At 37.7% G+C, this 288358-nt stretch overlaps 4 protein-coding genes and 1 pseudogene across 5 annotated transcripts; 4 read left to right on the plus strand and 1 right to left on the minus strand.

Annotated features, from left to right (window-relative positions):
- Window positions 1-52468: 52468 nt before the first annotated feature.
- On the minus strand, window positions 52469-166690 carry LOC131041805 (serine/threonine-protein kinase TIO). 2 transcript variants are annotated; one of them, XM_057975020.2, is made up of 23 exons: window positions 166434-166690; window positions 164668-164758; window positions 164456-164530; window positions 120496-120588; window positions 120308-120382; window positions 107452-107544; window positions 91898-91961; window positions 69167-69251; window positions 68102-68174; window positions 67932-68000; window positions 67735-67815; window positions 67394-67514; window positions 67154-67303; window positions 60749-60890; window positions 59322-59493; window positions 59011-59109; window positions 58356-58901; window positions 54912-56111; window positions 54390-54623; window positions 54114-54257; window positions 53868-53948; window positions 53596-53784; window positions 52469-53476 (listed from the first exon to the last, which is right to left on the minus strand). In XM_057975020.2, exons 2-23 carry the CDS (start codon window positions 164755-164757, stop codon window positions 53213-53215), a joined length of 4140 nt encoding a protein of 1379 aa, XP_057831003.2. In that variant the 5' UTR covers window position 164758; window positions 166434-166690; the 3' UTR covers window positions 52469-53212. The 2 variants fall into 2 exon arrangements, with proteins under 2 accessions (XP_057831003.2, XP_057831002.2); XM_057975019.2 differs by having other exon boundaries at window positions 164668-164764; window positions 166434-166689.
- Window positions 166691-239628: 72938 nt separating this feature from the next.
- Window positions 239629-241490, plus strand: LOC131041823 (L-lactate dehydrogenase B). The gene has a single exon (XM_057975042.2). It carries the CDS (start codon window positions 239959-239961, stop codon window positions 241126-241128), a length of 1170 nt encoding a protein of 389 aa, XP_057831025.2. The 5' UTR covers window positions 239629-239958; the 3' UTR covers window positions 241129-241490.
- An 8379-nt stretch (window positions 241491-249869) lies between these two features.
- LOC131857016 (replication protein A 70 kDa DNA-binding subunit A-like) lies at window positions 249870-250745 on the plus strand. Its single transcript, XM_059209004.1, has one exon. It carries the CDS (start codon window positions 249870-249872, stop codon window positions 250743-250745), a length of 876 nt encoding a protein of 291 aa, XP_059064987.1.
- A 4070-nt stretch (window positions 250746-254815) lies between these two features.
- LOC131857017 (uncharacterized) lies at window positions 254816-256060 on the plus strand. Its single transcript, XM_059209005.1, has one exon. The coding sequence runs from the start codon at window positions 254816-254818 to the stop codon at window positions 256058-256060; it is 1245 nt and encodes a 414-aa protein (XP_059064988.1).
- A 9921-nt stretch (window positions 256061-265981) lies between these two features.
- LOC131857018 (L-lactate dehydrogenase B-like) lies at window positions 265982-266976 on the plus strand (annotated as a pseudogene).
- The last annotated feature ends 21382 nt before the right edge of the window (window positions 266977-288358 follow it).

Here is a 288358-nt window from a genome sequence, read left to right on the forward strand (position 1 = left end):
ATTACCATAATCGATTACCTGTTGAGACCCGAAGATACTTGATCAGAGTATCTGTTGATAGTCTAGGTGTGTGTGAGTCGATGTATCTGTGCAGATAGAGTAACTTTCTTGACTTATTGGATGACTTAGGATAGGAAACACAATCCCTCCTATTTAGAGATGGATGGTGATGAACGTGGCTTGATTAGGTTGATTGGGACACGATGTAGGGTATGTGATGGTGATTATCGAGATGGGGAGGGTGGGGGGGGGTTCAATGTTAGATAGAAGAAATAGAGGACCTATTACATTCCTATGGAAGAAGAGGAAAATAGAGTATCCATTGTCATTACTATGTATGAATGATATGTAGCTATTTATGAATGTATGGATGGATGGAATGCAACGAAATGCAATATATACAAATGAGATGGAATGATGATCCATGGTGCTTTATTTTTCATCATTGAGCTTTAAAATGTTATAAGAAAATACAAGCAACTTGACATAAAGATTCAAGATGACCAGAGTATTTCTTACATGAATTTTGATATAGCAAGTTAATACAAGCAACTTGATATAATGGATCAAGTTGACCAGAGTATTGCTTGCGGAACAGACAAGGATTATCACCGTTCATGCATGATTTGGATCGTCCTCCTTGATCTTAGGCTGATCATATCCTGAGACAAGTGCATACCGTACTAAGAGATAAAACCTTTATCCAGTTTGGATGAGGTAGGAGGAACCAAAGAAAAATCATTATATATGCAAACAAACAGTATATACATAAAGAATAAAGAATATGGATCCTTGGTAATGGTTCATGCTCATATGGTTGAGGTATACGCTGTAGTCAACAAGCTGTAGTGATCTATGACTGTGTTTTTGCCTATGATCACATAGCTTAGTGAACTTCCCACGTAAACACCATTAGTACATGCCCCAGAACTTCATCAGAATAATGTGCAAACGATACAAAACAATGCTACAAGATCCTGATACAGATAAACGAACGATTGTACTCACAAATCAACCAAGTATTTGATAGCTTAACATAATTTTCTTGTCAAAGAAAACGTCACTTTTGTCTTTGTTTTGGTAAGGAAGGATGCATCTTTGTTGAAGACAGTTTGATTGCTGATGTTGATTGTGTGGTTGATTGGTAAATGGTCATTGTGTGAGTAGTTTGTCAATGTTTATTTTGGTATCTGCATGGATGGGTATGTACAAGGTGTTGCCATGTTTTTGTGTGATTTTTCAATGGTTTTGTCGATGTTTTTGGTATTTTTGCAAGATATTTTTGAATGTTTTTGGATTTTTGATGATTGTTTGAATGAAGAACTTAATGAATCATAAGACAATGTAGAATCCACTTCCATCAATAGGTTAAAGGCATTGCCCCCAGTTTTAGACATGACTATGAAAAAGTGGGATGCAAGATGTATGGAGTACTATCATAATTGCAGAGGAATAACAAACCATGTTTGATGGATGGATGGATGTATGTATGAAGTAGATGTGATCGCAACAAGTCTGAAAGATAATGGAGCCATAGCCTTTACGAGTGGCGCCTGTTTGCCAGGTTTTCACCATCGTACTTACCCAAGGTGCCACCAGAGTGGTTGTTCACCGTTTGGATGCATGATTTTTCTTTACTTTTTTGAATGTTTTTGTATTTTCTTCAGGACATTTTTCTGAATGTTTTTGGTATTTTCTGGTATGCAGGGGAGCCTGATGCTTTGTTCAGCTTAGGTATAAAACCGTTTGAGGTGCATGCTGTTAATTGGATCTGCGAGCGGTTCTCCTTCTGAAGTAGCCAACTGATATGTCTTGGACCTGAATACAGTAGTGACAACATATGGGCCCAGCCAGTTTGATTCAAACTTGCCCTGATGTTCTCTGTTTGGTTGGTTGTGAGGATTCTCTCGAAGAACAAGATCACCTACCTCAAATGTACGAGGTCTAACTCGGTGATTGTAGCTTCTGCTCATGCGTTGTTGATAGGCTTTGAGGTGATTGTATGCAGCTTGTCGTTTCTCATCAAGTAACTCTAAGTCCTGAAGACGGGATACTCTGTAGGCTTCGTCATCGATGAGATTGTGCAAGGAAACCCATAATGATGGTATCTTGACCTCAATAGGCAAGATAGCTTCTGCACCATAGACCAATGAATAAGGAGTTGCACCTGTAGGGGTTCGAATGCTAGTTCGATATGCCCATAGTGTCGGATTTAGTTGAACATGCCAGTCACGGCCGGCATCATTGATTGTCTTCTTTAGGATCCTCAATATGTTTTTATTAGATGCTTCGGCCTGACCATTGCCTTGTGGGTAATAGGGAGTGAAAAAGCGGTGTTGGATATGAAATTTCTCACAAAGTTCGCGGACATCCTAATTTTTGAAAGGAAGACCGTTATCTGTGATGATGGACATGGGTACACCATACCGGCAGATGATGTAGTTGAGGATGAATGAGGCGATCTGCTTGTCGGTGACTTGGGTAAGTGGAACAGCTTCGATCCACTTTGTGAAATATTCGATGGCAGTAATAATGAATTTATGGCCATTGGATGAAGATGGATGAATCTTACCCACAAGGTCAAGGCCCCATTGACAAAAAGGCCATGGTGTCGTGATTGGTTGCAGTTCCTGGGCCGGTGCATGTATCAGGTCGCCATGAACTTGACATTTCTTGCATTTTCTGACAAAGTAGTAGGAATCCTTTTCCATAAATGGCCAATAATATCCAGTTCGCATGAGTTTCTTGGCTAGTGACGGACCACTTGAGTGAGTCCCACAAATTCCTTCATGTACTTCTTCCAAAGCCTTTGTTATCTCATCTTGTTCCAGACATCGAAGGAGAGTACCATCAAGACCGCGTCGGTATAGGGTTTCAGCAATAATGGTATATCGAGCAGTTTGGCGAATGAAGGTTTTACATTGGTTATTTGATTGGTTGGGAGGAAGGGTGTGATCGCGGAGATAGGTGTAGAACTCACCGTACCATGGGGATTCAGAACCGACAAGGCGACATATCATCTCGGATTTAGGGATATCATAAGCGGGGATCCAAAGCTGTTCTACCAAGAACTCGTAGCGTGTTGAATTCTGTGGAAGATCTAGGAGAGATGCAATGGTAGCCATAGCATCAGTAGCTCGATTCTGATCTCTTGGTATCTGTTCAAAAGTGATAGTAGTAAATGATGTCTTTAGAGTGTCCACCATTTGCTTATATGGCATGAGTTTATCATCTTTGGTCTGATATTCATCTGTTGCTTGTCGAATGACTAGTTGGGAGTCGCCATATACTTGTAGTTCTTGTAATTTCCATTGTACGACTAACCTGAGTCCCGTGATCAAGGCCTCATACTCTGCTATGTTGTTAGTGCATAGAAATGTGAGCCTGTAAGACTTTGGGATGCTATCACCCTAAGGTGTGATAAACAGAATGCCTGCCCCCGAGCCGTGCCTAGTGTATGAACCATCAAAATATAGTTTCCATGGTTGTGCTGTTGTGATCATGAATATCTCTTCATCTGGAAAATTGGAAATGAGAGGATGATCGCCTATGAGTGGTGCATCAGCCAACTGATCTGCAATAACTTGACCTTTGATAGCTTTACGGTCCACGTACTCAATGTCAAATTCACTTAGAATCATCACCCATTTGGCCAAGCGGCCTGTCAATGCTGCTTTGTTAAGTAAATACTTGAGTGGATCAATCTTTGCAATGAGTTGTACTTTGTGTGTTAACAGATAGTGCCTCAGTTTAGTGGCTGCTAAGATTACTGCTAAGCAAGCTCGCTCAATAGGTGTGTAATTGAGTTCATAGCCAACCAGTGTGCGAGAGATATAGTAAACAACACACTCCTTTCCTTTCGCATTATGTTGTGCCAGTAGTACACCCAATGCTATACTTGTTGCTGAGATATAGAGTAACAACGGTCTACTTGGATCTGGTGGCATCAGCAATGGTGGATTCATGAGATAGTCTTTAAGCATCTGAAATGCTTGTTGGCATCAGGCATCCTACTGAAAGCGGATGTTCTTGTGTAGCAGATGTGTAAATGGGTGACACTTATCAGCCAATTGTGCAATGAATCTTTGGATGGATTGAAGTTGTCCTTGTAATGTCCTTAGCTGACTGATATTCTTTGGTGGTGGCATGTCCATGATTGCTTTTAGCTTTGCTGGGTCGACCTCAATACCTTTGCTTGAGACAATGTATCCTAGAAGCTTCCCGGAGGTTACTCCAAAGACACATTTCTTTGGGTTGAGTTGAACATGATATTGTTCCAGTCTATCAAAGATTCTCTCTAATATGTCCAAATGACCTTCTCTTGTGAGTGATTTTGCTAGTAAGTCATCAACATAATCTTCCATTATGGTATGCATCATATCATGAAAGATAGTAGTCATTGCTCATTGATAGGTCGCTCCTACATTCTTTAAACCAAAAGGCATTACATTCCAGCAATATGTGCCCCATGGACATGTGAAGGCTGTCTTATGTTGATCTTTTGGTGCGATCCTTATCTGGTTGTATCCTGAAAACCCATCCATGAGTGAAAGCATGGCATGTCCTGCTGTCAGATCCACTATGATGTCGATATTTGGTAGGGGGAAGTCATCCTTAGGACATGCCTTATTCAGATCTCTGAAGTCAGTACAAATGCGGATGCCCCCTTTTGGTTTACCGACAGGCACAATGTTGGAGATCCATTCTGCATAATCAATTGGTCTAATGAAACCAACATCTAGGAGTTTCTTGAGTTCTGTTTTGACTAGCACTGCAATTTGAGGATGCATCTTACGAAGCTTCTGCTTGACAGGTTTGGCTCCTTCTGCTACAGTGAGGTGATGCATGACTAAATTGGGATCAAGCCCAGGAATGTCTGCATATGACCATGCAAAGTTGATCTAACGCTTCTAGAAGAACTCTATAAATTTAGGCTGTTCTTCTAGAGTGAGAAGAGATGCTAGATGTATGAGATGAGGATTTTCAGGAGTCCCCACATTGTATTCTTTGGTTTCCTCGATGAGAATCATTGATCGTTCCTATTGTGTACTAGCAGGGGGAATGTCAAACCCTTCATCCTCAGGCGCCTCAGAGAGGTTTTCACCGTTGGATATGCTCTTTCTTTTTACTTTTGTCGGATCAAACAGTGCCACAGTGTGGTTTTCACTGGAAGATCCATGTTTTATTGTTATATTTTTGCAGCTGAAAGGTTTGGCATCCGCCTCGAAGTATGCTGCGCTATTAAGTTCAATGGTGAATCCAGCTTTGTGATCCCCGCTTGGTAGGTTATCCCTTAATTCCAAAAAGTCAATGATGGCCTCATCGTTTTGGAAGAAGTCAAGACATGGAGGATTTGGTTGGTTCCATTCAATGAGTTCAGGGTGGATAATGGGCATTATTTCATCGATTAGGTTAAGTGTGTTAGATGTATCAGTGAGGGTCAAGACGTTATGGTGAAGGTTGTTAATGGTACTCTCCCTGTCAAAATCAGGCGTAGGATGAAACGTAGGGTTTCTGGAAGACATTTCCAGCTCAGGAACCCAAGTGGTCTTTATCTGTGCTTCTCCGTAAACAGGGATATCTTTGCGTGGTGGAGGTGGTGATGTGTCTTCCTCATCTGAAGTGTTAAGGTGTACCGAATCAAACTCCCATTCATGTGAGTCGGTCTCTGAGTCACTTTCCAGCATCCGATTACTATACCATACTGGGATGTCTTTTGAGTTAAATACTGCAGGTGTGATTGGTTGATGTACCTTTGTAATGATTGGTGCTACAGGAAGTTTGATGGGGATAAAAGAATCTGGCACAGGAAGTATCGACAGTGTTGACTCAGTGGCTTCTGCGGGAACTGTTGGTACCATAGATGCTGCTGTGGGTTCTGATACAGTTGCTGCTGCTAATGGTACTATGGATGTAATGGCTATTGCAAATGGGATTACTGGTTTGATTGGTGGGATGATTGGTATTGTAGATGGTTGTGTTGGGGTTGTGAGCCTCGATGGGGCAGTCGGGATGGTGCTTGAGGCTGCTTTAATGATGAAAGGTGTCCTTTTTGCAGTAGGTTGACATAATGGTTTGCTGGGTTTTCCTTTGAATCTGAGTTTAGGAAAGATTTCTTTCTCAAATCCTAGGCCTGTATTACCTTTGGGCTTTAATTCTGGCAGCAGAGGTTCATGTCATCCTTGTTTGCAATATCCTAAAGCACTCTGACCATCATACCCCATTCTTTGCATAATGAGGAGGCCTTTGCCATACTGATCCATAGGAAGTTTAACTTGTGGTAGATCAGTGGTGATGGGATCTTTATAGATCCATTTTGCTAAGTCCTCATCTTGGGTTTCTTCTTCTTGACTCTTTCCAAGGATGAAAGGCGTCAAAGCACATGCAGGCGTGATTAGTGGTTGCTGGAGTAACTGCTGTGGTTTACCATGTGTTCTAGGAGAAGTGGGCATCTGTCCCACACAAAAAAGTTGACTCAAGTTGTATTCCCCGGGACCTTCCTCTTCTATTTTCATCTTAAGCTTTTCTTGCTTTGGTATAGTGGTGTTCGAACTGACAAGAGAGGCTGGACTTATATATGATGTGGAGGAAATGGCTTCTCTATTATTAGGAACAATAATCTCTGCTTGATGGCTGATATTATGGCAAAATGCAAAGGGGTTTGCATCGCCCAGAATTGTGATCTCTACACCGTTATGTGGGAACTTGATACATTGATGGTAGGTAGATGGAACGGCTTGCATGGCATGTATCCAAGGTCTCCCTAATAATAGATTGTATGGCAGAGGAAGGTCCAGAACCTGACAAATGATGTGCTTTACCACAGGGCCCACGCGGATTGGTAGTACCACAGCTCCTTTGGATGAACGCTTTGTATCGTCATAGGCTTTGATTGTGATCTTCTTACGAGGATCCACTGATTCTACCGCATAGCCCAATGTTGTGACCAACTGTAGTGTACAAATGTTCAGGCCTGCTCCATTATCTATCAAGACTCGCTTGATCCTATGCTGGTTAATAAATCCTTTGATGTGGAGTGAGGCGTTATGAGGTTGCTGGAAGGAAGAGTTGTCACTTTCAGAAAAAGTGAGACAAGGTGATGACTTTAGACTTCCAACCATTGCTTGAAATTGGTTTATATTCAAGTTTGCAGGGACTGACGCCTCTTGGAGTGCTTGATCCAAGATAGTTTTATGAGATGGTGATAGACGCAAAAGCTCTAAAATGGATATAAGCATAGGGGTTTTGTCTAATTGTTCCTCAAGATTGTACTGCTTTGGGATGGAGGTGGTGCCTTGTGGAGCTGCCTTGATGGTAACTTTGCCGTGACGCGTAACAACATTGCAATTTGAGTTGGGATTTTTGAAGGTTATGGTTGCAATTTGTTCATTGGCATCATATAGATGATTTACAGTGTAATTATACGCAGCTTGCGTATAATCAGTGGTATCAGTGCCTCGCCTGGAAATGGAAGGATCCCTTTGATCTTGTGATGGAAGTGGATTTTTGAACGTCAAATGATCATTATTGGTTGTTTTTGGGTTATGTCCTTCAATTTCAATTTCTCCTCGATCAATAAGATCCTGAATGAGATCTTTCAATCGGTGACAATTACTTGTCTTGTGCCCTTTTCCTTGATGGAATTCACAGTGTTCAGTATCTCTCCACCATGCTGGTTTGACTTGAGGCTCATAGTTTGATAGCTTAGGTAGAGTGACCAAATTTTGAGAGAGGAGTTGTCGCAACACTGTTTCAATGGGTTCCCCTAAGGGAGTGTATGTGCATTTATGTTTTTGCTAACGAGGTCTAGGTTCATCGTGAGATGTGATGCGACCTTGATTGGAAGGAACATTTGTGTTATTCCGAGGTGGAGGATTTTGTCCTGCAAACCGAACCACAGGTTGTGCATTTTGGATAGTCCGGGCATCCACAACCCCATCGTTGATGATATTCTTGTTTTTATTCCAGAAGCTTGGTTTATCGCTATTGAAGCGTGGGCGAGGACCATCTTTTGGTTCGTTAAAGATTTTGATGAGTCCTTTCTTGATGAGTGTCCATTCACATTTTAAACCTTTGGTGATCATATCATTAAAAGAGTCTGTGTCTTTGACATCCAGGTGAAATTCCATTTTTTTGTTTAAGTTGGAAATGAATATTTCCACTAGTTCTCGTTCAGGTAACGGAAGAGAACGTCTGCTAGACATTTGACGCCATCGTTGCAGGAATACTGAGAATTGTTCACCTGGTTTTTGTTTGGTGTTGCACAGATCCGCCATGGTGATGTCGCGTTCAATGTTATGAGAGTAATGAGCTAGGAACTTCTGGATGGGTTCCTCAAATGTTCTAATGCCACTTGGTAGTCGAGAAAACCATGATGTGGTTGTTCCTCCCAAGCTTTGGGGAAAAAGGCGCATTAGGTAGGTGTCTTCATATGCCACTTCAAGACAAGCGGAATGAAATTCTCTGACATGATCAAGAGGATCTCCCTTTCCTCTATATTTTTCAAATTTGGGTGTTTCGAATCCTCTTGGAAAGGGTGGCATGTAAAGATTCTTGTCAAAAGGATAGGGACAGATGTCATTGAGGGAGAATTGGTTAATCTTGACACCACTATGAAGCTATTGGGCGAGAGTCTCGACTTGTTGCCGCAACATCTCCATTTCATTTGGAGGAGGAGGTGGTGGGTTACCTCGAGGAATGTTATATCTGATGGGATCTCTACCTCTTTCCTCTTCATGACGACTTTGTCTTTCTGATGCTTGTCTTAATTGGGCAAGATCAAAGTCAGAGGGGAGTTTGGCTCCTCCTTGAGCGAGTCTTAAGAAGTGAGCATCCGCATTGCTCCTGAGTATTTCGTCAAACAATCTGTTAAAGAGAGGGTTATGCTGAGCCCTTTCTATTGTTGCAGGAGTGGGAGTACTTGGGTTTTCGTCATCTGCATTTCCTCCAAGTTCTTCTTGAAATTCATTGAGATTTTCCTCTTCTTCTTCTTCCCTTTCTATTTTTCATTGCCTGGACTGTGATCGGGTTTGAGCCATTTTGTTTATAATCTTTTTGTTGAAGTTGTGTGAAAATGATGATGATTTTTTGTTGAAATGAGAGATTGATGGTTGGTGAATTGTGTTGCACGTGGATCTCTAGCACCTTTAAGGTAGATGTAACCGAAATTCCTTCTTTGAATTGCTTGTTTGTTTGATACGTTTTGATGTGATAAGGTGTAGATAAATCTGAGATGTGTTACAGATTTAACTACCTAGTAATGAGAGGATTCACTCATGAACTAGTTTTAACCTGCGTAGATGTGTCTCTTAGGATGAGCTTATCCTAGATGTAGAAACAATCTAAAAAGTGATGTGATGTGTTTGATTTCAAGCAATATCTAAAAGAGAACTTGGGACAAGAACCTCTTAATGTTTTGAGAGTCGGGACAGATTGATGATGAAGTGATGATGTATGAGTGAGATGATGGATGAAAATGTTTTCAACTTCAATAAAAACTCTGTGTCACAAATGGGACAAACTCTATCTCTTCCCTTTCGGGTGTTGGTGGTATTTCTCGAGCTATGTTGTATGTGATACAGACATTTGGGAAGAAGTTGGGATTAATCTTTCCTCCTTGGTTTTTGTGATAACTCAGAGCTCTATATTGCATAAAAGCTCTGCGGTTCAATGATTCGGAATCAAATTCGTTTGTTTTTCCTTGAAGGTAGAGACGCATGTGACGCAGAAAGACTCTATGTGAGACAAAGATTTGTCTATTTATATAGAAGAATTTTCTCCTTTTGATCAAAGCTTTTGAGCTCAATGGTCTTCTTTTCAAGTTAATATTCTGATGACAATTCTTCTTTCGCAAGATGTGAAGAATGGTCATAAAATTTGACTCTTTGTTGTTTGTACCTTGTTTTTGATGTTTTTGGTTGTTTTGACAGATGTTTGGTTGGATGAATACTTTGTTTTTGGGATTGATTTTCTGATTTGATGTTTCTTTGACAAGAAAACAAAGCAAGCACACAAACACAAGAATGTTGCCTAAAAGGCACAAATGAGTATGGGTCTAGATCAACCCAATCCTTAGACTTTTATATAACCCTTCCTTTAGATGTATTTTAAGGTGTATTTCCAAAGCCTGAAGTCGGCTCAATTTGCACTTGGTCTTTAAAACGAACACACTTCAAACACTTTTTATCCCTAAGGTCAAATGGCCAGTTGTGATAAATTTAGCCCACATCTTGATATTTCTTCGACTTTGGTACTACATACCTTATGAATCCCGCCGTGGCAGGTAAGGATGTGATATACTAAGTCTTGCACGAGCATAACAAATAGATGATCCCTATGATGGGGGAGTCACCACTTTTATCAAGCCACAAGTGACTTTTCAAAAAGCTATGTTTCTACGCAAGGAAATATGTATGGTGAGTATCTTGGGAGCAAAACCATCTATGCTCTTGCACTAAATTATATCACAAATATTCTCAATCAATAGAACGGGTGGGCTACTACTTAAAGGTGTTTAGTCATGTTCGATGTTTTTGGACATAAGTTCATTCTGCAGTGACTCACTTAAGAGCCTTGTAACTGGTGGTGGGGCCCATTTGTCCTTTTGGCCAGTTACACTGTAGGAACAGCTATACCCAAGGCTACAACTTTCGCTCTCACCTGATTTCTATAGCGGCTCGAAGGATTTACCGCTCGAGGTCGTTCCCAAGAGTATCGATCCCTTGGCAGGCCTCTCTTAAAAAGATAAAATTTTGAGTGTTACTAACACTTTTCTCTTGCACCTAGGACCACGAAAGCCAAGGGAGAGGATAGTGTGTGTTAGAAGTAGGACCACTTGACCAACTCTTTGCACAAGTGTGCCAAGCACGAAAAACACTTGTTCTTTTTAATCTATCATTGCAATGTGATCTAACTATTTGGAGATGTTGCTCCAACAATCATGGTGTTCTTTTTAATTTTCAAAGGCAATTGTTTGAGTAAACTAGAATTTGAAAATCCTGGTCAACTTAATGAAAAACACGTTTGCATGAAGTAAAATTGCTTTAAAAATGAGACAAGTTGACTGTGAATTTTATTTGCACCAAAAATGGAAGTGTGGATTGTGAGTTTTATCTTGATGCAAGAAATAAAATTTGCCTTGTTGATTTTAAGCACCAAAACGAAGTTTGTTTCCTAACTTGCAAAAAAATAAAGTTGTTTTTGTATAAGTTTGTGGTTCTTTTTACCTTGGAACAATGAAATTCTTTTTAAGAGCCCCAAACAAATGTGTGATTCTTTTTTTTAAAAGCCCAAATTTGAAATGTGAAGTTAATTTTAAACCAAAATAAAAAGTGAATTCATTTTTAAAACCAACTTCAAAAACAAGTTAGTAAAAAATATAAATCTACTTTTTAATCTAATTTAAATCTGCACAAAAGAGAAAAATAGTTAGTAAAATCCGCCTATTTGGTGGGCTTCTACAAGCCTAATTTGTTTTTGTTTTTTTTTTTTGTTTTTTTTTTTGTTACAAGGTGATTTGTACAACGTTTTGTTACAATAGCGCTAGTCTGCGTTTGAACAGAGGCGTTATTTAACACAAACGCACTAAAAGAAAGGGAAAGACAGAGAAGGCAAAAGCACTGAAACAGGGTGAATAGCGCCAAAATAATGTCAAACGCACCAAAACAGTGTCAAAAGCGCAACCTGTGTGACATTTTCAACATTCAAACATGTTATTGGTTAAAAAAAAAAAAAAAATTGATCTTTTTGGTGTTTGGATTCACGTCGGGTTCACCAAATGATGCTCTGCAAAAAGGATTAGAAAATCTATTTGATGGCAACACACACAAGAGCACAAGAAACAAACGTTAGTGTTAGAAACAAAAGATTATCCTAAACAAGCATATCAAGAGAGATATTAAGCATGAAATAGAAAGCATATAAACATAGAATAAAATAGCTAATCAAGATGCTCATAGTTGCTCCTCCCTTGTTCCTCTCCTCTCCAAGTCCCAAATGAGTGTAGCTCTCAGCTTTTAGCACTAGCCATGGATGCCATATGGAGATTCAAGATGGTTGAATATGATAAGCAAATGCTATGCAAGTGTAGATAGTGATGCTATGAAAAAGCTCTATGCTAATGCCAGTATAACAACAATATTCTAATGCTTTTTTTTTTGCTTGAGGAGAAGGGTTCTATTTATAGAAAAAATGTGGAAATGAAGGGTTAAGATTGAGCAATCTTAACAAGGGTTAGGATTGAAAGATATTCAATCCATGTGAGACTTTCAATCCAATCCCATGTTGATAAGTGTCACCATGAGGAGGCTTGAGAGGAAAGATAAGGAGCATTAAATGCTTGAGGGGACATGATGGTTACCCTAGTCAAAGAAATAAATGCTTTGAAGAGACACATGGGTTACATGAGGGTTAAGTTAGGGGTCAAAGTCCTTAACCATGGGTGCAAGTGGAATTAACCATTAATGGTCATGTAAGAGCCATAAGTGGTTTGGAAGACTTTAGAGGTTAATTTGTTGAACACACAAAGCATTAATTGTTTTTCAAAGACTTTGGAGTTTTTGAGAAGTGACTCCAATTTGCTTAGGAATGTGACAATATTTAGGGGATGGATTAGGTTAATTAGGAAAGGTTTAGAAGAATCTAGAAGGGGTTTAGGCATGCAAGTGGATTTTGTAGGAAAATGCAAGTGGGAGGAATTTTGGTATTTTCAATTAAAATAAAATCATTTATTTCAATTAAATGGTGTAATTTGCATTTGGATAAATATTCAAATAAATATTAATTTATTTAAATGAGAAAAAGGAAGATAAAGCATTAAAATGCTTGAAGACTTTGAGGGAAACCATTAAAGGCTTGAAGACTTTAAGGAAAACCATTAAAGTCTTAAGAAGACTATAGAAGGAAGCCATCAAGTTTGAAGACTTTAAAGCCATCAAGTTTGAAGACTTTAAGGGAAACCATTAAAGGTTTCAAGTGGGTGAGGATAAATAGGATTTTAAATAAATAATTTATTTAAAATAGTTGTGCAACTTGCTTTTGTAGGAAAATACAAGTGGGTGGAGGATAAAGGTGTTTTAAATAAACTATTTATTTAAAATAATTGTGCAACTTGCATTTGTAGGAAAATACAAGTGGGTGGAGGATAAAGGTGATTTAAATAAATTATTTATTTAAAATAATTGTGCAACTTGCATTTGTAGGAAAATGCAAGTGGGTGGAGGATAAAGGTGATTTAAATAAATGATTTATTTAAAATAGTTGTGCAACTTGCATTTGTAGGAAAATGCAAGTGGGTGGAGGATAAAAGTGATTTAAATAAATGTTAATTTATTTAAATGTGAGAGGTGGGATTTTGGGGGATTTAAATAAATATTAATTTATTTAAATGTGAGAGAAGATTTAATTAAACAAATATGATTTATTTATTTAATTAATGGTCTGAATTTGGTTAAGTGAATTAAATCAAATAAATTGAATAATTTATTTAATTAATAGGAGAAGAGGGTTAAGATGAATTAATTAAATATTAATTGATGGTTAAATAATCAAATAAATACTAAGTATTCATTTAATTAAGTGGACAGATTTATGTGACTACAGATAAGATCGACGATTTATCCTCCCAAAATTCAAGGAAAAAGTACGGGACCAGGGTGGAAGGTCGCCTTGGTCCTGGTAACATTTTTCCAAGTTTTGAGGAATGCAAGATAATGGGGTTCTAATGTTGATTACAACTCGGTGGCTCAAACCATAATGTATAGATATGTGAAATGTATCTTGAAAGTTGAAATTGGGGTAGCATTAAGGATAAATCAACATAAAATGATAAAGTGCGGACCTAGAATTAAGGGCCCAAATAATAGTGTGATGATGTAATACAGTGGAATAAGACCCATAATATTAAGCTCAATTTTAATCTAAGTCAATAAAGGTCTCATAATGCATAGAGGAAAGGGAAATGCTAAAGTGGGTGCTAGGAGAGCGTGAAATTGGACACACTAATAAAGGTGTACAATTTACGACACTACATCGGCCAAGAGGGAAGACCAATCGCGTATTTCAACAGGAAATTGAATGAAGCCAAGCAAAAGTATTTAGTTTATGATCAAGAATTTTATGCAATTGTGCGGATGCTCAAGAAATGGAAGCATTATTTGTTACCAAAGGAATTTATGTTGTATACAAATCACCATGTTTTATAATTCATTAACATTCATAAATAACTCTTCCTTATATGCTTTTGTAAACACCTCTAGTTCAACGACTACAACTTTTTCTCCTTCACTTTGGCTATTTAGTACCTCATCATGGTACTCATCTCTGTGTTGCTCCACATTGATCAATAATTGCATCTCCTTTGAAAGATTGAATTCAATATCATGGCTCTCAATCACTTCAACTTCTTTTCTTACCACTTCATTTGTGTACAAATCAATCAAAAATATCAACTTTGTTTCATCACTCTTTTCTTCTTCATTATTTTTTGGTATCAGGACTTACACTTCTTGATCTTTACCTCCATACATATCTGCAAGCAAAACAATGTAAAACAAAAAAAAAGATTTTGTATCATCACTCTTTTTTGGTACAACTTCATCCATACACGTCTATTTTTTATTTAAAAATGTGCATGCACCTAAATATTATGAAATATGTAACAATTATAAAATCTCATCCATTTGCATAATTATATTAAAGCACGCTCATTTTTGTTTCCAAAAATGAAGGACCACAACATGAAATTTTTGTGAAAAAATGAAAAAATTTACTCTATGGCATGCTTCTCGAGGTAGAATTTTGACTAATCTTTGGACTGGCTTAATCCTCAGTCCATCCTAGAACTAAGTTTCAAATTTCATCGCATTCAGGGTTCGTTTGCTATGTCTTTCCTTCAATTTCGGGTTTTAAAATCCCGACTGCAGGTGGAGAATTTTCTTCAAACTGCAAGTTTTAATGATGTCCATTGTTTTGGTCTTTGTAGGGAAATTTTTAGCTTATTACATGTGCATTTTTATTAAAGGATATATACTTGTAATTTGTTTTAAATTTCCCTTTTATTGTTTTTATTATTTTTATTGTTTTTTGGCTTTTTTAGTTAAAATAGGGATTTTTTGGTTAAGTCACAAGTAAACTTGTAGTTCTCTCTAAAAACCCCTACTTTAATGTTTTTCACATGTAATAGGGATTGTAAACCCCTATTACATGTGTGCAAGTAAATTATGACTTGTTGTAGGGGTTTTATTTCCCCTTTACAAGTGCATAAAACTTGCATCTCTCTCCAAAAAACCCGATTTTGCCTTGTAAGTGAAAAAGTGACAATTTAAAACTTGCACTTTGGTCTAAAAAACCCAATTTTGCTCATAAAGTGCATTTTTGACAATGTTAAACTTGCATTTCATTCCCAAAAACCCGAATTTGGCTTTGTTGAGGAAAAAGTGAAAATTAGAATTTGTCATATCTTCTAAAAACCCTGATTTTCACATACTTATGCAAATTCAAACTTGTCTTTGTCTCCCAAAAACCTGATTTTCATTTGGAAGCAAATTTGTTGAAGTTTTCAAGCAATTTTTGTGGAGATCTTCTAGGAAGGAGAGGCGTTTTGGATTTCACCCTATTCTTATGCATTTGTAAACACTTATCACGCCATTTGGGGTTTGCATTTACTGATTTTTTGGTCTAAATCAACAACCACGTGTTTCTTTGAAGCCACATTTTGGGGGATCAAGACTCCACGAAGTTGCCATCTCCTAGTTCGTTTTTACCTCTCTTACCTAGGTGTGGAGTTTGTGACAAGTTTTCAGTCATTTAATGAGTCATTCAAGAAGGTTTTAATGCCACATTTTTCTCCATGTGACCCTCCTTTGGCGGTGTTTTGAAAAGATTTGATTCCATTTCTCCATCTCCTCCTTAGGCATTTTGCTTTAACTCTCAAGGGTGTGCTCTCTCATTGGCATTTAGGCCCTCCAAATTTGGGATTGCTGCCACGTTTTTCAGTTTGTGGCATTTTTGCAAAAATGTTACAAGGGTTTAGCATTGTGGATTGCTTCTATTTATTGGTTTGTCTTCTTCTTTCCAAAGATTGGTTGCATCTTTTGGAGAAGCATTTTTAGTTTCATTCAAGGTATGTTCTCCTTTCTTTCTTCTTTTATTTTATTATTTTCTTATTTTCTTAGTTTTCCTTCTTAGTTGCATTTTTGTAAATATGTTGTTCTTCCCCCCAAAATCGGTTTTTGTGAGAGATCTTCCCCTTGGTATGCAATTTTTGAATTGCATTGTTCTTCCCATATTCCCTCTTTACTTATATTCGGGATTTTTAATCTCGATTATAAGCTCGCTAGAAATTCTTGTTCTTCCCTTACGGTTAAGGAATTTAACCATTTTTTGTTAAAATTTCAAGTTGAAAAGTGTGAAATACCCCCCCCTTTCAAATTCGGGTTTTAAAAACTGGATTACATGTTGAAAAGTTCTTCCCATTTTCATGAAAATGGCATTCTCATATTTTCCCATTTCTATCCATTCATGTTTCCCATATCTGTACTTTCCATTTCCATCATTTTCCGCAAGTCAAATTCTCATTTTTCATCCATTTCTCCATTTGCAAATTTACAAGTGTACTTGCATTCGGCTTTTAAAACCCTGATTGCATGTATGTTCTTTCCAACTTGTATACTTTCAAAAATTTCCCCAAGATCCAAAATTGGTCAAAGTCAAGATTTTCCCATTTCTATATATTTCACCTCTTCCTCTCACAGAATCGTCAAGTTCAAGAATCAAAGTTTTTCCCATTTGAATTTCCATTTGAAGAAAAAAGAATGATATTTGCAGCTGACTATGATGTTGTATTAACTCTTATAAGTCTTCATCACAGTATTCCAGGTTCACAATCAATGTCAGATTTGTCGGCATCTCTAGTTTCAAAAAAGATGAAGTACAAATATGATAAATATCATAACGAGGTAGCACCTTCCCAAGTTTCTTCCCCTTTGGATCGTATCAGAGATTCAGAAATAGGGCACGTGGATATGTCAGAATTTGTCAAGAGGGTGGAAGATCCACAAGATAATAACATGCAGCAATTGTTGGACAACCATATCCATCATGCATCTTCTTTCTTGGTGGTTGCCCTCAAACCTGAGTTTGTTCTCGCCTACACCCATCATTTTGACAAAGAGACAAGAGTCATCAAAAATGATGATGGTGAAGCTATAATCCATCTTGATGCAGATACGATCGAGAAGATCATCAGAATAACTCATGCACCTGTTTACATGGAAATCTCCAAAGAAAGTGCAACAGAGTATTAAGTGAAGAGGGAAAAAGATTGAAAGCGACATATCAATAGGTGGATCCAAGAGCCACAAGCCTCCTTCTCAAGGTGGGAAAAGTTGTACCGCTGTGATTTCAAATGGGAGATAGGAGACACCATAACCCTTCTCAGCAGGATGATGGGCCTCGAGTATTCTAATATCTTTGAGCCATGGATGTACTAGTTCATCATGTTCATAAGGCAGACTCATCACATTTCATGGGGAGAAGTCATCAGCGATGTCTTGTGTGAACAACTTGCAATAGTCCCTACCACCATGACTTTCTTCATGAATTCGTATTTGGTATAATTGGCAGCATCACTTAGACACTTTCCAGGTCTTTCTACCAAGGGTGATCGCTCAATTTTACCAGTTTGGGAATATTATGACCAGTTCCCGTTGAGACCCAGTAGACTAATTTCAGAAGAGTTCAAGATACATTCTTCAGATATTTCATGTGTCAATTTGATAGAACTCTGAGGAACAAAAGAGTATCAGATGAGGCATGGGAAAGGGCATGTGAATATGGATGTTTGTTTCTATAATTCCCCACCTTCACCTATATGAGAATTGGATGCTATGTTGGTCAGCCATATATGCTTCCTAGATACCCAACTGACAAGATCATTCTTATGGAGTTGGGAAGATAGATCATGGTTGTCCACACTTTTCAGTCTGCTAGACACAAGGTTGGAATGGGGATCTCTACCACAAATCCATTGAAAATTGGTCAGTATTCCATTGTCACATTTGTAAAAGCTAAGGCCATGGAAATTGAAATGCAGGAAATCAAGCTCAAAAGGTTTAAACCTATAGCTGCTTTTGATTACATGGGTATGAAGGAGAAGATCGAGAAATCCTTTGTGCACGTGCATCACATTGAAGACATCTAGGTAGATCTCTGCACAGAAGCCAAGATAGATTACTGTAGGCTCACTATTGAGCAAATTGTTGATTTGAACTTGGTGGATATCCCACAAGGGATGATTGATGATGGGCACATACTTGATCCTGAATACATTTCGCAGAGGGTTGAGGAAGCTCCACTTCCTTTGATCAAATGGTCACACAAAGAGTGCATATCCATCCTTGAGAGATTTTAGCCTATATTGGCTAACACTAAAGCATGGTTGAAAAATAATGTTGTTAGACTTATACAAATCAAGGTTGGAAAAGAAGATGATTCTACGGGGCCTCTTGGACGAAAATCTGAGATTTAGGTTGACAACAAGGAAGGTGCATCATCTTCGGGCATAGAGATCAAGTTGCAAGTAAGTCGGGCAATAGTGCTTCCTCCTGAGGAGACGACAGTTCGTGGGAAGGAAAAATAATGATTTCATGTTCAGGTGATCGATCTGGATAATCCAGAAGAAGGGTAGCAATCTGATGATGCTCCTCAGTCTCTAGTTTCAGACTCACCTCATGAGATCATTCCTCCAGTTTCCATTGAGATGCCTCTTTCTCCTCCTAATTTTTTTGTGGATGAATCTCCTTAGGATGCTATTCCCATTTCAGCATACGAGCCATCTCCTGATCATCAACAAGAGACTGCGTTGGAAATTCCTAAGGATATTCCTACTTGCATCCAGTTATCAAAAATTGATACGTCCACTTCCGATTTTGAAGAATTTATGCGGCAATCTGCCTGCCCGTTGGTAACTGAGAAAAATGTGGTCGTTGTCCAAACAAATACTCCTCCCAGGATGACCACGGTGATTCAAACAGAAACTGATTCCCCTTTGCCTACAACTGCTACTGAAGGGGAGTTGATGACTTTGCCTCCATGGCTTAGTTCTTTTACCCCAAAAAGGAAGAAGCAAGAAATCTCACCTAATACCTTCGAGTATCAACAACTGAAACAATCCAAATCCAAAGTTGCTAATAAGGCCAAGACTATCTCCTCAGTAATTGTTGACAGCAACAAGATGAAAGTAGTTGAAATTGTGGAACCTATTGCAGATAAGCCACTTGAAGAAATGTCAGTTGTTGATTATAAGGTTACAAGGATAGAGTTGGTCAAACAAACGCATGAGGTCATTAAACATGATGCTCAGTTTTCTATAGCTTCGCTGGTACAAAGGTGTGATGAACTTCTAGCAAAGAAAGACAAGCTAAAAGAGGAAAACTGACAACTTATGGCAGTCGTTCGTAAAATCACAAAACTTGTTGCTGAAGGGAGTAACTCCATAGGTTCTTCTGGTTCCCAAGAATCAATTCATGGAGTGGAAAGGGTTGCTCAGAATGTACAAGCACTAGATTCGTGGGTTGATCAGCTTCATGCTCTATGTGCACAGGTAATGAAAGACTTTTTTCAGACGATGTCTAAGTTAGAGACCATTGAGGAGAAATTGGATCAGACTTCTAATACTTTCAAAAAGAATCTGGAAAGTGTTGAAGAAAGTCTGAAAATACGGCGTACCATGCCCCAACAACAGCTAAGTGTTTTGCAGGAGCATGCCATCATCTCTTCTAGGGTCATGTACTTGGAATTTGAAGAGCTCCTGGAAAACAAGACCCTTGTTCTTAAATCCCTCATTGAGGAGATCGGTGATGCAAAGAGATTCTGGGGTGAAGTTTTCTGAGATATTGTGAAAGGGCCTCTTGCAACATAGTAAGTCAAGATGGAGAGCTAATTCCAGAAGAATAAGTTCTTGCTGATTTATAGATGAGGATTCATAATGAATGGAGGAGCGAATAATTCTCGACCGCTTCAATAGAAATATTGATGAAACACCAAGCCTTTTTGCATGAAATCCAGTCTATCCTGGATAAAAACAACTCTGCACTCCGTCGGTGTCATGACACTATTGTGAAGACCATGGTTGTTGCCAAGAACACCCATGAACCGAATCCCAAGGAACTCCAAACAAGCATCCAGAAGTTTAAAGGATTTGTGTCTTCATGTAATGCAACTTAAGTGTTTTTCAACACTTAGTTGTATTTTTCCACTTTTGTAATCTTTAGTTGTAATTTTGTTTTGACAAGTTACATGTAAAAGTATTTTTTGTGTAAAGCAAGTTACTCATTACTTGCACTTTTGTAATTACATGTAAGGCAACTGCAAGTTGTGTTCAATTAGGACTGTAGTTGGAATAAGTCTTAGTTAGTTATTGAAGTCTTAGTTAGTTATTGAAGAAGTCTTGTTGGTTGAGAGAATCTCTCAAGTTAGTAAGGATCCTCCCACCTTTTTCTCAAGGCTACTCTTCTATAAATACTCGAGAGGTCTATTGTAATTTTTATTTTTTGGAAAGCAAGCAAAAACTCTGCCAAATTTATAGCAAAGAAGTCTTTGAGCTTTCATGTGTAAATCAAATAATTGAAAGGAATAGAAGGAAATTGCTCAAGCTTTGAGTCTTTAAGCTACATTCTTGAGTTAGTGTTATATATTATCTTTCTTGCAAGTGTTCCTAAAGAGCTTAATCACATCTAATTTGCAGTCTTTGTACTGCAAGTAGTTGAGTTTAATATAGATTAAAATAAATATTTTGTTGAGAGAAGTTGCAAGTCTTTGTGCTTTCACTTGTTCTTAGGAGAATTTAGGAGTAGATTTTGTGGGAAATAGCTGAGAATCTTTGAGCTTACACTATTTCTCATTGTTTTAAAGAAGAAAAGAATAGTGTTTTTCAGTCTTTGAGTTGTCATAACTTTTTCTTTATAGCATTAATGGTGAAAAGGGTAGATAGGACTTCACATAATCAAGTCTTTGAGCTTTATATTGTTGTCTCATCCTGAAGGAAGTGACGGAAGTCTTTGCGCTTTCAGGAAACTCCATTTCCTTTCTCCCATTTCATTTGAAAGTGGTTATTGTTGTTTATATTCAATTGCTATCCTTTTATGTGAAGAGAAAAAGATATTGTCTTTCTTGAAAGAAGAAGAAAGATTGTTGTCCCATCCTATTTTATTTTCAAAGTTGTAGTTAGATAGGGGGAGCCTTCCCTTAATTAGGAGAGTTTTACTCATGTGTTGTGGTTGAAACCACAATTTTTTATATTTCTCCAAGTGTACAAAAATTTCAACCAATTGTTTTTTGGCGACTCTGCTAGGGAAAGAGAGATTTGAAGTACTTTGTGTAGACACACAAAATTGTCCAGTTTAATTAAATAAATATTTTATTTATTTAATTATCTAAGCTTAATTATTCTATTAATTAAATAAATCTTTATTTATTTAATTATCTAAGCTTAATTATTCTATTAATTAAATAAATCTTTATTTATTTAATTAATTCATTTATCCTCTTCTAGCTTTATTTCTCATTTAAATAAATACATTTATTTATTTAAATTACCCTTTTCCTAAATTAAATAAATATCTTATTTATTTAATTGATCCCACTTCTTCTATTAATTATATAAATCTTTATTTATTTAATTAATTCATTAACCTTTTCTACCCATGACACATGCCATTCATCTCTTAATTCATACACTACCTACCCCTTTCATTATTTTATTATTTCTTTTACCTACCCTCTAATCATAGCTGACCTCTCAATCTTATCCCTCCATTTCATATAGTGTCTTCTATATAAGGAGATGCTTTCTTCATTATCAAACCCTAATCATCTTTTATGCACTTGACTACATTACGATCCTACTTGCAACCACATTCTGTTCTTTGTTGAGCTCTTGTGCACATAAAATCTGAGAGCAAATATATCAAGCAAGATCAATGGAGATAGGAAGAATGGAGATCAAAACCCTATTGGACATGTGATGGTATAATCTTTGTGATTTCATTTGATTTGTATTGTCTTAGGTAATCTTCATATGTTATGGTGGATCTTTGTTGTTGTTAGGCTAGGGTTTTTGTGGTTGAATCTATTTAGTCTCTCAATATTATTGTATCTATTTTCACCATATACATTTTGGCACGCCCGATGGGACTCTTTTCCCTTTTGTATTTAACATCCTTGTTACAGATTTTGTGTTTTGAAGTTGCAGATCTGATGTTTTCAGCAGCATTTTGATATTCTCGCGTCTGCGCACTTTCGGATCGCGTTTTTTTTTTCCGGCGCATCTGCGACATCTGGAATCGCGTCTGTGTTATTGGCAGTATTCTATTTTGCAAGTTCTGGGAATTGCGTTTGTGTTATTAAGTCACATCTGTGGTGTTTTTAGCCGCGTATGTGTCCAAAAGTCGCGTTTGCATTCTGGAACCGCGTCTATGTCTCACAGAACCGCATCTGCTTCAGGAATTCGCGTCTGCGTTGAGGGTAATCACGTCTGTGTTCACCAGTTTCAAATTTTGGGTTTATTGATTTAGTTTTGGATTTTGCATTTAAGGTTTTAGATCTGGTTTATTTTGTGCTAGCATTTTCAAATCTAGCTAACGAAATTGGTGCAGCTTGTCTTGAAAGCAAAATCGTTTGGTTGAAGGCCCCTGTTTTCACAAAGTCTTTTGGATTTAAAATTTACCTAACTTGTGTGCTTGCAAGAAGGGGTGATTATTTGAAACAATCCAAACTACTAACAACTCTTTGTTGCAGGTCCTTGGCAAGGGTTTTTGGATTTTTATTGTGTGCTTTGTTTTCATAGACTAGCAAACACTTCAATTGGTGCACTAAAATTGAATCATTGTCTTTTGTGTCTTGAGCAATAGGCTCTTTTTGTTTAATCTTTAGAGGGCCTGTCTTCCCGTGTGGTCATTAGGACTACTAGTGAGAAGAGAACAACCCAAGTGGTAGCGAGGAAAACCCACATCTTCCGAACCACTATAAACAACTGTATTCATGGTGAAAACTATGGATAACGTGTGTTGATTAGTTCAAACCGACACTATGTCTCCCCATAAACCCGTTTGATCAAATTTATTTGATCAGTTGTAGGGCGTAACCCCTACCGGCTGGGAGCCTTTTGTATTTACAGAGCTAAAAGTGCCGCATGTATGGCCACACGAGCGGATGCCCTTACTAGCACCCTTTTTTTTTAGAAGCCCAAATCCTTCTAGTTGTTGGGGCAGGAGGTCGGACCTCTTGTAGCGGCCCACACACATACGGTTCTTAGTAGAGATACAAAATTCACCACGGAGAGTTTTCGTGGGGACTGATGCTTGGCTGACCCGAGAAGTGAGTGCCGAGGGTGGAGTTAGTGAGGTCAAGCATCTAAGTATCTGCTCTGAATAGCGTAGCCTCGGGGGTAAAACCCCATGTGGGATCAACAACTATTGTCTTGGCCAGCCATAAGAATTGTGCTTGACTTATTTTAAACATTCAAAACATTCAAGACCAAACAGCAAAACATTGTGTCTTTTGTGTCTTCAAGTGTATGCAAAACATTTTTACATCAAAACAACACACTTTGCTTGGAGTCATTTTGAGTCTAAACACTTGCAAACATTGGGTCTTCATCAATACTGTGTCCTCTTGTCATGAAAAACAGTCAAATAGTCAGATTTGGTCACAACAAAATGACTTCACAGATTGGAAAAAATTGCACAAATTTTGCAGAAACGTGTCTGCGTCTGACATAATAGCGTCTATGTTGTATAACCGTGTCTGTGAAGGGCAGAAACGCATCTGTGTTTACAGAATCAACATTACACTTTGCAAAAAAAATAATCTCACAAGCGCGTCTGTGTTGAACAGAGCCACGTCTGTGTCTGGAAATCACGTCTGTGAAGTATACAGGCGCGTCTGTGTTCAGAATTGAAAAACTTTTACAGTCCAGCAAACAACCACAGTTAGTTTCAGAATTCTTGAGCTTCCTAGGTCATTTCTCCAGGGTTTCATTTAGCAATCAACCTGTCCTTGGGTCTCACAAAGTCTATCATTGCTTTACACCTTACATTTCATTCACATTTGTCTAAACTTGAGTCAAAGGGTCACTTGCTTGTCCTCACCATACTTTGTCAACACACTACCTACAACAACACTTTGCTAAGTGGTCCGTCATCAAGGTTTCTTACCTTTGGGTCTCATTTGGTCTTACTTAGAGCAAAGGTCAACTTATCTCATCAAAAGAAACTATCCTCTCTTTGGAAGCCACACCTACTCTACTACATACATACTTGGTTTTACACTTTGGACATTGCAAGTACAACTCAGATTCATTTACATTCCATCCAACTCTTGGTCTTCCGTACTTTTTCCATTTTCATCTAGTCTCACACATCTTGATAAATACCTAGTTCATGGTTGAAACCCGTCTTCAAAAATATAGGAGAGAAGCTAAAAAGGCTCAAGAGTCAGCAAACATGAGTTCTTATGAGTATGATAATGATATCTTTTTCAATTCCGATCATACTACATTACCTGACATGGATGCCTATAGAAACATTCCAAATGTTGAGAACATGGACACTACAAACAACAATGCTACACATAATGACAATATGGACAACTTTTCCGTACATTCAGCAGATGTGGAAGAATCCATTATGAATCCCCATTTCAATCGATTGGTTGAGGAAATAATGAGGAGGGATAGACAATACTTCTTACAAATGATGGCACAAAGTGGAGCCAAGATACCTCATGATTTTGACATGTCTCAAATAATGGAAAATCGACCTTTGCAACAAACTCACTCCAACATGGATCAAAGAAGGCCTAATAGTGGAGGCAATAGAGGACCACATATGGTACCTGAATCACCATCATCTTTGTTTCAAAAACCAGAGGCCCCATACACACATGGTCAAGCATATAATACTCACCTTTGCAGACCATTATGGAAGTCTTATGCAGACAGATATGCTCAATCACATACCAATGCTAAGGATCAACCACCAAAGCAATTGGATATTCAAAGGCATGCTCAAAATTTGGACACAAGGAAACCCCGTGTCAAATTTGGGGGCAACACATTAGAACATGACATGCCTGTAGAGTATGGTATACATGGACAAAATAGATATGGTGTTCCTCAACATGAATCTATACCAAGTGGTCCATATACGCAGCATCATTATAGACCTCCTCCATATGAACATGTGTATGATCAATATCATCCATATGTGCAACATGCTCCTCCTCCAATTGGTGCCTCAAGCATGGGATATGGTCCAAGAAATCGATCTCCACCTAAGAGCAATTTGGAGCAACAAATCAGGGACTTACAAAAGAAAATGGGGGATATAAATACACCAAAGCCAACTTACACAATGAGAGACATATGTCCCTATCCATTTGACAAGAGAATTCCAATGCCTCCTTTTCCTACACACTTTGTGACACCTAAATTTGATAAGTATAGAGGAAAAGGAGATCCTAAGGCACACATAAGATAGTTTTTCACAGCTTGCATTGAGGTAGCAGCAGAAGAGACATATTTGATGAGATTGTTCCCACAAAGCTTAGGTGATCAAGCTATGGAATGGTTCTCCCAACTTCCACCTGGAATTAAGTCATGGGGTGACTTAGCAGAGGCATTTATTGAACATTTCTCCTACAACATAGAGACAGACATATCAGTCACTACTTTGTGCAACACCAAGCAAAAGGATGGAGAGTCTTTTTCATCATTTTTACAAAGATGGAGAAATCTAGCTAGCAGATGCTCTTGTGAAATTCCACAAAAACAAATGGTAGAGATGTTCACCCAAAATGTTAACAAAGAGATTGGCTATGATCTAAGGAAAGCTTGTTTGTCCACCTTCAAGGACGTATTGAAAAAGGCTTAGCGACAGAAAAGGTCCTAATTGAACAAGGAGTCATTAAGATATTCAAGGAAAACAAAGATGACTTTAAAGGAAAAGACAAGCCAAGATTCTGGAATAAAAACAAGAACATAGTCAATGATGGTGTTGTTGACGCCAACACGGTGCGACCCAAATTCATCTTTTCGGGATCAAGTTCTACAAAAAATCAAGTAAATACTCAAACAACTTCCAGATCACAAAGGAAGTACACTCCATTGGGAGAACCACTTGAGTCAGTTTTCAAAAAGCTAGTGCCAAACAAGGTAATCACAGTTCCAAATTTTCCTCCATATGAACCAAAGGTCAAACCAAATTGGTGGAATGATGATGAGTATTGTGAATTTCATAAGAGCAAGGGTCATAAGACACGAAATTGTCATCGACTGAAGAACATCATACAAGATCTCATTGATAGGGGTGACATTGAGATTGAAGGGCACTCATCCAATCAAGAACATGAAATGTTTAAGGAACCATTCCCAAAACATGACAAGGGAAAAGCTAAAGCCACGGATGACCAAACCAACTATACTAGAGCAACCTATAACTATGATTCAACTATCAATCACATCTCGATGGACAACTATGTCTCTACCATTATCATCAAGGACAAAATGTCTGAGAATTCTACCCGGAGACCCAGGATTGTCCTAAAAGGTGTTGGATCTTCTTCCGAACCTAACTCTGAATGTAATGTCACAACCCGTAGAGGTAAAATCACTTTGCAAGGTGCTCCAACTAAAAACACTACTTCTTCATCAACCAAACCTGAATATGACCTTGTAGAACAATTAGGGAAGACACCCGCGCTAATCTCCATCCTTGAGTTATCACGCATATCCCCCGTTCATAAAGCCATTCTTGACAAAATCTTAAGAGATACTATCATCCCTACTAATCTGAACGTGGACCAGTTTCAAGCCATGGTGGGATACCTTTTCGTTCCACATTCACTTACATTCACAGAAGCCGATGACGCCTCCGTAAGTCAGCCACATAATGCATCACTACACGTTGAAGCCTTCATACACAAACATCGAATAAAACGAGTCCTGATAGATGGAGGAGCTGGTCTAAACATTTGTACCTTGAGCACAATTAAACAATTGGGATATTCTGATAAAGTTGTGAATTCTACAAATCAAATCACGATCAAGGCATATGATGATGAAGAGCGTTCGTCCAAGGGCACAATCACCTTACCTCTCAGAGTTGGGCCAGTTACAAAGGATGTGGTTTGTCAAGTCTTGGATCTAGATCTCACTTATAACATATTGCTAGGATGCCCTTGGATTCATGAAATGAGAGCAGTCCCATCTACATATCACCAATGCATTAAATTTCCTCATAATGGAATAGAAGTAATAGTTAATGGTGATCCTAATCCGTTCATATACTGTAATAATCTTAGATCAAAAACTGAGACCATCATTCCCAGTAATCATAAAGTTGTTCCTTCCTTGGCATACATTGATCCTGAGTCATTTAAACCTTCGACATCAAAACAAGGTGAGCTTAAAGGCAAGTTTCAAGACAAAGGCATGGGGGAATACACTTTAAATCAGACCATGTACTTGCGACAAGTCATAAGTTCCCCAAAAGAATATGGAAGACCACATCCTAACAAGAAAGTAACCATCATGATACTCAAATGGGACCCTACTACCTTTCAAAGATGGGGTGAATTGGAAGAGGAAGATTTATACAAAATGCTTTACAAAGACATTGAAGATGACACACAAGATCACATCAGTCTACCATGTGAGAAATATGGCAAAGCCTTCAAAATTCTACAAAAATTCGAGTATGATGGAAAAAGCCCTCTTGGGTTATGAAAGGAAGGCATCATTGAACCTTTACAACCTGAATTGACTTTCAAAAAGGAATGCTCGAAAGGACTTGGTTTCCTAACTTCCAAGGTCCACACCCAAAGGATAGAAGAAGCCTTACAAATCAAAGCTGCCAAAATTCAACAAGAGGATCGCTATTCCACAAACTCCAATGAATGGGAATGGGGCTCAGATAAATCCTCAAGTGACTACGCGCTCACCGATACATTCAGAGAGCTAGATGAACCCACAGAAGAAGAGAAATTCTATAACAAGTTCAGAGTTGGTCAAAAAATAACCCATGAAGATTCCACACAGTCCTTGTCTCAAGGTCCTAGGTTGAAATCACATAGGATGAGAACACCTGTCCCAGAATGCGCTACTAGTGATGATAATTTGGATTTGCTCACGATCGAGACTGATGAGGAGAGTGCCATCAATGACCTCGATAATTACCTTGACATACCCGAATATAACTGCATCTTCACTCTTAGCCCCACTAACTTCGAAGACATTGAAAGCCTTCCCCTTGTTCACCACCAACTCATTGACTGGGATCATGAAGGACCTGCACAGTTTGACACATTCCAAAATGATGAAGCTTTTATTGACTATCTGGGCATACAAGATGATCTTCCTCCTGGGGACCATAAGGCGGGATACACTATAGAACTCAACAGTGTGGCATATTTTGGTGAGGGTGTCAGACCTTCCAGTCGCAAAAATGTGAAAATAAGAACAAATCAAGGGTCTTATGGTGAAAACCACACTGTGGCGTTGTCTGACCCCAAAAAAGTAAAAAGAAAGGACGTATCTGAGGGCGAAAACCTCTCTGAGGCACCTGAAGATGGAAGGCTCGACATTCTCCCAACATCATATGAGGAAAAGTCATCCATGTTGGTGGAGGAGACTATTAAAACAAACATTGGTACAGAAGAAGCTCCACACAACATATTCTTGGCTCAATCATTGACAGAGTCAGAAAGGTCAAAATTCGTAAGTTTCTTCAAAGAACGACAAATCAACTTTGCTTGGTCATATGCTGATATGCCTGGATTGGATCCGGATTTGGTAATGCATCATTTGACAGTCAAACCAGGGGCAAAGCCAATGAAACAGAAATTAAGAAAAATGCATCCACGGGTGGCATTACTAGTCAAAGCAGAACTTGAGAAATTATTGGATGTCGGATTCATACGCCCAATTGATTATCCTGAATGGATCTCTAACTCGGTGCCTGTCAGTAAACTAGATCGCAGCATCAGAATATGTACAGATTTTAGAGACATCAACAAAGCTTGTCCAAAGGATGACTTCCCATTACCAAATATTGACTTGATTGTTGATCTCATAGCAGGTCATGAAATGTTATCATTAATGGATGGATTCTCTGGTTATAATCAAATAAGGATCGCGCCCGAGGATCAACACAAAACATCATTCACTTGTCCTTGGGGAACTTTCTGCTGGAATGTCATGCCCTTCGGGCTAAAAAATGCAGGTGCTACATATCAAAGAGCCATGACTACTATCTTTCATGATCTCATGCACGTAACCGTGCAAGATTATGTCGACGACCTCTTGGGCAAATCAATAGACAGAAATACACATTTGGACATACTTTCAGTCGTCTTTGATCGGTTGGAAAAATACAAAGTAAGATTAAACCCCAAGAAATGTGTCTTTGGAGTAACCTCCGGGAAGCTCCTAGGATTCATTGTATCCAAAAGAGGAATCGAAGCTAATCCAGCAAAAGTCAAATCTATCTTAGAGATGCAACCACCAAGAAATATTAGTCAACTTCGGTCTTTACAAGGCAGACTCCAGTCCATACGAAGATTCATAGCACAACTTGCAGATAAGTGTAATCCTTTTCAGCACCTGCTACATAAAAACATCAAATTCAAATGGGATGGTAACTGTCAACAGGCTTTCCAGACGCTCAAGGATTATCTTCTAAATCTGCCAGTTCTGATGCCACCAGTTCCAGATCAACCTCTGTTACTATACATATCAACTACTCCAACAGCGCTGGGGGCACTCTTAGCACAACAAATTGCGGAGGGCAAGGAAAAAGTAGTGTACTATATCAGTCGCACATTGGTGGGATATGAGCTAAACTACACACCAATTGAGCGTGCATGTCTCGCCGTGGTCTTTGCTTCGCAAAAATTATGACATTACATGCTCACTTATAAGACCAAGTTGGTTGCAAGGATAGACCCATTGAAATACCTTCTCAATAAAGAAACACTTACTGGGCGACTAGCCAAATGGGTAATGATCCTGAGTGAATTCGACATCGAATATGTGGACAGAAAAGCAATAAAAGGACAAGCCATCGCAGATCAATTAGCAGATGCCCCCATGATAGATGATATTCCTCTAAGTTCAGAATTTCCAGATGAATCTATTTTAACAATGTCACATGCAAAGCCATGGCAACTGTACTTCGACGGCTCATACACACAGCAAGGGGCAGGAGAAGGCATCCTCTTTATATCTCCTCAAGGGGATTCTATACCAAAATCATACCACTTATCATTTCCTTGCACTAACAATATAGCGGAATATGAGGCATTAACAACTGGATTATGGATCACAGTTCAGTGGAAGATCCAAGAACTTCATGTTTTTGGGGACTCTCAACTTGTAATCCGTCAAGCAACTAATGACTACCAAACAAAAGATGAAAAATTAATGCCTTACAAAAAAATGGTGGATGACCTGAAACAACATTTCACAAAGATAGACTTTGAGCAGATACCAAGAGAGCAGAATAGAGTCGTAGATGCCATGGCTACAATTGCTTCACTGATTGATCTACCTCCAAATGAGACTCGCTATGAGTTCTTGGTGGATAACCTATTGGTTCCTTCATATGAAATCATTCCTACTGAGATGATATGTGTCGTCGGTCCCGAGTCCCAGTTATATGGTTCCATTTTCACATACTTTCGTGACAATACCCTACCTCCTGATCTATCAAATAACCAATGTCGCACTTTCATTCGCCAATCCTCTCGATATGTTATTTTAGCTAATATCCTATAACGGTGAAGTCTAGATGGCACTCTTCTTCGATGTTTAGAAAGCGACAAAGCTCGGATTGCATTACGTGAAGTACATGAAGGGATATGTGGTCCACATGCTAGTAGTCCTACCTTAGCCAAGAAACTCATCAGGATTGGATATTATTGGCCCAATATGGAAAAGGACTCATATCAGTTTGTCAAGAAATGTAAGCAATGTCAAATTCATGGAGATCTCATACATGCGCCAGCACAAGAACTTCAACCACTTGCATCTCCTTGGCCCTTTTGTCAGTGGGGACTCGATCTCATAGGCAAGATTCACCCTCCTTCTTCCAATGGTCATAAATTCATTATCACTGCCACGGAGTATTTCACAAAATGGATTGAAGTCGTGCCTCTCACACAAGTCACAGGAAAACAGATTGCTACATTCATCCTCAACTATATCATTTGCCGATACGGTATTCCTGCTTCCATTATCACTGATAACGGGCGTCCCTTCAAAAATTAGGATGTTCGTGAACTCTGTGACCGCTTCCATATTTCCCACTGTTTCTCCACACCATATTACCCCCAAGGTAATTGCCAAGCTGAGGCGTCTAATAAAACAATCCTTAAAATCCTAAAGAAGACAGTCAACGACGCTGGCTGTAATTGGCATATCCAACTTAATCCTGCACTTTGGGCCTACCACACAAGTGTCCACACACCTACAGGAGCTACACCCTATTCACTTGTCTATGGTGCTGAAGCCATCTTGCCTATTAAGGTCGTACTACCCTCTTTACAGGTCTCTTTACAAAACATCATCAGTGATGAAGACTATAGGGTCTCTCGCTTACAAGAACTAGAACTATTGGATGAACGAAGACAAACTGCTTTTAATCATCTCAAGGCTTACCAACAACGAATGAGTCGCAGCTACAATCACAAGGTCAAGCCTCGCACATTTGAGATAGGTGATTTGGTTCTCAGAGAAAACCCCAAAAATCAGCAAGACAGAGAGAAGAAGGGCAAGTTCGAACCAAATTGGCTTGGTCCTTACATCATTACAGCAGCATATGGATCTGGGGCATATCAGTTCTCAACTACAGAAGGTGAACCTTTGAAGGATCCTATCAACAGCATGCACCTTTGCAGGTTTTACACATAGCTCTTCAGAGTATCCTAATTCAAAAAAATAAAAATAAAAATAAAAAATTTCAAAAAAAAATACAAAAAAATAAAAAAATTCAAAAAATACAAAAAAATTATAAAAACAAAAAAATCGTTACTTGGTGAAAACCTAGCAAACAAGCGCCTTGTGACACAAAAAACATTGAAAAATCGAAAAAAGTAAAGAGAAATAATTTCGTCCAACGATGAAAACCACTTCGGTGGCGCCCTGGGCAAGTACCATGGTGAAAAATGGGTCGCCAGCGCCATGTGTAGAGACATTGCTCCTCCCTCCTTTAGGATTCACTTTCATCCTTTCACTTTGCACACACTCACAACCTATTAGTTCATAATAAACTTACCCATTCTCATCATGGCTTGTTATTGATCTACCCAAGATTGGTTAGCAATTCATAAAACCTTCCTTTTCACCCCTTTTCATCCATAATAAATCAGCTCCTAGCTGTGGCTAAGGCAAATCCTACGTCTAGTGATGGGTGTGGAACTGAGAACATCACATGTTCTGAGGAGTACAGTTTCTTCCAGCTTCCTTCAGTCTATCTGCGCCCAATTCGCAATAAAGCAACATTTGCATCGCAGATCAGCAATAAAGTTTCGTCTTCTCCGCAATAAAGTATCAGTTTCATGGATTCAGTCAGTTTTAGATGAGACACAGCAGCAACAATGGGCTTCAACAAATCAAAATCTTTAAACAGACTCAGACAACATATGGTTCAGTGCTATCTATCCTTTTTTGTGAAAGTAAACATTGTGACCACAATCAAATAAGACTTGTACAAGTGACAAGAGACACTAAACTTGAGGACTACAATGGATGTTGGTGTCGAGTCTTGGTTTTCTTTTGATTTCATCTTTTTTGGTTGACATGTCTTTTAGCTTTTCCGGGATGTCTCTGACTAGAGATTCTATATCCAGGATGTCTTTGACTAGAAAGGCGAGGATGGGGTATCGTCACCTATTTGTATTTGTTGTCTGTGGATTGTCTCTTAGTAATGCTATGACTTGTCCAAGGATATGAGGACACTGAGAGTCTAGTGTGAACTGGGGCATTCTTTGTTTGTGACTGTCTTATCTCCATGCAAAAAGGTACAATGACTTTCTGGGTCGAACATATGCCTCGATTATCATAACCTACTTGCCATAATAAAGCTCAATGATGATAACGCACAAGAAGCTCTTTCACTTTCATATCTTCTGTCTTTCATCCCCCTTTCTTGATTGACTTCCATCGTCCTTCTCGAGTCCGCGTAGCCTGCTATCACATGACTGAGTATAATGACACACCAAAAACATTTGCATTTCATGAAGTTGCACCTGCATTACCACATATAAGCATTTCATACATACATATAGATATCACAACTGCATCACATCCTGCACACAACACCTGTTAGCACAATTTACATTTGCATTATCATATTCATCTGCATTACATACATTCACATTTGCATCATGCATACACATATAAAACATAAAAGAACAAAAATATTGCATTACATCATATACATATTTACATCCATATCATAAGCATCACATAAGAACATCTCATCACATAGGTACACATGCATATACCTGCCGCAAAGATGAATCATCTCATATATATATATATATATATATATATAAAGTGTCATGATACAATGATGTCAAAATCATATGGCTACAATCACCCGAAGGTGTCTACATCATCATACAAAAATGGTACAATACTGATACATAGGGAGCCCTCTACAGCTATGATGAACTCCCTCCCTTGGAGTCGCTTGGCCTCGATGGAATCTAAGCTCCTGAAGGACCCGCCCCAGGATCATCCCTCCTGTCCCCTCTATCTGGTGGTGGTGGAGGACCCATAACCCCACCACTCGATGCCTGTCTCCTCCGGCTCCCACTCGTAGCTGTCGTTGTCTGCGATAGTCTATGGAAGCTCCTCGCTCGCTGATCTGCTGGAACTGCACCATAATAGAGATCCCGCCAGTAGGCAATCTCCTCCCCTGCCCGCAGAACATAGGCATATCAGGCCCCTGTGTCCTCTGCTGCCTGTCTCCCAGCCCTTAGTGCTGTCTCAACCTCTGTGTAGCGCTGAATGGCCTAGTCTCGCTCCCGCTCAGTATCTCAAAGCCGCCTCCTGAGCCTATCTCTCTCCCTCTCTAACTCTTGGATCTCATCTGTCTGTCCCTGGCAGATCTCCCTCAGCCTCGTCAGCTCATCCTCCTCTGCATCAGCCCCCTCTGGCTCCCCCTGTACGGCTGCCTGCCCCTGTGCCTGTGCCTGTACTAGTACCTGTCCCTATATCTATCCCTATCCCTGTACCTGCACCTATCTGGGACCCTGTGCTGCTGGCACCTATAGCGGCAATCCACTGTGACCCCTCACCACCCGAGCCTGGCTCTCCTCTCCACCCTCCCTCCGCGGTGCAACCCTCCTCTCTCCAACTGCTCCCCTCCTCCTTCGTCGGCCTCTACCCCCATCACCTCCACCATCATCATCATCTCCACCACCATCTCCATCTAATGGCTCTCCCGGATCCATCAGGCGTGGAAATGGATGCTCCGCCCAGTAGGCTGTGTACTCGGCATCCATGTCGGCATTCTCAATCTCTGGCCACATGTCCCAAGGTAGGGGCATCATCTCTACTAGTTGCGTAACAACCTGATCATATAATAACAGGGGTCCAAACTACGCCTAATCTCTCACAGTCCATGCATACATGCCTGAACCCCGTGGCATCTGCTGAATCCTGCCGAACTGCCTACCAACCCTGTCCACTAGCTGCCTCTCCAGCACATAGGGCGTCCGCCCAATCAGGTACCTGCTCTGGAAGGTGTAGGAAAGCTCTACCACATCATCCTCCCACTGCTCGCATCCCAAGTATGGCCTCCATATGACCATATCGATGTCATCGATCACCCGCCGCCAATGCTCTAGCCTGTCAATCCGTGGCTGCGATGTGATCATGTCGTACAAATGCACAAAACTACGTCCATGACCTCTGCCCCTGAAGTGTATCAGCCTCGTCACTGGCAGATGCTTATAAGCCCACACCTGCAACAATGTCACCCCGCAGCCCAATCCCACTGATCCGTGGTATACAAACTGATGCAGCTCATAGTACAGGTGTGCCAGCACACACGGTCCCCAGGCATATCTGGTGTGTTGTGTCACCAGTGTCTCCAGTGCACCTCCCCAGCCCATAGCCAACCCCCGTGTCACCCTATCCGGACACAGGAACCCACTGATCACTCCTCCTATCACTGATGGCAGCGCTAGCCCTGTAGCTATCATAGTATCCCAAGCCACATGTCCAGCCCTCATCTCTAGTCCTAGGTCCTGGAACACTTGTCTCAGGGCCTCCCTATCTCCATCTCGATCGTTTGGGATTAGCTCCCCATCGATCGGTATCCTCAAGATCCTATATAAATCCTCGAGGGTGACTGTCATCTCCCCCATCGGCAAATGAAATGTACAAGTCTCGGAGTGTCATCTCTTTGCCAGTGCAGTCAACAGTCCCATGTTCGCCCGAAACTCAAGCACATACAAAACATGTCTCAATCCCATAGCCTCGATCGCAGCTCGCTCCTCGGCTGTCAACTCAGGTCACAACCTCTGAGTCGAGGGGAATCTCTCCCGTGACTCCAACATAGGCAAATACTCCTGCAGTCAAGCAAATCAATCATGTCAGTCATAGTGGCATTCCCTGTTTATCACAAAATGCTACTTTTTATCTAAATGCATATGGCATTCTATCCTAGTGACACTCACTGTTCATCACAAAGTGTTGCTTCTATCCTAGTGACACTCACTGTTCATCACAAAGTGTTGCTTCTATCCTAGTGGTACTCCCTGTTCATCACAAAGTACTACATTAGTGGCACTCCCTGTTCATCACAAAGTGCTGCTCACATTTGCACTCACTGTTCATCACAAAGTGCTGCTCATATTTTAGTACTCCTTGTTCATCACAAAGTACTATATCTTGGTACTCACTATTCATCACAAAGTGTTGCTCATATTTTAGTACTCCCTGTTCATCACAAAGTACTATATCTTGGTACTCACTGTTCATCACAAAGTGCCTTGATCTATCCTATCCTAGGGCCTCTGCTTGAGTGAATCCTCTTGAGAAGTTTCCTAATTGGCAACGTATGTTCTATCACAGAATTGTCAATCCTAGCCCTATTTGCTATCCTAGTCTTCCCTAGAGGACCTGCTTGAGTGTATCCTCTCAGTAGCTTATCCAATCGACAACGTATGTTCATCACAGAACTGCCGATTTGACCTAGAAGACACAAATTTTTATTTTTTGGACACAAATACGCTTTCCTGACATAAACGCGCTTAAAGACTACACAGACGCGCCTAAAAAACACAGACACGCCTGACAAACACAGACGTGCCTATGCTCTGCACAGACGCGCCTGGGCGACATAGACGTGCCTTCTTGGCACAAACGCGCCTAAAAATCACAAATGCGGCCGCATTTGGCACAGACGCGGTTTCCATCACAGACGCGCCTGGCACAAACACAGACGCGCCTCGCGAGCATAGACGCGCCTGGCACCAACGTAGACGCGCCTGGAGGTTATTGGACTTTTTTTAGACCCTATTCTAAGCGCATTTATTGCCCTATCTACCATGCATTAATGACAATAATAAATGCATCGAAGTACGAGGAGGTTTGGTGGTACTTACCGGCTCTCCTGCCTCTGCTGGCCTCTAGAATCGGCGAACGAGGTCGAATCTGTGAATGAAGGCCATCGCTACTGACTGCTGCTGCTCTATTTTCGCTCTGCACTCTGCTCTCGTGGATGTGTAGATGACAATGAGGATGTATTTCCCCCGTGGTCTATCTTATAGACTACCCTAGCCCTAGTCTCCCGAGTCAGTCTTCATTATCCTGTGACTCTGTCACTTTATCTGGTCAGTCCATTCTAGCCTTTCTTTCTTATCGAAAGATTGTCTGCAATCTTTCTAGACATTTTCATCCAATCTTTCGAGGGGGCATATCATTCCCATCTTGGGGCAACTTTGTATCAGTTCATATTATCTTCTTTGAAACAACGCGACAAGCCGCATTGTCTCAAAGAGGGGCAAAATGTAGACACCCAAAGTTGTCCAGTTTAAATAAATAAATTTATTTAATTATCTAAGCTTAATTCTTCTATTAATTAAATAAATCTTTATTTATTTAATTAATTCATTTATCCTCTTCTAACCTTATTTCTCATTTAAATAAATACATTTATTTATTTAAATTACCCTTTTCCTAAATTAAATAAATATCTTATTTATTTAATTGATCCCACTTCTTCTATTAATTATATAAATCTTTATTTATTTAATTAATTCATTAACCTTTTCTACCCATGACACATGTTATTCATCTTTTAATTCATACACTACCTACCCCTTTCATTATTTTATTATTTCTTTTACCTACCCTCTAATCATAGCCGACCTCCTTTTACACCTCTCAATCTTATCCCTCCATTTCATATAGTGTCTTCTATATAAGGAGATGTTTTCTTCATTATCAAACCCTAATCATCTTTTATGCACTTGAATACATTACGATCCTCCTTGCAACCACATTCCGTTCTTTGTTGAGCTCTTGTGCACATAAAATCTGAGAGCAAATATATCAAGCAAGATCAATGGAGATAGGAAGAATGGAGATCAAAACCCTATTGGACATGTGATGGTATAATCTTTGTGATTTCATTTGATTTGCATTGTCTTAGGTAATCTTCATATGTTATGGTGGATCTTTGTTGTTGTTAGGCTAGAGTTTTTGTGGTTGAATCTATTTAGTCTCTCAATATTATTGTATCCATTTTCACCATATACACTTTGTTAAATCTGTCTTAAAGATCTCTGGTATAAATTTTTTTGGCCCATCCGAGACACCAACAGTTTCTTGGGTCTTTGCTGGGGACACAGACGCATTCAGAAGCCTCACGCTTTTGCTTGAAGACTAGTGTCTTGTTGTTTTTAAAAGAAGAGCTTGGAAATACTTTCATTTCTCTTAGCTGGAAAGTTTGTGTGTTTACGTTCATCAGAAGAGAGGTGAACATTCTGAAGAAATATCTCCTGCTGAATGAGCTAGATTCCTTTTGCTCGCTAGTACATCCTCCCTTTCACGAACCACAAGTTATCCTCCTTCAAGGAAAAAGAAATCTATCCCAAGTGAAAATTTCGCTTTCTTTTTCAAACCACTGATATCTTCATTATCTAGTATGGCTACTCCACCTCCGCTTCCTCCACTAGGTCCGTGGGGAGTAGCTTTTGGTCCTTTGGCTTTAACCCCACCTCTTCATCCACTTCCACAAGGTTCTCGTAAAAATATTCCCAAATTCTATTGAGATGGAAAACAACGTCCAAATGAACATCTCAAATCTTTCTATATGGCTTGTGGTGCTCTTGGAGTTGAACATCAAGATGTTGTTGTCCGTTTGTTCATAGAGACTCTTCAAGGTATTACAGCAGATTGGTTTTTCAATCTTACTGTTGGTTTGATTGTTTCTTGGAACTCGTTGAGAGACAAGTTCAAGGAACGTTTCAAGCCTGCGGAAGATGAACATGCCTTGTTGGCCCAGTTGACCCAAATGAAGAAGGATACCCATGAAGGCATGCATGAAGTCATTGCTAAGTTCAATAAATTAGCAAATAGAATTCCTATCAATTCTAAACCTACTCCTGATAATCTTAAGTGCTTTCTTATTAATACTCAGTTGCTCGAGGTCAATTTCTTCTTAAGGCGAGCATCTCTTGCTGATTTAGAAGTTGCTCAATCAATGGCTACTAAAATTGAGGACGATTTGATCCCAGCTGGTAAAATCAAAAAGGATTCTAATCGGTCCAAAGGAGGTTCACATATGGAGGGTTCATTTTTTGGTTCTACCGATCCTATGGTGTAGAAATTAGCAAATGAACTTCTTGCTTTAAAGAAGCAAGTATCTCAGAATTCCTACCCCGTGCCATACAAGGATATCCCAAGATGGACGTATCCTAATACTGTTGCCAGTTATGTTGCTAAGAATCAACCCAAGTTACCACCGCCTCTTGAGAGGCTTGCGCTTGAACCACCTCCTTCAAAGGCAGCAGTTGGCTATTATGAGATGGATCAAAATGAGTCTTCTTATTTTGATTATCAGTTTGATGATGTTGCTCTTCCTCAACAAGAAGAAGAAGAAGATGTGACTGGTGACTCTACAATACGTTATATGCACTACGATGACTCTGATGCTGCTGAAAGGACTCATAGTCAAGCATTTGTTGTAATGACAAGATCCCAGACTCGATTGGCTCAACAAGATGAAGTTGCAAAGGTCGCAAGTGATTTACAACGACCTATTACTATTGCTAAAAGAGGAACACAGCTGCCCTACATTCCAAAGGATGCAGCAAAAAGTCAAGTAAGTAACAAAAATCCTCCTTTTGCTTCATCTATTGATTCCAAGCCCAGTATGCCTAACCCCAAACCACAATTGGACAATGTTAATCTCTCTCTAGCTGGTTCATTTCAAGCTTTCGATATTATTGACCATGCTAGGAAGACTAAGATTCAAATGTCTGAAGTTGAATACTTACAAGCTAATCTTGATCAATTTGATAGGTTAGCTGACTTTGTTAAAAGTAAGGAAACTCGTCCTATACTTGAAAATACTACCCCTCAAGAACCCAAGAATTTGCCCAATCATTTGGTGACCATTCCATCTACAACCCAAGGAAAGATAAAACCTTTTTACATTTCCCTGTTGATCAATGGTTTTCAATTGAGCAATTGTGTCTTGGATTCTGGTGCTTCTGATAATGTCATGCCCGCAAAAGTTGCTCAAGCTTTGGGGCTGACCTTGGCCAAAACTTTTGGTCATTGTTATTCCATGGAAAACAAACAAGTACCTCTTGTTGGGCAAATCAAAGATGCTCAATTTGCATTTGCAGCTTTTCTAGATAATAAAATAAAGATGACTGTTTTGGTAGCTGACGTTTGTGCGTCATATGGAATGTTACTTGGGCGTAACTTTTGCAGGGATATTGGAGGTGAAATCAACATGGATATGACGGAAGCAAGAATACCTGTCAAAGGTGTTGTGCAAAAGTTAATTCCTGAAAGAGAAACCAAGTACACGGTTGTCAAGTCTAATGATCCCCATGCTCAGATTCTTTTTGAATCTTCAGGTTTCGGGAATTATTATCTCCATATAGATGAAATCTCAAAATTTGCTAAAGATTATCCTTCTAGCAGCTCCGACATTTCACTACTTTCAGCAAATGAAAAATTTGTTGATACTGATCAAGATCAAGCATCAGAAGATGGGTCTTCCAGTTCATATGTTATGGTTGAAGAAGTCTCATCACTCGTTGCTAATGAAAGTATTCCATTACCTTCTCAACAACAAGAGTTTCACTCTTCACCTACACAAGAGGAGAGTTCATCTTCTCCTATGGAAGAAGATGACAACTTTTCTTTTCATAATGCATCTGCTTCGGATGAAGGCAGCACTAATCATTCCAATGAAAACGACAGTTCGAACGATGTGTGGACTCTTGAGTTTGATGGTAGTTGTGCTACAAATGGATCTGGAGCCGGTGTAGTTCTCATATCTCCTAAGGGAGAGATCTTCCCTTACCCTTTCAAGTTGCAATTTTCTAATACTAACAATACGGTTGAGTACGAGTTGATTTTGTTAGGAATGAGCATTGCATTGAAAAGAGGAATCAGAAATCTTCATGCCCAGGGTGATACAGAATTAATTGTTTGTCAAGTGAGGAATATATATCAAACTAAGAATGATAGACTCGGGCATTACCGCAATTTGGTATGGGAAAATATTGAAGATTTTGATACTTTTAATATCTCAGTTGTTCCTCGTGAATACAATGATAGGGTTGATTCTCTTGTTGTTTCAGCTACTTCGTTAATTCCCCATCTTGACTTTGGTCAAGATAAATATATTATTGAGATAATCTGCTGACCTAGTATGCCTGACAATTGGGATCATTGGCAGATCTTTAATGATGACAAACAGATTAATAATTTCCTGCAAGCTGAAGATGGTTTCAATAATTTGTATTTTGAAGGAAGTAATTCTCCTACTTCTTTGTCATCAAATTTAATGTCTGAAACATCATCTGAATCAGATGAAAATATTCTTCAGATGAAAGGAAATAAGATTCCCAAGGGGTTGGTTTCTCTTGAAAAACAATTCGATCAACATGACTGTTATATCAAGAGATGACAACAAGAAAGTGTTGATTCCCCTATGGGTTATGAGAAATATAATATTGGCTCAGATGAAGATCTCAAATTTGTCAATATTGGCAATAATTGCACTTCAGATGAAAGAAATCAGTTCATTCAACTTTTACGCCAATACCATGATGTCTTGGCATATTCATATGATGATCTAAAATCCTTTCAACCCAAGGAAGTGCAGCATGATATTCCCCTCAAGCTTGGTGCAGAACCTTTCAGACAGAAGCATCGCTAGTATAATCCAAAAATTTTAGGTACCATTCTTTCTAAAATTCAAAAGATGCTTGATGCTCGGATTATCTTTCCCATCCATCATTCAACATGGTTGGCAAATATAGTGTCGGTGTGTAAGAAGAATGGAGAAATGCGTATCTGTGTTGATTTCAGAAATCTTAATCAAATGTCACTCGAGGACAATTATCCATTGCCAATCATGGATCAAGTTTTACAAACGGTGACGGGTTCCGAGATGCTATCTATGCTAGATGGATTTTCGAGATACAATCAGATTGAGGTTAGTGAACCTGATCAACATAAGACTACATTTACTACTCCATGGGGTACATTTGCCTACCGCAAAATGCCTTTCAAGTTGATCAATGCAGGGGCTACTTTCCAACGAGCTATGGACTTGGCTTTCTGTGGTACTGTGGGAAGATATATTTTAGTGTATCTTGATGATCTTACTATTTTTTCTAAAGATCGTGACAATCATCTTTTTCACTTAAAAGATGTACTTGAAAGATGTCACAAGCACGACATCTCCCTTAATCCCAAGAAGTCAGTTTTTGGGGTGACTGGCGGAAAACTTCTTGGTCATATTGTTTCTAAGGAGGGGATAAAAATTGATCCTAAGAGGGTTAAATCTATTCAAAATCTCCATTTACCGTCCAATAAGATTGTTGTTCATTCCTTCTTTGGTAAGGTAAATTTTCTACGAAGATTCATTCTTGACTTTGCAGAAAAGACTCATCATATTGTGGATATGATGAAAGGAAAGTTTGCTTTCCATTGGAATTTAGAAGGCAAAACTGCACTCAATGATATCAAAGATGCAATTGCTCATGCACCTGTGTTGGTTTGTCCCAACCACACCAAGGAGTTCATCATGTATAGTTACGCTTCCGAGCATACTATGTCGGCAATTTTGATGCAAAAAAAATCAGAAGGGATTGAATCTCCTATTGCTTTCATGAGTTGTCCTTTAAAGTCTCATGAACTCAAGTATTCCTCTATTGAGAAGAATGCTTATGCGGTTGTTAAAGCAGTCAAGAAATTTCCTTTTTACATCCTAAATTCTCATGATGTTGTGTTAGTTCCTGATACATCACTCAAGTCTATCTTAAAACAACAAGAGTTCGGCACAAAGAGAGGAAATTGGATTGCTAAAATCCAAGAGTATGATTTGGAGATTAAGCCTACAAAGCTTGTTCGAGGAAGAGGACTCTGTCAGCTGATGGCGGAAGGTATTCCAGAGGAGCAAGAATTGGATGATTCTGAAGATCTTCCCAACGTGTTGTTTGTCAGTACTACTGATGAATGGTACTCTAATATAGCATTTTTCCTGACTTGTGGTGAATGTCCACAACATTTGTCATTCAAGGAAAAAAGAAGTATCAAGTTGAAAGCTGCGAACTTTGTATTATGGGATACTGGTTTGTACAAAAGACCAATTGATGGTACTTTCCTCCGTTGTGTTGACAAAGCACAACAAACTAAATTGTTGGAATCTTTCCGTGACAAGGCTTGTGATGGACATTTTTCTACACTAGTGACTGCTCACAAAATTTTGAGAGCTAAGTATTATTGGCCTACGCTCTTTCAAGATGCTTTCCGATGGGTGCATAAATGTATACATTGCCATCAATTTGTAGGCAAACCAAAGCTTGCAACGTTACCGTTGAAGCCGGTTATTGTTGAAGAGCCTTTCCGTCGAAGGGGGATTGATTTCATTGTTGTGATCAATCCTTCTTCAAGTGCAGGTCATTCGTATGTCCTTACTACTACTGATTATTTCACCAGTGGGTGGAAGCAATACCGGTAAAGAACGCTACCTCTGAAATAGTATGCAGGTTCCTCAAGGAGAATATTATTTCTAGATTTGGTGTTCCATTCAAAATAGTGACTGATAATGCGGCCACCTTTTCTTCCTCTGAAATTTCACAACTTTGCTTTGAATATAGTATTTTGTTAACTCATTCATCCGATTATTATCCCCAAGGTAATGGTCAGGCGGAATCAAGTAACTAAAATTTGATTACTATTATTCGCAAGCTTGTGGAGGAAAATAAAAGGTCCTGGCGTAAGGCTCTTTTTGATGCTTTATGGGCAGACAAAATTACACCCAAAAGAGCTATTGGTATGTCACCATTTCAACTTCTTTATGGGATCAATGCAGAAATACCCACCACTTTGGAACTTCCTGCTCTCAAGTTGGCTAAAGCAATTGAAGATCAAACTTATGAGAATGCTTTAGACAAAAGGATCATGTATCTTTCTCAGCTGAAAGAACAAAGAACACAAGTAGTGTACCGAATTGCTCAACATCAGCAACAGTCAAAGTTCTTGTTTATAAGAAATCAAAGCAAAGAGGATTTCAAGTTGGTGATCGTGCTTTGCTTTGGGATAAGCGAAGGGAACCGAAAGGTTTACATGGTAAATTTGATTCTCTTTGGCGAGGATCCTTTACTATTCACCGTGTTGCTAGAGAAGATAGTTTTACCTTGGCTTATCATGATGGCACACCATTCGCGTTGACTTATAATGGTCAACATTTGAAGCATTACTTTGAATGAAGATTCGAGGTAACTTCTTGTAAATAATGTCTTTTTCTTGTTTGTTTTTTGTCTTTTGTTTGTTTGTTTTTGCTTTATTTGACTCTGTGACCCAATGGATAAGAGGAAGGCACTTAGAGTTTTGGATTCTTTTCTTTCACAATCTTGAAAGATAAATGAAACAATTCCCCAATCAGAGCCAGTTGTTGACCTCGTTTTTTTTTCCAAAAATGAAGGACCATAACATGAAATTTTTGTGAAAAAATGAAAAAAAAAATTACTCTATGGCACGCTTCTCGAGGCATAATTTTGACTAATCCTTGGACTGGCTTAATCCTCTGTCCATCCTCGAACTACGTTTCGAATTTCATCACATTCTAGGTTCGTTTGCTATGTCTTTCCTTCAATTTCGGGTTTTAAAATCCCAACTACAGGTGGAGAATTTTCTTCAAACTGCAAGTTTTAATAATGTCCATTGTTTTGGTCTTTCTAGGGAAATTTTTAGCTTATTACATCTGCATTTTTATTAAAAGATGAATACTTGTAATTTGTTTTAAATTTCTCTTTTATTGTTTTTATTATTTTTATTATTTTTTGGCCTTTTTAGTTAAAATAGGGATTTTTTGGTTAAGTTACAAGTAAACTTGTAGTTCTCTCCAAAAACCCCTACTTTAATGCTTTTCATAGGTAATAGGGATTTTAAACCCCTATTACATGTGTGCAAGTAAATTATGACTTGTTGTAGGGGTTTTATTTCCCCTTTACAAGTGCATAAAACTTGCATCTCTCTCCAAAAATGTTGATTTTGCCTTGTAAGTGAAAAAGTGACAATTTAAAACTTGCACTTTGGACTAAAAAACCCGATTTTTCTCATAAAGTGCATTTTTGACAATTTTAAACTTGCATTTCATTCCCAAAAACCCAAATTTGGCTTTGTTGAGGAAAAAGTGAAAATTAGAACTTGTCATATCTTCTAAAAAACCCAATTTTCACATACTTATGCAAATTTGAACTTGTCTTTGTCTCCCAAAAACCCGATTTTCATTTGGAAGCAAATTTGTTGAAGTTTTCAAGTGATTTTTTTGGAGATCTTCTAGGAAGGAGAGGCGTTTTGGTTTTCACCCTATTCTTATGCATTTGTAAGCAATTATCACGCCATTTGGGGTTTGCATTTACTTTTTTTTTGGTCTAAATCAGCAACCACATGTTTCTTTGAAGCCACATTTTGGGGGATCAAGACTCCATGAAGTTGCAATCTCCTAGTTCGTTTTAACCTCTCTTACCTAGGTGTGGAGTTTGTGACAAGTTTTCAGTCATTTAATGAGCCTTTCAAGAAGCTTTTAATGCCACGTTTTTCTCCACGTGACCCTCCTTTGGCTACGTTTTTAAAGGATTTGATGTCATTTCTCCATCTCCTCCTTAGGCATTTTGCTTTAACTCTCAAGGGTGTGCTCTCTCATTGGCATTTTGGCCCTCCAAATCTGGGATTGTTGCCTCGTTTTTCAGTTTGTGGCATTTTTGCAAAAACGTTACAAGGGTTTAGCATTGCGGATCGCTTCTATTTATTGGTTTGTCTTCTTATTTCCGAAGATTGGTTGCATCTTTTGGAGAAGCATTTTCAGTTTCATTCAAGGTACATTCTCCTTTCTTTCTTGTTTCATTTTCTTATTTTCTTAGTTTTCCTTCTTAGTTGCGTTTTTGTAAATATTTTGTTCTTCCCCCAAAAATCAGTTTTTGTGACAGAGATATTCCCCTTGGTATGCAATTTTTGAATTGCATTGTTCTTCCCATATTCCCCCTTTACTTGTACTTGGGATTTTTAGTCCCGATTACAAGTTCGCTAGAAATTCTTGTTCTTCCCTTACGGTTAAAGAATTTTACCATTTTTGGTTAAAATTCCAAGTTGAAAAGTGTGAAATACCCCCCCTTTCAAATTCGGGTTTTAAAAATTGGATTACATGTTGAAAAGTTCTTCCCATTTTTATGAAAATGACATTCCCGGATTTTCCCATTTCTATCCATTCATGTTTCCCATATTCGTACTTTCCATTTCCATCATTTTCCACAAGTCAAATTCTCATTTTCCATCCATTTCTCCATTTGCAAATTTACAAGTGTACTTGCATTTGGGTCTTAAAACCCCGATTGCATGTATGTTCTTTCCAACTTATATACTTGCAAAAATTTCCCCAAGATCCGAAATTGGTCAAAGTCAAGATTTTCCCATTTCTATATATTTCCCCTCTTCCTCTCACATAATAGTGAAATTCAAGAATCGAAGTTTTTCCCATTTGAATTCCCATTTGAAGAAGGAAAAATAATATTTGCAACTGACTATGATGTTGCCTTAACTCTTTTAAGTCTGCATCATAGTATTCCAGGTTCACAATCAATGTCAGATTTGTCGGCATCTCCAATTTCAAAAAAGATGAAGTACAAATATGACAAATATCAGAATGAGGTAGCACCTTCCCAAGATTCTTCCCCTTTGGATTGTACCAAAGATACAGAAATAGGGCACGTGGATATGTCGGAATTTTTTAAGAGGGTGGAAGATCCACAAGATAATAACATGCAGTGGCTATTGGACAACCATATCCATCATGCATCTTCTTTACCGATGGCTACCCTAGAACCTGAGTTTCTTCTCGCCTGAGCCCATCATTTTGACAAAGAGACAAGAGTCATCAAAAATGATGATGGTGAAGCTATAGTCCGTCTTGATGCAGATACGATCGAGAAGGTCTTCAGGATACCTCCTGCACTTGTTTACATGGAAATCTCCAAAGAAAGTGCAGCAAAGTATTATGTTACGAGGGAAAAACATTGCAAGCAACGTATCAACAGGTGGATCCAAGAGCCATGAGCCTCCTTCTCAAGCTGGGCACAATTGTACCACTGCGATTTCAAATGGGAGATAGGAGACACCATAACCCTTCTCAGCAGGATGATGGGCCTCGAGTATTCTAATGTCTTTGAGCCATGGACACACCAGTTCATCATGTTCATAAGGTAATCTCATCACATTTCATGGGGAGAACTCATCAACGATGTCTTGTGTGAACAACTTGCAGCAGTCCCTACCACCATGACTTTCTTCATAAATTTGTATTTGGTATACTTGGCAGCATCACATAGACACTTTCCAGGTCTTTCTACCAAGGGTGATCGCTCAATTATACCAGTTTGGGAATATTATGACCAGTTGTCGTTGAGACCCAGCAGACTGCATTTCAGAAGAGTTCAAGATGCATTCTTCAGATATTTCATGTCTCAGTTTGACAGAACTCTGAGGAACAAAAGAGTATCAGATGAGGCATGGGAAAGGGTGTGCGAATATGGATGTTTGTTTCTACAGTTCCCCACCTTCACCTATATGAGAATTGGATGCTATGGTGGTCAGCCATATATGCTTCCTAGATACTTGATTGACAAGATTATTCTTATGGAGTTGGGAAGACAAATCATGGATGTCCACACTTTTCAGTCTGCTAGACACAAGGTTGGAATGGGGATCTCTACCATAAATCCATTGAAAATTGGTCGGTATTCCCTTGTCACATCTGTAAAAGCTAAGGCGATGGAAACTGAAATACAGGAAATCAAGCTCAAAAGGTTTAAACCTAGAGTTGATTTTGACTACAGGGTATGAAGGAGAAGATCAAGAAATCCTTTGTGCACGTGCATCGCACTGAAGACATCTGGATAGATCTTCGCATAGAAGCTGAAGTTCTGAAGATGGATTACTGCAGGCTCACTGTTGAGCAAATTGTTGATTTGAACTTAGTGGATATCTGACAAGGGATGATTGATGATGGGCACATACTTGATCCTGAATACATTTCACGGAGGGTTGAGGAAGCTCCACTTCCTTTGATCCAATGGTCACACAGAGTGCATATCCATCCTTGAGAGATTTCAGCCTATCTTGGCTAACACTAACGCATGGTTGAAAAATAATGTTGTTAGACTTATAAAAATCAAGGTTGGAAAAGAAGATGATTCTACCAGGCCTCTTGGACGAAAGTCTGAGATTCAGGTTGACAACAAGGAAGGTGCATCATCTTCGGGCACAAGGATCATGTTGCGAGTAAGTCGGGTAGTAGTGCTTCCTCTTGAGGAGACGACAGGTCGTGGGAAGAAAAAATCACGATTTCATGTTCAGGTGATCGATCTGGATAATCCAGAAGAAGGGCAGCAATCTGATGGTGCTCCCAAGTCTCCAGTTTCATACTTGCCTCATGAGATCATTCCTCCTGTTGCCATTGAGACGCCTCTTTCTCCTCCTAATTTGCTTGTGGATAAATCTCCGCAGAATGCTATTCCCATTTCAGCATATGAGCCATCTCCTGATCATCAACAAGAGACTGCGTTGGAAATTCCTAAGGATATTCCTACTTGCATCCAATTATCAGAAATTGATACTTCCACTTCTGATTTTGAAGAATTTATGCGGCAATCTGCCTACCCGTTGGTAACTGAGAAAAACGTGGTCGCTGTCCAAACAAATATTCCTCCGAGGATGACCACGGTGATTCAAACTGAAACTGCTTCTCCTTTGCCTACAACTGCTACTGAAGGGGAGTTGATGACTTTGCCTCCATGGCTTAGTTCTTTTACCCCGAAAAGGAAGAAGCAAGAAATCTCACCTAATGCCTTCGACTATCAGCATCTGAAACAGTCTAGATCCAAAGTTGCTAAGAAGGCCAAGACTATCTCTAGAGTAACTGTTGACAACAACAAGATGAAGGTAGCTGAAATTGTGGAACCTATTGCAAATAAGCCACTTGAAGAAATGTCAGTTATTGATTATAAGGTTACAAGGATAGAGTTGGGCAAACAAACGCATGAGATAATTAAACATGATGCTCAGTTTTCTGTAGCTTCGCTGGTACAAAGGTGTGATGAACTTCTAGCAAAGAAAGACAAGCTAGAAGAGGAAAACCGACAACTTATGGCAGTCATTCGTAAAATCACAAAACCTGTTGCTGAAGGGAGTAACTCCATAGGTTCTTCTGGTTCCCAAGAATCAATTCGTGGAGTGGAAAGGGTTGCTTAGAAGGTACAAGCACTAGATTCCTTGGTTGATCAGCTTCATGATCTATGTGCACAAGTAATGAAAGACATTTTTCAGATGATGTCTAAGTTAGACACCATTGAGGAGAAACTGGATCAGACTTCTAATACTTTCAAAAAGAATCTGGAAAGTGTTGAAGAAAGTTTGAATATATGGCGTACCATGCCCCAACAACAGCTGAGTGTTTTGCAGAAGCATGCCATCATCTCTTCTAGGGTCATGTACCTGGAATTTGAAAAGCTCTTGGAAAACAAGGCCCTTGTTCTTGAATCCCTCATTGAGGAGATCAGTGATGCAAAGAGATTTTGGGGTGAAGTTTTCCGAGATATTGTCTCACATTGTGAAAGGGTCTCTTGCAACATATTAATTCAAGATGGAGAGTTGATTCTAGAAGAATAAGTTCTTGTTGATTTACAAATGAGGATTCATAATGAATAGAGGAGCGAACAATTCTCAACCACTTCAATTCAGATATTGATGAAACACCAAGCCTTTTTGCATGAAATCCAGTCTATCCTGGATAAAAACAACTTTGCGCTCCTCCGGTGTCATGACACTATTGTGAAGACCATGGTTGTTGCCAAGAACACCCGTAAATCGAATTCCGAGGAACTACAAACAAGCATCCAGAAGTTTAAAGGATTCGTGTCTTCACGTAATGCAACTTAAATGTTTTTCAACACTTAGTTGTATTTTTCCACTTTTGTAATCTTTAGTTGTAATTTTGTTGTGACAAGTTACATGTAAAAATATTTTTTGTAAAAAGCAAGTTACTCATTACTTGCACTTTTGTAATTACATGTAAGGCAACTACAAGTTGTGTTCAATTAGGACTGTAGTTGGAATAAGTCTTAGTTAGTTATTGAATAAGTCTTGGTGGTTGAGAGAATCTCTCAAGTTAGTTAGGATCCTCCCACCTTTTTCTCAAGGCTCCTCTTCTATAAATACTTGAGGGATCTATTGTAATTTTTATTTTTTGGAAAGCAAGCAAAAACACCGTCAAATTTACAGCGAAGAAGTCTTTGAGCTTTCATGTGTAAATCCAAGAATTGAAAGGAATAGAAGGAAATTGCTCAAGCTTTGAGTCTTTAATCTACATTCTTGAGTTAGTGTTCTATATTATTTTTCTTGCAAGTGTTCCTAAAGAGCTTAATCACATCTGATTTGCAATCTTTGTGCTGCAAGTAGTTGAGTTTAATATCGATTAAAATAAATATTTTGTTGAGAGAAGTTGCAAGTCTTTGTGCTTTCACTTGTTCTTAGGAGAATTTAGGAGTAGATTTTGTGGGAAATAGTTGTGAGTCTTTGAGCTTACACTACTTCTCATTGTTTTAAAGAAGAAAATAATAGTGTTTTCCAGTCTTTGAGTTGTCATAACTTGTTCTTTATAGCATTAGTGTAGAAAAGGGTAGATAGGATTTTACATAATCAAGTCTTTGATTTTGATATTGTTGTCTCGTCCCGAAGGAAGTGATGGAAGTCTTTGCACTTTCATGAAACTTCATTTCCTTTCTCTCATTTCATTTGAAAGTGGTTATTGATGTTTATATTCAATTGCTATCCTTTTCTCCTTTTCTGTGAAAAGAAAAAGGATATTGTCTTTCTTAAAAGAAGAAAGATTGTTGTCCCATCCTATTTTATTTTCAAAGTTGTAGTTATATTGGGGGAGTCTTCCCTTAATTAGGAGAGTTTTACTCATGTGCTGTGGTTGAAACCACAATTTTGTATATTTCCCCAAGTGTACAAAATTTTCAACTAACAATATCATCGCTCTTTTTTGGTACAACTTCATCCACACACATCTATTTTTTATTTTAAAATGTGCATGCACCTAAATATTATGAAATATGTAACAATTATAAAATCTCATCCATTTGCATAATTATACTAAAGCATCTTGTGCATTATCATGGAAGGGTATGAATACTACACAAGGTTTTAATTATTTGGTTTTGTTTGCTCAAGGATAATTCACATTAGATAGATCTTTAAAACATCCTCCTAAATAATTTTAGCATATGGCATATAGTTAAGCTACAAGATATAGATCAACAAATTGTCACAACGCTCACAATACCTCTCAAGGCTAACAAAGTGGCTATATATCATATTTTTCTCTAGGTTGCCACTACAATATTAGTAAACTTGTCTTGTTCAATATCCTAATGATATTAAAATCTACAAGTTCGGAGATTTTTATTATGAACCATGACAAGGGACTAAAATTGTCCATTGTTGAAAAGAATCCTAGCTCCTATTTCTGTTACATGCCTTATTTCCCTCACTTCCCACTTAAACTTCTATTACCATGACTTCTCAAAAATTTATCCCTCAACCAAAAGTTGCTTAGATTGTGTCATTGACTTCTCTTTAAAATATTTTGAGCACACACCCAATTCCACTTAATATACCCAAGTGCCAAGTCAAACTAGTCTTCTCATAATTCTCCACTTCTCCATTGTTACGCAAACAATAAATCTCACTAAAAATCTAACACCGTGCCTTCATATTTGGTAACAAATCTTTCAAAAACAATATGGAACCAATATATAAAGAATATGGACCAATAACTCATTTGTCTAAAAGACTATTTCTACATTAAGAACTTTTTACATACCAATCATATAAGATACCTACTTCATGCTTTTGACAAAACCTCAAGCTTAGCAAACCATCATCTTAACTTCTCTTTCCATTCCTTTGGAAAATGATCTAATCTACATATCAACAATCTTACACAAAACATTCCAATTCATTCATTATCAAGATATCACCAAAAATATTTTGGGTTTCTTTTACTAGGGCAATAAAGTACTATCCTATGTTTTAACGTTGTTGATAATTTAATTTGGTAAAGATGTTTAAGGTGGTAATTAATGTTTATAACATTTTTCAATTGTTTAGTCTTACAATTACTTGATCATTTCTTTCATCTAGATTGTTGTTTCTTAAATTCTTAAACATGTCTTCATATAAAATTTCATTCATTGATTCTCCTTAAAAAATATTTAAATTTGTGTTCATCAAAAAATAAATATTTGTAATATTTAAAACCTAAGAAATATAATACCAATGTCAATAGTATTATATCAATTAAACTTATTCCACAAATCAAAATTTCTTCATAAATTCACTTTATTATCAACTAAAATTAAAATATATTTTTTTAAAATTGAAATAATAGAACTTATAAATTAAAGTACTTAAATGCTTTTAAAAAATGAAGATTAAAACAATCTTACTTTGAAGATTAAAAAATTTCAAACATTAAAAAACTAAAAAAGAAATGTCCAAAGATATCTTAAATACAATCTTTAGATTATAAATTGTACCATAGTCATGTTGGCCTGGTGGCACTCTTTATGTGGATGGCATTCCTAAGCAAACTGCATTCATGTCTTAAAATGAAAAACCATTTACATTGAACGATGAAAAGTTTCATGAAAACAATAAAAAAATAGCGTCTACAATCATGAACTATTCACCATACGATCAGGGCAAAATGTTTACGTCCTTGCGGTAAACCGGGAATCCCAACGGCTTCAGTCTACATTGATTACTTACTTTCTTTTTCTTAATGAAATTGAATGAACCAGCAATGTTTTGCTCCAGATTTTCCAAAAAATGACAAAAATAATTCTGCATAATACATTACACACGTGCTTGACCAGCACCTGTGAAGCATGATGAATTTCCAGTGCCCAGCTTCGTGGCTTATACCAACCTCATTACCATACAGCTAACTGAACGATAGAAAAACCCAATGTATCTCGAAATATCTCCTAACCTATATATTACTGGTGGAGTTACAGCACAGCTCGAACCAACAACCACAATATGTCCGAACAGCATTGTAATTGAATATCAAGACTCGTCTGGGTCAGCCACAACCACTAATGTGATGATAGCACATATTCCACCTTCCCTCTTCAAGAGCAGTCAATATATTTGGCCTGAAGGTAATTTGCATTTCATGCTTATTTTAGAAGGAAGATGGACTCCTAGTGTTGTTGGGCCATCTTCCAACACTAGTTTGACACCACTTAACCTTTTGGTCTAAAAAGCTGTATGCTAAAAGTCCCAAAGCACTTTGTATAGAGACTTCATATTGCAACAAGTAGATCATTGCGCTGGAGAATTCGAGGCATCAGGAAATCTGTTAGTGATACGAGATACATATTTAATAATGGTCGGATCTGGAGATTGACGGAGGCGCATCAGAACTTGGAAGAACTCAGGTGAGCGAAGGAATTGTCTGCATGGCGCATGGATGCACATATTGCCCAGGGAAAAAAGGGCTATCTTGAGGGGTGACTCACTGCTTGCATCCCTTCTTCCCGGTGTTAAAGCAGTAGCTGAGTAGTCTGATATTACTTTCAATAATGCCTACACATATTACAGGGGAGAAAAAAAAACAATAAAATTGGCCATTTTAATGTGCACATTAAAAAAAAGATCTAAATGGATGTTTTTCTAACATGTAAATACAAGTTCGATGTTCTGACCTGCATGGCACCCTTGGATATTATGTCCTCACATAGTCTGCTTGAATTTCGCACAAGATTGCTTAAAGCACCTGCTGCATTCGCTTTAGTTTTGTCTTCTTCCTCTCCAAGCAAGAGGTTTGTAAGATGTGGTATAGATCGTCGAAGTTGGTCATATAAATAATCACTGTGATAAGCAGCATTGCCAACCTAGTTTTAAGAAGTATTGTCCAATTAGAATCCATAAAGCATAGAATTCTCAATTAGAAGATATTTTCATATCTAAGACGTACCGCAAAGCAGGCAAATTTTCTGGTGCGCCTGTCTGGGTCTGCACATCTATCTATGAGAAGATTAATAATATCATGCTTGAGCTGCAAACACAACATTTGTCAGTGTGCTTTCCGATAACAAAATTCATGAAAGCTTGCATTCCTAAAGTGACAGATCCCAGAGGCAATAAAGGAAAACGGACTGTCAACCCAACGAAGGAAAATGGAAGAGAAATATTGATCTTCTAGTTCAAGAAAATAACTTACAAGAAAGTCATAGAAATAAGGTGTGTGACGACACATGTTACCCAAGGCACTGCAAGTTTTCGAACGTATATTGGCATCATCATGTTTCAAGAAACATTTCATAGTACCAAACAAATTTGCTTTTTCTATTGGTTCGTAGAAGTCCTGGATCAACCATCAAAAGGTATCAAAACTGTGAAAGCTAAACGAAGTCCTTATTGTAAAAGGTTTCATTTACTATGAGAACAAAACGTGGACACAAAACTAAAATGCAAACATAAGAAGCATGAATCTTACTTTTGACATTCGAGCCAAGTCCGAGATGATCATCAAAAGATCCAAAATGACCTCCTTAGGACATGCGCTATCAAGCATCATCCCTATTGTGCTGGGGCTCAGGAGCCTGCTTTTGACAAGCTCGACAGCAAGTGTCTTCGAGCTAACCATTTTGGCAATAAGAGCAACGGGTCTTCCATAATCTGTTGCTTCCAAATATTCCAAGCACTTCAGAAGAGGAGCAACAACACCAACCTGGTTTTGACCAAGAGATAAAATGCCTGAGTTTAAGTAATTCAAAATCTCATTTGTAAAAGAGCCTAGGAAAAACTAACCGATGTTAGACTATTCCCAACCTTTACATGCTCTTCATAACATGTCCTGGGAACATTATTATGTATAAGAACTTCTTGATAATTAAATGGTTTATCTTCTATGTCAGTTACCTAAAAAAGGAAAGAGAGCATCTAGAAAAAACAACAATACCATGCATGTATTTTTCTTAAACTTTCTAACTATAGCTTGTGTTAAGCTGTCTCAAACCTCAAGAAGCATTTGTGAATACTGGGTCATACTAGCAGAAACTGCCTTTATGATATCCACATTTTCACTGCCTACTCTTCCCCCGGGAGAGGTTGAGTTTAGAAGCAAACCACTACTGATGGATGCAGATGTTGATGGTAAACCAGGAGATTGCTGAGAGATGATAAAAGGAAATGCCAAAATATTAATGATTTCATTCACTAAGTTTCTCAAACCAGCACTGCCCCCACCATGCCCATCCCAAAATTTCACATACTTGAGATGCGATTCATTCATCAATCCTATGATTAAACTAAGAGGCTCTCTCTTTAAAAGAATATCCCGGAATGCGCCACCAGTTAAGCACTGTGCTATTACTGACAATGCCCACACAACACCTGTCGGAGAGAAGCCAACCTTATCCTCTAAGCAACTACCTACTTCATGATTTATCTTAGCAGGCCCATCTGCCAACAGAGAAATAAGTAGACTGGGAATACTATGTGAGCAAGCTTGCTCTACAGCCAGTGGTCCTCCCCATTTAACTCGTGCTTCGAGTAAACCAACACAACCATCTCTCAGTCCATGCCAATGTGTGAGCATGTCATTTCCGCTGCTTACCACAGCCCGCTCATCTTTCCTATCGCATGCCTTTGATTCTGAAACAAAAGGTAGCCCGAGATGGACTCGTATTGTGTTTGTTGGAGGAATCGAAGCTAATGCAATTTCAGCTACCGATGATGAGTTGATAGGTCCATGTGCATCATATTCAAGGGACAGGATGGATGCCAAAGCTAACATAGCTGCTACACGGCGATGTTGAGGAAAAGCACCAGTTGACCAATCATCAGAAGAATATAGTTGTTTAAGTACTTGAAGACGAGATCGCTGTTTTGGTTGAGATGCAGTCAAGGCACAGGAAGCATTACGCCTTCCACACAACTTCAACCCCTGTGAAATGGTTGCAAGAGTAAGACATGTATGTAGAATAACAGCATCTTTACTGGAATATCTGGCTGCATTATCTGATTCATTAGATTCATTAGAAGGTGATTCTTTATTGGAAGTTGATTTACTGTGTAGCGACAGCAATTGAAACATAGTCCCAACAACAGTTCCATCTCCACCTCCATTCACAGCACTAGATACAGGCTCTTGAACTGGTATACCACATAATACATCACAAGCAGATGCATTGTAAATGCAGCAACGCATCAGAACCTGAATAAGTCATGTGCACACTTTGGAATCAGTGCAAAATTTGAGTGTATATAAACTCAACTAGCAGATTACTAAATGAAAAACTCTTTAACATTCAATATTGTTTATATGCATACTTGGACTACATGATATTAAGTACCACAATAAAAATTAAGTTAGTTCATATAAAAGAAAAGTTATTTAACAAATTACAGAAAAGCTATTTAACAAATTACTGCAAATATTTGCGTTCTATGGCAATTAATACAGTAAACTGGGGAGAAAATGAGTACCATTCAGCAGGGCTTTTAATACACCTTACAAGAAAAGATAAATATGCAAAAGAAGGCACAAGGGAGTGATAAGGAAAGACTATACACTAAGTTGAACAAATCGAATATGAACAATTCACTTAGCTTTTGCGTGTCCATGGAGAGTTCCTTGTCTGAAAAATATAATTTTACAGAGTCTTTGAATCATTCCTTTCCAAAATATGAAATTATTATAAGAAGACTTCTGGAATAGATGATTATATCATCTTCGTATTCAAGAGGTATTATCTACATTCCTAGCAACAAAATATAGCATGACCATGAAACATAGGCTAAACGAATTAGACTAATGACCCTGTTCGAAAAACTTTTGCCACATCAGTATACTGAGAAGAGATGTGTGCTTCAAAGTCAACACAATGGACCACCTAAGTTACCAGAAATGAGCAACAGATTTTCAACAGGAAATATATGGCTAATGGAGGGCTTGAAAGGTTTGACAGAAAATGGTCGTAAAATCATTAACAAACACCTATGTTGCCTAATTCTTATTTTCAAATTGCTGGTCGTAAAATCATCTGTCACCTGGTAAACTTATAAGGAATCAATGTGCAGAACTTAAACCAGTTGTGCTGATTTGCCCCTGGTGGTTGTTTATTCAAGAGGCACCTTTGTATCTTGCTCAACAACTTCAATCCGCAGCTCAACATTATCAATATCGATTAACCCCATATCCTACTGAAGCCCATTCAGTATTTAGGTATTACTTGGGATTAAAAACAGAGACTTGAACAAAAAATAACCAGATCCTCCACCCTTTTCATGCCTAATAAGTTATGCGTCATCGAATGAATGAAGTGTAATCACCCTATTTTCACTCACAGGTAGACAAGCTGATCAATTTATTAAGTGAAATTAAATATTACAAAGTTGAAACCTGAAACATCGAAATCAATTTTGACTTAATAAGTCATTGAAACCTAAGTCACAGGATACAGCGATTTTCATGGATGAGGTTCGAATTTAATCGAATTTCAAACTTATATAAAAAAAATCGAATTTAATCGAATTTCCTCTATAAAGCACTGCTATCCATCTCTAAACACAACTCAGCTGGTCGTGGGTATTCTTTGTATATGCTTTGTATCTATTGGGTCATGGGTGTCTGCAACTGCTGGGTCGCCCTCGGATTTTCTCCAACAAGGGTCACTATTCTGATAATTTATTAGAAGTATGCATATATTTAAAAATAAACAAAATTATAGAAGGCGAATTTGATCCGAATTTTTTTTTGAATTTTTCCCTTGTCGAATTTCATCCGATTTTCATGGCTGTCGAATTCGAATTCGAATTCGAACCTTGTGACTTAGATTGAAACTAACAACTAAACTTAAAAATTGAATAAACTAAACAGAAAACACAAAGAGCTAACCATTTTAGCATAGATGCTCTTGCCCCATACTGCATGATTCAGTATACGAGTTATTAACTTATTGTTAGCTTATATTTTTTCTTAAGCTAGACTCTGAAGACAAGTTGGCCAAAGCCCCTAATCAATGAAGTTAGTTTAGAATGCCAGTCTCCAAACATTGTTTGGTGTTAATCCTTGTCAATCCTAGGCCTATATTCATTTGTAACTCGCACCATCTGGTTGGTGTGCAAACATGATCATACTCCAGCATTGATTTATTGTAGTTTCGCATTGTGTCCAGGTATCAAAGTGAATTAATATGCAACAAGATAACTATAATAAACAACAATGCATTGACCAGTATTAGGTATATAAACCACTAATATGATAAAGTGATTAAAATCACAAGCCAAAGGTACCAAATTTCACTTCAAGACAGCTTAGTAAACTTGAATATAAATATAAGTTTATAAAATTTAAATAAGTGAACAGTATTACAAACAGTGATACAGGCAAAATATTAAGTATGCTAACAAGAATTAAAAGTTCAGGATAATATGACAAAATAGAAAATACAAGTACCTGCATACAAGAGGATAGGGCAAATTCTGATCCTTGCAGAAGTGCATAGCAAAAGCCAAACTGCATTCCCTTTGACTTCAAAAGCCAACTTGTTACAGTTTCCACAACTCCTAAAGATGCATCCTCAGCTTTCAATTCTTCAATAGGATCTTTAGTATCTAACAGCTCCAAAGCATAAGCTTTGAATGCATTAAGTGGAAATATGTGTTTCTTGACTTTTCCAAATGCATAATTCAAGGAATCCATTAATAACCATAGTGCTTTACATGCCTCAGAAGTTGCAGGCGCCAAATTGCAGGAACCGGACATTAGGTTTGTTCCTGAAGTAGCCAAACATATACATAGATGATCAGCAGTTCCTAAGGCTTTTGCCTGCCCTAGAATTTGGCTAATAGCATTTTGTTCTGTTGAAAAACCAGATATAGCCGAAGCTGCTTCTGGAAAAGGCGATTTCCTAAGCCCTGATGCAATTCGTGCAAGCATGACATTCACACAAGCAGTTGACTCGTACAACACTCTAGATGAGTCATGTACATAATTGACAGCCTGCACATTTTTTTGAATGGCATTGTAGCAAGAAGTCAATATTTACTAATATAAAACATGATTCTTTATTGTATCTGTACAGTACCATAAAAATGTAGTTCACAATAACCTGTGCATAAATCCGAAGCAATGCAACACAATGCTGCAGATATGAGCTCTCTATTCTGCTTCCACCCAAATCCATCAGTTTTCTGAGAACTGCTAAACCCTGCAGAAAAGTACTGTTATTGTTTCTTTTCAGATTAAATGCATAATAGGAGCATAAGCTTTAAATCAGATTCAGAATTATTGTAATCTAAAACTAACCCTAATCTGAACCCAAACAAAGTATTTCTATATAAGAAAAATACTATACAAGCATCTGATAGTTGCCCTTCATTCTGTTTAAAATATCCTAGGATAAGAGCAATGCAGAAATACCTTTGTCAGGCAGCCAGTAAGCTGTGAACTAGATGCACTTAAGGTAGCAAGCACAAGACCAAACACAGCAGGTATAACATCATCCACAACCGACTTTGGATGAAGAGCTCCTGCAGCAAGTAAATTTGAAATAACCCTCAATGCCTGGTTCACATTTGCACAAGCCTGCTCACTGCAGAAATTCATATGTATATATTTGAGTAGTTAGCCATGAGTACTTGGTTTAAATCGAAACACACACCAAATTCAAGAGCAAAATGACAAGGGCCATGACATGAAAGTATAATCAGCGGTGTGTGTATCGACAGTACAATAATGTTAAGGTCATGTTTGAAAGACAAATAATGACAAAACATCTCTTGAAAATTCTCCTAGAAAACATTTGGGTTTTCAAACTACATAACATTATTCTGTTACAAAGTGTTCTTTGAGCTACTTAAAACACAAAGGGCAACTATTGATCTGACTTTTGCTAACACTACAAGTAAAAACATTGTAAAAATGTTTGATGTAAAACTTATAATGGATTCCTGCTTATAAAGTTATAGGTTATATACAAATATACAATCTAAATAGTCAAGTGCAACATATAATTACAGCTGGGAAATTGAAAAGGTAATCAAATATGGACAGTTTCTGCTAATAGAATTTCCAGCTCAATAGACAGAATCAATGGTTGTGATCCATACCATCTAAACCCATCCACACATAGTTATAACTAAAAGACCTAAAAAAGGAAAATTCATAGTTGTATACAAACATAGGATCTAAATACTTAGATATATCATCTAGTTAAAGCTAGGAAATCAGAAAAAGTGATCAAATCTGGACAATTTCTGCTAATAGAATTGCAGCTCAATAGACACTAACTCATGGTTATAAATCTTACCATCTAAACACACTGTCATTGTGCATTAAGTGGTAGATTTGTATGCAACTTAACAATTTATTTCTTAGAATCATTTATTTATTGTTTGTTCAATTCAATATTCCTCTGGACATTGTTTGCATTAAATAGCTGATCTCTACTTTAGCCAGCTAGAAGGTGTCATTTGTGTGTATTTCAATCGACTTCTTTATTGTTCAATATCTGAATATCGTGCATCCAACACATGACTTTAACAGTTTGGTGCTTCTATCCAAGGCAAAAAATTTAGGTACGTAGTCATATAGTTTCATGCAAAACCCTCTCAATGAATATTGTGTGAATATTTTTATATCTTGTCTATGTTTTTGGTCCAAATCAGTTTAGCTTAGGTTTAGGTTTAGTTTAGATCTCAAAGATCTTGTCCTTCTAATTTAAAGAAAAGTTATACCATACACACTATTCCCTTTTGTGTTGTCTTGGAAAAGACAAATAAAAACAATAACACGCACACACAAAAAGTTGAAACAATAAGGCTATTTACAAAGGGTTAGCATGTTACCTTGCAAGGACTGCTGTGCCTTTGACATTAAAGTTTTTGAAAGAATGCAAAATATTTGCTAGAGCAGCACGATCTTGGCCAATTGCTTGTGCTCCCTTAACTGTGCGAGAGTTACTCTCCAACTTATCAAGCACTGAAATTTCTGCAAATAGACCACAATAAAGAAAATAATGATTAGACAAAAGCATCAAGTTCCTGTATGTACAATCCAGACCACCACACTTGAAAAAATATATATGGTGGATTCAACATAGATATATCATATATGTATAGCAAATGTAGAAAAACTTGCATGTTGCCAATACTTTTTGTCTGATAGAATAACCACAATTTTCAAATCCCAATAAGGTGCACTTTTGTTTAAGCATTATAAATTTAATGGAAATTGAAAAAACTGAATATTTGATCTGTTCTCATAAGCAATATGCATGCCATATACACTGTTACCTCGAATGTATCCATAAAATTTTGTGATTGACGAAATTAAATGAAAAAGAAAATGGAAGATAAAGAGCACCATACATGTTTTTATTCCATAACCATGATCACACCATAAAAACAAGTGGTAAACCTCAGCAAATGGTAACAGTTTGATGTACAAAATTTAACATATGCAAAATGCACCCCAAGGTGTGAAATAGAGAGTATTTATAAAAGATTGGAGACCTGAATAGAAGTGTTTCTTCAACAAATTAAATACTATATATCCTGTTTCCAGGAATATCAATCCAAACTATTCACAAATATAGACTGTACAAAACCGCAACTGTGTCATTTATAATGAGAAAACATAGTAGGCAATCTAAAAATTTATCTGGGGTCATGTTGTGACGTATTCACACATCGCCCCATTGCAAATGGGGACCCCTGCTTTTTGCTCTCTAGGGTTTGTTTTTTGGGTCTTTTAGGGTTTTTGTCTTTTAGCTTTTGCATGGTGAGTGCTGTCAGGAGGATCACTGGATAGCAGGCTCTGCTTGAGCTAGGGTGAGTCAGTTGATGCTCCAAGTTAAGGGCGTTTTTTAAGGTCTTCCTTAGACTTGGATTTGCTGGTGGTGTCCCGTTTGAGTTCGAGGAAGTCAGTGAGTGGTTGAGCAAATTTGGCTAAGGAATGGAAGGAATAAATCAAAGATCTAGCCTAGGACAAATTCAAGTCAGTTTGAAGGTGAATTGAGCCTAGAAAGGTGAATTTCGCTCCTGACCCTTCCAAAGGGTCCAGAGCAAAATTCATGTAAAACCCTATTTTCCACAAAAACTGGAGCTATATGTCAACCTAAAGGAGAAATTTGCATGATCATGAGGAAAGGAGGCCTAATGAAGTTTGTCCAAGGTGTGTGGAGGAGAAAATATGTGAAAAATTGGCTCAAAAGGTGAATTTCGCTCCTGACCCTTCCAAAGGGTCCAGAGCGAAATTCATGTTTCCTCTATTGTGCTTCTTAGCTTGACCAAGTTAGGAGCTTCTAAGGCATGATTTGGTAGGTTTTGGTGCATATTTGCCTTGAAGAGGAATTTTTGGATCTCAAGATGATGAAAGCTAGCCTCAAATGAGGATTTCGCTCCTGACCCTTCCAAAGGGTCCAGAGCGAAATCTTCCCCTTTTGCCTTCCTTTGACCTTAAAACCTAGTCTGACCTTGCCTGGACCCAGTTGGGTGATGGAATATTTTGGTAATGAAAGAAGGAAGTTGAATTGATCCAGTTTGATGGAGAATGGAGTGAACCAAGGTGGGATTTTGGCCAAGATTGTGATTTTCGCTCCTGACCCTTCTAAAGGGTCCAGAGCGAAAATCCTTATACACCTCAATTTATCACTTGTCAAGACCAAATTTCTAGTTTTTGAGGCATGTATGGAGGTGTTTGTGAATGTTCTAACCTTAGGAGGTGAGTAAAGGTGGATGAGGTGAAGATTTTAGCCAAGAATGAGAATTTTGCTCCTGACCCTTCCAAAGGGTCCAGAGCGAAATTCTTGAAAACACTCATTTTTCCTTTAGCCAAAGTCAGGGCCAAGGTGGAGATGCATGAGGAAGGATCTTTGTTTGCCTCCCAAGGAGGGTGAGAGTTGGAAAAGTCAAGGATCAAACCCAAAACATGATTTTCGCTGCTGACCCTTCCAAACGGTCCAAAGCGAAAATCTTTGTAGCCCATTTTTCCTTCCCAATTTTGGCTAAGTGTTGGTTTCTAGGGCATGTTTGGGGTGAATTGGTATGTTTTTTGCCTTGAGATGGAGTTAGTTGATTTTGAAGAGCAAGATTTTGGCCTAAAGGAGAATTTCGCTCCTGACCCTTCCAAAGGGTCCAGAGCGAAAATTCATCATAAACCTCATTTGCTGCCTTGAATGGTCTTGAAACCTTGTTCCTTAGGTGGAAAATGGTCTAACTTTGCTTCTTGAAGTGGTTTGAAGTTTGAAAAGTGAGTAATCTAGCCTAGAATGAGATTTTCACTCCTGACCCTTCCAAAGGGTCCAAAGCGAAAATCTTCTTAAAGCTCATTTCCTCCTAAATTTGACTAAATTTTGATTTGCAGGGTATCTTGAAAGGAAAGATGGACATCTTGTAGCCTTTGGAATGTTTGAAAGCATTGAAAAATGAAGGATTTTGGACCAAAAAGGAAATTTCACTCCTGACCCTTCCAAAGGGTCCAGAGCAAAATTCCTAAAAACTCTTATTTTGCATTGAAGGAGGTCAAGTCCTTGGTTTTTTATGGCGTGGATGGAAGTGAAGTAGCTTGTCTTTGTCTCTTGAGATTGTTTTGAAAGGGAGAAATGAAGAATTTAGGCCAAGTCAAGATTTTCGCTCTTGACCCTTCCAAAGGGTCCACAGCGAAAATCTTCCTAGGATGCATTTCTTTCCTTGTTGAGCTAAAATTTGATGTCCAAGACATGATGAGAAGGAGAATGAACATTTTCTAGCCTTTTGAGGTGAATGCAACTTGAAATGACGGAGGAATACGCCTAAATTAAGAAATTTGCTCTTGACCCTTCCAAAGGGTCTAGAGCGAATTTTCTCTAAATCACCTTTTTTTCCCAATTTTGTGCCAAGCCAAGTGTTGACTAGGGCGAGTTTTGATGGGAGAGGTCCTCAAGAATGACTTTGACTTAGCAATGATTATCAAACTTGAAGGAATTGAGCCAAAAAATGATTTTTGCTCCTGACCCTTCCAAAGGGTCCAGAGCGAAAATCTTAAAACCACCTATTTTCCTTGCAAGTCTAGTCAAGCGTTAGGTTTTCATGGCTTGGATGGGTGCGAGGAGAGGTGTTCTTGCCCTGTTGAGGTTGATTGAGGACAAATGATGAAGGAGTAAGCTCAAGTCAAGATTTTCGCTCCTGACCCTTCCAAAGGGTCCAGAGCGAAAATCCCAATTCCACCTATTTTCTTTGCAAGGCAAGGTAAAATTTTGATTTTCATGGCCTAGAGAGGAGTGAGGCAAGGTGTTCTAAGTCTTGGAGGTGATTTGAAGTTGAAAGGATGAGGAAATAACCCTAAAACAAGATTTTCGCTCCTGACCCTTCCAAAGGGTCCAGAGCGAAAATCCTAAAATTTACATATTCCTTTCACATTTATGCTAAACCATGCCTAGGTCAAGGTGAAAGATGCCCTTGAGATTGCCCTTGAGTTGATTGTTGTCTCCGGAAATGATGATTTTGGGCTAAAGGAAGAAATTCACTCCTGACCCTTCCAAAGGGTCCAGGGCGAAAATTCTTCAATCACCTTTTTCTCCTTGCAAATTAAGTCAAACTGGAGTTGGATGAGAAAAGAGAAGTGTTTCCTTGCCTTGTGAAGTGATTTGAAGTTGAAATGATGGAGAAGTGAGCTACAAATAAAAAATTCGCTCCTGACATTCCAAAGGGTCCAGAGCGAAATTCTGGATAGGTCCTGTCCCTGGCTAGGTTTTTGAGTGAATTTGACTTTTTAGGCCTTGTGAAGATCAAACCAATGTTGCCAAGTTGGGAAGTGGATTCAATGTGGGGGAATCCAAATGAATTGAAGTGAAGGAGATGAGGAATTAAGACCTAAAGCTTGAATTTCGCTCCTGACCCTTCCAAAGAGTCCAGAGCGAAATTCTTAAAACCTCCATTTTTGCCCCAAATTTACATCAAGCTTGGTGTTGGTTGAGAATGAGGACGTCCTTGGGCATGTATCTAAGCAAGTATGATCACAAGGTGAGAAGAATTTGAGCCAGGAATGCAAAATTTGCTCCTGACCCTTCCAGAGGGTCCAGGGCAAAATTCTTATGAAGCCTGTCCTTGGAAAGAATCTTGAGCAAACTTCATTTTGATGTCTTCTTGTTGATGATTTAAGGTATAAAATGCTATGTCGAAATGAATTTATTATGTGTCCTTAATCATCTTTTGGGTTTGTTTTGCAGAGGAAAGAAGACCATAACAAGGACGACCTTCTCCAATCCAGCATCATCAAGGACGACCTTCTCCAGCCTAGCATCATCAAGGACGGCCTTCTCCAATCCAGCATCATCAGGGATGACCTCTTCCAGTCCAGCATTCAAAGGAAAGGTACATCATCCATCCTGCACATCAAAGACAAAGGAAGATAAAGCAAGGGTTCGTTGAAGAAGCGGATAGTTTCAGAAGAGTTAATTAAAGCTAGCTTCACAACATCATCAAATTCAACATCAACCAAGTTCCGAGTGTCAGGCAAGGTGGCATCGCAGTCATCACTCCTCCATGTTGGGTTGATCCACCTCAACATGTACACGTTCAATGTACCTGACTCATCAAAGATGACACAAACTTCAATGTACCTACCCCGGCTATCCATTGGTCGAATATTCCAGAGAAGACATGTGTCCAAATAATGCAATCATTTCATTGGCCAGAATTGAGTTTGTTGTAACAAACCCTAATTAGGGTTTTCATTGTAAAATCTCAGCCATTGATCTCAAATTGATCTGAGCCATTGAATTGTATTGAGGGCGCTATATAAGCCCTGGCTCCTTATTTTCTAAGGCTGATAGTTAGTCAGGAGTTAGAAGGTGAATAGTTAGAAATAGTGGATAAGTCAGTTAATAGTATAGTAATTAGAGTAGAATAGAAAGAGAAGGCAAAGATTGTTGCCAAGATGTTGTTGTAAAAGACTTGTAAACTTCATTGAAGAAATGGTGAAATCTATGGGTCGATTCAACAATTTGCATGGTCTCTATACTTCTCAGATTTGATTTCATGTTATTAGATGAGTGGAAGAAATGTGTTTGATTGATGGTGAAATTCGTATATCCATACTACTAGCAGTTTGTTGATTGCAGACTTGCCTTGTGTAGTCAACTGGAATCATTCAGCTTAAGCTTAACTTCAATTGTCGCTTCTTCATTGACATGCATCAGCCTGATGGTGTCTATGCCTGTAGCAATGGTCTGAACATCATAAAGCTTTCCTCCGAAGATCGCACTAACCTTGTGGAGATGGTCCCGGGATGTCAAAACAAGACTTAGTTAGAATTTCATCAAAGGTCATTCATTGCTCCTACATTCTTAGTGTCAGAATTAGATCCTTTCCTCGCCCTCATCCTTTTCCTTTTTTTTTCAAAATCTAGACTAGTGAAATCCTGTGTTCCAGTAATATTCAAAGCGAATCAGACGTTCAGTCATCAAGTGTAAGTCCCCTTGTGATTCCAGCAAAATCACATCGTACCGCAAAGAGCTTATCCACGAGTAGAGAACCTACATAACAGAACCTTGAAGTTTCTCCGATTGATCCTTTTTGCAATATCTTTAGCATTCGGAAACTTTATTCAAGAGAGGGTAAGATACCTCTGGGTATTTTATTCTGTGTTTGGTCGTGTACAAAATACACATCAACAGGTCAACAATCTACAAATCACAAGCCAGTCAGACTTCTATCCACATAAATGTTGACAGGACAGATGTCTGACAAGTTGAAACTCAAATATAGAAAGCATATGCTAAGCATAGACGCCAAGTTGATTAAATGTTAACAGCAAAAATTATGCATGCTTTTGTAAGGGCCATTTTGTCCAACATTATGGAAGTCCAAAAAAGCAATGATTGAGATTCATGGGACATATGCTTTCTATGTCCTAGACAGCTGTATTTCTTGTAAGTCGATGATGCAATGTAGAACACTCAACCCAAAAACACTAAAAAGTAAAATTAGAATTCACCCAGTGTTCAGTGTCAAATGATTTGCCCTGGAAGTCCTCATATTATAATTTCCTCTAGTAGGAACAAAAAACAGAACAGAGTAATATCAGTATATTTTAGCCATGTAGAAAAAGAAAAGAAACCTTGAACATCTAATGAGTTTTTCAAATATATACAATATATTCTAGAATGAAAAAGCATATATTTGCTACTTGCAAACTCTAATACAGGATTTGTAAAGCAAACATTAGTTATAATCAGAGCTTACAAATAAATGGGATTATAAGAAACAAACCAGCATCTGAAGGAGCTGGACTTTGAGATGGTAGTGCATTTTGTTGCTGCCGCTGAATATTATCATTTGATGGGCGCGGGACAAGTGCTGGGCGATCACTAACAGGAGTTTCAACAAACTTTTCGCAAGCATCACCTGTGTGTGCCTTTCCTGAATTCCATACAGCCAGAAAGCCACTAAGCAAAACCACTATTGTTATATTGATAATTAAATTTAGATTTAAGAGATAACTGGCTTTACCTATCGGACTACTATTAGGTACAGTGCCAATGTTTCGGGCTGGTGATGGAAGTTTAACATTGACTTCACCTCTCCAGGCTGCATCACATCCTCTTGCAGCAGCAGTTGCCGCACGCATTTCCTGAACTTTGCTTTCAAAAACATATTCAAGCAAAGTTAAGAATTCCACAACTTTCAGTTGGAATGTGTTTTGAAAATTTCACCATCAAACTAAAATGTTCATAGTACATATTATCCTTGACCAATAAGATAATATAAATGTTCATATCTAAAGTTGGTTTCTGTTAAACAAAAATTGTGAAATAGATGTCTGTGTGGCAATAACCCACAGAAAGCCTTACTCTAGCTTCTATCTCCTCTTGGCTCTCTTTTACAAACGGATGTTCCAAAAGGGCAGGCCAAGTTAATCGATTCTGTGAGACCTACATGAGATAGATATCCAATACAAGAATTTCATTTTTAAAGTTATTGAAACTAGTAATCCTAGTTTTACAAACTTCACAAATCTCTTGATGCTTAGATTAGTCTTGTTACTAACCTTATTAAGAAGGCCTTTCAAAAAGCTTTTGAAGTTAGGGCTAATATTTTCAGGATACTTAACGGGGTCCTGTTTCATTGCATAACAAGCAATAATTCAAAATGAATTCAAACTTATTCCAAACCAAACTTCATGAAAAAGCAAAGTCAGGCAAACAATGTGATATGTACCTTGACAATGTGTCGGATAAGTGTGTAAACAGAATTTGTGTAAAATGGAGGTTGACCAACATACAGTTCATATCTAAGAAATACAATTCAAGGAACTTTGTAAGTCCATAGTCATAGACACACAACAACAATGATTAATTTCTCAATCATGTTATAAAGACTTAGCAATAAGACTCTATTTTAGTAGAAAGAAAAAAAGTAAAAATAAAAACTTCTTTCAAGAGGTTGTCTCAAATTATATGACATGGTTCCTTGTTAAAAAGGATTGCCACTATTAGATTTATATGCACTTTAGGACAAAAACACTTTTTACAAGATATTCTATTTGGAAAGAATGAAAGCATACATGGTTAAGGATCTCTATATAATGTACAGATAAACAAAGGCTACCTGAGACATGACCAAAGTTGAGGTACCAGCTTCTGGATCAAATTCAACAGTAGCACTAGAGCTAACAAAAAACCAGACTCGCAGGTCCAAAAGATGATTTTTGTAGCAAGTCTAAGCATAATTGAAAACTGCCAAAACATAGTAAGGAACGATAGGACCAAGAATAATAAGGTAAAGTGGAATTGAACATAACTTTGACGGGGTGCCCTAGGGGAGGCTGGTAGTGCTGAGTTGTTGGGGATCATGAAATCAATATTGAACATTGAATCAGTAATACATCCAAAGAAAAGAACATTTGCTAAGGTTTGCAAATCAATCGAGAATTGAATTGGTTATCACTGACAACTGTAAAGGAAGAACCAAGTAAAGGCCTTCATGCCACATCACCACTTACATATTTTTCTACAAAACATAATTTAAATATGCATTATGAGTGAGTTTGCTTCCAAACCCTACAACCTTGTTTGAAGTCATTTCTCTTCAACTAGAGATAAAACTTCCCATTCATAATCATAAGTGACTAAAAGCAATCAATAACATTGCAGAATCATAATCAAATTTAGCAAGGAGGCGCCTAAAGAAAGCACTTTTGAGAGCTCAAGTCATCACTAAGAAAAATATATTTTCTCTAGCAGTGCTTCCAATAAAAGACATAATGAAGGTTTGTAGACTTACAAGATAACACCAAGGGACCACAAATCTGCGGTGTGATTGTAAGGTTGCTCGCGTACCAGTTCAGGAGCCATATAGAGGGGTGTTCCTGTAAGGAAACAGAGAGATATGAGACATCAAGACGTTTCAACAAAAATCATGACTTTCAATAAGTATACTCAAACAGGTAAGTGCTGATTTAAAATTTTAAACATGCTAATTTACATTAAACATGATGGAAATGCATACAGGCAGATACATATTTATGCTCCTGCAGAAGTAACATTTTATCTAGATTTGATCAAATATAATTCAGCCAAAAATACTTCATTTGTATCATAATTTTCAAACTAGTTTACATTTACATTTATATGCAAGAAATTGGCCTATGTTACAAACTTAATGCATGAATATATATCTGCCCGGAAATGCGTACAGGCAGACACCTAATTATACTCCAGCAGAAGTAAGATGCTATCATCTAGAATTTGATCAAATATCATTCATCCAAGAATAGTTCATTTTTATATCATGATTTTCAAACTAGTTTACCTTTGCATTTATATACAAGAAATTTGCATATGTTACCAACTTTTTAGAAGAAACCTATAAAATCTCTTTTATCTGCTAAACCTCGTATGTAATTGCATAGAAAATGGACCCTGAGAAAGTCAAGCTAATTATAGGTTGGCCTTTGCCCAGAAGTACGTTTGAAGCAAGGAATTTTCTTGGATTAGCAATTGTTTATTTAAAGTTTATTAGGAATTTCAGTGGGATTTGTACTCCAATATGGAGACGATGAAAGTTAGTAGAAGAGAGTTTGTTTCGACAGCTACAGCAGAAAGAAGTTTCCAAATGTTGAAGGAGAAAGTAACCCAACAACAGATGTTAGCACTTCCAAATTTTGACAAGTTTTCCAAGTTAATTGTTACACAAGTGGGACAACCATTGGAAGTGTGTTTGAGTCAAGAGGGCAGACATATAGCATACTTTAGTGAAAAACGGAATGATGCAAAGAACAAATATTATGATCAAGAGTTCTATGCAATTTTACAAGCATTGAACAGATGGAGACATTAATTGCTGACAAAAGAGTTCATGCTGTATACAATGTATAGAGATCATCATGCTCTGCAATTCATTAATAGCCAAAGTAAGCTAAAACAAAGACATACGAACTGAGTTGAATTCTTACAAAGTTATTCTCTTGTTTTGAAAAATAGGAGTGGATAATCTAACCAGGAAGCTAATGCTTCGAGTAGGTGTTTGTTTTTAAATGAGCTGCATGTAAATGTCGTGGGCTTTGATTCTAAGAGGGAATTGTATAAAAGAGATGCTGATTTCAAGGAGGCTTGAACTGCTTGTAAGAGTCCGGTAGAAAAAGATAGAACTATATGGCTGGAATACTTTATTGATAAGGATTGTTGTTCAAGAGGAAGAAGTTATGTATACCTCAAGGGTCAATGAGGGAAAATTTGATAAGAGAGAAGCATAGTGGGGTTCTGAGAGGACATTTTGGTGTGGACAAGATAGCAGCACTGCTGAATGAAGGATACTATTGGCCGGGTATGAATGTTGAGATGAAGATGGTGAAAAGGTGCAGAATTTGCCAGCAAGCTAAGGCAAAAAAGAAGAACAGGAAACTGTATCAGCCTTTACCAAAACCAAAGAGGCTGTGGAAACACACTAGTATGGATTTTGTCTTAGTACTTACCTCAAACACAAAGAAGCAATGAATCAGTTCTGTTGTTGTGGATAGATTTTCTAAAATAAAACATTCATGCTATGTCACAACAGTAGTTATGCATCCCACATAGCAATGTTATTTTCATGGAGTTATATACGTTGCATGGCTTTCCTAAGAGCACTTTTTCAAAAAGAGATACAAATTTGTTTCAAATCGAGATACAAACTTTGTAGAACATTTTTGGTGCACCTTGCAGAAGAAATTGGGAAAAAGTTGGGTTTTAATACAGCATACCATCCTAAAAATTGATGGTCAAATTGAGGTTGTGAATAGTTGTTTGCGTAATTTGCTGAGATGTTTAATAGAAACAACCCAACTCAATGGGATTGGACAATAGCTTAGGCAGAGTTTGTGTACAATAACTCAAACAACAAGAGTGTAGGAAAAAACTTTGTTTTTCATTGTGTATGGGTATAGCCCAAGGGGTGTCAATGAATTGAAGGATAGTGCAGATTTTGTAAGAAAAAGTGATGCAATCATGGATGGAGGGTCTGAGATGGATTGTCCAGCCTTGCAACAGATTCCAACACAACTCAAGCAATTGAAAGAAATGTGCAACTTTATTAATCCAAAACAAAATAGAACATGCCCTCGGGCCCTCTCATATGCGATCACAAATAGGCCCATTGGCCACACTTGCAAGCTCATAGGCCTATTACCAACTTACATGCAAAATTAGTTCCAGATCCTAATTCACTATCTCCTAACTCCCTAACTCTCTAGCTAGCTTCTGCTGAATTTAGATAATGATTAAATACTAGCTCCAAGCCTTAGAAGTGATTTTCTTTGGCCTCAAATAGGCCCCAAGCCAAATGCTCAATGAGATGTATATGTTGACCCAAAGTAGAAGATGAAGCACCAAGGGATGAGAAGGGGTGTGGATCCATTTGCAGGTTGTCTTGACACATAGCTACCATGTGATGAGCAATGACGACTCTGCAAGGTACGAAGGAGTTACGCACGCTACCTCCCATAGGTCCAATTTCAAGCTGCTTCACAAGGTGAACTTCTAGTGAAGAGATCTTCCTGAAAATAAGTCCACATTTGCTGCCAGCTAGGTATGTTGTAGCAAAGTCATCGTTATGTCTTTGTTCCAATCTACATAGAAAATTTGTTGTTGCAGTAGAATGCGGAAAGATTCACCAAGATGCTCCTGCATCAAACCCCTAAGGTTAATTGAAAAGTGTACCTCGCACATTGCCAGCTTCGAGAATGATCCAAGTCATTCCAATCGAGCTTCTAAGATCCATGTCACGTCCTCCACTAACTTGCCTATCCATTTGGCCAAATATTACCTATACTCTTTGTTTTGGGTGTTGTGCCTAGTCCGACTATCCAAAATTTGCCCTATCTGCTTTGGATGTTGTTGCAATAACTGATCCTAAAGAGGGGCTTACGTGTCGTACCTACCTGACTACATTCCACAAAATTGGTAGAAATTTACAATGTTGAAGATTCGTGATATGCCAATGCCCTTCGGTAACTCAACCATAAGCATTTCTGGAATCAAATCTTTAAATGATCTTACACATTCCAAACTTCTTCATCTTCAGTTTGTCATATGTGCCTACCGGGAACCTCTCCTTCCGGAGGTACACCATGACTTCACCTCCTATGGCAAACTCTTTATGAAGTCTCTTGGCATTTGCTCGGTCTTTGCATTTTCCATTCATTATTTCCAAATGCTGCTTGACTTGCTTGTGCTCAATCTCCACGTGGTCTACAAATTCTTCTGCCTTCGCACTCCTTTTATCCTTTGAGCAAATGTCTCTAAGTTCCACAACTCCCTTAAGATGCAATTCAATAACAATCTCAAACGGTGTTTTCCTTGTACTCCAGTTCACTGAATTATTGTATGCAAATTCCAGTTGCAGTAGAATTAAATCCCAGTTCCCTACCTTGTCTCCGACCAAGCATGTGAACAAATTTCCCAAGCTTTTGTTCACCACCTCCGTTTGTCCATTTGTTTATGGATGGAATATGGAACTGAACTTCAAGTCTATCTTCATCTTCTTCCACAATGTTCTCAGAAATATCAATAAACTTCATATACCAATCTAAAGCAATGCTCCAAGGCACTCCATTCAAACTCACAATCTCTTGAAATAAAAGGCCAGCAATATGCACTGCATCGTTGGTTTTCTTGCAAGGAATGAAATGTGCCATTTTAGAGAACCGGTCACCTACCACAAATATGGAATCATACCTTTGTTGGTTTCTTGGCAATCCCAACACAAAATCCATGTTGATGTTTTCCCAAGGCCTTTTTGGAACTACTAGAGGCTGGTACACTCCAGTATTTAGGCTGGTCCCTTAAGCCACTTGACAATTCCTGCAGTCTTGAACAAACTTCTGGACATCCCTATAGATTTGAGGCCAAAAATAATGCTCACTCGGTGTAAATGATATAAGAAAGGTAAATAAAGACAGATTTTCTTTAGTATTGGATTTATTTTGACTAAGTTGTGTTGATTGTAATGATTAGTATGTAAGTAAAATGTTTATGTATAAAAGTTGGCAACTCATTTTAGTCTTGTCTAATTATAATTCTTATCATTCCCCTCTTTTCTAGACGTTCACTCACTATTAATGTTGTTTTAAAAAGGGGGCCACTTATGTCATGAATAAAAGACCCTTGGAGTGGATCGTACTTCTTAGAGGATGGAAATAATTTGATTAAAAAATCAAATAAAGGCATTATTAAAGAGTGAAAATTATGGAAAGACAACCCTAAAATCGAATTAGGGTTTTGAGAGAATAAAGTAACATGGGGGGCAGCCAATTATTCATCCATTCATTCATTTTTATGTGAGAATTTTGGCAATTTCGAGTTGGAGCAGATTTCAGCCACAAATCAAGGTTCTTTGAGGATGAAAACCCTTGAAGAAATTGTGAATTGGATGGAAACGCAATTCATGGGAAAGACCTACACAGGGTCTTCATCTAAGCATCATTGGACTTCATTATAGGCTGATTTGCACTCAGATTTGGCTAGAGCGGTGAGATATAATGATATAATTGCAGATCAGAGATTTTTATCAGCATATATCAATGTTCCAGTGCAACCTTAAGCCAACCCTACCTTTCCATTTGCTGTCCGTACCAATCAGCAGACTCCAGGCTGCAAGTATTCACCGTACCAGCCCAAATAAGGGTTGAAACTTGTATGATCTTCATTGTTGGCATCTTCTTACAGAGAATTGATGATTTTAGCAAGCTTCAAGGGTTGATTTTAGTCCAGATTGTTGTTTTTGTCAGTAAATTGAATAATCCTGCCTAGGAGACAACATTGGGGCTCAGTAGATTTCCAGTATTTGTTTTTGGTAATTGTTGTGGGAGCAAATAAATTATAAAACTATTTGGAGCCACCTTCAGCAGTTGGGAGCTCATAGATTGTGTTCCTCTTTCAATTAATCAATAAAATTCACTCCAGACTAGGCGTGGGAACCTTGGTATGCAATTTAGTTGTCTTGGTGAATTAGATTTCTTGAATCTGAAAATTATTATATTGCTGCTCTTAAATCAGAATTCTGAAATTAATTATCAGCCAATTTTATTTCTGCATTTAGAATTCCACAGTTGTGGTTCATAGGCACTGTTTATGATTAAACCCTATACAAACCATTGGCACCAAAATCTCAAGCATAAAACTCAGTTAACAACCTTAAAACCTCCATTCAGCAGCATAAGAATCAGAAAATTTCAGTGCAACTTGGCTTGGGATCTTGAACAGGTTATACTGAATTTTTCTGATTCTTATGCTGCTGTTTAGAGGTTATAAGACTGATTTTCTGAGGGTTTTTGCTTAAGTTTGTTACCAATAGATTGCATAGGGTTTAATCATGAACAAATACCAATAAACCAATGCTTTTCCACCAAAGCACAATGAGCATACTAGTAGTCCAACGCCTAACCAGAAAGGGGGTTTATTGAAGATTTCTTCAATAGAACACAATGGACGAGCGTCCAAGGATGTCCAATGACTCCAATGGAGTTTATTTGTGTTGATTTTAAGGTAGTGCTTGTTAACCACAGGCAAACATTAGATCTATTGCCTTCCCAGCCATAGATGAAAAGCTCTTCGAGTCACCCCCGAGCACGCTACATGACCTTCATGTTGTTGATATCATATCTATTGATGCAATCATGACCTTGCATATATATGAATCAATACCTCCTAATAGACCTCAAGTCGGCCATATACTTTTGGTGTCAAGGATAGGGTCAAACCTATATATTACAAGTTACACATGAGTCTCCCTTAGTTCTATCCTTGTGAGGCCATTTCCTTTGTAATCTTGTCTCTTGCCTCCCGCACTCTCTCGGTCTCCGTGTGGGGATTTGGGTAGGCAACCTTTTTAGCCTGCGCCCTTGTGATTGCCAACATTTCTGCCTTCGTGGGTTCTATGTTTAGAAGGTTGACACCAAGCTTCGGGCAATTTGCGTCCTCGTGGTCACCTGGCCCGCACCATCGGCAGAGGTGCTGAGGGTTGGCTTCCTTTGTGCAATCGCGAGCGAAGTGTCCCCACTGATTGCAGGCCCTACACTGGATCATTGGCCGGCCTTTGGCTTCATGCTGGATCCAGTTTCTATTATTGTTATTGTTATTGTTATTATTTCTTCCGCTGCCGCGTCTGTTATCCCGGTATCCTCCAAATGATGCCGTTGTGTTTGTTTGTTGGCCCGTACCCGCTGGTGCGGACGTTGTGGCTTGCTCCATGAACAACACCTGGTTCATTTGCGTGTTCCGGGTTTTCATGTTGTATGGGCACTCCTTGGTGGAGTGTCCCATCACTTGGCAAATCTCGCAAAATGCCTTCTTCTAGCAAGTACCCTTTGTGTGCCCCTCCTCTTTGCACTCAGTGCACCATATGTCCCCTTCGGTCCGACCGGTGTTTCTCATTGTTTTGAATTCCCTCCTCATTCGCTCCATGTCTTTATGGAGCGCTTGCACCCGTTTGCCAACCTCGTTGTCGCTGCTGCTCTCCTGTGACGAGTCATCCTCCTCGAACAAGCTATCCTTCTTCTTTTTCTTCGATCTCTTGGTCTCGCTCTCGAGATCCATCGCTCTATTGTATGCGTCTTCATACGATGTAGGTGGAACGATTTTCATCTTCTTTCGGACGGAATGCTTTAGTCCCTCCACGAACCATCGCTTTTTCAACCCATCTGCTGGTTGACTCTCCATTTTTCCCAGTAGTTCCTTCAGCCACCGACTATAAGCTCGCACTGTCTCGTTCTTATTCTGCTTCGTTCCATAGATCTCGGCGACTATTTCGTTGTCATCTCTCAGGAGACGAAACTCTATCCCAAACTCCTTCAGGTCGGGCCATGTGTCGACTTTAGCTTTGTCCATATCTGAGTACCAGTCTATGGCCACTCCCCTCAAGGTTGCTGGGAATTGTGTTACCCATTCATCTTGATCGATAACACCATTTGCTGACCATATGGTTCGCACGTTCGACAATGGCGAACGGGATCCTCCTTCCCGTCGCCATTGAACTTCGGTAGTTTCTATTTACCTGCCATTGATGGGGGTCGTCTCCCCTGCGGTGGTTGTTGCTGTGTCAGAGCCCCTGCGCCGCTTCCTCCAGCGCCCGTGGTGTGTCCTGCGTGGGTGACTGGTGGTACCGTGTTCTGCCTGCCGTGCGTCGCACCTACAGCCATACGGTTGCCCTCCCCTTCGCTCTCACCCGCGCCCACTCCTAGTTCTCGTTGGTGATCTTCACTCCGTGGTGTAAGGGATAAGTTTCTAAACTGATCCCGAGTCTCCTCGACTAGATTTCGCCGTAACCTTGTTTCTTCCAGAAACTCTTCGTGGCTCCGCATCCTACGATGCTTTGGCGACGCATAAAAATTTCCGTCGGCTTCTGCACCCTCCGTGACACCTCCTTGGTTCCCCTCGAGCCACCCTTCGACAGGTCGTCCTTCGGCAAGTTGCCTCAGCCTCCGTCTACGTTCTACTTGCTACTCCAGAATCAAGGCTTTCTGTGCGGCCTCCCACTCGTCCGTTTCTGCTTTTTTATTTCTATCTTTATTCAATAGGTTGGGCATTAATTGTCGCACATTTCCATAACTCACAATACATAAATCAAAACACGTCTTTATTAATTCAATTCCTCCAATACAACTCGTGTCAATGACACTTTTATTTGAATATAAAAAGTTCAAGGTTCAATTCCCTCCTGGCCTGGCGCAATCTCGTTCTGTTTCCCGTCGGCTGTTTTCTTCGTAGTGTTGCAGGATTTGTTGTCGTCGCTCTTCCTAGGCAATCTCCTCCAGGCGGGCCTGTTGTGCCAGCGATGCCTGTGCAAGCAACCGTGGGAGGTGGTTCATCAACCGGTTTACTGTCGAGCTAACCTCCAACGCTGTCCACACGACACTTGGTGGAATTTCCGCCTCCGCCGCCTCTCGTCGAATGTAGGTCTCGATGGCTACCTGGAGCAAAATTGAAAATTCTCTCGTTGTCGTGTCTTCTCCTGTGTAAAGTTTTGTTCGCGCGTCGTTGGCCTCTGGGTTTATTTCACCAACGGGTAGGCCCATCGTGTCCGTGCGCCATCCGCGTCTTCCGTTCCTGAGTACGTCTAGGCAACGGCGCCAAATGTTTACCCTCTCGGGTGAATAACTTAAAACATAAAGCACGTAATGCAAAATAATAACGCCATAGATATCAGACAAGGATATGAGATATTATTCCATTCATAATCGTGTGTTGCAAGTTACATTCTGAAGTATATAAAGATACCGAGGGGGTGCGAGTGCCAACCGTCGCACCGCAACTACCACCGCTCAACTGCTAACTAACAAACCCAATTACAACTTAATTAACTAGTCGTATTCCCATATACAATAAATGCGGCTAACAGGCTCCACCATGTCTACTCACAGAGGGTGGAACGAAGGCTCTAACCTCAGACTTCTCCCAGAGAAGAATGCATCTCCACCATGCCTACTCACAGAGGGTGGAACGAGGGCTTTCACCTCAAACTTCTCTCGTAGAGAAGAATGCATTAACAAGGGATTGCACCTCGAACTTCTCCCTCACATAGAAGAACTCATTAACAAGGGATTACACATCGAACTTCTCCCTCACAGAGAAGAACTCATTAACAAGGGATTGCACCTCGAACTTCTCCCTCACATAGAAGAACTCATTAACAAGGGATTACACATCGAACTTCTCCCTCACAGAGAAGAACTCATTAACAAGGGATTGCACCTCGAACTTCTCCCTCACAAAGAAGAACTCATTAACAAGGGATTGCACCTTGAACTTCTCCCTCACAGAGAAGAACTCATTAACAAAATTTTCATGATGACGTGGCTCCCTCTGAAGCTGAAATGTTACGCTCTCTTTAAAGCTGAAATGTCAACCTCCCTCTGAAGCTGAAATGTTAGGCTTCCTCAAGCTCCCTCTGAAGCTGAAATGTTAGGCTTCCTCAAGCTCCCTCCGAAGCTGAAATGTCAGGCTTCCTCTAAAGCTGAAGTGACAAGCTCCCTCAAAAGCACAAGATCTACCTTCAAGCGGTTAGGCTCTATAGAAGGAACCCGCTCTTATACCATAATGTTGAGACATGGACCAGCTAGGACTCGCACCTAGAACCTTCCATACGCTACTGGAGTGCTCTACCACTAAGCTACTGGCCCCTCTTGGACCAATCCATCGTCGGACCGGGTGTGGCTTATTTCCAACACCAATACCCCCCCTTAAGCCACACCTCTCGTGTGCTTGGGGCTCCTAGTCTGGACTTGTCTCTGATACCATGTTGATTTTAAGGTAGTGCTTGTTAACCACAGGCAAACATCAGATCTGTTGCCTTCCCAACCATAGACAATAAGCTCTTATCATCACCCCCGAGCATGCTACATGACCTTCATGTTATTGAAATCATATCTATTGATGCAATCATGACCTTGCATATATATGAATCAATACCTCTTAATAAACCTCAAGTCGGCCATATACTTTTGGCGTCAAGGATTGGGTCAGACCTATATATTACAAGTTACATATGAGTCTCCCTTAGTTGCAAGTTAGATTTAACTTAATCACAAGTTACATATGATACCCAATTAGGGCCCGACTATTAATGTCTTCTAAGGCCGGCTACATACATCAACAATTTGCACCAACTATAATTAACAAAAACAAATATTCTAAAATTGCTTGTGCTTGGCCTACAAGCAAGATTATTGAATTTACTAAGTTTTCCTCAATGAATGACTGATCCGAACCCCATTTGTTATCTATAGCCTGAAGAATTCATCAAGTCTCTGTTGGAAAGTGATAACAATGAAGAATACTCCAGTTTCAAACCCTCTACTAAGATGTACAGCCCAATTTGTGCACCCTGAGGCCTGCAAGTGGTACAGACAGCAAGGAAAAGGTACAATTGGCCCAAGGAATGGTAAGGCAGCCTTTGGGGGTTTCTCTTCACTCTGCAAGGTAAAGTTTGAATTTGTTGATAGTACTTTGAAATGAAGCACAAATAGGAATCATGTGTGAATTCCCCACGATTATGAATTGGGTTTGCATCCAATTCATTGATCCCCACGGAGATTTTGTTCCTTGAAAACCTGTCTACTGCTGAAAACCATTTGTAGAGCTCAATTCCAAAATAGCTGATGTAAAAATGACCAAATGAATGCACAAAGAAACCCCAACATGTCAATTTAATAGCCTTTAACCCTAAACGTACCTTTTAGGGTTTCCATCCGTTATTTTAAAACACTTTATAAAGTTTTATTAAAATACTTGGCCTTCCTCTATGTTGATAGTACCTTTTCTCTAGGCTCCCTTTTATTATTTAAAGTTGTTTTAAAAACAACTTATGTTATGTTTCCTAGACAACATGGCCCAAGGTGGTCCCCTTTACTATAATATTAAAAATGCTTTATTAAGAAAGCACTTTATTCATTTAAGTAGAATTATTCACTTTATTAAGAAAGCACTTTATTCTTAATACTTTATTAAGAAAGCACTTCAGTTTAATAATGCAAATTTATCCTCGAATTCACCACATGAACTCCCAAATTGAAAACTAAATGTTGTCACCTGTCCAAGGATGATGATTGGATGTGGCAGTGCAACTGGCAATCTGCTCACGGGAACCCTAAAATTAGGCTAACCCATGCTAACAATTGGACTGTCTAAGGAAGGCACATTACAAATCTTTCACTCACCAAAGCTATAGTTTTTCAATGCCAAAATGTCCTATTATTCCTCCAAAATGCTTCTCCTCAATCAAATTCTCTCGCATTGAGCTTCTCGAGATGCGTAGTTGGTTCCTGTTGATGTGTTTTTATGCACATGCAAACACAGAATAAAATAACCAAAAGTACCTTATCCTCTCTTGAACAAAGCTTCTCAAATGTTGAAGATTGGCTCAAGGATCACTTGAGACAACTCCAAGGTCCTTGTATGTCGAGTCACGACTTGTGGATAAGCACAGTTGGTTGATGTGATTGCTGGTATCACAAAGGGACTTACGTTGAATTGTCGAACGCTTGAACCGCTGGAACTTGATCATCTGATATTGAAATCGTGTGATGCTTTTTGTCCTAAACTAGCTTGAATTGAAAAAAGGGCAAAAGATGAAGGGTTGAGAGAGTCTATTCTAAGACCTAGAATGTAAGAAGATGGAAGAATGAATAGATGGAATCCTACTGGGCAAGGCCTCACCATCAAACTGAACAATTTGACACAAGCTCAGTGCAATCTTCTAAGGATATTTCAAAGATGTTCAAATCATTTCCACAGAACATTGATCACCATTCAAGTTAATGAATAAACAATGGACGCATAACAATTTAAAGTTAACCTCATATCACTCTAGCTGACCAGGCAAGGCACACTCACAATCAGCAAGAGGCTAGTGATATGGACTAAATGGATTCCACACAAATGCATTCGACAAATTCTTCCATTCAATCTAATCAACATGAAAACAAAATGAGAAGTAGAACCATGAGGCTTGTTGAAATAACGAATTTCACCACAACTTCAATGAAAAGAGTCTCTCATTTACAAGTCATAACAACAATTCTTCCTTCTCCTAATCTACTCTAACTTCTAATATATCTCCTATTCTTCTCCTACTACTATTCGCTAACCATTCACTATTCACCATTACAAATGAGAGATTTGAGCCTTTTATAATGCTCTCAATACAATTCAATGGCTCAGATCAATGGCCGAGATTTTACAATGCAAACCCTAATTAGGGTTTGTTACAACAAACTCAATTTGGCCAATGAAATGATTACAACACTTTGGCATGACCAATAGATAATAAGGGTAGGTGCCTCGAAGTTTGTGCCATCATGGATGAGTCAGGTACATTGCAACTAGACATGCTGATGTGGAACTTCTTCGATTGGTAGAGATAGTAACTGGGATGATGACTAGGATTCCACCTTTAACTTGCACTTGTAGGCTTGATAGATCATTATGAAGGAATATTTCTTGATACTCAACATTATCTAGCTTCAGCGGTGATCATGATCTTCTAACTTTCATTAACTCTTCTGAAAGTGTCCTCTTGAATGCTTCAATCATGGAAATGCAAGGTATAGATCTTGGTTTTGAAGTATTGATGTGCCTTAGAACAAATTCTTGATGGCACAATTGCTGCTCTTCTTTAGAATTCTTTCTCCGTGACTCCCTAGTGCTGTGAGAATTGAGATTCCTCTTGGGCATTCTATGCTTGTAAATGAAATTTTCTTCCTTGCATGGTGATGTAGATCTTACAATCTTTCTCCTTTTTGCTTTGCAATCATCATCCTCTCTTATCTGCAAAACAAAACAAACATGATATCAAATACATAATATATAACCTTGATAGTTATTCTAACTCGATATATCCTTTGATCTTATGCGTTTTGCAAGTTTGATAAGAGGATTTAAAGAGAATATGCCTTCATGAATGAGCACTTGAAGTTGTTTTTTTGCTCCTAGAGAAGAGTTTTTGAAGTTCACTCCACCCCCCAAAGTTCATGAAGTTACCCTTATCTTGCCTTTGAACTCACTTTCATTCATTTATCTTCATTCTATGAGCTCAACTTTAAAGCTTTTAATCATCAATTGATGACAACATGACGAACTACCTTTAGGAGAGGCCTCTATAGGAATTTCGCTCTGAGAGTGAGTATATGATGTTCACTTCTAACCCCCAGTTCATGAAGTTCATCTTGACCTTGCTTCATATGAAGTGATCTTTGAACTTTCACCTTCCATCTTCTCAACTCAAAATGACTCTTTCCAAACATCCAATCTTGATTCTTGAAGCTGATTTCAAATCAAGACTAAACTCTCCTTTGTATCTTAATAAATTCACTTAGCTACCTCTAAACATGAAGGTCGCTCATGTACCTCCAAACATGAAGTTAACTTCTAGGCATGCTAAAGTATCAAATTAGCTCTAGGAAATGATCTATTAGCTGTCTTGTATCTTGTTTTGGGAAAATTCAGTCATCTATGCTGATTTGTGAAGTTCGCTCATCTCCCTTCCATCATGAAGTTCGCTCGTATATCTTGATTCCTGAAGTTCGCTCATGTAGGCCTATCCTTGAAATTCACTCATGTGCTTTAGTTTATGAAGTTCACTCTTGTTGCTCAATACCTGAAGTTCGCTCATGTGGGTTGATTTTTGAAGTTCGCCCTTAGGTGCTTGAATATGAAATTCGCTCATATACTTCAAATTGTGAAGTTCGCTCATGTAGCTTCATTCTTGAAATTCGCTCATGTGCTTGACTTTATGAAGTTCACTTTCAACTGAAGATTAGATTGACTCAAGGTAAATACTCTTATATCACCTCTTGGGCAAATGGAGGACATTCACTCTTATTTAGGAATAGATGAAATTCGCCCATCTCCCTCCAAAGATGAAGTTCGCTCATCTCCGTCCAAACATGAAGTTCGCTCATGTATCTCAATTCATGAAGTTCACTTTTGTAGCTCCAAACATGAAGTTGAAGTTCACTCTCCTGACCTTGAAGATGAAGTTTCTCTTGAGGCTGAGCTTATGAAGTGTATTTCAAATCAAGACTAAACTCTCCTTTGCTCACTTTCACTTACTCTCTCAACTTTCAATACATGATAGCAAGCTCAACATGAGGTCTTAGGATGAGTTTCGCTCTATGGGATAAGTGCAAAAAGTTCGCTCCATAAGGGGTGTAAATGAAGTAAAGTTCGCTCCTCAAGAGAAGCACTTGAAGTGACCTTAAAATTAGCAACCCTTCTTCACTCATGATTGAATTCATGATATCTAGACTTTACAAACTTACTCACTTCACACTCACACAAGGTTTCCAAACTTTAACCATTTTGCTCCTTAAAGGTGTATACCGGTTAGCAGATCTAACACAGGGTAAACATATCAGTGAGATAGGAGGATGAGACAAATGCAACCACACACAAAAGGAACATCACATAACATCGGATGTACGAGGAAAAACCCAACATGGGAAAAACCTCAGTGAGAAATGTTGTTGGAGACTACTGCTCCAATCCAACCTCACAATAAAACAATGGTTACAACATTTAGGGTGCCAACCCAAGGAGCACCACCGCTTCTTTAGGGCACCAACCCCTGCACTGAGCTCCAACTCAATGATTACAATTACATATATCAATATAAATGTAATATCCCAGTTACAAATGAATTTTGTAATCTCTCACAATCAATTTGCTATGTCGGTTCTACTCTTCTCAACCTCTCTTCCTCTACTCTACTCTTTGTCGATTCTCTGCTCACTCAGATCCTCCTCTCCTTCACTCTTTACCGGTTCAGCCTCTACCTCTTCTCTGTCGGTACTCTGAACTCTGATCACTACCGGTTTTCTTGCTTGCCGGTTACTCCACTTGCCGATTTAACTCTACACTGTTCTCTGGCCTGTCGGATCTCCTCAACCGCTCACTCTACACTGCAACTCCTTCTCTACCTTTCTGCAGGTTCTAGCACTACCGGTTTACACCACTGCAACTCAATTTGCAGTTACCGATTACTTTGACCTTGCCAGTTCTGCCTCTGCCAAACCCTCATACCGATTGCACCTCCAACACTCAATCTCTATGATCTTCAATGGATTCCTCGACTGGTTGGCTCTCTATTGCACTTTTTCACTTCAGTCTTCAACATCCGACACCTTAATCATTTGGCAGCATCATCGATCATCTTCGGTCTTGAGTCGGCATATTTATACCAGAGTTTTCTCGCCATGACCGACATTCATATCTCTGGCACGCTAGGGTTCCTTCATCAACCACGAGGCATATCAGATCGGATCGGATCTCTTCTCAAAGCTAGTCAACCTACATCCAATCACCCATCACCGCCAATCACGCTGCTTTCAAAACATGTTTGCTATATTTAGCAAACACAACAACTTTGTCAGTTTGCTTTTGTCAATCACAATGAAGCGATCATGCAGTTAGCTTCACCTACCCAGATCAGCACCTAGACACCCTGCATCGATCATAAAGTCAACAAATCAAATCTTCGCCATTCAGTATGCATCGAGCCACAAACCCCTGCAACAAACCCGTGATTTTCGAGGTCAACCATAAATTAGAACTCAATCGGCAACTACCTCACCGACCACAGCATGCATGACACCTATGTCCTACGTGTCATCATTGTCGGCATCTACCTCTGCTAAGTCATTTGTGTCGGTTCAAACAAGATCACCCACCAACTACACAACCGGTGCATACCTACCGGTTCTCTAACCCTGTCGGTTATACCCTAATCAATTTGCCTTCAAGCTTGCACATTGTTGTTCTACCAGTGGAACACCTTTGCCGATCACCAAACATATCAATCCACCACATGCTCATCTTCATCAGGTAGGAGCACATCACTTAGCCTCTTTGCTCTCTTACCGGTTCACATACTTACCAGTAGGCACCTTGATGACACCATGTCATCAATCTTCAACAATCTGCATCTGCACAATCTTGCCTACATCTTCATCAGCCAAGCCATCATCTCAACGGGTTTGTCAAGATGACAAACCCATCACTTCTTTACTCTTCCTTCTTTGTCTCAGTGGCTCAACTTGCCAACACTAGCTGATCCGGTGCATATCTCTAATTTCATGCACCTGAGGCATCTTTGTGTTTCACCGGTTCATCTGGTGTGAGCTCTCAATCACCTGCCTTCAACTTCTTGACTAACCTATCCTGGAGAGTTATAATGCATTCCATGTATGTTGGGAGATAAGCTCAGTATAATCACTTACCGAGGGAAGTGGATCCTTGTCACTCTCTGCTCTTCATCTGGTGACCACATCTGTATCTGGTGGGAGTCATGTTGTATGACCTCAACCTGTATACCGATTCTGCACTTCTGCAATAGCTCACACTGCATTCTAACTGGTCGCATGCTTGCCGGTTGGCAACCATACACTGCCAACATATCACTTACGGGTTGTTATACCATACCGGTCTCCAGTCCTTATGACTTCAACACAAGTCAACATTAACTTGTGTACCAGTGACTCCAATGATCACAATTCAGGTTGACATTCTCTTCCTTATCGGTGACAAGCTATACCGATAACCTGATATACTAGTTGAAATCAATGACACCATTACTGATTGACATCAATGACAACTATACCAACAATTTCTCAATCTGGTTACCATGCTATATCGGTTGACATCAATGACAACACAATGCCAACAGTCAAGGTCAACCTCATACAAATGCTTTAACTCATCAAATCCCATCACTGCCACCCTCATCTACATCATCAAGGTTCTTCCCCTTCTTGGTGCATCTACAACCTTATTTGACAAAGGTATAGCTTTGCATAAATTCAACCCACCCCATGTGCCTTTGGTTCAATTTACCTTGACTATTCAGGTGCTAAAGAGCTTGATGGTCAGTGTACAGCACAAACTCCTTTGGCAGCATATAGTTTCACTATTTCTTCAGAGCTTGAATTATGGCAGAGAACTCCTGATCATAGACTAAGTATCTCCTCTGGGCATCATTCAACTTTTCACTAAAATATGCAATTGGTCTTCCCTCGACTCAAGGCCACTCTTATTGCCTTCTAACTGGCATCACAATCCACCTAAAAGACTCTGTTGAAATTTGGTAAGGCCAATCCAGTTGTTCCATTACCTTTTATGCTCTGGATGTCCATTTGAACTCGTTCCAGTCTTCTCTCATGGTCTTAATCAATGGTGTACAAATGGTGTCTTGAAAATCTTTAATATCATCTAGGTAGATGATGAAGAACTTCCCTAGGAACTCCCTCAACACTCCATTCATCAACTACATGAATGTACTTGGCACATTAGTTAGTCCAAGAAGCATGACTAACCACTCATACAGCCCTTCATTAGTCTTAAATGGAGCCTTCCACTCATCTCCCTCCCAAATTCTTATCTAATGGTATCTACTCTTTAAGCCAATCTTCGTAAAGTACCTTGCACCGCTCAAACAATCCATGATGTCATGCATCCTCGACAAGGGAAACCTGTACTTGATGGTGATCTTCTCAATGGCTCTAGAGTTCATACACATCCTCAATTCCCATTCTTCTTTGGTGCTAGGACAGTGGGTATTGCACAGGAGCTTAGGCTCTCCAAGATTAGTCCCTTCTTTATCAACTCTTGCACCTATCTACTTACCTTCACATTTTCTGTTGGTATCATCCAGTATGCTTCCTTGTTTAGCAAACTAGCTCTAGGCATGAGATTGATGTGATAGTTGATGCTTTGAATCAGTGGCAATCCTTCTAAATCGTTCTCTGGCACCATATCTTGATATCCCTCAATAACTTAGAGACCTCCATCTATAATACTTCTCTTTTTGTGGCGACACCTTTTGCGTTCTTGCTTCTGCACTTCCTTGGAATGAGAGCAAAACACATTTTATCAAGCCCTAGTCCATCCAAAAATTTCCTCCCATCCACCAAACGCATCTTGACATTACCACATACCACATCCTTTTGCTCTTCCTCTAGAGGAATCAAGATAAGCTTCTTCCCATTCAAGGCCATAATGTAAATGTTCTTTCTCCCATCATGTATCGCCCCTCTATCATCTACAAAGGTCTTCCCAACAACAGATGGCAAGCATCCATTCACATGATATCACACAACACTTCATCCTTGTATATGATCCAATATGAAATTTGACCAAGCATTGTTCACTTACCATGAATTTATGATCATCTTGAATCCAAGCAATCTAGTACGGGTTCAGATGTTTCATCCTCTTCAACTTCAACTTCCAAACCATGTCTTCTGAAACCAAGTTGTTTGTACTACCATTGTCAATAATGACATTACAACACTTACCTCTTCAATTGCACCTTGTCTGAAACATGCTCTTTCTCTACATCGATTTCTCCTTGATCTCAATCTATAGTAGGGCCCTTCTCATGACCAGCAGCTCAACCTTTTCTAGATGTTCCATAGATGCTTATGATTTTTTTGGTTATTCCTCCATGTATGTTGCTCTTGCACCTGCCTCTCCTCGCTTTCTTGCACTTACTTGCAACACTGAAAGGCATGAGGTCCTACTACCCCACACTTGAAACAAGTTCCCCACAATGATCCACTATCAAATCCCCTTTCGTTCCTCTAATATCCATCGTTGTGGTGGCAATCATCACCTTCCCTCCTGTTGCAATAGGAATCTTCCATGGGCCTTTGTAACTCTTTGCGGTAAGGACTCCTTCCTCTGTTCTATGACGTGTATGGCCTCTTTTCATTGTGTTGTGATTACTCTTCCAAAAAAGTTTCTCTCCTGGTTCCCAATCTCTGCTCAGACATCCTCACCAACTTTACTTCCACCATAAGCGCAAATTGGTAGGCTTCGTCCATGGTTGTCATCTGGACTAGACAAGATTCCTCATGAATTTTGGTTCTAAGGCCATTGATATATTGGGCTACCTTCTTACCGACTTCACCATGGCCAGTTATTATGATCATCTTATGGATTGATATACATTTGCCTCAAGTTTTGAAGTCTCTTCAACATTACCAACTCATAGTCAACAGGTATGAATTGATTTTTCAATTTCACCACCATCCTTTCCCATTTTGTGATTCTCTCCTTTCCTCTCTAGTTTCTCTCCAATTGAACTTCTTTCCACCAAATAGCAATGTGCCCCTTCAGTTTGGTTCTTGCAAACCTAAAACTCTCTAGATCCTCAACTTCTTCATAATCAAAGTATTCTTCCATCTCATTTAGCCAATCAATCAGCTCCTTCGAATTAAAATTATAAACATAACTACGCATCTCTATTTTGGGCCATTTACCAGTTTTACTGATGGCCTTCATCATCTTGATTTGGTCGGACTCCTCTTCTTGGTTTTCCTCATTCTAGTTTGGGATCCTCAACTCCTCATCGTCTCTCTCCTCCTTAGATCTAGGGTATAGGCCCCTTCACTTAACCTCCTCGACAACATCCAACCGGTTCTTCATTGTTCTCATCATGTCCCTCATTTCCTCTATACTTCCGACAACATTGGCCATTACCAGCAACCTCATTGGTGGCATCTTTCCTTCTAATCTAGTGTGACTGCCTCAAGTCAACATTCTGGCTAAAGGGTTGCAACTACCTCACAATTCAGAGCTCTACTGACAACAATTGCAATCTGAATCAAGTAAACGAACCATACACACAAAGCTTATTTGACTAAAACCCTCTCATGCAAATCACAAATAGGCCCATTGGCCATGCATGCAAGGTCATAGGCCGCCGCAAGCTTATTACCAACCAGCATGCCAAATTAGTTATGAATCCTAATTCCCTATCTCCTAACTCCCTAATGCTCTAGCTACCTTCTACTGAATTTAAATAATGATTAAATACTGGCTCTAAACCCTAGAAGTGATCCACATCAACCTTTGTTAGGCCCCAGGCCCAATGCCCAAGGAAACGCGTATGTCAGCTCAAAGTAGATGATGAAGCACCAAAGGTTGATGCAAAGGGGTGCAGATCCATTTGGGGGTTGTCCTGACCCATAACTACAATGTTATGAGTTGTGAAGACTCTGCAAGTTACCAAGGAGTTCCACACACTACCTCCGATAGATCCAAGTTCAAGCTACTTGATAGGGTGAACTTCTAGTGAAGAGATCTTCCGAAAACTAAGTCCACAACTACTACCACTTGGGTATGTTGTAGTAGAGTCACCATTATGTCTTCATTCCAATCCGCAAAAAGAAATTTGTTGTTGCGATAGAATTCGATAAGATTCATTTGGATGCTTTTGCATCAGAAAGTGTTGTAGCAAAAGGTTATGCTGAATATATTCATGATTTGCATAAGTGAGAGAGAATTGCAAAAAAATGCCACCAAATACAAGAATTATGATGATACATGTAATGTCTCCATTTTGAAATATAATTTAATAATAAATAAAAAATAATTTGATAAAAAAAGAAGAGAATAAAAATAAAAGTTAAATTAAAATATAAAATAATATAATTAAAATTTGATTAAAGTTAATGAATGGTCAAAAGGCATGAAATGATAAGTTGTGACTCCCCCATATATGAGGTATAAAAGGGAGAAGAGAACTCATTTGAAGGGGGGATAATTTGGGAATCAGAAGTGCAGATCTGATTGTAAAAGGTTGTGTCCCTTTCAAAGGGCAGAAATAATGAAGAGTTGCACTCTTTCAAAGGGTGCTAATGGTGAAAGGGTGTGTCTCTTGCCAAAGGGCATACATGATGAAGAGGTGACCTCTCCCTCACATAGAGAGATATAAAGGAAAGGAACCAAAACATCCAGTGACCACCATTGATCAGATCAGATCATATCAGAGCTGTTATTAGGTTACAGGCAGTAACATCGTTATTCTTGTTGATATGCATAGGGATGTGCTGAATATGTATGCTTAATATATGAAGCCTGATAATGTTCTCATGCAGAATTTAGTAATAATATTAACATATTAATATATGAAGCCTGATCTGCACCCAAGGGAGACATAAGTGAATATTTTAATATATGTTTTATATTGCTCATCTTTTATCCCACATTGCCCAGGAAAGTTGAGTCGACCCTTGGAAAAAGAATAAAAGAAAGTGTTTGTGGCTTCATTAGATATGTTGAATATGAGAAGAATTGGTATGTGTGAGTTGCAGATCCGTTCTTGGCATTAGAGGACGTCTATCCTCTCTTGTGACATTCTAGACGTCACTCCCCTGAGGTTTGGCCTTTGGAATCCATTGCTATCAGCTTCATTATCAGGCAGATTGGGTGCATTTCCAGCTACAGGCAGATTTAATGTTTGTTCACATCTTCTTCCCTACTTGTCCAATGCTTATGCCATTTTGAGGAGATGATTTTATGAAGATATTGGACCTGTTGAAGAAAAATTAATATTGCTGCAACACTATTCACGCGGGTACTATTCACGTGGTTACTATTCATGTCACTGTAGCAGCAAGATTGAAAATGATTGCTGGAGTATTATGTCAATAATGCTGGAATAATTAGTGAGTTGATAATCTGCCATGTATTTGATTTTATTAAATCTGAAAAATAACATCTTATCAACAATAGTTCAATCTTCAGTTTGCATATTATTGTAGTTTCATTCTTGTCCATATTCTATGATTTCAATTCCATGTAAAACAAACCAACATTTCATTTCCGGAGCCATAAGGGAATTTAAAACATTAAACGGAGAAATAAGGAGTTGGATGCAAACTGTTTGATAAAATTCCTAGCAGCAATTGGTATGGTTTTTGGGCATTCCAGGGTGCCCATTACAGCCCCTTGCAAAGACCTTAGAAAGCTTTCAGCCAATGCTTATGAGATTGACCTTCCAATACGTGTATAAAGCGGAGACAAGTGCATAGGGGGACATACATACAGAATCACAAGATATGTCAGAATGTGTAGATCAAATGCCTCCAAAGAAATTTGTGGAAATTGACCAGCTAATTGGTTTCCAAGTGGCAAGGAAGGCAAGAGGAAAAGAGTTCATGGAGTACTTTATCTGTTGGAAGGATAGGCTTGCAGATGAAGCATCTTGGTTGAAAGCTATAGAATTGGCCAAGTATGGGATCCTAAATCCAATCTTGCCAAAATGTTCATAATTTCCAAAAACATGGAACATTTCTCTTACCCAATGTGTTTGGTGCAAGAGCATCTGGTAACACAAGCTATCGACATCAAACCAAAAAAGTTTTGATTTCCGTTTGGTTGCTTTGTTTGGTTTTGAGTTTTTCGTGGACTCCGGATTTAAAAGATTATTGAAGTTTGACTCATAATTGATCAGGAAAATTGAAGCAGTGTCCAAATCACTTAGGTTCCCATATAAAACACAGATGAGCAGGAAAAATGAATGGACAATTACAGCTCGAACTATGCTGACTGGAAAATCTGATTTGGACCATCATATAACAGATCAAGATGCAGATGATTCGCAATCTTTCACTTTTCATTCAGATCATTTGAAACTGTGCCTCTGTCACAAAATGGTTATCATTTCACCTTTTACACAATCCATACCCTTTCTTCAATTAATTTTAACCAACTTTTAAATTAATCTGGTTTACTATTAAAGACTCTAAGTATTATTATTATTAAATTGTAATTTATTTTAACTATTTTTTATTAATTAATTTTCACATATTATAATTATACATTATTTGTGACATTCCCTCCCCACTGTCCCAATAAATTTTGGGAAAAATTGTCATTCTTGAAAACCATCACAATAGACTCCATTTCGAAACTCCATGGAACAGTACTAAAAAGTAGGGAAAAAACGTAAAGCTAAGGAAAACTAGAAGCATAAAACTTAAAACCTTAGCCTTTAAAAGACTATAGAAGGTGTGCCCCATGCCAAATTTGATAAAATGGGGATTAAAAATCAATAATAAAGCTATTGTTTATGATGAGAACATACCAAATATATTGATTATAAAGTAGCAAATCTAGTGAATATGAAATAATAGAAATATTGTCTATGATGTGTTTCAATAGAAAACATTAACATTGGATACATAAACATTGCAAAACTCACCTTTGATGGAACGAAGAACCATAGTATTACACGACATAGCTCTCGCAAACCCAAAGTCACAAAGCTGGCAAGAATCATAAAATGTGATTGAGTGAAGCATATAGGAGTATTCAATTTGTAGATATGCTATCATAGAACCTAGATAAGCTTTCATTTTAATAGTCTATATTCAACAAAAACATCATTATACAGAAATGAGAAACTTTAGATCAACAAAAAATAAAATCCATGACCCTATGTGAAGCTACAATGCAAATTAACGACTAGAAAAAATATAATAAAGCTCATGGAAAGATCTATGCAAGATTGTGCATACCCTTTGCAATACACCTCCTAATTATGTTTGTCCCGGGTATGAAAGGGTGTGGACCACCTTATTGGCAAAGCAGAAAGCTTCCGTAGAGACACAATTGAGAGTCATCAAAGATACATGGCCAGAAACAAATGTGTCCATCGTTTTCGATTGGAAAGATTGCAAAAATAGGCCATTGATCAATGTTATATTAGTGTCCCCTAACAGGCAGTGTTCTTGAAAGCAATGGATTGTGAGGGGCAAGTGAAAGATGCAAGTTTCATTGCCAATATCCTCATAAAATCCACTGACATGGTGGGGCCTCAAAATGTTGTCCAAGTCATAGCGGACAATGCTAAAAATTGTAGGTTAGTTGGGTCTATAGTGTAGGCTACATATGGTCACATTTTTTGGACGCCATGTGCAATCCACTCACTCAATTTAATCATGCAAAAGATTGACACGCAAATTGATTGGGTGAAACAAGTTTACACGGAGGGTGAGGAGATTCAAATGTTTGTGACTAATCATCACATGTCACAAGCCATATTCAGGACCTTCTCCAAGTTGGACTTGTTAAAGGTAATTTAAATTTTTTAAATTTTTTTAGTTTTTATTTTTTCTAGTTGATATATGGCATGTATTTTTTTATACCATGTGTGATTGCCGACACACAATTTGCATCTCACACACCCGTCTTAAGATGACTTGAAGGTGCAAGAGGCCTTGAGTGCTATGGTCATCAACAACTTGTGGAATGTATGGAAGCAATCAAACACAGAAAAAACCCAAAAAGTAAGAGCATTGATCCTTGACGATTGGTGAGATCGTGTGGAATATGTTTTGAATTTCACCAATCCCATCATGAGCATGATTAGGTAGCCTAATACTGATCACCCATGTTTGGGTGAAATTTATGATGGCATGGACTGCAAGGTCTAGAAAATAAGAGCAATAATAGAGGCCAAAGAACATGACCCAACGGAAACATTTTTCAAAGTTGTGCAACAAATTGTTGTTGATCATTGGAACAAGATGACCACCCCCTTACATATCTTAACATTTGCTTTGACGCCAAAATTTTATAGCGCAAAGATGCTTGCATTGCGAAGGAGGGTGCCACCATATAGAGATGTGGACGTTGCTACTAGCTATAGGGCTGCATTTAAAAAGATATATTAAAATGAGGAGACTAGAAATATTGTCTTGAGAGAGTTTGGCCAATTCGTATCTACAAAATATCATGATGTTGTAATCCTTCAAGCCAAATAAATGCTGATGAGTGGTGGTATGTACATTGTCAAGGCTAAATTTTCTTGCAGCCTCTTGCAATTAAAATTCTCACCCAATTTTGTATCTTTTAATTTATTTATTTTAAAGTTTTCCAATTCCATTTGGTGCTATCATATTAAAATATTTAAATTTATAATTATGTTTTAACAGGATGCAAATTCTTCAGCTGAGCAGAATTGGAATACATACTCCTTCATCCACTCAATCAAGCAAAATCGTTTGGGTGCAAAAAAGGCAAAGGTTCTGGCCTACGTGCACTCCAACCTTCATCTATTGTCCGATAAGAAACCTAAATATAATGCGGGTGCAACAAGGAATTGGGATCTAGCCCCTAAGTGTGCTGATTTAGATGCTACAGTTGCACAACTTGCCCAAGTCTCTATAGATGAGGCAGTTGTGAAACTTGACAGAGAGGTAGCTAGTGGGAGTGACAGTCCAATGGATTGTGGTTCAAATAATGTTGAATTTGAACCAAATGATGACCTTGGGCTTGGGATTGATGCTTCAGATGAAGATGAATACGAAGATTAAATCCCATATGGCTTGTAATTTGAATTTTCATTGTGTCATAACATTTTGAGACTTGAAAGTTGAATATTATAATTTTGTTAAATTATGAATATGATATTACATTTACAATATTATGAATATTTATTGGCAATTATGGATTTATGTATGGGAAATTACATTGTACAGATTGTATCATTGTACCCATGCCCAAACCAGCAACTTAGGTTTTGAGACAAATGGTGTTGAAATGAGGCATGAAGGTCAAGAATTATATATACGTCCTTCCTACAATCTCAATGAGCAAGAAAAACACTTTCTTTTCTTTTCAAGACATCCACGAAAGGGAGCTACGCATCAAGCTCCAATCCATTTTTGAAGTTAGAGTCATTACATATGTTGTTTGGATCTAAATGAAACTTTTCATGTAGGCTATTCAAATTTGTATCATCCACATTCCTCTTAAACCAATTTGGCTTTAAAGGAAAGGAGATTGAGGCAAGTGCCTTAGCATAGGCCATTAAGGGGTTGGTTACCGTTAGTTAAAGAGTTGAACTCATTTTCATACTCTTTGTCTGCTCCTAAAAATTGCCTTGAAATCTGAAGAATGTTGGCCTTAAGCAAAGATTGCCTAGACACACTCACTCATTAGTTTTCTTTCCAATTACAAGCATTGCTCACCAAACGCAATCTTGGTGTAAAGGAATACTACATCAAAGTTAATCAGAAGTTCCCTTTGATCTAATAAATAATCCTTAACAAACATGACAAAATAAGTTGTCTAAAATGAAAGCAGAATGGCACGCAAAAGGTTTGTTGTCGGGAATAATCATTATGTTATGTTGTTATGTTTATGTTGTCGTCGGTAATAATGTGTTACGGCGGTCAGTTAGTTAGCCAACGGGTGGGTAGTTGGAGTCGCGACGGTTGTGTCGCACCCCTTCGGCTGTCATATATTGTACCATCTCCGGGTGTTGGAGGACATGTAATGTTGACGACAGATTATAATATGAACATCTTTTGACATTAATGGCAAGCTTATTCTGGCACTTCTTTTGTATTTGCATTGTGCATTGCTGTTCAGTTTCTGTATTCTTCCTGTTTACCCAGTGAGGTAAACAAGGTTTAAGATTATTTGCGATGAATGTCACCACCTTGTCGGTTAAACCATTGAAGAATACATAGCATCCACTCTTGTCTGTAAAGGGACACTTTCTATGTCGATTTTCAGCACTTTGTCACATCCCCTTTTTTTTAATTTAGATAAGGAAATACTTAAAATAATATCTTAAGTTGTTGAAATGACTATATTTTATAAAAAGGGCAACTTAATATATTTTTTTAAGAAAGGTCCAATGTAATGTCAGAAAGTGTTTTGATAAAGAGGACCTAAAGTGATAATAAAAAGTTTTGCTAGAACAAAGGGACTAATTGAAATATTAAATTTTAAAATAAAAATATAGACACTTCTAAAAGAGGGCTAAAATTAGTAAATAAAACATTACAAAAGAGGATCTGAGCTCGGCAAAAAGGCCATCCAGAATATATTCCATCTATTATAATTCTCTAATAGCTTGGACCTTGTCTTCATCTATTTGCTCCCAAGAACAAAGCCATTGGCATGTAGCTGATTGAAGAACAAAAAAGTTAGGTCGGGGAAAGAGGCATCAAGAGTTTGTTCCATCTACTTGATTTCTCTAATAGCTTGGGTATTGTGTTCATCTATTTGTTTCCGAACAAAAAGCCTTTGCATGCAAGTAATTGAAGCATCAAAACCCTTCATTTTCGAGACAAGTAGAGGATGAAACACTCTTGTCCATGGAGGTAATTCAACTAAAGAATCGCTGTTGTGTAGATTATGAAAATTCCAGATTTCTAGAATAGTGTGATTTGAAAATTTCTCAGTGTTGTTCTAGTTGTTTGCTTCCAATGTGGTGTGGATTTCAAATTGCTTTTGTCAATTGATAGTGTCGTGTGTTTCTTGCAATTTCCAATGTATGTAAAGAGGGTTTAACATCAGATTTGTATTGTGGCACCGCCAAATAATATGAGTGCTAAAGATTACATGTATATTTCTGTTGATATTAACTTTCTTATTTATGCTATTATGATTATTTAAGATGAATCCTGCTGTAAAAGTTTTGAAATATTGATTGCAGCTATGTATTGTACCTGCCGTACAGGTTTGACACTGCCCTGTGAGCACCATACTAAATAGCATTTGGGTCGCAGCATATTACTCATGATCTATAATACATTTTGGAGGGAGTCATAAGCGTTTTAAAAGCCTGCCACAGCATATCTATATGCCATCAAAGCAAATAAAAGGTCATTGCAACATACTGGTACATGTTTTAATTCTTTGAAGACTGAGTACCTATTTGGTGGAACAAGTCCAACATATTTGTCTTTGCTCTGCTAAATCAGCTTTTTTTGGAATATAATCAGCTTTATTTTTTATTTTATCAGCTTCTTGGTTCTTTAGCAGTTTTTTGGGGAATATTCCTATGTTTCATTCAATTAGCATGTTTAAGGTGTGATCGTTGCAGCCATACCACTTGAATGCTGGCTGTATCATTGCTTATTGACCCTTTTTGCTGTTTTAGGTTATAAATTGAGACTGTTTTCTGGTTTTAATGGTGACTATACACCTACATCAGCAATATAAATAATGAAATAGACTATTGCAACACCTTGAGAAGCCACTACAGCCTTCTGTACAATTCTGCCTATGATTTCAATGCTTAATTTCTGAGAATAACTTCAACTTGTGACTATACAGAAGTGTTTATGTTGTTGTACCTCTTCATTCATGCTGAGTTGTGATGCATTATATCTTGTTGGCTGGGAAATTCATTAGTCTTGCTGCAGCAGTTTATGGGAGTTCAGCAGTTTATACTGGCAGTGATTTTGATGTAGATCTACTCTCTTTGCTTATTTATTGTAATTTCAAACTATCTGAGCAGTTTACACCCGGAATTATTAGTGAGTTTGTATTTAGGATTCAGCATTTTATGTCTGGAAGGTTAAGCTACCAAGACATTAATTCTATTTCCAACTTATTCATTCATTTAAAGCTATGTGGCTCACCTCCAATAAGCTAATGTCCCCAAACCGCCATATACTCACACCTTGCCCACATCAAGATCTTCGTGATAAAAAAGAGTGAGAGTTTACCCACTTTTTCGACCTAGTTGTTCCATTAGCCTATTTTATTCCCGTAGACTAATTCTGAGACTTGGAAAGAAAACAATTTAATTAATTAATTTTAAGTTGCCTTAAATAATGTTGCAGACAAATTGTATTTAATTAATTTTATAATGTGACTTAAAGTCAGTTTCAAAAAGCCAAAATAAAATAAAGTCACTTTGTGTGCCTAAAGGGTATTTTTTAATAAAAACTAAAAATAATATAACTTCCTATAAGTTGCATTAGACGTTAAAAAAAGAGGTTTAAGGAGCTCTTTTGGACATCTTGATCATTTTCTAATTTTTCATTGTTAAGTTTGGACTATGTGTTCAACTTAGAACCCTAGGACGAAAACCATAAGGGAAATTTGGCTTCATAGATGAAAGATTTCCTCCTAGTCAAATCAGAGGTGGATTCAAACAATATTCATACTCATAGTGATATGATGATATCAAATTTCCACAATCCATAATTTGATGTATTTCTAGCTTTCTGGATTAGATTGTGTATTATTTTTTGAATCAATGTTTTAAGTCACACTCCCTGATCCATCATCAATCATCTCAACGCAGAAGAAGTGACAGTTTTTTAGGGTTTCAATTATTGAAAGTCAATTGCAACTATGCAGTGAAAGTTGCAAGATATCTAAAGGAACTATAGCACAGTATATGCAGATGTATTGTTGCAACTATGCAGTGAAAGTTGCAAGATATCTAAAGGAACTATGGCAGAGAATATGCAGATGTATTGTCTCCAGGATCACAGGTATAAGTTCAAGGTGTAGATTTTCCCTTCAGCACATTTGCTGCTGCAAATATAAATTTTATCAAAAGTGTGACAGAACTTTAAAACATTTACAATCTTTCTAATGATCTTTCAACATTTACATGTCGACTTGTCTAGTTTGGTCTTGGATAAATAAGCATGTTTTATATGTATAATTCTCATGTGATTTATTGTTACGAATATATCAAAGGTTCAATATTTCCCTTTCATTACATCTCTTTCTGTCAACTTGACTTTGTTACCCATAATTAGGCACGAATCTGGGATAATTTAGCTCAACCAATCTTTAAACGAACAAATCATTATATCAATCCTTTTATTTTACTTCTAGTTCATACAGTTCAAATCTCACCACATCTACAAGGAATAGTAGTCATAATCTTTTGTTGATCAATATCTTGCCCACACCTTGCAATCATTGTGTGGGTATCAATCGCCTATACAGAGGTAATAGGGTAACTAGTTGCTCTCATGCTCAATGATAAACTTTGGAGTCATATCAATAATCTGGGTTAGCTACCACAATTTCCAATTATCTTTTTATTTGCTCAAAGCTTGTAGGAACACCCTCTTGAGTTTAGGCCAAGCTCGAAGTGTAGGAGAGACAACTCACTCTTGTTGATTTGGCCTTCAACCTTCCATTGTTCTGTTGATGAACCTTTTTGCACTCCCTTGATGACAACCCTGGCATTGTGAGTTGGATTTACTTCTAGGAAATGGATCAGCTGCTTTAGGACCTAAAAGGGTGTATTGTATGTCTTAGCCTAGATGATGGTGGCCAACTAAAGAAAAATTAATCAACTATACAAACCACAAATAATCAAAAAGAGCAAGATGAAGTTGATAATCTTGGCAAGCATCAAAACAAAGGTCAACTCCATATACAAACCTTCATCAGGGAGCTTTTTAGATAGACCCCCTTTGTATCAACAAAGAGGGCCATCTACATCTCACAAGAAGAGCAAATTCTGATCTCTTGAAAAATTACTTAAATTGTATGATCAAGAAGAGACAATACAAAATATTCTCTTTCTTGCATGCAAATGGAATTGCATTTAATGTAGTGTGCTCTCCATATTAGCAAGATGATTAAGTCAATCAATAAGGCACCAAGAAGATTCAAAAGTCCAACCTATGAAAAAGTTTGCACCACCCTTTTCACTAAAGAAAGTGACACTATTGAGAAATTGTTGCAAATAATTTGAGCTTCATGGTGTATCTCAAGGCTTTCTATCATTTGTGATGGGTAGAATGATGTTTGAAATCAGAAATTGAACAAAAGTAATTGCAATGAGTTCAAAGATGGTGATGTTTTGGAAAGCAATTAAATGCAGTGCTAATGAGAAAGGCACCCAATTTATTTTGTGACAATTAATTTAGTGAAGCCAAAAAATATTATCAACATTATCACAAATAACGCATAAGTATGCAAAGCAACAAGGACCATCATGGAGGCAAGATATTCCAACATTTGGTGAACTTATTGTGAAGTTCATTCTTTGAATGGCAGAGAAAAAATTGGTTAAATCTTATGAATGCAAAAACTTTATGAGCACGCTTTCAAAAAAAAAACTTTATGAATAGGCCAAGAAATTCAAATGTTTATTTGTAATCAACATCTCTCACACAGCCATTTATAGACAATTCACTAATTTGGAGCTACTAAATATAACTTCTCTAAATTTTAAATTACATTGTGTTTTCAATTAAACTATTTTTCTGAAATGCCAAAAGAATCTTTCTGAAATATATTTATTTTTCAAAATTTGTTTTTTTTAAATCGAAGGATTGAGACTTATTGCCACGCATTACATTGTTCTTAAATATTTTGTTGGTGTTTAACAAACCTTAAAAAGCTTGAAGATTAATGATGTTTAGATAGTCTATAGGCAATACCAAACAAAGAGAAAATAATATCAGGACTATCATTCCTGATAATGCTTAGTGAGCTAAACTAGATTGTTTGCTCTCTTATATTGAGCCAATATGCCCTCGTTCATTGTTGACACAAACAAACAAATATTAAGCAAATATTTGATCGCATAGATACAATGGAGCAATTCAAAGAAATCATCATGGCAAATGGGCTGAATTCATTTAAAAGATTTACAAAAATATGTGACAATGAGGAAGAGACGGAATAAAATGGCAACTCCTTCGTTGTTTTTGGCAATTGTTTCAAATTCCAAGTACTATCATGCCACTAAGTTGACAATGCCAAAGAGAACAACTCCACATATAAACATAGAAGTCATTGATGGATATAGCATAGTCTTTAAAAGAATGTTTATATATCTTAGAGTTGCAGCAAAGATTCAAGAAGAGTTTGGAAAATTTACATCCTTTGATGCGGCTTAAATAGATATTGATACATTGACAAGTAACAAAGAAATGGACCTTGTGAAGTGGTGCAACTCCCATGGAGCCATGACTAAGCATCTACAAAAAATGGCAATCAAACTTTTATCACGAATTTTTCATTCTATAAATTATATTCTAAATGAAATTATTCTTTTGTTTTTATTTTACATTTTTACCTCTATAATTTGTGGCAAAAAAAGGGGTTTTGAGTTCTTCATCTAAAAAAGACATGGAGCAAATATGGCTTCCTTTGTTATATGGAAAAGGTAAAAGTTTGGCAATTAATAAAGCAAAGGACCTTATATAAGGCTATTCAAATCCTTGTCTCTTGTCACATTCTTTCACAAACTAAGAAGGAACTTAGTAGGATTTGGGTTGTATCTATAAATGCTTTGAGACAATTCAATGCCGTTGTTGACGATTTTGACACAACAAGATGATCCTCTAGTGCATTTTCATCTAGTCATGAGAATGTAGTTGATGATCGTACTCAATCCAATTATCCTAGTCCTCCAGAGAAACTTGATGTGAAACTCCCATTTCAAGAGAATAGTGATGACATTTTTATAGCGTGTGATTCTATCAACGTAATTGTTTTGATGAAAAAAATATATTTATAAATGTAAACTGAGATGAATTACATTGGTGTATCTATAAATGCCTTTGGACATTTTAATGTCATTGTTGAGGATTTTGAACAACAAGATGATCCTCCAATGTATTTTCATCTATTCATGAGAGTGTAGTTGATTGAAATGTTCAGCCCTGATTTTTTTTTAAGACAATATGATGCAATATTAAACTAATGAAGAGTACTTGCTGTTTGTTTTCTTCAGTTTGTTTTCATGATAATAATCAACATATAACAAATAAATGTGCATAACGACATAAAATAGCAAGACTAGATTGTAAGAAAACCTCAATCAAGCTTCATAGGACATTGCCAAAGATTACAAATCAGCCTTCAGTTTAACAGTATTCTGAAAATCAGATTAAAACATTCAAATTGCAGACCTGTTACCAACATGATTCACTAAGAAAGACAACTCTGAGATGTGTTCAGCACCATAGTGTTGTGTGTAGCACACATCCCCATCTTCTCTGACAAGGACCCCCTCCTTCTAGCCTACTCCACGAGAGAGAAGAGATGCTATGTGTGCAAGGCCAAACTTTTTGTTGCCTCCCAATTGCTTGTCATGCCACGATCAGAAGTCGAGATAGAACAAAATGAAACCAGATGTCTTTTTTGCCTCGTAACTCCCAAGACTAGTGTCAAATTCATAGCTCTTGAAGAGGTCTTGTCAAAGAAGGAAAGGTCATTTAAGGTTTCGCACTCCCATTTTTGGCTTGACGAACACCAAACATGGTAGTGACATTTCAAAGATTTCCCAAACTCACGTGGCTTAGAGCCCTTGTCTTTGCCCAGTAAGAATGCTGAAGAAAGCCCCGATAAAAGAGAATGCCCACCCAGTGTTAATGATTTGAAACAAAGAGAGATCGGACTTTTTTTTAACAAAATCATGCCTTCCCAACCTAAAGGGAATACCGAAAACCTATTGCTCAAAACCCTAGTTAACACCTAAAATGGGATTTGAAATCAAACAAAATAAGTGAAGTTCCGACATTTTAAAAAAAAAAAAAAAAGGTCTTGTAGTGCATTCCAAAACACTGATAAAAGCCCTATACAAATGTTAAGTGCTTAAGTGGCCAAAACATAGAGACAAAGTTCGAACTTTTCTTTTCGAAGGAAGAGATGATTCTTTTATCGCCCTAGAAAAAGTAGAAGATTATCCTGAAACAAACCAAGACCAAAATTTAAAGGCGTAAACTAACCAAGGGCGTTTTAATGAAAAACAAAAAGTCTTTTTGTCGACTTAGATAAGACCGAAAATATCCCCAAAAAATAACAACAAAATAAGAGTAAAGGTCAAAACGCATTTACAAATCAGAATGGATGGGTTAAATCCTGGCCTCTAATTCAAAAAGTAAAATCTATAAAAAGTCAACTCATGTCTCTTTGTAAGGGGTTAGATAGTGTTGTGACGTATTCACACATCGCCCCATTGCAAATGGGGACACCTACTTTTTTTTGCTTTCTGGGGTTTGCTTTCTAGGTGTTTAGGGTTTGTCTGTTAGCTTTTGCATTTTGAGTTTCGCCAGGGGATCAATAGGATGGTAGGCTTTGCTTAAGCGAGGTGAGTCTTTGGGGCCCCACAATTAGGGTTTCTTTGAGAGTCTTCCTTAGGGCTTGGTTTTGCTCTTGTTGCTAATTGTGTCTTGCTTGGTGAGTGAGTATCATCCTTGAAGGTCTGAGTTAGGTCGAGTTGGTGAGTGATGAAGTTTGGAATGTCATCCTGATCTTCAAATGCGCTGAAATTTGGCTAAGTTTGGAATGCCCTGATCCTGAAATTTGGCTAAGTCTGGAATGTCCTGATCCTGAAATTTGACTAAGTCTGGAAAACTGAAGAATCCTCCAAAAACTAGATTTTGCAATATAACTCCTGGAGGTCGAAAACCACTCTCAAACATCCTGAAAATATATATGGAATATAACTTAAAGTGACATTTTCTTTCTTATACTTAAATGTTATATTCCATAAAATGATCTTGATGGAGAGACCAAAATGTCAAATTTCGCTCCTGACCCTTCCAAAGGGTCCAAAGCGAATTTCCCTCCTAACCCTTCCGAAGGGTCCAGAGCGAAATTCTCCATAGGACATTCTACTTTGACCAAAACCTAGAACTAACGCATTCCTAGGCTTGAATGAAGGCAAAAGCACTTGTTTGAATGAAGAAATGCGAAAAAATGAAGTCAGGATCATGGCCTAAGGTGAATTTCGCTCCTGACCCTTCCAAAGGGTCCAGAGCGAAATTCATATTTCCTCTATTTTTCTCCTTAGCTTGACCAAGTTTGTAGACTTTTGAGGCATAATTGAGAAGGTTTGATGCAACTTTGCCTTGGAGAGGAGATTTTAGACCTTGGGATGATGGATTCTAGCCTAGGAGAGGAATTTCGCTCCTGACCCTTCCAAAGGGTCCAAAGCAAAAATCCTAAAAACCATCTTTTTTTTCCAAAATTTGAGCAAAGTCAAACCTGGACAAGGGTGAGAGAAGTCATTTGGATTGCCTTAGAGTGAATTTTGGTCGCCAAGAATGCAAATTTTGAAGCCAAATGAGAATTTCGCTCCTGACCCTTCCAAAGGGTCCAGAGCGAAATTCTTAAGATCACCCTTTTTTCTTGCAAATCAAGTCAAGATTTTGGTTTTTATGACCTGGAGAGGAGTGAGGCAAGGTGTTCTAAGTATTGGAGGTGATTTGAAGTTGAAAGGATGGTGAAATAGCCCTAAAACAAGATTTTCGCTCCTGACCCTTCCAAAGGGTCCAGAGCGAAAATCCTAAAATTTACCTATTCCTTTCAAATTTATGCTAAGCTATGCCTAGACCAAGGTAAAAGATGCCCTTGTGATTGCCCTTAAGTCAATGGTTGTCTCCAGAAGTGATGATTTTAGGCCAGAAGAGGAAATTCGCTCCTGACCCTTCCAAAGGGTCCAAGGCGAAAATCCTTCAATCGCCTATTTTGCCTTGCAAAATCAAGATAAACTTGGGTTGGATGAGACAAGAAAAGTGTTTCCTTGCCTTGTGAGGTGGATTGAAGTTGAAATGATGAAAAAAATGAGCTACAAACAAGAAATTCGCTCCTGACCCTTCCAAAGGGTCCAGAGCGAAAAACACTAAAACCATCCTTTTCTCCAAATTTTGTGCTAAGTCAGGCTTGGACTAGGGTGAGAAAAGCTATTTGGAATGCCTTGGAAAGATGTTTGACCTTCAAAAATGTGAATTTTGAGCTAAAGTTGGAATTTCGCTCCTGACCCTTCCAAAGGGTCCAGGGCGAAATTCTTATAGGGTCTCTTCCTGGAGAAAATCTTGGGCAAGTTTCATGTTAATATCTTTTTGTTGATGATTTAAGTTGAAAATGCAATGTTGAAATGAATTTATCATGTGTCCTTAATCATCTTTTGGTTTGTTTTGGCAGATGAAAGAAGACCAGGCCAAGACAAGGACGACCTTCTCCAGCCCAGCATCAACAAGGACGGCCTTCTCCGGTCCAGCATCATCAGGGACGACCTCTTCCAGTCCAGCATTTGAAGGAAGGGTACACCATCCATCCTGCACATCAAAGACAAAGGAGGTTAAAGCAGGGGTTCATTGAAGAAGCAGACAGTTCCAGAAGAGTTAACTAAAGTTAGCTTCTCAGCATCATCAAATTGAATATCTACCAAGTTGCAAGTGTCAAACAAGCTGGCATCCTAGTCATCACTCCTCTAGTCGGATTGGTCCACTTCAACATGTCCAGATTCAATGTACCTGACTCATCAAAGATGGCACTAACTTCGATGTACCTACCCCGGCTATCCATTGGTTGAATATTCCAGACAAGACATGTGTCCAAATAATGCAATTATTTCATTGGTTAGAATTAAGTTTTTTGTAACTAACCCTAATTAGGGTTTTCATTATAAAATCTCGGCCATTGATCTCAAATTGATCTGAGCCATTGAATTGTATTAAGGGCGCTATATAAGCCCTGGCTCCTCATTTGTAAAGGATAATAGTTAGTCAATAGTTAGAAGGTGAATAGTTAGAAATAGTGAATAGTCAGTTGATAGAATAGCGATTAAAGTAGAATAGAAAGAGAAGGCAAAGATTGTTGCCAAGATGTTGTTGTAAAAGACTTGTAAACTTCATTGAAGAAATGGTGAAATCTATGGGTCGATTCAACAATTTGCATGGTCTTTATACTTCTCAGATTTGATTTCATGTTATTAGATGAGTGGAAGAAATGTGTTTGATTGATGGTAAAATTCGTATATCCATACTACTAGCAGTTTGTTGATTGCAGACTTGCCTTGTGTAGTCAACTGGAATCATTCAGCTTAAGCTTAACTTCAATTGTCGCTTCTTCATTGATATGCATCAGCCTGATGGAGTCTATGCCTATAGCGATGATCTGAACATCATAAAGCTTTCCTCCGAAGATCGCACTAACTTTGTGGAGATGGTCCTAGGATGTCAAGACAAGACTTAGTTAGAATTTCATCAAAGGTCATTCATTGTTCCTACATTCTTAGTGTCAGAATTAGATCCTTTCCTCGCCCTCGTCCTTTTTCCTTTTTTTTCAAAATCTAGACTAGTGAAATCCTGTGATTCCAGCAAATCAAACATTTAGGTCATCAAGTGTAAGTCCCCTTGTGATTCCAGCAAAATCACATCGTACCACAAAGAGCTTATCCACGAGTAGAGAACCTTCATACAAGAACCTTGGAGTTGCCTCGACTGATCCTTCGGCAAGATCTTCAGCATTCGGGAAACTTTGCTCGAGAGAGGATAAGGTACCTTTAGGTATTTTATTTTGTGTTTGGTCGTGTACAAAATACACATCAACAGATAGTTAGAATTTTTAGAGTTAGATAGTTAGTAGATTAGTAGTGAAAGTAGAACAGAGTAGGACTGTTGGATAGAAATTGTTGTAAAGGTAGTTAGAACCAATGAATGGAACATTGAAGCGTGTTGTTTTGTTGTTTGTACTAATTTGTTTGCATGGTTTCTTTTCATTTGGTTAGTTAGTGTTCAATGATTTAATGTTGAAGTGTGAGGATATATGATGTGATTTTAAGTTCATACCATTGGAGAATTGTTGATTGTAAGTCTTTGTGTATGGTTAGTTTGAACCCAATACTGTTCTTAGTTCAACTATGGTTGTTTGTCCTAGGCTACACTAGAATTGGGTGCCTGAATGAATATCCATAGTCTGAAAAATTTTATTCCCTAGGAGCTTGCACTATTCCTGTGAAGTTGTGGGTATATCTCTAGCTAAGCAGGAATTAGTTTATTTGAAATCTGTCAACCCACAGCATCAATCATTACTATCATTGTCCTTAGAATCCCTAAATCCTATCCGTTTGCTTTTATTTTCCCCAATTTAAGAATCAAAGCATCGTCAAATGCAGGCCACCTTGAAGCATTAGTAAGCCCCCTCGTGTTTACCAGCAAAACACATCAAATCGCTGAGTTATCCTGAGCAGTACAAACCTGACAGTTGGAGCCTTGAGGTTATCCCCTTTGATCAATTCGAACACCATTAAGGATTTCCTTATTCAAGAGAGGATAGGATACTTAGCATTCTATTATGTGTTGACCGAAAGAGAAGCATATTTTTCCCGTGTCAACACATAGCAAAGTATGCATGGACTAAGGCAACTTCTTGAATGATAAATAGGTCTCTAGCTGCTCCTAATCTGCTCCAGCACTCACTGTTTGTTGACAGCAGTATTAAACTCAGAAATATAGATTATTATTTTAGACCTGGAATGACCTGCTACACTCGATATTTTGTCCAGAATGTGCCAAGCAATCAGGAAAGCATCAAAAGGTAACAGAACAGCTACAACCACACCCAAAACATTTCCATGTTTTTACTAAAATCTACACAAGCACTCCACAAATCAAAACTATTCACCCAAAAAACTCACAACACACCAAAACCTGCAAACCCTCTTCAAAACACACCGAAAATATTCATCTTCGCACCAAAATCGAACACCTCCACAAGCCAAAACATCTTCCATTTTCCTCAATCTGAACTACAGTAGGTCTGGAATTAAGCAAGAAGCTCAAAATTCTTAGGGTTGGTAATGGTGGTGAGGAAATTTCTAGATATTTTGATAACTTCATCCAAAAATTCACGAGATGAACCAATTTAAAACACCTTAACTCCAGAGAAAAATGAGGCAGTAAAACAGTCTACAGTAATTACAAAAATGGCCAGCACTATCACTAAATGCAGAACAATCCAAATCAAAAATTCTAGGCAGAACTTTGCATTAGCATCATGTGGAATTTCAACATGCAATTATTACATTAGTGTGTTCAAGCTATTATTTTTGCATTGTTCATAGTCATTCCATTAAAATTGTTTCCTGTCCTTTTCATATAAGTAAAATAATAAATCTAACAGAGACTTTATCCATTTGCATCAAACAGCATTTAAATAGATTTCACTAAGAAAATATAATAAGGTGGTCTAGTGCCAGCCAAAGATTTCAGTTATAAATCTTTTGTAATTCACCTTGACAACACCTCCAGCTCCAATGAGAATATTTTGGGGCTTCATATCGCGATGGATGATACGATGAGAATGAAGATAATGTAGTGCCCTTACCTACATGTTTAGATTCAAATTAATAGTTGAATATCTGAGCAACAAAATATATCATTTGGAACAGGAAAACAATAAGAATCAATAAGTTTCTTCCAAAGCAACTATCTCATTTTAAATGTAACTCATAATGTCGCTAGTTTATATTTTAAAAAGTATTGTAGGTAAAATTATCAAAAACAATCAAGCATAAAAAAGAAAACCTTAGTTGTTTTCAACAAATTAAAATCTCTGAGTTAAAAATGCTGTATTTTTTAGATGACTCGAATGGAACAGAAGGAAAAATATGCAATGCATGTTTTAAGCCATTTTTGGCTATTTGCATAAGAGAAACTCAATGTAAAATCTTTATTTATCATATTAAAATTAATGGTGCAGGCCCCAAATCTGCTAGTTACCGATGAAGAAAAAATAAAACTATTTTAGTAGCTCCACAAAAGCAATGCATCTGCTGAGGAGACAGATGCATACCATTATATTTTCAACTACACCATGCATACATTAGACGGAATTTATTTCATCCATTAGTGAAATTAAGACCAAGGTCAATACCATCAAAGTGACAAAAAATACATTCTGAGTGCATGCCTTCCAATGGGGAAAACTGCTAATATGCACCTGTTCATAGTTGTGAACCTCTATGTTCTAGGACTAATAATTTCTTCCTCAAAAGCACCTTGGCCTTCAAAGACAATACCTTCAAAACATTAAAATATACACAAAAGCAAACTGCTAGGTATGCATTATCAAGAACTATTTGCTTACACCTCAAATATCTCCATTGGACAAAATTATCATTCACCAAATTCCTATGTTGTATGGCCCATACTAATGAGACACGGACTCAGCGAGGGTGACTCGATTCGGGACTCGAGATTCGACAAAAAAACTCGGCACAGACTTGGCAAAGACTCAGCAAGTGAAAAACCCATGAAATTTAGGGATTTTTAAGGATTTAAAACTTGTATCATGCAACCTTCATTAAGTAAACCTTAAAGACACAATAACATCATCAAGTAGAAGCTAATTTGATCACATACACAAGTATACATTGATCACGTAATTATAAACACAAATTATAGTTGAAAGAAATAGCACACTTAGACATATAAATATTGTCAAATATATACACTACTCGTGGAATATTAAATCCATGACATCAAATGTTCCAAACAAATATCAAAACAATAACTAGAATTCTATGGCTCAAAGGTGTTTGCATGCCTCCTACGAAAGCATCTAAGGTAGGTCCCACTAACTAGTGGGTGTTTGGTAGTGGAGGTGCTAATGGGTTTGAGTGGTAGCAATGATAAGTTGCACAAGGTGTTAGACATGAGAAAAACCCAACAATAATTATGAATCTGGCCGAGTCCGGGAATCAAGACTCGTCGGGTCAAGGCTGAGTCTGCGAGTCTCGAGACTTGCCAGAATTCGCCCAAGGCTCGAACGAGCCCAGGTCCAAGCCCTTGGGACTCGCCCAAGGTCACTGGGCTCAAGACTCGCTGAGTCCTAGCAAGTCCCAAAACTCTAGTATGGCCCATCTTACACAAAAGGTATTCCATCCCATATGTTGGATAAATTAGTTATCCTTATCAAATTGTAAAATATGGGGACCAACCATATGCAGAGAATGATAGTTAGAACAAACCAACACGGCTGTACCAAGATAATATTGAAGAATATGACGCCACTATCAAACATTCGTTGTTGGATAAGTCAAGGAAGGGTGCTTCCAAGTTACCCAAGGATGTTGTGAGAGCCTATTTCAAGGAAGATATTGGAGACCTGGTAGTTTTGTTAAATAGAGTCATGGGTAGTCCACAAGGCGCGCCATTTGAGCCTTGGATGTACTACTTCATCAACGAGATAACTACCGGAGCGAAGATGATTGATTGGGCAAAGATTATAAGTAATAATCTCGATGACCAACTGAAGAACTTTGAGGAGAACAAGACATTTTATATGAGTTCCTATTTGGTGTAATCTCTTGCTCCAACTTACAGATATAGAGGACTCACCTATAGAGGAGAAGTCGGAAATAAGGAGAATCAGTTTGTTGTTTATGACTGCTACCCACAACTGCACTTGGAGGAAAAAATTCACTTAAAGAGAGTCAACAATACATTCTTGATGCACATTACCAAGACGCTCCAAGGTGGTCTTCATCAAAGGCTCTCTCAAGAATCTAAAGATTTTATCAGTAGATTCGAGCATTGGTACATCCAATACCCTAGATTTACTTATCTGAGAATTCAAGGATTCTTTGGACCTCCTTACAAGTTACCTATGTATCCCACCAACAGAGTAGTGTTGCTTGAAGTTGTTAAGCGACTTGAAAATTAAATGATTGTTCAAAGAGAGAAGTAAAAGAAGGCAGGAACGTCTTCTCTCACTATTGGAAATGGATTGGAGACATGTCCATCATCACAGGCTGTCGCTAGTGTTGAAAAGGAGCTTTCTTGGTACCCATTCTTCCAAAATAAGGCCAGAAAGTATTTTGACCTTTTTCACCAGATGAAAAAGGTTGATGGTGAGATATTCGAGCATAGACCTGATCTCGAAGACTATAGGGCTAATGCAGCTGATAGCTTTGAAATCAAAAGGAGATTGTGGTCCAGACTTCCCCTAAATTTGATTAGAGTAACACAAGTGTTTCGAGTAGCAGATCAGCTTGAAGATGATCCCGAGTTTGAGCAGACTCACTTTGATAAACTGAGAAATGAGCCCCTTGCCTTGGTCGATTGGTCAAATTCTGAAAGGTTTGATTTGAGCAACCTCGTGAAACCAGTGATTGAATATTCAAAATGGTGGGCAACGGAGAAGACAAAGGGTCTTAGATCCAAAGGTATCAATCTCACATATGATCTCATGGGAACCAATGAATCAATGTCTTCAAACCATGGTGTTTTGTCAAGTGTTGGATCCAGAAAAAGGAAAGAACCCACTGAAAAATTCTTCGAAAGGTAAAGGAAATAAAATAGTTGGAGATGCAAGCATAAAGTATAAATCAAATGAGGGTCATTCGACCTTAAGTGATGCATCCACTGCTCCAGTCAGGGCTACGGCTAATAAACAAGGGATGAATGCTGATATAGGGGGTAATGAAGTAAGAGCTCCTTCCCCTGCAGTGGAAGAGATAATGGAAGAACCAACTCAAGAGCCAAATTCTGCTAGGAATGTAGAAGTTGAAGAACCTGAGCCGCGAAGGGAATTCCTAGATGGTATAGTTACGAAACCAAAGGAAATAGAGGATAAGTTTGATGAGAGTGGCATGGAGCAATCAACCATTCCAGATTGGCTGAGGGAAAGAATAAAGGCTAAGGCTCCTAAGGAAGCTCATTCAAAAGAGAACATAGTGGCATTCCTGGTTATGGTGAGTAAACCAATTGAGATAAGACCGTCGAAACTAGCTAAGAGGTTCTCTTTAATTCAAAGAGATAGTGCAGGATTCAGATCAGTGCAAGTAGTTGTACCCAAAGAAGGTAAAACTCGGAATAATATTGCTCGAGAAGATTATTAGATCACTACAGTGGATTTGGGTAAGCCTACTCAAGCCCAAGAGATCCAAGATTTTGATGATTCTTGCAACGCCCTCAAGGCAAGACTAGCCAAGGAAAAGGAAAAAAGAAAGAAGGTTGAAGACAAGAATGAGCAATGGAAGAGATATGTTCAACATTTGAGAAAACCTATAGATCGAGAGGAGGTACCCGTTGCTCCACCCATACCTCTTGCACAAGAATCATTAAAGGATTATGAAGACATGAAGACAACTTTCAGAGAAGCTAAAGAATGGACTGTTGATGCCTCAAAACGTGCTGACATACTCATTGAGAACCTGATATCAACACATGACTCCACGTCTTCCTTATTGAGCAGAATTCAAAACACACCGGAAGCTTGGGAAGATATTGAGGATATACAAAGAAGAATCATTCCATGTCTAAAAACAATCAGAGGACTTTCTCAGCAAGATCTTATAGACAGAAAAGTCATCCGACCTGGTGACCTATATGATTTCAGTACTTGGTACTTTGCCTTGGTTACAAGGGTTGAATCTTTGAGAAAATCTGAGGCTAAGTGTTTAGAAATTGAAAAGACCATCAAAGATATTCAAGACAAGGTCTTCTTTGTGGCAGCTGAGATATTGCAACAGGGTGAGGTGCGAGAGAAGCATCTGCGTGCAGAGAATTTGAGGGCCAAAGTTCAAGGAAACTTCTTCAAAGTTTTAGGGCCAATTCTCGAGGAGGATCTCTCCAAAGTTTTGAGCTTCATACGCATAGATGAAAATTTCCTGACACAAGCAACTAGCTAGGAAGACACTCTCGCCACATGTACTGATAATGTGGATATGGTCGACTTCCAAATTAGCAACTTGCCAAGTGTCACCATAGAGGAGGTGCGACTTCTTGTGTCCAGGTACATCGAATCTACAAAGAAGGAAACTGGACACTCACCTCAATGAGAATAGCAGTTGCACCACTTGTCTCCTTGTTCATTTTAACTATTAGAGTTTGGGGAAACCCTAATTAGGGTTTTGAACTTCTAATCTGAGCCCTTGATCATTGTTTGATCTCGTCCATTGATAATTTCTTGACTACTATGTAAGGTTGCCTCCTCTCATTTGGAGAGTGTGAGGTTTTTGAAATATTGTTGCATGAAGGTCATTTCCAAATAATATATTACATGTGTGCTTTCTCTTAAGGCTTTGTAATCTCTATTGTTTGAGTGATTAAGCAAAGTTTTCAATTTCTTCAACACATTAGTTAGAATTTATTTCATGTTATTAGATTGAATGAAAGATTTGATAAGTATTGGTTTATGGTGTATCTCTGCTCATACTTTTGGTGAATGGATGATTTTCATTCACTGTGCAAAGTTAGTCTGAGCTTTCCATTTTGTGCATGCTTAAACTTCTGATCATAAGCACATCCCTTAAGATTGCATCCACTTTGTGTAAGTTGTCTTAAGTGAGGCAGAACAAAGTGCGGTCTATTGAGTTCACCGAATCAATACCATCTCTGGAATTCATAGAATTAGAGTAGAATTCTCAACCCATATCCCTTTGGTCTTTTTTGAAAGTCTTAAGCCCCAAAAATCCAAAAAAAAGACGAAAGAAAGAATGAGAGAGAGCTTTAACTGACAAATCTATCCAAGTCCCAAAGTTGTTGACAACTCGTTCAAGCATAAGTCCCTTTGTGTATTACCAACAAATCACAACGCCCATTGAGCTTATCCACACGTCAAGACCTGACAAAAGAAACCTTGGAATCGTTGTATGATCTTCTAGCAATCTTAGCATATGAGGTGATTTTTCAAGAGAGGATAAATTATCTTTGGGTATTTTATTCTAATGTTTGGTAGATGATAAAACAAACACCAACACGCCCAAGCATTAAAAAGTGGTAATGTTTGTACATTCCAAACCTTGTGAATATTGCAAGTTCACTTGAGGTTATGAATCCAACCCAAATGTGCTCAGATCATTTGCCCTTTCTTGAAACGCAATGGTGCTCACAATGTTGAGTGGCCCATTGCAAAAACTAAACCTTGAGTTGAAAGAAAAAGTATAACACTTAGCTTGAATTACATTCTATCCCTTTCTTCAAAAATCAACAATGGATGTGTGCTAGGGCAAGTGTGGTCCATAGTGGTGTCAACGAGTACATCCATCTCTATCGAGGATCCAAATCTCGTGGATGTTGAACTTTAGAAGGCTCGTGCACAAGTGATGTGCATGTTTTGAGTAGCTCAACTTTGAACACAAGGTGCATGGCGAAGTTGTAATGTTCCCTTTTTATGGCCTTTCCAATATCCTTTGAAACTCCAACTTTCTTGGAGAGCACTAGACATTTTGATGTGGAATTCCAAAATGGAAGTGAACTCAAGAAACCGAGACAAGTCCCATGGTACATTCTGAATTGCAATTTAAACATTCTAAGAGCATTCCACATTTCTTGGAGAATCTGCTATTTTTGGAAAGCACCGATCTTCATTAAGATTATGTTGGCATGGACAAAATTCATAATAGGCCTATTTGAGTATTTTCTGCAACTTGGAGATTGTGCGGGAATATAATTATTTTAAATATAAAATGACTCATATGGTTCAAAAGTAAATTAAAACAAAAGTCACTTCATAAAGAGATAAAATATGATTTTTCTAGAAAGTTATTAAATGCTTAGAAACACATAACTTCTATAAAGATCCAAAAACAGTTTATAAAAGGAGGTTGTGAGGAGACATTTCCTTGTTCTTGGTATTTGTATTTTCTTGAAACCCAGTTGTGTAGGTTCAATGGGTTTGTTCAACAACACCCCAAAGACAAAATCCTAAAGGAAATTTTGGGGAAAGATTTCCCCCTAGCCAATGCTGAGGTAGATTCACACAGGATTCACAGGTGTTCTGTTTAATTGAAGGTTTATAAATTTGTGCCAAAGTATTGCAATATATGTTATATATTTCAGTACGCCTGTAAGAAGCTACAAAGAAAAGATTTATTACGAATTTGCAAGGTAAATAACTTTTATTATTGATTTAGATGGACCCAAACCTAGCCACTCCTTATAGGAGCTATTTCAATTTATTAAAGAAGCTTGAGGATGGTAGCATAAGAGGGACAAGAAAGTGATTCCTTTTACATTTGTTTTTTCTGGGAGCTGCTAATTCTATCTCCCCTCTAAGGGTGAAATATGGCGATAAAGGAGTGATGCACTGCCCAAGACCAAGGGAAGCTTGATTAACTACACCATCCGCCCCTATTTATGCATCATTATCACTCCGAATTGGTGTGCAACAGCAGGTTGGAGAAATACAGAGGTCTGAAACACAGGGAACGCATTGAATACAATTATGTATGAGGCCAAAAGGGACAGATTTATCAAATTTCTGATGTATATGAGAGTCTTCAAGAGTTGAAGGTTAGCAAAATTTGCCTTTCGGCTGTTTATTTGCATAATAACCTTTTATCAGCAATAGAATTGTTGAATGCCAAGTGTTTGTAAAATGATCATTGATAGTTGCAGCTGTTCTAAACCCTTCAAATCAGATTTATTGACTGATTTTATGGAATTCAAACTATTTGCCAAAATGTCTGAGAGTTTAAACTGAACCATGTACAAGTATGAGGGGAATTTTGGTAGGAATTATTACAGAAGTGTGCAGGAAGACCAAGGAGACTACATTCTATCTAGTTGAATCCTTGGAATCACTCATTTTGTAGATACAACCAGACTTTGTCACGCATTTGAAAAGCGTGCAACGTCCAATATGAATCCTTACATCCTTGTACTTCTATTGTTGGCAACCCAAAACATTTTGAACTAGGCAATGCACTTGTTAAATGTGTTGAAGGAATTTTTCAATTTTATCCAACTTTCTTGGCCTTAGTGCTGATTTCTAGAATCATGGGGGTATGGAAAAACGATGCCAAGAACTGCTGCATGTTAGAGCCTATAACATGTCTTGTCTAACTATGAATAACATTGTTTTAAGCATGTTTGATGGATAGCAAGATATAATTCAGAATGAGTACTTTTCTATAGTTTGCAATAATTGCACTAGGGTGCAATTAACCACATCAATCTTCCCAATTTCTAAGGATTGTCTACGGGGTTGAGCTTAAGTGGTTAAAATGTTGGATTTTCATTGTGGAGACCCAAGTTCAATGCCCCATAGGGACATCTAACGTAGAATTCGAAGTTGTAACTCTTGGTCTTCCATAGTTGGCTTCTAATATGAAGGTGGTTTCTAAATAAAAGTGTACTTCTAAATAGTGACTCTTGGTCTTCGATAGGTGATCTCTATTGTGTTTTCTCATAAGGAGCTTGTATTGGTCTCATGTTGATGCTCAAATCAGCAAGATATTTGTAATCGATTAGCAATTAAAAAAAATGTCTAAAGATTGAATAGCATTGATCTATTAAACAAAGTTTCTAAGATATCAAACAAAATTGGCCAACATTGGCTAAAACCTAGAATCCTGATCAAATACAATAGAGAGAGCAACCTAAAGTGCACCCAAACATGTTGGAAGAAGTGTCCTGTTGTTTTGGATGCATTGACAGTCCTCTTGCACACAACCATGATCTCCACCTATAAGAAACAATCAACTACAGCAAACATGAAGTCTTGGAAATGTTTGATCATCAGTAGACTAAATAAGAAACCTATGTTGATAAATTCCCACAGCCTAGATGGGACCAAAAGAGTCGACTAAAATGTTTACTTAGACTTAGCTCACAAGATTTGACTCATTGATCCACACAAACCAACGATAGAAATATGCAAGTCAAAAAAACCTTGTAGTTCAATGTGATTGTGACAAGTTGGCTGTAATGTCTCCAATTTTGAAGAAGGATTAATTAATTAATTTAATTAATTAAGTTGTCCAAATTATTGATATATTTTATGGATAGCTTGATTAATTATTTTAATTAATAATATTGTTAATTATTTATAAAGTTATCAAATAAATTAAAAATTAAAAGATGACTTCATATTTAATTGAATATTAAATATTATTTCATAAAGTCACTTCTAGAAGCTTCTAGATGGTGGGGAGAAAAAGTATTTAAGGAGATCAAGTCGAAGCTTCAAGAGAGTATCAATTTTGGATTTGATGAACTGTCTGATGCTTTGCATTAGTTGAATCTCTGAGGACACAAACCTTCAGCAGATTGATAGGAGGGCTGGACGAAACCCTAGTTCTTCTTCTTGGGAGTGGATTCGTGACGGAGTCCACATCAGCACCAAATTTGTGAAGTCTTCTTTTGAAGACAAATTTGCAGAAAGAAGATATTCTTTGGTTGAGCTCATCAACAATTGGCATATATGTGCATCGATTTCATTGAGGGTCTCAAGGCGAATCTTCCTAGCAGCAATTTGAAGGTGAATTGCAGGTGTTAATTCAGTCTGAAGCAAATCGAATCTCACCCTTCCTTTCCACGAAGTTGATCTTATCTTCTTGATTGAGCATCGAACCTAACGATTGGTGATAGCACTATGAATAGATAGAGACAGCGATCATATTCAGGGTGAGAGGGGAAACCTTTGAGCTGGCAATTAATCATTATCAGACTTTGCATCTGCAGCAGGTCCATTTTTGCTAAGTTTGACTTTGGGCTTATTGAAGACATTTTGGAATGTTCGGATCCTCTCAATTCATTGCTGATTGAAGAAGATATCATTCTCTGTTTTCTGAGTTTTGATCTCAGACTTTATCAGACTTTGTACAGCTGAAAAACACCCCCGATTCAATTCACAAGGGGCTGTTGGTGCATCAATTTTATCTACCAACTGAAGCGCTTCATTTCTAAGATGGTATTGATGCTTTAAGTGACTGAAAGAGGGGCCTAGCAGCGGCATATTATTTTTACAGTCTGAAGCAATCTGAAAACAGGGGCGATTTTTGGAGAGGACATCATTTGCCTCAAGAGGGATGGCATCTCACTGATATTGCTTGTTTCTTCAGCAACTTTTTGAGGCGATTCTACGAGCAGGTTCTTGTCTTAGTTCTATTGTCATTTTGGGTTCGCAATAATGCTGTAGATGGTACGATCTGAACATATATATATTTAGAATTCAAATCTGACTTTGTATTAGAATTGCATTCAACAATAAGTCAGTTTGGGAGTCATATTTGTGTCACATAATTGATGGAATAACTTGCAGGTCTGATTAGTATTATGATATCAGTCGTATGCCAAATGTTTGAAGAAATGTCACTTGACTATTAAGGCACATTAGTCATTTGTAATTCATATATGCATTATGAATGTCAAAGAGTCATTTTGCAGTGAGTTTGTGATTGAAATCTCTTGCCATTACATTTGTATCAGTGTCAAATACAAGGTTATCAATCTGATTTCAGAACTGTAAGCTTAATGATTGCATGAGAACTGTTTGAAATAATACCTGGAATCAAAAACCAAAAGACTGCATCAGAAACTGCATAACGCGCAGATTATACAACTGTCCAGAAAACCGCATAACACGCTGGTTACACAGACAGAAAACTAGAACAGCAGGTCATCCGTCAATTGTTTGACGATATTCCTTGCATTCTTAGTCCAATGTAAGCAGGCGATATTACATTGGCCAATCTTAAATGATTTTAATCTTTGAGGGATCCATGAATTCCATCACAATCAATGATGCACCTAAAGTATTGGACATAAGTAAAACAATGTTCCACGGGCGTCGGGGATGGGGGGATGGAGGGCTTAAGTTTCGGGGACGGGGGGAACGTGGGCCTGGGGGGGGGGAACACATCCCCGTGGAAAACTTTACTAAAATCAAATGTACACTCATAGTAGCATTCCATTTACACAACATTGACACGGCATGGCAAAAGTGTAAATCGAATTCAATTACTCTGGTACAAAACAAGAAAAACTCAGTGATAACTCAGGTAACTAAAAAAGAATATTATATTTGTAAAAATAGAGAAAATTTTTATGTTCAAGCAACTTGGAACATTGGAATTTATATTTTTTTCCACTTACTGCATGCTGTGAAGTCTGAATGAGCACGGTGGGATGGCATTCTCAATCATCATGGATGTCAACATTGTGATCACTACACCATTTCTTTCCATACCCTTTATCTTGTTTCACAAAAGGAGCTTCTAGTTGCATGGTTACCTATGGCTTAACCAAAGATTGCCCACTGCAAGTCTGCTGTTGCACAATACAGACTTGAATATTTCCTGGAAGTATTCTCTTGTGCAAGGGACCAAAATCATATCACAGGCCCTCACTAAGCATTAGGTTGCAGCACACCAATGAGAGCCCTTTCTCACTATTTCCAAAGCTTCCTGGGTACGGTTCTATACTTCTGCTGAAGCAAGTTATTTTGCATTGTCATACATCTTGGTCTCATATTTTCACTAATCTGGCTAGTCTGAAACAGAACCAAGTTGTATTCTTTCATTGCAATACCACAAATAAGTTTGAGTGGTCATGCATGGCAAGGACCAAATGAAGATTCTGAGAGCTACTGACCAGAACGATAAGGAACTCTAGGCAAGGAAATACTGTTCTAGGTTGGTAGGAAAGACAAACAAAGAATGACATGGGTAATTGCTGTAAACTAATGATTCATGTTGAGCCTAAATTTGCAGACAGACATATCTGGGAGCATGTAAGTGGCATTCAACATTCAATGATATTATAAAAAATAATGCACAAGCACCATCACACTATCAGCATGAACAGGGGATAGCAGATATAGCTTTCCTGTTTATTATGAAAAAGGTGTTATGCATATTCATCTGATTCTGGAATTAGAAACCACAACTGTGAATTCCGTGGGCGTAATATATAGATAGATTGTATGGCATTGAGAATGTGCAACAAAAGATGAAGATTGTACGGTGGCCACCAATGTCCCCCATAGAACAAATTGAACTGGAAGTATGAGAATTCTAGTTTCTCCATCAGTTACAAGGCAGTTCAGTTCCAAGAAGCCTTACTGTGCCAGCCACTTCAACTGCCAGAGTCATTTCTTGTTCTGGGAGTTGATGTGTCACTCAATCAAGTGCTTAAGACTTGTGCTCTATCCATACCCCATCTTTTTCATGTTATACATATGGAAACTGACATGATGATGTCCTCTTCACAACACTCCTCACAACCATTAAAAAGTATACAAGAAGCAAAGTGAAAATTAATACATTGCATATATCATGGATTTGCTCTGTGCTGCAATCTCATTTGTGCTCACATTATAAAACCAAAGTCGTGTTCATTGTGTGCTTTGATAGAAGAAATCTTCTTTTTTGATAAGAGCCGACTGACATGCAATTTAATATCATAGTACACATAGAATACAATTATCACTTTGAACAAGATCTACTAGTTTGGATTCAAATATGAGTATTAAGTAATGATTAAAATAAGCATCTCAAGTTGACATGAATCTCAGAGCTTAAATTAGAAGAATATATATGTCATTCCACATCCTAACAGCAATTTATTGTCTGTTAAGCAGTTCATAACAAGCAAACTTCTGTCTGCAGCATAAAGGGAAAGTAAACATTCTCTGTAAAGTAATCTCACATTCTCCAATATTATTCATTGCATCAAAAACATGCCATGTAAGGAGAATAACCATAAGGTTGGGTACAGCTAACCAAATTCAGTTGGAAACCACTCATAACGAATTACGCCCTCAGAAACTTTTAACAATTATGTTTAAACTATCCACAGTTAGGTTGGATTACAAATTGGAAGTACTGATCTCTGAGATGAGATCCTTGATCCACGATCCCTTGAATAATAATTGCCTACTTCCATAGTATGTATCCAATCCAGAATGATTTACAAGAATTAATCAAACCCTGGTAAATTTAGCATGCCACTGATACAGTTAATAATTTTACTAGAATGACAAAAATTCAGAAGTAGAAAAACAGGTCTTCTAAGGCTTCTAAGTAGACTTAGCATTAACTGTATTATGGCTAGGTCTCTGTGTGTTGGGCCTTTAATTAGAAACTGAAAGTAGCATCCTGATTGGCAACAGACCAAAACGTAACATGGAAATCATGTTTGAAGCCTTATATTTAGCCTTGTATATCTACTATCTAGTCTTTCAAAAGATATCAGGGATTGGCATATACCGTATGAGAACTAGAAAAATAAAAATATTGAGAAAAAAGTTCTGAAGTTTAGCTTCATCAAGGTTAATACTATTTCTAGAAAAAACAACATACTCAACTGAAATCTTTCATCTCGTAGCTAAAAAATGCATGAAGCAAAGAATAGAATACCAGTTGTTTAGCAATAGCCTGAACTTGTGCTTCAGGAAGGCATTTATCATCTTCAAGAATCTCAAAAAGTTCACCCTGACATCAAAATTAAAAAGTCTGTCAATTATATTTCTATTGTTTTGAAAATGGTATTTTGGCAACAAATAGAGATTGAAATAGCAATGATGAGCTGGTGATATGCTACATACCTGTGCAAATTCTGTCACAACACAAAACTCCTGTGGGCTTTCAAAGGCATCTAACATTTCTATGATATTCTCATGTTTCAATTGCCGTAATATCTGACAAAAATTATAACACTTAGAATCACATTGCAAAGGCTCCACCCAGGTATTATTTTCTCTGGTATAAATGGTGTCCTTGCAATTGTTTAGCAGGAAAGAATAAAGAAATAAAGAAAGAAAATTATGTTAATATCTGCAAATGTCCTACATAGTCCTACAAGACATTACATTTTTTTAAAGATAATTTCCTTAAAAATAGTATTTAATGTGAAAGTTTTCAACAATAGCAGAAAGAAAGAAAAAACAATAATGATGAATAAGGCATCATACTCCTGTTTCACATTAGATAAATCACTATGAAACCAGGAATATAGATAATTTGGAAATGAAAATATTAAACCAACCTAATTAAAAACAAATTTGAAAGTCATAAGATGTAATACAAAATAACTGTTTACCCTTGCTTGACAAAAGCAATGCTACCATTAACACAACTTTGTATCCTCGATTGCGTAAGTATAATGTAAAAAAAAGCATCACAGAAATGCTGAAGCTCTAGAAATGTTTGTTTTGTCGCTCACAATTTTTAAGAAAATCAGAATAGATATATTTTCTAATGTGCTTTAAAATGCAAATACCACAAGAATCCTTGACAAAGCGTTATTCTGACTTACACATTCTGTTTGGCACCATATCTGAGGAATTATAAGCTGAGTTGCTGGTCCTGGTATGGTGATGGGTACGGGTATGACTTTGGGATTCAGATACATACGGCATTTTTTCTCCGAAGTACAGGTTTGTATTTAGAAGTTGCTGATAAACAAAATATTTAAATGCCTCATCATTTGAAAAAATGAAAAGACTTATAAATTCATAATTCAGTGACTTGTCAACTGTCAATACACAATCAAAATTACAATCAATACTCGATGATCTTCATATTGCACATTTGACTCAATTTCATGATAACCCCAAGTTACCATGCCACTTCCACTAGCCATGTGTTACCTATAAAATTTTCAAACTTTGAAAAGCTGTCCCCCTATGCTATTTCTCTCTTTCGCTCTTGTCGCGGCCTTTCCAAATTTCTTAACTTTTGTCACGAGATTCTTAGCTTTTAGAACCGCTCGATCGTCTGACCAACTTAGGGAAGTCTACATAATGTTAGTCGGACTTGTGGTCACTTTCAAAAGGAGTTTGATGGTTGTGAAGTTGCCCAACCTCCCGACTTTCCAACACCCTTTGTGTTGTGGTGAATGTCCAACTCTCTCGAGAATTCAAAGGACACTATTGGTTCTAAGTAAGGACATTTGGTGAAATAATTTCAAGTGGTTTCGGTGCCTTGGGATGGCAGCACAAGTGATGGTACAAATAGGTCTTGCTTGGGGGCCGACAAGATTAAATGGGACTATCAGATTGATAAGATTAACGACTTCTTGTTGTCCCTCCTTCCACCTCGTCGATTGCCACGTCATGCATTATTTTCAAGGAACAAACCAAGGCGAGATTTGTGAAGTACCATCATTAATGGTCGTTAAGCAATCCAAATACGAAAAAGGGTGACGGCATGCGTTACTTCATTTGATGTTGTCATTCTTGCAAAAAAGATTAAAGATAGCTGAAGGAGGAAATTGCCATCATTTCTACATGTATCATAATAGTCTTGCCTCATGAAGGTGAACTGCATTTTCATAACCTAGATTTGAATTGGCCAAAGAAAGAGCAGGAGGATATAGTCCGACATTTACGGTCTTTTGCATGGAAAGCAAGAACTGATTTCAGTGAATATAGGAGGGTCATCACACTATTAGATAAGATTGTAGAACAAGCCGAGAATCACGAACAACGACTGCAAGACGAGCTAGCAGCAGGAGGAAACCCAGATAATTAACTTTGGCAAAATGGTGCTCCCAGCTGGAAGAGGTCCCGTAACGCAGCCCGATGTCAACCCAGTGCAATGGCATATTCTTTTGAATTTATCTGACTTTTTCCGAGCTACTGTTTTTGATTGGGAATGGTTTGAAGGTATCTTGTTGATGCTGGTCGAAGAAGAAGAAAAGGCAAATGAGATCGACAAACGGATTGCGGAGCTGAACCTGATGATGTAGTCTAAGCCTGGCAATCTTATAGTCTTATCTGTTGTGAAGCGGTTTATATTTTGATGTTGCCATAGAATTTTTGTTTTGAAATGGTCATGCTCAAGACCGTTATCTTTAGTAACCGTTTCTTGGGAAAAAAAAAAAAAAGAGGATAGTAACTATAAATGGGTAGATTAGTTAAGTTCAAGCGATCTTTTGGGCAAACTTTGTTTTTCTCATAAGAGCAAAACTTTATGCATGTGGTGGCTTTCATATATTCGTAATCTTTGAATTATGTTGAGTGAATGCTTTTCTATTACTTGAAATGGATCTCAATTGGTGAATTTATATTTAAGTGGTGGATGATTTGAAATTTCAGTTGTTGTGGAATATTATAAGTGAATGGTGTTTCATAGTGGCTTTATATTTGAAAATCTGAAAAATCTAAAAAATAGTAGTTAGTATTGTTAATGCCTTTACAAAGCTTTCAGGTTAAAAGCTCTTTCTTTATTTGCTTTCTAGTTAAAAGCATATGAGTTGTTTGTTCATTCATTGAAAATCATTAAAAGGTAGCTGCCACCTTGTAAAAAAATTTGAGAATCAGTCAATTAATAGTTTGTTAGACTAGTTCAACTATGGTTACATTTGTCATCCTCATGGGCGTGAGAATATAGAGTTAGGTGACAAATCTATTAACCAACACCATGTCATATGTAGAAGTTTCCTCACCTAGAGAGTTTTTTGGCAAGTTGTGCAACAACAACATCTAAGTCAGCACGCTCAAGAGTTAGATCCCAATTCCTCGTCACCTAAGTCACAAGGTTCAAATTCGAATTTGACGAAAAAATCCAGCATTTAAAATGCCTTGCATAGATTTAATTTATTAAAATATTAATAACATATTCTTAAAATGATCAAAATAGTTTAAAATTGATAAATAGATTTAGAGTTATTCACACAAAAACATATAAAATTAAAAATTAATTTAATACCACATAAATATTAGTATAAAATATAAAATTAATTTAATCCATTCTCATAAGGACAGCTGGCTGCAAAGTGTCCAGCATTTCCACAATTAAAGCACTTGAGAGGCATCTTCTTCTTTTATTTGCTGAATTCCTTCTTCACCCTTTTCATGAACAAAGCTTCCTTTGAATCTGAATCATCAGCCGAACTATCACTTGATACTTGCTCTTTTTGTTTGCCTTTCTTTGAAGCTTTGAAAGCAGTCTCTCTTTTTGATGATTTAGTGTTTGTCCTCATCTCATAGGCTATCAATATGACATCGAGTTTGTCAATGAACGGTTTATCAAGATCAACCATCTCCTCTATGGTGTTTAATCTTAGAATCAAATCTTAAAGGTAAAGACCTTAAGATTTTCTGAATAACCAAACTATCATCAACCTTCTCACCAAGACCGTTTAGAGAATTGACAACTTCATCTACTCTCAGAAAGTATGCTGCGACATTCTCATCTTCTTTCATTTTTAGACTTTCAAACTACATTCTATGAGTTTGAAGCTTGGCTTTCTTCACTTTTCATCTCCTTCGTAGGCATTTTAAGCTTATCCCACAGCTTGAGCACTATCACAGTGCATAACTTTCACAAATTCGGATTCAAATAATCCACACAAAATAGCATTCATAGCCTTTGCATTGCATTCAAAAGCTCTCTTTTCATCAGTAGTAGATGAAGGATTCTGAGGAGGTGTCACCTGTTATAACACTATTCCAAACATCAAATAAGCTCTCGTCCAAACACACCAGAAGGCATAATTAGTGCCATCAAAAAGAGGAGCCATGTTCGTTGCTAGTCCTTCTAGAGCATTCATTATGCAATCAAACAAGAAACAACCTTCAAGCTTTTAAGCTTTTGCAAAAGGTACTGGTTCTAATACCAATTGAGAAGCACAAAGGAAACATTGAGAGGTGGGAGGGAGGGGGTGAATCAGTGTATCAAAAATTTCAAAACTTTTGAATGCTCAAGAAATCTTCTAACACGTAGACATAGATATGCAAATCAAAACACAAAACAAGAACACAAATATTCTCACGGAAAACCCTTTTGGGTAAAAAACCATGGCATCAAGAGATTTCCATTAACATAATTGGGCACCAACCCAAGATACATAAGACCAATCAAAGAGCACGAACTCTCTAAAGAGAACGCTCAACAAGGATGAAGCACCCACTCCATCCAATATAGGCACCAACCTCAAACTCTCTGCAATTCAAAAGAATCAAGACAAGTTCTAAAAATGATGATTCTAATTATATTCTCAGTAAAAGCTTCTTCAGCACTACTTCCTCAAGATTATATGGATGTATTTAAAAATACAACGAAAGATAGCTCACTGAATAATCATTTCAGCATCAGAAAACTTCCAATATCAATTTCATCTCTTCGAACAACTCTAACAAAACCACAAGAAACAATAGCACAGCACATGTCCCTCCTTCAGAAAACATGGTTTAGATAGCTCAATGCACTACCAAAACCATTCATGTGTTTTTTTTGTCTGTAACAATACCCAACAGAGTCATATCTACTTATTAAACATAAAGCACGAGCTGTTTTGCACCATACGCATATCAAAAATTAATATTCAACACACACCATAGAAACTACAGATGTCATTACAAATGTGGACTTCCTCAGAAACGTCCAACTCTCCCACCACAATCCCAAAATAGAACGCACACCATGAATTCCAAACAAAAAAAAAAACTCCTACATCGCACAACAACACCCGATATCAATATTTGTTGCAAGTTGTGCGCCCTGGGTCTCCTTGTCTTGTGCAGCGTAGTGCTCGGGTTTGTGACATGACTTAACCGCCTCATGTGGACTCTATAAGTCTAGTGGTTGTATCAAGCATTGACCGGTCGAGCTGGTCAAGCAGCTCAAATAAACTTCAAAATTAACCTTGACATCAATGACAAGAATTCCAACAAAGTTGAGGGGGCAATGCCTCTCGTGGGTGTTTGGGAGCAATGTTCCCAACAAGGTCGAAGGGGGTGTCCCTCGCAAGGTTTGCGGGAAACCCCCACCAACGAGCCCTTCAAACCTTCATGGCACACGCAATTTTCACAAACTTATCACTAAAGGGAAAAATTATGTGTTTGGAACTCTTTTAGTTTATAAAAATATTTTTAAAAAAAGTTGTTTTTCTTTGGGCAGCCCTTGGGTTCCCCTAGGTTTGCCAAAGTTCAGCCCAAGATCCCACCTAAGCACTCTAGGTTCCCTGTGGGTCCTTCAAGGTTCTCGAACAAGACCCTATGCAAACCCAATGACATACCAACCCCAAACTAGACATATACAAGTACAAGGGGTTCTAGGAAATCCCAATAACTCAAATTATAAGCATGTAAACTACCAATGTTTTGGTGGGCAATGTGGCACATCAACCTTGAACTGCATGACAATAGATCCACCACAGTGTATGATAGTAGATTTTTTTGTGTGTTTTATTGATATGAAGAACTAAAATTACATAGGAAACAACCCTAGAAAATTGGGGAGTACAAAAGGACAAATGTACAAATATTAAGCAAGATCAGCAAGCATACCCACCAGTAAGCCCCTTGACTGAGTCTCATTGTTACCAGCTTTTCTTTTTTCGATCATCAATTCCAAGGTGGATTGTTTGCCCACAGCTATGCTTTTAGAAGTCTCTTTGGATCTAATTTTTGCATTTGTCTTTTTTCCCTTAGGTTTTTGGTTGATGACATGAGGAGCAAAGAGAGCATCATCTTCTGCCATTTTACAGTTTACCATCTTCTAGAGCAATTGCAAAACATTCAGCTTGAGCGTTGTCTTCGGCTGGCAATGTCTTATCATCAGGTAGTGTCTCCTCTTCCAAAATTCTCACCTCCTTAGATACCAAGTCCACAGCAGCACCTAACTTTTCCATACAATCTACATCTGGGGACAAGACAGAAAGGGGATTAGAAGAATAGGATCTTTTTCAAAAGCACTCAAATTTTCTTTAGCCTAGTTGCTTGTCCTATTAGCTTTTTGAAATTCCCCTTTTTGAGTCTCACATTTAGGATTTTAGTGCAGTTTCTTTAAAAATGCCCATACTCATGGCACACATTGCAATTGAACAGTCTATAATACTAGTCAATATTTTGAGTGCAGATAAAATCCTTCACTATTTGATTGAGGGATTCGGGAAGCCCATAAAGAACATCAACTTCCACACTAAGATGGGCAACTGAATAATTTTTTTCTTTGGGTTGTGCCCATGTATTATATTTCGCAATAGTGTTCCATATTGCCTTCAAAGCTTTTTCATTACATAATAACAATGAAATAAATGGGACTCTTACCCAGAATAGTGCCGAAGAAGGATTTCCTTCCATTAGATAAAACATGAGCATCCAATGATCCAAGTACAGACTGCAAGCACCCAAATGCCAGGGGCCATTGCACAAAATCAAACCTCTCTCTTTAACAGAGAATGTTGCAATCAAAAAAGCTCTCCCACACAATGTAATGTCAATCAATTCCCCCTTTAAGCTTTGGTTTCCACTCTCTGTCCACCCAGTTTATCAACAATTTGAAGGATGACCAAGCGTTTGTTAATTTACCAACCAAAGCATGCTCAAAATACTAACAGATCAAATCCATCGGCTTTCCATGCAAGATTTCTCCAGAGGGAATGTCATCCCAGAGTTATATCATTCAAAGACTTCTATTGCTCTGCCGAAAATTGGTGTCGTCCAAAACAGCAGCAAATGCATTCAAAGCTGAAAATAGTTTCACCCTGACACGCGCCCATGCAGCAACATCTTTGTAGGAGCAGGGGGGCACAGAGGTGAGGCAATCAGAATTCACAGAATACAAAGGAAAAATAAGCCCCAGAAAATTGATACACCTATCGTAAATCAATACATACCCTTAACAAACATTAAGGCCAAGTGGAACATGCAAGATATCAAGACAGACAACGACCATACAAAGAATCCGGCCCATGAGAAAATACTAAACCAAGGCAAGAGAGGCCAAAACAAAGCCAAGCAACTAGCAAGCTTACTGCTTGAACCCTAACACAACATCATTCCACAGAGCATACTTTTCTATCCTATTCCATTAGTCATATGTTAGTAGATATCAATAGGGTAAAACCTTAATTACCATCATAATCTATTGGATAGTTAGGCATGGCCACCTGTTGATGTGTATTTTGTACACGACCAAACACAGAATAAAATACCCAAAGGTATCTTATCCTCTCTTGAGTAAAGTTTCTGAATGCTGAAGATATCGCAAGAAGGATCAATCAGTGAAACTTCAAGGTTCTGTTATGTAGGTTCTCTACTCATGGATAAGCACCAGTGGTCGTTGTGTTTACTATTTTTTCAAGGGGCCTTACGTACTTTCAGGGAAAGCTTGTTCATGTGACTACTTTTCAAATGAGGAAACAGGATTCCCCTAATGCTAACTGATGTTTCAAAAAGATCAAAAGATAAAGGTTTTAAGGAGGCGAGACTAAACTAATCCTAAGAATGACTCAGTGATGATTGGTCTTGATAGGACTCTACCAATTTCAATATTGCCAAGAGGTTACAACTCCACTGGAATTGGTGCGATCTTCTAAGGGGATTCAATGATTTTCAAATCACTAAGGGAATAGATACTATCAGTAAGATACATATCAATGCCTCCAACAATGATTGAACTTCTTAAACAATCTCAATGTTTCCAGTTGACGGCACAAGGCGTTCTTACAATCAGTAAGGAGCTAGTGGTTTGGAATGTGAGTCTTATCAAAGATCAAGCACAACATTCGTCCTTCACACTTAAAACTTAAATGTTATCTCTACTAAGAGTGATTCAAGAAGATAAACAACCATGAAAATAGCCACAAGGATTGCAATAAAACACCATAACTTCAATATTTCATTGATCTCATAGCCAAATAAACAACAATTGTTCAACTTTCTCTCTTCACTACTTATTTCTATGTTGCTGACAATATTAAACTCTTAAATTGTAACTCTCTCTTACTTTCTCTAACTCTTTAAAATGAAATGAGTGAGGGCTTATATAGCACTCTCGAATACAATGAACGGCCTAGATCAATGGTTGAGATTTTGACACCTAAACCCTAATTAGGGTTTGTTACAAAAAAGTCCCCATTTAGATAAACATTATCAATCCATAGCCAATAGGAATTGGCACAAATAACGAGGAGACATAGACTAATAGGAATTAAGTTGCCACATCATTTTATAACAACTTCTCATCTAGAACATTGTTCCCCTTTCTATGCTCTTTTCTAGCATATTCAATGAATCTGGACGCAATCGCCTCAATCTCAACAATGGGAATCTCAAGAAGATTCTTCATCTGTTCTTCCAAGTGAAGGACTTGATCAAAGGAAGTGAGAAGAGTTGTCTCCCATCCAAGTTCTATCTCTTTTGTTTTCTCAATGAGGAACGTAGTAGCATTCATTTGATTTCGCTGCTCTTCGGTGACTGTGTTCTCCTCTTTGCAAAAGATGATCTTGATATTGTCTTCTAATTCCTAGATGTCTACATCTGTCTCGATCTCAATTCTTCTGTCAAGGATCGTACACAATACCTCAAACACCTTGTCTTGAATAGGGTGGTTAGTTCCCTCAACTCGGCTGCATCTGGAACTGATATCCTCGAAAAGAACTTCCTTCATCTGGAGCAAAGTTGACCACTGCAGAAGGCTATGTGCTTCTCCATTCATTATCTTCTCTTGTGCTAGAACCTGTCTTGGTGTCCTTATCATCACTTGCAAGACCGGGATGACAACATCTCTAGTGTGAGCAAATGCATCCACAATTACCAATAGATTATGGATGATTTCAAGAACCTGGATAGCCCAATGGACCGTCTTCATCATCCTTGTTGCAAATTCAATGGCAACCTTGTAAGATTCATCAATCCAAGAACTCATGATTTGAGCTAAGTTCTTCATTCTTTCTACCTCATTTACTAATTCAAGAGGGAGTGCATGCAAAGGAGATATTGTTGGATCTTGTCGTCTCAAAGGTTGATTAAGATGGCTAAAATAATTCCTCCAAGCACCGACCTCTCTTTCTAGTTTCTTATTCTTTTCCATTTCTTCTTTGAGTTTGTCATTAAGTGCTCTCACAAAATCAGTTGCTTCTTCCATAGCCTGCTCGAAGGTAAGTGGGCCAAGATCAATTGTATCTAGATCATATTCCTCTGCTAGAATCTCATCCTCATACTTGTCTACCACTGGTGTAGCTATCTGTACCTTTCAGGATCCTGCTTCATCTCTAATTACTTTTGACATCTTGGTGGCCTTCCTCTTTTCGACCTCTTCATGAGAACTTCCTATGAGACTTTCTAAGTCGAACACTTGTTCCCCCTCTTCGACCACAACTACCCTTGTCAACCTTTCTTTTAGCCAATCTGGAATTGAAGACTTCCTTTCCCTCACTTGTATTTCTTTAGGCAGAGGTCTATCTTCCCTGAAAGGAGACATTGCTTCATCATCATTCTTTTCTTCTTGTTCGTTAACACCAACCTAAAGAGATTGACTAGATGAATGCTGAGGTGCCTGTCCTTTACCTCGATTATCATTCTGCACCATGGATTCCATAGACTCATCAATTTCATACACTATCTGCCTTTGATCTTCTCCTTGACTTGCTTCCTTTTCATGCCTAGAAGATGTACTCGGTGGACGATCAAGATTCACTTTTTGTTTCTTCTTGGAAGGCTCTCTCTTCTCAAGTCCTTCTTTTCTCTTTGAACCTTTGGAATGAGAAGTATTCTCACTCACACTTGCCTCTCCTTCTTCTGTTCTTGTTTCCAGGGTGATGTCATGGACACATTCTGCTCCTTCAACTTTTGATGTTGTACGTCTACCCATCTACGAGTACAAGCTAAAACGGGATCCATTGATGCTCTCAGGTCCGAAACCTCTGGCTCATTCCAATCTATCTTCACTTCTTTATCTTCCTTCTCATAGGATGATTGGAGGTATCTATTGCTATCCTGGGCTTGATCGGCTACTCTGTAAATTTTACATTTCCTGATGAGATCCAAGGGTAATCTGGAATGCATCTTTCTTTTGACCTCTACATCATCCTGAATATTCATCCAGAAATCCTCTACTTGAAACTCATGCTTGTTCTTCTTCCCGACTGTCTCTTCCATGTGACCATGAGGATCAAAATTCTCCCTTGAGGCAAAGGATGTGAATGAATATAGAGATCATTCTTTCTCTACATCTTTCGCGGCTTGAGAATTAGGACATGCTTCAATTGAATTTCCTAGTAGGATGGGTACGAGGATTCCATTTCCATGCTTATGTCTTGATGCTCTAGTATAAGCTGCCAATTGTCTAGTCACTTCAAGTAGTATTATTTTGTCTGTAGGATATCTCGGCAACATGTAGGGAGGTGAAGGACATCCATGAACTCTAATGTATGTGAATTTTGGAAACTGAATGAACCATGCACCATGCTTCTTCACAAGCTCATGCGCTTCTAGAGACAATCGATTGTGAATCCCTCCTTGCAATGTCCTGGTGATATACATCGTGAAGGTATCATTGATTAGCTTGTAATCATTCTTTGATGGATGATGTAGTTGGATATAAGAATCACAAGCCCTTATTTCTTCGGGTCCTCTCACAACTCCTCTATGCGATAGTGTTGACGTGTATTTTGTACACTATCAAACACAGAATAAAATACCCAAGGGTACCTTATCCTCTCTTGAGTAAAGCCTCTGAATGTTGAAGATATCGCGAGAAAGGATCAATCAGGGTGACTACAAGGTTCTTCGTTGTAGGATCTCTACGTGTGGATAAGCACCAGTGGTCGTTGTAAATGTTGTTTCTTCAAGGGGCCTTACGTTTTCGAGCTGCAGGAACAGAATTTTCCTAAAACTAACAAGTTCTCAAAAAAGATCAAAAGATAGGGTTTGCAAGAGATGAATTCTAATCTAATCCTAAGAATGACTCAATGTAGGCTAGACTTGGTAAGATTCTACCAATTTCAGTATTGCCAAGGAATTACAACTCTACTGGAATTGATGCGATCTTCTAAGGTGACTAGTGATTTTTCAAATCATCAAGAATTATAGACACTACCATGAAGGTACATATCAATAGTTCAATAATGATTGAAGGTTCAAGCAATCCAGATATTTCCAGTTGACCACACAAGGCGTCCTTACAATCAGTAAGAAGCTAGTGGTTTGGAACGTGAATCTCACCAAAGATCAAGCCCAACACTTAGTCCTTCAAACTTAAATACTACTTCGACTGAGAATGATTCAAGAAAGTAAACAACCATGAAAGTAGCCACAAGAATTGCAATAAAACACCATAACTTCAATATTTTATTCATCTCAAAGCCAAAATAGACAACAATTGCTTGAAATTCTTTCTTCAATGCTCAATCTTGCTACAAAATAACTTTCTTCTCTCCAAAAGCTCTAATCTTCTAATTTCTAACTATGACAAAAATGAAAATGAGTGAGGGTATATATAGCATCTTCAATTACACTGAACGGCCCAGATCAAAAGAAGATCAACGGCTAAGATTCTGACACCTAAACCCTAATTAGGGTTTGTTACAAAAAGTTCCCTTTTTAGTTGAACATTATTAAATGCATAGCCAAATATTTAATTGGCACAAAAATCGAGGGAACATAGACCAATGATAATTAAGATGCCATGTCATTTTATAACAACTTCTCTTCTAGAATCTTATTCCCCTTCCAATGTTCTTTCTGAGCATATGCAACGAATTTGGACACAATTCCTTCAATCTCAGCAATAGGAATCTCGAGAAGATTCCTCATTCGCTCCTCCAAGTGGATAACCTGATCAAAGGCCCTGAGAAGAGAAGCTTCCCATCCAAGTTTGAGTTCTTTGACCTTCTCAATCAGAAGCATAGTAGTGAACATTAGATCCCGTTGTTCATTTGTGATGACATTCTCATCTTTGCAAAAGATGACCTTGACTCTTTCTTCCAACTCTTGAAGGTCTACATCTGTCTCGACTTCGATCCTCCTGCCAAGAATGGTACAAAACACTTCAAACACCTTATCCTGAATTGGATGGATGACACCCTCAACTTGATTGCATTTGGTGCTGATGTCCTCGAAAAGAACTTCCTTCATTTGGAGTAGAGTTGACCACTGGAGTAAATTATGAGCTCCTCCATCCATTATCTTTTCTTCTGCTAGGATCTTCCTTGGTGTTTGCCTGATCATTTGCTGAACACGAATGATAACATCTCTAGTGTGAGCGAAAGCGGCTACCGTTATCATCAGGTTGTGGACGATCTCAAGGACCTAGATAGCTTGGTGGATTGTCTGCATCATTCTTGTCGTAAATTCAACGGCAACCGTGTGGGATTTGCCAATCCAAGAGCCCATAAGCTGAACCAAGCTCTTGACTCTCTCTGCCTCGCCAACTGATTCAAGGGGAAGTGCTTGCACAAGAGACACTGCTGGATCCTGACGTCCCAAGGGCTGATTGAGATGACTAAAGTAGCCTCTCCAAGCACCAACCTCTAACTCAAGCTTTCTATTCTTTTCCATTTCTTTCTTAAGCTTGTCTTTAAGTGCTTCAAATGAATCGATTGCCTCATCCAGTGCCTGTTCAGCAGTAAGTGGACCAAGTTCAAATGTCTCTACATCATACTCTTCTGCAAGGATTTCACCTTCATACTTGTCCACTACTGGTGTTGCTATCTACAACTTCCTGGACCCTGTCTCATCTCTAATCATCTTGGACATCTTGGTGGCCTTCTTCTTCTCCGTTACTTCTTGAGAATTCCCTATAAGGCTCTCTAAGTCAATTACATCATCCTCATCCTCAATCACAATCACCCTCGTCGGTCTCTCTTTCAACCAATCTGGAATGGCGGATCTCGTCTCTCTAACTTGTATTTCTTTAGGCAATGGTTCGTCTTCTCAGAGAGGAGATGTCACTTCATCATCATTCTTCTCTTCATGTAGCTCATCGACTTGGGGAGATTGACTTGATGAATGCTGAGGTGCCTTCCCTTTTTCAGGTTTATCATTCTGTACCATCGACTCCATAGACTCGTCAACCTCAGGCACTGTCTTCTCTTGTCCTTCAACTTGACTTGTCCTTTTTTCATGTCAAGAAGATGTGCCTGATGAGCGATCTCGATTGGCCTCTTGCTTCTTCTTGGAGGGTTCCCTTTTTTCAGGTCTTTCTTTCCTCTTCGCGCCTCTAGGATGAGAATTGCCTTCACTTGCGCTTGCTCCTCCTTCTTCTGGTCTTACCTCCAAAGTAAAAGTCATTGGTACATTCTGTTCTCTTAACTTTTGATGTTGTACATCCACCCATCTGCGAGTACATGACAAAACTGGGGCCATCAAAGCTCTCAAGTCTGAAATCTTAGGCTCGTTCCAATCTATCTTCACTGCTTTGTCTTCTCTATCATAGGATGACTGGAGATGTCTGCCACTGTATTGAGCTTGATTGGCCACTCTGTAAACTTTGCATTTCCTGATGAAATCTAAAGGTAATCTGGAATGCATCTTTCTTTTCACTTCTAAATCACTTGAGAGAATCATCCAAAAGTCCTCTACCTGAAATTCATGCTTGTACTTCCTACCAGCTATCTCTTCCATATACCCATAAGGATCAAAATTCTCCCTCAAGGCAAAGAACGTGAATGAATATAAGGCCAACTCCCTCTCTGCATCATCCAAGGCTAGAGCATTAGGACATACCTCAACTGAATTCCCCAATATGATGGGCACGGGAATTCCACTTCCATGCCTGTGTCTGAATGCCTTCGCATAAGCTGCCAACTGCCTAGTCACCTCAAGTAGCACTATCCTGTCTGTCGGATACCTCGGCAACATATAGGGAGGTGAAGGACACCCATGAACTCTGATATAAGTAAACTTTTGAAACTGGATGAACCAAGCACCATACCTCTTTACAAGTTCTTGTGCATCCGAAGATAGTCGATTGTGAATCCCGCCTTGCAATATCCTAGTGATGTTCATCGTGAAGGTATCATTGACTAACTTGTAGTCACTTCCAGGTGGATGATGCAAATGAACATAAGAGTCACAAACTCTCACCTCTCTGGGTCCTCTTCCGATCACTCCTCTGTGAGGTAGTCCTGCATATTCGAAACTCCTGATCAAGGCATATATGACATATGAGCTCATGTGGAACGACTTGGTAGGCTTTAGTCTTCTTAACTACACGTCCAAGCAATGGCTAATAATTCTAGCCCAATGAATCGTTCCCTTCCCTTGAACTATCACTTGGATAAAGTAGAACATCCACTTCTCAATGTAGAAGGCTTGAGGGGCCCCTGTAACTCGATTGAGCAAAGTTATCAAATCTCTGTACTCCTCCTGGAAGTCGAGCCTATGTGGTGTGTTGGGAATCTTGCTTAGGCAAGGACGACTTTTGAGTAACCAATTCTTATTGATGATGCCCAAGCAAGTGTCTGGATCATCTTCATACATTGACCTAGCTCCTTCTAGGCTTTTGTAAATCATATCTTTATGCTCTGGAAGATGGAGAGTTTCACTTATAGCCTCCTCTGAAAGGTAAGCCAAAGTGTTCCCTTCCTTGGATACGATTGATCTTGATTGTGAGTCATAATGGCGGGCACACTCAATCATCAGCTCATGACACTGGACCGCTGGAGGGAAACCGGCCGCCTTGATGATGCCACTTTCAATTATTCTCTTTGCGACAGGTGATGGCTTTCCAATGTAAGGGACCTCTCGAAACTTCTTGACACTGAAGTTTCCCAAGTTGGTATCTCCAATATTGCTCCACTTGGACACGATCTTGGTCTCCAATTCCTCGTTCCTCTGATCTTCCTTCATGAGAGCTGGACGACTAGTGGATGCTCCTACCTTTGGGGTCGCCATCTTGACACCTACACAACATTTCATAATGAGTAGTATATTTTGCAACGTAGAAATATAGAGTAGAAAAGAAGATTTAAGATTTTAATTAGGAAACTTCATGATAAATCTTGAGTTATCATTTCCTAATTAACCACATCGGACTTAGAATTTTCAAAACAAAGCGCCAAATTCAAATCTTTAATAATGATGTCAAGGTGATTTCGCCATACCTCCTCTTGAGAATTAACTCTAAGAAATGATGCAAAAATAGGAGAATTCGCTAGGCAAAATGTGGACCAAAACTCCCTTCAGCAAAATGCGCCTCCTTTAGTCTTCACAAGCATCAACTCCACCACCTCTAGTCTTCAATACTTAAGATAAATTCGCTCCAAATAGACCAGCTTTCGCACCTTCCTCCTGATCTCCAAATTAGCACTTGAAGTAATGAGTGAATGATTGATTAAACTCGATCAAAACACCCCCATTATATAGGGCGCTCACCACTTTGCCTCCCATAGGCCGACTTGGCAAAATAGGCCTAAAAAATAAATAAAGTTGCAAAAAGAAGAGGCCAACTTGATGAAATAAATAAAAATAATACCTCAAGCGATCCATTTTTAATTTTAATTTCACAAAAATTAATTTTAAATGCCTTTATAATAAAAATTCGATTTTCTAAGGCTCAAAATTAATTTATTAAATGCCACCATGTTCTTTATTAAATGCCAATTTAATTAATTCTTTCAAATATTTCGAAGTTGGTAATTTTGGCATCTAAAGCAATTTGGAGGATGTTAATGCCCAGTTATGGTAAAAAAAGTACTGAAAGCCACTAACTTCGCCTCGGTCCCTTGGAGAGGGACAGGAGCGAAGTTTTAATTTAGGCCTTGCATTCCTTATTTTCCAAGTTCAAAACTTCATCTAGGCTTTAAAAATGGCATTTTTAATTGGATTCTCGAGTTTAATTCATTTGATCTCTAGGATGAAAGTGTATTAGGACATTTTCGCCCTGGTCCCTTGGAGAGGGACAGGAGCGAACTTTCACTTTTGTCCTCAATCCTTCATCTTTTAATTGCCAACTCTCAATGTGGAGTAAGTAATGATCTGTTTCCTACATTCTATGCATGTTTAACTTGTTTTTGCAAGGCAAAATAGGTGCTCCAAAGATTTTCGCCCTGGTCCTCCAGTGAAGGACAGGAGCGACTTTTGCATTTTAGCCTAGGATTACCAAGTTTTGGAGGCAAATCCTTGTTCACCATGTTTTAGAAGACATCTCTCATCTTGCACAACCTTGCCTAAGCGTAGTCTTGGAGGGAAGTTGTTGATTTTGTAAAAATCGCCTTGGTCCTTCAGTGAGGGACAGGAGCGCTTTTGAGTCCTTGTGCAACCTTTTGATCGCTTCAATCTTCAAATTACCCTCAAGGCGTCGAACATCACACTTCACTCCCTCTTGAGTCTTGGAAACAAAAATATCATCTTGAAATGTAAGGTAAATGGGCATACTTGGAAATTTCGCCTTGGTCCTTCAGTGAGGGACAGGAGCGCTTTTCCATATTGTCATCAAAATTTGCAAATCTTGTATCTCAATTCCACCTCAAGGCATTTTAAACATCCTTTCAAACTTGCGCGTTGGCTTAGGTTTGTCCAAACTTGGAGAGAAAGGCTAGCCATTAGGTTTTTCGCCCTAGTCCCTTCGAGAGGAACAGGAGCGACTTTTCACTTTTAAGCTTATCCGTCCCTTGTTAGCCTTCCAAATTATCTTCAACGGGCCAAACATGCCTTCTTCCATTCATTTTAATCACAAAACTCACCTTTTCTTTGCAAGAAAATTGCACTTTTAGAAAATCGCTCTGGACCCTTGGAGAGGGACAGGAGCGCCTTTTGTCTTGTAGGTATATTTCCTTGTTCTTTAGACATCCAATCGCATCTAAGGTATAGAACATCATTTCTCCCTCCCATCCAAGTCAGGCTTTGCCTCAAAATCTCAAACAAAGAGGAGAATCATGAAAAAAATGCCATGGTCCTTCAGTGAGGGACAGGAGCGCCTATTGTCACTTGGGTTGATTTCCTCCTTTGTGGACCACTCAAATTATATTCAATGGACAAAACATGCCCTCCTTGATCTCTTTAAATCATAAAATTACTTTGATCCTACAGGAATAGTGCAAATTTGAAAATCAAGCTCCGGACCTTCAGTGAGGGACAAGAGCGAACATCTCTTTAATCTTCAAAATCCATCATTTTCATGCCTTCAAACCTTCAAAAGCATCATAACTACGCCCATTCATCTCTCCTGCAGACCCTGCACAAAACAAAATAGAAAAGTCAGTGACAAATATGGATAAAATAACATTTTCGCCCTGGTCCCTGAGCAAGGGACAAGAGCGATTTCACCCTTTCTGGCTAAAATATTCAAAATTTAAGCCTCCAATCATTTCACAAGGCAGAGTTAGGCCATTTTCAAGGCTAGGAACCAGTTAGCAAGCCCTCGCAAAATAAGAAATTGCACTTAGAATGAAATTCGTCCTGGGCCTCCAGTGAAGGACAGGGGCGATTTCTCTGTTTCAGGCGTCATCTTGCCTCCAAAATTTAATCAAAATTTACCTAGGCAAGGACACACAATTTCACCTCCAAAATGCTAACACTTAGACAAAATTTTGGATCTTACCCCAAAAACCCTGATTAGACCTAACCTGAGACCTATCTGACTCTCCTGGCAAGCTTACCTTATTTCAACAATCTCAATCCTAGGAGGACGCTAAATAACTTTCAAAATTTGACTGGACTCAGCTTGAATAATGTCCAAAAGAAACCCCTAAGGTTTAGCCCTAGCCCAGACAGACCACTCACTCAAAAACCTAAAAGCAGAGAGAAGAATAGGCAAAACAAAAGCGAAAAGAGGGGGTCCCCATTTTAATGGGGCGATGTGTGAAATGGTCACAACAGGTAGCCCTACGTACTCAAAACTTCTGACTAAGGAATATATGACATATGAACTCATGTGAAATGACTTGGTAGGAGCTAACCTCCTCAACTGCATGTCCAAGTTATTAATAATGATTCTAGCCCAATTGAGCTTTCCTTTTCCTTACATAATCACTTGTATGAAGAAGAACATCCATTTGTCGAAGAAGAAAGCTTGGGAGGCACCAGTAACCCGATTGAGCATGGTTATCAAGTCCTTGATTCTTCGTGGAAATCAATTATGTGCAGTGTATTGGGAATCTTGTTCAGGCGAGTTCGACTTTTGAGCAACCAATTCTTGTTGATGAAGTTCAGATAGGAATCAGGATCATCCTCGTAAACAGACCTAGCTCCTTCTAGACTTTTGTAGATTATGTCTCTCTGCTCTGGGAGATGAAAGGCTTCACTTATAGCTTCCTCTGAAACGTAGGCTAAGACAGTTCCATCCTCAGCTACGATCGTCCTTGAATGTGAATCATAGTGTCGGGCACATTCGATCATCAACTCGTGGCACTTGACTACAGGAGGGAAACATGCGGCCTTGATGATGCCACTCTCAATTATCCTCTTCGCAACAGGTGACGGCTTGCCAATGTAGGGCGCTTCCCAAAACTTCTTCACATTGAAGTTTCCTAGATTGGTGTCTCTGATATTGCTCCACTTGGACACGATCCTGGTCTCCAATTCATCGTTCTTCTGATCGTCCTTGATGAGAGCCTGTAGGGTAGCGGATCCACTGGCCTTGGGGGTCGTCATTTGATACCTACAAGAAATGCTTAAGTTAGGTTTGAGCATGATATCTTAAGATAGGGAATTTGAGATCTTTCAAGGAAATAAGAAGATTACAATTTGAAAATAATATGATAAACCTTTAGAATTATGAATTTTCAAATTGATATTAATTGTGAATTAAATCAGATTGTGAAAGACTTAACCTTACAAAGGATTAATATGGAAAATTAAATCAAATCTTGAATAAGCTTTCAAAAAATTTGATTATACATACCCTTTCCTTGATTTTAACTATCAACCTTGAAAAAAGTGGATAAGGAAAATGGAGATTTGCTGGACAAAGATCCTTCATTTGACTTTGAGGTCTTCCCCCTTTGATGTCTTCAACCTTCCATCAACCTTCAAGCTTCCTTCAAAATCTGGAAATTAGCCTTCAAGCAGCTCTTTAATCAAGAAATTTGCCTTCAATCAACTAGAATTCGCACTTCTACCTCTGCTCTTCAAATTCGCATGAGAGAAAGTGAATGAATGATAAATAATTTCAAAAAACACCTCTCCTATATAGGGCACTCACCTCATTTTACCTCTGGGCCGACTTGATGAATATGAAACAACAATAAAATAAAACCACTTTACAAGCATGGCCGACTTGGTAACAAAGTGAAAAAAATGAATTAAAAGCGCTAAAATGTGAATTTTTTGATTTTTTAAATTAATCTCAAAGCTAAAGGGTGGTTTTTTTTTATTTTAAGGCTTAGAAAGAGTTAATTAATCAATTTATTAATGCCTTAGCTCCGACGAATTTGTCTTAGTCTCCAAATGAGATTTAATTAGCAAATTAGTGAAAAGGTATAAGTAAGCCTAGTTGATGGTAGAATTTGATCAAGGTTTGATGAAGGCACATTCTCCATAGGCACTAGAATATTCAAAGTATGAGGAAGGCTTAAATTATTCCAAGGAGGCTTGTTTGAACTTCCAACCTAGGTTTATTTACTCCATCTACCATCACCTTCACAACCTTGATTTGCCAATACATGTCTTTGTCTAGCCCAAATAAGGTGAAGAATAGGCATCTCCAAGGATTTCGCCCTGGACCCTTTGGAAGGGTCAGCAGGGATTTTCTTGATTAGGCCTCAATTACCCCATTTTTTCACTCCAAAATCCTCCGGAAGGTGAGCATATGCTTGTTTTAGTCCAACAAAGTCTAGGGATCCATCCGTTTAGCTTCTACCAAGGGCAAATTAGGTGACAATGGGAATTTTGCTTTGGACCCTCTAGAAGGGTGAGGAGCGAAATTCCTTCTTTAGGTTTTATTTTACACTTCCTTTACCTCAATTCACCCTACAAGGCAATAATATCTCACTCCAGCCTCAACCATGCCATAGGTATCAACGTTTTAGCTTCACTCAACGGGAAAATGGTTGATTTGGAGAATTTCGCCCTGGACCCTTTGGAAGGGTCAGGAGCGAATTTCTCTCTTTGCTTGTTTTCCTTCACTTCAACTCATCTTGCAAGGCTTAAATAACCTCCCTCCAATCTTTTCATGCCTTAGGAATCAAAATCTTGTCTTGACAAAAAGGGGAAATAGTGATTTTGATGAATTTCGCTCTGGACCCTTTGGAAGGGTCAGGGGCGAAATTCACTTTTTGCTTGCCTTTTCACACCCAATTTCACTTTCTTCACTTCACTTCATCTGGACTCCCTCACATTGAATCCACTTCCCAACTTGGCAATATTGGTTTGATCTTCACAAGGCCTAAAAAGTCCAATTCGCTCAAAAACCTAGCCAGGGACAGGACCTATCCAGATTTTCGCTCTAGAGCCTTTGGAAGGGTCAGGAGCGAAATTCCAATTTTAGCTCAAAATTCGCATCTTTCGTGGTCAAAAATCTTTCCAAGGAATTCCAAATAGCTTCTTTCACTCTAGTCTAGGCATGACTTCACTCAAATCTTGGAGAAAAAGGTGGTTTTTAGGGTTTTCGCCCTGGACCCTTTGGAAGGGTCAGGAGCGAATTTCCCGTTTTGAGCTTATTCCTCCATTATTTCAACTTGAATCCACCTCACTGTTGACGTGTATTTTGTACACTGCCTAACACAGAATAAAATACCCAAGGGTACCTTATCCTCTCTTGAATAAAGCCTCTGATTGCTGAAGATGTCGCGAAAAAGGATCAATCAGGATGACTCCAAGGTTCTTTGATGTAGGGTCTCTACGTGTGGATAAGCTCTCTGTGGTATGATGTGATTTGCTGGAATCACAAGGGGACTTACATTTGATGATTGGATGTCTGATCTGCTTTGAATATTGCTGGAACACAGGATCTTACTAGCTTTGACTTGAAAAAAGGAAAAAAGATGAGGGCGAGGAAAGGATCTAATCCTAACACTAAGAATGTAAGAGCAATGAATGATCTTTGATGAAATTCTAACTAAGTCTTGTTTTGACATCACAGGACCATCTCCACAAGGTTAGTGCGATCTTCGAAGGAAAGCTTTATGATGTTCAAATCATCACTACAGGCATAGACACCATCAGGTTGATGCATATCAATGAAGAAGCGACAACTGAAGTTAAGCTTAAGCTGAATGATTCCAGTTGACTACACAAGGCAAGTCTGCAATCAACAAACTGCTAGTAGTCTGGATATACGAATTTCACCATCAATCAAGCACATTTCTTCCACTCATCTAATAACATGAAATCAAATATGAGAAGTATAAAGACCATGCAAATTGTCGAATCGACCCATAAATTTCACCATTTCTTCAATGAAGTTACAAGTCTTTTACAACAACATCTTGGCAACAATCTTTGCCTTCTCTCTCTACTCTACTCTAATTGCTATTCTATCAACTAGCTAATCACCTTCTAACTACTCTCTATCTGTCTTCTAACTGCTACCAACTATATTCTAACTATTGCCTTTACAAAATGAAATGTCAGGGCTTATATAGTGCCCTCAATACAATTCGATGGCTTAGATCAATTCGAGATCAATGGCCAAGATTCAACAATGAAAACCCTAATTAGGGTTTGTTACAACCATTACATAACATTTAATGTTTGACCAATGATAGAATTGTATTCCTTGGACACATGTCCTCTCTAGAAAATTCCACCAATGGATAGCTGGGGTAGGTACATCGAAGTTTGTGCCACCTTCCATGAGTTAGGTACATTGAATCTGGAAATGCTAAGGTGGACCACACTGATTGGAGAAGTGATGACTAGGATGCCACCTCGTCTGACACTTGTAACTTGGTAGATATTCAACTTGATGTTGTTGAGAAGCTAGCTTTAATTAATTCATCTGAACCTATCTGCTTCTTCAACGAACCCTTGTTCTAACTTCTTGTGTCCTTGATGTGCAGGATGATTGTTGTACCTCGCCTTGGAATACTGGATTGGAGAAGTCGCCCTTGATGACTTTAGTCCAAAGAAGGCCGTCCTTGTCGATGCTAGGCTGGAGGAGGTCGCCCTTGTCCTTGCTTGATCGTCCTTGTTCTGGCTTGATTTTCCTTGAGGAGAGTCTTCCGACTTGTAGATCTTTCGAGCTTGGAGTCGCCATCTTGATACCTACACAACATTTCAAAATTAGTAATATATCTTGAAATCTAAAAATTAAACTTTAGAAGGAAGATTCAAGATTTTAATTAGGAAACTTCATGATAAATCTTGAGTTATCATTTCCTAATTCAGGATTTTCAAAGCAAAATTTAAATCTTCAAAAAATGGTACCAAGGTGATTACGCCATACCTCCACTTGGGAATTAATTCTAAAAAAAATGATGCAACAATAGGAGAATTCGCTAGGCAAAATGTAGATCAAGACTCCCTTTAGCAAAATGCGCCCCCTTTAGTCTTCACAAGCATCAACTCCACCACCTCTAGCCTTCAACACCTTCAAAACATCTGGAATTTGTCCTCCAATCTAGCAAGAAATACGCCTCTCCAATAGCCTTCAAGATGAATTTCGCCTTCCTTAGCCTCCACACTTGGTAGAAATTCACTCCACACAAGCTAGATTTCGCACCTCCTTCCTTGCTTCTCCAAATCGCACTTGAAACAATGAGTGAATGATTTGAATAATGAAAAACACACCCCAAATATATGGAGTGCTCACCATTTCACCTCCCCATAGGCCGACTTGATGAAAATAGGCCAAAAAAAATAAATAAAACTAAAAAGGAAGAGGCCAACTTAATTAAGCAATAAAAAATGATACCTCAAGCGCTCTTCTTTTAAATTTTAAATTAATAATAATTAATTTCGAAATGCCTCAATTAATAAAAAAAAACGATTTTCCAAGGCTCAAAATTAATTATCAAATGCTATGCGATATTAAATGCCAATTTAATTAGAATTTTTAAAAATATTTCGAAGTTTTTTGGCGAACTTGGCATCTAGTGCAATTTGCTAAAATAAGGCAAAAAATAATGAATTTTGATAACTTCGCTCTAGTCCCTTGGAGAGGGACAGGAGCATCCACCAGTCGTCTAGCTCTCCTCAAGGCTTTCGATCAGGTCATCCACTTGGAGGAACGAATGAAGAATCTTCCCGAGATTCCAATTGCTGAGATCGAGGGAATCGTGTCTAGATTCATTGCATATGCTAAGAAGGAGCATTGGAAAGGGAATAAGATTCTAGATGAGAGGTTGTTATAGATGATGTGGCACCTTAATTGTCATTGGTCTATGTCTCCTAGATTTTTGTGCCAAATTTAATATTTGGCTATGCATTTAATATTGTTCAGTAAAAAGGGGGCTATTTGTAATAAACCCTAATTAGGGTTTAGGTGTCATAATCTTGGCCATTGATCTTCTTTTTGATCTAGACCGTTCATTGTAATTGAGGATGCTATATATACCCTCATTTCTTTTCATTTTGTAACTAGAAAATTAGAGATTAAGGAGAAATTAGAGAATTAGAGAGATATTAGAGATTAGCAATTTGATTTGTAGCAAGATTGAGCTTTGAGGAAGGAATTTCAAACAATTGTTGTTCATGATGGCTTTGAGATCAATAGAATATTGAAGTTATGGTGTTTTATTGCAATTCTTATGGTTATCTTCATGGTTGTTCACTTTCTTGAATCATTCTCAATCAAAGTAGTATTTTAGTTTGAAGGATAAAGTGTTGGACTTGATCGTCGGTGAGATTCACTCTCCAAACCACTAGCTTCTTGCTGATTGTAGGAATGCCTTGCCTGGTCAACTGGATAAACTTGAATCACTTAAACCTTCAATCATTGTTGTATCTTGGATATGTGCCTTTGTGGTAGTGTCTATGATCCTTGATGAATTGAAAAATCATTTGTTACCTTAGAAGATCGCATCAATTTCAATTGAGTTGTTATTTTATGGCAATATTGAAGTTGGTAGAATCTTGCCAAGTCTCGTCCACATTGAGTCATTCTTAGGGTTAGATTAGAATAGATCTCTTGCAAGCCCTACTCTTTTGATCTTTTTTGAGAATTCGTTTAGTTTAGGAAATTCTACTTCGGAAACGTAAGGCCCCTTGATAACACAGCAATCACAACGACCACTGGTGCTTATCCACACGTAGAGACCCTACTTAAAAGAACATTGAAGTCACCTTAACTGATCCTTCTTGCGATATCTTCAGCAGTTAGAGATTTTATTCAAGAGAGGATAAGGTACCCTTGGGTATTTTATTCTGTGTATGATTGTGTACAAAATACACGTCAACAGGTTGCCTCGAGCTCAAGGAAAAGATAGTATTTATGTAGTGGTGGACAGACTTACAAAGTTTTCTCATTTCTTCGCCATTACCAGCTCTTTTACAGCAGCACAAGTTGCTGAAGTGTTCTTCCGAGAGGTATTCAGACTGCATGGTTTACCGAAGAACATTGTGAGTGATAGGGACAGCAAGTTCCTAAGTGCCTTTTGGCAGGAAATTTTCAAATTGTGTGGGACTGTGCTCACTCCAAGCACCAGTTATCACCCCCAAACTGATGGACAAACCGAGATAGTAAATAAGTGGGTGGAAGGTTATCTCAGAAACTATGTCTCGGAACAGCAGAATACTTGGGTGAGGTGGCTTCACCTAGGGGAGTATTGTTACAATTCTTCCTATCACATGTCCATCCGGATGTCACCATTCATGGCACTATATGGTTATGAAGCTCCTAGCTTCGCAGACTTCGTATTTGGTGATAGCAGAACCCCTCAGGCGAAAGATATGATACAGCAAAGTCAGGATATTCTGAGAATCTTAAGGGACAATCTACAACATGCACAGAATCAGCAGAAGTTGTATGCTGATCAGCAGCGTATTCAGCGCACCTTTGAGGTGGGCGACATGGTTTATTTGAGGCTCCAGCCTTACAGGCAGTCTACTCTCAAGAAGAGTGGGGTTGAGAAATTGAAACCTCGATTCTATGGGCCTTTCAGAGTCAGTAGAAGGGTTGGAGAAGTGGCTTATGAGTTGGAATTACCGGCAAGCAGCAGGATCCATAATGTGTTTCATGTGTCTCGCCTTAAGAAGGCTTTGGGACATAATGTAGTTGCTTCAGCTGAGCTACCTCCACTTGATGAGGAGGGAGAGTTGGTTTTGGTTCCAGAAGCTGTCCTTGAATTCAGGGAGCGAACTTTGAGGAGAAGAGTGATCAGGGAATACTTGATCAAATGGAAGAATCTACCAGTAGAGGATGCTACGTGGGAGAATGAGGAGATTCTATTGCATCCAGCCTTACAGTTGCTTGAGGACAAGCAATTTTGGGGAGGGCGGACTGTAATGTCCCCTTCTCACTGATGTTCTTTCAAAGGTCCATTAGCCTATTCCGGAGACCCGTAGGCTAGGTGGAATGAGTAATCAGGGTCTAGCATCGATGAAACGAGGACTTACTATTTTTAGTAAGTCAGGGGATGACCGTTCTGGTGCCATTGTCTGACCGAACACTCCTTGCTTTGCCTCTGGACGCGATGATCATATTTTTCTGAGCATTAATTCTTGACTTACTATTTTTAGTAAGTGGCTGGGTGGCACATTTCTATTTTTGGCAGTAGTCAGGGGTTTGAATTCTGCAGCAGTTTGTGGTCGTCTGGGTTCAGTTTCATCTTGGAGGTGATAATAATCAGTGCGGGAGATATTTGCAACATAATTAAATATTATTTCCTTTCCTAAGGTTAATATTTAATTAATCTATTTATTGGCTGCTGGTTTATTAAATTTGGGATTAATGCCTGTTTAATCCTAAGTTTGGGCGAAATTCAATTATTTTATGGGATGTGAAATGTTTTTTAAAAGGGATATTATCTCACTTTACATCGCCATTTTGTGCCTAAGTGTCCAACGTGGGTCCTCCCCTCTCTTGGGCGTGACTTTTGACTTAGGGAGTTGGGCGCTCCTCTTGGGTCCACATGAAAGTGGAATGAAATTCAAATGCAAGCGTGGAATTTGGAGGGATGTCATTTGGTTTTGAAGAATGAAGTTATAAATATGAGGCTTGGGTTCCCATTTGGACCATCTTGAAAATCTATAATGTTATGCTGCCAGATTGGCGACAGAACTTGAGGCTTCGGAGTGCGTCTCCCTAGTGCTACCCGGTTTCGTACTTGAAATACAGTACCTAGCTGTGCCTTGTATTCTCCTATCGCTTTCAGAGCTTTGCCATAGACATCTTGGTGTTGCAACGATTCTGGACTTGCTGGTTTTGCCTGTGGCTGAAACACATTTTTGCTCACATCTCTCTACTGGAGCGTCTGATAGTTATGGGTATTATTCCTATCTTCCTTCCCAGCACTGGCAAATAAGTTTGTAAGTTTTTAGCACATTTGTTTGAGTATTGATTTAATTATGCAAAATCGAAATTCCTTGTCTAGGCATGGGTTTTTTGGGTTGCATTGGGATGCGTGCAAAATAAAAAGAGGGTTGTTTGGGGTGTGGCTGTGATTGGTTGTCATTGTATTGGATGTATGGTGGGATTGGGCTTGATTTGAGTCAATTCGGGTAAAAATTGAGTGAGTTATGAGTATTTTCATGTTTTCATGGGCTGCTGGAACTGTACTTTCAGCCTGCAGAGCAATGTAACAAAAAATTACAGTATTGTGTAGAATTCTGCAGTTAATCTTCTCATCTCATCTCCATATTGTAAGGATTGTTTCAGTAGTACTGAGCATCCCATTCTATCTGCTTTATTTTGTAATTCCCACTGCATAAGTGGAAGAGGCTGGCTTGCCGCCTTCTCAGTTTTGTAATTCAGTTTTCTTTGATAAATAGTCCTCCCGCTGAAATATGCGGTAGAGTGATGTTTTAATGTAATGTCCTCCCGCTGAATAAGTGGTCGAGTGATGAAGTTCAATGTTTTGGTCCTCCCGCTGAAATATGCGGTAGAGTGATTGTTAATGTAATGTCCTCCCGCTGAAATACGCGGTAGAGTGATTGAACTTCTATTTCTTGTAATCTTTCCCTTGGTCGGTTTACCGCCAAGAAATTTAGTTTCTATCCTGCTGGATAAGCAGAAGGGGATGGCTTGCCGCCCATGCAGTTGTAATGTTCAGTTTGTTTATTGATGCTGACGATCCCCGAAACACCGTATGCTCTCACCCTCCCAGTCTGGGCTCTCGGTGAACAAAAGGTGTAAGGGTTCCCTTTAGTTGTTTTGCTTATTACTCTAACCTTAACGGGTAATTGTTGTGGATGAATTGCTATTGGCCTAAAAAAAAAAAAAAAAAAAATTAGTGGGATATTACAGAAGGGTCAGGGGCGAAAATCTTGATTTTGGCTTTGATTGCTCATTTTTCAAACTTCAATCTTCTCTGGAGGCAAACATAGATCATTTTCCACCTAAGGAACAAGGTTTCAAGCTCAAACAAGGTAGCAAATGAGGTTTATAGTGAATTTCGCTATGGACCCTTTGGAAAAGTCAGGAGCGAAATTCTCTTTTAGGCTAAAATCTTGATCTTCCGAAGCATCCCACTCCCTCTCAAGGCAAGAACATACCAATTTGTCCTCCATCATGCCAACACCTAGCCAAAACAAGGAAGAAAACAAGAGCTATAAGGATTTTCACTCTGGACCCTTTGGAAGGGTCAGGAGCGAAAATTACTTCCCAAGTTGATCTTCATCTTCCTTTCAACTCATTCTCATACAAACTTGGTCAATTCAACTTCCTTTCATCGCAATCAAGACAAATCTCCATCCAACTGGGTCTAGGCAAGGTCAAACTAGGTTTCAAGGTCAAAGGAAGGCAAAAATGGAAGATTTCGCTTTGGACCCTTTGGAAGGGTCAGGAGCGAAAATCTTCATTTGGTCTACAATCTTTCTCTTCCTCCACCTCAAGTCACTCCCTAAGGCAAACGTGCATCCAACTCTCTCATCTATGCCCCAAAAGTCTACAATCCTGATCAAATCCTTGAGCAAAGTGGAAAAAGGGTAGATTTCGCTCTGGACCCTTTGGAAGGGTGAGGAGCAAAATCTCTATTTTAGGTTGATTTCACACTCAATTCCACTCCTTCTCACTCCAGACTTGATCAACTTCATCTCTCCAGAGTACCATCATGTCCACTTGCCGTCTACTTGACTCAAAAAACTTCATTTTGCATGCCTTAGGCCAAAATTGGGGGTCAGGCGAGGATTTCGCTCTGGACCCTTTGGAAGGGTCAGGAGTTAATTTTCTCTTCCAAGCTAACTTCCATTATGTTGATACTTCAAACCTTAGATATCCTTTCAAAACTCCCTCAATCATCATCAAGTGCATTTGCTCATCCACTTTTGAAATTGCCACTTCCATCTCTCCTAGACCACTGACTCTGCTTAAACGACTCGGACCTGGAGGAAAAACAAGAGTCTGACAGGAAAACCATCATTCCAGACCTACCCTGACCTGAGACCTACCATCTCTTCACTCAATCTATCCATCCTCATTCCCTTGAAAAGAAAAGCTCCACTAAGGCAAACCTAGGGTTCGAGGCAGACAACTAATGACCTCCCAAAACCAAGCTAGACTCAGCTTGAAAGAAACCCTAAGACGAGCTCTCAGAGAGAAACCCTAATCTACCAAGCCCAGGCGACCACTCACTCACTCCAAACCTAGCAAGCAGAGAGAAAACCTAACTAAGGGAAAACAAAACCCTAAGAAAAAGAGGGGGTCCCCATTCTAATGGGGCGATGTGTGAAATGGTCACAACATCTGGCGACACCACTAAGAATGTTCATGAACATTTGAGAATCAATCCATCTTTAAAGACCACTCAGAGAATTTCCCTCAATAAATCAAGGAGTTAAACAGCATTTACAAGAAGAGACCTTCATATTGAGATAGAGTATCAAGTCCACAGTTATCCATGTGTGTGCAATGAGTTAATTCCCCTCGACAAGACAATCATTTTCTCTAGGTTCCCTTGTGATTAGCTACGTAGTTTATCTGAACCTCAAAAGCATCCTAGATAGAGCCTCGTTGCCAGTCAAACGTCCATAGTCCCGACGAGGTTATCGCCGCAAGCTCAAGAACATTGCTCCATTGCCAGTCGGGCATCCATAGCCCCGATGGAGTTATCCGTATATTCCCATCAGCCAATTTTGGTATTTCCTTTTATTTCATCTTTTTCTTGATTTTCATTTTTTATTTTTTTTGATATTGCTTTTTTTCATTGATTTCGTCAATTCCTTTGGCTCGTAAGCAGAGAAACTTACTAGGGTTTGAGGATTGCGGTGGCACTGAAGCCAGATTTTAGATTTTTCACCAATCATAGCTTAGCCTGAAAACCATAATGACTCGGAGATTATAAGTGTGAAAAGATATAATAACTGAAGGACACTAATATCTCACTCCAATAAGCCAATCTTACTTCATTAAAAACACAGCTTGACTCAAGATTCCATCAAGAAAGATTTCTTCGTGTTCCTAAAAGACTTCACGATTAGGCAAATGAAACGAACAATCCAACGGGATGCCAGAGTGCTTCATAACAAAAAATCATCGCCCTTTTCAAATGGATACCCCTCAAAACAAGCAGACCAACCTAACTAAGACGCAAAAACCACCTAAACTAAGACACAAAACAAAGACTAAGGAAAACCCAAAACACACACACACCAACCCAAACAAACCGAACTCAAAAGAACCTAAACTAGCTATATACAAAGGCAGACCTCCTGAACTTTAGGACTGGAAATAATGCTTGAGATACCTCCCATTGACAGGTAATGGGACATCTTCCCCAGTTAAGGTCTTGAACTTGAATGCATTCTCCCCTAGAATCTCAAAGATTTGATAAGGGCCCTTCCATAGTCTGTCAGATTTATCGTGCTCTCCCTTCTTTTCATGTGCTTTATCCCAGTATAAGACAAGATCTGAGATCCAAAATGCCTTGATTCTAGCCTGTCTATCAAACCATCTCTTGACAACTCCCTGATGTTTTGCAAAATTTTCCAAGGCTTGATCTCTCTTTTCTTCAAGATTCAGCAATTGTGTTAATAGAGCTTACACAACGTCGATGTCCTCCATGTACCCTTGGATAAACCTTAAGGTTGGGATCCTAAGTTGCATAGGGAATACTGGGTCTTGACCATAAACTAGGAAGTAAGGTGAAATCCCTAACGAAGTCTTGGTCCTGATCCGATCTGCCCAAAGAGCAAATCTTAGTTGGGTATGCCATTCTCTTGGACTTCTCTCCAGCAATTTCTTGATTACACTGAGTAGGTTTTTGTTTGTCGACTCAACTAACCCATTACATTGAGGGTAATAATTAGATGAAAATTTAAGGGTTATACCATACTCAAAAGCCCAATTTGAAAACCTCAATGATGTGAAAGCTGAGCCATTATCGCAAACCAACGCATAAGGACAACCAAACCTCGTAATAATGTTTTCCTGAAGGAATTTAATCACGGCCTCAGTAGTGCATACCTTAAGAGCTTGAGCCTCCGACCATCTGGTACAATAGTCAGTTGCAGTGATGATATACCTGTGTTGCACCGAGGATGACGGGTTGATGACACCAATAAAATCCATTCCCCATTTTGCGAATGGTCTTGCTTCGATCACTGGATTAAGTGGCATGGCCGGATTCTTTTCTCTGAAGGCAGCGAATTGGCAAGTGTGACAAGTCTTGACATGATCAAATGTATCCTTGAATAGTGTGGGCCAATAATATCCTGCTCTCAGAATTTGATGAGTTGTGGCCAGGTTAGCACCATGCCCTATACTGAATTTCAAGTGAAAGTGTTCAATTATTTGTTTGGCTTCCTCCTTGCCAACACATCTTAGATATACTCCTTCATGATTTATGCGATACAGGACGGATCCTTGAAGCATATAATGCTGACACTTTAACCTGAGTGCTCTCTTTTGAGTAGGTGTCATATGAGCAGGGCACTTCTGGTTGAGCAGGTAGGTCACAATTCCCTTGTACCATTCATCTGGGGTGACATCATCCAATTCATATACTTGTTGGACTAACCCAGGCCCGTCAACTGCCAGTGTTTGAGCTAGAGTCTGCCCTCGAACAAGTTTCATAGGTTGGATTTCAATATCAAATTCTTGAATAATGGCGACCCACTTGCCTCTTCTCTCACCTAGTTCATTTTGCATAAGGAGGGTTTTTACTGCTGCATCCAGGACAATTGCATGAACTTTGGCCCTCAAGAGGTAATGTCTAAACTTTTTGATGGCTTTGACCAATGCATAGGCCTGTTCTTCAATATTATGGTATCTGAGTTCTGCATCCTTCAACGGGGTGCTCATGAATGCAATCGGGTTCTCGTCTCTCTCTTCACTCCTTTGAGTGAGGATAGCTGCACAAGTATATTCAGAGGCAAATGAATATAGATAGAAGGGCTTCATGTAGTCAAGAATGATCAATACTGGAGCTTCTGCAATTGCTGACTTTATCTCCTCGAATGCTCTCTTGGCCGTGTCGTCCATTCTACTTTGGCGTCCTTCTTCAACATCTCATTCAATGGTCGGACTATCTCGGCAAACCCTGTGATAAATTTTCGAACAAAGTTGATTTTGCCAAAGAATGATTTATGTTCTTTCTTACTGGCTGGCAAGTTGATGGTTGATATAGCTTTTACTCTATCAGGATCAATGGAAATACCCTTCTCTGATATAACATGTCCTAACAGCTTCCCTTCTGTCACTCCAAATATGCATTTTTTAGGATTAAAGGAAACACCATATCTTCTACACCTTTGGAAGACTTTTCTTAAATCCTCCACATGATCTTCCCTTTTCCTAGAGAATACTGTGATATCGTCCATATATATGATGATGCATTTCCCTATCAAGTCCCTGAAAGCAATGTCCATGGCTCTTTGAAAGGTGGCCCCGGCATTGATGAGTCCAAAAGGCATTCTTTTATATGCAAATGTTCCCCATTTAGTCGTGAAAGCAGTTTTCAATCGATCTTCAGGTTCTACCAAGACTTGATTATAACTTGAATATCCATCTAGAAATGACATCATTTGCGATCCGTTAACAATTTGTAACACTTCGTCTAGTGATGGTAGTGGATAATTATCCTTCTTTGAAGCTCAGTTGAGATTCCTGAAGTCGACACACAGTCTGATCTCTCCATTCTTTTTCCTTACAGGAACCAGGTTGGCGACCCACGTCGAATGTCTTACTGGAAAGATGATTTTAGCTAAGAGCAATTTCTTGACCTCTTGATATATTAACAGTTCCAATAAAGGATTGACCAATCTTTGTCTTTGTCTGAAAGGCTTGCTTCCTGGTTTCAAAGGGATTGTATGAGTGATGATTGCAACATCATAAGTTTTGAGATCTTCATAGCTCGAAGCAATGACATCTGGGAAAGCTCTCACATTTTTCAAGATACCATTTCTCTCTTGTGAAGTACAGGTCTTCCCAATGAATACATTTTTAAATTGTCTGTCATCACCAACATTGATTGTGTCACATGTATTTCCTTCCATGCTATGGCTTTTCACTTCCCTCAGTTTGTCAGGATCAAAGATTCTTTCTAACTCCACCATTCCTTTTGGAATAGTGTTTGTTTTAGATTAAAGACTCCTTCTGCATCCAATTCTGCTCCTTCCACTTCCTCTTCATCAATGATTTGGGCTAAGAAGTCATCTGTGTTGGTCAAGAAATCCAATATATGTTTGTTGTCTTCAAAAACCTGAAAGTTGGTGATGTTGTCTGGGACTGAAGATACTAGGGTCAGCTCCACTGTGAACTTCTTCAATCCTTCCATAGCTAATGGTACCAAAGAGCTAGCGGCCTATGCAAGAGAATTACCCACCTGATTTTGATGTCTATATATGGACTTAATATTGAAAGCATCAAAACTTTCAATGAGATCCCAAACTCGATTCCGGTATCTAGTCAGCCTTTTGTCATGGCACACATACTGCCTTCTGATTTGTCTTATTACTATTTCTGAATCTCCATATACTTGCAGTACTTTAGCTTTCTTTCTGATGGCTAATAATAACCCATGAATCAAGGATTCGTATTCGGCCACATTGTTGGTGCATGGGAATTGTAGCCTATGGGCGGCGAGGTAGGTTTCTCATGATGAACTGATCAATTCAAAGCCAGCTCCAAATCCTTGTTTGGACTTAGATCCATCAAACCTTAGCATCCACATTAGAATCTTTTAATCTTTTGACTCTTGGACCTCTTGGCTTTCCTCTGACACAGTGGATAGAGTTTAATCTTCTAAGGAATCCTCGACTTCTGGATCTTCAATTTCTTCTATAATCAATGTCTGTGGGACCCTCTTGTATACTTGTTCTAATGCAGTCTTGCACATAGCACAAGATAATTTTGAATGGACGGCATTATGTATCCTGCACCAGTTGGGGAGGAGTAGATCTCGAACAGATGCTAAGTTGCCAAGTTGCATACTCTGTTGCACATTCCTATGGACAAATTTTCTAAAATTTTCAAACATTCCATCGTCATCTTGGTCAGACCCTTGACCACTTTCCACAATAATTTCTGTAGATTCCATCACCTCTTGCCAGTTGCCTCTCTCTTGCAAGTCCTGTATCATCAAGACTTCTTCTACTTTAGGTTTGTATGTCCCCAAATCAGTTTCTAAGAATAGGACCTCATTATCTTCTCCATACTCGGTTATCATAGGTCCTGTATCATCAAGACTTCTTCTACTTTAGGTTTGTATGTCCCCAAATCAATTTGCAAGAAACGTAATATGGAACACAAACACAAGAATGTAGCACAAAGACTCAAAGCTTGAGCAATTTTCTTCTATTCCTTTCAATTCTTCAATTTACACATAAAAGCTCAAAGACTTATTTGTTGCAAATTTGACATAGTTTTTGCTTGCTTTCCAAAAAGATAAAGATTACAATAGACCCCTCAAGTATTTATAGAAAAAAAGTCATGAGAAAAAGGTGGGAGGATCCCAACTAACTTGAGAAATTTTCTCAACCACCAAGACTTATTCAATAACTAACTATGACTTATTCCAACTACAGTCCTAATTGAATTCAACATGTAGTTGCCTTACATGTAATTACAAAAGTGCAAGTAAAGACTTGACTGGCAATTTACAAAAGGTTTTTACATGTAACTTGTCAAAACAAAATTACAACTTAGAGATTGCAAATCTGGAAAAATAGAACATAAGTGTTGAAAAACACTTAAGCTGCAGTATGTGAAGACATGAATCCTTCGAAATTTTGGATGATCATTCGTAGCTCAACGGGATTCCGTTCGTGGGTGTTCTTGGCAACAACCATGGTCTTCACAATGGTATCATGACATCGAAGAAGCATGGAGTTGTTCTTCTCCAAGATGGACTAGATTTCGTGCAAAAAGGTTTGATGTTTCATCAAAGCCTATATTGAAGCAACTGAGAATTGTTCGCTCCTCCATTCATTATGAATCCTCATCTGTAGATCTGCAAGAACTTCTTCTTTTGGTACCAGCTCTCCATTCTGAATCATTATGTTGCAAGAAATTTTCTCACAATGCGAAACAATACCTTGAAATACTTCACCCCGCAATCTTATTGCATCATCAACCTCCTCAATGAGGGATTTGAGAACAAGGGCTTTATTCTCCAGATGTTCTTCAAATTCCAAGTACATGACCCTGGAAGAAATAATGGCATGCTCCTGAAGAACGCTCAACTGTTGTTGGGGCATGGTGCGCCAGATTGTCAAACTATCTTCAAACCTTTCCAGATTTTGTTTGAAAGTGTCGGAGGTATGATTTAATTTCTCTTCAGTGGCCTCCAACTTAGACATCATTCGGAAAATGTCTTTCAGCACTTGCACACATAGATCATGCAGTTGATCCACCCAAGAATCCAATGCTTGTACTTTTTGAGCAGCTCTTTCAACTCCTCGAATCGGTTCTTGGGAACCGGAAGACCTTGTAGGATTACTCCCTTCACCAGCAGGTTTTGTAATTTTATGAACAGCTGCAACAAGTTGTCGATTCTCCTCTTCTAGCTTGTCTTTCTTTGCTAGAAGTTCGTCATACCGTTGCACTAGTGAGGCTACAGATTGTTGGGCATCGTGTTTGACCACTTCATGTGTTTGTTTGCCCAATTCTATCCTTGTAACCCTGTAATCAGCAGCTTGCATTTCCTCGCGTGGCTTATCCGCAAGGGGCTCAACAATTTCTGCCACTTTCATCTTATTGCTATCAACAATCACTCTTGAGATTGTCTTGGCCTTTTTAGCAACCTTGAGCCTAGACTGTTTAAGTTGTTGATAGTCAAAGACATCAGGAGAGATTTCCTGCTTCTTCCTCTTTGGGGTAAAAGAACTAAGCCATGGAGGTAAAGCAACTAGTTCTCCTTGAGTAGCTGTTGAAAGTGAAGGAGAAGCAGTTTCTGTTTGAACAACCGCGATCACCCTGGGAGGAGTATCTGTTTGGATGGCGACCATGGTTTGCTCAATAACCAATGGCCATGAAGATTGCCTCATAAATTCTTCAAAGCCAGAAATGGAGGTATCAATCTCTGACAACTAGATACATGCGGGAATATCCTCAAGAATTTCCCGCACACCCTCTTGTTGATGATCAAGAAGCGGCTCAAATGCTGAAATAGGAACGGCATTCTGAGGAAACTCTTCCACTATTATGTTAGGAGGAGAAAGAGGCGTTTCAATGGAAACTGAGGAAGGAATCTCATGAGATGAGTCCGAAGCTAGAGACTTAGGAGCATCATCAGATTGTTGTCCTTCTTCTGGATTATCAAGATCAATCACATGAACATGAAACCGAGACTTTTCCTTTCCACGAACTATCGCCTCTTTGAGAGGAAGCACTACTACCCGACTAACCCGCAATTTGATCCTGGTGCCAAAAGACGATGCACCTTCCTTGTTGTCAATTTGAATCTTAGACTTACGTCCAAGAGGCCCCGTAGAGTCATCTTTTTTCCCAACCTTGATCTTGATGAGTCTAACACCATTACCTTTGAGCCAAGTGTTGGTGTTTGCCAAGATAGGCTGAAATCTTTCAAGAATGGACGTGCATTCTTTATGCGACCATTGGATTAAAGGAAGTGGAGCTTCCTCAACCCTTCATGAAATATATTCAGGATCAAGTACATGCCCATCATCAATCATCCGTTGTGGAATATCCATCAAGTTCAAATCAATAACCTTCTCAACAATAAGCCTGCAGTAATCCATCTTGAGAACCTCCACTTCTATACGGAGATCTACCCAGATATCCTCAATACGATGCACGTCTATGAAGGATTTCTTGATTTTTCCTTCATATCCCGATAATCAAAATCTGCCCTAGACTTAAACCTTTTGAGTTTAATCTCTTGCATCTCAGTCTCCATAGCTTTGGCTTTGACGGATGTGACAAGAGAATACCGGCCAATTTTCAATGGCTTTGTTGTAGAAATCCCCATTCCGACCTTATGTCTGACAAATTGATGAGCATGCACAGCCATAATTTGTCTTCCCAACTCCATAAGTATGATCTTATCAGCCGAGTATCTAGGGAGCATGCATGGCTGCCCACTATAGCATTCGACTCTCATATAGGTAAAGGTCGGGAATTGAAGAAACAAGCACCCATACTCATTCACTCTTTCCCATGCCTCATCTGACACCCTTTTGTTCTTTAGAGTCTTGTCAAACTGGCACATGAAGTAGCCAAAGAATGCATCTTGAACTCTTCTGAAATGCAATCTGTTGGGTCTCAAAGGCAACTGATCATAATATTCCCATACAGGTATAAGCGAGTCGTCACCCTTGGTAGAAAGACCAAGGAAATGTCTGAGTGACGCTGCTAAATACACTAAGTATGAATTCATGTAGAAAGTCATGGTGCTAGGGATTGTTGCAAGTTGCTCGCACAAAGCATCGCTGATAATTTCTCCCCATGATATATGATGGGGTTGCCTTATGAACATATGGTAAATTGATACATCCAAGGTTCAAAAACATTGGAGTGTTCAAGACTCATCATCCTACTGAGGAGAGTTATGATGTCTCCAATTTCCCACTTAAAGTCACAACGATACAACTTAGCCCGCCTTGAGAAGGCAACTTGTGGCTCATGAATCCACCTGTTAATATGACATTTGCAATTCTTTTCCCTCTTGACATAGTACTCGGCTGCACTATGCTTTGAAATTTCCATATAAACAGGTGTTGGTGGTATTCTAAAGACTTTCTCAATTGTATCTGCATCAAGGCGGATTATTGCTTCACCATCATCATTTTTAATGGTTCTCGTCTCCTTGTCAAAGCGATGGGCGCAAGCGAGAACAAATTCAGGTTCTAGGGCAGCCACTGGAAAAGAGGATGTGTGATGGATGTGGCTATCCAACAGCCGCTGCATATTACTATCTTGCAGATCCTCCACTCTCTTGACAAATTTTGACATGTCCACATACCCTACCTCCGTGTCTTTTATGCGGTCCAAAGGAGAGGAAACTTGCGAAGGTGAAACTTCATTCTAGTACTTGTCATATTTATACTTCATCTTCTTTGGAATAGGAGAGGATGGTAAATTTGACATTGAAGGACAACCTGGTATATTGCGATGAAGACTTAAAAGTGTTAAGGCAACATCATAATCAACCCTTCTTCAAATGGGAAGAACTCCAACCCTTGCACTTCACGATTTTGTGAGAGAAAGATGGGAAATAAATGGGAAATGCTAAGAATCTTGACTTTGACCAATTTCAGATCTTGGGGAAAATTTTACAAGTATACAAGTTGGGAAGAATGCACATGCAATCGGATTTTTAAAACCCGAATGCAAGTATACTTGTAAAATGGAAAATGGAGAAATGAGTGAAAATGAGAATTAGACTTGCAGGAAATGACGTGAACAAAAAGTACGGATATAAGCGATGTGGATGGATAAAAATGGGAAGATTTTGGGAATGTCACTTCCAAGAAAATGGGAAAAACTTTAGACATGCAATCCGGTTCTAAAAACCCGATTTTGGAAGGATGGGTATTTTTCATCTTTGCAACTTGGAATTTCAACAAAAGATGGTTAAATTCTTTTAACCATAAGGGAAGAACAATGATTTTCATCCAACTTGTAATTGAGCTTTAAAATCCCACATAAGAGTAAAGAGGGAAAATGGGGAAGAACAATGCAATTCATAAATTGCTTTACAGAGGAAAATCTCTCTCACAAAACCGATTTTTGGGGCAAAATAAATATATACACAAATTTACAACTAGAAAGGAAAAATAAGAAAACAAGAAAGCAAGAAAATGAAACATGAAAAAAAAAGAAATCATACCTTGCTTCAAACTGAAAATGCCTCTTCAAAAGATGATCAATCTTTGAAAGAAGGAAGAAGAACTCTTAAATAGAGAATAAACCGTATTCCAAAACCCTAGCCACGTTTCACCAAAACGCTATGGGCAGCAAAACGCCTTCCAAAAGCATGAAGAATCGGTCAAATAATAACTTCACCCTCCACGCCTAGATGAAAGAAGCCAAATCAACAAACGTTAAAAACGCCTTCAAACCAGCAAACAAATCCACCAAATGGCATGAAAGATGCTTGCAAATGCACAAAAATAGGGAAGAATCCCAAACGCCTTGCATCTCCCAACAAATCTCCACAAAAAATGCTTCCAATTTGCAACAAAAACGCCTTCCTTTAGCTGGTCGGGTTTTTGGAGAAGGAATGCAAGTTTAATTTTCATGCAATAGAGAAAATCGAGTTTTAATTCCTAGCAAGTTTAAAATGTCACTTTTTCCCTCAACAAGGCAAAATCGGGTTTTGGAAATGCAATTACAAGTTTAAAATTCTTCAATTTGCACTTTATGGAGAAAATCGGGTTTTTTGGGCAAAATAGCAAATTTAAAGTGCCACTTTATTTCATTTCTAAGCAAAATCGGGTTTTGGAGAGAGATGTGCAAGTTACAAATTACTTGTAAAGGGAAATTAAAATTCCTACAACAAGTTTAAATAACTTAACACATGTAATAGGGGTTTAAAATCCCTATTACAAGCAAAAGACATTAAAATAGGGGTTTTAGAAAAGAATTACAAGTTATAATTAAATATGCAATTTAAAATTAACTTGTAACTTAGCCAAAAAATCCCTATTATAACTTAAAAAGCCAAAAGGCATCAAGGGGGAAATAAAAGGTAAGTTACAACTTCTTTTTCAATAAAGTGCACTTGTAATTAGCCAAAAATTTCCTACAAAGACTAAAACAAAGGAAAACATAAAAAATTGCAATTCAAGGAAAATTTCCCACCTGCAATCAGAGAGAAAAAACCCGAAATTGAAGGAAAGACATAGCAAACGAACACAAAATGCGATGAAATTCGAAACGTGGTTCGAGGATGGACTGAGGATTAAGCCAGTCCAAGGATTAGGCGAAATTATGCCTCAGGAAGCATGCCATAGAGAAAAAAATCATTTTTTGACAAAAATTTCATGTAATGGTCCTTCATTTTTTTAAAACAAAAATGAGGACAACAAATCCAACTATTGTTAGGAATTTAGTAAAAGTGGAAGCCATTTTGAAGTGATCCAAGACTTTCATTGTGATTGAGGCAAGGAGTTTTCTAGGGGTATTAGCTAAGTCTATGAAGTAGCTAAGATCAAAATTTATCAGACAGAGATCCAACTATTGTTAGGAATTTAGTAAAAGTGGAAGCCATTTTGAAGTGATCCAAGACTTTCATTGTGATTGAGACAAGGAGTTTAACCCATGAATTGTAGAAAATAGATTTTTGTTGTTTATATTCATATTGCTGATTACATAGGCAAATATTCATTTAAGTTTTTAAAAGGGCAATCACCAAATACACCAAATAGTTGGCTAAGTCTGAGATCAAAGATTAGCTAAGTCTATGAAGTAGTTGAGATTAAAATTTATCAGACAGAGATCCAACAATCGTTAGGAATTTAGTAAAAGTGGAAGCTATTTTGAAGTGATCCAAGACTTCCATTGTGATTGAGGCAAGGAGTTTTCTAGGGATAGTTCAATATTTGAGAAAGCTTATCAAATCATATTCCATAGTTGCAATGCTCTATATTCCCTGATGGCAATTGGTAAGTCTTTTATATGGGGTAGAATTCAACAAAAGGCATTTGTTTAGATGAAGTAAAAGATTAGCAAGCCACTAGTTTTGGCAATACCTAGCTTGCAACTACTATTTTAGGTAGAGACAAATTTTAATGATTGTGTGTTGGAGGCTCTTTTATTACAACTTTGTAAGCTTGTCTGTTGTCATTCAAATTTTTTTCGTGGAGCACTTTAGATATATTGCTCACATAATGAATTGTATGTCTTTGTTTGAGCAAAATTAACTATATCAATTATAAATTATAAATCATATATCTATATCTACATATATTAAATATGTCTTTGAACGTTTAGTTTTGTGGTAGAAAAACTCCATTGGTGAGGTAGCCACCAAGGTTCAAACCCCTACTAGGCCATTGAGCTCGTGGGATTTCTACCTTTGTTGGGACGTTGAGCTCGTTGGTTTGAACAAGTGAAGTGTGGGGAATGATGAACCCCCCCAAAATGGACAAAATAACAAACTTTTTCAATGTTGATTCCACATTGACTCTGATTTTGTCTCAGACCAACCCTATTTCTAAACAATTCAATAATTTCACACGTTTTTTTTAGGGTTTTGCAAGTTTTTACAATGATTTTTTTCACTTTTTTGCCATTTTGGGGGTTTTTAACATGATTTTAACGTGATTTAAATGCAAAAAATCTTTGAAAATTGGGTCAACACTTAGTCAACGATTTTTTCATGAATCGGGATTTTTTCAGGGAATAAATCAGCTAGCTCCAACATTCAAGATTAATCGAGTATAATCGCGATTTTTTGCAGACTATTGCTTCATTGGTCATTTCTACATTAATTGAGGCAGGAGGCTATTTCTATACAAAATGGGCACCTGATGTTAAACAAAACTAGAAACCATTCCGTCACATTTTAGATCTGGCTATTTTCACAAGCTTCTCAAAGAAGAGACATTTTTCCCAGCCCAAGAATCACCTACCATTTCTTACTAATTATTGACTGTCTCTTGCTAACTGGGATTTTTTTTAAAATCAGTGAAATATAAGAACAAAAGGCTCATTGCTTTGCTCACTCTTCACTTGCAAAAGGTGTATTGTTGAACAGTTTGAGGATCTGATTATGTTCTAAAGAGAATGAATCTTGAGCTTTGAAGGAGACATCTAGAGGTTAGAAGCTCTCTACAATACTCTGTTGAAGAATTCACCAGTGGCAAAAATAGTTCTTTAGACATAAGGCACATGTTTTTGAGATATCCTTTATTTAATGGGTTCTTTCAACATTTTCCCAATCCTAAATAGATCCTCGTAATTATTTGCATCAACATTGCAATTGCAAGCTCAAGTACCCATTCTACAGCTTCAAAGGACAAACTTTGCACCATCCCAAAACATATTCCATTAAAATAGAAGCCAAGCAGCCATTTTAGGTTAATTTAGTGGGGAACCAAATGTCGATATCCTAATGGATCCACTAAAACAAACTTCTAGTTTAATCTTTAATTTAGCACCATAGATACTAGGTTAGCGGTAAGAGTACAGTTCCATTTTCCATGCTATAGTAAGCTTCCATTCATTTACAACATAAAAAATACAAAGTCCCCAAGAGAATAGAAAAAAACATAGCGAACCTTAAAAAAGTAAGGTCTGAAGTAACAATGGAAGACTCAAAAACCAAAACAGCTAATCTATAAAGATTTATAATTATAACAAGCATCTGTTTTCCGTTTTCTGAAATGAGTCTCCCAGAAAAAATACAAAAGTTGATAAGAATTTATATGAAATACAAATATGGAATAAATGGATCAGCCAGCAATTGAATTGATTTGTAGTTCATAAGCATGATTTGTATGACCATAAAGACACTTAAGCAAACTTTGTTTATCTCACAAGCCACACTCCACAGAATGAAGACTTGCAAGAATATAAAACGAGATTCTTGAAGAAAACATACAGAGTAGCAGAAAGATGGAGAAGGCCTTGAGGACGATTTGGACCCACAGGACCAAAAAAGAGGGAAAGAGTTAAATTCAGCAAAGAAGAATATGTCACTAGTAGGCAAGCTGGAAACTGACACATTCAGCTTAAGACATTGATATGTGCTTCCAGATATGCCAAATGCAACAAGGGTGAAGAACAACAGCCCAAATCAGAAGATGATGCATTTTGCAATCTGACTTGGAAATATATGTGCTCATTGGACATTTGCAAAGCATTCTTCATATATAATTAAGCAATTGGAATCAGACTAGCCGGAAACTCCTTTGCCCCTCCCTAGGCACGAGTATCCTTGTATCCATTCCTGTATCTAAAACAAACACGTATCCAATACAGCCAGATACACATTGAATATTGTACCCACATGTGCCCAAAAAACCTTGATTTCCAACCATGCTAGATACTATGTGATTTTGATTTTTTTTAAATTTGATGGAAATCTTCTTAAATTTGATTTTAAAAAACTTCATTCATGCATTTTTTTTCAAAACAAATTGGCATAAACAAAACCAACACCCAATGAGAAAGACAAATGAAATGTTTTTCTATTTGAGTGACCCATTTTTTGGGTTATCTTCCCATGCAACTCTATTGTTTTTGCATATTGTAAAATGTTAAATCACCTTATCATTATTTATGTAGCAATTATGTGTCTATATTGCTTTTGAAGTAATGAAAATCTCCTCGAATAACTTAGAAAATTGTGTTAAATATATGGGTGTGTGTTTTTTTATGAATGACGTATCCAGTTGTATCCATATTGGGGGTCTTAAAAAATGGTCATATCCGTATCCAATACCGTATCCGTATCCGTGTCCATGCAACTTTGATTGGAATCAATGGACGACATATGTATTTCACCCAAGTGTAGGAGATAGGATGAAGTTGTTTAAGTGAGTCGCAGAGCAGACTGAGAAAGGAGAAGCGTTGTTGAGTTATCAATGTAATACACAATGTTTGGCTCCAATGAAGAGCTATGGCTTTTGAACTTACTGATTTTAGTTGAAATAAGGAGGCAAGGCATTTCATGCATTAGGTTTTTCATTCTTGTTGTGTAATGTACTTTTTGCTGCTTATTTGTTTGATTATTCATTTCCTTCATGCTGATTTCAATTTTAGCACTTGAGCAACACATTACAATCATATGTTGAGTTGATTTCAAGCATAGTTCTTGGCTTACCACAACTAGAGGTAAAAATCAATCACATGGAAATCAAGGAACTGGCATGCCCTTGATACACTATTGAATTTGTGAAGAGGGAAGAATCACACATTGGTGGTGGCATATAAGGGTATGAATCTGATTTAAAGCAATGTAGACATGTATTTGAGCGTGTATACATTTCAAGCTGTTTAAAAGATTTGATACATCTATAACAAACATCAATTTTACACCTAGATAAAGTAGGTTTCACTAGCAAATTGCATTGAATCAGCATATAAGCAAAATGTAAAACAATGTCAATTACACCTTAACTCTCAAAAAGATGAGCTTGTATACATTTCAAGCTGTTTAAAAGATTTGATACATCTGTAACAAACATCAATTTTACACCAAGATAAAGTCTGTTTCACTGGCAAATTGCATTGAATCAGCATGTAAGAAAAATGTAAAACAATGTCAATTACACATCAACTCTCAACAAGAAGCTATGAAATTAAGAGTTCAGGAAACAGACAAGGGGGAATACTTAAAAGTTAAAACTGAGTAGCAAGTGAGAAGGTCAGATCAAAATGAGATACACAAAATAGGACGCAACAAACAATAATATCTATTTGTTTAAACTAAAATACCACTTGCATTACCTCAATTTCTTGCCTCAAATTATCGATGTCTTTTTCACTCTTACCATGTTTCAGAATAAACTTCATTGCAACAGTCTGAAAACAGGAAACCATTAGTTACTTCAGCTACTAAATCCTTGTTTGCTTTGAATGTTAAAAATAGCATAATTTGGATAACATAAAAGAAATTTGGAGTTAAAGAGTATAATCCATTGCATATACTAGTAACTAACCTGCCCCGTGTACTTCCGTCTTCCTTTATACACCTTTCCAAATGAACCTTCACCAACTAACTCTACAACATGATAATTCTCCACACCCATCCTACAACTAATCAAAATGCAAAGATTTAAGTTTCTTATATGATATATTATCAAAAGCATACAATACCAGGAAGTAGTGAGCTGCTATCTACAAAAAGGATCATTTCCACTACATTTTTAATAAACATTCACAATATATACAAGCTTCTAATTGTTCTTCTCTTTCATAACTATCGATACGACCAATAAAATCTAAGGATGGCAGAAAGTTCTCCAAACAGTCCAGGTCTACCATGTTAAACTATTCAGAAAGAGAAATGATATTAATATTCACTGATGACTCTAGTAGGTCACTCAGACTCTTAAACACAGCATATTACAATAACTAATCAGAATTGTTAAAAGATGTTCCTACCACCAATGTAACACTTTTAAGTCTATGAAGGATGCAATCCAGATGTTGAAGTAAATTCAGGAGAAAATTATGACTATTCATCAATTTTTTGCCATGCCTAAAGCTTGACCTAAAGAATGCAAACAAAAAGACCTAGAATATAAGGCCATGTTTAAAATTTGTTGGACAAATGAAGGTGGATGCTTAATTTGCAAGCCAAAGTCTTATCAAATAAAGAACTATTTAATGTCCATCTTAGGAAGAAATTCATACAGATACAAGTATTTCTATCTTGTAGTTAAAAAGCACTTGTTCTGGCAAGCTCATTTCAATCAAATTTTCTTATTGCGTTCCAAATCTTTCACACCAAGTTGCCATTAGCACCAGCAGTTACATCCAATCAAGTAGCACAAAACACAGTGCCTAACATGGGGAGGTGATGTAAGCCTTTTAGTATTTACCATTTAAAGCTCTGAGATGATTCTTCCTGTGTCGGATCACCTGCCTCTGGTGGCGTTTATATATATCATGCTAAAATTTTCTATACAGGCGAGCTCAAACTTGGGTATCTTAATAAGAGGGGGCTAGCTTTTAAGCCTGACCATCAGCAATTCAAAATCAAATTGGAATGAGGCTTAATGGATTATTAGTTTAAGAAAGCACTTTTAATCAGTTCGCAATTCAAATCACAATAATTCAATAGGTTCTTAGCATAAGAAAAGGGCTTATATATAAAAGCAAGGAATACTTAAAACACATTTCGTCTTCAATTTGCCAGGGAACTTTTAAATCATCTTTCCCACCTTAAAAAAATAAAGAGATGTGCAACCAAGCAAGCAGATCAACAGTCATAGTTACCAAAAACAAGAAAAATATGCAAAATTAAAGCCCTGTCTCCCACTTGATAAGCCCTCTTCGCTTGATCAAGGCCTTAAGCGCAAACCCTCTCGACACAAACGTAAAAAATAAAGTATGACAACTACTTCCAGATTTTCTTCCAACCCTCTTACCTCTACCGTTTACTTATTTCCTTCCTACATTTGATAACTTTATAAAGTTTGCAAAAATCAACTATTCGCACTAGACTATAGGATTGCAGGCTTCTGTTGCTTCTATATTTCAAATAGCGTGTATTTATTTATTAGCAAATCGCAACTTATACAGGCAAATTCAACTCATACTTGCAAAGGCGGGGGGCGAGGTGAAGGGAGAGAGAACGAACTATAAAATATATTTAAATGGAAATCTGAAAGACTGGATAAATAACAGATCCATAAGAATCTACGTGAAGAAAAGAGCATTCGTTCGCAAGAAAAGTAAGACAGAGAAACTAACAGCTTACCAAAATTACGTAAAGAACGCGTACGCACAGATCGGCAGAGCGTTTGAGGGATTTTCTCTGCTTCAGCTTCGATCGAGGTTTTGGCTACTGCTGTGGCTAAGCAAGGGCGGGAAAACGGACTGTACAAAGTATAAACAAATATCAAATATATTAATGTCCTTGTCTTGTGTCAATTTAACATTTACTGTGGCAATGCAATTCACTTTTGTTAAAAAAACTTCCAAATTTTTATTTTTATGTATTTGGGGAAGAGCCGCCCTTTTCCGAATTCAAAACGGCCGATGTGATTGTCGTGCGGGTTTTCTTAATTTCCAGTTTTGTTTTGTTTTTCACTTTTGAAATCTCCTCCTAGGCCGCACCCATACAATGAATAAAAGATTTTTAATGATATTCACTAAATAAGTATTCTAGGTAATAGATGAAGAGGGGCAATTTTCATTTTTAAATTCTTCTGAATCTTAGAAATAAATAAATAATTTTAATGTCTATGAGGTTAATAAAGTTTGTGGGACAGTCTAATTGATCAAAAATACTTTTCCATTTTTGTTCATTTCCTATGTAAGGTGATGACAAGCGATCACAACTTCTCAACAAAATTCTTGTTGAATAAATTATAACAAGGTCCAATTATCAAGAGATTACCGTACTTGTCCATGCTATCCTTAAAGGCCTCACATTCTAAAATGAAGTGTTTTTATGTTTCTACTTTGTATAATGAGCAAAACATACACATCCTTTCTTCCCACGCTTCTTTTGGCATTTACCATCGATTGGTTTCACAACGATGCTGATGGGAGTTAGTTCTTAATTTAGCAATAAAACTTTTTAGCTTTCCACAAAATATCAACTCCTGTGTATGCTTTTTGATGATGATCACAAGTGGGATGGAACTCAGTGATATAATGTTTTTTTCTTTCTCGCTAGCTCTTTACCCCAAATACACTTGCCAAACTTATCTATAACAAAAGCCTATATCTCTTTACTTTTTAGATTTTCTATTATAAATTTTGATCATTTTCAATTATGAATTTTGATCTAAAAATTTACAAATTTGTTAAGCTTTACTTTTTTTAATAGAATGGTTAGATTGTCTATTTTAAGGATATTGTAGATTAGACATTCTTATAAATTGTCAATCTATGATAAATTGTCACTTTGGCTCAACTGTCTCTTTATTGGGAATAGAAATAGATGGTAATGGAACTTCTTGTGGTAATGGATTTTCTTTAGCTTAAAATTGTTTTATTTTCTTTTAAATGATTTAGATTTATATATTAGTATAATATAATTATAAATTAATTTGTATGTTATATTTGAATATTTAAATTATATCATTTCTATTATGTGTAATATAATTTTTTTATTTTGTGTGTGTTTGTAAATAGTTGTCAAATGTATGTTTAGGAGCTTTTAATATAATCATTCTATTACAATTTGTCTTTTGCTTTAAATCATTTGGTGCAAGGTTTAATGCATCTCTTAGTTTAATTAGAGCATATTCTTTAAAGGCTTGAAGTTAGTCTTATTATTTACCATGTTAATCTTTTGTAATAAATAAAAAATAATCTTTAGCTACCTCTTGTAAGACAAACAACTTCACTAGCTGACTAAATATCACTTGCCTTTTTTATAATTTTTATAATATAATCAAATAAAAAATAATTTTGTCATTATGTTCTTTATTTGCAAAATTCTATATCAAACTTCATTCTTCATCCAAAATGAAGATAGACATTTTTAAATAAGAGAAATTGTAATTTTGTGAATTGATGTTATTGTATCATGGTGATGGGAATGGGTGAATTTGCACTTTTAAATGGTGAAATCATGACTTGGTGGGGACAGTAAATCTTCTAGTAGCAGACCCATATATATATATATATATATATATATAGGTTTCAAAATTAAAAATAATGAATGTTATATGGTCCCCTTCATCAAGAGTCTTAAAACAATATTTTGAAGATGTGGTCAAAGAAAACACAATCTCTACAAGCACAAATTATTCAACCCTAAAATATTTTAGTGAACTCATATTGTTTTGTTATGAAGGCTTGGCCTGCTCAAAAAATAATATGGTTGAGGCAAAGGCATTGTGGTGAGGATTTGAGATTACGAAAGCATGGGAATGTACAAACGCACATGCACATCAGATGAAGTCTAAAACAAAAGGGTTTGAGAATTGGAAAATAAGGTATGGATGTAAAATGGTTTCCTCTACGGAGAGTCTTAAAATTATATTTTGAAGGAGTGGTCAAAGAAAACACAACACCTACAATACACAAATTAGTCAACCCCTAAAATATTTTACTAAAACCATATTATTTTATTATGAAGGCTTAGCCTACTCAACAAATAATATAGTTGAGGCAAAGGCATTTTGGTGAGTATTTGAGATTATAAAAGGATGGTAACATACACACACATGATGAAGCCTAAAACAAAAGGGTTTGAGAAATGGAAAATAAGGTATGGATGTAAAATGGTCTCCTCTACAGAGTTTTAAAATTATATTTTGAAGGAGTGGTCAAAGAAAACACAACACCTACAATACACAAATTTTTCAACCCCTCAAATATTCGCTCTTGACTTCCACTTGTTCAAAGGGTTGGCAAATATTTTGTGTCCCTCCCAAATGAGGGGTGCTCATCCCACCTCTTAGCCTTCCCCTAATATGAGCTAGCACTTTGAGAAGGAAACATAATTATGTGCATGTTTGAATGATGAAATTTTAACTCCCACCCCAAAACAATGATGAGAATATTTGGGAAAATTATTATAGTATCATGCCAATGTGTGGTCAAGGGTGTCAAAGATAGGTTTTTATGATCTAGTAAATACATTAATGGCAATACATGTATAACACTCCAATTTTCATTAAATCTCAATGTGAGTTGTCTGATAGTCATTTTTTTGTAGCACATGTAGAGATGGGAAGAATGAACACGCCAATTCATCTCATCTGCACTCATAGACAAGTGGCCTTCATTAAGAAGATAAAAGAGAAGAGGATTGAATGTGTCTTCAAAGCGCATCATATGTTAATCCTTCAAGTGATCAAAGGGGTGTTGGGGGTGTGTTTTTGGAAATTAATCACAAGTACAAGGTCAATACAATTTCATTTTATTCATGTTCCTACCATCCCTGGTTGAGGTGGGTGAGCTAGTGGATTTGATGAAGGTGCTCTATAAGAGATTAATCTATAAGAAATTTTTAGGAGACATGGATGATATTTTGTAGATGGTAATTGAGGGTTGTGGGCATCCCATTACTAAGGGGTTTCTACATTACTGAAAATAGTGAATAGGAGGTTGAACTTTATCCTTTGATTTTCACCAACATGCACTCTACTATGTGTCACCATCAATTGCATGCGGGTAAGTGAATTATATTTCCCGAGAGGATTCTAGGAATTGAGCCTATCAAGGGCCTTAACTAGATCCGATAATTCATAGAAAAGGAGAATACAAAATAGCTTTTAATCTACAATGTTGTATATTGTAAAGGTCAACTAGTAAACATCTTGGTTTAGTTCTGAGTAGTAGGCAGCTCCATTTTGAATGTTTAGGAGCTTAAATTTGTTCTTTAGTAAGCATATAATTAGCAAAATTCCCCATTTTACAATTTTGAGGCGATTCAAGTGGTGGCAATTGTATTATCTCTATAAAAAGACTTTTGTTATTAATAATATAGATGGGAGCAGACCTCATGTCTATAGTTTACTTTTTTTTAAACTAGTCATTATTCTAAACTTTAGGTGCTCCAATTAGCAATACTAGAAAAGTGAGCTTGAATACTATATCTCAAAGTCTAAAATTGAGATTAACAGCATTGAACATATCATGAAGGTCGAACACATGCTATAGATCGAATTGTGAACCTATGAACTATGATTATGAAACCCACCCAAATATTTTTTTGTATCTTATTCTAATTTCCCCATGAATTCTTAACTTCAAATATTTAATGAATTGACAATCATCCTTAGGTTGTAGCTCTCTTGTTTGTAACGGTCCTTTACCATTCTTAAATAACATTAGTATATCCATTTAATCATGCAACCATGTGAGCGAAGCCTTTTAATTTATTTATTCCTTTCATAGTTCCATTAGTAACTTTATTGTAGAACAAAAAGCAAAAAAAAATAGCATCTCCTATGTATGTCTCATTCTCCCCCTTGTGAATAGATAGGCATGTGTTTGTGTTGAGAGCTTTGGCTCTAATTCAATGATTTATCTACGAGTTTGTGTAGTGTTTGGTAAAATCATTATGTTTCAATATTTTTCAAATATTGATTTGTAATGTGTTGTGTGTGAAGGTCGGTATCTACGAGTTTGTGTAGTGTTTGGTAAAATCATTATGTTTCAATATTTTTCAAATATTGCTTTGTAATGTGTTGTGTGTGAAGGTCGGTACCCCATCCTCAAATGATTAATATGTCGGATCCATTTTCTGACCATATAAGATGAATCCCTTAAGCTTATTTCAATCACTAAATTGGTACAATCTCGTGTGTTTATAATTTGTGTTCAGTCCAAACTAACTCCTTTGGTATAAGTTGGAAAAATCTAAATAACTCCATACTCTTGAACTTACATCCCCTCACTATTAAATTAGAATTAAATTCCCTCACATTGTCATTTTTACACATCCTACCAAGCCTAGTGTGAATAAATTATTATATTAGATGTTTGGATTTATTGTGATTAATCATAGTGTCTTCCTTGTACTAAAAGTATCCCTTGTTGGATTTCGAAATGTTTGATACATAGAGATGATTTTATCTTTATTTTGTATATTGCAAGTTAAAGAAAATATGATCTATTTATCTCTCTTTTAAAACCCATCTCCTTATCCATGTTTTCTTCATATTGTTTTTAAAATAAAGGTGCAATTAGAGTGAGATGATGTAATTTAATAAGTGCACAACCCCATCCTTGTTTTCACATATTTATAGTGACTTCTCTAATGGACTATGAGGTAAAAATTTAGCAAATCTAGGGAAGACTTGGGGTCCCGTAAAAACTTGACTATTGAAAGTAAAGTTGAGAAAAGAAAAAAGAAGTCAATTACCTTTACTTTTAAATGATTTTCACTCTACCTATCGAGGACTTGTGGGTGACCCAAAGCGTAAGTTATTGATAGATGAGGTTATCCTCGTGGATGAAATCATGAGGGTTGATGTTGAACAAGAATTTAAGTTTTGGAAAGAGGGTCCTCGCTAATGGCATTGACGAAAAAAATTAATTAGTATGAAACCGCTTAGTTGATAGGATTTCATTGTCTACATGTATAGACTAAGGATTTTAAACTCATTGTGGCCATCAACCTATATGAGGAAATTTGATAGCTCGAGAGTTTGTTGCCACGACAACATTGGATAAGATGTAGAAACATCAAAGGGTGAGGCAAGGGAATGAAACAATAAAGTTGAGGGATTAGACATAAAACAATAAGTTAGGGATGGACTAGAAGAGTTGTGAAGTGTAGTTTGATAATGATCTTGAGCTTGTAAATGTGTTTGAAGTATCGAAAGTAGATCTATTGAGAGGTATAATAAACGATCTAGCTATAGCTGTTGAATTTGGTGAAAAGACAAGGATCGTTTTTTAACAATTCAAGTGAACATATAAGGACCCTCTCTTATTTTATTAATATTAAGAAAAGATTCAAAATAATTCTTACTAGGATAGTGGGAAAAGGAAAGATATTTTGTTTATAGGGCGGTGATTGGTTTAAATTATATATTCTAATATGACCTATAGAAAGTGAATATGTAAAAAAAAAAAAAAAAATTGTAAAAAACTACATCCTGCATATCTATATGTTAGTACAAGACAAAGTTTAAACCAAAATCACATCAACTATAGCTAATAGTTATATATTATATCAATGATAGTCTAGAAAATTATTGATCACATAGTAAAACTGTGACAACCCAATAGATCAAAATTTTAAACCAAATTAATGATGAGATCATAAGTAGGTACTAAGTAAGTTTGAGGCATAAGAACCATCTTCCTTGATAAATTTGACAGCTCTGGATGTTTTGGCCAAGTTGGACTACTCATTCAAAGGAGAAAATTTCTCTAAAGGATAGGGTTCCCTAGAACTACAAACTAATAGATAAAAAATAGCGTCTCTTTGAGAAAATAATGCATAGTAATAATTTCATTCACTAAATCCAAAAACCTCAACTCGTTTATATGAATCATTCCACTTGAATCCTTCCCTCTAAATTTTGAGCCAATACACGATCTAGTGAGAATAGATTGATTGAGGTTGCTTTTTATGTCACTTCATTCAAACCCACTCTTAACTTTTCCTAAATGTAATATTTTCCTGAGGACTTTGTTAATTCCCTATCTCTCATGCAAATGAAGATATTTGTGACAAAGGTGGATGAAATATTTGTGTTTCACCTATGCCACTATACTCTATGTTCCTAGCACTTTCTATATATATAGCTTTAAAATTTTTGCCACACTAATAAAAAAGAGGTCAATAAATACCATTTGCTCGAGGTTAACTCCCAAATGAATAATTTGCTCTGTGTACTTTGGAGAAAATATAGTAACTAAATTTTTTTATACCAACAAGTAGTCGGGAACTCCTTTTGACAGGAATTTGGGAACTATCTTGACTGTGTGACATGAATGGAAACATGTTATCAATTGATAGCATTGATGAGTGGTTATGAAAATAACTCATTTTGCAATACATTTGCATAAATTTGTCATAATGATCCAACTTTATTGTATCAAATGAGCATGGCACGATTCTAATAATTGCATATAATTATTCCTTATATGGTCTTCAAATCTCCTTTCCAAAATATTTCATAAGCATGACCAAGTAATGATGTTGTTACCAATGATTAAATCATTATGATTATTCATGACTTGATTTGAGAGATAATTGGGTTGTTGGTTTTTTCCTCATGTTTTATGATATCTTGTAGGATTCACCAAGGATATTGCCAATTCTCTAATATGTAGATTGTATTTTCCTTAGGCATATGGCCATAACTATGGAATAACCTTCTAATGAAATCATATTAATGTTGTATCATTTTACCAACTTTATACATTTACTTGATTGTTCATTCCTATCAATAGTCTTTTGGAGGTAACTTTGATCATATTGCATTGAATCTCACCTAATACAATTTATGCCTAAAGGGCATAAATTATCTCTTACAAAATTGTCAAATTTTAGTTTATACATACCCCTAAGGGACAAGCTTGACCATGATTAACTAATTGATGGTCACATTTAGAAATTTGACGAGTGAGAGGAAGACGTAAGGGTGTTGTATTTGTGTGTATGTGTTTGTGTGTGTGTGTGTGCGTGTGCATGTGCATGTACGTTTGCATGTGTGGGATTGTGTGCATGTGTGTGTGTGCGCACGTGTGCGTGTGCATGTGTGCGTGTGTGGGTGTATGGGTGTGCATGTGTGTGTGTAATACTTTTTAATCTTCAATTCCGAACATAATGATCCAGATATGTTGGTTCTTGCCCCATCTTAGTGATGTAAGATCCCAAGTGTTTATATCTTACTTTATTGATTAGTTTAGAATTTTTATATTGCACCATACTTAATAATGATGTTCAAGGGTGCATTATCATTGAGGTCTTTGTGCTTAGGTTTATGCACACATGTAGATTTATATATGCTTAAGGCTTTATAGTGTTTTAGTTTCACCATTTTTTTATGCTATGGAATTTTGTTTATGATTGTCTGAGTTAAACATTGTGATTGCTAACTCAACATTTACATATTTGAATCATGTTGTTGTTAGATGATTTCTAAAGAGTTCTAGATTTTAATATCTGAACTTGTTAATTGATATCCTTATATACGGTGAGTTGGCTATTTTGTATCAGATAGGTTAACCTAATATTTTTCTTAAGAATGTAGGTGCAAGTTCCTGGAATAGTGATTAATTAGGCTAGTTGTGTTGGGTAAGAATAGTATTTTTATTTTGAATCTCACTTGATATTAAGTTATGAGTTGTGTTTTGCATGGCCCTCAAAGCATAAATCTGAATTGAATGATGTTGAATTCCTAAATTGTATGGAAACTTGTCAAGTATGTGCATGTTTCTTTAGGTTGTTTGAATCCTAGATTTTTTAGTATTTAATTATTTTCCAAAATATATTAGTATGTTTAAAAAATGTACTTTATATCAATGATTGATAAAAATAGATTTTTACACACATTTCACAATTTATGTGAATTGCTTGATTAAAGTTAAATCTATATCATGTGAAGATTTATTTTGTGTGGTTGTCTGAGTGTTTTGGGCCTGTATGGCTTTTTCACTATTACTTAGTTTTAAAAAGGCTAGAATAGACATGAAATGCTGAAATAAATGCATAATTTCCATGTTCATAAAATATTTTATAGTGACGAGTTTGAGGGTGAAAAGGGAGAAAAGGAGGGTATTTTGGAAAAAGTGTATTTTGCATAAAAGAAAGAAGGAAGCTATTTTTGGGGGCATTAGATTTTGGTGGCTACATACTTCTCGTCTTCCCCCTTTGTTTTATTTGGAACTTTGGATTGATGTTTAGGTTCAAATATTAGATCAAGTTTTGTGCTTATTGGGTGGATTGAAAGAGTGACTCTATTTTTTTTTCTCCTCTTGTTGGGTGCGATAAATTATTTTGGTGAGGAATGGACTTGTAGGATTTCATATTCCCCCTTCATATCCTTTTCCTCCTCTTGTATTCTATTTTTGTTTCTTGACATATAGCTTTTGGAAGGAAATTTGGTGTGTTGTTGTGGGCAACAACAAGAAGTTCATCCATTTGTGAGAGCCTGCACCAAAGGTGTATTCTTTTTATTGTATCTATGTATTTATGCTTTAAAATTCATTCTTTTTTCATAGCCACCTTTAATGGATTTGCAATTTTTCATTATAGTAAATATTACATGGGTGGATTATTATATTGCTTGAAATCAATTTAACAATCCCATTTTGTTTGAGAAAATCCTATAAAGGGGATAACTCCCATTATATTATATCGAAAAGAAAAGAAATACAATTTTCTTTACATGGCATGAAATTAGACAATACTATAGAAAGGGGTATGTAGATCATCAATGATCTCTTGCAATCACTCGATATAAGCTAATGTGAATATCCTGTCATGATAGGCTTTAAAAAATGCATATGTTTCCTTGTTTTTATTCCCAAATCCTCACATTAGTGATATAACCTTCTTTGAATGTCCTCATTTTTTGTGTGTAGTGGCTATGCAAATGGCATCACCAACCAAGCTCATCTTTGGATCTTTTATTAAAGTCCATGGTAATTCATGGCCTTGGCTTGATATTCGAGAATGATGAATCTTCCCATCGTAGATCTAACCCATTCAAAGAATTTGTCATATGTTTGATTATATTATAAAGAAATTTCTCTATCAACGTAGCATTACAGATGTGAGCCTCTTGCATATGTTTTCCGCTAATTATTACACATATGGGTCCCCCTTCCATCTCTAACTAAATCTTAAAAAATTGTCTCTTCTTCAATACCTGCATGTATGCAATCAAATTGAATTCTTGAAAACTCTAGTATTTATCATGTTGTAGCATTATTTTTTATTCTTTGGGACTATGTTCCTTTTAGGTGAATTTGTGAGGGATGAGTACTATCAAAGGGATTCAAACTAGCCTTAGAAAGTAGAATAATTGTCCTGCATATCACCTTGTAGTGCCTATTTGGGTTAGATGATGATGTGTTCTATCAAAATCTCGAAAATCTCAAAGTACTAATGTTATTTTTTAGGTTCGTCATTCTTCAATTTCATTGCATATATTAATCATGTATATTTGGTCAATCACCTAGTTAAATAATTAGTATGTGTTGCATATGCTTCTCTATAAATATGTTTTAGGGTGTATTGTGATATTCTATCCAAAAGTGGATATACTTAGTAAGCCCACATTTTTAGTCTCCAAATTAGTTCCATTTTCATTGTTATCACATGAATTATGACCAATGAATCATCCTCAATGTATATGGAATTTAATATCATATCGACACACATTTCAAGAGCTTCATGGAGAGAAATGAACTTATCCTCATTGTTGGAGCAATTTTGTAACTTGATAGGTTTGACCCAACACATATTCTCATTATTTTCCTAGATTATCAAATTGGCACTTGAAGCTTCAGAATTCCCCTCATAGCCCTATCAAAGTTGAGCTTTAACACCCATGAGGGGAAGTGACCACTTGACAACTCTATACTTGTACTACTCAATAACTCTACATCCATATTTAAAGGAACTTTTAGTAATGGCCAAGTAGAAAGTATGTTGCGATCCCAAAGAGAGAAGGTCCACTTATTTTTTCTATGGGCTCTTACATTTTGGAATTTTCATACTACGAAATCAATTTTAATTATCAATGTTGGTGTTGATATGGCCTTGTCCTAAAAAAATTGTGATTTTTTTCCTTTCGATATGTATCGTATGATCATTATTACTGTAGTCAACCATAGTCCAACCCATATTGTGCCTTGATGTAGTCTTGGCCAACTCTTGAAAAGAGTTGTAGTGATTGGAAATAGAGGACCTTGCTGCCATAGCTTTGTTAATAACTTAGGACTAACATTCGACAACTATATTACACTATAGTAACAAATGGTCCACAATTTCTTTATTGTCTTTCTATAATTAGCAATGATGAGACTCAACAAAGCTAAGTTCCATAATATGAACTTCAATGAGTATTCTAGTGTGGAGTGGCCAAGATGAATGTTCACACTTTAGGCAGAAATATTGGGGTCTCAATAAAGGTCAACTATCCATTTAGTTGACTAAATCTCTTTCTCCTAAATCTCATATCCAAATTTAGTTGTATACTTTCTTGATTTGGCTTCACACCGCAAAATGTTATCCTCCTTTGCAAAAAGAATTATATTCCTTGTTGAGAACTCTTTTTTGAATTGTATTATTGATTTGCATGTAGATGAGTTTGAATGATTTCCATGTATAGGTTAATTAACCATTTTATAGTGCTGATAAAAATATCAATTATTTATTATGAGGTTTTCCCATTTTACATCAAAATTATGTGTAGCATCGTAAATGATATCCCTTTACAATTTCATCCTCACTTAGGCCTCACTTTAGCATTCTAGCCTTCCATGATTTTACCGTGTTTGATTATGCTCACACCGGCTTCAAGTTTCAATCTTCACCTAGCATTTGGTTAGTGGGTCTTGGTTCAACCCTAATAGGTTGGACAAGGGTGTCCCAGACACCCTTGTCCTTGGAAAAAGGTGTCTTGGATGCCTTTCTCCTTGGACAAAGGTATCTTAGACATCCTTGTCCTTCGATAAAGGTGTTCCAAACACCTTTGTCCACCTAAAGGGAGCTCAATTTCGGACCCCCTAATGGTCATAAAATATGGGTGAGAATTCCCTTCCCATGTTGGCCTACTTCAAAATTTCACATATGTTTCATGACACGAGGTATAAAAGTAAACCTTATCTCCCTATTTGAGATAATTCCATGACCTCTCAATTTCAAATTCAATCTCTATCAAGAAAATTAAAGTGAGAAAGTAGTCAAGCATTATTAAGGCAGTGAAGGAGAGGTCAAGTATTCAAATTTCAAGCATTCAAGATGGAATCCATGATCAAGAAATCATGAAGACGTACTACATTCCCAATAGACATCATCAACCTTTGCATGAAGAATTCAAAGCAAGACTTGTCAAGGTGTAACATTCCAATTCCAACATTTCAATTCAGATCTAGCCTATAACCATTTTAAAGGCACACTTTACACTTCAATTCTATTTCAATTTTAATTCAATTATAGGGTTAATTCAAAACCTGAGGTTTGACCTAGGCAAACCCCTGTCAATAATACAATTCCTCTTCTTTTGTGTGCAAGTGATAAGTTTGAAAGATGCAATTATTGATTTAGGTAGAGCAAAGAAAGATAATCAGATCTAGCTTTTACATAGGCAAAAAGTGAAGGATAAGGTCACCCCGCACACCTATGTCAGATAGCTTTTTGGTGTAACTTTAGAAGATCATTTAGGACTACATTCTTATCCTGGAAAAAGACCTATTTCCTACATCCAACATTTTGAAGTCAAGGTCACCTAGAGCATCATTATTCCACACTTTTAGGCTCAGATTTCATATTGGTTCCTCTCATCTCCCTAAGTCCCGATCTGTACTTATGTCTGCATATTAAATCTGAAATTATTGTTTATGCTAATTTATGTCAATTTAACAGCTTTAGCCCTAGATCTTCCATTCAATTTTCATATTTCTATAGCTCGTTTTCAACTCAAAAAAAGGAGACCTAAATCCACCTTGTGATAAACTCTTTACACTCAGATTTGTGATTGGACCAAGTGGATTCATCCCTATCCTTAAATGTAATCATTTCAAAAATAGGTCTACTTCCTAGTTTGCATGCCTAAACTTTCGAACCCTATTTCCCAACATTACATTTTTGGTGAACCTGACATAGTGCTTGTATTACTCATGATTTGCATTTTTAGATATTGATTCAAATGCATTTAATTATTTCACAATTGCAATCATTTTAAAAATTTGTCATTTATGCACTTAAGTTACATAAGTTAGTAGCTTAATTCACAGAAACTAATTTTTTTGGTAAAAATAACTTGTGGGTCGCAAAATTTCTAATTTATATGCTCAGATCTGATTATTATTGCATATTATTTCTATATTTAGAAGCATTTATTGTTCACTTATTTAGTGCATATTGCTTAATTAATTGGCTAGTCAATTATTATATTTTGAAATTGCATTGTTTAATCATTTCTATTGATTGCATGAGAGGCGTTATGAGCACAAATCCATTCATTTTGTTTTTTTTTCTTTATGTACAAGTTTCTCTACCATTTCTCCTATATCCAATATCTCAAGGGGAATAAGTTATAGACTCATGGCTTCCCAAAGTTCAAATACTAAGGGTTGTGAGCCTGGGTTGACTAATCTATTCCACAAAAACTTGGGTGAATCCTCCATTCCTACACAAGACATACCTAACATTATGGAGAACCATTCCCCTCACACTTCCCATGATTAAAACGTCTCCTTAAATTTAGTAACTATTGACTGGTTGGGGAAGGTTGACAATGAGTTGGATAGGCTTCGACAATGGATGGATCAAGAACACTCAAATAGTGAGGCAATCCCCCTGATTAAAAGCTTGAGGAGAATGATTCAAAGTGATGAAAACGGTGTGGAATTGTTGCATGACATTGCTCATATTATTGACACACGTTTTATGCCAATGAAAATTTGTGTCAAAGACCTTGGTCTTTCCAATCCACATATCAAGGTGAGCATTCCATTCCTATGCCTACATCTTTGCTAATGTGCTTACATATACAACTTTCATTATGGCTACCTCTACACAAAATGTTAATTCTGCACACGTTAGTAACGGGGGAAACTCTATAAATCAATACTCTTGCATACCTCCTTCCACTAGCCTTCCATTTGTGTCACAACCATCTCCCATACCCACCTACCACAATGTTCCACCTTCCTATTCTCAAGCTCCAACTATTTATCATAATTTTACACCTCCATCACAGTCCAACATGTCCAATTCTAACTCATCCATCAAAGCCACTATAAATAATCTAGTTCAAAGTGTCTCATCCTTACAACAACAATTAGCTTCCTCAACCCAATCCAAATTCATTGTACCTACAAGAGATAGGGGTAGCCCGCTTGCCAATGACATTGTTTGTGCTCTTGTCCCACAATACATGGAGGTTCCTCATTTTGAGTTATACAACGTAAAAGGTGAACCCCAAACTCGTGAAAACATTTCAAACATTGTGTAGTGACTTTTCCCATGACAATAGACTCGTGACTAAACTGTACACCCGTATATGTAGAGATAAGGCTTTGCAATGATATTGTTTTATGCCTCCCCGATCAATTCATTCTTTTCATAATTTGTCTAATGTATTCGTGCAATATTTTTAAAATAATATTGGTTCCCAAATTACTTCAACCGATTTGATGCATTGTAAGCAAGGAGTTAAATAAAAAGTATTGATTTCATGGATAGATACAAACATTTGTATCCACAAATCGCTTATCCTATTCCTAATGGTGATGTCATATTATTTTTATTAATAATTTACAAAATGACATCAGAGATAAGCTTCTGTATTTTTATCTTACATCTTTCACACATTTATGCATGGTGCTTTATAATTATTAGCCTCAAGTGAGTCAATTTGAGTCCTCTTCATCAATGACTTTGATTGATAAGAATGAAGATACTCAACATCAATCATTTCAAAAGTTTAAAAAACAAAAAATAATTTAATAAATATTAATAACAATTCTTCCAATCATATTGAGACACGAGTGACAACTACGACTTCGTGTGTGACACCTTTATCACAATCTTTACATGTTGTAATTTTACTCCTGTTTTTTGAATTGTTGCATGATGTAATGTTTAGAATAATTTATGTTAATGTGATGAAGTTTCCTACCATTAAACCCGTAAATACATCTAATCCTTTGTCAATTGCCTTCAATCCTAATGCCTTTTGCCAATACCATCATCAACCTAGCCACGACATTGAGAAGTGTTATAGGTTGAAGTGTGTGATTCAATATGTCATTGATTCCAACATCATAATTGTGGAGGGTGTGAATGATAAAGGAAATACATTTGTAACACCTCCTAATCAAAACTTGTAAATCTTTACCAATTCACTATGCTCTCATTCTACCAATCTTGTTGAGCCTAAACCTTCAAATAACATAGTTCCTATTGAGATGTGTGTAGAGGCCACAAATGTTGTGAACCGTATTGAGCAATATAAGCCTAAGCCCGAACCTTATTGATGCACCCAATGAACCATTATACATTACTGCAAAAATTAAAGGAAAGCTATCATGAGGAGTGCTCATTGATCCAATATGTATTCAGAATATTATTAATAAATAATATATTCATACTCAATAATTTTATCAATATACTTATGAAAAGTCTAATGTTATGATTAAGGTGCGTGATGGTTTCATTTTTCCCACTATAGGTTCCATCACTCTTCCACTCGAGGTTGACACTAAGTGCTTAGATGTTACCTTTGTTATTATCCCTACTTTTGATCAATTTCATGTGAAGCTTGAGCACCCTTAGCTCCATTTCATTAAATCTGTTCCTCCTACCATTCATAAATATTTGAAGTTCCTTCATGATGGGTGTATTATTATGATCAACCATAGTCTTTATAAGCCCTTCACATGATGTGGAAACTTCACATTGGATTTATTTTGGCCTTAAAAACCTGAACCTTTTAAACCCCAAGAAGATTTCACTTTGTTATCTTATCAAAAATTCAAACATGAAAGGTTATTGACCTTGAGTATACCTAAGGATATCCCTCTTGTAAATCCTAGACCTAGATTCCTTCCTACCCCTTTCTATTCCTCTCATATATGTTGTGGTCCCACCTCTTACATCCTATAAAAAGTGCCTAACATATTGCATATTTCAACCTAGTGAGGTTTCTTATGTTACCCCCCTATAAGTAAATAAAAGAAGCCTACGTCGATTGATCCCCGACCTCCGCAAGTTTCAAGTTGAACCAAGAGAAATCATACTAAAAAATACCATTGATAAAGACATTGAGCCAAGGTTGTGAGCTTGCTTCCCAAACCATTTCTTCCCGTAAGATGCCAAATGTTGACTTGACCCTATTTGCCCAACCTTTGCCTATCCCAAGGGAGGAATTTCATCTTAATCAACAATGTCAAAAGTTAAAATTGTCTATGCAAAATAATGATCTATTTTCATTGCACATTGAAGATTCTATTGTGATTAATTTGGATGATGACGATGATGATGTTGATGATGATATTGATGCTAACAATATAGATATGTATGTGATTAATCATGACCTATCTTTTAGATTCTCAAAAGCATTAATAATCCTAACTCCTAGTGGAAAACAAAGTGACTCATCATTAGAGCATGGTCCTTGTTTAGATCTTGTCGTAGCTCCATATAATATTCTTGATATGCCCCCTCTTGCATCTTTTCCACAATCCCTAAAAGGTGTTGAGAAAAATTGGAAGGCGTACGATTTTTTTGACTCGCTTCACTTATACAATGGACTATTTTGTCTATTTGATTGTATGTGATGTGCTTCCTCTCTGATGTGATGCTTGATATTTCCTTGTGTTATGTTAGGCTCTCCTTGGATGATGCTTGTTGCTCCATTGGTGTAAGGTAATAAAGGTACCAAACCTATTGTGATACTCTTCTATTTGTATCTCAATACTTATATATGTTGTATTCATGTTATGTCGTAAGTGTGCTATTGTTGTAAATGTGTCTTTGTGTTGTCTAGTTGGGGATGATGCAAAGCATTGAGATCTCTCTTTTTGGTCTCTTCCATGTTGACCCAAAAAGAATATTCTTGTTCATCTTATGTGCTCTTCTTCTATTGTGCTTGTATTTCCACTACCTTTGGGGGATGAGGTCAATTCAATACAATCATACTTGATATATATGATTTATCAAATGTGCATATTGACCCTAGTTAGTGGATACCTAATGTGCCCTCTTTTTGTCTTGTGCTCCATTGCCCTTAATTTATCCTTTCTTGGGGGACTATCATTATGGCAGCGTGTTTGATGCACATGTGTTGCCTTAAAGAAATCGCTCCAGATAAGGCACACACAATCGCTTTAACGCGGGGCATACACTCCACTCTTTGTTACACTGTGCACACACCATGAGATTTATTTTGTGCACTTTGATCACACATCGTGGCATGCCAACTCATTATTCTGATTACTTTGAAAATTGATCCTTTTGCTTGTAATCTTTTGCACTAGTTTTTTCAATTCAATTTTTTTTTTCTTAACATGACTCATGGTAAGAATAATCCTTGCTAGGCCAACATATTCATTCTTTCAATTCACTTCATGTGTTACTCCTTTTGTCTTGATATTAGATTGATAAGATCCTGAGTCCTTGAGGGCTTGTTGTCTCTTGCCTCTTTAATACCTCGATGATTTTTTTTAATGCTATTGTGTGCTTTACCAAGGGTATGAGCATAGGCTTGCACTCCCACTAAAATGGGAGCTAAATGTAACATCATAAATTATATCCCTATACAATTTCATCCTTGCTCGGGCCTCACTTTAGTGTTTTGGGCTTTCGTGCTTTGACCATGTTTAATTCTAAACACATCGACTTCAAGTTTCAATCTTCACCTAGTAATTGGTCAATGCTTCTTCCAATTCAACCCTAATAGGCTAGTCCCAAGTGCCCCTGTCCACCTAAAGGGGGCCCAATTTTGAACCCTCTAATGGTCAAAAAATATGGGCGAGAATCCCCTTCTTGTGTTGGGCTGCTTCAAAATTTCACGTGTTTCATGAGGCGAGGTATAAAAGAAAGCCTTACCCCCTCATTTGAGACAAGTCCATCACCTCTCAATTTTGAATTCAATCCTTATCAAGCAAATTCAAGTGAGAAAGTAGTTAAGTATTCTCAAGGTGATGAAGGAGAGGTCAAGTATTTAGATTTCAAGCATTCAAGATGGAATCCATGATCAAGAAGAATTTAGAGCGAGACTCATCAAGGTATAACATTTCAATTCAAATCTAGCCTCTAACCTTTTTAAAGACACACTTTACACTTAAATTTTATTTCAATTTCAATTTGAACAATTATAGGGTTGATTCCAAAACCGGGGTTTGACCTAGGCAGACCCCTATCAACAAAAATTTTCTCAATTCTTCTATGTGCAGTTGACATGTTTAGAAGACACAATTACATATTCAAGCATAGTAGATAGAGACAATCGGATCTAGCTTTTACAGAGGCGAAAAGTGGAGGACAAGGTTACCCCACACACCTATGTCTAATAAATTTTTGGTGAAACTTTAGGAGATCATTCAAGATTGCATTTTGATCCTAAAAAAAGATATTTGTTGCCTGCATCTAACATTCTGAGGACAATGTCACCCAAAGCATCATTGTCCTACACTTTTAGGGTCATTTTAGACACAGGTTTCGCTTGGTTCCCTGATTCAAAATTTGTCCTTGTGTTTGCATATCAAATGTGAAACTACTTATTCATGTTGATTTATGTCAATTTTACACCTTTAGCCCTAGATCTTGCATTCAATTTACATATTTCCATAGCTCATTTTCAACTTAAACAAGGATATCTGAATCCACCTGGTGCTTATTCCTTTTCACTTAGATTCATGATTCGACCAAGTGAATTCATCCCTCTCGTTAAATGTAATCATTGTGGAAATGGGTCTAGTTTAAAGTTTGCATGCCTAAACTTGTGAATCCTATTTCATAACATTGGTACAGGAGATCACAAATGAAGCCCAAATTGGTCAAACTACTACTGAATTCTTCATCCATATGTACATTGAGTTTGGAGGAGGAAGTGAGGCTCTTCAGGACATGCTTTTGAGTAAATTACCTCCTGCCATTGGTGAAGAGGATAACAACTTGATTCTTTCACACATTTCCTTGGAGGAGGTCCATTTGGCAGTCTTTGCGATGCGTGCTTACAAGACCTCAGATCTAGATGGCTTCCCCCCGACCTTTTTCTAGGAATTCTGGGACATTGTCATCTTTGATGTCACCAAAACAATGAAGGATTTCTTTAAGACAGGTGAATTGCTAAAAAAGTTAAATAGCACCTACATTGTTCTTGTTCCCAAGTCTCAAGACCCTAAATGCATGATGGATTTTTGGCCTATAAGCCTCTGCAATACTATTAATAAGATCATCTCTAAGGTCTCAGTGAACAAAATCAAACCGCTGCTTTCTAAGTTTATCAACCCTTCTCAAAAAGGCTTCGTCCTAGGTCATCAAATCTTGGATGCGACCATTGCCACATGAAATTATCCATTCTATGGAAAAGAGTAGATCCCCAGGTATGGATTTTAAACTGGACATCTCAAAAGCTTATGATAAAGTCAACTTGTGTTTCTTGTTTAAAACTCTCTCAAAACTGGGCTTTAACCCAACAATTGTTGATATGATACAGGAGTGCGTGTCTATGGTTTAGTTTGCCATCTTGATCAATGGGGTTCCTAAGGGTTGCTTCAAATCTGAAAAAGGTATCAGACAAGGGGACCCCCTATCCCCATGTCTTTTTTATTATGATTGCTGAGGTTTTGGACATAAATTTCCTAGATATGATGGTCAATGGGAGATTATAGGGTATCAAGGTTACTTCTACAATCCCCCCTTCTGTGATCCAGCAATTGTGGATGACACCTTCCTATTTGGTAAATCCTCTGTGATAGAAGTTAAACATTGGAAGAACCTACTTTTTGACTATGCCTCTACCTCAGGTTAATGTATCAACTGTAATAAAAGTAATCTTTACTTTTTCAACACCCCTATTGACTTACAGGCTAAAATTCTTAATATTCTTGGGTGTCATTTTGCCAACTTACCTGGGTCTCCCTCTCACTGTCAAAGAGGTGACTCTGGTGTTTTGGAATACTATCATTGAAAGAATATAGAATAAACTTGCGGGTTGGAAGGGTAAATTACTCAGTAGTGCGGGGAAGCTCCAACTCCTTGTTGCTTTCCTCCAAGGCATCCCTGTTTATTTCCTTTCCCTGTTCAAAATTTTGGGCTCTATGGGGGAGAAGCTTGAGAAGATTCAAAGATCTTTCCTTTGGAAGGGTATGGAAGAAAAGAAATGCCTCTCAATGGTTAACTGGGATATTGTATGCTTGCCTGAGACTATGGGTGGTCTAGGTATCAAAAAGATAAACATCTTGAACAAGGTCTTGATTGCCAAAGTGGGTTGGAACCTAGCTAAAGGGGAGGCAAATTGGTGTAACATTATCAAGGATAAGTACCTAGAAAGGGAACAATTTTGTTTCAACGTGAATTTCGTTGTCCTACCTCCTGGATCTAAATTATGGAACAACATACTCAAGCTCAGACTTATTATCAGAGAGGGACTGAAGTGGCAGATTGGAAATGGAAGAAAAATTAGATTTTGAGAGGATACGTGGCTGGAAGATAAACCTTTGGCTGAAACCCACTTTTTCCAATTAATGAACATCTTAAAGGACCATTTTGGTGATTATATTGTTGACTACGTTATGTTGGGAAGAGAAAAGTGGAAAGCATCTCTTTGATCTTTACTGATTGGGTTGACCTATTGCCTAATACCCTATAACTCCAAGACCTCATGCACACGTCCCAGATACCTTTGTCTTCCCACGAGGATAAATTCATCTAGAAGGGGACTCAGCCTGGGGATATATCAGTCAGGTCTGCTTACAATGGAGATATGGAGATATCAATGGAGATTCAATGGAGATATGGAATGTTGGAAAAAGATCTGGAACCCGCAACTTATTCCAAAGATTAATTTTTTTTATGGACCCTCATGCATGGAAAAGTATTGACTCGGGATAACTTGAGAAGAAGGGGCTTCCAATGACCTAATAGATGTATCCTCTATAAATCGAAGGAAGAATCTATCAACCATCTTTTTATCCACTGCCCTTTTGCTAGACACTTGTGGACCATTACCCTTGAAAAGTGTGGTCTCCAATGGGTTTTCCATGGTGACATACACCAGTTTGTGAATGATTGGTCATCACCTTTCCACCACCCCCTGGTTATACAATTATGGAAGCAGATCCTTCCTCATATATGCTGGAGTGTTTGGAAAGAAAGAAATAACTGAATATTTAGGGATGCTGAAAACTCCCGAGACAATGTTTTTAGTAGGTGCTTCAAGATGATTATGGACAATATCTTGGTGACTAGATGGAAAACCCCCTCCAACCCCCCTAACCCGACTGATTGAAGAATTGTTGAACATTGGAAACTCCTCTCAAAGTTTAAGTTGTTCAACAACACTAAAAAGATCAACAGAAAAAGGACCAAATGGGAGGCCCCAAGTCCCTCATGCTAGAAATTAAACTTTGATGGGGCAACCCACAATAATTGGCAAACGAGAGGTGGTGTTATAAGATATCGTCAGGGTGGTCTTATCACTTCCTTTATGGGAAGCCTAAGGAATAATACTGTCAACCAACCCAAGGGAATGGCCCTTCTATGGGGATTAAAGTTCGCCATTGCTATAGGTATCAGACAACTTGAAATTGAAGGTGATTCAAAAATAATTGTGGAGGCTGTTAGTGGAAGAACTGCGGCGGCTTAGACAGTGGAAGTGATATTGAGGGGTGCCAGAATGCTTCTTACTAATCTTGACAATTTCACTATCTGACACATTTACAGAGAATGGAATGTAGCTGCTAACTCCATGGTTGTTTTCGGCATGCTGCAAGAGGGCTTACGGTGTTGGAGAAATATTGATCAGCTGCCAGTGATCACCAAGGAGATCTTGGAGAAAGAAAAGACTAATTTCTAATGATGACTCCCCTCCCTCTGCTTTACCTTTTAATTAGTTGTAATCTGATGAGGTTCATAAATTACCAAATTTTGAATTTGAAGTTGGAACCCGCCAATCATGGGGTGGATATGCCACGTAGCAGCATATGGCCTAGTCATCATTCCTAAAATAAATTAAGGGGGTTAAATAATAATTTTATCTACTTGCGGAGTACCAATATCGGGAAAGGCAATATTTTTTTAATCATCCAGACGAATGACATTGGTGGTGATGAAGGCAATAACTTGTCTCGATTAAATAACATTGGGTGGATTGATGGTTCACACGAGCAGAATGGATCTCAGGCTTGGGAGATCTGTTTAAACATGACTTATAATAATCACGACGATTATTGCATTGTTTTATATTAGAATTTGCTAGGTCTATTTCTGGACTCTGCTTTCGCTCTTGAGCGACTTTGTATTTTCATTGCCTTGCTTCTCATTACTACTGCTAAGCTGGAGGAAGTGATTATGGGAGGTGATGGACTGAGACTTGAATCGGATAAAATGGATGATTTCAAAGCCAGGGCGACGGTTTGGTTTGTGTGCATGGAAGGAGGAATTGATAAGTTCATGGAGAGTATGAAAGGCAATGGTGAGAGATTATCTAAATAGTTTGTGGCTTCCTGGGAGTATAGAAGGGTCACTATGGGTGGCATTTCATTTGAAGTGAATAAGGAGGTTATTGCTCAGGTGACGGGCCTTTCCGTGGAAGGCTGAAATAGAAAAAGCAGAGTGTATCTCGAACACCACTAGTTTAAATTAATTCTTCCGCGATGGTGAAAACCCTGTGAAGCGGGCTGGTGGATTCAATCATGAGGAGCTTCCACCACCATGGGATGAGGTGTGCTACATCATTATGAAATATTTTACTCTCGAAGGGCGGTATGGGGTTTTTCTATTACTACCACCTCCCTTTTCTTAATCATCTTAGGAATAAGGATCTTATTTCTATTATGTTTTATATATTGCATTCTATGGCTGCTAATGTGAGAGATTTTGCTGAAGCTAAGAAGAAAAACAAGGATTATACTATTCTCCATCAAGGCCTTATCCTTCGCCTGTATAATTTCCACCTAGCTCTTTTCCCTCCCCGCATGATTTTGGTCCAAAATGTGTCTGAAAACCAGTCCCCATGACCGCTGCCAACCCTAAAAAAAAACCCTACTATTTTGCTCAAACCTGGCTTCTCCAACAACAAAATAAAAAAGCATGCCTGCCACTCGAAGGACTCAAAACCCTTCGAGTCCAAGAAAGCGAAAACTCAGCAAATTGACTTCGATGTGGAGATCACTGATGAAGCCAACACTCCCCGTTGCTCTGTGAGATTGACATCCAAACCTTGTGAGAAAGAGAAACGCTTAAAGGAACCCTCCTCATCCCATGACACAGGGGATACCAACCCCTCGGGTAATGCGGCCCCGTCTCATTCTACCTTGACCCCTCATACTGATGCCTCTAAGAGCCCTAAAAACTCTGTGAACCCGGATGTTGAACCTGAGTCTTGAGCCAATTCTTCGTCCCCTACCCTTAGGTTTGAGAAAATGGTTATTGTGGAGGAAGCTAGCAATATCAAGGAGGAAGCTGAGGGTAAGCTATTGGATTTGGAGAAGAAAGTGGACGCCTTGAACGAGAAAATGCAGGAAATTGTTAGCAAAGCGAATTTCATCGAAAAAAGGCTGCATGAAGTCACCAGGTTCTTATTGAAAGTCATGCACAGCTCTGTGACCACCCTGCCTCTTTTGCAAGAGTACACTCATAAAGGAAAAAGGAAGGAGGAAGAGGACTACAAAGACCTCTTTAAATTTCTCACCAAGGAATGGGCTAGGAGGCTCCTACCCAAGATGAGTCATGGAAAAAAGAAGTAGGGATGTTAGCTACTTGGTGGTTTTTTGGGTTTTTGGATGGCCTTGGTGGCTTTACTATTTCCAGTTATGGTTATAATCCTTGCTGGTTAATCTTGGACTTGGTTATCTTTAGCCCTGCGTGGTATATGTTACCGTCTTTTATGACTCTTTTAAACTTTGTTAATATGGGTAGTATGTTTAAAGTTTTTGATAGAGGAAAGTTTTAGGAGGCTATGATTTTGTTGTTTTTCTGCTAACAGTTGTTCGTCTGTTGTTAATGTGACTATATCTGGATCAGCCCCCTAGTTTTGGCTGCTTTTAATATCAAAAACATTACACTATGAAAAATTATTAAAATTTGTATTTTATTTGAAAGTTGTGTTGTTGAGATCCTTAGCTTCAAAAGTGTATTCTTTAAATTTTGATTTATGAAGTTTGAAATTTTGGTAAGTTTGAGTTCCCACCATTACTCATCTAAAAATACATAATTATGCATGTCAATGTGAAAAAAAAACTTAAATTCAACATTTATTTATGCATTAAATTGTGTAGAAATATAAATTTGACGGGGAGACAAGATTTAGAAACTTATCAAGCCCATATGCAATTTGTTTAGACCTCATTCTATGTGATACATATTGTTGTGTATTTGGCTATGTGTTCATCTTTTGACATGTTGTCTCTTTGTAAGGTCCTCTATATCATTAAATTAAAATAATACACAAATTGCACATAATCAAACATACATTAATTCCATGTGTTTAGATATATAAGATCAAAGACATGAAATTACATTTTGACATAAAGATTGAGTACACGAGCCAATAACAAGGCACGACACAAGGAAAATATATTCCTTTACAATATACCACAAGGTTGAATACAACGAATACACAAAGAACAAATCATGAAGACCACCATGACAGGAATTCCTAACAAGTGTCTCACTTGAGCACACCATGGACAAAAACATTGTTGAAGCGCTTAAATACATCGAACCACAAATCATTTACTCACCTAGAATTTTTCTGGACGTGAAGAATACTCGACCTAGTATGAGGACACCTAGCAATGCAATACTAACAAGAGTAATGGAATATGTGTAACATGTTATATCTATATTCTATTGATAATGAAATGATATCATGGGTTTCAACACAATCAAGATGACACCAAAATACAACTATGTATCTATTCTTAAAGTTTAAGCATATTCGAGTCATACAATGCATCATGATATGAATATTTATTATTTATTTGATTATTTAACCCTCAATAATCAGTTAATTAAATTAATATTTAATTAATTCATTCTCAACCCCTTCTCCTATTAATTAAATACATTGTTCAATTTATTTAAATTAATTCATTAAGCCACACTCTAAATCAATTAAATGAATAAAACATATTTATTTAATTTAACCCCCTTTCCCCTTTTAAATAAATGATAAAACATTTATTTAAATCCCTGAACTACCCCCCCGCAACTTGCATTCTCCTACAAATGCAAGTTGCAACCACAATTGAAATAATTTAATTTAATTTTAATTAAAATCCTATTTTCCCTCACCCACCAAATCCACTTGCAATCCTAAATCCCCTTCTAGACTCTTCTAACCACTTTCTAAATTCTTCTAATCATTCCTAAATTAGCCTAATCCATCTCCTAAATATTGTTACATTCCTAAGCAACTTGAAGTCACTTCTTAAAGCCTTCAAAGTCTTTGAAAAGCATTTAATGCTTTATGTATTCAACAAGTTAACCCCTAAAGTCTTCCAAACCATTAAAGGTTCTTACATAACCATTAATGGCTCTTACATAACCATTTATGGTTAACTCCACTTGCCCACCTGGTTAGAGGCTTTTCCTCTAACTCGAGCTCCATTTAACTCACGTGTCTCCTCAAACATTCATTTCTTTGACCATGCTTATCCCCACTAACTCTTGCACAAGAGTTTATCCATTGGATAAAGAAATTATTCATTGAATAATGATTTTATTCATTCAACTCAAGCGTAACCTTACCTCCCAAACTAACTTTCAAGTCATGTCAAGCATTTAATGCTTCTTCCCTCTCCTCTCAAGCCATCTCCTGATGACATTTGTCAGCTTGGGATTGGGTTGAAAGCCCTTACATGGATCATAAACCTTTCAATCCTGACCCTTGTTGAGCTTACTCAATCTCAACCATCCATTTCTCTATTTTTCCTATAAATAGAGCCCATTCCTTCATAAAACAGATCCAAAAATCTTGTATGCATCTAAGTTATAGTGAATTCGAGAGAGCATTTTAGAGTAAAATCATAATCCACATTGTCTTTTGGTTAAAATTGATAATAGCTTATTTAACTCATGTTTTCTCATTCTTATCTTACATTTGCATATTTTCATAATCATCTTCAATCTTGAATCTCCATAAGACTTCTATAGTACTGCAAAGTTGAGAGCTACACTCGTGTGGAACTTGGAGAGGAGAGGAGCAAGGGAGGAGCATCTATGAGCATCTTGGTTAGCATTTGGAGGAGTGTAGTTTATCTCTTTTGTATTTGCACGCTTTCCATTTCATGTTTAATATCTCTCTTGATATGATTGCTTAGGATAGTCTTTTGTTGCTAACACTAACATTTGAACTTGCTTCTTGTGTGTTGTGTTTCCATCACCATTCTAATCCTTTTTGTAGTGCATCATTTGGTGAACCCGACGTGAATCGAACATGCAACCTTCTAGTCTGAAAATTTTGATAAAACTACTAACATTTTGATTGTTGAAATTGACACACAGGTCACGCTTTAGCGCTTTCGAAAGTTGGTGCTTTAGTGCTATTGTTCACAGAATAACACTATTGTATTTAGTTTAGCGCTTTTGCGCTCTCAGTTTGACATAATTTTATTATGTTCGACAGGTTCTTTTAACGCATTTGTCCATAGTTTAGCATAGTTGTCTTTCTTTTAGCGCTTTTGTCTATCATTTAGCACCTTTGTGTTAAATAGCGCATTTGTTTTCACATAGAGTAGCGCTATTGTAACAAAGAGTTGTAAAAAAATTATTGTAACCGGAAATCAAAAAAATTTAGGCTTGTAGAAGCCCACCAAAAAAAAAATTTCACTAACTGTTGGCTTTTTATGCAGATTTTTTACTAACTCCATTGCAGGATTTGAAGAGTTAGATTAGGAAGTTTTAATTCTTTTTTTACTAACTTTTTCTTTAAAGTTGGGTTAAAAAGGATTCACTTTCTCTTTTGGGTTAAAAATTAACTTCACATTTCCTTTTGGGTCATAAAATGAATCGAATTTTCAGTTTGGGCTTTTAAAAAGAGCCTCATTTTGCAAATTAAAAAGAATCACAAACTCACACCAAACAAATTTCTTTATTTTTTTGCAAGTTAGGGGCAAATTTTCATTTGGGCTTAAAACAAGACAAACAAACTTTCATTTTCTTGCAAAAATCTAAAAATCACAATCAATTTTCATTTTGCAAGTTAAAAAGAACCAACAATTTGTCAAAGTTCTGTTTTCAAATCGATTTTACTTCAAGCAAAAACATGCTTTATTTTGGTTGACCAGGATTTCAATTTCATAGATTAAACAACATTTTTCCTTAAAGTTAAAAAGAACACCATGTTTGTTGGAGCAACATCTCCAAAATAGCTTTTAAATCACATTGCAATAAAATCAATTAAAAAGAACAAGTGTTTTAAGTGTTTGGCACACTTGTGCAAAAAAACTGTAGAGTGGTCCTACTTCTAACACACACTATCCTCTCCCTTGGCTTTCGTGGTCCTAGGTGCAAGAGAAAAGTGTTCATAACGCTCAAAATTTTATCTTTTTAAGAGAGGCCTGCCAAGAGACACATCACTCTTGGGAACGACCTCGTGCGGTAAATCCTTCGAGCCTCTATAGAAATCAGGTGAGAGCGAAAGTTGTAGCCTTGGGTATAGTTGTTCCTATAGTGTAACTTGTCGAAAGGACATATGGGCCCCACCACAAGTTACAAGGCTCTTAAGTGAGTCACTGCAGAATGAACTTATATCCAAAAACATCAAACATTACTAGACACCTTTTATTATAAAAACCCACCCGTTCTATTGATTGAGAATATTTGTGAGAAGTTCAGTGCAAGAGCATAGATGGTTTTGCTCTCAAGATACTCACAATACATATTTCCTTGAGTAGAAACAAGGCTTTTTGAAAGGCTACTTGTAGCTTGATAAAAGTGGTGACTCCCCCATCATAGGGATCATCAATTTGTTATGCTCGCGCAAGACTTAGTATATCACATCCTTACTTGACACGACGGGATTCATAAGGTATGTAGTACCAAATTTGAAGAAATATCAAGATGTGGGCTGAAATTATTGCAACTGGCCATTTGACCTTAGGGATAAAGTGTGTTTGAAGTGTCTTTGTTTTGTGTTGGACTAGTAACAATTTGAGCTGACTTTAGGATTTTGGAAAAGGGGTCAAAAAGTTCAAAGATTGGGTTGATTTAGACCCACACCTATTTGTGCCTTTTGAGGCAAAATTATTATGCTTGTGTGCTTGCTCTATTTTCTTGTCAAAGAAATTCAAAACAAATTCAAACCAAGTATTCATCCAACACAATTTTCCATCAAACATTTGACCAACAAACAAACATCAAACAAAGTGCAACAAGATATCAAATTATATGATCATCATTCAAATCTTGAGAAAAAGGAATCTTCATCAACATATCAACTTGAAGAAAATACCATTGAGTTCAAAGGCTTTTATGAAAAGAAATAAAATTTTCTATCTCAATAGACAATTTTTTTATCTCACACAGAGCCTTCTTGCATCATATGCGTCTATATCTTCAAGGAAAGTCCAATGAGTTTGATAAAGAGCCGAGCCTTTACTCAGTATAGAGCCTTGAGTTATCACAAAAACAAAGGAGGCAAAATCAACCCTGCTTTCTTTCCAAACATATGCATTACCTATAATGTAGCTCAAGAAGAACCACCAGCCCCTCAGAGAGAAGAGGAAGAAGAAGTCCCCTTTGTGACACAAAGTTTTTATTGAGTTTCATATTTCACTTTCACCTTCATACATCACAAAAACTATTCAACTCTCAAAAACACAAAAAGGTCTTGTCCTAAGTTCTTTTTACATATTGCTTAAATCAAACCAACAAATAACTTTTTAGAGTGCCTCTACATCTAGAATCAATCATCCTAAGAGGCATTTCTACGCAGGTTAAAACTAGTTTACGAGGGCATCCTCTCATTACTAAGTAGCTTGGTTTGTAACACACCTCAAACCTTGCTATACCTTATCATATCAAAATTGTTGAAAACACAAGAGAAATTCTTAAAGAACTTTATTAACATCCAACCTTCAGTGTTAGAGATCCATCTTCTAAAAACACTTCACAAAAACACTTATCTCTAATCAAAACATTTCATCACCACCTCATAAACGCTTTCATCAAAAACCTCAAAACTCTGAAACAAAATGGCTCAAACCAGAACGAAAACTAGACAACTAGAGATTGAAGAGGAGGAAGAAAACCTCAACGATTTCCATAAGGCCATTGGAGGACGCACAAATGATGAAGATCCTAGCACTCTAACTCCCAAAGCTATAGAAAGAGCGCAACACAATCCCAGGTTCAACAAACTTTTTGACGAAATCCTTAGAAACAACGCAGATGCTCGTTTTCTGAGACTTGCTCAAGAGGTGCTAAACTACCCTCTGATTTTGATACCACACAGATACGACAAACATCAGAACAACATAGCTGTAACAATGGTGGAAGCGGTAGAGATTACTTCTGATATGACCTTAATCAAGGAAATCTCACACCTCCTCCTCCTATAGAAATAGACATGTTGAGACAACAAGTCAAGAATCTCGCTCAACAACTCAATAGTGGCGTGAAGACTACCCGGTTTTCACTTAGTGATATTTGTCCCTATCCTTTTGATAGGAACATGCATATGCCACCTTTTCCATGAGGGTTTGAAACACCTAAGTTTGAAAAGTACAGGGGCAAAGGAGACCCTAGAGATCATGTCCAAGAATTTCACTCAGCTTGTTTAGAGGTGGCTTATGAGGACACCTATCTAATGCGCCTTTTTCCTTAGAGTTTAGGAGGCACAGCCATACAATGTTTTTCCCGATTACCAGGTGGCATTAGAACATTCGAGGAACTAGTCCAAAATTTCATCGCTCATTATTCACATAACATAGAACGAGATGTTACCATGGTAGATCTATGCAACACCAAACAAAAACCAGGGGAGTTGTTCTCAGCTTTCCTGCAACGGTGGAGACAACTATCTTGCAGACGTTCTCTTCATTTACCTGAACAAGAACTAGTGGAAATATTCATTTCCAACTTGAATGATGAGATGAAATTCCATTTAGACATGAAAGGTACTAAATCTTTTGAAGAGATGATCACTCAAGGATTAAAATGTGAACGAGCCCTTATCAAAAAGGGACTTATCAAAATCTACAATGAACCAAAAGATGGCCCTCGCCCGCATTTTAATAGTGATAAACCCAATTTATGGAACAAGAACAAGAACATCGTCAATGACGGGGTCGTAGATGCAAGGACCGTAAAGATTGTGCAACTTGTGGTCAGATTCACAGGGCAAAATCCCCCTCCTAAGAACAACACCATCACTCATCCACAAAATCAAGGTCGCAATGCGCCACGAGAGGAACCAAGACAACGACAACAAAACTATAAACCAAAACGTACGTACACACCCTTAGGGGAGCTCATCGAAACAATATTGCATCAATTGATCTCTTCAAATCTTGTGACCGTACCGAAAACATCTAACTATGAACCCTAGGTCAAGCCTCCATGGTGGAGAGATAATGAACATTGTGAATTCCACCAAGGAAAAGGGCATAAAATGAGCAATTGCCATCGACTGAAAGATCTTGTTCAAGATCTCATTGACAGAGGAGAAATTGAAATAGAAGGACATGACCCTAAAAAATCAAATGACGATCATCTAATGTTCAAGAATCCACTTCCATCACATGATCAACAGGGTCCTTCCACCTCTGGGCGACACATAGATACTAGAACTGTGTATAATTATACTGTGTATCACCTTTATGACGCTGACGAACAAGTTGCAACCCTCACCATCAAAGATCCAAATCCTGCATGCAATGTTGTTACGCGTCATAGCAAAATTACCATTCGAGCAGCACCACAAGCAACAAAACCCTTGCCCAAGCAATATAATCTTGTGGAACAATTGGACAAAACGCTCGCACTCATATCCATATCAGAGCTTTTGCGCTTATCCCCTTCACACAAAACAATCTTGGATCAATCTCTCCAAGAAGCGCCAGTCCTCGCCAACCTTAACACAAATCAATTTCAAGCCATGGTTGGCAGTCTCAGGTCATCACCATGCCTCACTTTTTTCGAAAGTGATAACACTTCATTCCAACAACCACATAACGCATCCCTTCACATTGAAGGATTTGTAAACCAGCACAAAATCAAGCGATTCTTGATTGACAATGGAGTCGGCCTGAATATATGCACCTTGCAATTGGTCACAACATTGGGATATGCAGTAGAATCAGTGGATCCCAGCAAAAAGATAACCATTAAGGCCTATGATGATGCAAAGCGTTCTTCCAAAGGAGTTGTTGTATTACCTATCAGAGTGGGCCCAATGGTAAAGCATATCATCTGCCAAGTTTTGGACCTTCCTCTGCCATATAATCTCTTGTTAGGAAGACCTTGGATACACACCATGCAAGACATTCCATCTACCTATAATTAGTGTATCAAGTTTCCCCAAAACGGTTTAGAAATCACAATCCTTGGCGATGCAAATCCATTTGTATATTGTAACAATATTAACCACCAACCAGAGATCACCGTTCCTAACAACAGAGAAGCTATCCCGTCCACATCATATATTAGTCCAACCTCTCTTTCTAGCTCAATCACCCCTATACCAAAGCAAGACAATTTGAAAATGAAAATGGCAGAAGAAGGTCTTGGGGAATATAATCTAAGCCAACTCTTTTGTGTTGGGGAATTACCCACTTCCCCTAGAACTTATGGCAAGCCTCAAAAGTTGCTTCAACCACCACTGGTCAAGCCAGCATGCACTTTGGTGCAGTTCATCCCTGGTAAAAGGCAGGACGAAGAAACCAGAGATGAGGACCTAGCAGAATGGATCTACAAAGACCCTATCATCACAGAAATCCTACAGGCTAAGCTTCCTACTGATAAATATGGAAAAGGCCTCACTATCATGCAAAGAATAGGCTATGATGGTCAGAGTGCTTTGGGACATTGCAAACAAGGACGACACAAGCCCTTGCAGCCTAAGTTGAAACCCAAAGATAACACTGGATTAGGTTTTCAAAAGGAGACTCTTCCTAAGCTTAGATTCAAAGGTAAGCCCAACAACCCCATGTATCAAACAATTACTCCAAAGAGGCCATCCTTGATTATATTTGCGGCACCAACCACACCATTTGCACCAACAAAATTGATCATCAAATCAGCAACACCAACCACACCAGCAAGATCAATAACACTGATAATTCTATCAGCAATGTTAGTAGCACCAACTGCACCAACAACACCGATACACCCAACAGTTGTACCAACTGCACCTACCAAACTAAGAATAGCAGTAGTGGTACCGACAACACCAACGACTCCTATAATCCTACTAGTAGCACCAGCAACATCAACAACTTCTATAATCCTGCCAGCAACACCAACAATCCCATTGACTCTATATTAACAACCAAATACATTTGGCATCTCTACTAACTCTATAGGAACAACCAAAATTTGTGGACTTCTTCTAGAAGCGTCAAATCAACTTTGCATGGTCTTATGCAGACATACCTGACTTAGATCCTAATTTAGTCATGCATCACCTCATCGTGGAAGAAGGAGCTAAACCGATAAAACAAAAGCTCAAAAAGATGCACCCACAGATTGTTGTGCTTGTCAAGGCAGAACTCAAAAAGCTCTTAGATGTTGGTTTCATCTGACCAATCGATTATGCCGATTGGATCTCCAATATTGTACCCATCGACAAGCCTAATGGGGGCATCTGTATCTATACATACTTCAGAGACTTGAACAAGGCATGTCCTAAAGATGACTTCCCCTTACCAAACATCGACATGATCGTCGATCTCACGGCGGGTCATGCAATGCTTTCTCTTATGGATGGATTTTCAGGGTACAACTAGATCAAGATTGCTCCAGAAGATCGACATAAAACTGCTTTCACATGCCCATGGGGAACCTACTATTGGAATGTGATGCCATTTGTTCTAAAAAATGCAAGGGCAACCCATCAAAGAGAAATGACTACCATCTTTTATGACCTGATGCACACTACAATGGAAGATTATGTCGATGATTTACTATCTAAATCATTAACAAGAGAAGGTCATCTGGAAATACTGGGTCAAATCTTCGACAGATTAGAGCAATATCATGTACGACTTAATCCAAAGAAATGTGTCTTTGGAGTAACCTCAGGGAAGCTCCTAGGATACATTATCTCAAGCAAAGGCATTGAAGTAGATCCGGTGAAAGTCAAAGCAATCATGGACATGCCACCTCCCAAGAACATCAGTCAGTTAAGGACACTCCAAGGGTGGCTACAATAAATTCAGAGATTCATTGCACAATTGGCTGATAAGTGTCATCCCTTCACGCATCTGTTATACAAGAATATCCTCTTTCAATGGGATACAAAGTGCCAACAAGCATTCCAAATGCTTAAAGAGTACCCGATGAATACGCCGTTGCTGATCCCACCAGATCTAAGTAGACCTCTATTGCTATATATTTCAACTACAAATATGAAATTAGGAGTACTACTGACACAACACAATGCAGAAGGAAAAGAATGTGTTGTCTACTATATCTCTCACACATTGGTAGGCTATGAACTCAATTACACACCTATTGAGCGAGCTTGCCTAGCAGTTATCTTGGCAGCCACTAAACTGAGGCACTACATGTTGACACACAAGGTACAACTCATTGCTAAAATTGGTCCACTCAAATATCTACTCAGCGAGGCAACATTGACAATCCGCTTGGCCAAATGGATTATGATTCTGAGTGAATTTGACATTGAGTACATGGACCACAAGGCTATCAAGGGGTAAGTTATTGTAGATTAGTTGGCCGATGCACCTCTCGTAGGTGACCATCCTCTTGTTTCCAATTTTATAGATGGAGATCTTCATGATCACAACAACACAACCATGGAAGCTCTACTTTGATGGCTCATATACTAGACATGGCTCGGGGGCAGGTATTCTTTCTTTACACCTCAAGGTGACAACATCCCGAAGTCATATAGGCTCACTTTTCCATGCACCAATAACATAGCAAAATATGAGGCCTTGATCATAGGACTCAGACAGGCTATACAATGGCATCTAAAAGAGCTATAGGTATATGGAGATTCTCAGCTAGTCATCCGACAAGTCACCGATGAGTACCAAACTAAGGATGATAAGCTCATGCCATATAAAAGGATGGTGGATAGTTACAAAGAATCATTTACAACTATCACCTTTGAGCAAGTACGTAGAGATCATAATCGAGTTGCTGACTCAATGGCTAAAATTGCATCTCTCATGGATCTTCTGCAAAATTCCACACGCTACGAGTTCTTGGTAGAACAACTTTGGATCCCCGCTTATGATATCCCCGAAACTGAAATGATATGTCACCTTGTCGGTTCTGAATCCCCATGGTACGGTGAGTTCTTCACTTACCTTTGCGATCACACACTTCCTCCCAACCAATCCAATAACCAACACAAAACCTTCATCCGCCAAACCGCTCAATACACCATCATTGTCGAAACCCTATACTGACGAAGTCTTGATGGTACTCTCCTTCGATGTCTGGAACAAGATGAGATAATGAAGGCCTTGGAAGAGGTACATGAAGGCATTTGTGGGGCTCACTCAAGTAGTCCTTCACTCGCAAAGAAGATCATGCACGCTGGATACTATTGGCCATCCATGGAAAAAGACTCCTACTATTTTGTCAGAAAATGCAAGAAGTGCCAAGTTCATGGAGACCTGATACATGCACCAGCATAGGAATTGCAATCAATCACAACACCATGGCCCTTTTGTCAACGGGGACTTGACCTTGTGGGTAAAATTCATCCATCTTAATCAAAGGGCCACAAATTTATCATTGTCGCCACCGAATACTTCACAAAGTGGATCAAAGCCGTTCCACTTACCCAAGTCACCGGCAAGCAGATCTCCTCATTCATCCTTAATTACATCATCTGTCGGTATGGTGTACCCATGTCCATCATCACAGATAACGAGCTTCCTTTTAAAAATCAAGATGTCTGTGAGCTTTGTGAGAAGTTTCACATCCAACACCGTTTTTCCACCCCCTATTACCCACAAGGCAATGGTCAGGGCAAAGCATCAAACAAGAATATATTGAGAATCCTCAAGAAGACAGTCAATGATGCTGGTGGTGATTGGCACGTTCAATTAAATCCAACACTATGGGCGTATCGATCTAGCATTTGAACCCCTACAGGCACAACTCCCTACTCACTGGTCTATGGCACATAAGCCATCCTTCCTATAAAGGTTGAGATACCATCTCTACGGGTTTCCTGGCATAATCTGATAGATGATGAAATATACCAAGTCTCACGTCTTCAAGACTTGGAACTACTTGATGAAAGGCGACAAGCTGCATACAACCACCTCAAGGCCTATCAGCAACAAATGAGTAGAAGCTATAATCATTGGGTTAAACCTCATACATTTGAGGTAGGTGATCTTGTTCTCATGGAGAATCCTCGTAACCAACCACATAGAGAACTTCAAGGAAAATTTGAGTCAAACTGGCTGGGTCCATATGTTATCACTGCTGTATTTGGGTCTGGGGCATATCAATTGGCAACTTCAGAAGGAGAACCATTAGCATATCCGATCAACAACATGCACCTCAAATGGTTTCAAACATAAGCTAGGCAAAGCATTAGGCTCCATCATATATCAGAAAAAATATAAAACATTAAGATAAATGTCTTGAAGAAAATACAAAAAAATCAAAATAGTAAAGAAAAATCATGCATCCAAACGGTGAAAACCACTACGGTGGCACCTTGGGTAAGTACGGTGGTGAAAACTTGACAAATAGGTGTCACTCGTAAAGGCTATGGCTCCATTGTATTTCAAACTTGTTGCGATCACATCCATTGCATCCATTTATTTATCATTCAAACCATGACTCGTTATTGATCTGCAATCCAGGTTAGTATTTCATGTGTCCTGCATCTCACTTTCATAGTGGCATCTAAACTGGGGGAAATACTCTTAACCTATTGATGGAAGTGGATTCTACATTACTGGTGATTCATTGAGTTCTTCATTCAACATTGGTTGGAAATAACACCAAAAACATCTGTAAAAATAGATAATACCAAAAACATTCAAAAACCCTCACAAAATCCAAAAACATGATAAAACATCAAAAATCAATCAAAAACATGGCAACGCATACACATCACAACAGACACCAAACAAACATTTTGAGCTACCCACATAATTATCACTTATCAAATCAACCAATCAATCAAAACAGATATACACAACTGTCTTAACAAGGATGCATCCTTCCTTACAAAACCAAGACATGGTAACATTTTTTTTGACAAGTAAATTCTGATTAAGCCATCAAATACTTGTTCGTTTTGTTAGTTATTTATTCATTTATATATCAGGTTCCTATGCTACTCTGGGATATCCACAAGTGATTAGAGTAGCCGGAATGGTTCCTAAGTATCTTTGTTTGCTGTTTGCGGACTATTCCAATGAAGTTCTGGGGAATGCACTAATGGTGTCTATGTGGGAAGTTCACTAAGCTACATGATCATATGAAAAATCTATTGATGGATCACTATGGCTTACTGACTACAGCGTATACCTCAACCATCTGCATATGAACCAAAATGGAGGGTCACTTTTCCTTGTCTATAAATGCTTTCTTACAGGTACAATGCTCCAACTTGGTTCCTACTACCTCAACCAAGAACGATGCTACCATGCTTGATGAGGAAAATAAAGCACTATGAATACTCTATGGAACGCCATTTCATCTCATTTGTATATATTGCATTCCGTTCCATATCACTCATCCATTTGCTCATACATTGTTCATAACTATTGTTCACATGCAAGTAATGTAGGCTTATATGAGAAAGCACCTAATATAGTTTGTCTTGGGTACAACATCATGATGGAGTTCTTTGATACATCATCTCACATTTGCATTCCACATCTGCAAAAACTCACCAACTTGCATTCATATATCATTATGGTATGGCATTATCATCTAGTTACATTACATGCATTCGGTTCATTGTCATTTACTTGCATTTAGATTCATTTCGATATTTCTTTAAGTGCATTAATTTGTTCATCCCATTGAGGCATTTAACACATCGGGTGCATTTATTATCATTTACTTGCATTTCATTTAAAGTGCATTTTGTGCACCAAGAACATTCATTCATCCATATAGTGCATTCATTTTAAAAACATTCATTATGCATTCCTTTCATTATCCTTTAATTGCATTAAGGTGTAGTTATTCATTATCCTTTTAATTGCATTAAGATGCAGTTATTCGTTATCATGTTAATTGCATTAAGGTGCAATTATTCTTTATCCCGTAGTTGCATTTATTTGCATAGTCATTTCACTTTCATTTATCACTTAGTTATGTTTTGAATCATTTAAAGTCATTTTAGAATCATTTTTATACATCTCACAAAACATCACATCATTTAGATACATTTATTTAAGTGCATTCATACATAAACATTTGTCTCAACATTTGTTTATCCATTTTAAGTACATTCATTTAGACTCATAACATAAACACACTTGTATCCACATTTGTTTATCCATTTTTTACAAATGCATTCATTTAGGACCATCTATAAATATTTGCATAAACATTTGATTCATTTACACTCATCTTAAAGCAACATCCATCATTTACTCATCTCATCAATATCATCAACATAAACAAGTATTATCTATCCCATAATCATCATCATTCACTCATCATTACGCATACATAGTCATCATTGCATCACATTCATAAAGCATTACAACAAAGCATCATACATCTACCAATCTGCATCCACATGTTAGCACCACATCCATAACATGCATTTACAAATCACATCATCATCAGGAACATATAGAAAGAACATCATCCTTAGCATAAATCGAAGCATAAAATCTAAGCATCAATCATAATCATCATCCTGCATAAAACCATACATATCATCAAAATATGGGATCTCCTCATGTATCACATCATATATCACACAAAAAAAGAAAACGTGTATCAGAGTACAATAATGTCAAAAATATACCGGCTACCAAGAGCCATCCAAAGTACAGTCTAAAATAACAATGTAACAAATGCATAAACAACTCTCAAATGGTACTTTGGCTAGATACTGCACCACCACTACCCCCTGCTCCACCCGCACTATTTCACCGCGGAGGACCCATAACACCCCCACTACTCTGTACCGTCCATGACCGCTCCGACCTCGCCCTCCTCATCTGAGAATAGCTCATAGTTTGCTGGCTAACCGACACAACCTGCTCTTATAACCCTTGCCAGTAGTCAATCTCTCCCCCTGCCCGCTGCATTGCACTCAATACCGCCTCAGTCGGAACCTGTGCCTGTGCTCCCTCCAAAACCCAAACTCTATCCTACAGCTAGATCACCCTATCAACTGCATCATCTCGCTCTCACCTCACTACTGTCAACTCTGACTCCCGTGCAAACAGCTGAACATCTCTAGCTGCAAGCTCTGCATCCCTATCCTCTAGTTGTGCCTTGACTGCTGTAAGTTGAGTATGTAAATATACTATCATGTGCTTCCACAGGTCTCCCCCTCCTCCACCTATGGCTCCCTCTCCCATCTCCATAGGCTCCTCTCCTCCACCTGTGGCTCCCTCTCACATCTCCCTCGCCTCCGCTCCCTCACCAACATCCCCCCATCTTGCTCTAGCAGCACCCTGTATCAAAGGACCCTGTGATAGTCGCAACAACTGCCCACCTCTCCCTCTCCTCTATAATCAACCCCCTCCACCTCCACCTCATCCAAATCCACCTCCACCCCCAAATCCCCCACCTCACCCCACCCCCACCACCTCCCCCCTCCTGCTCCACCATAAACTCCACTACCACCTCCCTCTTCCCCATCTCCTCCTCTTCCACCAACACCACCTCCTCCTCCTCCACCCCTACCTCCTCTCCTCCCCCGTCGCTGCCTCCTCTCATCCTCAAAAGCTGGTATCGGCTTGGTTGGATCTTAAATCCATGCAATCAAATGTGCGGTACGATACTGTGTATAATCCTTCGTCACCCCCGCATCCGCAATCTCAGGCCTCGTATGCCATGGTCTCGCCTGTAACGTCCGGAACTCGGCCAAGGCCTGATCATATGGTTACACTGGTCCCCACTGAAATCTCTCTCGTACAACCTGTGCATACTCACCTGACCCCCTCGGCAATCCTTGCCTCCATCCAAATTGTCTCATCACCCTCCCTGGCACCTGTCTCTCTACAGGGTAGGATGTGAGATCCATAAAAAACAGTGTCATAAATACATATGGAAGGGCCTTTGCATCATCATCCTAGGGCTCACACTCGATATATGGCCTCCATATCACTGTATCTAAATCATCTAAAGCCCAGCGCCAAAACTTTAGCTTCCCCAGGTGGGGCTGACTCATCATCCTTCCATACATGCATATGTAGGGTTGGTCTATCGCCCTGAATCTCAAGCAGATTGGTCAAGTGATGGGCAAGTGCTCCCAAGCCTAGATGTGTACAGTAATGTGATCTTTACTGCTAGTGATCTCGTCTCTCGGTACACTATCTCGTGTAGCTCCCCGTAAAGATGTGCTAGCACACATGGTCCCCAGGCATAGCGGGTCCCCTCAATCATCATCTACTCAATCACTTGTCCCCAACCAACAGCCAGTCCATGTGAACGTCGATCGGGGCACAGTAAACCTCCAACGATCCTTGATAACGCTGCTAGTAAAGGCTCATATAGTGTTGCTATGTCCTCCTAGGGTATCGAACCATCCTCAATATATACATCATCCACAAAAATCCTCTGCACCGTTGTTGTCCCTTGTCCTTGATCATAGGTCACTAGCTCCCCTCAGATCAGGATATGCAATATCCGCCACACATGCTCTAGGGTAATCGTCATCTCTCCCATCGCCAGGTGGAAGGTACATGTCTCGCTGTGCTACCACTCGACTAGTGCTGTCATTAGTCCGTGATTTGTTCGAATCATGGGCAAATGCATCATATCGAACAACCCAGTCACCACAACGCAATCTATCTCAGCCTTCGTCAACTGCTCTCATAGCTGCTGTGTGGCAGGATGTCGCTCCCGCATCTATAAAACGGGCAGGTCCTCCTCCACACATCAACATCACCATCAGAGTTTTATTTCAAATTTTCTTAAGTTTCAACCTAGACTATCAACACATACTTTGATCAAGTATATTCGGGTCTCAATAGGTACGCGATCATGACAAACCTAGACTATAACACACATTTATCATAATGACCTAGTCTCAACGGGGCTGATATGATTCAAAACAGCTCATCTATCCATCCACCCAACACAGGCATCAGGAGATATTTTTCCTAGCACCGGGGCATTTTTTTTGATAATCGCGCTATTCTGTTGACAAAAGAGCTCAAACAACTACACAATCGCGCTAAAACACAAATGCGTTAAAACCACTACACAACAACGCTATTCCAAAACAAACGTGCTAGAACAAACACACAATCGTGCTAAAAATTCAATAGCGTTATTCCTACTACACAAATGCGCTAAACCTAGCCATAGCGCTAAAACTATTAGACAATAGAGCCATTGCGGCACAATAACGCTATTTTAGGCGACAAAAGTGTTAAAACACAGTTTTAGCGCTATTCTCTTGATTGGACTTCGACGCTTGAAAAAAATGCTAAAAATGCACAAAACACAAAATTCAAAATTTGGTAGTCATTTGACCGCTGGAATCGACGGATCCACTCTAGTCAGTGCTCTGCTATTGGCACAGGCATGATGATCGCTGCTCACTCCTTCACCAAAAGTCACTGTCAAAGCTCCAAACTGCCAGGGAGATAGATACAAATGAACCTGTTTTTACCCCTTCACCCCCATATATACCCTCTAGCCCTAACTCTAATTCACCCCGCTCATTGTCATGGTCCCTATGAACTTCCAACGCCTCTCATTTCTCCGTTTTAACTCCGATTTCTTCCATTCTTTCATTGTTATTGCTAATTTCTTCTATTCTACCTCCCCTCCACTTCTCGTCCTTTTTTGAGAGTTCGCTCGATTTTTTGAAGTTTTTCAACCCATCTCTCGAGGGGGCATACCACCCACTAAATTAACATTTATGGGGCATATTTTTTCACGCCTATTTTTCTTTCTTTGAAACAACGCAATAAACCACACCGTCTCAAAGAGGGGCAAATGTAGTCACATAAATCTGTCCACTTAATTAAATGAATATTTATTATTTATTTGATTATTAACCCTCAATAATCAGTTAATTAAATTAATATTTAATTAATTCGTTCTCAACCTTTTCTCCTATTAATTAAATAAATTGTTCAATTTATTTAAATTAATTAATTAAGCCACACTCTAAATCAATTAAATGAATAAAACATATTTATTTAATTTAACCCCCTTTCCCCTTTTAAATAAATAATTAAACATTTATTTAAATCCTTAAACTACCCCCACTTGCATTCTCCTACAAATGCAAGTTGCAACCACAATTGAAATAAATTAATTTTGTTTTAATTAAAATCCTATTTTTCCTCACCCACCAAACCCACTTGCAATCTTAAATCCCCTTCTAGACTCTTCTAACCACTTTCTAAATTCTTCTAATCATTCTTAAATTAGCCTAATCCATCTCCTAAATATTGTCACATTCCTAAGCAACTTGAAGTCACTTCTCAAAGCCTCCAAAGTCTTTGAAAATCATTTAATGCTTTATGTATTCAACAAGCTAACCCCTAAAGTCTTCCAAACCATTAAAAGTTCTCACATAACCATTAATGGCTCTTACATAACCATTTATGGTTAATTCCACTCGCCCACATGGTTAGAGGTTTTTCCTCTAACTCAACCTCCATTTAACTCATGTGTCTCCTCAAACATTCATTGTTTTGACCATAGTTATCCCCACTAAGTCTTGCACAAGAGTTTATCCATTGGACAAAGGCATTATTAATTGAATAATGACTTTATTCATTCAACTCAAGCCTAACCTTACCTCCCAAACTAACCTTCAAGTCATGTCAAGCATTTAATGCTTCTTCCCTCACCTCTCAAGCCATCTCATGATGACATTTGTCATCTTGGAATTGGGTTGAAAGCCCTTACATGGATCATAAACCTCTCAATCCTGACCCTTGTTGAGCTTACTCAATCTCAACCATCCATTTCTCTATTTTTCCTATAAATAGAGCTCATTCCTTCATAATACAGATCCATAAATCTTGTATGCATCTAAGTTATAGTGAATTTGAGAGAGCATTTTAGAGCAAAATCATAATCCACATTGTCTTTTGGTTAAAATTGATAATAGCTTAATTAACTCATGTTTTCTCATTCTTAGCTTACATTTGCATATTTTCATAATCATCTTCAATCTTGAATCTCCATAAGACTTCCATAGTAGTGCAAAGCTGAGAGCTACACTCCTGTGGAACTTGGAGAGGAGAGGAACAAGGGAGGAGCAACTATGAACATCTTGGTTAGCATTTGGAGGAGTGTAGTTTATCTCTTTTGTATTTGCATGCTTTCCATTTCATTTTTAATATCTCTCTTGATATGCTTGCATAGGATAGTCTTTTGTTGCTAACACTAACGTTTGAACTTGCTTCTTGTGTGTTGTGTTTCCATCACCATTCTAATCCTTTTTGCAGTGCATCAATTTGCATTTCCAGTTATATATGAGTTGGTTGATAAAGGATCACTACAATATATTATAAACAAGTAAATGCACATCCTATAAAATCATGAAAGCATACAAGAGTACATGACAAAGTTCAAGAGCATATGAAAGTGTCCAAGAGCACCTAAAAGCATGCAAGAGCATCGGTCTATGCAAATCCATTTGTTTACTTATCAAGATTATAATACTCTTCACACAATTATTCTATAATGAGATCTAAAACAGTAAGTCAAATTTAATAAGAAATGTATGTAAGTGATAAAAGAAGATTCAATAACCTCATAGATACATCCAAGAATTGAACTATAACAACCATTATCTTGCTATAGTCATCCACGTTCTTGTAATATCTCTCACATCATTCAAAAGAAGACTAAAGCCCAACATGAATACCCCAATCATTCCATGGAAAATAACTACTCATATGTTTTAAATGTTTTCATTTAACTAAAACATATAAGAGATTAATGATGCTAATGATTGTTTTCTATACATAACCAACTTTCAATAACAATCCAACTCTGTTTCAATGATAACTAATATTTTATGAGATTATTGTATAATAATAATTAGGTCTTTATCTTTCTTTATAAAAATAGGAACTCTTTAATATTTAACCATAAGAATTTTTTTAAAGATTTTCCACTATAAATGCTATCCCTTATATTATATTATATATCTTAATATCATAAGGAATTGGGAATACTTCATTTAGACTAGATTCTGCATGAGAGAAAACATTCTAATAGAGATTCAACATCTAAAATATCAAGTAAACTAAGATTGAGAGCTATAAACAAATGCTATTGTTAACCAACACTTATAAAAAAACAAGATCACTTTCACTAAGATTCCTTTAATCAAGAATTTCCTAAGCGATATTAACAGGTATTAAACTTTACAACTTATTTCACTTTTGTATTGTTGAATTCCTAAATCCCAATTGAAATTAATCAAAATACATGATGACTTGCTAATCTTAAATTAATCTTTCAAAATTCCGTCTTTTATTATTATAGAAGAAACTAGCATATACCATAGACATATGATCGACTCCAAATGGTAATTCCATATTAAGATAATTACCTTTCCCAATGAAAAGATAAGGAAATTGATTGCGACGGAAATTCAATTGGTTTATCTTCCATTGATCTGCAAAGTTAGGATAAATCTACTAAGGGGGTTTATACTTTATTTTTTGACATAGAGCTAAAATAAAGAGTCCATGTTATCGTAACTGACGACATGTTGATTACCAGGTGCCAACTATTAGAATGGGCATGTATAAAATAGGAGAGATAGTATCCACACGGAGATGCAATTTTCAATAGCTGGAATAATCAATATTCCATTAAAAGGCCTCAACTAAGCTTGATCAAGATTTGCACGAAAGGATGCAGTGGGAATGTATTAAAAGTTATGCTTGAAGAAAGAAAGATGAATCAAGAATGAAAAAGAAATATGATGCTGCTCCTTATCTCTCTACCTGTGCCATAATTCTTCGATTTAGCCCCCAATTATTTTGGATTGAGTTTTTTTTTTGGTAACCATATTTCTTGTGTCTATGTGCCTCGAGACACATTAGCTACGAGTTGTTTCTCTTTTTTTTAATATATTATGTTTTTATCTTGTATATACTATTATATCTTTTTGCATTTCTAACCATTATTTCTAATGATCCTCAACCCTTTTTATTCTTCATTTTGGTTTGCTCCCAAAGATTTAGATTCTCATTATGTTTGTAAGAGACACACATCCCCAACCAGAGTCTATATTGGGACTCAAGAAATGTCAAATTTTGCTTGAGTCCCTTTTTTTTTTTATGTCTTACTCATTTTTAACCCACTATTTATAATTGATTTGATATAACTTAATTAGGTCTCTTAAATGTAAAATTGATGTCCAAAATACATAAAAAGATTTGTTAAGATTGTTTCTAGGGTTTGCCTTAATTTTTTGCGTGTTTATTGATATTTTAGAGTTTCAAGATTCTTGTACCCACACACCTTCACTCTTATCCCCGATCCACCAATCTCGAAAACTTGCTAAGTATTTATCAAAAACCATTTATATTTTGGCATGCCAAAGTTTCAGATCAGGCTCCATCCCTATTGGACTTATCACCCCTAGCATGCCTTCCTTGAAAGTTTGGCATCCAACCTCTTCTTAGTTAAGTTCCTTGTTGAAGTTTTGGATGTGCCTCATCCTTGATATTTTTATTCAATAAGCTTTACCCTACTAATGTTAGTAGTTTAAATGATTTCATGTTTGTCATCAGTCCATCAGATTTTTGGACATCCTCATCCTTCCAACTGTTAAGGTACTCATTGTATTGCATCTCCATTCCCTAAACCATAATCTATAACATTTGAAAATTTTCAAGTGCTTTGAATTTATTGTCCATTCCATATTTGAGTATCTCTTCCTTCTAAACTCCAAAAGTTTAAAAATCTATCACTCTTTTGTTAACATCCATTGGAGTTGGACTTTCAATCAATCCTTATATTGGTATCTCTTCCCGATTTTGATATCTCAAAAGCCTTTCCTTTGTCAGGATTCATTTACCAACTTTCCTCCTTTCCCCATCCTTGCTAGTATGACCTCTCAATCTTCACTGATTCCTCAATGTTTCAATTCTAGCATGTGATATGACTTTTCTTCAACCCCCAACTATTTGAAACTCTTATTTTTTTGTTACAAACCCCACCTGCCCTCCTAGATGACCTAAAGCTTCATTAATGACCTAATTTCTCCTCATAACTACCATATTTAATTTGATGACACCTAAAAATTATTTTTTATATAGATTTGCACATATTTAGAGGATAAATTTTGTGTTCAACCCATACCATGTAGTCATTATTGTTAAGCTGAACAACTAACATCCCATCTCCAAGCTACTATATTAGCATATTTTAGAATCTGCATGCCATTAATATTAAGAAGAATGGAAAATGGATAAAATGAAGTTTTCTCAATATTCTAGATGTTTATAAATCTTAAAAGGGTGTTTCTAACATGTATCATTTATCATAATGATGGCTAGAGCATAGGTGATATTCACATAATCAAATTTGCACACAATCTCATTCAATGATTCGGTGATGCACAATATTGCAAGTACAAGTACCGGGTAGGTACGGGGTATCGTCTCCACCTGGCTCCACAAGTCTGAGCGTGCCTTATATTTGTCTGATGGAAGTGGAGGAGGTAGTAGTTGACCCTATTTTACCCAGTTACACTCTTGTGAGTGTCGTCAATTGGTTGTCCTGTCAGTTTGTTCGACCTTCGTATTTTGTCGTTTGACCTTTTTATGAGTCTTTGCTTGGGGTTTTCTCAGTTTGTGTGTTTAGTGGATTTAATTAATTAATTAAATTTATGGAGTTATCTCATAGTTGGTATTTTGGGAATTATGTATTTTATGCATTGAGATTTTAAATTTAATTAATTAAAAGAAATTATTAAATTAGATTGCAAGTTGCATTGTATTCGAATTATATCTTATTTAAATTTTAGTGAAAAATAAATTAGATTAATTTCATTTATTGTTTCCTAGAATTTTAAATAAATGAATGAATAAAAGAATAAATAAATAAACAAATGAATAAAAGAATAAATTAGAATTAAAGTATTGCTTTATTTTCTTTGTTTAGAAAATTAATTAATTTGCATGAGAAAAGAAAATAAAATTGCTTTTATTACTAAAATTAAATATTAGGGTTTTTTGGGAAAAATATATGCAACCTAAAATTTTAGTTTAAAAGGGAAGATATCTTTTTCTTTTTGGAAGTCACGAGAAAGAGGCAGAGATTTTGGTGAAGAAAAATTGTTTGGAAGCTTGTTGAAGGATTGTATCTCTCTCACAAAGTTCTTCCAGGAAAGCTATACCAAGTTGGGTGGCTTCTTCTGGTTGTTTTTTTTAAAGAAAATATTTTATTTCTTCTTTCTTTCTGAATGATGCGTGTTAAAAATAATTGTCAAATCCAAAACCCTTTTTTGGTTATTTCATGTTCTTGGCTAAAGTCCATTCTTGAAAATTAATTTTAGTTTATGGAAAGAAGTTATTTCATGGGTGTTTGTGGATTAAATTTTTGTGAGGATTTTGGAAAAGTTATTCTGGCAAATTTTGCCAAGATTTTTACTATGCATGGAAGTTGCAAGTTTTGGGAGAAAATGGGATTTACCAGAGAAAATATTCCCTCTTGTTTGGTTTTTGTTTCGATATTTGGCTATGGTTGTTCTGCCAATATTTGTACATCTCTATGTAATTATTTAGTTACTATAGTAATAAATTTAATTTTAATTAAATTTATTGGGTTATTAAAAATTACGGGGAAATTACTTTATTTAATTATTTTTGGGGAAAATTGTATTAAATAAATTTTGGGGAAATAAATTTAATTGAAAATTAAAATTTATAATTTTTATGCTATGGAATTATTTAAAAAATATATTTCACCCTATAGTTGCCTAGTTGTGTTGATTTTCCTTTAGGGTTCCTGGCAGGGCATTACAATGAGAATCCCTCTTCTTGTAAATTATCTTCCACCACATTTGTTTTTGCATCTATAATAGGTATTTGTAAGACATCAATCAATAGGAACCTTGGCCTTCCACACTCATTAAAATCATCAAAGACCATTCATCAATAGTATAGGAAGTAGGAGTAGTGTAGTTATTCATGTTGTTAATTGATCTAGTAAAAAAAGTCAAAGAATAGTTTCAATCAACCTTGAAGGATAAACATTCAAAGGATCTAGTCCAATTTGGTTGCACCTTGCTAGTGTTTATATAGTTATAACATGGACATATATTAAGGGATTAATGAAGTCAACAATTTTGGGTACATGTGCAAGGTGTGTAATCAACTATACATAGTTTATTGCAACTAGTCTTATTTGACACAGTGACAATTTTTAGGGTCAAGTGTGTATTTGGGTTTGACTACTACATTTTAGTTGCTCATTTTGTTTGATGCAAATTATTGTTAAGGTATACCTGTAGGAACTACCTCATTGGTTTAGAATAAGCTCAAATAATAGGAGAGATTAATCACTCTCAAATGTTAACCTTTAGCCATCATGAGTCCCTTCATGAACCCCTATTCACTTTCTTGAAGATAAACCCTTAGCATTAAGGGTGACAAAACTCTAGGATTTGGGATAGTTATTTTGGGATCAAACATAATGAATCTTGGGCATTGATTTGGTACTATATTGAGTGTCTCCACACTGTATTGTAAGAAAAATGGCATAATCATGCAATTGTGTCATGTTTCATTACACTTATCATGTAAAGAAATTATATGTTCATTCCATGACATTCTAATGTCTTGGGTAAAATTCGAAGGCATTACAATATCTAATATCCTTAGGTGTATGCAAATAATGTGTCGTATGGAGGAAGATATATAGATTTCTTATTAAGTTCTTGCACATTATCTTCGTATAAATATAGTTAAAGATCCTCATGCCATTCTTTTTATTTACGCGTCCAAGCCATTTGCTTGTTTATGTTGAGCAATAGAATCGTGGGAAATAATTTATGCTAAGGAGGTACTTCATATTTTTCAAATATTTATCATAGGAAAGAATGAAATGATCCAAAAGTGGTGTATCATAATTTTGTGTAGGAAACTCCATGGGATCTCTTACAGAATGATCAATAAAAGGTGAGAGATAAGAATCATGAGACAAAAAATTTCTAGGGCGAAAATGATAGTAATTTTTATGAAGACATGAGAAATAGCATGGATTGATGTGTATTAACCATGACATGAATTAAAATGTTGCTTTTGTCTTCCAAGAAATGTATATACTTTGAATTTAGTTATTAATGTACTGGCAAGGTGAACTCAGAATGTTGGTTCCCACTTTTTCGTACATCTTGATTTTTGCTGAAATCATACATTGTTTAGAAAATATAACGATTTAAGCTTTAAGAGGTCCAATTTAAACTAATTAATTGAAGAGAGTTAGATCAAAGGCTCTTAGATCGAAATTTCTTGGATAGAACATCTCTACTTTTAAATCATACTTGCAATGGAGTCTCCTTTGCATCTATCAAATGCTGATAAAAAACCAATTTTACATTAGCTTTTAGGGGGTCAAATGAATTCATTTAGAACATTTATTTTTTAAAGTATTTGGCCCTTATTATAAGCTTTCCAAATAGTATAATTTTTAATATATTTAATTTCATTAATATATTTTTATTTTATTTCTTATGAATGTAGGGTTTTCACCGAACATGAACTTCTTTGTTCAAGGCTTATGGAAAAATAGTAAACATCACCCAAAAAATTCTGAAAAATATTTACGCACTAGGTATTGAAGTCCTATTTCCAACAAAAAAAAAAAGAAAGTTGATTTTTGTTACATATACAAAAAGTTATGTAATATCAAATGGACATATGTCAAAATTACAGTTAACTCAACTTCAAATCTTAATAAAATATGAAATATTGAAGATAATATTACAAAACCAATTGAAAACACTACATATGGATGTTACAAAATCAAATTCAAAAGAATCACGTTCATATCTATTATAGAAAAAAGTTATGCTATACAGAGTGAGTATCACTCTTTAAAAATGTTGTTTTTTTGAAAAAAACTAGTTTTCAAGCGAGATAGAAAAATGGAAGCAAATTGATTCCAAAAATTATCAAAAAAATATTTTTAGAATCTACATAAAAAATGACACAAATCACTACTTCACATCATCTACAAATTCCTTGCAGTTTAGAAGTAATAGGTGTCCAAAACTGAAGTTTTTTCTGAAAATGAATATTGCAGTGTCAAAGTTGGCAAAAAAGTGTAACCCACTATTGTGGGTTCACCCACCATCATCATGTATATGCTCACATAATACTTTTTTTACATTTAATTTTGCATCCTCATTTCCTCCAAATGACTCTATCATTAGTGCACTAATCCTAAATGTAATAAAAATATCTTCGACCAAACCATCATGAAACAATTACTCATCAAACACATCATGTGAAGGAAAGGATAACAAATGTTCATCACTTGAGTAAATTTCACCAAGCCCCTCACTATGTTCATCATAAATATACCATAAACCAATAGATAGAAAATAATATCATGAGATGTAAGAAGTATATTATTATTAGGTATAATAACATAATCACATGAATCGTGATACCTACATATCACTAAAAGATAGTGCTAAGTCGTCGTCATCATTTTTCATGCAAGGAGTATATTAATAATGAAACATGCAAATAAATGAATCTAAGATAGAAGGATAAGTACTAACAAGGTTCAATACATAAGAGATAATATATTTAAGCATGCAACCAACTCACACATGAACTTGTAGCTCATCGTCTATATGGAAAAAATGATGTAGTAAAATCAAGGATTTAATAATACAAATAAATGAAGTATGAAAACACCCTAGAATTCTTGATTTATGCATTAAGGTAATCCAATAGTCTTCATTGATCCAAGATGACTAACCTGTTAATCGATAAATAAATTATGGATGAAATGAACAATAAACTAAAGTCAAACACTTGGTAAAGGAAAACAAAATCAACAAGGTTATAGAAGTAATTTGAGATCTCAAATGAAATATAAAACTAAATCTAGTTTTGAAATAACAATGTAGAAGGATTATCCGAACTAGTATAAAAATATAAGGTTCACCAAAATGAAGAGGATAAATGATAACTTGTAAGTTGTATTGAGGTTGATTAATGTAACAAGGTAATCACAAATAAAATCAGCCTAGATATAAGAGACAAGTCTAGACATATATCTAATTTTGGAGCCAATACATAATTAAAATGGCAAATTAATGTATACCTTGATGTTGGATAGAGGGAGACTGGTTTTTCCATGATAGATCTCTCATATCCATAATTCAAGATTAGATTTGAAAAAAAAAAATGTCTTGAATAAATGTCCATCATGAAATTTAGAACTATTCTAGAGTTTTTTAGGAAATGTGTCTCAACCTTGCTCCTAATGTTAAGTATATAAAAGAATGGAGTTTTTAGACTATGAAACATAAAAACACAATTTTAGACTATTTTTGAAATTTTTTTTTAGTTTTTTGACATTACTTTCAAGGATGCCTATTGCATAGATATTTTTAAGCTCTATTTTTTTTTTAAAAATGGACCTCAAAGATCTAGATAAAAAATTATGGCCTTTGAAAGTTGGGCCTCCTACATTGGAAATGTAAAAACACATATGACGTAGAAAATAATTGTAAGAGAGAGCTGCACTTGTTGACCAACTTATGACACGTGTTACAACACATCACAAGGCATGTCTAAATGAAGACAATGAAGACAAAACACTCGAGTTGGTGAGTGGATTATGACACACTAATGACAGATGGAAAGTATGATATTTTTATTTTGTGAAATCATTTTGGGATTTGAGTGTTGGTGTCCTATCTAGGTATTTAGGCACCACTTTATTGGGTGGTTTTAGTTATTGTTTTGTAAATTACCATTTGATGGTTAAACATGTGTTACTTTTCTACTATTTATAGGCTGATTAAGATTGAGATATTGATACTGAGTATTATAAGTATTGGTATACTACCATAATCACTCCAATTGGTGATACTATCATAAAAACTTGATCTATAAGTGTATAGAAATTATGTTTAGATTACTCAATAATATATTGAGTTGGTTTAGAGTGTGGTGCCTTTGGCCTAAAAGTGTTTTTCCCATCTATACCTATGTTGTAGTATGTTTTTTGCTTATATCTTACATAATTTTCTCCTTTTTGTAACTACAAGGATCTACAAATTTTCACATTATTATCCTCTAATTTTTGTTTAGGGGGCATTTCTACTTACCTTGCCTCCTTTCAAATATTTTGTTCAAGGTGATAGGTGGGGCCTTGTAGCTTGTAATTGTGTTCCCAACCTTTGACAAGTTAGGATTTTAGAATCCATAGAAAGATGCCAACCTATGTATACACATTCTAATAGAAAAATTGGTGGTACTCTATAAAATAATGGAGCCTTGCTATGAAAATGAAGAATCCTCGAGAATTTCTTGAATGTTCAAGCCATGTTGATTGATTCAATGATTTTAAAACAAGTTATAAGTAACACCAAACAACATGTGTAATGTATCATTCTTGTAGCTTACAATAATATTGAGTGCTTGAGAATTAATGTAATAAATGAAGTACAATAGAATTTGAATTGATATATAAGTACAATGTACAAAAACTATGGTTTTGATATTTTTATTAAATAGATGAGATGAATGATACAAAATAGTGAGTGCTAAGAGAATTGTGACCATTAAATGAGGTTTCTCCTAAATTATGAATGATGTGTAGGGATTGTGTTTGGTCAAAATGGATGATGATTTGACCTACATGTGATGTCCTTTTATATAATTCCTAGATGCATAATGTGAAGAGTTTCACATCAAAGTCAATAGTGATGCTAACTAACATTAGGTTGAGTTAGCGTAGGGCCACAATTAATTTTAAATTTGAAAGATAAGGATCTAGACCATGTCTGCAATCTTTGATTTGGGTCAAGGACAAAAATGCAATCCTAAACTAGGTAGAGGAAATAGTGTTGTGAGAATAGGTAATATTTTGAGTAGAGGTAAACTAATGTTTTCGGGTATAGGAATACATTTGAGATTGATGAGTGCACTAGATTAGATAAAATCATTTGTAAACCAATGTAAAATGAGAGGATGCAAGCACTCCCATGATTATTAAAGAGTTTGATTAGTGATTCATGTTGCTTTATTGTAATTGGATAGATAATGGTTTTCTAATATATACCTTATATTGGTCATGTCTAAAATGTTATAACTATTGCTCTTGGCTTGCTAGTACTTGTTCAATTGTAGTAGTTTTGTTTTGGCTTACATATAATTTATTTGATGTAGCATACATTTGCATTATTTGTACCAAAATCATTTGTAACTTATTTTTCAACATGACAAAACAAAAAAGAGTGCAACTGATATCCTTTTTACCTCCAAAAACCTAAATAATTTTAATAATTGGATTAATACAATATTTTTGACAATACACACACATATACAACTAAAATAATTATAAGAATAAAGTCTTGTTCACTTGATAAAAACCACATAGTAGAACAGAGACCACTAAATAATATAAGGTTATGGATATTGATTGGGATTTTTAAATAATTTTGAGTTAATCTAGATCAAACATATTTTATGAGCAATCATTTATATAAACACATTTTCTATATTTACGTGATGTTTAGATAGTTGAAGCATACAAAATTGTTTGAACATTACTCATTATAGCACTATGATTATGCATGCTTATCCAAACATTACTTTAGCTAAAGCATGACAATCTTAGAATTACTTTATCTTAAAGCCACTTAACTATAAAATTTCTTCCACAATAAAATGTACAAGTATTAAATAAATTACTGATACCTTTTTAATTGAGTATAAATTAATTTTAAAATAAATTGTGAGAGTCAATCACTTTATATTGGTTGAAACTAAATAAAAATATTTATAGGTTTTGTAGCAAACAAAGTGAACTACCACCTGAACTTCTTAACAAAAGGAGTACCAATGTCAATATTCATTTGATTGACAATTTCATTTACAATGTGGTGGGCATATTTGATGCATTAGATATTTCCTTTATTTACCCAAACTTCATTATGCATAGTAGTTCTAGTGGTGGACAAGTTATCAAGTATAGTAGCAAGTCCCTTTACTTCTTAGAGATATGCTCTTTATTCTTTATGAGTAAATTCAATTACTCTTGAAGGGAATAAACTTGCCTTCTTAGAGTTACAATGGTGTAACTTATATTTGGAGGCACAAGTAATTTACCATATAAAAAATTATGTAGCATAGAGTGCTATAGTGCCAACTTTTATAGGATAAATTAGATTAGAAAAACACCCAAGCATTGCAATCTCCAAATATGTTTTTTCATGGTCTATCAACAAGTTTAAAAGAAAGTGATTAAAAACATTAAAACTCCAAGTAGGAAAGCCTTCTATGAGATTCGATTAGAAAACATGGAAATACATTTGAGAGAATATAGAGTGTTGGGTGTTTTTGGTGAAGGGGCAAAACCAATTGCATGTTTTATAGTCTCTTTCCATTCGCAAAAGGGATAGAGTATGAATTGACTGGAATAATTCAAGGTGATTACCAATGCCAGGTCTTTCATTGAGGAGTTTCTAGAATAGAAAATGGAAATTTATCAATTTTGTATTTCCAAAGAGTCAAGATTTAGTGTGATATTCACCTCTTAATACCATGTATAATGTTTGTGTTGTCCAAATTTTTTGGAATGGGTTCTTGGATGCCATATTGTTTTATTATTGTTCTCCTTGGAATTTGGAATATTGATTGTAAGTCATCATTGACTAGGGAGCTTATAGAGAAATACAAAAAAATGGGAGTTATAGTTGTCATTCTAACTTTAATTAAGCATCTCCTTGATGGAGTGCTTGGGAATTAATTTTATGAGAGGGGAGCATCTTTGTCTTTATGGTGGGCTCGTCAAGTGATATTATCTTTGTCATGGAGCACTAAGGGGTTATAGTGCTCCCTAATGAAGTAACGAGGTTAAATCTGCACATGGAACCTACAATTTTTTCTTAATTGTTTGATGTAATGCATCATGTGGTGTTGGTTTTTTATTCTAGAGTAGTGCCTAGTTTTGGGCCCATGATTTTACTCTCTAGTTTAAGACACCACTCATGGTTCTATTTTTCGATTGTTCTATGTATTGGAGGCATGAAACAAAGGTTTTGTAACTTGTATTCAAGAATGAATGTAGTTGATCTTGAGCCATTTGAAGTTAGAGAATGAGCATTTTCATTTGGTATTAAGATTCCAATCATAATTGAGGGAGGAGTAAGGATCTATATATAAAACTATGTGGGTAGATATATAATTTAGTTTTAATCAACCACCTCTAATCATTGCAGAATTTGTAGGTGCAAAAAGTACACACATTGATTTGAAGATTAAGACAGATTAGGGAGAGAATTTGGGAAATTACTTGTCTATCTACTATCATTAGGTAGGTACCATATATCTTTAAAGATTGGGAAAGTACCAATCTCAAATAGACACATTCTCAAGGCAACTTTAAATAGACACATTCTCAAGGCAATTTATTTTGAAATAAAGTTGCCTTGAGAATGTGTCTATTTGAGATTGGTAGGTACCATATACCTTTGAAGGTTAGGAGAGCTTTATTGAATAGATGTTTGCCTTTGTAGAATATTATCAACCTCTATCAGTCTATTCCACCAAATGGAAAAAAGTAGGGAGGCATAGCTCATGTCATGCAAAGACTAAATGTATTGTGTCAACAAGGGAGATACTATTTTCCTCTCTTTCCATTTATATTGTTAACATGTGATTTAAAGCACAAGGTTTGAAGTAAGGAACCAATTGAACCTTTTCTTCCATCCAATGGAAGATTGTGAGTGTATATTAGTGGTTGTTTGAATACAATTCGTGATCCAAATCTTTCATCAATTGCATAGAGTTGGAGAAGGATCTTAGGATGCACATTGTAATGAGGCAAGTTTCTCGAGTGTAAGTATTAGTAAGCCCAACTCACCTTGATCCTTTTATTAAATGTAGTGAGACTAAGAAGAATGCAAATCCCCTTCTTACTACCTCGTATAGAGAAAATGAAGTTTTTGGTGAGTTGTGTCAATTATTCATAACGAGGTTTGGAGGGGAGCTAGCATAAAGAATCATAGACATGGCTTAATAATAGATTTTCTTGGCCACTTGGATGAAGCCAACAACACTAATCATAATATATACATTAATGTAGATTAAATCAAAACAATATTATCTAAAATATTTTATCACATAATTTAATACATTACCAAACACCATTTACATGAAAATATAAGTGTTAATGGAAATATGATCCAAATTTTAAAAACAACTTTAATCTTCATATATTTATAATGGTAAAAGTTGCATACCCATGCCAATTCCCATTTAGTTTTGGACCCATATTAAAAGATTATCTTGATATAATTATATAGAGAGATTTGATTCCTTTATGACAAGTTTAAATCCTTTTCCAATCCATAACACCCTCATTTACTCTTATGTGAATTCACAAGCACTTGCCCTAGTCTCTATTCTATCCACATTTATTCCCATGAATTGTTGTTGTTTACTAGCCCAAATTTTATACATTTATCCTTGGTCCCTAGATTCTATGTCTCTTGTCTCAATACATTTAATTCCACATGACATGGATTGAACCAAAAATGATTTTCAAATTCAAATGATTTACACCCACCCTTTTCTCATAATGTAGCCGTTAGGAGTCATCTCACTACACCTTTGTTTAATGAATTGTTCCTGGTATTTTAAAGATATTCATTTGAGCATTAGTTCATCATGTAATCATCATGCATGATTGTAACACATGGCTAAGGAACATTTATTATATGAACACTAAAATGAATTAGAACATTACATCAAAATCAACATCTAGATCATTTGCATGCTTTCTTATTATTTATTGATCATTTTATCACTAGAAAGTTAGTCTTTCAAGAGGTTTGATTTAGGAGAACTTGACTTTAATAATCTTCCAATGTCCATAATTTTTTTTTAAATACTACTGTATATGGTGAAAATGGATAGCAATAAACAACAATATTGAAAGACTAACATGGATTCAACCACCAAACCCTAGCCTAACAATGAACAAAGATCCACCATAACATATGAAGATAACCTAAGACAATGCAAATATAACTCAAAAATCACAAAGATTATACCATCACATGTCCACTAGGGTTTTGATCTCCATTCTTCCTATCTCCATTGATCTTGTTTGATATGCTTGCTCTCAGATTTTTATGTGCACAAGAGCTCAATAAAGAACGGAATGTGGTTGCAAGTAGAATTGTAATGTAGCTAAGTCCTCCAAAATTAGTCATTAGGGTTTGGTAATGAAGAAAGCATCTCCTTAAATAGAAGACACAATAGAAAATGGAGGGTTAAGATTGAGAGGTGTAAAAAGAGAGGTCGGCTAGGATTAGAGGGTAGGTATAAGAAATACCAAAACAATGAAAGAGGTAGGTAGTGTAGGAAATAAGAGATGAATGACATGTGTCATGCGAAGAAAAGGTTAATGAATTAATTAAATAAATAAAGATTTATTTAATTAATAGAAGAAGTAGGGCAATTAAATAAATAAAATATTTATTTAATATAGGAAAGGGATAATTTAAATAAATAAATGTATTTATTTAAATGAGAAATAAGGCTAGAAGAGGATAAATGAATTAATTAAATAAATAAAAATTTATTTAATTAATAGAAGAATTAGGCTTAGATAATTAAATAAATAAAATATTTATTTAATTAGACATGACAATTTTGGGTGTCTACATTTTGCCCCTCTTTGAGACAATGCGGCTTGTCGCGTTGTTTCAAAGAAGATAAGATGAACTGATACAGAGTTGCCCCAGGATGGGAATGATATGCCCCCTCGAGAGATTGGATGAAAAAGTCTAGAAAGATTGTAGACAATCTCTCGATAAGAAAGATGGGATAGAATGGACTGATTGGATAAAGTGACAAAGTCACGGGATGAGGAAGACTGACTCGGGAAATGAGGGGAGGGCTAGGGTAGGCTATAAGATAGACCACGGGCAAAAGACATCCTCATTGTCATCCACACCCTTAGAAGATCACAGTGCAGAGCGAGAAAAGAGCAGCAGCAGTCAGCAGCGATGGCATTCGTTCATAGATTCGACCGTGTCTGCCGATTCCAGCGACCAGCCGATGCAGGAGAGCCGGTAAGTACCCGAAAACCTCCTCGTACTTTCACGCATTTCAAGTTTTGTCATAAATGCATGTTTTAGGAGCAATAAATGCGCTAGGAATAGGATAGTTTAAAAGTGCAAAAACGCGCAACCGCGTCTGTGTCCAACAGGCGCGTCTGTGTCGGGTCCAGGCGCGTCTGTGCCTGGAACCGCGTTTGTGTTGAATGCGGACGCGTTTGTGAAATGTAGTAGCGTCTGTGCTTTGGAATAGCGTTTATGTCATGCAGGGACGTCTGTGTTCCCCGGTCGCGTTTGTGTCTGGCATAGGCACGTTTGTGTTTAGAAAGCGCGTCTGTGTTGCAGAGGCGCGTTTATGCAGTCTATAAGCGCGTTTATGAGTTAAAAGCGCGTGTGTGTTGAAAAAGTGCGTTTGTGTGTTTAAATGCATGGTTTTAGTCCTTTAGGTCAAATCGGCAGTTCTGTGATGAACATACGCTGTCGATTGGATAAGCTGCTGAGAGGATACACTCAAGCAGGTCCTCTAGGAAGATTAGGATAAATCAAGGCACTTTGTGATGAACAGGGAGCACCAGGATATGCAGCACTTTGTGATGAACAGGGAGTGCGAATGTGAGTGACACTTTGTGATGAACAGGGAATGTCACACACGTAGTACTTTGTGATGAACAGTGAGCACTACTAGGATAAATAGCAACACTTTGTGATGAACAGTGAGTGTCACTAGGGTAGATAGCCATATGCATTTAGGTAGCAAGTAGCATTTTGTGATAAACAGTGAATGCCACGATAACTGACAAGATTGATTTGCTTGACTGCAGGAGTATTTGCCGATGTTGGAGTCACGGGAGAGATTCCCGTCGACACAGAGACTGCGACCAGAGTTGTCGATCCAGGACATGATTTCCATTGAGGAGATGGGTCTCACATATATGCTCTATGTGCCCGAGTTTCGGGCAAACATGGGGTTGCTGACTGCGTTGGCCGAGAGATGGCACTCAGAGACATGCACGTTTCACCTGCTGATGGGTGAGATGACAGTGACACTGGAGGATGTATACAGGATATTACATGTTCCCATTGATGGAGAGTTGATCCCCTACGACCGTGACGGTGACAGGGAGGCCTTGAGACGGGTCTTTCAGGATCCTGAGTTGGAGATGCGAGCAGGCCATGTAGCCTGGGACACCATGACTGCCACAGGATTGGCATTGCCGGCAGTTGTTGGGGGAGTTATCAGTGGATACTTGTGTCCAGACAGGGCCACACGAGGATTGGCAGTGGGCTGGGGAGGGGCCTTGGAGACGCTGATGGCAGAGCATACTAGGTATGCATGGGGGCCATGTGTCCTAGCACATTTGTACTATGAGCTGCATCAGTTTGTATACCATGGATCAGTGGGTTTGGGCTGCGGTGTGACTCTCTTGCAGGTGTGGGCCTATGAGCACCTTCCCATCACACGACCTATTCATTTCAGAGGCAGAGGACAGGGACAGAGTTTTGTGCACCTATATGCGATGATTACATCCCAGCCTCGGATTGGGAGATTGGAGCACTGGAGGAGAGTCATTGACGATATTGACATGGTGATCTGGAGGCCGTACCTGGGGTGCGAGGAGTGGGGGGACGATGCACTGGAGCTGCCCTACACCTTCCGGAGCAAGTACCTGATTGGGCGGACGCCCTATATATTAGAGAGACAGCTGGTGGACAGGGTATGCGGGCAGTATGGCAGGATTCAGAGGATGCCGCGAGGCTCGGGCATGTATGCCCGTACAGTCAGAGATCAGGTGCAGTTTGGCCCACTGCTATCATATGATCAGGCAGTGATGCAGCTAGCGGAGATGATGCCGATGCCATGGGACATGTGGCCAGAGGTAGATGATGCAGGGATGGACGCAGAGTACTCTGCGTACTGGGCAGAGCATCCATTTCCTAGGTTGACAGATCCGGCAGAGCCAGTGGATGGAGAGGGTGGAGGAGATGATGATGATGGAGGAGGGGATGCAGGTAGGGGCCGGCGGAGGCGGAGGGGAGTGGTGGGAGAGAGACGGGTAGCACCTCGGAGGGAGGGAGGTCAGGAGAGAGCAGCTCCAGTGGTGAGAGGACGGGGTGGACTGCCCCTACAGGTGCCAGCAGCACAGGGTCCCAGAGAGGGACAGAGACAGGTGCAGCCAGAGGGACAGAGACAGGTACAGCCACAGGTACCTATACAGGCACAGGGACAGGTGCAGGCAGAGGCACAGGGACAGGCACCTGTAGAGGAGGAGCCACAGGCAGGGACGGAGAGTGGAGACTCCGAGGAGGATGAGGTGCTTAGGCTACGGGAGATCTGCCAGGGCCAGGCAGATGAGATTGAGGATTTGGTTCGAGAGAGGAACCACCTCAGGATCAGGGTCCGAGATACAGAGCGGGAGAGGGATCAGGCCATCCAGAGATATACCGAGGCCGAGACAGCTCTGAGGGCAGGTAGGAGGGCGGCAGAGGATGCAGGGGCAGGCTACGCATATGTTTTGCGAGCCGGAGAGGAGATCGCCTACTGGAGGGATCTATATTATGCAGCCGTGCTAGCAGAGCAGTGGGCTAGGAGCTTCCAGAGGTCGTCGCGCACAGCGACGGCTACGGGAGGGAGCCGCAGGAGACAGGCATCCAGCGGTGGGGTTATGGGGCCTCCACCACCACCAGAGGGACAGGGGGATCCTGGGGCGGGTCCATCTATAGCTCAGACTCCGTCGAGGCGCGGCGGCTCCGAGGGAGGGAGTTCCTCATAGCTATAGTGGGCTCCCATTGTATCAGTAGATGTATCATTGTTGTATTGTAGACACCTGCGGGTGATTCTTTTGTAGCCATATGATTCTTTTGACATCATTGTATTATGACACATTTGATTGATTATATATATGAGATGATTCATCTTTTGCGGCAACTATATGCATGTGTACCTTATGTGATGAGATGTTCTTATGTGATGCATGTTTTATGATATGGATGCTTATATGATGCAATGCCATATATTTTTGTTCTTTTATGTTGTATATGTGATGCCTGATGCAAATGAAAATGTATGTGATGCAAATGAATATGATAATGCAAATGATTATTTACATAATGAAAATGTGAGATGTGCTAACATGTGTTGTATGCAGGATGTGATGCAATTATAATATCTATATGTATGAAATGCTTATATGTGGTGATACAGGTGCAACTATATGAAATGCAAATGTTTTTGGTGTGTCATTATACTCAGTCATGTGATAGCGGGCTACGCGGACTCGAGAAGGACAATGAAAGTCAATCAAGAAAGGGGGATGGAAGACAGAAGATATGAACGTGAAAGAGCTTCTTGTGCGTTATCATCATTGAGCTTTATTATGGCAGAATAGGTTATGACAATCGAGGCATATGTTCGGCCCAGAAAGTCATTGTACCTGTTTGCATGGAGATAAGACAGTCACAAACAAGGAATGCCCCAGTTCACACTAGACTCACAGTGTCCTCATATCCTTGGACAAGTCATAGCATTACTAAAAGACAATCCACAGACAGCAAATGCAAATAAGTGACGATACCCCATCCTCGCCTTTCTAGTCAAAGACATCCTGGAGATAGAATCTCTAGTCAAAGACATCCCGGAAAAGCTAAAAGACATGTCACCAAAAAGATAAAACCAAAAGAAAACCAAGACTCGACACCAACATCCACTGTAGTCCTCAAGTTTGTGTCTCTTGTCACTTGTTTAAGTCAAATTTTGATTGTGGTCACAATGTTCACTTTCACAAAAAGGATAGATAGCACTGAACCATATGTTGTCTGAGTCTGTTGAAAGATTTGATTTTGTTGAAGCCCATTGTTGCTGCTGTGTCTCCTTGGAAACTGACTGAATCCATGAAACTGATACCTTATTGTGGAGAAGATGGAACTTTATTGCGGATCTGCGATGCAAAATGTTGCTTTATTGCGAATTGTGCGCGGATAGACTGAAGAGAGCTGAAAGAAACTGTACTCCTCGAAACATGTGATGTTCTCAGTTCCACACCCATTACTAGACGTAGGAATTGGCCGTAGTCACAGATAGTATCTGATTTATTATGGATGGAAAGAGAGTGAAAAGGGAGGGTTTATTATGAATGGCTAACCAATCTTGGGTAGATCAATAACAAGCCATGATGGGAATGGGTAAGTTTATTGTGAGTGAATTGGTCGTGAGTGTGTGCGAAGTGAAAGAATGAAAGGGAATCCTGAAGGAGGGAGGAGCAAAGTCCCTACGCATGGCGCTGGTGACCCAGTTTTCACCATGGTACTTGCCCAGGGCGCCACCGAAGTGGTTTTCACCGTTGGACGAAATTATTTCTCTTTACTTTTTTGGATTTTGCAATTTTTTTGTTGTCACAAGGCGCCTGTTTGCCAGGTTTTCACCAAGTAACAATTTTTTTGTTTTATAATTTTTTTTTGTATTTTTGAATTTTTTTGATTTTTTTTTTTTTTTTTGTGTTTTTGCATTAGGATACTCAAAAAGAGCTTATGTGTAGAACCTGCGAAGGTGCATGCTGTTGATAGGATCCTCCAAGGATTCACCTTCTGTAGTAGAGAGCTGATATGCCCCAGATCCATATACTGCTGTGATGATGTAAGGACCAAGCCAGTTGGGTTCAAATTTGCCCTTCTTTTCTCTATCTTGCTGATTCTTGGGGTTCTCTCTGAGGACTAAGTCACCTACCTCAAATGTGCGAGGCTTGACCTTGTGATTGTAACTGCGACTCATTCGTTGTTGGTAAGCCTTGAGATGATTAAAAGCAGTGTGTCGTCGTTCCTCCAGCAGTTCTAGTTCTTGTAGGCGAGAGACCCTGTAGTCTTCATCGTTGATTATGTTTCTCAAGGAGACCCGTAAAGAAGGTAACTCGACCTCAATAGGCAAGATGGCTTCAGCACCGTAGACAAGTGAGTAAGGTGTAGCTCCTGTAGGTGTGCGGACACTGGTACGATAGGCCCAAAGTGCGGGATTGAGTTGGACATGCCAGTTACGGCCAGCGTCGTCGACTGTCTTTTTAAGTATTTTGAGAATTGTTTTGTTAGACGCCTCAGCTTGGCCATTACCTTGGGGGTAATATGGTGTGGAGAAACGATGAGAGATATGGAATCGCTCACAGAGTTCACGAACATCCTGGTTCTTGAAAGGACGCCCGTTGTCAGTGATAATGGAAGTAGGAATCCCGTATCGGCAAATGATGTAGTTCAGGATGAAAGTAGCGATTTGTTTCCCAGTAACTTGCGTGAGAGGCACGACTTCAATCCACTTTGTGAAATACTCTGTGGCTGTGATAATGAATTTATGTCCGTTGGAAGAAGGAGGGTGAATCTTGCCTATGAGATCGAGTCCCCACTGACAAAAGGGCCAAGGAGATGCAAGTGGCTGTAGTTCTTGTGCTGGTGCGTGTATGAGGTCTCCATGAATTTGACACTGCTTACACTTCTTGACAAACTGATATGCATCTTTTTCCATAGTAGGCCAGTAGTATCCAGTCCTGATGAGTTTCTTGGCCAAGGTAGGACCACTAGTATGCGGACCACATATCCCTTCGTGCACTTCTCGTAACGCAATCTGAGCTTCGTCACTCTCTAAACATCTAAGGAGGGTGCCATCTAGACCTCGCCGGTATAGGATATTAGCTAGGATAACGTATCGGGAGGATTGGCGGATGAAAGTGCGGCGTTGGTTGTTCGATAAATCGGGAGGTAAGATGTTGTCGCGAAGGTATGTGAATATGGAACCATATAACTGGGATTCAGGACCAACAACACATATCATTTCCGTGAGAGTGATCTCATATGACGGAATCAGCAGGTTGTCAACCAGGAACTCATAACAGGTCTCATTTTGCGGTAGGTCAATGAGTGAAGCAATTGTAGCCATGGCATCAGCAGCGCGATTCTGTTCTCTTGGTATCTGCTCAAACTCTATCTTTGCAAAGTGTTGTTTCAGATCATTTACCAGTTGTTTGTAAGGCATTAGCTTTTCATCTTTTGTTTGATAATCATCAGTTGCTTGACGGATGACAAGTTGAGAATCGCCAAAAACACGAAGTTCCTGGATCTTCCACTGAACTGCAATTCTTAACCCAGTTGTTAATGCCTCGTATTCCGCTATATTGTTGGTGCAAGGAAATGATAAGCGGTATGACTTTGGTATAGAATCGCCTTGGGGAGTTATAAAGAGTATACCCGCTCCTGCCCCGTGCTGTGTGTATGAGCCATCAAAGTATAGTTGCCATGGCTTTGCAGGTGATATTGTTAGAATGGACTCATCTGGAAATTCTGACTGTAGAGGAACATCATCTATCATGGGAGCATCTGCCAGTTGATCTGCAATGGCTTGTCCTTTTATGGCTTTTCTGTCCACGTATTCAATGTCGAATTCACTCAAAATCATTACCCACTTGGCCAGTCGCCCAGTAAGTGTAGCTTTGTTGAGTAGATATCTTAGTGGATCAATTCTGGCAATCAACTTGGTTTTGTGAGTAAGCATATAATGTCGTAATTTTTGTGAAGCGAAGACCACAGAGAGACATGCACGCTCAATTGGTGTGTAGTTCAGCTCATATCCCACCAATGTGCGACTGATATAGTAGACTGCTTTTTCCTTGCCGTCAGGTATTTGCTGTGCTAGTAGTGCCCCCAGTGCTGTTGGAGTAGCTGATATGTAAAGTAGCAATGGTTGATTCGGAATTGGTGGCATCAAAACTGGCAGGTTCAAAAGATAGTCTTTAAGTGCCTGAAAAGCCTGTTGACAGTTCTCGTCCCATTTGAACTTAATGTTTTTGTGTAGCAGGTGCTGGAAAGGATTACACTTATCTGCAAGTTGTGCTATGAATCTTCGTATGGACTGGAGTCTCCCTTGTAAAGACCGAAGTTGACTGATATTCTTGGGTGGCGGCATGTCCAAGATAGCCTTGACTTTTGCTGGATCCGCTTCTATTCCTCTTTTAGACACAATGAATCCTAGGAGCTTCCCGGAGGTTACTCCAAAGACACATTTCTTTGGGTTTAATCTTACCTTGTATTTTTCCAGCCTATCAAAAGCAACTGAAAGTATGTCCAAGTGTGTATTTCTGTCTATTGATTTAACCAAAAGGTCGTCGACATAATCTTCCACCTTTACATGCATGAGATCATGGAAGATAGTAGTCATGGCTCGTTGATACGTGGCACCTGCATTTTTCAGCCCAAAGGGCATGACATTCCAGCAGAAGGTTCCCCATGGACAAGTGAATGATGTTTTATGTTGATCTTCAGGTGCAATCCTGATCTGATTATATCCAGAGAATCCGTCCATTAAAGATAACATCTCATGGTCTGCTGTGAGATCAACAATTAAATCAATGTTTGGTAATGGGAAATCGTCCTTCGGGCAAGCCTTGTTGATATCCCTGAAGTCTGTACATATTCGGATGCTGCGATCTGGTTTGCTAACAGGTACTAAGTTGGAAATCCATTCAGGATAATCAATTGGGCGTATGAATCCGACATCTAGTAATTTCTCCAGCTCTGCCTTGACTAGCAATGCCACCTGTGGATGCATTTTTCTCAATTTCTGTTTTACTGGTTTTGCCCCCGGTTTGACTGTTAAATGATGCATTACTAAGTCGGGGTCTAGTCCAGGCATATCAGCATAAGACCATGCGAAGTTGACTTGTCGTTCCTTAAAGAAGCTTATGAATTTTGCTCTCTCGGCCTCTGTCAATGATTGAGCTAAAAATATGTTGTGTGGAACCTCTGCTGTACCAATGTTTGTCTTTATAGTCTCCTCTACCAACATGGATGATTTTTCCTCGTATGATGCTGGGAGAATGTCAAGCCTTCCATCTTCGGGCGCCTCAGAGAGGTTTTCACCCTCAGATACGTCCTTTCTTTTTACTTTTTTAGAGTCAGAGAGCGCCACAGTGTGGTTTTCGCCATAAGACCCTTGTTTTGTCTTTATTTTCACATTTTTGCGACTAGAAGGCCCGACACCCTCACCAAAGTATGCCATGTTATTTAGCTCTATGGCGTATCCTGCTTTATGGTCTCCAAGAGGAAGATCATCGCGAATGCCAAGATAATCAACAATAGCTTCGTCATTTTGAAATGTATCAATCTGTGGTGGTCCATCCTGATCCCAGTCAATGAGTTGGGGGTGAACGAGGGGAAGGTCTTTAGTGTTTTTAGAGTCCGCAAGGCTAATAGTGAAGATGTGGTTATATTCAGGTATGTCAAGGTAGTCATCGAGGTCGTCAATGGCACTCTCCTCATCAGTTTCGATCGTGAGTGAGTCCAAATTATCATCACTAGTAGCACCCTCAGGGACAGGTGTCCTCATCCTATGTGATCCTGACCTAGGGCCCTGAAACGAAGCTTGTGCGGGATCCTTATGGGTCGGTTCTTGACCAACTCTGAATTTCTTGTAAAACTCCTCCTCCTCTGTAGGTTCATCTGGCTCTCTAAATGTCTCATTAAGTTCATAATCGCTGGAGGATTTGTCTGAACCCCATTCCCACTCATTGGAGTCTGTGGAATAATTATCCTCTTGTTGAACTTCAGCCACTTTGACTCGCCATATCTGTTTTGTTCTCTTGTGTTGAATCTTGGGATTTAGAAAACCAAGCCCCTTAGAGCGTTCCCTTCTTGTAGTTAGCTCAGGTTGTAGAGGCTCCATGACACCTTCTTTGCGTAGTCCGAGAGGACTTTTTCCATCATACCCGAATCTCTGCAGAATTTTGAAACCTTTACCATAGTTGTCACAGGGTATTATAATTTGATCATGTGTATCATCTTCAGCGTCCTTATATAGCATTTTATATAAACTTTCTTCCTCTAGTTCGCCCCATTTTTGAAAGACGGTAGGATCCCATTTGAGGAGCATGATGGAGATTTGCTTATTAGGATGTGGTCTCCCATATTCCTTGGGGGAGTTCATGACTTGTCGTAAGAACATGGTTTGATTCAGAGTGTATTCTCCCATGCCTTTGTCTTGAAACTTGGCTCTAAGTTCACCTTGTTTGGATGTCGAGGGCTTTAATGACTCAGGATCAATATATGCTGAAGAAGGAGTAGCCTCACGATTGCTGGGAATGATAATCTCAATATGTGATCTCAAGTTATTGCAATATATGAATGGATTTGGATCACCATTGACCGTTACCTCGACTCCATTATGAGGAAATTTTATGCACTGATGGTATGTTGATGGGACCGCTCTCATTTCATGAATCCATGGACGTCCTAGCAATATGTTATACGTGAGGTCTAGATCCAGGACTTGACAAATCACGTCCTTTGTGACTGGCCCTATTCTTAGTGGTAAGATGACTGTGCCCTTGGACGAACGCTCTTCATCATCATAAGCCTTAATAGTGATTTGGTTTGTAGCATTCACAGCTTTGTCAGAATATCCCAATTGTCTGATGGTGCTCAATGTACAAATATTAAGACCTGCTCCTCCATCTATCAGGACTCGTTTTATTCGGTGTTTATGTATGAAGGCTTCAATATGTAGAGGTGCATTGTGAGGCTGACTTATGGAGGCGTCATCGGCTTCTGTGAATGTGAGGGAGTGTGGAACGGATAGGTATCCCACCATGGCTTGAAACTGATCCACGTTTAGATCCGTAGGGACAGCAGTATCTCTCAAGGTTTTGTCAAGGACAGCTTTATGTGCAGGAGATATACGTAAGAGCTCAAGAATAGAGATGAGTGCGGGTGTTTTCCCTAATTGCTCTACAAGATCGTACTCAGGCTTAGTTGACGGAAGATTGGTATTCTTAGAAGAGGTTCCTGGCAATGTGATCTTACCTCGACGGGTTGTAACATGACATTCAGAGGTAGCTTCGGATGAAGATCCCACACCTTTTAGGACAATTTTAGGTCGCTGAGGAGGATTCTCAGGATTTTTATTTTTGATAGTAATGGTAGAAATATGATTGTCCATTGAGATGTGATTAATAGTGGAATCATAATTGTAAGATGTTCTGGTGTAATTGGCTTGATCATCTGTGACTTTGCCTTTTCCCTTGTCATGTTTTGGGAATGGTTCCTTAAACACCTCATGCTCTTGGTTAGATGAATGTCCCTCAATCTCAATATCTCCTCTGTCAATGAGATCTTGTACAATGTTTTTCAATCGATGGCAATTACTTGTCTTGTGACCCTTGCTTTTATGAAATTCACAATATTCATCATCATTCCACCAATTCGGTTTTACCTTTGGTTCATATGGAGGAAAATCTGGGACCGTGATCACTTTGTTTGCTACAAGCTTTTTGAATACTGATTCAAGTGGTTCTCCCAATGGAGTGTACTTCCTTTGTGGTTTAGCAGCCGTTTGATTGTTCACTTGATTGTTGGTAGAATTTGATCCAGAAAAGATGAACTTTGGTCTCACTGTGTTGGCATCAACAACACCATCATTAACGGTGTTCTTGTTCTTGTTCCAAAACTTTGGTTTGTCCTTTCCCTTAAAGTCCTCTTTGTTTTCTTTGAATAGTTTGATAACTCCTTGTTCAATCAAGACCTTTTCTGTTGCTAGGCCCTTTTCAATGACATCCTTAAATGTAGACAAACAAGCTTTTCTGAGATCATAACCAATAGCCTTGTTAACATTTTGTGTGAACATTTCCACCATTTGTTTTTGCGGGATTTCACAAGAGCATCTGCTAGCTAAGTTTCTCCATCTTTGTAAAAATGACGCAAAAGATTCTCCTTCTTTTTGTTTCGTATTGCACAAGGTAGTAACTGAGACATCTGTTTCAATGTTGTAAGAGAAATGTTGAATGAATGCCTCTGCTAAGTCACCCCATGACTTAATACTAGGAGGTAATTGAGAAAACCATTCCATCGCTTGATCTCCTAAGCTCTGTGGGAACAACCTCATTAAGTATGTTTCTTCTGCTGCTACCTCAATGCAAGCTGTGAAGAATTGTCTTATGTGTGCCTTGGGGTCTCCTCTCCCTCTATATTTGTCAAATTTCGGTGTTGCAAAGTGCGGAGGAAACGGAGGCATTGGAATGCTCTTATCAAAGGGATAAGGGCATATATCTCTCATAGTATATGTGGGTTTTGATGTGCCCATGTCTTCCACTTTCTTTTGTAGATCTCTAATTTGTTGCTCCAAATTATTTTTGGGAGGAGATGGATTTCTTGTAGCATATCCCATGTTTGAAACACCCATTTGAGGAGGAGCTTGTTGCATGTATGGATGATACTGATCGTAGACATGTCCATATGGAGGTCGATATTGCTGCGACATGTATGGAGCACTTGGCATAATTTCTTGTTGAGGGACCCCATATCTGTTTTGTGTATATAAACCATATTCAATGGGCCTTTCATTTTCCATTGTGTTGCCCCCAATTTTGGCATGAGGTCTTCTTGTGTCAAAATTTTGAGGAAGTCCTTGAGTATCCATTTGTCTTGGTTGACCCATATCTTGAGTATGTGTTTGAACATAAGGCCTCCATGATGGTCTTTGAGTGTAAGTATCGTGCATTTGAGCTTGTGTATGTGGGATTGCTGGTTTCTGAAGCAAAACTGATGGTGACTCCGGCATCATATTATTGGGTCCTCCACTATTTGGTTGAGTTTGTTGTGAAGGTCTACTTTCCATAAGTTGAGATAAGTCAAAATCATGTGGTATCTTAGCTCCACTTTGTGCCATCATGTTTAGAAAGTATTGACGATCTCTCCTCATTATCTCTTCAACCAATCTATTGAATTGAGGATCCATTATAGATTCTTGTATGTCTGCTGATAGTATTGAAGAATTGTCCACATTATCATTGTGTGTAGCGTTGTGTATAGCGTTTGCGCTTTCCATATTTGGATTGTGTCTATAAACATTCATGTCTGGTAATGTAGTGTGCTCAGGATTGTAGAAGACATCATTGTCATACTCATAAGAACTCATGTTTACGGGCCCTTGAGCTTCTTTAGCTTTTCTCCTAGATTTTTGAAGACGGGTTTCAACCATGAACTAGGTGTTAGACCAATATGTGAGAGACTTAGACGAAAATGACAAGAGTATGTAAGACCAAGAGTTGTATGGAGTGTAAATGAATCTGAAGTTTACTTGCAATGTCCAAAGTGTAAGACCAAGTATGTATGTTGTAGAGTAGGTGTGACTTCCAAAGAGAGGATAGTTTCTCTTGATGAGGTAAGCTGACCTTGACTCTAAGTAAGACCAAATGAGACCCAAAGGTAAGAAACCTTGATGAGGGACCACTTAGCAAAGTGTTGTAGTATGTAGTGTGTTGACAAAGTATAGTGAGGACAAGCAAGTGACCTTTTGACTCAAGTTTAGACAAGTATGAATGTAAAATGAGGTATGAAGCAATGATGGACTGTGTAAGACCTTAGAACAGGCTGAATACTAGATGAAACCTGAAGAGATAACCTAGGAAGCTCAAGTGTGCCGAAACTGATTTCTTTGTTTGCTTGACTGTTAAACTTTTTTCAAATCCTGACACAGACGCCTCTGTATACTTCACAGACGCGGTTTGAAGACATAGACGCTATTCTGTTTGACACAAACGTGATTCTACTACTTCACAGACGCTATTCTGTACTTCACAGACGCGTTTATCAGAGACAGACGCGGTTTTAACAGACACAGACGCGTTTCTGTAACCTTAGTGCAATCTTTCCTATCTGTGAATTTGTTTTGCTGTGACCAAATCTGATTTTTCGACTGTTTTTCGTGACAAGAGGACACAGTGTTGATGACCCAATGTTTGCAGACTGTTTAGACTCCAAAAAGTGTGTTGTTTGATGTAAAAAGTTTTTGCATACACTTGAAGACACAAAAGACACAATGTTTTGCTGTTTTGTCTTGATTGTTTGAATGTTTATCATAAGTCAAGCACAATTCTTATGGCTGGCCAGGACAATAATTGTTGATCCCACATGGGGTTTTACCCCCGAGGCTACGCTATTCAGAGCGGATACTTAGATGCTTGACCTCACTGGCTCCACCCTCGGCACTCACTTCTCGGGTCAGCCAAGCATCAGTCCCCATGAAAACTCCCCATGGCGAACTTTGTATCTCTACTAAGAACCGTATGTGTGTGGGCCGCTACCAGAGGTCCGACCTCCTGCCTCAACAACTAGAAGGATTTGGGCATCTAAAACAATGAGGTACTAGTAAGGGCATCCGCTCGTGTGGCCATACATGCGGCACTTTCAGCTCTGTAAATACAGAAGGCTCCCAGCCGGTAGGGGTTACGCCCTACAAATGATCAAATAAATTTGATCAAACGGGTTTATGGGGAGACATAGTGTCGGTATGAACTAATCAGCACACGTTATTCATAGTTTTCACCATGAATACATTTGATTATAGTGGCTTGGAAGAAGATGGCTTTTCTTTTGCTACCACTTGGGTCGTTCTCTTCTCACTAGTAGTCCTAATGACCACACGGGAAGACAGGCCCTCTAAAGAATAAACAAAAAGAGCCTATTGCTCAAGACACAAAAGACAATGGTTCAATTTTAGTGCACCAATTGAAGTGTTTGCTAAGCTATGAAGACAAGGCACACAAATAAAATTACAAAACCCTAGCTAAGGCCCTGCAACAAAATTGTTAGTAGTTTGGGTTGTTTCAAATGATAACCCCTTCCTGCAAGCACACAAGTTAGGTAAATTTTAGAAAACCCCAAAAAGACTTTGTGAAAAGGGGCCTTCAACAAAAACGTATTTGCCTCCAAAGCAAGCTGCACAAACCAGGTTAGCTAGATCTGCAAAGGTTAGCCAAAAATAAACCAGATCTGAAACCCTAAGTACAAAATCCGAAAAGCCGAATCGAAAAACTTGAAAAAAAATTTTGCAAAACAAAATGCACAGACGCTGTTATACCAGACACAGACGCGTCTGTCCGACACAGACGCGGTTCTGTGATTCTCAGACGTGATTTCAGAACACAGACGCCTTTTTATTCTGCAGACGCGATCAGATTGTTCACAGACGCGATTCGGGATCACAGACGCGATTCGGGATCACAGACGCGACTTTCGGAAACCTGCAAAAATAGAAAATTACAGAAACACAGACGCGATAAAAGATATCACAGACGCCTCTGAAATACAAAAACGCGATCCGAACACTCGCAGACGCGGAAAAAACCTAAAATGTCGTCGAAATCGTCCGATCTGCAACTTCAAAAATGTAAAATCTGCAACAAAAATGTTAAATGCAAAGGGACAAGAGTCCCACCGGGCGTGCCAAAATGTATATGGTGAAAATGGATAGCAATAAACAACAATATTGAAAGACTAACATGGATTCAACCACCAAACCCTAGCCTAACAATGAACAAAGATCCACCATAACATATGAAGATAACCTAAGACAATGCAAATATAACTCAAAAATCACAAAGATTATACCATCACATGTCCACTAGGGTTTTGATCTCCATTCTTCCTATCTCCATTGATCTTGTTTGATATGCTTGCTCTCAGATTTTTATGTGCACAAGAGCTCAATAAAGAACGGAATGTGGTTGCAAGTAGAATTGTAATGTAGCTAAGTCCTCCAAAATTAGTCATTAGGGTTTGGTAATGAAGAAAGCATCTCCTTAAATAGAAGACACAATAGAAAATGGAGGGTTAAGATTGAGAGGTGTAAAAAGAGAGGTCGGCTAGGATTAGAGGGTAGGTATAAGAAATACCAAAATAATGAAAGAGGTAGGTAGTGTAGGAAATAAGAGATGAATGACATGTGTCATGCGTAGAAAAGGTTAATGAATTAATTAAATAAATAAAGATTTATTTAATTAATAGAAGAAGTAGGGCAATTAAATAAATAAAATATTTATTTAATATAGGAAAGGGATAATTTAAATAAATAAATATATTTATTTAAATGAGAAATAAGGCTAGAAGAGGATAAATGAATTAATTAAATAAATAAAAATTTATTTAATTAATAGAAGAATTAGGCTTAGATAATTAAATAAATAAAATATTTATTTAATTAGACATGACAATTTTGGGTGTCTACAACTACCAATCCTTAATGTTCAGTAAGAAGTAAAGAAATCCACAAATCAGAGAGTAAAATTGTCTATTTTCTCAAATTAAATTTGCACAACACAAGATTGACCTAAAGCTGTACAATTGACTTACACAAAAATTCAAGGATAGTTTAAACTTAAGATTCTTCATTTCCACTGTTGTGACAAATCAACTTTACTAGTCATAACCTTTTATATTCCCTCTTAGATTTTAAAGTTAAAGTAACCTCATCTATTCCATCGGATTTCCTAAATTAAAATGTATTATTCAAATATTAATTCTCAACTATCAATTAAATATTTTAAATTTATCCATACGTCCAATTAATTCACATTAACCCTAAAAAATCTCTTCCTTTATAACAACCTTTGATTTATTTGTCTATGTTCAATTGATAATTATGTCAAATTTAAGCTCAACAAAATCTGTCAATTGAAAAATGATGTTTTCACTTTCTTCATTTTATAAATCATTTTAATCTCATAGACATAATTATAATCATATCAATTTATTTCATTTAACAAAAGAATAAATCATATTTTCCTCTATTCGATTTTCGTGTAGCTTTCAAGGAGGCCCCAAAGGAAAATAAAAAGTAAAGAAAATCACAGAATATTAATGTTAGTAGATTTTCACAATCCATGAGACTTTATTTTCGTGACGATCTCTATGTTATTGTGATGGATTATGGAATGTGATCCGAAAAATTGTAAAAAAACATAAAATAGAGATCATAGAATAGAGATCATAGAATATGCCAGAGAACATTTGATTTAATGACAAAAGTAATGTTGTATACACCTAGATAGTGCTGACTTCAAATCTTCTAAATAAAAATAAATAAATAAATAAATAAAAACAATAAGAGAAAATAGAAAATCATATTTATAGAATATGCTTATTTCTGTCTTACTCAACGACCCCAGATTACTGTCCGTGTAAACGTGCAGATTCGTTACTTGGAACAAAATTTTGGTCGATCGTCAAATGTAAGCTGAGCGCTATGTCGTACAGGAAGGACTGAGACTACTTTAATGGCATCAAAATTTCCTGCCCAACCATCCCTCACTTTCGTCGAAGCAGCTCTCCAAGTTTGAAACTTGACCACTTCTCCCGAGCCATCTCCTCACAAAGTCGCTTAAACACCATTACCCACAACAAAACAGAGCACAAAAATCAATCAATCAATCAATCACGTCTGCCTCTGCAACTACTCTCCCCACCATTACAATTCCCCTCTTTTCCTCCAAACCCCACCCAACAAAACTCCAGGCAAAACGCAAATGCGCAGTCATGTCTGTCTCTGCAACCACTCTCCCCACCATCACAATTCCCCCCTTTTCCTCCAAGCCCCACCCAACAAAACTCCAGGCAAAACCCAAATGCGCAGTCCTAAACCCAAAGAATCGCCCCAGATGCGCTGTCCAAAGCCCAAATGCACCACAGCCCTATCAAGCCCTGTCCATGGAGAAAGCAGATGCATTAATGAGGCCAATCCAGGGAACAGGCCCCCATTCCCCTGTAAGCAGAACGGGCAAGATAACAGTAGTGGGCGTGGGCAACGTGGGCATGGCGATCGCGCAAACGATTCTGACCCAAGACCTCACAGACGATCTCGCCCTCCTCGACATCCAGCCCGACAAGCTGCGCGGGGAAATGCTGGACCTGCAACACGCAGCTGCCTTTCTACCGCGCACCAAAATCACAGCCGACACGGACTACGCCGTCACAGCGGGCTCAGATCTCTGTGTCATAACTGCCGGCGCCCGGCAACGCCAGGGGGAGTCCCGCCTCGATCTACTGCACCGCAATTTAGCCCTCTTTAAATCGATTGTTCCGCAGCTGGTTAAGCACAGCCCGGAGGCGCTTCTCATGGTGGTTTCGAACCCAGTTGATGTTCTGAGCTACATTACATGGAAGCTTTCCGGGCTTCCGCCCAACAGAGTGGTGGGCAGCGGCACAAATCTGGATTCTTCCCGCCTGCGCTTCAGCATTGCAGAGCAGCTCAATGTTAATGCTCAGGATGTTCAGGCGCTCATTGTGGGTGAGCATGGGGACAGCTCTGTGGCACTCTGGTCCACCGCCGCCATTGGAGGTGTTCCCCTGCTTTCGTTTCTGGAGACGCAGCAGAGGCCTTTTCCGTTGGATGTTCTTCACCAGGGGGTTATTAATGGCGCTTATGAGGTGATTAAATTGAAGGGGTATACTTCTTGGGCTGTGGGTTACTCTGCTGCTAGTTTGGCCAGAAGCGTGCTGCGGAACCAGAGGAGGATTCATCCTGTTTCTGTGTTGGCTAAGGGGTTTCATGGTATTGAGGATGAGGTTTTTCTTAGCTTGCCTGCTCTGCTTGGGAGAGGAGGGGTTTTGGGTGTTGCTGAAATTCCCCTGACGTCCCATGAGAATGAGCGGCTCCTGCACTCTGCCAATACAATTCTTCAAGTGCAGAGGGAGCTTGCCATCTGAGATTTTCTGGCGGCTTTTTTGGGTCATCGCTCTGTTTCCTGTTAGTGACGTTTTTGAAGTTTTGTAGCAGAGATTATGGTTTAAGGAGTTGGGATTTGAATGAGGAATAGAATTTCATTTTTATTGTGAAGATCGATGAGTTCTTTTCTCTGTTTTTTAGTTTTTTGGTTTGACGAGAAAAATCTGTTGGTATTTGACGAGGTGGCGCGCAGGAAATGAGCTACTTTGACCGTAAAGCGTTCCTCTGTGACCTGTCCCATATGCTTCCTTTGACTTCGTGGACGTTAAAGTTTTATTTTATTCTTGGTCTGTCTTTATATCGCCATCAGATCTTTTCTGGCATCTATTGAGTAATATTTCTATACACCTTATGTTGTATAAAGCTTATCTTTTTATTAAGATTTATTATTATATTTGTCGTTAGGTTAAATTACGAAAATTATTTTTCTGTACATTTATTGGCTAAATACAATTTAGCTGTTATAAACAGATTTTAGTTAATAAATAAATTGATTTGTTATTTTTAGTTACGGTTTTCTTTTATTGAATTAATATGTTTAAAACTAATTATACTTTTATATATATTTTATTATATTTAAATTACAATGAATTAAAAAAATTATTACTATTTTTATTTAATTAATTTGACTTAATAAAATTATTATCTATCAAGACTATTGTTATTTATTATTAATTTTAATTTTTCTTAATATTTAATTTTTTATATAGTTTTGTTTACACATTTTTGTTTATTATATTTTAGTTTTTAAAGTAGATTTAAATCTAAAACTATTTCAGTTATTTAACTTTATTTTGTGAAATTAAAAATTTATTAGGATTTCTTTAATTTATATTATTTTTTCAATTATTATGTTTTATTTATTTTTTATCTTAATTATTACAAATTTTAAAATATAATCATTATTAAAATTAAATCATAATTATTATTAAAACTATACTTAAAACAAGGCAAGTACTAGCCACCATGTGGCACTTGTTTTATTTATGAAAGAGAATGTTTCTTGAGATTCAATAAATGTAATCTTTTTATCAATATTTTCTTTTGCTTTTTTTAAACTTCTTTTTTCAAAGATAAGTTGGCTCATTGTAAATTATGATTTTTTTGTAATTTATTTGTGATATTTGATAAATAGTTTTTCTTGATACTCTCATTAACTTATTTTGTTTATTTGTAGACATTAATATATAATACGACTTCGTGGATAAAAAATCTTCCATTAAAAAAAAAATCTAACTTAATGTTAGATGTTCCTATTTACACTCATTCCTTGGGTTTTGAACCTAATCTTTAATTTATTCAATTCTTATTGTAAATAATAGATTTGTAATAATAAAAATGATCTATATCACTTCTACATTTCCTATTTACACTCATTCCTTGGGTTTTGAACATAATCTTTAATTTATTCAATTCTTATTGTAAATAATAGTTTTGTAATAATAAAAATGATCTATATCACTTCTACATTTGTGAAATTGATCTCGTTTTCTTAAAAATAAAAAACAAGATCAACTAATTGCTATGAGTTGACTTGAAGTGTGAAATAGTTGAATTGTATGTTAGGATATTGAATGTAACTTGACAAATCTTAATTCATTTAGAACATCGAGCCAATAGGAGAAATAAACAACTTATAGCACATATCATGAGCCTAAATTGAATCAAGTGATATCAACAATGCATCAACATTACAAGTCATACTACATGACTACAAGTCCTCAATCTTGTTGAAAAGTTGTTTACTTAGTATCCTGAAAGGGGTTTGACATAAAGGAGTTGTTATGCTTTTCATGTGTTAACTCTTATGTATGCAAATCAATCTTTTTGTGAAGATAAAAAAAGTGTACTTCAAGGTGAGCCAAAAGTAAAATTTTTAAAATTAGTAAAGATCAAATCCACATGAAGAGATCGGATTTGTAGGATTGGTTTAGATTTACACTTGTGAGGTTAATTCTACAATTTGGGAAATGACCCTAACAAAAAAAAAAAGGTTTTACAAAATTTGATGAATTTATCTTACGCACCCTACCCTAATTTTATACAAAACTGACAACTCACTTTAAAACACTTAGTAGAGTTATATTCTACATCAAGCCTAGGGTTAAGTACTCAAATTTATTATTTAAAATTATGAACAATTATATTTTAGCGTATTTACCATTCTCATATCTTATTCCTAAAATATTTGATGTTAATGATGACTAATTTAAATTTATCATAATAGCTTTATGTAGAGAAGTATACTTTTTTAAACTTGACTTTCATAAACCTCTTAGGGTTTTTCACTAAAGTTTCTACTCCTATATTAGGGTTTCAAATATGATTTTTTAAGTATGTCCACCTTCTATATTTGGTTAAGATTTGGATCCATTTGTATTCATGTTATAATTCAAGGTGATCACCAATATCAAGTCTTTCATTGAGGAGATACTAGAGTAGGAAACAAGAATGTATCATTTTGGATTCCAAAGAGTGTTAGGATTTAGTGTAATATTCACCTTGTAATGCCATGTATATTGTTTGCGTTATCCAAGTTTATTGGAATATGTACTTGGATGTCATATTGTTTTAAATATTTGATTGTAAGTCGTCATTGAATATGGATCTTGTAGAGAAATGCCAAAAATGGGAGTTATAGTTGTCATTCTAACTTTAATTGAACATCTCCTTGATGGAGTGCTTTGAAATTAATTTTATGAGAGTGGAGCATCTTTGTCTTTATGATGGGTTCGTCAATTGATATTATCTTTGTCATGGAGCACTAAGGGGTTATAGTGCTCCCTAGTCTCCCTAGTGAAGCAATGAGGTTAAATTTACATATGGAACTTACAATTTTTTCTTTTAAGTACTTGATTTAATGCATCATGTGGTGTTGGTTTTTGCTTGTGGAGTAGTGCCTAGTTTTAGGCCCATGGTTTTATTCTCCCTAGTTTGAGACACCGCTCATGTTTCTCATTTTTGATTGCTCTATATATCAGAGGCATGAAATAAAGGTGAAATTTGTTATGCTATTAAAATATTATTGTATTGAAGAAGATTGAATTGATTATATTGATGCTCTTGTTCTTAAGATTAATACAAGCTCGATGTCACTTTGTCTCTTTGGAGTGTGGATAGTTACACTTGGAACAGATTTTCTTCATAGATTTTGAAAGGGATTTTCAGTTCTTGAGATTTACAATCCTTACCAAAGATAAGGTTATGAGGTAAAAAGGGAATAGAAAGGAGGATCGACAACTGCTATGGGAGAGCTCTGAAATCGATATTATCAATCTAATTTTATTTTTGCTACAACTTCATCGTTAGCGTAGAGGGCGACTATGAGAATGATGCATAGTAGAAGGGAAGTGCACAAGGATACCAAAGCATCTCTTAAGGTAGGAATCAAATTGTTTTTATGTAACTATTTACTTTGCATACATTTGAGGCAATGACTGAAACACCACTTTGTTGGTCATAATACCCGATTGCCATAGTTTTATTGAATTGAATGTTGTAATTAAATTATACTTTGAGTAGGCAAATGGTTAGAGCTTTTAAATCTCATTTTAGGAATGTGACAGATAGTGTTTGCTAGTTTGGGCTTTCTGGTTTTACATGCATGATAGTTCATTGGCTTGTTCTTGTAATCTATCGTGTTCTTCACAAGCCTTGTATCCTCTTCCATGATATAGTTTACATGTCTACTAGACTCCCCTAGTAGAAACCATCTGGGAGTTAAACTAAATTGTCTTTTGATGTAGTGAACTTAGTATGTTTTGGGAGAAGATTGTAAAAATGAGACTGCAATTCCTTGACTAGGCAATCCTTCTGTCCTCGTCTTGTATGCCCAAGCTTCATTGTGGCATAAACTGTGAGATTGCTTGCGCATGTCTTGAAATTGCTTATGGATGTTGTTGGAAATATCCAATTGTTTTTGTGCTGATTCATCTATCTTTGCAATAACTTCACATCTTCTTCTTAATCAGTGCTTACTCTTTTCAAGTAATTTGTGATCAGATTGTATGCTAGTATCAAGTGGTCTCTTACCTATTCAACAACCTATTAGAATAATTTGATTTGGCATTCCATGATCAATCATGGTATGCTTTTCTCATCATTACACGTTTTCCACAAATCAACTTCTCCATTGCACATAGGGCCTCTTAAGTGTAAAAGATAATCTACCCACTGCCTTTGTTGCTACAATTATAGTACCTCAAAAGATTAGATTGATGTCTTTACATGATGTAATCCACTTATCCCTATGTAACACATAGGATGCCATCATGCATGTTGATTCCCTTTTCCAAATCTCTTGTTCGTGCTTCCATTGAATTTGCACTTACACTAATTCTGTTACTTATCCGAGAATGTGTTTAGCTATCCGAGAATGCGTTTAGCTGCAGGCATAATGGTCTTTACACATAGATCATTTCATATATGTTCAATACTTGCTCTTCTCATATTATAAATATTGTCCAAAGAGACTAGGCAAATTAAGGCTCAGATTATAAATAGAATGGAGTGGATGTCAATATATGACCATATGTTAGTATGAATGTTCCTCTATGTTTAATACTTATATACATTCAACAATATAATGTTGAGTATCTATATCCTAACAGTGGCTGCAGACTTGATCTCTTTTTCCTGTTCCCTTCCTCAACGACTTTCCGGCCCGATATTGCTTTCTTGTTCCCCCCATAATGGGATCGCAGATTGGGTGAAAGCTTTAAAAGAATCCAACACTTTGTAATTAACAAAGCTTGCTGATTACTCATGGTATCTCTGCGATGAGATTTCTTTTCTTATTTGATTCTCTTCCTGTTGTCTACTGTTCGATGCCCCTTGCATGATGCTTTTCTATTTCTTAAATATCCCTCAACCTTGTTGGAGGGTTGTGACCCTTAGGCAATTCCCTTTCTCTTCAAGGAATGATATCTCTTCCACGTGCCTCTTCATTTATTTAATTCCTGTGCTCTTAAAAAATCGCTGCCTAGAACTAGTTGTTATTTCTTGATTGATTCTTATCGTCATCACCATCTTAGGAACGCTATTTTATCTTGATGTTATCCCTGAGCACTGCATTGACAAGTCACTAGTCTTCTAAAGTGAATCGCTACTTTATTCCAACCTGTCATACTTATTCTACATTATTAGAGGGTGACATGACATCAAGACTGACACATAACAATCCCCATGTATACCGCCAAGAACAAGCGTGTTACTGCTTGTGACTTAATAACAGTTCTGATCTGAAATTAGCCTTTGCATTCCAATCAATATGGTATAAGCAGAATATGCTTTTGTAATGTCCGCATTTAAGAAATTATAAACTTCTGCATGCGGCCTTCCTCGTCATTGAGGAAATGAACCCAAAATATAATAACTAAGCACCTTGCACCCGTTGCCTCGGATCAGGAAAATTAAATGTGAATTGCACCTTCCCAATATGATCAATATTGAATCTATGCTATTGACTCGTTTCCCCCACCAATTGCTACTGGCAAAAAGACCCACATGATAATTGAAAAAAAAATGCTTTTTTCCATATAGATACATTTTCATGGCCTCTCTTGCCATTAGACCCCCTTCTCCAAAGTCATTTATATGTATGTTTATATAGATACATTTGTGTGTATGTGTGTGTATATATATATATATATATATCTTCCTATGTTTATATATGCTTATGCATGTATTTGTATGTGCATACATACATGTGCATCTACATATTCACGTCAATAAATACATATCCATGTGTATATTCATGTATCTATATACATACATATTTATGTTTCTACATGCACATGCCTATGGATCTCTATGTCCGTACATGCAAACATATAGCTTTGTATATATATACATAAATATATTTGTTCATTGAAATGGATTATATATATTTAGGCTTCGAGACAAGCTCACCTGCTCCTTAGAAATTGATTCATTGAGTTAAAGTTGTTGAAATTCTCCACTATAACTAGATAGATGAAATATTCGAAACCATAGAGATGCAGTTACAAGTTCTGGCACACATCTATTATTTAATGATAGCCATCTATTCATGTTTATATATGCTTGTCCTTATACCCGTATATGCATACGTCTTTGTGCACCTATATATCCATATCCATACATACATATCCATGTATATGTGCATGCATTTATATACATACATATTTATGTTTCTGCATACACATGGTTATGTATCTGTATGTCTGTACATGCAAATATATAGCTTTGCATACATATATATATATATATATATATATATATATATATATATATATATATATATATATATATATATATTGCAAGGTGGTTGCACGTCATTTGGGTTTTGTGATGCCCATATTTGGCACATTGCCCCTGATTTAAATATGCTTTTTAGAATGTAAAATTTGGCAAGTGAAATAAATACTTTGTCACATGTAATTTACGAGGAGTTGTTTGACACATCAGGGCATCGAATGAAATTTATACGCATTGATTGCTAGGTTTTGCCGTCCTTTTTTATTTCTTGCACTAAGCTCTACTATTCATTTGTTTCTTTGGTTTGCTTCAAACAAAAGAGATTACAAAGGAGGCTCCACGACTTCTGTTGGGTTCCTCCATCTAACTTGCCCATCCCAGAGAACGTTTTATGGCAAGAGAATTATATTGCTCTGCTTGCTGCCTCCTTTGCGAACTGCTATCCCAAAAAAAATTGGCTATGTATTGTGTGCTCCTGCTCATTCTTCAATCCACCCAATAAAAACTGGTCATAATCAGGCATTTTCCCTTCGTCTTGTATGCTTTGTGCTTTCTTTTGTAGCATTTGTTCGATGCTTAGGTTGATGGCAACTACGTAGAATAGGGAACAAATATCATTGCAGCAGTCTTTGCAGTTTAACTATTGCACATATACTCATGTCCACATCCATATATATATATAATCAGGCATTTTCGCTTCATCTTGTATGCTTTGTGCTTTCTTTCACAGCATTTGTTCGATGCTTAGGTTGATGCCAACTACGTAGAATAGCAGACAGATATCATTGCAGCGGTCTTCGCAGTTTAACCGTTGCACATATACTCATGTCCACATCCATATATATATGTGTGTGTGTGTGTGTGTGTGTGTGTGTGTGTGTGTGTGTGTGTTGTGTATATGCATACAGTTCAAAATATTTGTATAAAGATTAATTCGAAGAAGTTAGCATTGCCATGATTTAAACTTTAATTTCCCTATATAAATATGGAAAAGATGGCAAGAAAGCACATATAGAATTGCATTTTAAATAGAAAAGAAAATCTATACATATTTACATTGCCATTAAAATTGTGGAGATATGTTTATGTTTACAAATCATAAAATATAAAGCTCTTATATGTTTCTACTATTGTTTGAATGGAATTTTAAACAACGGATATCAATCAGCCATAATTGGATAGAATTATGTTTATTTAGGTTCAATACTAGACTACACTACACATGTTTATGAAGAGAAGTGAATGTTAGTTCTTGGAAAATGAGCTTAAGTGTATTTTCCCCTGATCATCTTGAAAGAAAACCACTAAATCATTTTTCTATTTCCAAGCCAAAAGTGAACAGATTGGAGAGTGGAGGCTTGAAAATTGTGGGTGTTTATATATATACACATGTATAATTTCCATATATATTGATCTCAATATTTATGTATGTTGATTTTACATGTTGTGCTTTCCTTTCAACGTCTTATTTCAATATGTTGTTCAACCTTTCTTTGTGCTGCTTATTTTCCTATAGGCATTCTCTACTCTGACAAAAGATCCCTTCCTCCATTTGTGAAGAGCATCAAGCAATATGTCATCTTCTACTTGCTCTGCTGGTCCACCAGAACAACCTCCCCCAGATGCTACGGTAAGATAATCCATTCTATGTTGTCGTACATTTAAAGATATGAACATTCTTTTCGATGTTTCCCCTACACAAAAAAACATCGCTTGTCTGCATGTCTCATTCCATCCATTTAGTTGTCATCATTCCCATGTTTCACATTCTGTGCATATATTCTTTCCATCCATTGATCAAAAGAAAAAAAAACAAAACTCAAACACATTGTCTTATAGAAATATAGAATGATACATCCTTTTAATTAAAACTGCTCTGCTCCCTTCTAATACGACTGCCATTCTGTTAACTTGTTGCATGAATAAATATATAGTATGTCAACAAATTGAATATATATATATATATATATATATATCTTGCCAAGCATACTTTTCTTTTATTGTGTCTGCATTGCTACTATCAAGCTTCCTTCCTCTAAAAAAACAACCTTGTTCTCCTCTCCTTGTAGGGACCTGTCGATCCCCTTGAGCTTTCCCCATATGCAATCCGATCTATCAATGCTGGAGATGATATCCCTCCACCATTACTGCAGCTTCTATCATTTGAAAAAATGGTTGGTGATCCAAATGACAATAATAGATACAAACTTGTCTTGTCAGATGGCACATATATGCAAGTGGCCATTTTGCCAACCAAGTATGCTGACTTGTTGCATGCAGAGATGTTGAAAATAGGCTCTGTTCTTTTGTTGACGAAATATACTTGTCAATACATTTGAAACACAAGGTACCTTCTATAATGTGTTCCCCCCTCATTTATGTGAACCTCTTTCTATGCTATTTACAAACATATATCCCATAGTTGAGCATACCTCCTTCTCACTTTTATAGGGCCATCATTGTATTCACTCTTGATGTGAAAAAAATGGATTGCCATTTGCTTGGCAAACCTCGATACCTCTTCAAGGAACAAGAAGAGCAAATGTTGGGCCGAGAAACCCCGCCACCCACTAAACGTGTTCTTAAATTCGGTGCAGATTTGCCTTCCCCACAAAATGGTCCTTTTGAAAATATCAGCCCTATTAAAAGCTTGAACCCTTACCAAAACAATTGGACCATAAAAGGCTGCGTAACAAATAAGAGGAAGATGCATAAATATAACATGCCAAAACGCAATGGACAGGTTTTTAGTTTTGATATTATAGACGAAGAGGGTTGTGAAATTAGAATCACTTCCTTTGACGAAATTGCTGAATTACACTATCATCGAATTGAGCAAGGAGCTTCATATGTTTTGTCCAAAGGTACAGTAAAAGATGCAAACAAGGTGTACAATAAACTTAACAGCCAACTTGAGATTATCTTGATTGAAACTTCAGTTTTGAAGCGTTGTGCCCCTGATGCTGTTGGGCCTGATAAAAAAACCCGCTTCACCCCTATTGATGAACTTCTTGCCACTACCAACAATACTTTGATTGATGTTATTGGTGTTGTTGTTAATGTCGGAGAGATCTCTGTAATTCATAGAAAGGATGGCTTTGTTGTAAACAAGAGAATAGTAAAAATAAATGATATGTCAACTTTGACAATAGATGTTAACCTTTGGGGCCCATCCTCAGAACAAGTAGGCAATGACTTGAAGAATATGCATACATCTGGAACATTTGTCATCCTTGCTATTCAAAATGCAAGGGTTGGTTATTTCAATGAAAAACTCATAAATGCATCAGCGTCCACAACTTTTGAAATTGACCCTTCTATTCCTGAAGTTGAGCCCCTCCGTTTAAGAGGCCCTATCTAACAAAGCCTTGATCCACATCCTTCATCTCTCCATTGCAAAAATAACCAGTATCAAAGAATGTCAATTGCATCCATCTTGCAGCGCCTTAGCGTTATGCCTAAAGCCATTGAGACTACTATTACAGCTGTGTTGCGCTTCATAAAGGAAGACCCCTTTTACTATACAGCTTGCCCATTACAATTCAACGGAAAAGAATGTAAAAAAAAATGTGCTAAATTAGTTGAGAATTTGTGGTCCTGCCCTAGGTGTCAAACACAATTCCTTGAATGTAACTACAAATACCTCCTCCAGATGAAACTGCAAGATCATACAGGCACTGTTTGGGCTAATGCATTTGACAACGTTGGCACAGAACTCTTGTCTCTGTCTGCAAAGGAACTATACATGTTACAATATGACTTGACAACAGAAAAAATACCTCACATCATACTCAAAAAAGCTATGTTCAAGCACTATACCTTTACAGCTTTAGTGTCTACTGACACATTCAACTCTGAGCGCAGGATCAAAGTCACAATCGACAAAATGCAAAGACTCGATTTCAAAGCTGAGTCCACCTGCCTGCTTGCAGAAATTGCCCAAATGCATGCAGCCACATGACTCTATCCTGTCAGCGACCAAAAAAAGAAGACTGCTCTGTCTCTGCAGACACTATACAAATCTCATTTTTTTGACATTCAGACACAATTTCACAATGTTTTGTTTGGCCACAGTTGCTTGCAGTCATTTGAAACATTGAACCGCTACATATAACCATATACTATTGTTTTGTTGTTTTCCATTTTGAGATGGCTTGTTCAATCATTTAACTAATATGTTTTTCTGCCAATGAAGGATGCAAATTACCATGCCTCCTTTTATTCATAAAAGCACTACAAACATATGATGCCTTTATATTTCAGCATTTTGTATACATAAACACATCTCCACACTTTTGATCGCAATGTACATGTCTATGAATTTTCTTTTCTATTCAAATTGCAATTCTATGTACATTCTCTTATCAGTTGTTTCACATTTACATAACAAAATTTAAGTTCAAATCATGTCTGCATTCCCTACTTCAAATTAATGTTTATTTGTTTCCATTTATGTATTTGCATTAACACAAACACACACATATATATGGTTATGCATCTGCCTGTATATGCATATGTGCATATACATATACATAAATGTATGTCTTGCCCTACATAAGGCTCTACATATGCACCTGTGTAAGTTTGTACTACTCTAAACTGCACATACGTATCTCTCTATTTCACATTTGCATAACAGAATTAAACTCCAACCCATGGCACTGCTACCTGCTTCATATGAATCTTTATATCATTATATTATTCTATTTACATATGCACAAACACACATTTATATATGAATGTTCATCTTAGTATATATGCATGTGTGCATATACATACATACATACATACATACATACATACATACATATATATATATATATATATATGTATGTATATATATATATATGTCGATGCTTTTCTTTACATAAATATGTGCATATACACATATGTAAGTATATATTGCTGTGGACTACATATACATGTCTGTTTATCCATATATATATATATGTGTGTGTGTGTGTGTGTGTATACATTTACATAGAGATGCTCGACTGCCTATGTGTTTCCATACCCACACATATGACTATGCATTGCTTTTTGCCACAATATATTTATATACATACATATGTTGCACTCCCCTTCATGTTCAGCCAACAAAGGACGGTGGAGATCCACTACATAGCAACTGGGATTCTCCCGCCTCAACCATCTTTGCTGCCTTTCAAGCATATAACACCACATGTTTTCCCATCATACACTTTTGTTTTATACTGCCTTTCAAGCATACTTCATTGGAGTTCTGCATTGTTATTTACATTTCCTTAACAAATCAACATCTATGTTACGTATTTTCCCAAAACAAGAAAATAATTCCATGTTTTTTTTCTTTCTTTATATAAATCTTGGATCCTAAACTCTACCTCTTCTACCTTCTTCACAAAAATACCATTCTACATATATATCTATCTCTTTGTACACACACACACACACACATACAAGCACACTAACAAAGACATCCACCCACCCACACACACACACACACACAATACACATACACACACACACACACACACACACACACACACACACACACACACACACACACACACACACACACATATATATATATATGTATGTCTATATCTGTGTTTATTTATATACATATGTATATATCCATATACATATATACTTTAACACCTGAGTATATATCTATATGTGCTTATACATATACATACATGTATCTCTTCCTCTAGATAGGTATCTATGTTCATCTCAGTATATATACATCTGTGCATATATATATATGTTTCTCTCCATAAATGCATGCATATGCACATATGTAAGTATATCCTGCTTTGGACTGCATATATCTGTCTGTATATCCATATATATATATATATATATATATATACAAGTATATATGCCTTTGTGTGTATGCATTTACATAGAGATGCTACACTCTTTGTGTGTTTCCATATTCACACATATGCCTATATATTTTTGTTTGCAACATATATATTTATATACATATGTAAGTATACCCTGGTTTTGACTGCATATATATATATATATATATATATATATATATATATATATATATATATATATATATATATATATATATATATATATATATATATATATATATATATATATATATATATATATATATATATATATATATATATATATATATATATATATATATATATATATATATATATATATATATATATGCAGGTATATATGCCTCTGTGTGTATGCACTTGCATAGAGATGCTGCACTCTTTGTGTATTTCCATATTCACACATATGCCTATATATTTTTGTTTGCTGCATATATATTTATATACATGCATATCTTGCAATCCCCTTTGCCTTCAACCGACAGAGGAGGGTGGAGAACCATTGGAAGGGAATTGGGGTTCTACCGGCTGCACCGTTTTCACTACCTTTCATGGATATGACAACACATGTTTCCTACCACTACAAGGCGCCTAGGGTTCTACCGATTGAAAGCCTTGCATTCCATTTCGCATTCTTTCCGCATAAATATGCTCCCAACCATTTGTGCCACACAATTAATACACCTCCACTTGTTCTTTTCATGTTATACCTTCTCATTCTAACAAACCACTATTCTTGTATTTCTCTCAGATCTCTGGCGCACTTCCTCCACAAATGTCAGATTTGCAAAGAGCTAGAAAGAAAGAACAAAATAGGATCTACTATGCAAAACATAAAGAAGAAATTTCATTAAGGCAGTGAAACAAACGCCTTCATCGTAACATTGATACCAATGTTTTGCAACCGTTGCCAACCCTGGTTGCATCTCACTCTTCAGCCATCCCCATCCCTCACATACCGCTGCCCTCTTCTAAACCCCATCCATCAACTATGCTCCAGCCACATTTAGGTCAACCCACCCAATCAGCTGCACAATCCAGCCAACCCCACATGCAACCGTTGCCAATTAATCAACAAACAAATGCTACATCTAATGCTACAACGACACCAATCTCAAAAAATCTCAAATCTTCTGCATTTACAACTGCACTAGCTTCTTTCCGAGCAAGGATTGACAACTTGTTGCATCTACAGATATGTACAATCTACAAAGAGAAGTATGTTGGTATGCATGTCAAATTAGCTCAACCTGCTATCATTTGCACAAGATGTTATAATGAAAAGGGTGTTCACAGATTCTCTATTGCAAACAATATGGACCCTGGCGAACAACCCTTGGTTTTAAAACGACTCTCACAAGTAGAACAGATGCTTATAGAAAGGATTGCTCCTGTTTTGCAAGTAAGCCATGCCAGAGGTGGTCAATACAAATATATAGGGCACACCATTGATTTCCCACAAGACATTTCAGAAATAGCAACTACTTTGCCCCGCAAATTCCAACATTTGGAAGTTGTGATTATTTGAAGGACAAATCTTGAAGGAAAACAATATGACTGTTATGTCAACAAGTTCCATGTTATGGACACATTGCATTACAAAATTCAACATGACCAATACTACAGTGATGTTATCATTGATGATGCAGCTGTTGATTTATTGCCAGAAACATCTACCGATATATCTGAATTCTTGCATGGCCTTCCAAATTCCTTTGATTTGCAACCACCTTCGCCAACACAAGAACAACTGTCTAATGATGATGAAGTTGAATTACAGACCACATCATCATTCATCCCAAAACTGCCATGTTCAGCCCCTGAACTAGATGCCATTAAAAAGATATTACACCTTCATACGAATGATCAAAATGTTGCACCTTGGCCTGAAATAAGTTCCTCACCCATTAATGAATACAACACTAAAGGCTTGTTTACTATGGCTTTCCCAACATTGTTCCCAAGCAGATCCACACTACCACTCCAACCAAGGACAAAACATGTCCACTTGCATGAATATGCTTTGCACTTGATAAGATATCATGACCAAAGGTTTGGACAACATGTTAGGTTCAGATATTGTCTTTACAATCTACTTATGAGACACCGTTTCCAGCAAACAGCTTCAGTTTTCCTACGCACCAACTTAGAAAACTCCATCCCAACTACTTTACAAGCTTTGCGTGAACAGCTCCAGTCCACACCATCCGATCAATTGCCAAACCAATTAATGTGTTTTGCAGCTTCTTTGCGAGGTACAAGAGCTTATTGGAAAATATCACGCAAGGATCTCACTACAATGATACACCAATTGGGAGCACCTACATTATTCTTCACATTAAGTGCAGCTGATACCAAATGGCCAGAACTACATAAATTGTTTCCACCTAACTTGTCTCCAGAATTCCAATCCACGAAGAAGCAATTTATACAAAACATTGTCCACAATCCACATGTCACAGCATTGTTTTTGCATTTTAGATTCACAATATTCCGTGAGGAGATTATTGACAAGCTTTTCAAAGCTAAAGACCATTGGTACAAGTACGAATGGCAACATCGTGGGTCCGCACATATACATGGCTTCTTGTGGTTACCAAATGCTCCTGATATGGACAAAATAGACTGGTCTAACCATGAAGCTGTCCAATCAGCTAATTCCTTTTTTGACAAGTATGTCACAACATGGAATCCTCGCAACCAAATTGGCCAAGCCAACAGACTGCACATTGCTTCACTCTTTGATCCTTGCATGGCTGATACAAACCAAATTCTATCTATTGACCCTCTCTCTGACTATGACGAACTCGTCAATGTTGTTCAGTGACATACAAAATGTTCTGCCCACACTTGCTTAAAAAAAAAGGCTCAACCCTCCATTGTCGCTATAAAGCACCTTGGCCTGAGCAAGATTTTTCAACACTAATTGTTGATACTGCCAACAACCCATCATATGAACCAGCAAGAAATGACAGTCATTTGAACATTCACAATCCAATCATGCTTGCAATATCGCGTGCAAATATTGATTGCCAGCCCGTTTGTTCCAAAATGGCTGTCATACAATATATCTCTAAATATGCTGCAAAAACAGAACAAAAGTCAGTAGGCTATGTTGACATCCTAAAGAAAATAGTTGCTACAACTATTACGCAAGACACCATCTTGCTGGCATACCAAAAATTCATGATGGGGATAGTTGCTGACCGTGACATCAGCGCACAAGAAACTTGCCATATGTTGCAAAAACTCCCATTGATAAGTTGTAGTCGACATTTTGTCTCCCTTAATGTCAGTAGGAAGGCCCTCCATCGAATTGTTGAACAAAATGACAATGCCGAACTTTCCAAATCTTATATTTCTGCTTATATGGAAAGACCTATTGAATTGGAAAGCATCTCGTTGATACAATCAGCAAAACAAATTTTCATACAACAACCAACGGAAAAAGCATCAATGGCAAAAACTCCAAAAACAAGCAATTGTCAATGTCTACCTGCATTTTAAAACCTCTCCACCTGAGGTTGATGACAACTTTGAAACCTACTGTTGGAGTGAGCTTCTCTTGTACAAACCATTTCGCAATATTCCAACAGATATAGGTACATCACCTGCTCAAATCATTGCAAATTGGAAGCTATTGTACATACATGGTTACACACGTTGGCATATTTATGGAATAGAACATGAATGCAGAACTGAAAATGACATCGACTCTGATGCTGATACTTTCTTATATTCACACAATGAAGACCAATATGAATGGGAATACCTTTCCCAAATGGGTGCTTCAAACAAAATCAATGTAAATGATCTCCAAATGTTGGGTAGACGCGATTACGATATTAACTTCGATTGGCATGCCCCTCATCCCACTGATCCACTTCATCATACTACTGTTACCTTCATTTCCACTAATAAAATAAATTGCCAGCCTAGCATTCTCCAGCCAGCTTCTCCTCCCACTACTTTGTTCCCCTTAGCATCAAAACAAAAAATTGCACTTGAACTCATTCTTGCCCATTATGCATCTCCTGGAAGCCCGCCTCCACTCCATATGCTTATACAAGGCACTGCAGGCACTGGTAAATCATATTTGATACAATGCATTAGAAATAGACTTAACCTTTCCACAAATATACAACTCAATCCTTTGCTTGTACTTGCCCCAACCGACGTTTCTGCATATAATATCCAAGCAACAACTATTCATGCTACCCTGCGCATCCCCCTTAGAGATATGCAACCTTTAACAGGACAATCTTTGATGCTCTTCCAAGAACAATACAAACACTTACAATATATAATGATTGATGAGATGAGCTTTTTGGGTCCTAAATTGCTATTGAAAATTGACAATAGATTACGTCAAGCATTCACTCGCCAGCAACACGAACCATTTGGAGGTCTCTCAATCATCCTTGTAGGCGACCTCGGCCAACTACCTCCAGTGATGGACAAGCCTTTGTATGCCTCGCATTCTATAGCCCTTGCATTATGGCGCTCCTTTCAAACTGTTGTTACCTTAGATACAAGTTTTCGACAACAAGGTGCCTCAAACATCCAACAACAATTTCGTGCAATCTTGTAAAACATTAGAAATGCCAATCGACTCCAAACAGATTGGGAAGCTCTTATGTCTCGATCCTCTTCCAAACTGCCTATAGATCATAACAAGCACTTTGACAATTCAATTCATTTGTTTGTAACAAATGCATCTGTCAAACACCACAATACTAAAATGTTAAAACAATTACACTTACCTGTTGCAAGATGTCTCACCCACAATTCAAGGCAAACAAACCTTGAATATAATAATGATGAGCAACTTCCTTTAGAATTGCTCCTCTCCCTTAATGAACAAGTTATGTTGATTGCTAATCTATGGATACAATCTAGTTTGGTCAATGGATCATTAGGACAAATCAGATCCATTATCTATGATACAGATTCTAGACCTCCTGACTTGCCAAAGTATGTGGTCATTGAATTCAAAAATTATTCTGGCCCTCATTGGGACAATGCAAATCCAAAATTTGTCCCTATACCACCTATCACTCAAGGTAGCCGCACCCAGCTCCCCCTTGCAATGGCTTGGGCCCTTACTATTCACAAATCCCAAGGCCTCACTTTGGATAAAGCAACAGTCGACATTGGCAAGGCTGAAAAACAAGGGCTGACCTTCATTGCACTGTCACGAGTGAAGTCTCTTCATGATCTAAGAATAAACCCACCTTTCAGTTTTGAAAGATATTCAAAATTACAAAGCAATGCTTATACAACTATGAGGAAAAAAGAGGAAAACAGATTGACTGCTCTCTCCATTTAGATATCTACATCGCCTCCCCACCAACAACTCTAATATCCTACAGGATCAGGTATGTCACTCCACCAAATTTCTAGCACTCCACCCTTTTACTTTTGGGTTTCTCCACTCTCCTCGTTACTTGTATACATTTGGTTTCATAACATCAATTGTTTTCTTGCAGGTGCCATTTCCCCTACTCATCCACGCCTTGTTGTTCGCTACATGCACCCACATTGTAGGCTTCTCTTCCTCCACCTTCCCCATGTCGACATTGCACCCTTGGTAACAATATATCTATCAACAACTCTTGCTCTGGTCATTTTCGTTTTGAAAAATATACTTTGCTGCTCTTTGCACCTATAATATACTGCTTAATATGAACTCCCCATCACTGCACTTCCCTACACTAGTTAACTTTGTTACAACATAATTGCATTGCAACTAACACCTCTTCCACCTGCACTGCATTCTATATTTTATTTACAGTTTTGTCTAAAACACTTTTACATACATTAATACTAACTTTCCATGTCTCTTTCACATTTAGCTTCATTCTCATTAAATACAACTTCAATTGTTTGTTGTTACCTCCTTTTCTATACTCAATCTACTAAGATAAACTTGTAAAAAAACAACCTCACTCTGTCAGGTACGTTTAACTCACTATCCACTACTTTATTATACTTCTTTTTCCAACTTAACAATCTATTTTGCTCTAATGCAACACTTTACAATGCAGCTCCACCTCTTTTGTTAAAACATAAACACTTTTTCAATGCAGTTTCCCTCCGCTTGGATAACTCAGTTTTGGTTTTGCTAAAATCAGGTACATTCAGCCCACTCTCCCCCCTTCCTCTTCTTTGTTTCTGTTCTAACACCTGTCCATTCAATTTGCAGAATTTTCATCATCGATATATATATATATATATGTTACAAATCTGTTGTTTTTTACATCTATGCTATGCAACCCACTGACAGTGCTATTTCCTCTCGACGTTTCCCTGGTGAGATACCATGATAAGACCTTCTCTACATGACACATTTTTACAATTTCTTAATGCAATTTACTATGTGGATATTTTATTTTACCATGTAATCTACTCTTTAACTTAAAAACTTCCTTATAACATCGCTTCCTTCCAAAAAAAATACACATTGACTTCATTTTGTAGGTCTCCTTTGGCCCATAAAAGGTTGCATTTTCCAGCCAATTCAGCAAATTTTTGGTGAAACAAAAGGTAAACTCCTTCCAAATAATCACTATAACTTACTGCTATGATCTCTGCATTTAACAAACTTATATTCATTCCTGTTTATTTCACATCCACACACACTCTATATAAACTTTTTTTTTACATTCCCAATACAGTTAGCCCTCATCTCTTGGACATTCCACACAAATAGTGAAAGTCCTATTACAAAATAGGCCCCTCACACAGAAGGTACGCTTTGAATTCTCTCCACCTTTCCTCTATACTTTTAATATACAAATTATTCCAACAAATAGCTGACTTCAATTGATTTCGTCACCCCTGCAGGAATCTGTTCCGACCGACTGTACACTGTCTTAAAAGACATTCCATATCAGATTGCCCACCTCTATTCTACAGCTTCCTCTTGCAACATCCTCTACCAGATTTATAAAAAATTATTCTAATCTCGCACCATTGCGGATCGCCTATCGACACACCGTTGCAGGCACTAAACCTGCAACTGCTAGTACTTATATACATTCAACAATATAGTGTTCAGTATCTATAAGAGGCCATCTTAAAATATTTCATTTCAAGATTGAAGGGAACAAATATCAGTTGAATATCAGATAGAAGGTATTGTAAGAAGTTTTCCTTAATCTATCTAAAAGTTTAGAATATTTGTGTTAAGAAAATTAGTCATTACATAGAATTAGAATCTTATAGAACTCTACTTTACTCGAGAAAAAGGCCATAAATATAAATTACAAGTTAGAGATTCTTCCATGGTCTTAACAAATCTTGAAAGAGAAAGTAGACCTAATGAAGTATACGAGTTCATTAGGGTGTCGAATGAGATATGTATATAAATATATGTACATCTTTAGATTAGACTTTTTAATGAGGGTTCTTAAGTATGAGTGAGCCCTACTAGAGAATAGTTGAATGTTCCAATTAAAGAAAGATTTTCTTTTATGACTAAAAATAAGATTAAGTTAGACTCTTTATTCAAGGTCATGAAGCTGGTAGAATCTCACACTTAAAACAATTATTTATTGAATAGATTGAACCATTACTTGGTGATAAATTGATTAAACCTAGATAACAAATAAGACCAGAAGATGATGACATTATATGAATATCTATACCAAAATGAATTAAAAGAATTGTGGAAAACAATGCAAAATTGGCAAATAGTGTATTTGAAGTTAGGTACATAGATGTGAGGAGTTACTCAAATTGACATCTTACTTTAAAAAAATAATATATGTTAGAATGATATAAATTATTGATCTTCATTAATAGGGAATTTTGGGTAGTAAATTAAGTTGAGATATCTTAGCCTCATGATGATAAAATTTCTGATACTCCTATGCTTATAATAAGATATGTGACCCAACAACCTTTGCTTCATGATTATGCAATAGTTCATGATATATTGTGCAACATAAGTATTCCTTGATAACAAAGATAAATGCATAGTGCATTCCGATGCCATTGATATACGTCTCACTTCTATTTATGTGTAAGATATATGCTCATGTGCACAATTGACCTATATATATGAGAGTAATTAAATAAATACTGCATGGATTGATGTTTTGCCTTCTTATGTATGCTTGGTGCATATTGTGTATTTATTGTTTGAGTTATATAAATTGGACGAGTATCGAATATGGAGAAAAGAGAAGGATGAGTTTCCAGAGAGAGGTTTAAGTATTTGTTTTAACTCATCTGTCGATAGTCTGCCCTAAAAGATCTTTGGCCAAAGTTTATGTATATCTCTTAGTATATTCATGCTAATTGAATCACTATATTTTCACTCTCTTCCATATCTTAGTGACATTACAATAGCATCTTAGATTGTAGATACACTAAGTTGCACCATATTCCATCCCTTGTGAGTTTTGAGTCGCTAGGCATCCTCGTGCAGGGTCGATGGTTCTTCATGTCATGAAGAACTCAGAGGAAGCATAATTGCTTTGCGGTTGGGCGATAAAGTGCTTTAGTAGTGTTTTCACCTGTGGTTTGATCGTGGGAGAAAGATGCTGAGAGCTCCTGTCAAGATGATTATCATCCATGTTCTATATATATTCATTGTAATCGACCTTATGGTCTGTTGTAACTAAAATAATTTCCTTATGTTTTGTCAATCTCTTGGCTCATGTATTTAAACATTTTGTCAAATTAATCTTTTTAGTATCTATTCAATGTATATTGAGAAAGTTGTATTAATTATAGATTAATCATGTGTAAATTGTGTATTTTGTTATTTTAATAATATGGAGGTCCCTACACCATGCCTCTCTAATTTTCTCTTAGCTATCTTAGAACAATGTTCAATACTCGAAGCTTTGAATTTTTTGTTGTGAAATGTGATGACTTGGTTCAGTTTTGGCTATAGATCTCAAATTTTGTGCTTTTGGTGCCTTGCAAAAGAATTGGCAACATATATGACTGGTGCAAATTTGTTGATGGAGTATGTTTTGTTGAATGCGGCTATGGCCCAGAGCTTGACATCTTATTTGGGGGCTGCAATTGGTACTGATACTGATAGCTAGCGATTCAAGGTAGATGTGTTGATGAAGGGCTACGATGAGCTGGATCTTCTTGTCATTTCCATAATTATACTAATTGCCATATGTATTTGTTACAAGTCTTTGTGTGTCTAAAATATTTTGCTTTTCAATGTTGTTGATTTGATTAGGGTTCAAACTTCTATCACATACCAAAAACTGAAATTGACATAATTATGATCTTCTATCTCAACACCAAGGAAAACTCTATATTTAACATCGTGTTGATGGTGATGCATTTGGGATTTATTCTCTTCATCATTGCGATTCACACATCTTTCAATACACCTACAATGGATCACCACTAACTTATATTATTTTATAAGAAGATATTATATTTACTTAGAAAATATATATAATATTTTTTTCAAGGTTTAGTTCACCTGTCTATGTGCACTTGTGTGAAGGAATCATATATTTGACTTTGTCTTTGTATAAAACAAATATATAAGGAGATAAAAAAATATATCTTTTGTTCAATATAATCGTTTATATACAAAAGCTCTAGCTGTGGTAAGGAATATATTTTATCATCTTTATCTAAATGCTATGTTTCCTTTGTTGTGTATTTTTTCTTTTATTGAATAGAAATATAATATTTTATTAGTTGATTTAAGTAACTAATATAATTAAATTTAAATAAGTTAGAGTTGTGATAAAAATCATATAAATAATTAAAAAATCCTAAACATTTTTTTGTTATTAATTATGTTGTCAGTATATAAATATGTTCTCAAACAAAGGTAAGGTTGTTAAATTATTTAATAAGAACCAATCCCGTCTACCAACAATACAAAATTGAAGACACGATAAACAAATGATGCACTCTTCTTTATTCTAAATAACCTTAGATAGTTTATACATACGATATCTTAGATGCTCAATGCTCAACTTGACACTTTTCAACACAAACATAGAATAAATCTCAAATTTTTGGTATAACGTAGGCTACACCACAACTCTTGTTTCATTTAACAAAATAAAAAATCATATATTCCTCTGGCTTTCAAAGAGCAAATTCAGTTTTTCTCTAACTTTCAAGGAGGTCCCAAAGGAATATAAAAAGTAAATAAAATCATAGAATATTAATGTTAATAGATTTCCACAATCCATGAACTTTATTCTCCTTATGGTCTCTATGTTATTGTGATGGATCACAAAATCTATTTGAAACATTGAAAAACCATAGAATAGAGATCATAGAATATGCCACAAAGACATTCAATTTAATGACAAAGGTCATGTTGTAGACACTTAAATAGTACTGAAAAAACAAAAAATAGAAAATCACCTAGATAGTGTTGTACAACCTTTAGTTGGCCTATACCTCTAAGTTGGCCTTGTGGTGGAGAATTTGTGCTCTTAAAAGAGAGGTCACAAGTTCAAATCCCACAAGAAGGTAAGGTTGTATGTCTCCTTTGTAGCACCATTAAATGCCTCCCACAAGAAGTACAAGGTAGCCCATCTGACACATATACAGATTAGTGACATAGTTTAGATGCTTCCCACAAGAAGTACAAGGTAGCCCATCTGACACATATACAAATTAGTGGCATAATTTAGATGCTTCCCACAAGAAGTACAAGGTAGCCCATCTGACACATATATAGATTAGTGGCATAGTTTAGATGCTTCCCATGAGAAGTACAAGGTATCCCATCTGTAACTTAGAGACATATTACTGACATAATTTAAATGCCTCCCACAAGAAGTAGAAGGTAGCCCATCTGTGACTCACTGGCATAGTGGAATACAAAATGATCCCAAAGTATTGTCTGTGCAAACCTGCAGATTCATTACTTGAATAAAATTTTTGTCGATCATCATATGTAAGCTGAGCACCATGTCATATAGGAAGGGCAGATACTACTTTAATGGCATCAAAATTTCCTGCGCAACCATCCCTCACTTTTGTCGAAGCAGCTCTCCAAGTTTGAAACCTCTCCCGAGCCATCTCCACACAAAGTCGAACACCACTACCCACAACAAAAGAGAGCACAAAAATCAATCATGTGTGTCTCTGCAAGATCTGTCTTTGAGATCTTCTTCTGTTTTGTTGATTTCAAAAAGGCTTTTGACACGATTCCTAGGGTTAAACTTTGGAAAAGAATGGAAGATCTTGGGATTCCCATTCATCTTAGAGCAGTTGTCCATAGGTTTTATGAGGAGATTAAAGTCAAAATCAGAACCTTTGATGGTCTCTCTGAAAGCTTTAGAAGTGATATTGGGGTCAAGAAAGGGTGTCCGTTATCTCCTACGTTGTTTGGTTTATACATTGACAAGTTGGAAGAGTGGTTAAACTCTCAAGATGCTGACAATGTTCATCTGAGTGAATTTATGATAAAAATTTTGCTTTATGTGGATGAATCCTTATTGCTAAAACAACTCTTGGTTTGCAAGAGCATTTGTATGCTTTGAAGCACTTTTGCAGAATGGTCGGGATGGAAGTCAATATCATCAAGACAAAAATCATGGTTTTTTTTAATAAGAGGAAACAAAACCAGCATAAGTTTTACTTTGAAGGCAGTATTCTTGAAGAAGTTTCAGACTATAAATATCTTGGGATTGACTTCAACAAAAATCTAAATTGGGATGATTGCAAGAAGAAGCGAATCCTAGGTGGTTGGAAAGCTTGGTATGCTCTTCAGAACAGATGTAGAGAAGCGAAGCTTTAGGATTGGAATCTAGTATGGACCTAGTATGCTCTTCTTGTTATTTTCTATGGTTGTGAATTATGGGCCAACAACACTTCAGGTTCACAGTGGAAGCAGATCGAGCAAATCCAAAAGCGCTTGATAACAAGCAAGTTCAAGATTAAAAATACAGTTCCTTTTGATATCATGTTGAGTGAGACTGGGGCTGCTCCTATTGAAGCTATTTCTATGGTTCATCTCATTAGTTATCTCAAAATAATTGAGCAAATGGAGGAAGGTAGATGGCCTATAGCGGTTTTCAATGACACCTTGTGCAAAAGAAAGAAGACTTCGATGCAACAAAACATCAAATGGTTGAGTAAATGGAATATCTAACTAAATTCGTGCCCACAAATAGTAAAGAGATAAAGGCTTTTGTTATGGACAAGTTTCACAAGTGGGCTTGGAGTAATGAGTTAGCCAGAAAGAAAAAATATTATATCATGAAGTTCAATCCTACTTTTGATCATCATAAAAAAGCTTATATAAGGGCTAATATTTTGTGGAAAGGTAAGTGTATTATTGCTCAATTAAGAACTAACTCTCATCAGCTCCGTAGTGAAACTGGTCATTGGAAAAGACCAAAAGAAACTTGGGAGGAAAGAGTGTGCATTTTTTGCACATCTAGGAAAGTTGAAACAGAAAAACACTTCATTTTAGAGTGCGACGCCTTCAAAGATGTTAGGGACAAGTATAATAAATTATTGACTGAATAATCTTGGTATAATTTTTTCAGCGAGGATTTTGTTGAGAGGTTGGGGCCTCTTGTCAGCATTTTACAGAAAGTAGGCAGATTTGTAGAAATGGGTTAGATCTGATGAGCTGTCCCATAGACTTTGTTAAGTCTCGTAGACATTAAAATAATTATCTTTCTTTCTTTCACAGGCAAAACCCAAATGCGCAGTCCTAAACCCAAAGAATCACCCCAGATGTGGTTTCCAAAACCCAAATGCACCACAACCCTATCAAGCCTTGTCCATGGAGAGAGCAGATGAATTAATGAGACCGATCCAGGGAACAATGCCCCTTTCCCCTGCGAGCAGAATGGGCAAGATAACAGTAGTGGGCGCGGGCAACATGGGCATGGTGATCGCGCAAACGATTCTAAAAAGACCTCACAGACAATTTTGCCCTCCTCGACATTCATCCCAACAAGTTGCACAAGGAAATGTTGGACCTGCAACACGCCGCCGCCTTTCTACTGCACACCAAAATTACAGCCGACACAGACTATGCCGTCACAACGGGTTTAGATCTCTGTGTCATAACTGACGGCACCAAACAACTTCAGGGGGAGTCCCGCTTCGATCTCTTGCATCACAATTTAGCCCTCTTTAAATCGATTGTCCCATAGCTGGTAAAAAATAGCCTGGAAGCGCTTCTCATGGCGGTGTCGAACCCAATGAACGTTCTGAGCTACATTACATGGAAGCTTTTTGGGCTTCCGCCCAACAGAGTGGTGGGCAGTGACACAAATCTGGATTCTTCCCGCCTGTGTTTCAGCATTGCAGAGAAGCTCAATGTTAAAGCTCAGGATGTTTAGACGCTCATTGTGGGCGAGCATGGGGACAACTCTGTGGTGCTCTGGTCCATCGTTGCCATTGGAGGGGTTCCCCTACTTTCGTTTCTTGAGACGCAACATAGGCCTTATTCCGTTGGATGTTCTTCACCAGGGGGTTATTAATGGGGCTTATGAGGTGATTAAATTGAAGGGGTACACTTCCTGGGCTGTGGGTTTGCTGCTAGCTTGGTTAGAAGTGTGCTGCGAAACCAGATGAGGATTCATCCTATTTTTGTGTTGGCTAAGGGTCTTTCATGGTATCGAGGAGGAGGTTTTTCTTAGCTTGCCTGCTTTTCTTGGCAGAGGAGGGGTTTTGGGTATTGTTGAAATTCCCCTGACGCCCCATGAGATTGAGCGGCTCCTGCACTCTGCCAATACAATTCTGCAAGTGCAGAGGGAGCTTGTCATCTGATATTTTCTGGCAGCTTTTTTGGGTCATCCTTCTGTTACTTGTTAGTGATGTTTTTCAAGTTTTGTAGCAAACATTATGATTTAAGGAGTTGGGATTTGAATGAGGAAGATAATTCCACTTTCATTGTGAAGATCGATTAGGTTTTTTTTCTCTATTTTTTTGGTTTGACGGATAAAAATCCGTTGGAATTTGAAGAGCAGGCCTATAGGAAATGAGCTATTTTGACCGTAAAGCGTTCCTTTGTCCAATAGGCTTCCTTTGACTTCTTGGATGTTAAAGTATTCTATTTTATTCTTGGATTCTCAGTATATTATCATCCGAACTTTTCTGGTGCCGTTATAGGACCAATAATGGTCATCTTTTTGGCACCCTCACTCCAATTAGTAGATATAGTAGGAGCCAAAAAAAATGGTAATGGAAGGTCCATTAGTAAATATCACATCTACCAATAGTGGTGCAATTTTTAGATTTTTTGACCATAATTAGCTCATTAGGGATATTCGTGTACAACTAGTGGGGCATTTGTCCACTACTATTGGGGCATTTGTCAACTACTACTAGCTATTTTGAGTTATCTACTATTTGTGCAAAGGTGATCATGTATTGGACCACACTTTGAAATGTGTACTTTTGATCTTTGTACACAATGAATTCCACAATGTTCATCGTTACTACCCACAAGCCAAAACAATAACTTTAAGCAGTTAAGTCTCATATGGAGAGAACCCAAAAAAATCGTCGAAATCAAATGAATTGTTTAGGAGCTTAAGATGAGCGAAGTTAGCTATGGCGACTATTGGCTCTTTTCCTCTATTGAGTAAAATTTTACACATCTTATCAGGCGTAAAGATATGTTGTTTTACTTTCAAGAAAAAATTAATATGAAGTCTAGGGGAAGAGAACCAATAGTTGAGCATGTATGAATAATTGTGAGGGTTGTTGATACTTTTTGTTCCAATAATAGTATAAATAAAAACTATTGTTTGAAACATAAAATATCATTTTTTTTTTGAATAAAGGCATAAAAACTTTATTGAACAACAGAAACAAGAAATACAAAGAGAACCAGAGCCCTAAAGCCCTAGAAAAGAATCACAAGCCCAACCGAGGATAAACTAGCTTCATAAGTATCCATATCCTCAACAAAGATCTGTTGCAAGTCCTGACAGTAATCCGGGGAGAGATGCTCCCACCCTTCAAATTTCCAATCCTTACGATGTTCCGAGGCCCACTTAGCCAAACAATCAATTGCTCTATTCCATTCACGAGGAATGTGGATGAAAGACACTTGCTCCATCATAGTACTAATTTGAAGAATTTGGTGAACAATCCCTGCCAGCTACTAATGAATCCCAGTCACCTTCTGCTCAATCAACAGGTTAACAATAATTTGTGAATCTGATTCACAGATAACCTTCCGCCATGCCAACTCCAAAGCATGCTCCAGGGAATAGAAAATTTCTAATCCCTCCATAAAGTTATTAGACTGCTACCCTTTATGCACTAAAAAAAAGAAGACCACCTCCCCCATAGCACTCCTACCAACACCACCAACCCCAACAGGGCCCATATTACCCCTAGAGGAGCCATCGATGTTAATCTCGACAAATTCATCCTGAGGGGGCATCCACATTCCCACCCTTTGAACCTTCTTCATAGCGAGTCTACCTCTCCTGACACACGTTGAAGTGGGAGACAACTCCTGCAAACACAACCTACTCACAATATCTGCCTCATCTCTATCCAAAGGAAAATTCACCTCACATTTAGCTTCCACCGTCTCTTGAATCATAACAATGATTCTATTTCACACTTGCTAAACTAGCAGTCTAACCTCCTGGAAGATCCTCCTATTCCTCTCAAGCTAGATCTTCCACAGTATGAAAATGGGCCCAGTATGCCAGACAATCTCGAGAAAGGAGGACAAAATAGGAGGTCTGCCTAAACTGCCCCAAAACTCCATCAAAGAAACCGCATGAACACAAGGATGCTTCAACACCCCCACCAGTAATGCCAAATAAGTAGCGAGAAAGGTCATCTGAAGAAAAGGTGTGAGGAATCTTCCTCTCCATTACTACACAAAGCACAAATGAAGGGCCCCAAGAATCCCTGCTTGCGAATGTTGTCCCAAGTTAGACATCTATTCAAAGACAAAGTCCAAGCAAAACAGTTACACTTCGGCCAAGAAAAATTATTCCACACATGTTTCCACTAGTGCACCTCACTCCCTTCCAATCTACGAGACAACAACCTGGTATCCACTAGCCACAGTAAAGACGCCCTTAGGATTCAGAGACCAATCAAGTCCATCCCTACCCTTGTGGGAACTACAGTGTCTACTTGCCAAAATGCCATGCAACTTAGCACATTCTTCATCCATCCCAACAACCGACCACTTATTAAGAGCCTTCCATTGCTCCAACTCTAGCCACCCACACCTATAAACAACCTTGAAGTTGCTCACCCTAGACCACCCTGCCTCCAGAAACCTCTAACAAAGAATCCTAAGGTTAGGAAACTGATCAAGGATGGGGGGGTATCCATCCCAAGAGTCGTACCAGAAAAGGACCTCTTTCCCCCTCCTACATATCCAAAAGAAGCCTTCCTTAATAAGAGAAGCCCCCTTCTTGAGAGTGCTCCAAATCGTTGAACTTTTTTCCTCAAGTGGGTATCTTGGGATTTCCTCCTTCGGGATCCTCTGCATATATTTGTAGGCCAAAATCCTAGCCCAGCCGCGATCCTGTTCAACACACCACCTCCAGTACAATTTAGCCACCAAAGCCTCCACAAATAAAATAGAATGCCTTAAACCAAGCCGACCCGACTGTTTCGGGCTACACCCCAAGTCCCAATTGACGAGACACCATTTGTGTGAGGACAAATTGCCTGCCCATAAGAATTTCCTTGCGAGAGAGTCCAATCCCTTCAAGAACCACTTGGGGGCCACTTGATGCATACATCGATAAATCGGGAGAGCCTGAACCACAAACTGGATCAGTTGAACCCTCCCAGCAAAGGATAACCATCTGTGCATCCAATGTTCAACCTTCATGCGAAATTTATCCAAGATACGCTACCACGAATCCTTGGGAGGGTTACCAGGAGAAATAGGAATACCCAGATAAGTCAAGGGCAGAGAGCCAACTTGGAATCTCAAGATATGAGCAATCCTCCTTTGAATAGATCCAGGTGTGTTGAAGAAGAGGATAGAAGATTTATCCTCATTGATCAACTGGCCCGACATCGCAAGATAAACATCCAAAACTTTACGCAGATTAGTAGCTTCTTTGATCCGAGCTAATCCCAACAAGGCCGTGTCATCAACAAAATGCAAATGAGACTGTGGCTGCAAGTCATTACCCTAACTCCAACCCTGAATAATACCCAGATCCACATTATGCTTAATCAGCCTCCCCAGACCCTCAACCAAAAGAATGAATAAGGGGAGAGGGGGTCCCCCTGGCGAAGACCCCTAGAAGCACCAAACAACTCAGTATGATCTCCATTAATAAGAACAAAGAAAGAGGTAGACATAACACAACTCATAACCCATTGGGTCCATTCATCAGCAAAGTCAAAAGACCTAAGGATCTTTTGGAGGAAGGACCATCGAACTCTATCGCAAGCCTTAGCCACATCCAGCTTGATAAACATAGATTTTTCCTTTGGAGGTTACCATAGAATGAATGGTCTCCATAGCAATGACCACACCATACAATATTTGGCGACCTTCCACGAACCTGCTCTGCTCCTTAGAGATGACTTCCTCAAGACAAATCTTCAACCTATCTGCTATTAGCTTAGAGATGATCTTATAGATCACATTACAGAGAGAGATAGGGCAGAACTGACCTAACCGGTCAGCCCCATCACACTTGGGGATTAGTGCAATGAAAGTCGAATTCAAAGCCCAAAGCATCTCTAAGACTCTTGGACCACTTCCAATAAGTCCAGTTTGATAATATCCCAGAAATATTGAAAGAATTCAACCAAAAACCCATCCGGTCTAGGAGATTTTTCCTTCCTAATGTGAAAAACAATCCTCTCGAGTTCTTCTAGCAAAATAGAACCCATAAGCTACTCATTCATCTCCCTAGTAACTAGAGAAGAAATGCAATCAAGAACCTGATTCTCCTCTTTCGAATCCCCCTGAGGATCCTCGTTGAAGAGGGACCGGAAATACTGTAAAGATTCCCTGGAAATCTCCTGCAAGGATAAAAACTGCTCACCTCTATCATTGACCAGAACAGGAATGGAATTGCCATGTCTTCTTGCTTTCATTGAATTGAAGAAGAAAGCAGTATTCTTGTCCCCCACTTGAAGACAGTCAATACGAGCTCTCTATTTCCAGTATATTTCCTCCCTAAGCTCCCATTCTTATAAAGCCTTGACAACCCTATCTTCCTCCCTGAGCAAGGCTTCAGACAAACCATTCTCTCTAATTTTACTGGTGATGCCATTCAACACTATTTGAGCAACTTTCTTAGCATGAAAAATGTTCTTGAAACACTGGCGGTTGCATCATTTAAGCTGAAACTTAACAAATTGCAGCTGCTTGGCAAAAGTGTACATAGCAGTGCCAAAGGCTGGCCTCCCTTTCCTCCACCACTCCGCTACATGATTCTGTAGAGAAGGATCTCGTAACCACATAAGATGGAATTTGAATGAAGGAGAGCGAGTGACCTGAGCAGAAGAAGATACCAACTTAATGGGCTAGTGGTCAGACCCTTTCAAGTCAAGAATCTCAGAACATGTGGACCACCCCCCACCAACCCAAAAACTAGAAACCAGAAAGCGATCCAACCTCTCCGCAATCCAATACTCCCCAACCCTCCTGTTGTTCCAAGTGAACAAACCATTACAAGGATTAATATCAACAAGATGCAAAGATGATAAATTATCCCAAAAAAGGAAAGAAGAAGGTTCTAATCTCATAACACCACCCTTCTTCTTACTCAGCTCAAGGATGGCATTGAAATCGCTCGCCATAATCCAAGGATGAAAAGGGAACAACCTTCGCATAAAAGAAATATGAGACCATAATTTCTGCTTACTCTGAAGATCAGTGGGGGCATAAATATTAGTAAACAAGATATAATCCCTAGTCTCAAGACTAGAGGCAACCCCGAATAATGAAGATCTGAAGGCAACCCACCAAATAGGATGAATCCTCAAGGGGTTCCAAAAATAGGTCACCCCTCCAGAGGAGCCAGCTACCCCAATACACTAACACTGGCTTCTCCCCCATAGCTTTGGTACCAAATCCAACATACTTTCCAGAGAAAGTTTTGTTTCCTGCAAGAAAAGGACATCAGGAGAATGACTCCTTATCAACTCCCGAACAACTTTTTGTCTAGAGCCACTGTTCAAGCCCCTCACATTCCATGGCAACACAATCATTTCAGGGGATTGGAAAAATGAGAATCCAAAGTCTTTACTGACCCTGACTCAACCAAATTCTCCCCCATCAATTTGATCTTATCCAAATCCTTCTTTCTGCCAACCTTTGAAATCTTCTCCATTGGTCCTTTCTTAATGTCCTTTTGATGAAGACCCAAATGTAAGGTGGTCTTGTTACTTTTGACCCCAGCAGGTTCCAATTTTTGAGCTATAGGAGAACCATCCCCCCCAGCCAACTTCACTTCAGCACCAGACATGAGCCTCAACTGAGCCACTACTGGCTGATCCATCTCCATTTGCTGTCTCCCAACTACTTGCAGAGCCTGGGTAGAGTCACAATTCACACTATCAGGGACCAACCCTGAAGCACCCTGATCCAAAGGAGGTAACCCTGGATTCACCTCCTGTTGGGTAAGGTCATCCAAGGCTTCAAATCTGTTAAAGGTATCCTCCTCCTGTCTCTCCTGAAGGGACCTCTTTAGTCCCCGATTCTTGTTCTTTGTCTTAACTAGGACAAAACCATCAGCACCCACAACTTCAATAGACATGGCAACTTTTCCTTTGTCAGCCCCATCTATGTTACGGGTCGGTTGTTGAGGTTGGCGTACCACCGGTTTATACCTAGGACAATTGTACTGCAAATGACCATACTCATGACACAGACGACACCAAAATGGTAAAGTATCATAATCCAACTGCTGCACCCAAGAATAAGAACCCACACACACATCTATAGGATCTGGCAAGGGCTTACCAAGATCAATTTCAACACAGATACAGACAAAAGTTATTACCTTTCTCCCCAAGGTTTGCGTTGAGGATCCAAATGGCCTCCCAAGCGCTGAAGCGAGCATCCACAATGCAACCTCCTGATAACATTCTACCGGAAAACGTGGTAAACAAACCCACACTGGGACCCTATTTGGGAGCTCCTCCAAAGGATTAAACCCCGCATGCCAAGGTTTGATGAACAACCCCACCTGGTTGTAAAAATATGACCCTCCTTCAAAGACCCTATTGCTATCCTCCATGTAGTTAAATGTAACCATGAAGTAGTTATTTGCCACCAAAATAATCTCCATTTCCCCTTTGGGTGCCCAAGTCCTTGTTAGGTCTCGAAGACAACTGAGAGGGGGGGGGTGAATCAGTTGTCTAATAAATTCAAACCAAAACAACTTAACCAAACTTAATGCTTAATACCGGTAAACCAAAGTTAATGTTGGTAGACAGTTTATCAGTTAATTGCAGTACCAGTAAAGATTAATGCATGAAACAGAAAGCCAATAACATCCACAACACATAACACCAGTATTTATATGTGGAAACCTTGTAAGGGGAAAAACCACGACGGGAAACCTTACCCACAATAAGATGATACTACTGCAGATAATATGTTTATACAATAGGGGGTCTGCACATGCAGAAAGGACAAGCGCCTAGAGCTCACTGCTCAAACACAAATAAGAGTCACACTGACTACAATTGGATGGTTAAATCCAATAATGATGTACTACTCAAAATAGCATCTTCATATGTTGGATTTAGTACTGGTTCAGTTCTGATATGTCTTAAAAAAACTTCCTTCTACCTTCAAATGATGTCTGTGTGTATAGCTCTTCTTATTCTCACAGATACCTTACTTCATTCACATTCCTCGCCTTCAACTTCGATCAAATAAGATATTACATATATACCGAAGCCTAGGACCAAAATGTATAGGTCGGCTATACAAAAGATATTAATAAAACAATTTACAAGTAAAATAATAAACAATGCAATATCCGATTCAACATGTCGGCTTAATGCATTTACAACATTAATAAATCATCTCCATAGCGTGCCGTGCTGATTTGGAATAGATAATCCTACCGGTGCTTATCCTGGACCTATTTGCCAGTAACAACAAACATGCAAACACGAATATACCAATGAACAAATATTCAAGACAAAGTGTCCAAATGATGTCTTCGACATAGCCAAGTATTTTCCATGTCATTCCAAGTGTTGGTGAACAATATATCCTGTCGGTGGACCAGATATCGGTGACTGTGCATAAGTCACTTGCTTGCCGGTGAACATTGCCAATTCTCCAAGTGCCAGAGTTAATAAGTGTTGACATCAATGACAAAACCATATCAATATATCCAAAATACAAATAGTCCTCTGAGCCCAGTTCTCCAAAAACTGCAGATAAATCCTCATCCCCAAAAACTTGCAATATAATGAGTGTTTTGAGAAGTATTCAATATCTTCATCTATCATCTCCGAAGGAATAACCAACCTTAGCCTCTCACTGCACCTCTCTAGACAACCATTAATCTTCAAAATTCGAGAGCCACCAGCACTACCAATTCCCAAATTTGAGGCAAAAAGGTTATTATCGAAGGTCTTGACATTTTGGGATGGGGATTTTAAACCACCGCAACACAGAAATCCATGTCGAGAGATGCCTTCGAGGTCCCTCCACCAATACTAGACATAACACCTCGAGATAAGCCCACACCCCGAAAAGAAATGAGCAAGGGCTCCACGAACCCCTACAAGGTACCAAACACCCCCCCTTCCAAGCTCCACCATAGGGCAGATCGGACCCCCATCGCCCTTCCCCGCAGGAAGACTACAAAATCATAGGAAGCCTTGAGCCACTACGTCACGCAACACCAACACACCACCCGCAACCACTGAACCACTACCAACACCTACAACCCCGAGATCAACCCCTCCCTGCACTAGCACGCACCTCCCTCCCACTGACGTACCAACATGCGCCTCCCTCCCACCAATGCACCTATACACAGACGCAACTCATGCGCTAGGGCATCGATGCCCTAGCCCGAGCACAACAGCTCCCCGTGCACGACTCGATCCCGTTCCTCCGAAATAATTATATTTTTTTAAAAATATCAATTTTGTATGTTTATATATTAATAATTACAATACATTGTATCGATAGTTGTGACTTTAAAGTTGTTATTGCTATGAAATGTACCATTAGTTGTAAAAAGCAACCAATCATGTGATGCTACATCAACTACACAAGTATAGGGGTCTTTTTTGCACGACTATTGGTCTCACTTTTTTTTGGGCTATTTTGGACACCTTGACAAAAAGCATGCTAATGTGGAGCCATAATTGATGATGTGGCTCTAAAACCTTAGTTATAAGCAAGGGACCTGCCAAGTAAGCTGCTATAAAAAAATGGGAGTGATTTAAAATTTCCATGTAGGATTTTGAGAAGCACAAAGTTAGGGTGCACAACTACTGGGTCCTTTAGGTGCACAACTATTGGCTCCTATCCCTTAGGGTAAAGGACCTAGTAGTTGAGCGCGCTCCAATTCTTGTGATAGAAGTTGTTGATTTAATACTCCCATACTTGTTGATTTAATGTCCAAGTTTTGTACATCATTGCACCAATAGTTGTGACTTTAAAGTTGTTATTGCTATGATGAGTACCAATAATTGAATTAAATATACCATTTATTGTAAAAAGCAACCAATCATGTGATGCCACATCAACTGCACAAGTATTGGGCCCCCTTTTGCATTCCTATTGGTCTCACTTTTTTGGGGGGTTGTTTTGGACACCTTGGAAAAAAGCATGCTGATGTGGCATCATATTTGATGATGTGGCCCTGAAACCTTAGTTATAAGGAGGGGACTTGCCAAGTAAGCTGCTATAAAAAATTGGTAGTGATTTGAATTTTTCATGTAGGATTTTGAGAAGTATGAAGTTAGGGTGCACAATTACTGGGTCCTCTCCCCTATATTTTTATTAAGATTTATTATTTTATTTATCAAAGAGAAGATTTAATATAGAGTATGTTTGCTTAATATTCAATAATGTAATTTTTTTATCGATATTTTCCTTTGTTTTCTTTTTTTCAACTTCTTTTCTTAAAGATAAGTCAGCTCATTATAAATTATGATTGTTTATCAGATAGTTTTTTTTGACAATCCCATTAATTTATTTTGTTTACTTGTAGACATTAATATATAATACGATTGTGTGGATAAAAAATCTTTCATTAAAAAAAATTTATATTTCAAATTTAGTTATAAAATATGTATGAAACAAATACACCTTACAAATTAAATTGAGAATGCTAAATGCAATTAGAATATAAAGTATAAATTGAAATACACCAAAATGGATTAGCGCGTACCTTGAAAACTACCTAATGCAGATATTGATTGTTGTGAAGATGTGATAGAGACAAAATGAAATCTCTAAACATCTTGATGATGGATCACAATGTGATCCGAAACATTGATGCAAAAAAACTTACACAATCAAATCCAAAAGCAACTGAGATATTAGTATGGATTGCGGAAATCTGATAATTTTAAAATGAAATCTATAATTTAAAAAAACAATCAAATATCATGTAAGATTGATGATTAGAGAGCTTAAGGAGGCTTGGATGCAATTGGGTTGTAATCTAATCCATGTAGAGCAATTTATCCTCCATGAAATTTGTTCTTTTATACTTGTAGGCAAATCTTAAATGGATTCAAATAAGATAAATTATGGATGATCTATACATTTTCCCTAGATACCCTCTTCATGATTAATGTGAAATTTATATGCGTAGGAAATATCATTAAGGTTTTTAAAAAAAAAAGAAACCTACTAGGGGAAAGGACCCAATAGTTGAGCATTTACCAATTGTTGTGAGGGTTGTTGATACCTTTTGTTCCAAAAATTGAACAAATAAAACCTATTGTTTGAAACAAAAAATATCAATTTTTGTTAGGAAATGTACCAATAGTTGTTAGGAAATGTACCAATAGTTGTTAAGAAATGTACTAATATTGTAAAAAAGTAAACAATCAGGTGATGCCATATCAGCTGCACAACTATTGGGGTCTCTTTTGCACGCCTATTGGTCTCACTTTTTTTGGGGCTGTTTTGTACACCTTGGCAAAAAGCATGCTGATGTGGCATCATATTTGATGATGTGGCCCTGAAACCTTAGTTATAAGCAGGGGACTTGCCAAGTAAACTGCTGTATAAAAATCAGAGTGATTTGAAATTTCCAAGTAGGATTTTGAGAAGAGCAAAGGTAGGGTGCACACCTATTGGGTCCTTTCCCCTATAAGCATAACAACCTTTATAGCTCATACAAACATTTGTGGACCTATGAAGAAGAAGCACATTTAGGTGGGTCCAATATCTTTTAATTTCCTAAATTATTAGGACTACTAAACATTGTAAGGACATAAATAACATACCTTGAATTTCCCCCCTTTATTTTAGGTTCATTTTGACCCATTCCAATAGAATCACCAACATGCAAAAATGATGATTTTCTTGTGAAAGTTAGCAAATAACTTGATTATGCAGATCAAAAACCTTCTTGTCATATCAATCCGAGAGAAATTGCAGCATTAATTCTAAACCAAAAACACAAGCAAACTCATAGATACAATCACATACCATGATTCTATGCAGCATATAATAACTAAGGTTAATTACATGTCCATTCCTTTTTATGATATTTAAAATTCACTCGTGCTTATAGGATCTTATATGTAGCAATCATGGCTACTTTTCATTCTCCTACTTGAGAGAAACATTGTGTTACATGTTATATTCACATTCTTATATGATTATTGAGATTTCAATATCTTCATCTACTCTTTTCTAACTCAATTGCATTATTTTCTTGATAATAAATAGGGAGGGCATAAAATGTTACTACCACCACTCTCTTTGATATGGTCACAGAGAGTAATATATGCTTATCTAATAACTAGTTGCAAAGTGTAGTACCAAATTGGTTGCTTATCCAATATCTAGATGCCAAGTATAGTACCACATTAGTTTCATAAATAGTATCTAGTTGTCAAGTGCATTATCTAGTTGATTATGTAGTGGCATGTTAGTTGTGTATGTAGCATCTAGCTACTAAGCGGTGGCACCATTTAATTTTGTTTTGGATAGTTAGTATTTGTGTTTATTCTTATTTTTAATGCTTTATATATGATACTTATTTGCACCATTTTCTTACGTGTTTACAAGTTTTCCAAGTAGGATACTCTTCACAAGAGAACATATATTGAAATGACATATACTTCTATATTCATAGCCTTCTCAAGTGTCCATTTATTTTACTTTCACGTTGGTTGTGTATTTTTACTTTCATATTCTTCACATGCAATTCAAATAGGGAGAAAAATAATGCTGAAAATTATATATATTGTGCACTTTCCCCTTCAATCTAAACTCACTTTGACCCTTTGACCCTAATGCAATAATTATCATGTTAAAATAATGATTTTCTATGAAAGTGGTAAAATATATTGATCTTGAATTTCAATTTTATTCCAATGTATATTCATTCCTAGGGACTAGACCTAATCCTTAGTTTAGCCATGTCATGCCATAGATCATATTCGTAGTCACATAAATGTCTCGTTATTTCAAAAATAGAATTCAAAGTTGGTCCTGATTATTTTGTTTTTAATATTGTTATGATTTGATTTGAAGTAAAATATAGTTGAATTTAATGCTACTTTGTTGTATTTAAAGACTACACTTTCATTTAGAACATCTAGTGAACACATGAATTGAACACCATTTAGCACACATGATGAGCCTACTTATGAATCATCCGGTAATATCAAGGCTACATTAAGACCCTAGGGTATGTTCCACGACTACCATCTATGCTCAATCTTGTTCAAAATTTATTATCTCAGAATCCTTTCAAGGGTTTGACACAAAGTTGCAATCATGTTTATTATATGTAAACTCTAGAGCACACAAACTAAGTTTTTGCGTAAAGATCAAACCATGTACTTTGAGGCAAGATGAAATGATATTCTAAAAACTAACAAAGATTAGATCCCTAATAATGAAGACTACATTAACAACCTAGGTTATGTTGCATGACTACTTTCTATCCTCAATCGTCAAAACTTATTGTCTTGGCATCCTTTCAAGGGTTTGACTCAAAGATGCAATTATCTTTGTTATATGTAAACTCTAGAGCACACAAGCTAAATTTTTATGCAAATACCAAACCAAGTACTTTGAGGCAAGATTAAAATAAAATTCTGAAGATTAATAAAGGTTAGATTCAGATATAGATAACGCATTTCCAAAATTGGTTCAAATTTGTACCCATGGGATCAATTTGGCATTCATGAAAATGGCCTTGATAAAATAATTTTTTAATAGATTCTTATGCATTTGCTTGACAAACCCTTATTTTATACAATAGTGATGAATTGCTTAAGAGCACATACATGTTTGACATTCATCCTAGAGGTAAGTACTTACATTTAATATTTTAATTTTGAGCTTTTGCAATATAACAAATTTATCATTTCTTTCTCTTATTCCTAAGATATTTGATGTTAATAAAGGTTAACTAATTTATCGTAAGAGAATTATAGAGATAATCACATTAATTAATTAATTAATTATTTTATTTCAGATCAACATTTATATAATTCCATTGACTAAAATAGTCACTACCTTTACGTACCTATAATAAAATATTTGTCAAGTTTTACAATATTTATTAATCTTTTTTTATAAATGAACAATACATTTTTTTTATTAATTTTGAAGCAATAAAATTATGGTCTTAAACATTCTTAAAGAAGAAAAACATTTTTACATATAGTTAGTTAGTTTTGCAAATGCGATTTAGATTATTTTTTTGATAAATTACATTTTAACATTTTCAAATTGTATTATTTGATGTTCTTTTAAATTTATTTAATGATTTTTTAATAAAAATGGAGACCTTATGTGTAGTTTATTATGTTTTCAATCCATTATATTCTTTAACTCCTTAATGTTTAAGCTTTTAATATTTTTAATAAACATTTTTTCTTTCATGTAAGTAAAAATCTTAATACATTTTTTTAAAAATTTAATAAAACAAAAAATATTATTGAATAATGTTAATAAAGGAAATAAATTAAGATTTTTAGTTATAATTAGTATGTATCTCTTTTTCAACAACTTAGATAAAACATCGAAAAAATAAATTCAAAATAATAGATTCTAGTAATTAGAAATTCACCAAATCTAATAAACAAAACAAAATCTATTAATAAAAAAAAAATCTAATGATAAAAATAATCTTTTTATAAGAATAGAGTAGATTTCAAACAATTTACAAGGATTACTTTCACTAACCCAATGCCCCCTTCTATATTAAGCCGGAGTGTTTCTAAATTATGTATTTCATGTAGAGACCCTAGAAAGAATAAAATAGTTGCACCAAATAAATGAAACGGTGCTAATACGTGACAAAATTTTCAAGGAATATTTTTATATATGAAAATATTATATAATTTTTTAATAGATAACTTTAATTCACCTAACAACGATTTAATATTTTCAACAATGTGAGAAAGATTTTAGCAATCTGTAATGCTTTAGAAGGTTCTAATTATGTTTTAAAAATTCTTTTGATGAATACTACCTAATACATATGTAATAATTTTACAAAATTAAATCATTGGAAAATGTACTCTTGGCAATTTCTTTTTAATTTAATTTGAAAATATGGTATCAATAACATTGTTCCATCTAAGATACAATGTTTTTTATTAAGAAAGCAACAAAAACAAGGGTGTTGACCCTTAATACAACAACCCGTAGGCAGTGAGAGAACAACAAAACATGGGAGCAAGCCCCGAAAAAACAAGGTTGAACAGGCAAAAAAATAAACTTGTCTAACCATGAACAACCTAGACCCAACTCAAGGAGAGGTATGGACACCTGAGCCTTGACAAGGAGGGGTTTGGGGGAGGGGGGAGGACTTCACCTTCTTCTTGTGACAAACCACAGTCTAGGTGATACTGTCATTGAGACCATCAAGAGAGAGATCAAGCACTATGGACCTTATAGGGTTACAATCAGTAGTGCCAAAAGAGTGTTGCTGCAGAACAATAACCAACTATTGTAGAATATCAACAAGCTGTTGTAGAGGAACAACATTAGGAACAAAACTAGTAGGAGTAGAGTGGAGCTGCAAATCAGAGGCAACAAGAGTTGAATCCACAACAACGAGAGAAGCCACTACAGTGGTATCGACAACAACAGTAAGAGACACATCATCCAGAGAGGAGAGCTCATCCTCTTAAGAGGAGCCAACAGAATCAAAATCAACAACATATATAGTCAAGTGATCAGTTGCAACATCCTTCCACCAAGTAGCAACACCTTTGTGATGCAAAATAGAGCAGTCCGAAGCTAGATGACCCATAGAGAAGCATTTCTGACAACGAATGGGAAGGCCCTCAAAATCCAACAGTTGTGTCCAAGTCCAATCCCCAACCATGAGAACCACATTCCGCAGGAGAGGCGAATAGATGTGAATATCAACTAAGATGCAGGTAAAGGTAGAGTGGCCCATTAAAGACGTGGCATCATCAACCTTCAAGAAATGACCAATAGAGTTACCAATGGCCTTGTAGCAAGAATGCTCCCAAAAATGAAGAGAGAGTATTGAAAGGTGAATCCAAACTGAACACACATTAAGCGGTTCAGCGAGAGGGTTAAACTAAGTTGTTCAAGGCTTAACAGATAGAGACTGAATGTTGATACAACGTTGCTTCTAAAACAAAAAATAATTTTAAAAACATCATTATATCTACAAATTTATTAATGATAGATATTCCCTCATGATCATTCATATAAACAATAAAATTTCCCTTAAATTATTTATACTGTTCATGTGGTGTGTGGTAATAAGCATGATAATCGAAGCACTTAACATCTATCTTGCTTCCACAAGTGTGTCCCCCTACCTATCTCTGGGTTTGCCCCTTCTATGATGTAGGAATCTGGTGGGTGATGTGGTTCCCCCTATTGTCTCTTCCTCTGCAACTGTGGTGCACGAGACTCCTCTCCCTAAAACTACTATTGCTCATGAGAGGGTTTTGCCTTCTACTATGGTTGTGGGTGTTGGGGTGCCCCTCCAAAACCTTTTTCTTTTATTGGTGGGTGGAGCTTTTCTCGTATTTTCATCTCTCCTTTTGTTCGTCCTCCCAAGGGAAAATATTGCCCTCTTGCCTATGTCAAGACCTCCCTGTTGGATTTTGCCAAGATCAAGGGCACAATGAAAAGCATAAAAGAGACAATAGAATGACAAGAACAAACTGTATTCTCATCAATATAAAAATGATCAACTGGATTAACCAATGCAATGAATAGAGGCCTGCTTATATAGGCAAGGCCATATGGATGTATGAGCACACAAATATGACATGTGGCTCAATGAGAAACAAGGGTAGGTAGGAAATAGGTGTGGGTAGGTAGGAGAAATAATATAATATTCCACATGAGGTGGATCACCCACCGAAGGTGGAATTATCATTCCACAATAAGTGGATATGATAGTGTAATAACAAGATCAACACCACAAAAGGTGGAATTTCTCCTACACACACTATCCCAATGTGACACAAACACCAAAGTGTCTCATATCCAAACTACTATGAAATGCATTATCCTAAGTTAACTTAAGTAAGTGTAATAATATCCATAATGAATATTTATTTACACCAACACCCCCCCTTAAGTGCAACTTAGGGGAATGAAGACTCAAGTCAACAAATGCAAGATGGGTCCCGGCTACTAGGCCATGATAGGTACCCATGTACAAAATGCAAATGCAATCTCTCACAAACGGAGAAAGGGAGAAAACCCAGTGGGAAAAAACTCCCCCCCAAAAGAGAGATGAATGTACAAAAGAATCTCAAAGAAGAAGGACAAAACCTCAAAGAGGAAAAAGTCCCCCCCATAAGAGACGAAGGAGAAGTCAGCTGACCCCTCCTAATGACACATCCCGCACCCCCAAGAGAGCTCGCAACTGCTGGAACTTACTCTCAGTGAAAGGTTTGGTGAATATGTCAGCAACCTGCTCTGCTGTAGGACAATACTGCAAATCAATGACCTGCTCCTGGATGAGCTCTCGGATATAGTGCATATGAATCTCGATGTGTTTGGTCCACTGGTGCTGGATCGGGTTCTTCGAGATGGCAATAGCACTCTGATTGTCGCAATGTAGGACTGTCGGCCGTGGAGTGGTGAAACCAAACTCTGTGAGAATCTGCTGGAGCCAAATGGTCTCAGTTGCTGCGTTAACAGCGCCTCGATACTCAGCCTCAGTCGAAGAGAGAGCAATAGCATGTTGCTTCTTGCTCTACCAGTAAATGGGGCCAGAACCAAGGTGAAAACTGTAACCAGAAGTAGACTTACGATCAACGAGATCGCCAGCCCAATCGGAGTCTGTGTAACCAACCAAGCGAAGTCCCGTGCCTGCGGCATAGTGAATCCCATAGTGAGGTGTACCCTGGATGTAATGTAGAATGCATTTGGCGGCTTTCCAATGAAGCTCATGTGGTTCCTGCATGAAGCGGGAAACCATGCCAACTGCAAATGAAATATCAGGGCGTGTATGAGTCAAGTAGATGAGACTACCCACAAGCTGACGATACAAAGTGGCATCAACTGGTGGAGAAGAACACTGAGCCTCAAGCTTGACTTCTGAAAGAAAGGGAGTCGGGGCAGGCTTACAATCAGCCATATGAAAGCGTGCAAGTAGATCAAGAGCATACTTGGGCTGCGATAGAGTAATCCCGGAAGGTGACTGTGAAATCTCTATCCCGAGAAAGTAGTGCAAAAGACCCAAGTCAGTCATAGAAAATCTGTCATGCAAAGCAGATTTGACCCTGCTAATGATGGATGAAGTACTCCCTGTAATGATCAAGTCATCAACATAGAGCACAAGTATCAAGTGAGAGTCATCCTGTCGCAAAATGTAGACATTCGGATCGGAATGACACCTGATGAAACTTGCAGAGAGAAGAAAGGAATCCATCTTGGCATACCAAGCCCTGGGGGCCTACTTAAGGCCATAGAGAGATTTCCTTAGTCTGCAAACCAAGGAAGTATCCTGGATGAAACCCTGTGGCTGCTCCATATAAATCTCCTCATCAAGGTCACCATGAAGAAAGGCACTCTTCACATCCATCTGATGTACAACCCAACCATGAGCTGCAGCAATAGCAAGTGTCAAACGAATGGAGTTCATCTTGGCTACGGGTGCAAAGGTCTCAGTATAGTCAACACCTGCAACCTGTGAGAAACCTTTTGCAACAAGCCGAGCCTTATACTTATCCACACTACCATCCGCTGCAAACTTGGTCCGATAGATCCACTTACATCGAACCATCTTTCTCCCTTTAGGGAGATGGACTAGATCCCATGTGTTGTTCCTCATCAAGGAACTATACTCTTCCTCCATAGCTTGGTCCCACTTAGGAACCCCTGATGCTTCCCTAAATGTCTGTGGATCAGAAGCAGTAGCAATGAATGCATGTGGAAGATCCTAATGTTGTGATCGAGTTCTCCGTGTATCCGAAGGATCCCCAACAAGAGAACCTACGGACTCAAGTGTCTGTCGAGCCCAACGAGGTCTAGGTGGAGGTGGAGAACGAGGCTCCTCAATTGCAAGTGGACCCTGCGGAGGTGCAACCCTGCGAGTCGGAGTTGAGGGAGTCTCATCATCTGAATCACTAACATCACTATCCACAATGGAGGAAGGTGGAGGAGGTAGAGAGGCTAAGCTAGGAGAGCTTTCCTCAAAGTGAACACTCCTCTCAATGAATACCTCATGTGTCTCTGGATCCATCAATCTGTATGCCTTAACACCCTCAGGATATCCAACAAATATGCAAGGTCGACTTTGAGGTTCCAATGCCTTGCGTTTCTGTGGAGGTATGCGAGCCCATGCTAGACACCCAAAGACTCTGAAATGTCTCACAATCGGTTTCCTACCAGCCCAAGCTTCAAAAGGAGTAATACCTTGTAAAACTTTGTGAGGAACCCGATTCTGGATGTGTGTGGCACAACTGATAGCCTCAGCCCAAAAGGCGGGATCAAGAGAACGTGCATGAATCATACAGCTAGCCATTTCTTTGAGGGTTCTATTCTTGCGTTCTGCAACCCCGTTCTGCTGTGGAGTGTATGCAACAGAATGCTGAAGATCAATCCCCTCAAATGTACAAAAATCCTCAAGTCTCTTGTTCACATATTCCCTGCCATTATCTGTACGAAGAATCTTGACCACTTTCCTTGATTGCTTCTCCACACGAGTCTTGAAGTCCTGAAATCTGTCAAATACTTCACTCTTATGAATGAGAAAGTAGACCCAAGTGAAGCGGGAGTAGTCATCAATGAAGGTAAGAACATAGCGGGCCTTACTAAATGAAGGTGCTGGAAATGGACCTGCTACATCACTGTGAACAAGTTGAAGAACTTCCAAAGCTCTCCAAGTTTTCTCTTTATCAAATTTCTCTTCGGGATGCTTGCCCATGGAACAACCTGAACATACACCCTCTAAAAAGCTGATTCAAGGAAGACCTGTGACCATGTCTTTAGTGCTGAGCTGTTGAAGATAGCGGTAGTTGAGGTGACCAAACCGCTCATGCCATAGCTTACTTTCTGAATTTGAATGAGTAAACAAGGCCCTAGAAGGTGAAGTTGGCACAAAGTGGGAGAATGAATAAATCCTTGAGTTGTCATTGACTTGTCCCACTGCTACCAAGGCATCATCATCAAGTTCCTTTACCACAACTGAATCTGGGGTAAACTCAACCTTTTTCCCGTTCCCATAGTGAGTGATTTGGTAGATGGAGAGAAGGTTGGTAGACAAGTTAGGAACATAGAGAACATTCTCAAATGTTCCATCATCCATGTCAACTGAACCTTTCCCTTCAACCTCTACTTGTGTGTCATCACCTATGTAAATGTGAGGTACCTTAGATGGCTCCAATGAAGAAAACTGCTCCTTTATAGAACCCATGTGATATGAGGCACCCGAGTCAAGTATCCATTGCTGTGAAGAACCTATTGTAGCCACAAATGCTTGCCCCTTTCCCTTAGACTGTGAGGAAGAAGAAGGAGTTGAATCCTTCTTTGTGTAGGCAGATGGCAAGTTGATGTTGTTTTTCTTGAGAAGATTGGTTAACTCATCAACTTGCTTTGCATGGCATTGATGCTCATCATGACCATACTTTTTGCAATATGCACAAGTTGGTTTATCCTTCTTAGGTGGTGTCCCCTTCTTGGAAGAGGATTGAAAATTGCCTTGTGATGGAGAGGATGATTGTCCCTTTTCCTGGTGTGGTTGAGACTTAGATTGCTTCTTCTTCTTGTTGGAATCTTTGCCTTGTCTTCCTTGATTTCCTTGATTTGCTACCAAAGCCTTGGACTTTGAAGACTTGAGAAACCCCATGTTCAACAACTTAGTTTGTTCTAATATCAACATTTCTGTGAAAGCATCAAATGAAGGCATAACATAAGAACTCCCCACTGTCAAACGATGAGTTTGGAAGCTAGACACAAATGCTGCATATTCTGGTGCAAGCTTATCCAACAAATTGAATATCAATTGAGCATCCTTTTTGTCAATTCCACAATCCTTTAGCTTTTCTCTTAGCTCATTTGCTTTGGTTACATAATCTTGGATTGTATCAAAATTCTTGGGATCTAAGTTGGTGAGCTCATTATCAATCTGATAGCCTCTGATTTCATCAACTTGTCCATACAATTTCTGAAACATATCCCAAGCCTCCTTGATTGTTGTACACTTCTCAATGTGGAAAATGAGGTCATCTGATACATCCTTGCGTAAGGTTCCAAGAGCCATGCAATTCTTTGTGAGCCATTCTAATTGAACATTTGGATCAGCCTTAGGATCAGGTGGTGTTGTTATTGTTCCATCTATGTAGTGTGAGAGACCCTTTTCCATTAGTTTACTCCATACTTTAATTTTCCATGATGCATAATTATGTGGAGTTAATGGTGGAAACTTATTAGGACTCATTGCAACAAGAATGGAAAGAGCACAAAGAGAGGCACAATCACACAAGACACCCCCCCAAATTCACTCAATCAAAGAACCCCCCCCAATGTGATGATTTTGGCACTTTATAAGTAGTGCGTATACAATGGGCCACTTGCAAAAAATGGCAAAGTGGACTTCTGATTTACAATTTTACAACTGCCTCAATAAGGCCAAAAGAGACTCAAACTGATAATGCAAGAGATCTAACTAAGATCCAAACAATTTACAAGTACCTAATAGGCCAAATAAGACCAATATCTGAAAGTACAATTTTCACTCAAAATCTCTAAAATCTGATCATAGATTCTGAAAGTAGATGAAAAAATAAGCACTTTCAAAAAAAACGGCACCTGAAAAGGAGGTCGTATGAGCTCAAACGAGGCCTTTGAAGTTGCAGAATTGAGGATTGGATAGGTACAGCTGAGAGAATCCAAAAATTCCGAAAAACCTGTGCATCAAAATCAAAAAATAACCACACCACTATGAAGATCATGAAATTTTAGCCCATTTCAAAAAAAATTGCACCGAAAAAGGGGCAAAAATGAGCAAGATATGGCCTTCCAAAGTTGGACTGCAAAACTGAAAAGCCCAATGGAGAGGGGTTAATTTTTTTTCAAAAAATGCTGATGTGGCGCTGACATCAGCAAAACACTGTGTTAAATTTGACGGCCGTATGACCATCACGAAAACTTCACCTCCCTGTTGACTGGGCGTCCGTACTGTACGGAATACTGACTGTGTCTCTGATTGTGCAGGCAGTACGTATGACGTGGCACTGTACGGACTGTTTGCGTGTCGCGGTGACTGGATAGGCCGTACTGTCTGCGTGGCTCTGTACGGAGGCCTGTTTTCGGGCCACGTGGCTGGGTCCTGTTGCTCATGTGGCGGGGTCCTGTTGCTGACGCGGCGGGGTCCCGTGGCTGATGCTGTGCCTGCGTGTTGGTTGGGTCAAGAGGGCGTCGCCGGAAGTCTGGGCGGCGCTGGGAGTCTTAGGGATGCCGGAGCCGGCGTTTGGAGATCCCGACGCGGGCAGCGGCGGCGGTGGACTTTCACGGCGGCGGGAGGAGAAACCGAGGCGGCTGAGAGAAACTAAGGTGTGGGTG

This window comes from Cryptomeria japonica, chromosome 7 (genome assembly GCF_030272615.1).
Source record: "Cryptomeria japonica chromosome 7, Sugi_1.0, whole genome shotgun sequence".
Taxonomy (NCBI): Eukaryota; Viridiplantae; Streptophyta; class Pinopsida; order Cupressales; family Cupressaceae; genus Cryptomeria; species Cryptomeria japonica.

What these genes read in the sequence shown, in the direction of transcription:
- LOC131857017 (XM_059209005.1), top strand. Translation starts at nt 254,816, where the DNA reads ATGGACACATTGCATTACAAAATTCAACATGACCAATACTACAGTGAT.
- LOC131857016 (XM_059209004.1), top strand. Translation starts at nt 249,870, where the DNA reads ATGGATTGCCATTTGCTTGGCAAACCTCGATACCTCTTCAAGGAACAA.
- LOC131041805 (XM_057975020.2), bottom strand. Translation starts at nt 164,757, where the DNA reads ATGGGTGTGGAGAATTATCATGTTGTAGAGTTAGTTGGTGAAGGTTCA. An exon ending in AAGAGGAGATAGAAGCTAGA is followed by an intron (nt 67,515 to 67,734) that starts GTAAGGCTTTCT and finishes AGCAAAGTTCAG; the next exon opens with GAAATGCGTGCGGCAACTGC. An exon ending in CTTATTTCTATGACTTTCTT is followed by an intron (nt 53,949 to 54,113) that starts GTAAGTTATTTT and finishes TTGTGTTTGCAG; the next exon opens with CTCAAGCATGATATTATTAA.
- LOC131041823 (XM_057975042.2), top strand. Translation starts at nt 239,959, where the DNA reads ATGTCTGTCTCTGCAACCACTCTCCCCACCATCACAATTCCCCCCTTT.